Genomic DNA, 288,358 nt, shown 5'->3' with positions numbered 1-288,358 from the left:
CGGAAAACACAAGATTCTAAAATACCTCAGGGCTTGCGGGGTGTGTGTATAGGACCAACCAGGTGACCAGGATGAGGGTGACCCGTTACAAAGTGAGAAAAGGAAATTACAAGAGATAAGAGATATTTATTACTTATTTAACACAAATTCTCGAAATTTAACAAAATAAATACAAAAGGGCTTTTCTTCCTTTCTGTGATATCCGGGCTCTTCACTAACCCGGTGACAACACTATACATCTTTCTATAACAATTTTTAATGGGTTAGATCCTAAATAAACCTTTTTATCTCAGTTAGCCACCTAGATGAGCCAATCTCATATTAAAATAAAACATGTTTATTTCAGTTAGGTTTCCAGACTTACTTGAAACGTTTGCCGGTTAATAAAATGTCAAAACTTCATGTGCATATGCTTAAAAGCTAAAACGGGAAAGGAAAGAAACCGACCGGGGACTTCCCGGGGTTTGAACCTGGGAGTCGGTTCCTTAACTAAATAAAACTAGGTTAAATTAAAAATAAACCTTTTCCCCCTCTCCTACCTTCCGAACATATGCTTACTTAAGGAAAGGAAAAAACGGAGGGGAAAGGAAACCGACCAGGGGACTTCCCGGGGATTGAACCTGGGAGTCGGTTCCATCACAAAATACAAAGCAACAAGAGGGGAGGAAAGAAAAGAACCGGCCGGGGACTTCCCGGGGATTGAACCTGGGAACCGGAACTTTACTGGGCCACATCTATTACAGGTCTCTGGTCGGGGACCACCCGGGATTTGAACCTGGGAACCAGAAACCTTGGGGGGACCCAGCCGGGGGCTTCCCGAGGATTGCTCCTGGGAACCGGGTCATTAAGGGCTTCATCTTTTGAGGAGGGACCTGGCCGGGGGCTTCCCGGGTTTTGAACCTGGGAACCAAGTCCTCCATTGCTGCTACTGGGCTTCTCTGGCAAGTAGGCCGTTTCCTGGATGTCTGCCAGTTGACATCAGGGAGCCATAAAGAGACTGATTTTTCGGCCCGTGTGAGCTACTTATATAGGTAAAGCAGGTGGCGCTGATGTACCTAACTACGTCACAAATTTACACGTAGCAAACCTCATATATTTACATATTGCAAACTGTGATAAACTAGATTCCCCAAATCCTTATTGTTAAAAACCCTAAACGCCAGAAAATATACATGTTAATGAAACACAACTGATATAAAGCATTTACTAAGCTTTTTAGACAACAATGAGCCTCGGCGGAGCGCAGAGCAGATAAGATAACACGACAATGAACGATTATGCAGCATTTCAACAATCAGAAAAAAAGGAGTTATCAAATCTTCGCTGACAAAACCAAAACAGTGCGTTTAATGAAAAAGATATTGTAACTGCGGGCACGTTACATACTCCCCCCTGCTCAGAGAAAAATCTTTTGGATGAATAATGTTTAACATAAGACAAAAGATTTTTATATATATACATATATATATATATCACCCTAAAATACTCCTTACTTTACCTTATAGTTTATTACTAATTAACAGGTCAAACCAATCTATCACCCGGTACAGTTTCTACTATCTTACATTCCTTTTATTACTTTGACAAACCGTTTACTTAATAACCGTCATACTCCTATATGTCCCAAGAGGGAGCTTCCCTAGCTCCAAGAGCGCCACTGCTCTCAAGCACGCCCTATTCTCGGCCATTGTGCTTTTATAATAGGGGACAACTTTAAGTACACCAGTTCCTAGTTCTGGCTCATCTTAAGCTTTTAATCAGAACATAAAAATTAGACTATATCTCAAATGACTAATGATTACCTGTTAATAATAACTTCACAATCTCCAATTTCAAGGTTTCAGCAACAACTTGTGCTGGTTCAAAAATTTAAAGAAAGGAAAAGTACGTGGTATTTTAATGTGATTGTCCTTCAAAACCCTTCTCACTTCTCGTAGGTTTCTTGGGTTATCTTTAAACAATCTTATCAGTTCTCGCTCAACTTCTTCACTATTCTTATCACGGGATAAAGACATTCCCTTACCTTCTGTAGAACTTCTCTGAGTAGGAGACAACTCCGTTTTTCCCTCTTTCTTCTCGGCATCAGGCACTATTTCTTCACTCACATCCTCTTTAAGGGTTTCCATTTCTTCTGGTTGACACCGCTCGGTTCCTTCCTTAGGCACTTCCATTCCGTCTGGTTGGGACTGAATAGTTTCTTCCCTAGGCACTTCCATTCCTCCAGGTCGTGGGACATCGTCAAGTTCATCAAAAACTGTATCAGGATTGATCTGCCAAGCCTTCCTGGTATCGGCCTCTTCACTTAATTGTCTTAGTAACGATCGTTTTTCTGCCTCCAGTTGTCTGATCTTTTGTATTAGCTCTTGCCGTTCTTCTTGGTATACATCTGAATTTTTGTCACACTTTCGAAGTTTTTCTTTATCAGCACACACACATTGTTGCTTATGGTCCGTTAGCTGAGGTAGCACCGCACAGAGAGGTTTGGGGGTTGGGTCACTAATAGCTGGGATAGGCCTGTTCCCAAATCGTTGGTACACGTTTGCAGAAGAAGTGGACGTACTGCACACCTTTCTCTTGATGCTAGTAAAATTCACCTTAGTCTTACTGCCACTGGTATCGTCCAGAACGTCGTTCAGCGCAGGCCTGGAGGGGGAGTATGGAGTTGCTGGTTTTCCATTTTCCAAGTCCTTGGAGATTTTTACTCGTAGCAATGTTTTCCTGAAGACAGCTGTCTTGCTTTTATCAGTGATCCACTTCTTTCGCGCGTCAGGATCTTCTTGTGAGGGGGGCAGAAGTTTAATTCCTCTAGCCTTTGGATCCTTCCGTAATGCTGGAATCAATTTTCTTCTGGGTACTGGACACATTAAAATAGCCATTTTAGGATTACTTGCTTTAGCCTTGCTTCTCAGCAGTTGCACGTCTGGATGCTTTTCCATCTTCACAAACTAGCGTTACCCTCTAGCCGAACTTCAAGTCAAACAGACTGTCTTGCACCAGAGCTCTTCGCAGACTGAAGCGCACGGTCTTATCAACAAACTATAAAACAACAATCATTACTAGCTCCTCACAGCGGGCTATACTGTAATTATTGTCTCTTTTAACATATACTGTACAATTTAATGACAATGTAATTGTACCAAAAAAAAAAAAAATATTAAGCTCTTTGTTAGACAACCTGATTTTTCCCTTCACACTGTGCAACTACTCCCTTATCATCCTGTGGTCATCTCATTGGTTTACAGAATTTACAACACTTGTCTCACTTAGGCCTCACTCGGGCTTTACTATATAAACAATCTGGCCTCACTATATAAACAAATATATAAAAATAAACAGTCGGGCTTCACTATATAAACAAATATATATAAATAAACAGTCGGGCCCCGCGTTATGGCGCCAAATTATTTTGCAACAGACGACCCCACGTTATGACCGCCATAAACTTTTGCAACAGACATCTCAGTTATGTTAGCACACGTTATGGATATTCACCGGCTGCGCAGAGCCGTTTACATCACTCTAACACTTTCACAAAGTGGGGGGGCATTGCAAAGTTTACCCATGATTACTAGTCTAATCAGCCGGAAAACACAAGATTCTAAAATACCTCAGGGCTTGCGGGGTGTGTGTATAGGACCAACCAGGTGACCAGGATGAGGGTGACCCGTTACAAAGTGAGAAAAGGAAATTACAAGAGATAAGAGATATTTATTACTTATTTAACACAAATTCTCGAAATTTAACAAAATAAATACAAAAGGGCTTTTCTTCCTTTCTGTGATATCCGGGCTCTTCACTAACCCGGTGACAACACTATACATCTTTCTATAACAATTTTTAATGGGTTAGATCCTAAATAAACCTTTTTATCTCAGTTAGCCACCTAGATGAGCCAATCTCATATTAAAATAAAACATGTTTATTTCAGTTAGGTTTCCAGACTTACTTGAAACGTTTGCCGGTTAATAAAATGTCAAAACTTCATGTGCATATGCTTAAAAGCTAAAACGGGAAAGGAAAGAAACCGACCGGGGACTTCCCGGGGTTTGAACCTGGGAGTCGGTTCCTGAACTAAATAAAACTAGGTTAAATTAAAAATAAACCTTTTCCCCCTCTCCTACCTTCCGAACATATGCTTACTTAAGGAAAGGAAAAAACGGAGGGGAAAGGAAACCGACCAGGGGACTTCCCGGGGATTGAACCTGGGAGTCGGTTCCATCACAAAATACAAAGCAACAAGAGGGGAGGAAAGAAAAGAACCGGCCGGGGACTTCCCGGGGATTGAACCTGGGAACCGGAACTTTACTGGGCCACATCTATTACAGGTCTCTGGTCGGGGACCACCCGGGATTTGAACCTGGGAACCAGAAACCTTGGGGGGACCCAGCCGGGGGCTTCCCGAGGATTGCTCCTGGGAACCGGGTCATTAAGGGCTTCATCTTTTGAGGAGGGACCTGGCCGGGGGCTTCCCGGGTTTTGAACCTGGGAACCAAGTCCTCCATTGCTGCTACTGGGCTTCTCTGGCAAGTAGGCCGTTTCCTGGATGTCTGCCAGTTGACATCAGGGAGCCATAAAGAGACTGATTTTTCGGCCCGTGTGAGCTACTTATATAGGTAAAGCAGGTGGCGCTGATGTACCTAACTACGTCACAAATTTACACGTAGCAAACCTCATATATTTACATATTGCAAACTGTGATAAACTAGATTCCCCAAATCCTTATTGTTAAAAACCCTAAACGCCAGAAAATATACATGTTAATGAAACACAACTGATATAAAGCATTTACTAAGCTTTTTAGACAACAATGAGCCTCGGCGGAGCGCAGAGAAGATAACACGACAATGAACGATTATGCAGCATTTCAACAATCAGAAAAAAAAAGGAGTTATCAAATCTTCGCTGACAAAACCAAAACAGTGCGTTTAATGAAAAAGATATTGTAACTGCGGGCACGTTACATCTTCGACGATGGCTTGCCTAGAGATTTTTAGAGATTACGTTTGAAGAGAAGCACCAGCGTGATGGGATTCAAAGAGGGTGGCACTTCGCTCGTGTTTTGAATGATCAGCTTATCGCCGGCACTCACGTCAAAAACGGTAAGATCTTCGTCTTCGTGTATTTCATATATGTTGCGCGTTTCGTTCCAACGTGCCAGAGGAATGTTTCCTGCTTTCTGGACACCACGATTCGATATCAAGGTCATGGTGGGAACGCTAGCTTTTCTGCCGTGAGACCAGTACGAAAATTCATTTATCTGAATCGTGCCATCGAGGAGAAACTTGTAGTACGGATGATAAGGATGTAACATGTACAGTTTGTTACCTTCGACGAACGTGGAGATTCTCTGTTGATTGGGTACGCTGTTGATTTCGATGGCTTGCAGAGAATGCAGTTTAGCGAATTTAGTATCGACGCTAACGAGGTTGCTGTGAAGCTGTCCCAGTGTATTTTGTACGGGCAACAAATGTTCGACGATGGTATCCGTTACTGTAGAAAATGACGGTTTGATTTTCACTTCCACGTTCAACTGCTTGAAGTTTTCATTGAGTTCTTGTAATTTGGCACCGAAAGAGGCCAGCGTCGATTCCTGCGTGGATTCCAGCACTCCAACTTGATCTCTGATGTTGACGACGATACTCTGAAGGTTCTCGACTTGATTCAATTTCGAACTTTTCTCGGTAAGATCGTTCACGATGCTTCGCATCTCGGTAAACTGCGTGTGAAGGTCGGCGACGGTCTGCGAAGTGGGCAGCGTCGACACCAGCGAAGCAAGTTCGTCTCGAATCTGTTCCACGTTCGCCGTTTCCGTTTCTAGTCGTTTCAGCATATGTGATATGTTCCTTTTCAAAGCGTGCAATTCTTTTGAGGTGGGGAGATTGGCCACCCTACTCTCGAGATCGCTCAATGAACTTTTGATGTCGCTCGAATCGGATAGTGCCGTCACCGCCGATTTCAATTTTTCCAAATCTTCGCTCGAAGGTACGCTTGTCCGTAACGATTCCAAGTCACCCTGTATGTTGTCCAGTACGTGATGAAAATGAGCAAGATTTGTTTCGATGTTCAAATTTTTTAAATATTCGATCTTCTGCTGAACCGTGCTTAACATGTCTTGTATGCTCGTCAACGCACTGGCTTCAGCGTGAATATTTTTAATTTCTTCGTTGATCAACTCCAGAGACGCCTGAAGCGTAACGATGGTGGTTTGAATGTGTTCGAAATCTTGATAAGCCTCCAATTGAATTTTTATGTTCGCGACGCTTTTGCCGATGACCTGCAGTTCGTCTGACGATGGTAGGTTCGTCATGGTATCTTCCAAAGTCTGTAACTTGGATTTAATTTCTTCCAACGTGCCGGCGAATTCTTCTTGTAATTTGGAAACAACAACATGCAAGCGTTCTACATCAATATCCTTCACGACGGTTTGAAGTTCAGAGAAATTCTTTTCGATTGCCGAAGTTCGTTCTTCGATTTCGAGTTTCAATTTTTCCAAATCTTCATTTTTCGATTGAAATTGCTGCAATTTGGCCAAATCATTTTGAAGCTTATCCACGCTCAACTGTATATTTTGAACGTTGTCGTAAGAAGGTACGTCGACATAATTTTTTATGAGCGTTTTCAGTTCGGAATCGATTTTCAGAATGGGGTCGAGACATTGCGTTTGGAGCGTAGCGATCTCCGACTCTAAACTTTTGTTTAAGGTCTCCTGCAAAGCGATCAAATCGCTCCTCAACTTTTTAATTCGGACGTCCAACATGAGAATTTCTTCTGCGTGGTCTACACGCTTAGTGTTGCCGAAAATATCGTTAGGCATTTTGGTTAACGGTTATTTATAATAGGATAGACGATTCGTAATTCTACGAAGAGAGGAATGAGTTTGTCGTAATCTCCTAGGAGTTCCACGTATAAACAATCTCCTGCAGAAACATCGTACGTAATGTTAGAAAGCATCTTGTCGTGCTTGATTCGAAAAATGTTTTTGCCGGTAGATATTTTGATTTCGCCTACGTTTTCCGGATTCACAGTGATTTGAAGTTTTCCATCGATCGGAATTTTGTAAAAATGTAAATTGTTGTTGAAGACGTAAAACATCTTGCCCACATCGTCATCCAATTTCGTCCAAATGCTGTTAAGGTGAACAATCAGTAGACCATTGAGTTTAGTTAACATGGAAGGTAGAAATTCATGATCTGTCGTCGCGCGGTGTACAGTCTCCATGTTGGTTTGTTTTCGAAAACCAAAGAGATTCATAGGTATGCTGGTTATTTAAGAATACGGTCAAAGTTTTTTGTAATGACAGTCAGTGTTTTTTTTTTGTTTTTTTTTTATGAATCTTCTGTTGAAGATGGGCATATGTTGCAGGTTTTGCTTTCTGCTAAGCGATAGTGCCCCCACGGCAGTGTGTGGATTCCACATTGGAGAACACACCTCTTGTCGTCATTGGGATCCAGGGCAATCTTCCTCACTTTGTTGGTGGTCAACACATGGTCGACGCTCTGGATGCGCTGTTCTGCTCTTAGAACCGACGACCTGGTCTTGAGGCAATCGACGAAGTCCTCGAATGTGAGATGCTCCCGAACCACCTGTCTGCCGACACCCTTGGCCTTCTTGGTAACGCTGCCCTCGGCTTTGATGGTATAGGCCTTGGCGCGAAGACCTGCAAACTCAAGAATCACGTCTCCGTCCTTCTCATCTTTGAGTTTGCCAGGCACCTTCTTGTTGCAGGCCAGGATACCGTACTTGTTGTGTTGGGGATAGCCCGAGGTGTCGAAGAGGTTAATCAAAGATGGAACTGTGGCTATATCCTCGTATGCGTCGGTTGTGCGAACGTGGTACACCAAGCTGTCCGTGTCCGTGTAGAGAAGCGAGATGTTGTGGCTGTAGTGTGGACGTAATATGTCGTAGTACGTCTCGAACATGTGGAGCTTGCTCAGATCCAGAACCGTGGCTCCAACATAGATGGGCTTGGTGAGTTTCACCACACCTTGCTTCATGTGAATCAGAGCCAGCTGCTCGTTGTAGATTGTTCGAGACTTGAACAATGGACTCGCGACAAGCTGACGACATCGCTCTTTCCTCGTCACCAATTTTATGTCCACGCGATTCCGTACATTCTCCATGGTCTTGCCAAACACCGCATTATTCATGAGCTTGAAGAAATCCTTATCAAGCTCGGACGTGGCTGCGGTTCGGTGTTTGGTGTTGACTTCGATATATGGACGCAACCATGGAGAATGCTCGAACTTGAGGATGTGGTGAACTGCGTGGACCGTGACCCCTTGCTGCATCAACCACCGGAGATTCTGGTAGTGTAGGACGTAATTCTTCTTGGGTTCGAAATCCATGACGAGCTTCTTCTGGTTGGAATCGGGTGGACACTTGAACTCGGGTGCAGGGGGAAGATCGCAGAACGAATCCTGCAGCTTCTCGGAGAACTCAAGGTCCACCTCGGCGAAGAACCCATGTTCCGAATCGTCGAAGCTTTCGATGTCGAAGTTGGAAGGGTCAGCCCACTCGAACCCTCTAAAAGGGAGTGGCTGCATCATGGAGTGCCCGTACAAGTTATTCACGTCCGTGTGCATGATGTAGCTCGGCGGTTGGGTGGAGTCGTAGTCAGTAGCCATGTGATGGTTGTTGGCGCGCGCGTGCCGTTGCGACACCTGGACCATTCCACCCCGGATAGCGCGTTCCACAAACAGCATCATGTCCACGTCCGAAAGAAGCTCCAGCTTGATTTTCGTCACCAGAAACATGGCTGACCACGCCAGTCCGGGGAGACTATAGAAGTAGGCGGGATCTAGGTGGTAGATGTTTATTGCGGTCGCCCGGAACGTCTGGAACACGTCGGCGAGGAGCGTCACATCAAGTCTGAGGTAGGCGTCGTGGTAGTCTCCGAGAGTTCGACAACCCAGCTCGCGCCACATGGACTGGGCGTGGTGATATTCTTCGTCGGTGATGTTCGAGCCTCGTAGCTGACTGTAGAACTTCGCCTGGGGAGGTAGCGACGTCTCCGCAAACTTGGTAGGGTCTGTGATGTATTCGTAGGGGTAGACCCCCTTACGCCTGAAGAGACCGGCGTCCAAGTTTGGAAAATTCGCAGAGGTGATGCGCATTTGTTCGTTGCTCAGCTTCCCTGCGAGAGCATCGAGGCTAGCCGGGAGGAACCTCAGGGAGTCGAGGAAGCGAAGCTCGATGCTCCTGCTTTTTGAGTTGGGGATTGGCACCCACTTGCTCACACTGATGTAACGCTCCTCGTTCTGGGCGAGAACGTTGATTTGCATGTCGTCGTACCCAAGATGCTTGATCAGATGGTGAAAGTCGTACCCCGAGCCATTGTGAAAAAACACAGGGATGAAGCGTGGGTCCCGGGCCAAGCGGTTGCAGTCGTTGCACCAAGGACCAACGTACCTACCGTTAAAATGATCGTGGTGATGGACTTTACGGTTGTTGATGCTAAACTCACAGGTGCACACAGGACAGGTAGTAGCCTCCTCGTGCTTGATTTTGTCGTCAGAAGACAGCGATTCCATAGGCTTGGGGGTCAACAGAAACTTCCCTATCTCGTTGGCCTCGTCAACCATCCTTTCGAGGAAGTGTTTGGCTGCGTCGGGACCACGGTACACGTAGGGCTCGGGGGCAATGTGTTGGTCTCGTCGCACCACAACGTATGCGAAACTGGATGCCTCGTGGAGTTGGTAAGGGGTGGTGGAAGAAACTTCAGGATCGGGATCGCAAGTGGACAGGGGTTTGAGGAAGGCCTCGAAATCCGCGATGATGATAGCGGGGTGCTCTACCATAGCACCATGCATGCGGAAACGCTCCACGGTGCCAGGTTCGGGCAAGTCTGCCACCCCCGGTTCGTTGGCATTGCAGTAGAGCTTGTGGTTAGCGAGCTTCTCGGCAGCGATGTTGGGACCTCTGATGCGTTGATAATCCTGCTGTTTTTGATTATCAAAAATAGACAAGCACCTGCGACAAACTTCTTTGTGGTGTTCGTGTTTGCTTGTTTGGCTCGAAACAAGCCGAGAGAGCGAGCGAATGAGGGTGTAGTGATGGCGAGTTTCATTCTTGATAAGCAGAAGGTGAATTTCCTGCGCACCATCGTCGTCTACGTCGCTCACCCGGATAGGGAAAACCACATTTTCGTCAGTGAGGCCATAAACGTTGATGGCCAACCGCGCACGAGTCTCAAACTTTCGAATGTCCGGGACCTCCACGGGGTAGGCGATACCAGCTATTGCATCTTCCAGCTCTGGCTCGTAGGATAGGTAGTGGTTAACTCGGTGTGGTTGGTTTTTCCTGTGGACAGGGTGCAATGCTGCAAGCACAGACCAGAGAAAGCACTTGGCGTCACTGTTCTGAATGTTCAGGACAGCCTTCTTTGCCGCAATGGCAGGTGGTAAGGGAACGTAGCTGGACGCGGAGAGAGGCACAAACTTGGAAAGTTTGACGCGCAGTTCATGAGGCTTGCCACACAGCGAACCCCCCGAGCCCTTGGCTTGATGTTCTTCTTGCTTTGCCACCAGCTCCTCGACAAACTTGTTGTAGATAACCTCGAGGTTGTCGACATCCGCCAGATGCAGCGTCTTCGCCTTGGTGTTGTGGCAGAAGCTGTAAATTTCACTAGACGGCTTCTTGTACCAGCAACGAAGCGATGCGTAGAATTTGGTGGAGTGCGTTGCAAGCACATCGCCGAGGATGGAAATAATTTGGGCTTGCACGTTCTCCAAAAAGCTACGCACGTCGCATGAGTCCTCCGAAGTAAGGGGAAAGTCCTCTAACAAACGCTGGAAAGCAGACTGGTTCGCTTTTATCGCAGGCTTGACGCATTTGGCGGGTGGTGCATTGATAGAGGCTGCTTCTGCCTTTCTCTTGGTGGAGGTTGAAGGCTGTGCCCCAGATGTATTTTTGCTTAGACAAGTAAGCTTATGCTTTTTGACATACGCAATTGTAATGTGTTTATTGCATCCGGAACACAGTTCGGTGGCAGCCAAATGCTTGCCTGGCACGCAGGTGCGACAATGTCTTGCAAAATGAATGCTTGATATAGTTCTTTTGCACACAGGGCAATTTTTCATGGAGCGCATTTTTTTTCGGGGTATGTTTATTTATATATGGGTGGTGTTGCCTTCCTCAAATATGTGCTTTAATCAACTCTATAAAAAAATAAAAAAAATATATAAGAAAAATATGATTGTAGATAGAAAAAAAACACAATAAATATTGTATGCATGTGTAATTCTATTTAGTTTATTTTTGTTAGACACAAATTTTCTTCAGATTTTATTGCCCATTAGTATATTTTTCCACCAATCTAGTAGAGGTGTGAAACTATGAAAATGTACTTGTTTATATATATTCTATTATTTTGACTGATATAATAGCAAATATATATATATATATAGCTATTTTGAAATTCTAAAACTTTCAGGTATACTTATTTTTACATGCAAACATACATCATAAAAAAATTACACAATCGTATTTTTTTCCATACACACATTTTTTATTTTCAGAAAACAAAATTATTTTCGATCTTTATTTTTTTAAATCAAGCAATAAACATTATTTGTGTTTATAGTATTTGTCGGCCAATAGCAGATAAAACAAGAATGGGTTTTCTACGACCCATAGTTTACGAGTTACAAAACAACTTAGAAATTACATCTTGAAATTTAAATTTAAAATAACTCGAAAACAGTAAGCACTAATCATTATGTTTCCAATAGGTTGTAGAGTACATTCAATTTTTTATCAAATATCATTAAAATTTTCGAAATAGGGTTTTTTAAGCCAGCAAATCAAATTTCTCAAAAAATAAAAAAAATGTCTATATTTTCGAAACTTGAGGGGGTGGAATCGATTTTATTTGCTAGTCGAATAGTTTTCGTCAAATCCTATCCAACAAACCTAAAATCATCATCCTAGCTCAATTAGGAGCCGAGAAAATCAATGTCTTGGAAAACGTCTTAAGATTTTTGTCTTAAGAAAATTTTCTTGACAGACCGGAAGTAACATCTTGAGATACCGGAAGTCGACTTTCTTAAAGATTAAGATATTTGTCTTAAGACGTTTTCCAAGACATTGATTTTTTCGACTCCTATGGGGCCTAGAACCATGTAACTTTGGTCTATGTATATACCAGTACTTGCCCGACCCTGTGGCCGAGTGGTTAACACATCACGCTACGACGCCAAGAGTCCTGGGTTCAAATCCCGGTCGGGTATGGTTGTTTGTGAATATCCATTTTCATCAATTTCATCACTCACCCCCATCTTCGCAAATTAGCCAAAAGGCACAAAACGCGAAGTTAAAATAAACTAAATCAATCAATCAATCAATCATTAAGTTCCGTGTTGCAATCATGAAATTAAATTTTAATTAACTTTTTTTTTCTATCCATCTCTCAAATCTATATAGCCTGTTCATATTTGGCATGTCGACCATTTTATTTACGTAGCAAAAAAATCTCAAGCCATTTTTTGCGAATGCTCGTTGCAGCCATAAGTATATTTGGATATAATTGCCGGATTTTATTTAACTTTAGGTTTAAAAATCAATAAGCATGCATAAAAAAAACTAAATATTTTAAATAAATAAGATTCGAATAACTATGTACTTCCACTAGCCTTTGCGATGGCGCAGCGGAAGCATTGTAATCAAGAGATCTCGGGTTCGATACCCGCACAAGTGGTTCTTGAAACTGTAGGTCCAGTCCCGATTAGCCTTACTGTGCATAAAGTAGACTTAAAACATCAAATCAATCAGTACTTCCACTAGCCTCTGCGATGGCACAGCAATAGCCTTGTAATCAAGGGTTCGATACCCGCACAAGTGGTTCTTGAAACTGTAGGCCCAGTTTCGATTAGCCTTACTGTGCATAAAATAGACTTAAAAACAACAAAATCCAATCCAGAGTATCAACAAATTCAAAAAATAGAGTTTCCCCTGTACACTTGTATAATTGTAAACTCCAAGTTCGATACCCAGTGGAAGTGGTTCGGATCCTACTGTAGACCCAGTTTCAATTAGCCTTACTATGCATAAAATAGACTTAAAAAACAAATCCAACCCAGTGTACACGCGTCAATACTATCCACTATAAGTAAACTAACATGATCATAATCATTGCCCCCTCCCCCCCTCCGATTGTTACCCCGCTTTTATGTTATTTGCAATGAAGAATAGTTTTTTTTCAAACACATGTTATATATATGCTCATATTTTTTTTGTTTAGCGTAATTTCGTTGTTTAATCAAAACAACAGTTTCTGTTCACTAACGCCGCTCGCAATTATTATTAACACACACACATGCAAAAAAAATAACAAAAAACAAAACTTACCTACAAAAAGCTGCTAGCAATTTAACACACACAAAACAGTAGTATAATTGCGTAAATTTTAGTTTTATAGCTGATCAAGCAACTTGTGTGCGTATAACTTATGCTGATATGGTACTCATCTGACAGACCAAACTAATTCGGTTTCTATTACACTTGATATTACACTTGGTATAGCGTACACTTTTATGCGGCTACCCAGTAGCAATACTCGACTGCAACTAATGTGCGTGGGGTTTCTAATAGAAACTTATACCTGTCGGTAGCTAAAATTCCAAGGTTGGTTCGAGTTACGTGTGCATGGCCTTTGACGATAAATAATAACAAAAAAAAACAACACACCCGTCCATCATGATTTGGATCGCAGCTTTTGGAGCTTTCTGCCTCACTGGCGTGCCCAGCGGCGAAACCAACACAATATCGCCGAGGTCACCCGTACAAAGACCGACCGGAACTGGGCAGGGAGGACCTTCAGGTGGGAACAATAGCAGAGGAGACAATCAGATGCCACCGCCTCACGTTCCCACGCTAACTCCTCCAGTTACCAGCAGCACTCTGCCAAATAACCAAAATACTACAACAACAATTAACCCACCCACTATTGCCGGCACCACCACTACCATACAAAAAAAAAACACGTGAAACTCTACAGAGGTGCGGCTATCTAGAACCGCAGCCATTAGAACCTTTTTGGTTGGGCACCACGCACCCTGGCGGGGTTAGGGGCCAGGCATCCTAAAAAACAACAATTATTATTTGTTTGTTTGCCTCACAATACGAAAATAATAAGAGGCACGCGCGCGCATATGCATGTGCAGCACATCGTTCCCGCGAGAGAGGTTTACAAAGGTCACGATATACCAGCTCTAGGTCTCTCTCTTTATCTTACAGCAATATTGGTATCTCTATCTTTTTTAGTTGCAGGTGGGTTGCCAACACACTCTAGTTAATAATGCTACATATTATACACACACGCACATACTGTGTTGCCATCCATCCATCCATCTCTTTCTCTTTTACGGCAGTATATATTTGTTGCCGGCTCTCCTTGCCCAGTGTATGTATGTTACGCCAGTGTATAAATTAGCTAAACCTCAAGCAAGGTAGCCCTTGCCAAGTAAAAAAAAGCTGTAGGTAAATATTAGCAACACTGTCGGTTGTTTAACTCTTCCCCCCTCTTTCCTCTCTTTTTTTTTTTGTAAAAGGCTATGGCAAAAGTACCAGTAGGTTGGCAAATTGCTTTATGCACTGTAAAGCCTCAAGCAGTATTGCCAGCTCCTGTAGGTAAATATTAGCAACATTGTCGGTTGTTTAACTCTCCCCCTCTCTCTCCTCTGTCTCTCGTAAAAAGTTATGGCAAAAATACCAGTAGGTTGGCAAATTGCTTTATGCACTGCAAGGCAAGCCTCAAGCAGTATTGCCAGCTCCTTGCTTTAGGTTAGATTAGACCAAATAAAAACCTTGGTGACTTTTCAAATAAGATGTTGGCAATACTGCTTGAGGCTTGCCTTGCAGTGTTGCCAGCTCCTTGCTTTAGGTTAGATTAGACCCAAAAACAAAAACCTTGTTGACTTTTCGAGTGAGGAGTTGGCAACGCTGCAAGGCAAACCTCAAACAGCGTTGCCAGCTTCTTGCTTTAGGTTAGGTTAGACCAAAACAAAAACCTTGGTGACTTTTCGAGTGAGGAGTTGGCAACGCTGCAAGGCAAGCCTCAAACAGTGTTGCCAGCTTCTTGCTTTAGGTTAGGTTAGACCCAAAAACAAAAACCTTAGTGATTTTTTCGAGTGAGGGGTTGGCAACACTGTGAGCCCCACAGAGCTCCATTTTCGGTTGCAGAACCGGCACAGCACACCTACTTGCATTCCTTGTAGAGAATTGAACCAAAGCTATAGAGGATTTTTAGGAGCGTCTAATCTGACAATAGCGCCTCCTCCTAAGACAACAACCAAAGGGGAATAACCAGGATCGCTAATCACAAGCGCTGCCAATGGCCCAGTGCGACTAAAAAGAAGCGCAACCGTAAAGTGCTTCGGGGCGTCTAATTTGACACAGCGCCACCGGGGACAAGCAACCAAAACATGGCGACGTTCTCCTCGCCATAGGATCAATAAGAGATCGAGAGATGCATTTCTGAATTTCATTTACTCACTTAATAACTTTCCTAAACGTTCCATATGCGGCCATATTCTTAATTCTTTTAATTTACTATATACATCATTCTATTTACTTATTTTATAGTATTTGAACTCTTCTTTTATATATTTCTCAATTTACTATAATATATATAATCCCTCTTCTCCGCTCTTAAGTTTTTATAATTTCCTTCACTCCTCTATATATAGCGTGCTGCCATCTCTTGTCGATTCCGAGAAACCATTCCTCCTTGCAACATTCATTGTGTCATCGAAACTGGCACGTGACACAGTGTTACCAGTTGCGGATTTTGATGCGTCTGTATATACTATGTAAAAATCTTCATGCACTACAGAGTATACATATTCCATGAATATGTTATTCACCATACTTGTCATTGACGTTCGTGTATCTTTATCTGGATATGGAGGAAAGTGAACGGGAAGTATTGTTGCTAATTTAATATAGTCTGTCCTAAAGCACGGAGACCTTGAAAATCTAATAACTTTTGGTATGAAATCCTTAATCGACTTGTATGCTGTGAATAAGATTGGAAGATTTAATTTATATTTTGCTGTACGGTTTGATGACATTAAGGCTTGTAAAAGTGATAATTTTGGTATTATCGGACTGGATATGGAAGACATCTTTTTCATTAAGAATTTTCTCGCAAGATACTGCGCCCGTAGATTAAATGGTGGTTCTCCTACTTCAACAAACGTAGCCTGTTTCGGTGTTCCTTTCCATAGACCAAAGATTCTACATAAACTATGATATTGTATTGAAGATATTTTCCCAAATGCCCAATTTAGATTATTGTTAATCAAGAAAGAGCCATATTCTAATCTTGAGTTTAGCATTTGCTTGTGAACAATGTGGAGTAGTCTAGGGTCTGCTCCCCCCCCCTTTTTCTTGACTGTGAGACATTTTATAATGTTAAACGCCTTAAGCGCCTTTTCTTCCATGTGTTCTACTTGGGCTTTCCATTTCAATTTATCATCCAACATAATGCCAAGAAATTTGTGTGTCCTACTTTGTTTTATGTGTGATCCATTAATGTCTAACACAATGGAAGTCATAGTAAGTTGTGGTCGTAAAGATATTGTAATATTACACTTCACTGTACTTTAGCACTGATCAGAAGCTTGAACATACACACAAATTTGAAAATTGAATACCATTCTGTCTGGCAAAACTATATAATATCCACATCGTACGAGGTGAAGGAGACGATAATAGGGATAGTATGGATATGGGAAATGGTATTTTGGCTCTGTGTAAACTGTTAAAAAGAGCGTGTCTGTATTTGCTCCTTAACGGGCCATGGAAGAAGAGATGAACTTGCGTTTGTTTGTTTTCTTCGCAATCACAAGCAGGGGACGGATTTTGATGCAGTCTTGCTAGGTGTTCGTTTGTGCAAACGTGTCCCGTTCGTAGGCGAAGTGTGAAAGTTATCACTTCACGAGGAAGTTTCAGTTTATGAAACCAGGGTCGACTGACTACTTTTTCTGCGTACCATTTATAAGTGGTCGTATTTGCAATTTGATTAAGTGCCCGAGCTTCCCATTGGGAATTAAGTTTCATTTTAACTCCGGGTAGAAGATGAGTATAGGATAAACGAAGGGGAGTAGGAAAAGGAGTGTTCTTCGCCTTTTTTGCATATTGGTCCACTAAATCCTGATATATATTAAGATTGCTATGAGCTTTTACGTACGTAAATTGCACTCGTTGATCATTTTGGCAGAGATTTAATGTAGTTTGTAAGATCAGGGACGGGAGAATGGGCATGCGGTATGCATCTTTCCCACAACGATCGAGTGTAAATAAAACACTCAATACGTCAGTTAGAATTATAGTTTTTTTTTTAAATCCCGCTCCACGGGCATAGAGCAATGCCTGGTGTATGGCATAACATTCTGCCGAAAATATGGAGATGTCTTGCGGTAAGGAGAATTGTCTGACTATGTTTTGGCAGGGTGCGTGGAATGCGCAGCCGACATGTTCGTCATCTTTTGATCCGTCAGTGTATATGAAGCCATAGTCTGGCCAAATTTCTTTATAATATTCATGTCGACCGAAATCAACATAATTGACATTGACAGGTGACTCGGTAGGAATCCTCAAAGTGTAAATCTAGGGATTTTGTATAGTGTAACTTAAGTGATATGCTTCTCTATCTATGCTGTAACAATAAAAAAAGTAATATCTAGAACATGATCTATCCAAGGGTAAAGTGTCACCCAGTTGTCGTATTGCAAATGCTTTATTGAAAGGATGGGTGTGTCTTTCCCTTATTTTAAATAGAAATTTTGTAGTAGAATATTGGCGTCTAAATGAAAGGGCCTGTTCAGCGCTCTCGCTGTAGACACTAATATTTAGACTAGATTTCATTAATCCGAGACAAACACGGAGTGCCTGTCTCTGTAAAATGTCTATTTTATCGGCCCAAGTACCAATCGTCCCACCATAAACGGGTGCCGAATGCTCGAATAAAGAGCGAACGCAATTTTTGTAGAACAAAGTCATAATGGAGGGGTGTCCACCCCATTTCGTGTTCCCCTCGAATAAAGAGCGAAAGCAATTTTTGTAGAACAAAGTCATATTGGAGGGGTGTCCACCCCATTTCGTGTTCCCCAAGCCCTTTAGAAGAATGATTATTTGTTTTCCTTTTGCTAGCAGTTTGTTAATATGGACTTTCCAATCTAATTTTCTATCAAAGGAAACCCCCAGGTAAGTACAGGAAGATACCACCGGAATCTGTAGTATATGTGCCAGATTGTTAGGGTGTCGGTTTGATGTATAAGGGTTAAAGATTATAATTTTTGATTTCTCGGCAGGAAAAGATAAACCGCGAGATATTAATTGAACACGTAGATTTGATTTTGATTTGATTTAGTTTATTTTACTTCGCATTTTGTGCCTCTTGGCTAATTTGTGAAGATGGGGATGAGTGATGAAATGATGAAATTGATGAATGGACATTCACAAACAACCAAGCCCGACCGGGATTCGAACCCGGGACTTTGGCATCGCAGCGCGATGTGCTAACCACTCGGCCACAGGGCCGGGCGTTGATCACGTAGAGTATGAATCAGGTTGCGAACTTCTAAAATTCCTTGTGTGGTGTCTGATGTACTTTGATAAAAACAAAAATCGTGAGCATATTGAATGATGTTGTGAGTGGCCCTTGGTATTTGATGTATATATTTAGTGTAAATGTTAAAGAGGAGGGGACTCAGAGGGGAGCCCTGTGGTATTCCGCTCCGAACCAGTCTCGGTCCCTTCACATCATTATAAAACCAGAAGACCAGAATACGTTCCTGATATAGATTCCAAGCTATTTTAGCCACAATCGGGTGAATGTTTATTGAATCAAGAAGATTGCATAATATTGAAATGTCAACGGAGTCATATGCTTTGGCGATGTCAACAAATAAGCTGAAACAAAATTGTCTCAGCAGTTGGCTATTTTGGATAGCAACAGTGAGTGTAGCAATAGCATCCTGACTACCAAGACCGATGCGAAATCCTAATTGTGTGGATGGGAAAAATTGGCGTTTTTCTAGTGTCCAAACGATTCTATGTTGGAGGGTACGTTCAAATAGTTTAGCCATAACTGGTATCAAAACTATAGGTCGATATGAAGAGGCTTGCATGGTTGGTATGTTTGGTTTTAAAATAGGTATCACAATATGTTGGGTCCAGCCACGTGGTATTTTTCCTCTGCTATATACATAATTATAAATCGCAGCAAGAATTTCGAACCCTTGAACTGGTAAGTGCTTTAGAATTTCATAGGTAATACCATCGTAGCCAGGTGCCGTGCATTTGATTTTATCAAGGATATTTTTTAGTTCTTTAACTGAAATAGCTGGGAAGTCATCAGTAAATTCGGTATGTTCACGGTCATGAAAAGGGGAAGGCATAGGAACGGATGGGGGTGAGAAGATCCATAAAATCTGATTCCTAGGAAGTATCAATTGGACGTGGATGGGAAACATGGGGATGTCGGAGAGAATTGAATTTCCGCCAAATTATACTAATTGACACGTTAAGGTCAAGGGACTGACAATATGATTTCCATGCCTGACGTTTAGCTTTGATATATGTTTTTTTCGCTATCGCCTGGGCATTCTTTAGTTCTCGCCAGGTATCCGGTATAGGATATCTGGCGTATAATTTTGCTAATATTTTCTTTCTTTTTTAATTGCGGCACAGGTTGGGTTCCACCAATAGAGTTTTGGAAAACGGTCAAAAGAGTAAAATTTTTGTCTCGTTCCGCTGTCATCGAGTGCGATTGTTAGCATTTGCAAGAATTGGGTATCTGTAATGGTCTGTACTGAAGCCGAATCATCACTATAATATAAACGGAGGAAAGAAGTGCGAAAATTTTCCCAGTTTATGGAATCGCGTTTCCAGCGACGAACCGGAGGTACAGTTGTGCTTGTAGTCGATAAATTAGCCGGTAAAGAAAGGAAAATTGGGGTATGATCACTCCCTCTTAAAATCTATGTCATTAAACCAATTAATGTTATTGAATATATGTGGTGATACTAAAGTGAGGTCTATACTCGTCGGGCTGGATCCGTTATGAGGATAATGTGTGGGGAGTAGGGCAGAAATATGCATTTGAGAACAAGTCCAACTTTGACCCTTCAAAAACCTGTCATTTTAGTGCACGAACTCACTATTTCTCTACGTTTCGCGGCTGTTTTATTGCAGTGACGAACTAAAAGAGTGGAAAAAAGGCTATGAAAAGTGAGTGTCAAAAACGTACTTTCAGGTACGCATGCTCCAGCGTTGTAACTTTCTAAACACGTCCATGTTTCTATATCGTGAGCTTTGTAAACCTAATGTTGCTTTGCTTCCCTCGTGACCTTTGTAAACCTAATGTTTCCTCTTATTTCGGGAATATTTTTTTAGGTTTACATATCGTGATCTTTGTAAACCCCACAACCTCTCATTTTCTGTATTGCGAGTTGTAAAACCAAATGTGCTTTTCTTTTCAAGCAAAACAAATATATTTGTTTTTTTTGTATTCCCTGGCCCCAATCCTGCCAGGGTGCGTGGTGCCCAACCAAATAAGTTCTAATGGCTGCGGTTAGATAACCACACACCTCTGTAGAGTTTTTTACGTGTTTTTTTTATTTTCCCATGAAAACCCCTACAGAGGGCCTCCGTAAATGCATGCAACGTGTATACTAACGACTCTAGTGTTATTTGATATTTTGATGTAATATATGTTTATTATTTTCTTGATGAAGATGTATAGAGAATATGTTACAAATAAAGTTGCATGCTTTTTTTATAGTGTGTGTGTGCTTGTTGTTCAACAGCAGCAGCGTCTGAAACGAGAAAGCATTATTTCGTGCTATAGTGCAAAAATTCTTATTGTAACTGAATATTTCATACTAAAGTGGTAACTGGTGAAATTTTTTTATTGTAACTGATTATCTCGTGCTATAGTGGTTATCGTTAAAATTATCTGTTAAAATTGCTCCGACACTCTCTCGTTCTTCACGTCATAAATGAAGGACTTCTCTGCAATCAGAATGATGCTGCACACGGTGTCCTCGGGCAGAGCATCGGGGAACTCACACACGACCTTGATGTTGGTGCGATCGTTGACCACCACCTGCTTCCTCTTTGTCGTGTTGATGACGAACATGGGTCTGTGCGCTTTGAATTCGCTATGTGCGTAGTACATGTCCATGTTTCCCTCGGTCACCCGCTTGTAAGCAGAGTACGCTTCGTATAGTTTGAGAAAATCATCTTTTGTCATGTCGAGATTGTAATTCTCGCGCGGGAATACTTCGTTCCTACCGTTCTTCAGATAAACGTTCTTGATCTTGCAGTCGTCAAATTTACTGGAATCTTTTTCCTGATTGTTGTCCCTCGCGGTCTGAAAGAGCACTACGACGAAATCTGGCATGTCGTACTGTATATTATTGAATTGCGTCGTGACGTCGAAATCCAGGTGACTTCCTGACGCTATTTTCTGCACACACTGGTAACCGTGAAAGTGAATCGGTGTCTGTGGATTTTTCAAGATCTCTGCTTTGTACTTGAGAGCGTAATTCGTTTCGTATTCCACCACCTGAATTCTCAGCTCCATGCTGCGGATGATGCATTTTGCTGCTTCGGGCAGAGTGTTTGGTGAAGGTGTGATCCCGTCCGGACCCAAGTTGCTGTATCGCATCAGTGCATCGTTGTCGTTGGCCGCTCTGCGAATAGTGATTCTCAGTCCTCCCTTCCACATGATCTCCTTGTAGTCCGAGAAGAAACCCGGAAGCAGAAGCATGGTAAAGAGCACCGTGTGACTTTTCGTCGACATTTTCGTTCCCGCTTCGAATCCCCCCGCCTGATAGTATGCTGCGTCCGTCTTCGATAATTTCAATGTTCCCACTGCCGTTGACGTGATGCCTGGATAATCGATTCTGTCGATGACCGTTCCGTGTTTCCTGACTTCGACCTGCGAGAACAGGTAAGGCACAAAGTTGTCCACGAGTTTTAAATTTGCTGCGGCTGGGAATGCATCTCCGCTTTCTTTTTCCACCATGTCGAATTGAATGTAAAGGTCTTCTCTGTCAGGATGAACGAACCCGTCGCCTACGTCCACGTCATATTCGAGTTCCCGGTTCGCTTCGTTGAGATTGGCGAACGTGCGACGGTTCGGAGGGAAAGATTGCAATTCGTAACTTTCAATCTGTTCCATGATGTACGGTTATTTATTATATGTTGATCTCGACGATGGCCGTAGTTAAGGCACCTGCAAAATCCACCACGTCTCCTTTCTCGTTCGTGACCACTAACTCTAACTGATCTATCCTGTTGCGACATAATGGAAAATAAATCGGCGAAGAGGGTGTGTAGATGATCGGTTCCATGAACTCGGAACTGGGTTTGAACGTGGCGGTGATTCCCGTCTGCTTGTGACTTCCTAACAACCCCTCAGATTTCGTGATCATGCCTTCAGCCACGTTGCAGTGAATGTTTAACGTCTCGATGACTAGAAATTTAGGAATGTTTGCTCCTGTGTGCTTGATGCCAGCTTCGAGTTTGGTGTTGTTCTCGAAACCTAATAGTTCTCCTATCGTGCGCAGATCCACCGTCTCCGTCGCGGACACAATTTCAACTCTGTGCGTGACGGAATTTTGAGAAAGGAATGTGCCTCTAGGTAACTGAGCTTGCAAAGTAGAAATATTGTATTGACCTGGTGTGATGATGATATTTTCACTTCCGACGCTAATTTTGTTATTGTGCTCTGTGACGTTAGGTATGAGGTACATGCTGTAGAATGAACGTAAAGCTATGGATTTAGGATAGACGATGTCGTCGTGCAACGTGAGTTTCAAGACCGAAGTCTCGCTCGTGAGATGGAACACACCCATTGTGTTTCAGGTTCCACAGTGCTTTCTGGAAATCTTCGATCGTAGGGCTATTTATTTTAGAGAGAAACATGAGCATGGAGAGACAGAGATGACCGCAGTTCACGTCTCCGAAATCTTGAATGCGTTCGTCGTTGTAGTATAGGTTGTTCGTTTTCAGATAATTGACTAAATTTGTAGGTGGAACACCTCCGAAAGAATCGAAAACAAATGCTTTATTATTTGCGTAGTGGTAACATATCCAATGCGTGCTTGGATTTTGGTGACTGTCCAAGTTAACTACGCCACATTCTCTATTTCTAACGGTAGAAGGTAATGAATCTGTGATGAAAACGCCTCTGAAGTGTTTGATTTGTAATGGTTTGATTAAAGATTCAATGTCGTAGTTGGTGAGTGCTTCTTCTTTTTTTAAAAACTTGCTCACGACGCCTTTCCCCTTCTTCTCCATTGCCAGGTTGTGACGTTTCTGTTCTTCCAATTCCGCCTTGTTTTTTTTTCGAGTCGATCACTCTTTTCGCTATGGCGGCGCTACCCCCTGCCAAACTCCCTACAGCCCCCAAAGACGCTAAAATTGCCGGGATGCTGGATATGAAACCTCCTGTCTTTTGCTGTTTCCGTCAACGCTGCAACCTTCTCAATTGTGGAGTGCTGAGCAGCAATTTCATTCCGTGTCCTTTCGTCAAGCAAGAACGTTTCTTCTCGCGTTGTTTCTTGGTGAGTAACTCATCGAGGGCGCCCAGCGTTTTCAGATTCGAATATGGTATCTGGTACACGACACTCTTGGGCTTCATTGTAGATTTTTTTTGCACGGTATGTTATTTATATATGTTCTGAGATTTTTTTTCTGTTAAACAAATTCTATTACGTGTTTTGTTTTCTTACCAAGAAGTTCCTTTGTCCCCTTGTACACGATTCGAGTTTTGTTCTCGATTAAAATAGATAGCTTCTGAACAGATAACATGTTAGTGTATCGATCTGGTAAAAATAGGCTGTATTGTCCGTTGAGCAACAGACGTACTTTGGGACCATACTGGGTTGCAACAATTTCACCGGAAGTTATCGTGTAAGGTTTGTCCACTTCCAAATCCTGCATTTTTATATACTCGACTGACAAATTTAGCATTTGTTTTAATGCTTGGACGTCACTCATTTTTTCACTCATTTTTTTCATGGTGTGTTATTTATATATCAAAGATTTTTTTCACAGTGTTTGTTAATTATGTATCGAAGAAATATTTTTTTCACAGTGTTTTTTTTGTGTGTGTGTTAGAGGAAGAAAGTTCGTGCTTTGGAAAACGCGATGATGTGTGTGATGATATCATCGGTCTCCTGTTTAGACTTGCACCAATCATCCGTGTATCGTCTTCTCCCCTGCCTCGCCTCGTGAAGTTCGTCCATCCTGTCGTTTAATTTTTCCCCTGCAGCTGAAAGAAGAGTGTCGAGATCACTGCACCTCATGCCACTTATCTCCCGAAGATGGTCTTTGAAAACCATTTCACATGGGATACGAAATTCCAGCGTTGTTCTTGCTATGTTTACAAATTTCTCAACATCCTCACAATCTCCGTTTAAAGTGTGTTTGAATATTTTACATAGCACTTCGGGCGGTAAATCAGTTATACAAGACTGCGACATATTTGTATGTTATTTATACACCCCACCCAAATTTTTGTTTTGCGTTCATTGCGACGGTGGTACCCAATGCTGCAAGTCTTTCACCCAAGGATGCGTCTCCCGAAAGCTGCATGTCCCAATTTTCTGTCTGCTTCGTGACGTGCATCTAAATTGGTGTGCTTGTTGTATGCAATGTCGTGGTCCTTGCATGCAGCGTCCAACGGATTCACTCCTTTGTCTCCTCTTTCCAATCTTTTCTCGAGTTTGGTACCGGGGCCTCAGTACTGGTAACCTGGTAAATGCATTTCAAAAGGTAACTTGTTGATGATGTCGTTCACGAGACCTTTTCCTTCGGCCACGTTCCAGAATCTTGGAGGCGGCGTGTTGATAATTTTAATGAGGTACCCGATACCTTTGTCGTCGTTCACGATGAAGTTTGAAAGTTTGGTGCTGATCATTTCCACGATGCCCACCTTCTCGTTGTAGAAATTACGATTACCGGCATTTTCTTCACCGGCTATCACTAACAATCTGCCAATGAGTTTTCTCACGTCGTCCACCCAAACGAATTCTTTCGGTAACGTGTTGTAGCGTTTGACGCCGCTTCCACTTTTCACCTCGTTCCATATCGGTTTGATGAGATTCCTGTACTTCTCACCGCTGCTCGATTTCACCCTTTTCTGTGTGGCGTCATTATTTTGATACATGGCATCCGTCATGATTAAAATTTCCCTGTAACTCTGGTAATCTTCGTCCGTGTAATCTTTCGGATATTTTTTGGCAACGAGTTCCCACAATCCCACTGTACGTGGATACCTAGACCAACGGTTCTTCTCACCTAAATTAATTTTAATTTCGTTGCCTTCGAAGGTGACTTTCGATTTTCCAATCTTCCACACGACGCCTTCGTTGGTTTCCATGCTCGGGTACAATCCTAACACCTTGTCCTTGTCAAATTTCCCCGTGCTCAGGTAGTTTTGTGCCAACGGACCCAACTCGATCTTCTCCGAAGAAGAAGTGCTGCCTATGGCTTGACGTCTTGGCGGTTGTCTAAGTTCCAGAGGAGTGTGAATGCTGGAGAGAGGCGTCGGAGGAAAATCTTCATAATTTCGAGCGGCAAGAGGTACGAGTTCCGTGATCAGATCCTTGTTCTGTTCCGTGACATTTTTAATTTCCTTGCCGAGACCGCTGATGGCGTCGATGATAGGTTGTCCTTCGCGCTTGTTCTCTTCGTAGAATCTGCGATTCTCGGATTTCCAACCTTTGAAGCGTTTCGCAGCTTAAGATTATCCTCTTCTTGAAATTTGCGTTTCGACATATTTTATGGTTATTTCTATATACGTTTTGAGACGTTTTTTTGAGGCTCCGTTGTTGAGGTCGTCACCAACTTGAGATGATCCACTTTTCGATATTAAGGTTATTTATATATGTTTGACCTTTTATATATATACGTTTGCAACAGTTTGATTTTTGTTTTGTGTCTTCTTGAAAATTTTGCGTTTTCACATGACGTTATTTATAACGTTGGTTTTATTCCTGTACTTTCCGTTATTAGGTTTTCGTGTCATGTCGATCGTAACAAAACCAAAGTCGTCTTCGTTCCAACAGTCGGAGCAAAATTTAGAAAACTGATTGTAATTCATGTCAGCTCCCACGTAATCATCATTTGCATGTTTTAAATTCGTATAGTATTGACGAAACAAGCAAATGAAATTAGCATTATCGCGTAGCAGTTGTTTCGGAACCTTGGAAAAAGTTTGTGCCAGGTAAAAACAATCTAATCCTTTGTGTCGACCTCGAGTAAAAAAATTACGAATCTCACTTTGATTTTCCAGGATCATGTCGTCGAACATGATAACGGAATTATCGAGACATACGTCCAGTGGAATGATTTCGGAAGAGAACGTACTAATGCCCAGTCCCTCGTACAAATGAATAAGTTGCCTGAATTTTGGTTGTTCGAGACTTTTTGAAAATACGTAGAGATGCTTGTTTTCCCAGTCTAACCAATCGGGTGCGAGAAGAAAATTATCAATGAGCAGTGTCGTCTTTCCACACCCTCAAGGTCCTACGATTAGACAACGGATGCTGTCGGGTAATAACTCGCCGTTTTTTTCGCTTTCGGAATCGGGTAAACGTTTTACAACGTTCCACGTTGAGTTCATAGTATCACTTTGTTCGCGTCGATCCAACTCTTTTCCGGAAGTCCCAGCCATTTGACAAACAGTTTGTTATCTTTCCTACGCAATACTTTCTCGATGAGGTACGTGTCGGCGTGTTTCGTTTTAGAGAGTTCCTCTTGGTAAAACCTTCCTTTCAAAATTTCACCGCTACTATCCTTTATTATATGCGTGTGACGATTTCCGGGTAAAACTCGAAGCACGGTAAAAAGTTCCGTGCTCCAATTTCTAGTGAATCCTTTCTCAAAAGTACGTTTGAATTTACTGATTCGCACCCGGTCACCAATTTTGAATTTTGATTTCTTGGTCGTGGGACTGTATTTTGGACAATAAACCGTAGAAATTAATCGCTGTTCGTCGCATTGTTTAGCGTCCGCTGGTTTCATGCGTATCGTACTGTGAACGGTATGATTTTAATCGTCAACGAGTTCCGGCAGGATGTCGACCCACTTGTAATTTCCCCGAAGCGTGAATCGTTTCCACATGTGCGTTTTCAAGGTTCGATTAAACCTTTCCACGATGCTGGCTTTGATGTGACTGAAGGTCGAATAATGTCGAATGTCATGTTTTTGAATGAACTGCCTAAACGTCGAATTGTAGAATTCTTTTCCGTTGTCCGTTTGAAGAAATCGAGGACGTCTGCCACTTTCATCGGAAATAGTTTTGAATGCTTTCACTACGCATGTTCCCGTTTTAGCTTTCAACGGCAGAGCCCATGCGAATTTTGAAAACGTGTCTATGACGGTGAGGAGGTACTTGTGACCCTTGTTCAATTTATGTACATTTTTCAAATTACCGCTGCTCATTTCGACGAGGTCCGCCTGCCATAGGTCGTCGATACCCTTTGTTACTACAGCTAAATGTTCGTAGTTGCGGCGTGCAGGTTTGTGCAACTCTTCAACGATTGCTTGCCTAGACATTGAGATTACGTTTGAAGAGAAGGACTAACATGATGGGATTCAAAGAGGGTGCTACCTCACTTGTGTTTTGAATGATAAGTTTATCACCTGCACTCACATCAAACACAGTAAGATCTTCGTCTTGGTGTATTTCATATATGTTGCGTGTTTCGTTCCAATGTGCCAAAGGAATGTTTCCTGCTTTCTGGACACCACGAATCGATATTAAGGTCATGGTGGGAACACTAGCTTTTCTGCCGTGAGACCAATACGAAAATTCGTGTATCTGAATAGTGCCATCGATGAGAAACTTGTAATACGGAAGATAAGGATGTAACATGTACAGTTTGTTATCTTCAACGAACGTGGAAATTCTCTGCTGATTCGGTACGCTGTTGATTTCAATGGCATCCAGAGAATGCAGTTTAGCAAATTTAGTATCGACACTAACGAGGTTACTGTGAAGCTGACCAAGTGTATTTTGTATGGGCAACAAATGTTCGACGATGGTATCCGTTACGGAAGAAAACGATGGTTTAATTTTTACTTCGACGTTCATCTGTTTGTAGTTTTCGTTCAGTTCTTGCAACTTAGCACCGAAAGCGGCCAGCGTCGATTCCTGAGTGGATTTCAGCGCTCCAATTTGATCTCTAATGTTGACTACAATGTTCTGAAGGTTCTCAACTACATTCAATTTCGAGCTTTTCACGGTAAGGTCGTTCACGATGTTCCTCATCTCGGTAAACTGGGTATGAAGATCCGTGATACTCTGCGATGTCGGCAACGTGGACACCATGTCGCGAAACGAAGCAATTTCATCTCGAATCTGTTCCACGTTTGTTGTTTCTGTTTCTAATCGTTTTAGCATTCGAGATATGTTTCTTTTCAAAGCATGTAATTCTTTAGAGGTGGGAAGATTGGCTACTGTATTTTCGAGAGCACTCAATGAACTTTTTATGTCACTCGACTCGGATAATGCCGTCACTGCCGTTTTCAATTTTTCTAAATCTTCGTTCGAAGGCACACTCGTCTGTAACAATTCCAAATCACCCTGTATGTTATCCAGTACATGATGAAAATGGTTATGATTTGTTTCAACCTTCAAATTTTCCAGATAGTCGATTTTCTGCTGAACCGTGCTTAAAGTGTCTTGAATACCCGTTTGAGCTTGAGCGTCGTTGATCAACTCCCAAGATGCCTGAAGCGTAGCAATAGTGGTTTGAATGTGTTCGAAATCTTGATAAGCCTCTAATTGATTTTTTATGTTTGCCACGCTCTTGCTAATAACTTGCAATACATCGGAGAATGGTAGATTTGTCATTGTATCTTCTAAAATTTGTAATTTAGATTTAATTTCTTCCAAAGTGGTGGTGAATTCTGTGGTGAATTTGGAAACATCATCGTGTAGACGTTCCACATGAAGCTCAGAGAAATTCTCAATTGTGGAAGTTCGTTCTTCCATTTCGAGTTTTAATTTTTCCAAATTTTTCGTTTGAAATTGCTGTAATTTGGCCAAATCATTTTGAAGCGAATCCACACTCAATTGTATATTTTGAACGTTATCGTACGACGGCACGTCAACATAATCTTTTATTAGCGTTTTCAACTCGGATCCAAGCATTGTGTTTGTAAACTAGCCACTTCAGATTTTAAACTGTTGTTTAATGTCTCCTGCAAAACAATCAGGTCACTTCTCAACTTTTTAACTCGAACATCTAACATGAGAATCTCGTCAGCATGGTCTACACGTTTGGTGTGTCCGAAAATGTCGTTAGGCATTTTTGTTAATGGTTATTTATTAAAGGATAGACGATTCGTATTTCTATGAAGAGAGCAATGAGTTTGTCGTAATCTCCAAGGAGTTCCATGTATAAACGATCTCCTGTAGAAACATCATACGTGATGTCGGAAAGCATCTTATCGTGCTTGATGCGATAAATGTTCTTGCCAGAGGAGACTTTGATTTCACCTACGTTCTCAGGATTCACGGTGATCCGAAGTTTCCCACCGATCGGAATTTCGTAGAAATGTAAATTGTTGTTGAAGATGTAAAAAGTTATGCCGACGTCGTCGTCGAATTTCGACCAAATACTGTTGAGGTGAATGATCAACAGACCGTTGAGTTTGGATAGTATTTCATTATCTGTCGTCGTGTGGCGTAAAGTGCTCGTCCCCAAAGAAACCTCACTTTACTTCAAAGAAAGTTCCGAAAGATCAGTTTTCCCCCTAACAACCACATGTCAGGTCTACGTGCAGTGCAATAAATCGTCCCCTGAAACCTTTCCAACCAATAGCGTCCGTCCAAGAAATGACAGCTCTCATCAAGTCCACGTGGACTAAATGAGATGTTGCTAATTCAGTTTCTTTAGAGATTTCTAAACGCGAGGTTGCGGTTCTCTATCTTTGCTAGGTTGTGTTATTGTGTTTTGCTATTTTTCTATGCAATATGAAGACCTTGGGAGTAAAACGTCACAGTGAATGAATGGATGTCTAAACTCTGCAGGTAAAAGTGACAACAGCGCTTTGCCGAAAAACAGGTGGTGGCTCGAAACCAGATACGGTTCTGGTCGGCTTCCTCTGAGGTTATGTCAAAGATGCCGAACTGGTGATACGTTCAGGACTTGGGGTATACAGTTTCCATGTTGGTTTGTTTTCTGAAACCAAATAAATCCATCGGCATTTTCACGTTATTTAATACATTAAACAAATTCTATGGCGTGTTTTGATTTATTGCCAGGAAGATCCAATTTACCATTATACACAATTTGAGTTTTGTTTTTTATTAACGTTGATAGTTTCTTATCGGATAACATTTTAGTATATCTTTCGGGTAAAAATAAGCTGTATTTATCATTAAGTAACAAACGTATGCTAGAACCAAATTGAGTTGAAATAATTTCACCAGAAATTATCACATAAGGTTTCTTTATTTCTAAGTCTTGAAGCTTGATGTACTCCACTGATGCATTTAGCATCTTTTTCATCGCTTGAACATCATTCATTGTTGTTGCACTTACGTGTTATGTTATTTTATAAGGATGCAGGTGGTAGAGCTGAACTTAATGACTTCCACCTGGAGGCATGAGTGAAGGTCGTTCGTTACCTCTTCTTTTCCTCTTTCCAAGCACACAAAACAGAAAAGAGAGAGGGCAAAGCGGTAGCGTACTCTAGTGGACACATCTATTGGGGACACACATGGCACATTTGTCACTGGTATTCCAGTGTCCCCATTCGCGTGTATGAACTTGACAATAAAGTACATTTAATTTATTGTCCGTACCATCCAATGCTTGGTCACACGTGTTGTGTAGAGTTCGTGCAAAGTATTCACAATGCGATGATCGGTGGCTAGTTTTGTTCTTTTTTGAAACAGACATTCTTTGTAATCTTCTATGGTGAATCTACCTGTGCTAGTTTTTCCCACCCCCTTTGCTTTCTTGATCTCTTTCTTATCTGCAATCTTCACGCAGTACATTTTTGCCCGAAGTCCTGCAAATTCGCTGATGTAATTACCGACCGCTTCGTCTTTGAACTTTCCTATGGTCATTTTATTTTCCGACGAATGCAAGGGATGGCCTGATGGTAAGTTGCTAAAATCAAAAAGATGCTTCATCGAAGTCAGATCATGATGGAGGGCTTGTGTTTGGATTAGAAACACAAAGCTATCAGTGTCAATGTAGCAAATTTGAATGTTATCGCCATAAACTGGTTGGAATTGATCATAGTAGGATTCGTACATGTGTAATTTAGAGAGTTCAAGAACGGTGGCACCTATAGCAATCGGCTTATTGAGCTTCACTTCCTTCTTGTTACGTTCAACAAATATTAAATTCTCATCGAAAATGGTGAATGTTTTGAAGTATGGGGAAGCAGCAATTTTCTCAAATTTCTTCACATCCGTGACTAATGTTGCATCGATGTACTTGCGCACGTTCTCCATTGTTTTGCCGTAAATGGCATTGTTAAACAACTTGTAGAGGTCTTTGTCTGCAGGGGTTGTAGATTGTGCTCGACGCTTGGTGTTCTCAGCAATATACGGCTCCAACAATTTGCTCTGTCTGAACTTCAAACCTCTATGTATTTTCTTGAGCTGCAAACCATGTTTCAGATAGAATTGAAGTAACCTGTAGTGGAGAATGTAATTTCGTTTGTTGTTCAAGCTTAATACGAGTTTTGGCTCTGATCCTCCAGGTGGTTTTTCTTTTACTGGAGCCATGGCCAATCCTTGATGTTTATCATGGAGCGTTTCGGGATAATCAATGTCTACTTCCAAGAAACAGCCCCATTCGTTATTTTCGGTCCAGTTGAGAAAATCCTTGGAGGAGAGTTCCTCTTCGTCCATCCATTGATAGTCACTAATGGGAAGACACTGCGACATGGAATGGGCATATAAATTATTCACATCCCAGTAGACAATGTAGGTGTCAGGTTTTGACGCATCGTAACCAGGAAAATAAGGATTATTTGCAACAGCATGACGACGTGGACATTGGACAATGCCACCGCGTACTGCATTCTCAAGAAATACATATTGGTCCTTGTTCGTGATGAGGTCCAGAGCCACATTGGTGTATTTCAACATGGACTCCCATGTCAGTCCCGGTATTGTAAAAAATGTACTGGGTCCAACTTGTAGATTGCAATACATCTGTTCCGAAACAATTCGAAAATGTCCATCAGAAGGGTGACATCAAGTTTGAGATACAGGTCGTGATAGTCCCGAAAAGTTTGACAGTTGAAGGCCGACCACACTCTACGGGCATGTTGATAATCATCTTCGGAACAAACGTCCTCGGTGAGATGAGAATAAAATGCAGTACGCGGTGGCAGTTCGATATCGTCGAATTTGTCGAAATCATTGACGTATTCATAGGGGTAGACGCCCTTACGTTTCAAAATATTCAAATTGTCGTCCCCAAAACATTGTTTCGTGGCCACAAGATCTTCGTCGCTAAGTTGAGCTGCAAGGGTGGCCAGGCTGGAAGACAGGAAATTGTAAGAGTCTAGGATTCGCACTTCCACACTTTCTCCGTGTTCGAGAGGGATCCACACCCTTACAGCAATATACTTTTCGCTCGTTCTCGGAATGATCTTGATGTGATTCGTGATGTTGTAGAGTTCTTTGATGAACAGATATGTATCGTACTTCTCTGTGTAATGGAGATACACAGCAATAAATCGTGCTTCCTTGATTTTGAGATTGCAGACGTTACAAATAATAGACAAAATTTTAGAATTTTGATGGCTGTGATGTACTACCTTGTGGTTTTCGGGGGTGAAATCAAGGAAGCACACCTCGCATCTTGTTGCTATTTCGTGTCTCCGACGTTGTTCCGTTGTGAGTGGGGGTGGAAAAACGTAAGGGCCTTTAAGTCTATGTGCAAGTTCTTTGGCACATTCTACCTAGTCTTACCATAAATACTGTCCCAAAGTTGTAAGTAAATAGGCACAAAATGGTGAGAGATATTGTAATATCAGAATAACATGAGGTGCATGGATGCATTATGAACCAAAATCACAAATAATTATTCGAAATGGCCACCTTTAGCACTGACACACTTCTGAAGTCTTCGTGGCCACGCATCAATGGAATTACGCAACACATCAAGTGGAAACTCCGCAGCTGCCTTCTGAAGAGACCGCTTTAAACTGTCAATATTGGGATGTCTCTTCTTGCAAGCCATCTCCTGAAGCTTGGACCACAATTTGTAGTCCAAAGGGTTTAAGTCTGGACTGGCAGAGGGCCAATCTGGCGTGGAAATGAAGTCAGGAACATTTGCCTCCAACCACTGCTGGGTGGTGCGTGCTTTGTGTGCTGGGGTTGAGTCCTGCTGGAAGCTCCAGTTCTCTCCGTGGAAGATGGTGTCGGTAAGATTCTTGCATAGTGTCTCAAGCACTGTCTGCTGGTACACTTTGGCTGATGTTTTTACCCCTTTTTCACAGAAATGGAGCGTGCCCTCATAGCAAATGTTCCAGACTTCATTTCCACTTCAGATTGGCCTTCTGCAAGTCCGAACCTATACCCTTTGGACTACAAATTGTGGTCCAAGCTTCAGGAGATGGCTTGGAAGAAGAGACATCCCAATATTGAAAGTTTAAAGCGGTCGGTCTCTTCTGAAGGCAGTTGCTCATTTTCCAGTCGATGTGTTGCGTAATTCCATTGATGAGTGGCCACGAAGATTTCAGAAGTGTGTCAGTGCTAAAGGTGGCCATTTCGAATAATTATTTGTGATTTTGGTTCATAATGCATCCATGCATCTCATGTTATTCTGATATTACAATATCTCTCACCATTTTGTGTCTATTTATTTACAACTTTGGGACAGTATTTATGGTAAGACTAGGTACTATTTCTTTGACAAAGTTTTTTCCAGCATCGGGTCCACAATACGTAATAACCTTATTTAACTTTTCCCCGTAAATGGCAAAACTGCAAGGTTCGTGGTGAAAAATTGGTATTGTGTTTGAGATAGTGGGGTCAGGGTCACATGAGTCTAACGGAAGTTGAAAACTTTCAAAATCAGCATAAAGAACAATAACATGGGGGAGAAGAGCCTGATATTTTTGAAATGTCATCTTGCTTCCGGGTTCCGGCATGACATCTTCGGGTTCTGCATGCATGGAACCGAAACACTTGTGTTGTCCCATTTTTCCCCCGCGAAAAATTCTCAAGCACCGATCGCAAATTTCAATCTTGTCGTAATCCTTGCTGATTTGACTTCCCACTAGGCGTGAAAAGTTGCGAATTAAACTGTAACGGTCGTCTATGAGAAGAAGTCTGATTACGCTATTTTGGCTTTTTGCAGGTCTGATAACGCAAATGTCGCCGCAATCATCAACCCCGAACACGGAAATATCAATGTTTTGCCCCCTTTTCTTCTTTATACTGTTTTATAAATATGTAGATGTCGTTCAAACCCACTGGATATGAAATTCCCTTCATCACTTTTTTATATCTCCTCTCGTATCTGATGTAGTTGGACAGACGTTGTGGGTTATCGTTGGCTGGATGTAACGCTGCGATGACAGACCATAAGTAACTCTTCTTATCTTTACTTTCTATGTTTACGACTGCATTTTCCTTTTCTTTTTTTTTAATGTCTGTCATCGCAGCATTTGTTTGAGCGCTACCTAAAGCTTTAAAATTACACACTCTAAGCTGCAAATGGTTACGGCCACAAAGACTCCACCCGCTTCCGCGACCTTCAAATTCTTCTTTTTTTCTTGCTAGATGGTTAAATAGACGCGTTATAATTTCGTCAAGATCGTCGTGATTACCCTGATGTAAGCCTTCACATCCTACATAGAAACTGAAACTGCTTGTCTCGGACGAGACGACTTTCTCATACCTAAGGGTTAACACAAGATGAATTTTGATTGCAACGTTAATAATGCAATCGCGTAATTTGTCAACGACAAGAGATTTCTAATTATCCAAGAACGTGCCGGAATCACATTTTTCATCAAAAGCGAGCTGCCGCCGTGTGGAAAAATTAAACGACAGGATGGATGAGCGAGAGAGCCTGGACGCTGAACAATGCTCAGATACGTGCGGCACTTTTCTCTTCCTGTCTGAGGTGAAAATCATCAAATGCGATTTTGATTGCCGCGACCCAGAAAAAACGAACAATCGCCCGCAGTCGTTTCAAGCTCGCTCTTCCTGAGTGCTTCCAAATGAGTAAGGCTAACGGTAGAAGATGAACCTCTGTATTACCGTAACAGTAAAGTACGTAGGTCGAAACAATAGTATCATAACATCGGCGCCTATTGTCTCGTGTCTCTATAATAAACACCAATTACTGTACTTTACTAGGCATTAACAAGATGTCAAAAACACAGCTTAACAATTTCAATAATGTTTTACATGCAACAAAATGCTCTTTGAGGCATTAACAAGATGTCAAAAACACAGCTTAACAATTTCAATAATGTTTTACATGCAACAAAATGCTCTTTGAGTCTATTGGGGGATAGTAGTATTTGTGCAGTAGCAATACATCTCGAGAAAAAACGTCGCCAGGGAATACAAAAAAACAAATACACTGCTCGCCATTAAAATTGCAACACCCAGAAGGAAATGAGATAGAAACACGAAACTTGGCAAATATGTAGTTCATAAGAAGAAGAAAATGATTACAGTTAGAGCTCGGTGGTGTGACATGTGACACGTAGAACATGGTTGCATAACCACAAGGAGCTAGTAGCGTGTACAGCCTCCACGGGCGGCAATAACTGCTGCAACACGGCGAGGCATGGACAGAATGAGTCTATCGATGTGTGCTTGCGGTATGGCGTCCCAAGCGGCTTCCACACGGTGCCAGAGGTCTTCAACATTACGTGCCGGAAACCTGAGTTGGGCCAGCCGGCGACCCACCATGGACCAGACATGTTCAATTGGCGACATATCCGGCGAACGTGCTGGCCAACGAAGTAGGGGCACGTGGTTAGCTTCCATAAATGCGAGGACAATCCTTGCAACATGGGGGCGCGCGTTATCCTGTTGAAAAGTGGCATTATGCAGTGCATGGATTAATGGGACAGCAACAGGGGTGAGAACCTGTGTGATGTACCGTTGGCTGTTCAATGTCCCTTGAATGCGTACGAGACGCGTACGAACACCTATGGCGATGGCACCCCATACCATGATACCCAATGATGGCCCTGTATGATGATGCATGATGCAGGCGTCATGAAGCCTAGTGCCACAGTGCCGCCACGCGCGTGTACGTCCAACATGATGTTGTATACAGAAGCGGGATTCATCAGAGAACACTACAGCACTCCACTCCGCCATCCATGCACGACGGTCTTGGCACCATCTCAAACTCAAACGCCTATGCTCTAGCGTCAGAGGAATCCGCAACAGTGGGCGCCGGGAAAAAATTCCCCGGTTCGCCAAACGACGAAGCACGGTTCGAGGGACACTGGACGTTGTAAAACATCCCGTACTTCATGCGCAATCCTCGTTGACGTGGCCGTTCTGTCTGTAAGGGCCATGCGTATCAGATGTTTGTCCTCTCGTTCCGTCGTCCGACGCGGACGTTGTGAACCTGTACGTAGCTCTACAGTGCCTTCCTGTACCCACTGGTTCCATACACGGATCACTGTGGATGCATTCCGTCCTACACGAGCTCCGATCTCACGGTAGGATAATCCGCATTCACGGTATGCAACAATTCGGCCGCGATCGAACTGGGAAACCTGCTGGAATCGCTGCCGTATTCGACGACGTGGCATTGCTGACCGATTTTAACACACTACACTCACGACCATGCACTTTCACTGCTCTTCTGCACCTATCTGACCTGCTACAGGTACCACTTACCAGATGGCGTGGCAGGCGCACATGACGCATGACGGCCTTGAACACCTAATCATTTCCTTCTGCACCTCTCCTCTACACACTGTGCACATTTCATCCGATTCCGATTACTCCTTCTGTGTGTTGCATTTTAAATGGCGAGCAGTTTATATTTGTTTTGCTTGAAAAAAAAGTACATTTAGTTTTACAACTCGCAATACAGAAAATGAGAGGTTGTGGGGTTTACAAAGATCACGATATGGAAACCTAAAAAAATGTTCCCGAAATAAGAGGAAACATTAGGTTTACAAAGGTCACGAGGGAAGCAAAGCAACATTAGGTTTACAAAGCTCACGATATAGAAGCATGGACGTGTTTAGAAAGTTACAACGCTGGAGCATGCGTACCTGAAAGTACGTTTTTGACACTCACTTTTCAGAGCCTTTTTTCCGCTCTTTTAGTTCGTCACTGCAATAAAACAGCCGCGAAACGTAGAGAAATAGTGAGTTCGTGAACTAAAATGACAGGTTTTTGAAGGGTCAAAGTTGGACTTGTTCTGAAATGCATATTTCTGTCCTACTGTGGGGGAAGAACCATCATTCAGAATAATAAGGTTATTTTCAGTGACCCAATTTTCTATTGTGGTTCCCAGCCTATCCGTCCGAGAGTTACCCCATATGTGATTATGTGCATTAAAATCTTCTGTTATCAAATATGGGCCCGGAATGATTATAAAAAGTTCGTTCAAAGCTGACAGTGGGATATTCTGAGAAAGATTGTGTGGTGGAAGGTACATACATATAAGCGTAAATAAATAATGAGCATATTTAATTCGGGCGGCAGCTATTTCACCTTGGTATTTTTTTATTATTAGGAGGGAATGTGGAATGTTAACTACGGAATGGGGTATATTTTCATGGAAATATACAGCAACTCCCCGTTGATTTTGGTCAAATTGAGGGCCGTACATTATGTAGTGGGGTAACCGATAGTTCTCATGATGAGTACCTTTCACCTCCTGTAGACAGATAAGATGTGGACGGTAATCCGCTAGCAGATCTTGAATTTCGCATTTACGTGCCGATTGGCTGCGCACGTTCCATTGTAGAGTAACAGGCAAGGACATGTTTTTAGGATAGGGGAGGGGAGGTGATAGGGATAAATGTAAAAGATATCGGGGCGTATTAACGACCCGATATAATAGACAAGAGGTGGGACGTAAGTTCTTGTATTCTTCTAATTATTTTCTCCTGTTCGTGTATTTCTGATATATTAACTATAGAGGCCCATAGATCCGGAATAAGATCAAGTAGAGAACGATATATTAATCTCTGTTCGGGAGATAATGTGTCTCTGGCACCATATGTCCGCATAGGGGGTAAAGTGTTATCGGAAGGAGTCTCTGTTAGGCCTTGTTGACCTTGAACCTTCTCGTCCGTACGAATCGTGATACTTTCTGGTGTACTCTTGGGTGAGATTCTCCCAAGTGCACCAGCTCCTGTGTTACGAGGCGGAGGAAAGGCTCGGGATCCTATTGGGGGCGAGGGATGGAAAATATCATCATCTGAGGCACTGGTAGAAGAGTCCGAGGTGTCAGACGTTTTCTTATTGTTTTTCTTCTTACGTCTTCTTCCATGTGAAGGGCGCACCAGAGGTGTACAGTCCTGGGTAGAGTTAGCTTTATTGTTAGTAGTTGTATTGACTGTATTACTGGCGCGAGAAAGTATGAACCCCCCTCAAGCAGATTTGGCTACACTTAAAACAAGCTCAACATGCCCATATGAGCTTTTTGCTCAAGTGTGGAACCCTGTCTAATCCAAGATTTTTGTAAAAATGCCCTCAAAAATTTTCTGAGAAAGTATGACCCCCCCTCAGATTGATTTGCCTACACTTATAAAAGGCACTTCTGTGAGATTGTTGTCCATAAACTTGTCAAAAATATGCCCCTCTTGATATTTTTTTGGCCACACTTAAAACTAGGCCAAAAAGCCACACCCACCCACACATATTTACTTCCGGTCTATTTTTGGCTATTTCTACCCATTTTTGCCCACTTCCGGTCTATTTCCGGTCTATTTTTGGCCATTTCTACCCATTTCTGCCCACTTCCGGTCCACTTCCGGTCCATTTTTGGCCATTTCTACCCATTTCTGCCCACTTCCGGTCCACTTCCGGTCTATTTTTGGCCATTTCTACCCATTTCTGCCCACTTCCGGTCCACTTCCGGTCCATTTTTGGCCATTTCTGCTTTATTTTTTTTGTATCATGTTTTGCAACAAATTATTATGCAATAAATTATTAGGCATGTGTTGTTTTCTGATTAATTGCTTATGACATAATGTGATGATGTGGTGTTTTCTGATTGGTTTAAATAAGCAGTGTTTCTATTGGCTCTGTAAATCTATATAAGCCAGGGCACAGTGCAGATTCTTCACCATTGCTGGATCGGCAGTGGAACCCACAAGTGGGGGGCAGAACCTGAACAGGCTCCACCAAAGTATAGGAGACTTGAAGCATATAATTTGGCGGAATAACCCAAGTAAGGTCATAGAGACAATATACACTGATACAATAAAAGCCAATTTTTGGCAGGGGGGTCAAAGTGGTTCCTAAATACAAAATAATTAATATCTCAAGAACTAATTGACATAGAGCTATGCAGTCTTTTTGTCTGCACTGAACCCATCTGATATTTTTTATTAAGCATAGAATTTTGATCATAGAAACAATATACACTGATACAATAAAAGCCAATTTTTGGCAGGGGGGCCAAAGTGGTTCCTAAATACAAAATAATTAATATCTCAAGAACTAATTGACATAGAGCTATGCAGTTTTTTTGTCTGCACTGAACCCATCTGATATTTTTTATTAAGCATAGAATTTTGATTTGATTCCCAAGAAATTTTATATAAATACCAAAGCCAAAAATATTAACACACATACACACACACACACACACACACAAAATATACAAAGCACAGTGCTGAACCCAACTGATATTTTTTATCCAGCATAGAGTTTTGATTTGAATCCCAGGAAATTGTATATAATAAACAACAACAAAAATGCCGAATCAAAAATATTGTAATCAATGCAATAAAAATATATCCAGCCCCAATTGGGCCAAGCACCAAAAGATTTGTAACCCAAACAAATACAGAACCCCCACAAAAATATGCCCCAAATGTAATAGAAAATATAGCATGGAATATTTCACATATAAACATAAAGATACTTGCTCTGCACAGTCATCAATATTGCCCTCACAACCATCCACATCTGGTCTGAAAAGGAAGCATGAAGCACCTGTTAATGCTGGACCTGCAAAGCAGCCACGCTATGAACCCATCCATAACAGTTTTAATGGCCAATTAAGAGATTATCGGTTTGTATCAGAGCCAAGATGTGGTATTGAGAATTTTTTGAACAGTGTAAATCCTGATGTGCAGGCAATTCTTAATGCACAAAATGGCTCTTATAAGCTATCCTTCAAATTGTTTACACAATATAAGAAGCCAAATGGCACAAAATTTACACAGCCCCACATAACAGAAACTGTACCGGTATATTCAAATGCAAATTCAAACACAATAATAAGCAGTTTGATGGATCAATTAAATATTAAACACTCTGAATTTGCAGCAAAAGAGTCTGGATGGAGCCTATGCGGCTCTCCACACAAGTTATATGTTAATATTTCTGAATTCAGCCCATTACAAGGATCTACATATTTGCCATTACCTGTCAATATTAAAAACAAAAAAGCCGTGGTTAATATAGAAAATAATGATGAGAAATGCTTTTTGTGGTGTATTTTAGCTGCTTTGTATCCAGTTTTAAGAGATCCTGAGAGAATAACTTATTACAAACAACATGAACACAAATTTGATGATGCAATGGAGGGTTTAGAATATCCAATGTCTGTTCAGAATATTGATAAATTTGAAAAAAAGGCCAGGCATATCAATGGCAAACAATTATCTATTAATGTATTTATTTGTTCCACTGGCCGTGGCAATTGCTTGATAGCACCTCTCAGAATCAGTACAATTGATGATGATTCTGCTGTTCCGATTGATCTGCTCTTAATTGAAGGGGATGGCATATATCATTACACTCTGATACATAATCTTGAAGCTTTAGTGAGAACACAACTAGACAAATCCAATACAATATTCAAGTTGTGCAGAAGATGCTTAACTGTATTTTATGGTCAAAAAATGGTGAAAGGGGTTCGTGAAGAGAGTGCAGAAATTGCAAAAAATAAGTTAATTGAGCATCTGAAATACTGTAAAAATCATAAACCTGTTCATATGGTGATGCCCAATCCAAGAGAAAATGCAGAATTCAAAAAATTTGAAGCCTTGTTGGAACACCCAGCATATATTGTCTGTGATTTTGAATCAAACCTCAAACCTCTTGCATTCTGCAATCCAGATCCTGAAAAATCTTCAATTACACCATACCAGCTACATGAACCTTCCAGCTTTTATTATGTGATTGTACAGGATGGTGTTGTTACTAAAAAAGATTCATACATGGGAGCAGATGCCATCAAAATATTTGCACATAGAATAGAAAATGAGTGCCATGACATAGCATCTAACATCTTATTAAAATCAAAACCCATGTTGCCTTTAACAGAGAAACAGATTGAAGATTTCAACAATGCAGAAAAATGCCCGGTATGTGATTCTGAATTTTCAGATACAAAAATCAAGGTGAAACACCATTCTCATACAGATGGCAAATTCTTAATGGCCCTGTGTAATAGCTGTAATATTAAGATCCAGAGACCAAAATTTATCCCTATATTTTGCCATGGAGCATCCAATTATGATTTTCATCATTTGATCAGATATGAGGGGTTTGACAAGCAGAATTTAAATATTTTAGCTGAAAATGATGAGAAATATATTGCTATTAGCAAAATAATTAAAGTTAATGGTGTTTCTATTCACATAAGATTTCTTGATTCTTACAGAATTTTATCTGCTAGCCTGGCCACACTGGCCACTCAATTATCTGATGATCAATTCAAAATTACATGTGCATTGTTTCCAAATCAGGACCTGAAATTAATTAGGCGGAAGGGTGTATATCCATATGATTATGTTACAGATTTTTCTAAATTTGATGAGTGTTTTTTGCCACCACAAGAAGAGTTTTACAGCAAAATCAGAGGATCTGGAATCACTGATGAAGATTATCACCATGCCCAATTGATGTGGAACAATTTAAAATGCCAGACATTTGGTGATTATCACATGGCATATTTAAAACTTGATGTGACCCTCTTAGCTCTTATATTGCAGGCATTCAGAAAATCATCAATGCAAAATTATGAACTGGACCCAATATATTTTTACATTGCCCCAGGCCTAGCATGGGCTGCAATGTTTTTAAACACTAAAAAGCAATTGGATCTAATCCAAGATCAAGATATGTATCTGTTTATGGAGCAATGTATAAGAGGAGGCATGGTGCAATGTTCTCAGAGATATGCCAGAGCAAATAACAAATATATGCTTGATTATAATCCAGAATTGCCATCAAATTATATACTGTATGTAGATGCAAACAGCCTGTATGGTTATGCCATGATGAAAAAATTGCCACATGCAGGGCTTGAATGGGTTGAAGATTTTAATATTGAAGATCTTCAGGACTTTAATGACAGTAACTATGGCCTCTTCTTAGAGGTTGATCTGACAATTCCTGATGATTTACACAACAAATTTTCTGATCTGCCCCCAATTCCTGAGGTTAAGTGCTCACCTGGCTCTAAACAGAAGAAGCTCATGATGACACTGGAGCCAAAACAGGGCTATGTCATATATTACAAAAACCTCCAGTTCCTGATGCATCATGGTGTTCAAGTAACCAAACTTGGCAAAGTTTTGAGGTTCAGGCACTCAAAATGGTTGAAGCCTTATATTAATACAAACACAGAGCTTCGAACATCTGCAAAGAGCCAATTTGATAAGGGCTTGTTTAAATTGATGGTCAATTCTGTGTATGGCAAAACTATTGAAAATGTCAGAAAACATACCGATGTTAAAATAATTACTGACCCCAGCCTGAGCAAAAAATTGGTTGCAAAGCCTAATTTCAATTATAGAAGAATTTATGATGAAAATATGGCACTTTTCAACATGAAAAAAACAAAGTTTAAGTTTGATAAACCTATTTATGTAGGGGCTGTAATATTGGAATTGGCCAAATTACATATGTTAAAATTGTATTATGATGTGTTGAAACCTTTTTATAAGGATCGTGTAAAATTGATGTACATGGACACGGATAGTTTTGTTCTTGATATTAAAACAGAAGATGTTTATCAAGATATTTCCCAGCCTGAATTGCTTGAATATTTTGCTACCAGTGAACATACAAAAATTCAACCCCACAACAAAAAGGTGCCTGGCAAGTTAAAAGATGAGACACTTGGTGATGTTATTGTGGCATTTGCTGGGTTAAGGGCCAAGATGTACAGTTTTGAGACATGTCGTGGTGCTGTTGCCAAAAAGGCCAAGGGTATTGGCAGAGTGACTGTTGAAAAAGAGCTTGAATTTGAAGATTATGAAAATTGCCTCAAATCATGTAGCACAATCAAAACATCAGAATCCAGAATTCAGAGTGTGGATCACTTATTGACTAGCAATATTGTAAGAAAAGTGGCTCTGGACCCACATGATGATAAGAGATGCATTTTATCATGTGGCATACATACTTTACCATGGGGTCATTGTGATTTGAAAAATGGGAATCAATGCCCAATTACAGAGCATGATTTGAAATAAATAAACATGCCTATGAACTTATTTGGGTTTAAAAAACAAGGTATTATGGACCTGCCAACACCACAAGCCTCTCCTGATATGCTGTCTAAACTGAGTGCTTTGTTAATTATTCATCTGAACAGCATACTTACAGATATTGATGATAAAACAGGCAAAATATTGTACATATTTAACAATAATTTAAATTATTACCAATTACCTGTAGGTGGGCAATTACAATTTATTACAACCCCTGAGGGTGATGTTAAAATTTCAGTAGGGAGAAATATTTATAGAATTAAGCACTCAAACATGGTTTCTGGCACTGTTTATACTGTTTCTGCTGGTGACTGCTTATATATTGAGGTCCCTGGATCATATGACAAGCAAGCTTATACCCTTTTTTATAGAATTAAGAATCAGATACTCTATAATAAATAACCAATAAATCAAAATGCCTAATGATATTTTTGGCCATACAAGGCATGAAGATCACAGTGATGAGATTCTGATGCTTGATGTCAGAGTCAAGAAATTAAGAAGTGATTTACAAGCTTTACAAACTACACTCAATGCCAGTCTTCAATTAGAAATTACAAATTTGCAATCACAATGCATGGACCCTCTTCTTAAAATTGATTCTGAACTCAAATTGCTGCTTCAGAAATATACTGACCTGGCCACATTGAATAATTTTCAAAGTTTAGAAGAAGCTGTAGCAGCTCTTCAAGCCAAATTTAAGACCCAGGCCACCAATTCTGAGCAATTGAAACAACAATTGGAAGAGCAGATAAATAATGTCCAGGCACAGCTCCAAACAATTGTCAAAAGCATAAAATCACAAGAAGATTTTGATCTAGTGATTTCCACTCTAAAAGAACAGATTCAGTCACTCCAAATACCTAATCTGGACCCTCTGAACAATGCCATAGCCGAGGTTAAAGAAAAAATTGAGACACTTGAAAATTTTATGAACAACTTGCCATCTTCTGATGCTTTGAATGCAATAACTCGGAGTGTAGCAAATATTAAGCTGCAACTTGAAACATATGAAGATTTTGGAAAAATTCAAAGTTCCATAACCCATCTTGAAAGTACAATAGCAGCAGTGCAAAGTGATTTGGCAAATGTACTAGAATCCCGCCTGCCCGGTATTGTAGATACCCTTGTTAGTGTCCAGCAACAAATCACAAAGCTTGAAAACCTCAACACTGAATCTGAACTATCTTATTTTCATCACTTGATAGATGATATCCAAACAAAACTTGAAATTTTACAACAATCAACACCCTCTCAGGCAGATATAGCCCTGCTCCAAAATGCTATGCAAAATGTGGCTGTTGCTTCTGAATTAAACAATGTAAAATTGGCACTTGAATTTTTACAAAATACAGTGTCAAATCTGCCTACATCACAGGAACTTAAAAATATAAAAAGGGCAGTGAATCGCATATTGAAATCAGAAGATATCAAGAATAGCCAAACAGAGATCAAACATCTCACTCAGACAGTGGCCACTCTTCCAACCAATCAACATATTAATGAACTGCATGCCCTGTTTGAGGATATCAGAAGACAGGTCCATGATCTTACTGCTCAAAATTCAAAATTGGCAATTGTTGAAAATTTGCAACAAATTGTGGCTAATATCAAGCAACAGCTAGGGACCATGGAATCCAATCAAGCAAATGCTCTGTCTGTTTTTGCCACCCAGCTTCAAGAAATTGTGCAACAATACAAAAAACTTGCTGTGGACATAAAAATTAAGCCAGGCCATGATGATGTTGTTAGAACTATTAATGAGCACCTTGAATCTGTAACAAGCAGATTGCTCACAGCAGAAAAAGAAATAACAGGCATAATTGAGAATCCAAAACATACAGTAATTCTTGAATTGTACAGCATCCCCAACAAAGAATATGATTCTCCATTTACACCAGGTGGCAAAATATATATGCTGTCCCCTGCACAATTTTATTACCAATTTTTTGTTGGGGGCACATTGAGACCAATCAAGATCAAATATTGGCTTCAACCACAGGCACACCACTACCCCACCTTATCAATAACAAATGCTGAGAACAAAGTAAAAATCACCAGTGTAGAATTAGAGGATTTTACAGACCCCAATACATTGGAAACAGCCTATACTGAAGATGATGGCTCTTTGGAATTTAAAATACATATTGGAGACAAATTATATTTAGAAAATCCTGCAGTCTCAGCTGCTGAACACCCTATAGTTGCAATATTCTTGTTTACATATTATGTCTAGAAAAATTATTGTTGATGAATTACACAGACAGGCCAGACATAATTTTAAGAGGCTCCCAGTAGTCACAAAAAGCATAGATGATTTATGGCAGAGCGACTTGATTGAAATAGCAAGTGGACAGTTGAAAAACTTAGACAAAATCAACAAGGGCTACAAGTATCTACTCACTGTAATAGACACATTTTCAAAATTTGCCTGGGCTGTGCCACTCAAATCCAAGACTGGAAAATGTGTTACAGAAGCCCTCAGGACAATCATCAATCAGAGTGGAAGATCCCCGCGCTATTTGCAAACAGATAATGGCAAAGAATTTTATAATTCTGTGTTTCAACAATTTATTAAAAGCCAGGCAATACAACATTATTCAAGTTACAGTGATCTCAAAGCCTCAATTGTAGAAAGATTCAACAGAACCTTAAAAAATCTTATGTATAAACAATTTACCCTGCAAGGTAATTATAAATGGATTAATATTCTTCCTGAACTTCTACATAAATATAATAACTCGGTCCATTCCACAATCAACATGAAACCCTCTGAAGTAACTTCATCTGATGAGCAAAAATTGATCAGCACTGTTTATTATCCTAAATATCAGCCAACAACAAGAAAGGCCAAATACAGGGTGGATGATCAAGTAAGAATCAGCAAATATAAGCACTTATTCAAAAGAGGCTTTACAAGAAACTGGAGCACTGAATTATTTACAGTGGTTCAAGTTAAACCTGAGACCCTTAACACATATATAATAAAGGATCACCGAGGAGAAATTCTCAAAGGCAGGTTCTATGAACAAGAGCTCAGCAAAACTAAACAGCCTGACACATATCTCATAGAAAAAATTATCCGCAGAAAAGGCAACAAGTTATTTGTCAAATGGCTAGGACTCCCAGAACACAGCTGGATCGATGCAAACAAAATAATAATATGAGCACCTGGGATGTTATAAAAAGGCTGCCAGAACCTGAACAACAGAATAAGAGAAATGGCAAATTGCTACCTGATAATATTAGGTGTCTTATTGTTGGGCCATCTGCTTGTGGTAAAACTACACTAATGGTTGATAATTTTTTATTGGCACCCAACTGGTTAGACTGGAAAAACAGGCACTTGTATATCTTCTCTAAGAGCTTGGAACAATTAAAATATCAGCAGCTGATGAAGCTATATGATGGATTGGATATAGCCACTTTTGAACCAGATGTTAAGCCACTTCATGAATGTCTCGATAATTCTGTTGTTGTGTTTGATGACATTATACTGGATAATCAAAACAAGGTTAGGAATTTCTTTACACAGGGCCGGCACAAAAACATTGATTGCTTCTACCTGGCACAGACTTTTTCAAAAATACCCAAGCAGCTGATCCGAGACAATAGCAATTTTATATGTGTGTTTCATCAAGACCATACCAACCTCAAACATATACATGATGAATATGTAGGTGGGGACCTGAGCTACAATGATTTTTCTAAGTTTTGCAGCAGGTGCTGGAACCAGGACAGTTATGGGTTTGTCACAATTGATATGACAAGAACACCCAATAGTGGCAAATACAGAAATAAAATCAACAATTTTCTAGACATTGAAACATAAATAAATAACCATGAAAAGGCCAATTATTGATGATCTTAAATTAAGAGATTATCTTGTAAAAAGATTTAAAGGATGGAAATCAGAGAACCGGGGAATTTATGAAAAACACAAACAAACAGAACAGCCCATAATTGATGCTATTGGTGAATTAGGTAAAAATATCAAAACTGTTACAGAGCAAAATCAAAATTTGATCACAGAGCTTGTACCTGTAGCTGCAAGAAACATATTAGATTATCCATTTACCCCACTTTCCAGTATTCATACACCTAGTCCTATTGCTCCTAGAAGAATTGAAGCTACTCAGGATCCTATTGAATTGGGTCTTCTTGCTCAAAAATATTTAACCACACCTAAAGACAATAAAGATGAGGTGTTTGGCTTATATGCTGACACAGAGCTTGATGGTAGCATCATACATAGAATTGGCAATTTTAGAGTAACATTTATGGGGGATGATCTGATTGTTTATTCAGAATCTCGTCTCGGAGAAAAAGGTGCTTTTGTTAAGTACCCCGGAACACCTGGATTGTGGGAACTGATGACTAGGAAGAGACCTGGCAGCTATACAGATCAAGATTATGAATATTACAAAGAAATATTAATAAAATCAGATGCTCTATACCAGAACAATGATCCCACACAAAAAAGAGTCAAGTCTAGCAGTGGAGCAAAATACAACAATTTAATCAATCCCATATGGTCACAAATCAAGACTGGCAGTGGAATCAAACAATACAACACCCTGCCTAAAGAATTTGTGTGGGTTGATGATGTCAGGAAACTTGTAGATAGGTTATTGGTGATTGCTGGGGAGGAAAATGCAGGGAACCACAATTTTTACAATGAAAAAGTTGGAATTATGGACATGATAAGCACAAAATTGTCTAATTTTATAGTGAATGACACTAAGGGGATTGGATATCTCATAAAAATTATTAATACTCTACCACCTAAATTTTGGAATATTTCTGAGGGTCGGGGCCTTGTTAATGACATTATAAACAAGCTGCCATTTGAACTACACATTCCAGGTTATCAGTATTGTGGTCCCGGCACAAAATTGGACCACAGATTAAACAGAGGGGATCCTGGTGTTAATCCTTTAGATGCTGCTTGTAGAGACCATGACATAGCATACAACACACATTCTGATCTTGACAAAAGACATGTTGCAGACAAGAAATTAGAAGAGGCTGCATTTGGCAGATTTGTAAGCAAAGATGCTTCTTTAAGTGAAAAAATAGCAGCATTGGGAACCACCATAGCTATGAGCACCAAACAAAAATTGGGGTGGGGGTTGTGAATATGTATATAATAAACCTACAATGAAGGCCAAGGGTGTTATGTATCAAATACCTTATGCAGGTCTCAAATCTCTTAAAACTATTGACAGTCTTTTGACCAAAAAACAGCGCAAGAAAAAAAATTCTTGTCTTGCAAAGGGGCATGGTACGAAATTGTTGCTTAGTACCCCCCAATTAAAAAAATTACAGCAATCAAGAAAAAAATCACATGTGGGGGGATTCATATTTACCATCCCTGCCATCTTAGCTGCTCTCGGGGCTGTTGGGAGCTTGGCTGGGGGATCAGCTGCCATAGCAAAAACAGTAATAGATGCCAAGAAAAATAGGGCAGAATTAGATGAATTGAAGCGCCATAACCTGGCCATTGAGAAACAAGGCAAAGGTGTTAAGAGAGCCATGAATAAGTTTAAAAAAAACAAGAGCCGCTTACAAACCAAGATATTGAAGCTTTAATCAAGCTACTGGGCATCAAACATTTTAGAGGTGTGTACATGTCTGATTCTTTACCGGAACAACCACTCAACAAAGAGTGTGGCATTGTTAATTTGGATAAGTACAAAAATCAGGGCACTCACTGGATTTGTTATCTTAAATATTTAAAAGATGAGGCATTTGTATTTGATTCATTTGGAGGTGTTCCGCCTGAAAATTTAATAAAATATCTAAATTCAGTTAATCTTTATTACAATAATGCCCGTGTTCAAAACTTCAAAGATGTTAATTGCGGACATTTGTGTTTATCTGTTCTTAGATATATGTCTCAAATAAATAAACCATCAATTGAAGATTTTCAAAAAGCCTTGTGGTATCTGAAACATCATGGGGGTATTTCATCTCACCAGCCAAAATTCAATATTGAAACTCAAATTGCATGATGACATAGTGTATCCCAAAACAATAGCTCTCAGGGCATTTTATGGCATGTACTTGATCCCTAATATTACACATCACAACAACACAATTGCAGTTGGGGATCAAAAAATTGTCATTACTCCAGGGCAGTATAATCTATCTACTCTAAATGCTCAATTACCCAGAGGTGTAGTGTTAAGTCAAAATTCTGTCACTCACAGAGTAGAAATTGTATCTGCCACAGAAACAGTGGATCTGGGTACTATAGGAGAGCTGTTAGGCTTTGAGAACAACACAAAACTTGAACCAGGCATCAAACACACTGCTATGAATATACCTAAATTCTTGGCCATAGAAACTCTGAATATTCACTGTAATATGGCTGAGGGTATGATCACCAAATCAAATGGCATAGGCACTCACAAACAAACCGGCATCATTGCAACATTCAAACCTAATTCTGAATTTATGGAGCCAATCATCTACAATCCATCCCCAACATTATATTTTCCTGTGTGCCATAATAGAATAGATTATATTGAATTGATGGTCACTAATGAAAAAGAAGAATTAGTTGATTTTGCTGGAGCCACAACAACTGCAATCATAGAGATTAATATTTAAATAAAAATACATACAAGAAAAAAAATGGAAAATATTGAGAGTTATGAGCTACAATCATTCCCCCCAAACAGGAGGACATTTGCAAATTTAAATCAACCCAACACAGAGATTGAGGTTGATCTTGATGTAGGGGATGGATTTATACACCCCCACAGAGCAGATCTATACATCAAATTTGATGTTGTAAAGCTCGATGGAACAGATTATCCGGCAAATTCAAATATAAGACTTGTGGACAATTTTGTGCCACATCTATTCTCTGAAATTGAGATCAGAAAGCATGGCGTTGTTATAAACAGAGTGGATTATCCCGGCATTACCTCCACAGCTTTGGCCACATTAAAATTATCCAAAACCGAGGCTTCTTACTACAAAATAGGTGGATTTGAGGCTGGTGATAAGATATTATCTAAGAACCACACAGTGCTGTTCCCCATGCGCCTGTTGCCAGGATTCTTCTCAGATTACAAAGATATTATGTGGAAGGGTGGTTTAAGAATCACATTTAGAAGAGCTGCAAATGATAACAATGCTTTGATGAGGTACAGCACATTAAACTCTACAGGGGAAGCTCTGCCTAATACCCTACCAGATGCAGGCAAATGCATTATTCAGACTATGGAGTTAAGAATCCCTGTTGTTGAATATGAGGCCAGTTATGCTCTTAAATACAAAGCTGATATAATAAAAAATCCACAGGTTCCTTTACAATTTTATACATATCAATGTGTACAGAAGCCCGCATCTGGTACATATTATGAGTTTGATGCTACAAATTCATTCTCCAGCATACAATATGACATGCCTGATTTTGTAGTGGTATTGTTTCAGACTGGAAGACACAATAATCAGGAAAAAAATTCAAGTAAATTTGATAACTGCAACATCAAGAACATATATCTTAAAAATGGCAGAAAATTACAATTTAGACATGTCCAAGGATGATTTCCTTAAATTATATGAAGCATTTACATCCTTCAAAAGGGTCACTACTGGCAATACTGACATGTATTACACACCAGATGAATTCAAAGGACAGAGACCCATGTTTGTAATCAACACTTCAAAAAGGAAACAAGTTGTGGTGAATGACAGGACAAACATTAAAATTATCTGTGAATTCCATGAGGCATTACCTGATGACACCATATGTAGTGTTATTCTCATAGGTGAAAAATCATATGTTTATGATGTAAGAAATGAGAGAGTCACGGAGCAATTCTAGAAGAATTATATTATCTTAATACTAAATATGCAAGTTGAGCCTGGTGCCCAATTGAACTTAAACCGGAAGTAAATATGGGTGTGGGTGGATGTGTATGTGGGTAGGTGTGGGTGTGTATGTGGGTATGGGTGAGAATAGCTTAGTTTTAAGTGTGGCCAAAAAAAATATCAATTTTTGACAAGTTTATGGACAACAATCTCACAGAAGTACCTCTTATAAGTGTAGGCAAATCAATCTGAGGGGGGGTCATACTTTCTCAGAAAATTTTTGAGGGCATACAAAAATCTTGGATTAGACAGGGTTCCACACTTGAGCAAAAAGCTCATATGGGCATGTTGAGCTTGTTTTAAGTGTAGCCAAATCTGCTTGAGGGGGGTTCATACTTTATCGCGCCAGTAATACAGTCAATACAACTACTATTGTTTGTAGGAGGTTCTTGTCTCACGATGTTGAAATAAGTGTTTCTTCTTGTAGAGGCCGGTGGTCCCCCAAAAGACGTACCTGCTGCCAGGGTAGGTAAGGTTGGGTATGTATGTGGATCGTGTAGTGATCGTAATGCCTCCGCCTTTGTGAGAGGGGCTACATATGTACCCCGTATTTTGTGGCTAGCCTCAAAGTAAGAAATATTTTCTATTGCCATACGAGTATGTATGGCATTAGCTTCCCTCCTAGCTGGACAATTCTTATCTAGAGCATTGTTTTGTTCTTTGCAATTTATGCATTGGGGTGGTTTGTTGCAAGATTCCCCATGCTTTGGGGATCCACATTGTGGGCAATTTGCTTTCGATTTACACTGATTTGCACCATGAAACAGTCTGTAACAGCATTTGCACTGGAAGACAGGTCTACTACGAGGCTGTACGTCCTTGATTTCGTGATTTAATATAATATTTTCTGGAAGTCTGTTTCCGCGAAAAGTGACACACACTACAGTGGAATCTCTGAGTGTGAAATTCGCATCAGAATTCCAAATTTTCTTTTGTTGTCGTTTGGCACTTATTACCTGTATGGGGCCAGCATCAATTCCTTCCAGAATATCTGTTTCTGTTAAGTTAACCCTCTCTTTGAACGAGCGATTGGGGTACGCGGGCCAGTAAGGCCAGTTGTGTGTGTAATGTTCGGTCTTTAACGAAAGTGTTGGCTGCTTGTGCACTAGCAAATGTGACTCTCACACGGTTTCGTCCACATTGCTCTACTAGATCGAGTGAGATTTCGTTTTTACGAAAGAAATTGCCCAAACTTCTCCCATTTAGTTTGCCAATATTCTTATTCACTCCTTCCAATAAAACAATATATGGACCCGAATGATCCCTAGAATAAGTAAAGTTAGCTATAGCAGATGTGTATGATTTAACTACTTCTTCCTGGCCTACTTCATTGTTTTCCTCTCTTTGCCTTTTGGGAACACGTTTGCTTTTGTGATCCATCATGTCAACTTCTTCTCGATCATTTTTATGTGCCCAGTCATTCTGGTTTTCCGCTACGTCAGCCAAAGTCAACATAGCATTTGCTGCGTTAAGTTCATTACTATTTTCTTCCATGTTGGGGCGATCTAATTGTTTCCATTTATCGTTTTGAAACAACTAGAATTATGTCTGTCACAACACAATCGGAGCACTCGATAGTCACACTTTTTTACGCTTTTTCGCGTTCAGAACCTGTCACATATGTATTTATCGAATCCTGAAGCTTTCACTTCTAATAACAACTTACTTTCAAGTCCACAATTAATAAAAATCTTCACATTACTTTCACACTTTCAACCACCACCGATAATCTAAGAAAATCAACGAACCTCCATTTCTTTCATTTTTTTTCTTTGTTGTTTAACACAAAATCAAGCTTCCTAAAAACAAAAACAAATCGTCAATATCATCTGCATATTGCAATAATCTAGCATACTTCAATACTTGTTTACCAAGATCATAAGTAAACAAATTAAATAATGTTGGACTTAACACCGCACCTTGCGGAAGTCCTTGACTAGTTGTGCGAGCATTCGAAAGTTGATGACCATAACAAACATAAATTTTCTCTGTAGTAATAATCCAACTATACTTTTAATACATTGCTTAGTAAGATTCAGATTTTTTAGTTTTTTAACAAGCAAATCTATAAGGACTGCATCATATGCACTAGAAAGATCCAGAAAAACAACTATACAAAATTCGCGACGATCAATTGACAACCATATGTATAAAATAAGTGTAGTCAAAACATCTATTGTCCCCATTCCTCTTCTGAATCCCATTTGATATTTTGTTAATATATTGTTATATTCAATCCACCAAGTAATTCTATTAAGTATAAGATGTTCATAAATTGTTGATAAGCATGACGCTAGTGCTATTGGCCGATAATTTTTAGAACATCCTGGTGTTTTTCCTGGTTTAAGGATTGGAATTATAACAATTTCCTTCCATTGAAGGGGAACTTGTCCACTATTCCATATCACGTTATAAAGTTCTAATAATTTATCTATCCCCAGTTGCGGTAAGTTTTGTATACATTCATATGATATGCCATCCATTCCTGGTGACGACGAAGGTTTCCTTTCACTTATAACTTTTCTTAATTCTGCACTGGTATATGGACATTCCAATGTTGATGATGTGGATTCATTCATTGAATTTAATATGGCATTAAAATCACAGTCGCTGGAGTCTGGTGCTAGGGTTTGATGAAATTCTGTTATCTGTTACTGCTTATATCGCCTCCATGATATCTACTAATATTATTGGCATTAGACATTCTGTTAATAACTTTCCACGTTGTGGTTAAGGATGATTCATTTGTTAATGAGGAACAAAACTTTTTCCAAAACTCCGCCTTAATTTGCCTTAAGTACCTTTGAGTTTTTGCTGCTGTTTCGTTGTACTTCAAGAAATGGTTCATTGTTGGGTTTTCTTTATATTTGATGAATGCATTTTGTCTAGCGTTTATCAATTTCTGGCAGTTTGTCGTCCACCACAGAGCAATCTTTCTTTTCGAGTCACGTTGACGGGAATTTTAGATCTGTTCAAATTCTCTGTGATGTATATAGTTTTCGTAATCTTTCCCTAGAGTTTGTTGTTGGTAATTTTCAGTAGAGACATTAATTTGTCTTGAAAATTCGTTCCAGTTAATATTTTTAGAATAGTATGGACGTGTTGGTCTTTCCGGAAGATTACTAGATATAAGTGTTGTATCCATATTTGAATCAAATGATATCAAAATTGGAAGATGATTACTATTATATGGATTTTGCAGAACTCTCCAGTTAATATCGGCAACTATATTCTCTGTCACGAGTGTTATGTCAGGGGCAGTAGGATTTTCATTTGGTCTCGAGATATACGTATGTGGGAAAGCCATCGTTTAGGATTGTTACATTTGACTCTTGAATGTATCTGCACAGAGATTTCCCTGACATATCTGAACCATAACAACCCCACAATGGATGATGTGCGTTAATATCAATTTTGATATTTGAAATTTGTTTCATGGATAAGTTCAGCTCTTGCCGTCATGTCTTCATGAGGTAAACAAGGGATTTACCCAACCTCTATTCTTCTAATAGCCTTGACATTTCCCATTGGTTGATGGGTCTCAGTTATCGGACACCTTATTGAACACCGTCGTCCACTGCAAGGAGAATAGGATCTTGGTAGTGTCTGCTGCCACGTTCTTTTTATGCTGGAACCTCAAAAGAGATGCGCGTGGCAGCAAACTCGGTCTTTGTTTTATCGTGATTTCATGTATTCAATTACGTCTGTAACACATACTGTGAAGTTGTAGCAATTACTTTCACAAAAATGTTTTAAAATTAGGTCTCTTAACATTCTTCTAATAATAAACCTAAATGCTCTTGTATTGTGTTTGAGTTGCTGTTTTAAGTCCACTTTATGCACAGTAAGGCTAATCGGGACTGGACCTACATTTTAAAGTGGAATCCGAACAACTTGTGCCTCCACCGGGTATCGAACCCGGGACCCCTTGATTCAGGCGCGGTTGGCTGTATAGCGCAAATGTGCAGTGAACGCCCAGTAATATACAAAATAAACAATAACTGAGAAGTTCATATGCGTAGAGTGCCAAATTCTCCAAGTGAGAAGGAGAAACCGCGGGCCAGAGCCACTCAGCTCCCCTCTCGTTTCGTGCAAAGCCTCCGCTGAACCTCCGCAAGCCAACCCCTACCATGCTAAAAGCTTAGGACGGCTAGCAGAAGCTCGACGCGTACATATGGCGAAAATACATGCAGTCGGCTACTCCAGGAAGGTCGTCTCGTCACAACGGACATGCGCAGTTCATAGGATCACCAGCGAGCTGGAGTTAACCACGCTCTTCTCTCTTCCAGTGTTGCACTATGTGTTTCAATTTGAATTCATTTGGCATTCTCTTTGTATTTTTATATTTTACAAGACTTAGGGCCGGTTGCACCATCTCCACTTAACGTCTTATCCCCCACTTAACACCATTTTGCAGTTGTTCAATGTCCGCCTAACGTTACCTAACACTTAAAGTCCCGTGTAACGTAAGTGGCGGTCGGGGCTCCGCCTAACGCGTTAAGTGCCAGGTAAACATGGAAAAGCAGTACACTGTGCAGCCAACAGATACATGCAGCACCTAGTATAATCTGTGTTTACACTTTTATAGTTGATAAAATGGCAAAGTCTCGATCAGCTGTTGCAAATTGCGAAAGTTTGCTGCATGTTTTGCATTACCAAATAACAGCAAAAAAAGGCGGATTTGTTAATTATCCCAGGAACGGCAATAAATAAAGCAACGTTTGTAAATATATGTGTAGAAATGAATATTAGATGGTCATTTTCGTGTGTGTTCCGAAAATGTTGTATATTGATATTAGCATTAGCAGTTTCACTGTAATTTCGTATGTAGGATTTGAGTGCATGAGGGTACAGAAAATAAAACCAGGTTAAAGTAATGCGTTTGATGCTTGCAAAATTGTATTAAAATGCCGTTCCAAATAAATGAATGTGTGTTTGCTGTAACCAATTTTTTTCAACCAAACGCAATACACGAAATGTACACCATGCATCAGTTGCTTTTTCGCAATCCTGGTAATTTGTAATCTTTAAGATTAAAACACGTGTAATATTATTAGAGTCACTTCCGTCGCCATTGGTGTGAATGTGACATTGCAAGTAAACAAGTAATGTGTTGTTTCCGAATAACAACTGGCAAAGAATGCACGTATAATATTTAGCAGTAGCTACTCTTACCGTCCAGTTCATACATATGTACGTACAAGGAACAATTTCCGAATGGTGGTGTGTTCTTTACAAACACACACATTTACAATAATAACCTTGCAAGAAACTACATACCTAGTAGTACATAAGACGTAATACCAATGTTTTAAGAAACGTATACATTGTATATGTGTGATTTTGTATGTTAACTTCCAAAATTGGCAAAAAAAAAAAGTTTACTGTTAACAAGCATCCTTACGATGTTGACATGCATGTACAAGGAACAATTTCCTACTGGTTTTGTACCTAACCTAACCAACCCTACCCTAATATTCATGGGAGAGCATAAGACGTAAATGCCAAAGTTTTTTTTTCGGTATTTACTACTTAGAGGAAACGTTTTATGCGAAGTAACATATTTTCCTTTACATTGTGCGAGATTTTGTACTTTAACTTTAAAACTGGCAATAATAGAGACAGGTACAGCAGTATCTTTACGGCGTTGATACGTATATACAAGGAACAATTTCCGAATGGTGCTACGTTTCGTAGATACAAAGAAAATGCACCATTGTAATAAACCTTGCACGAATCTACATGCCTGAAGATGCATAAAACGTGCACTCAAGTTTTTTTTTTTTTTTTTTTTTTTTTTTTAACATTCATATGCAATACACATGATCTTGTATTTGATTTTTCAAAATAACTGGCCTAAAAAGACGAGCGGCCAGGGGCATCATTAGTAGGGAACGGAAGTTTAGGTAAATAAATGTTTTTTCTGCGATAAGACAGAGACCCTCGTTTTTGCCAAAATTCTGATCATAGCCTTATATGTCAACTCAGCAAATTTTATTTTACATAAAAACACATATTTTCCAGTTTTCCGTATGTAAATACATATTTTGCGAATTTTTATTTTACATACATAAAATCGCTCATTGACTTCAGCTACCTCGAAATCCTCCAAGGAAAAATGTTTATTATCCGCACCTCTTTCATATCGAGAGTGCTAGGTTTGTTTTGTCTTTGAACAAGCTCGCTGGCAGACTTTTGGCGCCTCGTCTACGATCCTACTGGGGGAAAATATTACCCAGATGAGGCAAACGCACAACGTAATGCAGAGCTTCGAGAGTGTTTCTGCTTTTGTCATGTTCTGATTCGGTGCTTGTGCAGCAGTAGGTGTTTTCTCGTACGATATGCCAAAAGTTAAGGCAAGTGTTTCATCTCGTTTGCAACAGTTCTGTAAAGAATATAAGGATGTGTTTTCAACTGATGGCAAAGTGTTATTTTGCCAACCGTGTGGTAAATCTATCGCAGCTGACCAACGTTCGCAAATTACGCAGCATTTAGGTAGCAACAAGCATGTTGTTGCTTCTTCACGTTTGAGCGGCAGACAGACACTTATCGGGCAACAAACTCCATCTACTTCTGGGGAACCGTCGAAATTGTCCGCGTTTTCAATGGACTTGTGCAGAGCTTTTGTGTCCGCAGATATTCCACTGTTCAAATTAAAGAACCCTGATTTACGAAACTTTCTCTCGAAATATACGAACTTCGAACCGCCTGACGAATCAACGTTGCGAAAAACGTATCTGCACAGGTGTTACGAGCAAACCTTACAACATATTCGCTCACAATGTGCGAATCAAAATATTTGGGTATGTATTGACGAAACTACAGACTCCACCGGTAGAAAAGTGGGAAATGTGATTGTGGGAGTGCTACATAATGACGTAAATGTCTCAACGATAAATTATTTGCTAGTGTGTAGAGAGCTAGCTGGGGCTACACATGTAACGATAGCAAGGCTTTTTAACGAAGCAATGCAGCTATTGTGGCCGGAAGGCATAAAATTTGACAATGTTCTTCTCCTAGTGACAGATGCTGCAGCTTACATGAAAAAAGCTGCAGTAGGCCTTGCCGTTAGCTACCCCAAAATGGTGCACGTTACATGTGTGGCTCATGCGTTGCATAGAATATGTGAAAAGATAAGAGCTCTTTATCCCAACGTCGATAAACTCGTTTCAAATGGGAAGAAAGTTTTTATCAAGTCGCCTAGAAGAATAGACATTTTTAAACAAAAATGTCCTGAGGTTCCCCTTCCCCCTACACCTGTAGTTACGCGGTGGGGCACTTGGTTGGATGCAGCTGTATATTATGCCCAGAACTTTGAAAATTTTGTATCTGTTGTAAACGATCTCGACAAAGAAGACGCATCGTCTATAGAAATTCTGCAAGAACTGTTGAAGGATCCCTCCTTAAAAGTCGAATTGACATACATCTCAACAAACCTATCCTTTCTCTCTAATTCCATACGAAAGCTTGAATCGTCCGCGAACACTTTGGCAGCTTCCGTGGGTGAAGTCCGTATAGTAGAAACGAAACTGGAAGAACTCACTGGATCTAACTCACAAGTGCTAATGTCTAAATGTACGGAAATTTTTGGGAAAAACCAAGGTTTTCAAACTTTGTGCCAAATTGCACGTGTTTTGGAAGGTGAAGTAGAGGAAGAAGAAGCTTTGGAAAACTTCAGCGTTAGTGACATTTCGTGCTTCAAATATGCAAGAATTGTTTCTTGTGACGTGGAGCGATCTTTCTCACAATATAAGATGCTGTTTAGAGATAATCGCCACAGATTTACAATGGAGAATTTGGAGAAAACTATGGTGATTCACTGCAACTCTTCCAAAAAATAGCTCGCTAAGAGGTAAGCATTTAGAAACTGATTTTAGGTGTTTAAAATGCATGTAATATTTTGTTTTTGTTACCAAATGTTTTTCATTTTTGTCACATATTTTCCTGTTTTTATCACATATTTTCAACATTTATGACACATAAAAAATAAATATTTCTGAGTTTTTTAGCACATAAAGTTCCGTTCCCTAATCATTAGCACCTTGGGAAATACATGCTAACAACACCAAACCTGGCCTGCCTAACCTATCCACGTAGGCATATAATAGCATAAATAAGCATGTAAATAGGTTTGGCAAATTATAATTTGTTTATTTAAGCTATTATATACATACGTGGATAGGTTAGGCAGGCCATGTTTGGTGTTGTTAGCATGTATTACCCAAGGTGCTAATACTGTCCCTATCCGCTCGTTTAAAAAGGACCACAGCTTGTACGTATGTATAATGTATATTTTCCTGGTGAATATTACTGTTTTTTGTAAAGAAATATATACGTTCTTGCATTGCACTAGCATATAACGTTGCACGAAACTACCTATCTGAAAGTATATACAGCCTGGAGTTTCTTCTTTTTTCTTAATAAGAATAAAACATGCGTACATACAGTACTACGGTACTTGACATTACTATTTGATTCTTCCTTTTGTGCTAAGATGTACCTTGTACATGGAACCGTTGATTAACGATTTTTTTTTGTGCTATTCGAATTTGTTTTGAATACAAAAATTTAATTTTCATCCGCATCGTTAACCAACTTTCACAAAAGCTGATTATAAATAAAGAAGAAACCTATAAGATGGTCAACGTTGATAATACTAATACTCGCTATTCGCTAAAGAAGGGGTTACGGATTGATAAATTATTAACAGAAACGAATGATAAATTAGTAAGAGCAGAATAGAAGATTGCTCTTCTCATTCCGTATATTTACACAAACTCAGATATGTCAGCCTTGCACTAAAAATTGAATAAATGTAACTTGCATTTGTTACGACTTCGTAAAATTTTGGTCACTGTTTAGTAGTGTTTAATATTTTTTTAAAAAGTGACCGTATGTCTTACTGAAAGATAAGACGAGGAATATTCTTTTTTGCATTATGTTAATTGGAGTACGTGAAAAATAAATTGAAAATTTTGTAAGCATCCCACTACTTCGAAAGATTACGGGTTATATTGTATCATATAACATACATTTGATATTATATGAGAGTAAGACACATGCATTACCTACTTCTATCAGCTGTTTCATTTTATTGCAACAAATATTTAGTTTTTTTAAACATATTTCAGTTGAAAAAGCATGCATTTGGAATTGACAAGCAGATATTAGCACGTAATAAACAAACAAAACACAATCGAAAACACAACTTTCTCCAGTTTCTGTTGCCAGGTCGTACGGCAAGCAGGAGAAAGTTCCACCTTACAAGGCCGAGGATAAAAATGCTTGGTGCAACCCACCGCCGCCTAAATCTCCCGCCTGTCGTAATCCAGCACTTTGTAAAGTGGCAGATTAAGTGGCGATGGTGCAACCGGCCCTTATTAGATTAATGAAGAGGGTGTAATATAAATGTAGAGGTGACCCCAAACGAAAGCTAGAAGTAAAGATGATGGGACAAATAAGATAAATATGATAGAAAACAACTTGCCTACACATTCAGAGTTTTCATCTTTAAGATGGAAACACTTCAGGTGGAAGGAGCCGAAAAGTAAAAAATGGCGCGAGGGCGAGGGGTTGCTTATCGGACAAGACTTAAACAACCTTTTGGTCTTCTTATGTCAGAGTAAATGCTTTCGTTGACATGTTAGGCTTTTTAGGTTTAGTTGTCTTAGAATATATACACTCAATTTTCGGGGCTTACCGTGCTTGACCAAAAATGTAATATTTGCTATTTATTCAAGCTTAACCTAACAATGAAGGCATTTCGCACTTACGTCAGAAGACGACCAAAAAGTTGTTTGGGTTTCGTGCGATCAGTTATACTCTAGCGCGAGAGGGTGTTCGAAGGGACGCGCGCATTTATTGAAATATATATGGCATAATGATACGTTGAGTGAAGTGAGTTGGATTGTGTATTGGAAGGAGTGTAGTTGTTGCTGTGCGAGAAGTTAACATATTGCATAGAATAGAATCTAATCGCTTTGATTTAGCGATATACTTTCGAATAGTTATATAAGAATTATCTTGTAAGCAAGGGGTATTAGGTTCGATTACTGATACATACTCATTTTAGCAGGCAGAGATTTGTTTTTTTAACTGTAGGTTCAGGATCCAGTTCCAATAATATAGTCTATTTGCCAGTAGTGGGGCCAGAAAAGAGTTGGCAAGAGTGGAAGAGGCAAAATTGAGGCGAGAATATTTTCTGAATTCTGAGATACCCCTAAATACAATACCATACGAAACTCTTAAATTAAAATGATCGCCCCCTACACACACACTCCTTGGTGCTGTCACTGTTATCTGAACATAAAGCAATTAACTTTGTCAGTAATCTACCGGCCAAAATTTGATAATTTTCCCAGTACTATCTCTACGAACCAAAGCGTGTAGTGTCTCAAAAGGTTTAGATAAGTCCACTTTGCATAATTTTGGTGAACCCCCAGGCAAATTATGCACGAGCCGCGCCTGCCTTGATTACAAGGCAAAGACGCTACCACTGCGCCATGGGGGAGGCCTAAATGGTCTTGTAGTTAGGTTAGGTTCTGTTAGCATTAAAATAATATCGTTAAATGCTTTCTAAAGAAAAAGGTTCTAAGTTACCTGTACATTCATTCCCACTAATCATAAACTTGCATTTCTCTCGTCTCAATCTGTTCTTAAGATTTGTAACATCCTCTTAGCAGACGAATTACGTGGCAGGAGCAAATTTGAAGCTTATTCTTACTGCTGACACGTGCGTGGCAGCCAGGGTTGGCAAAATTTGTTTTTTTTTAAAAAAAAGAACAAAACAAACTGTTTTTTTTTGTTTTAAACATGAGTAAAAAAACATGTTTTAAACAAAACAAATTCAACCTTTTCCCAGTAAATTATAGTTAAAGTCGTTAAAGAGAAAAAAATACACATTTTTATGAGTACAGTGGCGACAAGGACAGTTTATTTACCTTTGGATATAAGGTTTACCATATTGCAGGTAAGGGGTGTGCGGGACAGAATTTTTTGGGTCGAGACGGGAAATTCTTTAAATCCCGACATTCGGGACGGGAAAAATTCTCAATTTCCCGAAAAAGTCGGAAAATTTTCGGGACGGGATTTGTTCGAAATTTCAGAAAGCTCTTGAAATCTCGAATTCTACCCGTAATTTCCATCTTAAGTGCTTGTTTTTGCACTTCTGGTACAAAACTAACAATTTCCGATAAGTTCCAGACATTTACAATGCAGAGAACGTCTAGAATTGACGACGTTTTAAAATGACCATTCGGAATTTCCAGACTGCTTGAGATCCCAAAAAGTCGGGAAGTCATTTCCTGAAGTCGGGATCGGGACGGAAATTTTCTTTCCCGATCCCGGTCCCGACTTTTCGGGATCCCGCACACCTCTACTGCAGGGACAAAAGTTGTGGGTAATAGCCCCACTTTTTCCGCCACTACTGAAGTAGGTTTATATTCATCTAAATTTGAAGAAACTAAATATTATAGAATTACTATCCTCGTCCTGAAAAAAATCACTGTGAAATATTTCATGCTGCCAGTTTATATAGCAGAAAACAACCTGCAGTGTCATAATAGATTCTCCAGATCAATTTATCTTTCAAAGTACAAAATTATGTTACCAAAAGTAAGCATCTGCGCTTCATTCAGTTATACAGACCAATGAATCGTATCGCAAAACAAAAAAAAAAAAATCACGGATTGTGTATTCAGATATTAGGTCCGGATTGGCAAGCGCTCCGTCCAGTTCTCTCCCGTTGCTCTCGCGTGCCGTCGAAGTCACGTCCAAGTCGTCCGATTCTGCATGTCCCCTTGTAGTACGGTTGTCACTTTTCCCGCCAGGTGTCAGCTCGAACTTCACCCACCGCGCTCTGGGGCGCAGGCGCATCGCACGGAAGCAGAAGGCAGACGCCAAACAAACATGACAATGATTTCCACCTATTTACTACTCATATTAAAAATGTAACACGCTATTTCATCATTTACAATTTTTTCTGCATTCAGTATTATCGATAAAATGTTAAAGTATAACTGAGTTTTACATCCTCTAATCAGTAAATGTTGTCTGTACAAAGTGAAAGTTAGAATATGGCTGCCAAGCGCAGCGTCACAGCGAGTTCAAGCGTGCATCTGTCGCTCCTCTCTGCTCTCCCCTCCGACTCCACGTCTGCCGCGAATTTGGACAACGGAGGTTGGCTGAGTCCCCGGATGGAACGGTGCTCTAGGTGACATCTGCTGCCGATTCGGACGCGGCCTATGATATTAGTTTCTATTTCCAGCTTCCACCAGTCTCAAACTTACAGGACGATACGAAACAAGAAACTGAGAGTTTTCGATTTCTACAGTAAAGCACGGGTCTTTCTTGTCGCACAACAATTTTGCTACCTTGTGCATACATAGCTAGCCTGCCTAACCTAACAACATAGGGTGCGTTCCGAAAGTCTTAACGAAACGAACGCATTCAACGAAAATAACTGAGCTCGTGAATCTGGTGAAACCAGTTATTTTACGGACTTATGGGACACTCTAGGCGAAAGCGCAGGCGCTGATAAAATACATACTTTACAACGTTTACTATACACGTATGGAAGAATATTTTAGCTTTTTCAATTGTAAACTTGCCTTTCGTGTTGTATGCACTCGGAAGCCACAGACAAAAAAAGGCTACTTTACAAACTCAGAATATCTTCACATGGCCAAACTTTGCTCTGATTGGCTGTTCCACAGAATCTAGTCGAAAAAGTTAGTAGCAATTAGAACATGTCCTATTCCTCAAAACCAGTCAAGCAGTCAGCCAGGCGGCCATGATTACTACCCAGAAAGTTAGTTCATCGCCAACTAACTAGAAATCCAGTTCCGTGTGATAGGGGCTTTAGTAAAGCCCCTATCACACGGAACTGGATATCTAGTTGGAATGCTCCAGTTGACGCTGGACTGGCTACCCTTTTGCTAGTTTTCGCCTCACACGGTACTTGTTGTACAGTGGGATCCATGAGTATTACCGTGCAAATTGTCCATCACCATGTTCATGCATTTTATTTCACCCAATAAGAACTTCAAGAATTAAAAGAAAACTCAAAACAAGCTTTTGACAACTTCTGCACCAGCATACATAAAAATCCATAGCTTAAAAACACATAGGATGTAAGATAAAAATTAATGAAAATAGTCATGGACAATTTGCACGGTAATACTCATGGATCCCACTGTACCGTACGCGAAATTTCTTTTTCCACATATCCCAGGACCCGCACCGGAAGTGATAATGAAATCCAGATTCCGGGGCCTCACAAAATCAGAGATGCCAACCCAGAAAAAGAAATAGCTTTAGAAAGAAGCTACGGACATATGCGAATATGCCGTTTTCTTTAAACAAAAATGAGAGTTGTTAGTTAGCAACATTGCGACTGAAAGGCACAAGCATATTAGGGCGGATTAGGGGCACAAGCAAACACAAATACAAACTTCGTGGCAAAGATGTCGCATTTGCTTCTGGAAATTTTTCTCTGCGACATTTGTGCAAAAACCCTACAAATAAATATAAAGAGTCATTGAATGCACATGCCAAATGAGCTCATAAATGTACAACAAATTAAGGTAATACATGTCAGTGGATTGCTGCAGCTTGAAATGACACCAGTATAAAGTGCTTGGAAATTTGGAGGAAGTTATTCAAGATTTGGTGAATTCGATTCTTTGGAAGGGAAATTGTTTCATGAAACTCACGATCTTGTTGCCGAAAGTCTGGGCTTCGAACCCTAGCCAAGGCAAGGGCAGCTTTACCGTTCTATGCTTAGAGAAACTCATTTCCGTAAGTAGTTTCTCCTGTAAAAATGAAGAAATGTGTCTCCGATGTATGAAACTGTGTTTCGGTAAATGTATGTTATATCGGAGACACATTAAAATCGGATATTTTGTGTTTCGGATGGTTCGTACTTACCAATTATGTATTGGGGAACATAGTTAAAGGTGCCATTATGCTTTTTACACAAAAATAACATAGATTTTTCACATTACGAGTAATTCTTTTGGTTCCTTTCTTCCGTTGCGGAACATACAATGTGCCACGCACAGCTGTGGATCATTGCGCGTCGTGCTTGTGTTTTGTCAATTTGGAGTGGGTATGCAGTGTTTCAACCTTCTTAACGGAAAAATGCCTACTTTCGTGTTCATTATGTCATCCAAACCATTGACGGATAGCCCCACAAACCATTGCCGGATAGCCCCAAAAATCGTTCATGATAGCCCCATGAACCATTGACGGATAGTCCCAAAAACCATTCACGATAGCCCCACAGACCATTTCCGGCAAGGTTAGGTTAGGTAAGCATAGTTAAAAAAAATTCTCATAAAAAAAGGCACCTTTGGAAACACTGGCGAGACCGCGTGACTTTCGACGCTTGCGCCATCTGCAGGTACATAATGGAAACAACAGCATAATGTTGTCGCTTTGCACAAAATGCAAGTTTATTATATCAAAAGTGCTTGTTTCTTGTTGTGCAGCATTCTACGGTGAGAAAATACCTCCATGAACTTTCCAAATGGTACAGAAACTCATTTCCGTAAGTAGTTTCTTCTGTAAAAATGAAGAAATGTGTCTCCGATATAACAGACATTTACCAAATTTTCTTTGAAAGAAACGAGAAATTCGTATCCAGGTTGGGGGAAAAAGTGACATGGTGGCACACATTTCTGCACAAATCTAGTTAAAGCAAAAAGTGCCTACGTTGATAGGTAGTTAGGGTTAGTTCTCTTAGCCCAAAGAATAATTTTTCATTGTATTTATGCTAATGGAACCTAACCTTGCAAGCATTCCTCGTCTGACATTGGAAGACAAGGTAGCAAAACTCTTGTGCGGAGAGGAAGACCCCAAAACAAATGACAGCAACTGTGTGTAAACAATATGGACGTGAACAAATGGAGAAATGCATTGCTTTTAGTAGTAGGAAAAACTTTTTTTATGCGTAGTAATATAATAGTAATCGGAAAAGTACCACCGGAAAATGGATGTAGAAGGTACGTACTTTCAGGGGATATAAATTTTGTTTGTCTATTTAGAGGAAAAAAGCAGCCCATGTACTGCAGTGAGACCGTTCTATTTCATCTCATCGTTTCAATATCCTCTACAGCAAGGAAAAAAATATAAAAAAGATGAAAATCATTCAAAATTTAAATGTATTTAAAATTAACAAAATTTAACAGTATTAAATGTGTGTGTTGTAAAACTAGTTTTTCTATGTATCTTCTAAAACATTTCTTCAGGTGTTAATTTACTGCTACTGACATCATCCTCTACTACACACTTGACTACTAAAACAATTTTGATGATACAGATATATACATTATACAAAATGAATGCACAATATTCAATCATAGTGCCTACCATGTATTCCAGCCCTTCCTTCCCAAAACCTGTGAGCTGTTGACCTTTGACGCAGATGTGGAAGGAATGTGGATTATGACATCAAGGTCAAATTCACAGATTTCTGTCTAAACGGGAGGCTGCAACAGGGGCAGTGAAGGCACAGATAAAGTAGCTCTCCTATGAAAGAAATTTCTAAAATCTAGAGATGGAGAAAGTGATGCCCATAACTAGATACAGAGTGGCCAAAAGTGGGAAAACATGTCATCAAAAATTTAAAATGTTTTCATCTTTTGGGAATTATGTATAGAATAAATTTGACCATATGACAAGATTCACAAAACTTCAAACTATACATTTCAAATCTTCCAAAATCAATATCAATTTTTTTATGATACAAAATTACATCTACAGTACAAAAATGTCTTAAGGTGACCATAACCGTTGCCGGAAAGAGTTTACAATACCGGACCACTCTTCAATTTTTATGAAATGTTGCCTACTCACTAATTGTGAACTCCTAAACACGAATCTGCATGTAATAATTGGCGGTCAAGTATGGAAATTGAGGAAAAAACTAAATAAACTATGTTTTCTTAACGTAACGTAACCCTACCATAAGAACAATAGCTCCACGGAAGATGCCATTTTCCCAACATGAAGAAATCAACAGGCAAGACAAGGTATAGTTCTCGTAGTTAAAATATTAATTTTTCTTTGTATTTATGCTAATGGAACCTAACCTAACCTCATAGGCATTCCTCGTTACGTCAGCAAGATTGTTGTGCATAAAGGAACACCATGAATGAAATGCGAAAGAAAGATAGTTCCGAATTGCTGTGTAGGGACAATCACCGTGGTAAATCGCAATGTTATTTTACAATTTCTAGACATAAATGTACAATATTAACAAGTGACTGCCAAATATGAACTACAGTTACGTCATCAGGACACCGAAATTAGTAGGTAGGCGAAATTTTATAGAAATTGGAGAGTGGTCCGGTATTGTAAACTCATGCCCCGGTGCCTCCACCCTAATCACTTTCTTATAAATGAACACACAACATTTCAAATGACCATGCTTATTATTAGTTAATATTGTTTCATGCATACATGTGTGTATGTGATCAGGGGGTCTGGAACTCCATACCCACCCAAATTTGGAAAATACTATGGTTGATTCATAATACTTCCCGATGAGACACGATGTAGCAGGAAAGAAGAATTCTTTCTGTGTGCATGGTTTGTGGATTCTGAGAATAATATCCACTAAAAGTTTACAAGTTCCACACTGGGTGGTGATATGTCAGCTGAAAATCTGACATCAGTTCTTTTTTAACAATGTCACAAACTTGGTCTTGACATGAAAAAAAATCACAGGTCAAGGTTATGATGTGAGTGGCAGGTGTGTTCAATCATGAATAAATCAACAATACCCAACCACTCTTCAATTTTTATGAAATGTTGCCTACTCACTAATTGTGAACTCCTAAACACGAATCTGCATGTAATAATTGGCGGTCAAGTATGGAAATTGAGGAAAAAACTAAATAAACTATGTTTTCTTAACGTAACGTAACCCTACCATAAGAACAATAGCTCCACGGAAGATGCCATTTTCCCAACATGAAGAAATCAACAGGCAAGACAAGGTATAGTTCTCGTAGTTAAAATATTAATTTTTCTTTGTATTTATGCTAATGGAACCTAACCTAACCTCATAGGCATTCCTCGTTACGTCAGCAAGATTGTTGTGCATAAAGGAACACCATGAATGAAATGCGAAAGAAAGATAGTTCCGAATTGCTGTGTAGGGACAATCACCGTGGTAAATCGCAATGTTATTTTACAATTTCTAGACATAAATGTACAATATTAACAAGTGACTGCCAAATATGAACTACAGTTACGTCATCAGGACACCGAAATTAGTAGGTAGGCGAAATTTTATAGAAATTGGAGAGTGGTCCGGTATTGTAAACTCATGCCCCGGTGCCTCCACCCTAATCACTTTCTTATAAATGAACACACAACATTTCAAATGACCATGCTTATTATTAGTTAATATTGTTTCATGCATACATGTGTGTATGTGATCAGGGGGTCTGGAACTCCATACCCCCCAAATTTGGAAAATACTATGGTTGATTCATAATACTTCCCGATGAGACACGATGTAGCAGGAAAGAAGAATTCTTTCTGTGTGCATGGTTTGTGGATTCTGAGAATAATATCCACTAAAAGTTTACAAGTTCCACACTGGGTGGTGATATGTCAGCTGAAAATCTGACATCAGTTCTTTTTTAACAATGTCACAAACTTGGTCTTGACATGAAAAAAAATCACAGGTCAAGGTTATGATGTGAGTGGCAGGTGTGTTCAATCGTGAATAAATCAACAATACCCAAAAGGCATGTGTGCCCACTGTGCCAGTCATACTGTAAATGTATCCCTATCTTCAGCCATGTCGAACTCCACCGTGAGTAACTGTTCTGGTACAGTAAGTAAAGTTGTTTTTTTCCGTCAGAATAATACATGCAGTGGTGAATTCCTAAAAACAATATATTGCATTACTACCAGGCAGTAAGAAACACTATTTAAATACAGAGAAACTAATACTCACTTTATCCGCAAAACTGTTTTTTCTTCTTCGTTCTATTAAACACTATTTGTTAGTGTGTGAAACATGATTTTAAGCAAAACATGATTGACTTCGTATGTAGTAAATTTTATTATTAATAATAATAATAGATACGCTGTCATCATTAAATACTTGATGTAAGGGGGGGGGGGCATGCCATTGGGAATGGGCACCCCTGGCTGGATCCCCCCTAAGATTCTATTTCTGGATATGCCCCTGTATATGATTATAGACATTCGCGTACACTTGAAAAATTACAAAGCCTTCAATAACAGAAGGTAAATATCCACAAGTAGAGATGAAGCAAACACTGTCTGGTACTGTGGGGAATAGTTGTTGTGCAATGATAAATTAATCAGATTGGGTGTACTGTGATTAAGTCCATTAAGATGAGACTGGGGGAGATTTCCAAGCCATAGCACCATTGCAGGCCACATTTGATTGGTGAAATCATCAAGTTACAAGTGTCTCCCATCACTTGTCAGTTTGGTGTCACTTCGAAATGATGAAATGGTGTGAATTCTCCCTAAGATCTCTCAAAAATGTGGATTATTATTCAGAACAAACTCAAGGGAACCTATGTTATCATTTTAACACAATAACTTTATGTGGATACACTGTCTGAGAAACGAATAAGACTCTTGAAGGATGCAAATCTCTCGCACAATGTATTAGTTTTATTGCTACATGAATTTAAACCTGTGTATGGACCCACTAAGTTAAAATGCATATTTGTAAAAACAATTAAAACAAATATTCGTGATGAAGCCATGTTCGATTTGATGGTAAACAGTATTACAGAATAATACAAGGTCTCCAAATTTTTGTTTTCAGGCATCTTTGGATCTGAACCACTGGGTAATGTATCTCCATTGCAAATTGAATGTGGGATCCTTTAACATGTTGACTGTCAAGCTCCTGAGCTAATGATATTGCTTGGGGCCAAACTTCTTCCTGATATTTGCTTATATGATCAAAAGGCTTGTATCTAACATCGACAATACCCGCTAAGAGTTTGAGTTTAAGCCCACTTTATTCACAGTAAGGCTAATCGCGACTGAATCTACTGTTTAATGTGAAATTTGAACCAGTATGTACCTCCACTGGGTATCAAACCTGGGACACCTTGATTACAAGATGGTTACCACTACACCATCAGGGAGGCCCTGCCAATATGATAAATATGCATGTAGTGAAGGCCAGAAAAAATTGTTGGCAATGAAGCCTGCAGGTGTAACTTGCAGTTTGATGTAATATTTGCATTAAACTAGCACCTGAAGTTGAAAATTGTATCTGGGGCAGGGTGTCGATCAGTTAGGAATGTGAAGGAAGTCAAGCAAGTAGGCCAAGAAAGTCAAGAAAAAGTCACAAAATTACGCTTGTGGTCAAGAATTGTTGCTAATTTTTTTTTACAGTATAGTGAATGTACATTGTACTGGGATTTGATAAATTGTATTGAGTTGTGGTAAAGATTTGTTCACTCTGTTTCTCAAGAATTACATTCTTCTATGTGTGAAGTTTTGTAAAACTATTAAAGTAATGTGGCCATTCCCCATCCAGGATGAAGTCTGAAGCATTAAGTTTTACATGTATTAATAATTAAAGCAAGTCTAAATCTCTTTTTAAAGTAGAGCTTCAATTTTCATCTTAACTGGCCTTGCGGTAGGGGTTTTTCATTGAATAAAAATATATATTTTCTTTACTACACCTAATTAGAGGACAATTAAATAAATGTTAAGAAAAAAATGAGGGTCAAGAAAATGTAAAGTCATGGAAAAGTCAAGAATTTTGGATGTTATTGTGGTAAACACCCTGTGGGAGATGCTCTTATGGTTTGACATGGTGACAATGGGACTGTTGAAGGATGGTTTGGGAAAATTTTGCTAGCTGGGGGATACCATGTTTACTACTGAAGTCAATAATGATTGGCACTGTGCCTAACAAGAAAAGATACACATTGTTTTCCAAACCTAGTGGATTCACAAACAATGGAGGAAGCTCAAAACAAAGAAATCAAGGACACAAACTGAATAATCAATCACATCATTTGTTCATTCCACAAAACTTCTGGTCAAGCAATAGAGGATCGGTCAAGAATGATGGTGTCGATACTTGTAATTAAATAAATTCTTCCAATCAGCTAGTTTACTTCTGCATAGCAAATAGAAACCTGTCTAAATAGAAACCAGACATCATCCATCAGTACTCATCCCATTCCTGCTGCAGCCTCCGACGAGGTATGGTTCGGTTTGTTTTGGATTAGTGTTCTGTTTTTATTGTCAGATTATGAACTCGCTACACTCATCCTTTTGCCAGATACAGCATTTAAAGAAATCAATATATATTTTATTTGCATTTACTAATGAAAAGTTTGAGATAGACACTGTCTCCCATCTCTATTGACACTCCACTACTGCAAGTATTTATTATCTGATGTGATGTTTCTTCTATTACCATGAGATTTTAATTCACTGATTACATTTCTTACAACTGCAAGCATGTACAATTCTTGTAGAATTTTTGAAGTGGAAACAGGAACTGAATAGAACCAAGTATTTCAACAGATCAGGACAAAAAACATTTCAGGATGGATGCATAAAACAGTGGTATGTTCGTAAACTAGCAATCGAACGTGTAAACCGTCCAGCAAGAATTGAAGCCACAGTAAATGAAGAAACTGGGCACATAACTGTATTTTATCATCATACTCATGTTGTTCATGCACAGCAACCACAAACCCTTCGTAAGCATGGCTATTTCAACTGAATTTCAACCAAATTTTAGTGTTCCCCCTTCCTTATATGGAAAATAGGAATTATGGTTGTGCATAAATAAGTCTAAGGATTGGGTTTAGAAAGTTGAGAAGATATTGTGACAGAAGTCTACTTACAGTGCATGAGTCATCTAAAGAAAGATGGTAGTTGTCGTCCTCAGAAGAATGTCTTGACACAAAATTTTAGATTGAGTATACCAAAAAAATACTCGTACCAGGTGTTGTTAAACAGCTTCTTTGCACAGAATTTTAGTATAATACCTTTGAAACATTAAAATAGCAAAAAATATTTTGCCTCCTGTAACGTTCTTTAATGAGATTCGACTATTTCTTTGCAGGGTCAATCTGAAGAGTGTGTGTGTGGCATCTGGTTAATTATGGGATCGAGTCATGCCGGGACGTAGCTCAATTAAATAAACATAAGATTTCAGTTTGGGTCACCCTTGACCACCTCTACCCTGAATGGTGTGGACTAAGGATGTTGGGAGCCTTAGTCGGTTGAATGATACTCACCATTTGCGTGATGATTTGGCCCTCGGCTATTGGCGTCAGCGACAGTTGGGCAGAGATGGGTGCACTGGAGATGGCGGGAGATGCTGGAGACTGCTGGCTTAGATGTTGACAGCGATAGGAGGCGGCAAGAGTTTTGGTGGCTTATCGCTGGACCGCTACTTCTCCGGACTTGGGCTGGCTTCTTGGCTTCTGGCTCTCTGTAGTCCAGACTGCTGCAATCGTACCGCACGCTTGTTGCGACCTCGTGATGATGTGATCTTGTCAATCAGCGTCGATGGTGTCTATTTACCATCTTCAGGTTTATTTTTATACTTCAGAATTCCTTTGAGATGTGGTGGACTTTGCACCTGAAGATATTCACCAGGGGTATCCCTTGATGCTGGTGGAAAGTTATAGAGGAGGTGCAATCACTGCTGGTAAGGGCCATTGCCTTGCTGACTGTGCAGAGCCGAGTGGAAATTTCTTATTACTAGACTCTGCATCCGGTAGAAATTGGGGTGAATGAGCTTTCAACCAATGAGTTTCAGAGCTATGCTTTAACAAATGGAGATTTCAATTTTTATGCTCCCAATTCCTTCATCTCTCTCTCTCTCTCTCTCTCTCTCTCTCTCTCACACACACACACAGAGAGAGAGAGAGAGAGAGATGTATACACGTATGTATAAATGAAACAAGATGAAGAACTCCAAATAAAAAAGATGTGATATTATACCCAATTCATAACATGAAGAACTGTTCGAGAGAGAAAATATTATTGGCATGTGTTACTTTCTTCTCATTACACATTGAGTGTTTGGGAAGGTGTTGAAAACAGAATGTTATAATACGGTGGCGCTTAATTGAACCTAATGACATGGAGAAAAATCTGACATGATGGGAAGAAATTTGTCATATCCTCCATCAGCATTCAAAATACTTCCAGAATAGCCTATTGGTTTGTAAACAACCGAAATTTCCCATGTTTAAATTTAGTTTATTGCAGTCTGTAATAAGTGTAATGGAATGGTGAATGTGAGAATTTTAATTGTGAAATTTTGAAAAATCCTGACATGATGGGGAAAAAAATGGATGCCATTTCTGTGATCTGCACTCAAAATACTATTATACTTTCAGAATCGCCTACTGATTTGAAACCATCCAATTTTTTCCCCCAAAATGGAGGGCTGTGTGATTATATAATTGCAGCAGTTTAAAATAAGAAAGTCTAGTTACTGAGTTATGACAACTCATCACATCACATTAAATAACTCGTAAATTGTTCTCATGTAGCATTATAGCACTTTAAAATGTCTTGTGACATTTTATGTGAACTTCTTTCTAGACACACAGGATGCAAAAAGAAGAAGAAGTTTTTGAAAGTTTGCAAGCCTTTTTAAAGTGTTGCAGTGGATTATTATGAGCGTCCCTACTTCAATTTGATGTAATCAAGATTCTTGTTGTTTGGGTTAACCTGGAGAGGGAGGAAAATGGCATAGAAATATATACAAATATGGAAAAATAATAATGCTAATTTGACCAGCTCTGTTTATGCCCCTGCTGCCCATTCTTTTCTGTCATATGCAACAAAAACAAGTCGCTGCAGTCAGTCAGCAGTCCCACAAAAGACTTACACAGAAGGGTAGGAATCCACAACCCTCCCTCCACACAGTGACATTCATTCCTTTCCCAAGAACTCTGGAATCGGCCCAGCATGATGATAATGGTGGTTTTGAAAATGTCCACGTTCTTACCCAAGAGTTTGCAAGCAAGAGTTGGCAATGGATGATTTGTTTCATTTTTCCACATAGCATTGACCACTAGGCAGTTACATGCCTTCGATGTCACATTTGGGTGCAGCACATCAGTTCTGCCTTGGTTCTTGTCATCTGCTTTCCAAAAGGGTACAGCATTTCTTGAAAATCTATGTGGAACTTCTTGTGTTGGACCCCCAAGTCACAAAGGTGAATGAACCTTTGAAAATGACATATCTTGACTAAAGAGTTGTTTCTCTTGGCTGCTCGTCTAGTCACTCAAGATCATTGACAACAGTGGAGAAAATTCAAAACATACTTATCGATACCAACATGGCTCCGTCCTACTGTTTTTATGAATTCTTGTTCAGATTTCTGGCCTCCCCGATGGCATTGTCACCTTGTAATCAAGAGGTCCCAGGTTCGATACCCGGTGGAGGCACATAGTGGTTCGGATCCCACTTTAAACTGCAGGTCCAGTCCCAATTAGCCTTAATATGCATAAAGTGGACTTAAAACACCAACTCAATCAAATTGTTCAGATTTCTGTACAGCAATCGCAACAATTTGTTCACAAGAATAGAGTGGTTTAAGGAGTAAAAAACTCTGGAGATACCTTTATTTGAATTTGAACTTAAAATTTTGGGTGCGTCAGCACCTAGGCTATTTTGCACCTGTCACGTTATACAGGATCCAGCCCTTACCAAAACTAAAATAGCATAATTGCAATGTTGTTTTACTAAACTATTAAAATATTCTGACTTGTTAAAAGCTAAGATATGAGAAAATACCATGTAATTCAAGTGGTGTCATTTTATGATAAATACTACTCCCTCTGTCCCATAATTATAGTCCGGTATACCAAAATGGTAGTACAGCTCTGCTACCAGGAACTTTGTAACGTGGTTGTTGCGTACGTAATAAAGATAGTGAAAGTTATTTAAGGAAACGTGGAAAAGGTCCGGGATCAATTGACGTACGTTCGTAGAAACGAATAACAACAAACCAGTTACAAAAGTAACAAAAAGGTTGAGGTTAATGGCAAGCGTTTATCACTGCCGCCTCAGTCTCTATTGAGAACCAATGGGAAAAAAGGGGTGACACGCGTCCGAAGATACGGGACCCTCCCAATAAAGGCTAAGCAAACACAAGGTATGTAAATATAATCACAGAGTATCGTGGAATATTTCACACTATACCGATCATTCAATTTTGATGTGCGTATATTCATGTACGGGAGTGTACACGAGACACCACAAAAAAATGCATGCAATATTAACCAATCATTTCGTCTTTTCATTTAACGTTGGTAGTCTTTCGTTCTTTGTTAGCAAGCAAGGTTCTCAAAATAAAAAAATAAAAAAAAAGAAAAAAGGAGAGAATAGATTTCATTTGAGACCTTAAGTCAAAGTTTATTGCGTTAATCTCGCAGCGAAGATTGATTAACGTCCCAACAAGAAAACATGTACATCAAACAATTATTAACGAGTGACTCGTCCTTAAATCTCACAAGATTATATCCAAAAATAGATTCAACAATTACTTCACCCCTCGATTTACTCCATAGTTTTCATACTTTAGGTCGTTACAGTTACGACAACAAACAAGAATAAATTCAACCAAACCGTAGAATGACATAATATCAAACACCTTCAACAAGTCAAAATTCTCAACAACACTCTTTAGCAAAAAAACTCTTATTTCTACTTGTAACAATTTATCCCCCTTTTACTTTGATGCTCCCTAGTTACTTTATTTTAATATCTTTTATTGTGCCAAACAAACATTATCTTTCATTGTATTCTAATGCCCTCTGAGACGCAATAATAATTGCCCTAGTGTACGCCTTGCTTAATTAATATTAAGAACTTAGAAAATTCTCCTTTACTATTTTTGTACACGAGAAAACAGTGACGTCGACGTGCTTGCCCAAACGATTACGTGATTAATTCCTTTTTGCATACTTCCAATAATTCGACGCTTATGTTCTCTTTCTTCCCGTTATTCGAACTGGAGATTCAAAGTATATAAACCCGACGCACTTCACTTTATTTGATATGTCACAAACGAGGGATTTGACACAGTACATACCTCAACAGTCCATTCAAAATTGTTCCATCTGGCCAATCGGACTCTGCTAATGGGGCGTCAAACAGGATTTGGCTTCCTTCTCATCCAGTCGTCTTTTCCTTCAAATCGGCATGACGAAACTCAGCTTCCCTCTCAATCACGGCTCCGAGAGAACGCTCCATAGAAGTAGTGGTAACGTGTACCGTGCGTAATACGCCAAAACAGTCTGTCACACGTCAAACATGAATCGGAACATGCGTATTAGATTCCATGCAAACGTAGTCTTTCCACTACTTGACTTCAAATGCGAGATTGTGAGAACAATCCAAACTTTGGGTGGTTGTCCGAAGTATGGAGAAATAATCCAAAACAGTGCGTGCAATTAGGATGTCAAAAAAAATGCCAGTCTCGTCCAGCGAGACACTGTTCCACACTAATCGCACGTCATCTTCCTCTTTTCTCGCTCGTTTCCCTGCGAGAACCTGACTGCTACGTGAAAGTCGGTCGGATCGGAACTGTTTCAGCTTACACGTTCGTAAATGCAGCACTGGGCAAAGATAGGTGGAGACACCTAGCGGCGACTGGCGCAACCAACAAACAAGCGAGACGCAAGGCGTACTACGAAGGAGAAATGTGAGGTCTTTTCTGCGCGAAATATGACGTAATACTTCTTTATTACAAATCGCGCAGGAAAAAACGTCACAAACTCCCCCGACTAACAAATATAAAAAGAACAAATATATATAATAATAACAACCATAATAATTTGGCAAGAAAGGCACATGAACTAACCAGACACAGATATACCATTTCGGGAGCATCGAATATATATGTAAGCAAATTCCCCTTAATCGAAGAAAAAATACCCAAATGCGTGTGTTTTAAAGAACCATAAAGACACATAATAAATAGAGAACACACGTACCATGTGAGAATATATGCAGACAAGTACCTAAAAAATATATATATATCCCACACAAATTGATTAGAATGAGACTAGATTGAATAGTATCAAAAATATGCACAATGTTGATAATTAATTTAAACACAATAGATAATAAGATGAATAAATACTCTATAAAAAATGATTGCGAAAAAGGTGAGCATGAAAAGTCGATTGCAATCGTATTAATGAAATGACCATATTGGATGAAAAGTTAACATTACAAATAAGAATACTCTTAACCAGAGATATGAGTATATGTGCCATTAAAAAAGGCATTACATCAAAGTAAACATTCAAGTTTCACAATACACTCAATATAAAGATACCTGTTAAATAACACCTGTACGTAGAAAAGGAAAGTGCAAATAAACACTATAATGTGGAGAATTTCTCTAAAAACAGAGGAGACGTTTTACAATCAGATTAGCACTCCAAGAGAGTAATATGGTGGTTGTTTTCCATTTTTGCGTCAAATAATGATTCCAGGCTGGCACACTCGATATTTATGTTTCCTCAATAAACATGAAAAATAAACAGAAAAAAAAGACGAATTAGAATAGAAGAATAGAAGAGAAAAAAAGGGATAGGAAAGAGGAGAGGAAACCTAAACAGAGGGGAATACAATGAGAATGGGAGCACCAATTACAATTTGTGATTAAAACAGTCATCCTACATATACACCAAAATTGCAGTAAGTAATATGCAACAAGAAAATTATTTACCAATGAAATCAGGATTGACATCTGACCAGAAACATTTGTTTCAAAAAAACACAATATATCACACATAAGTTAATTTACAACATGAAAAAAAAAAATATTAACAAAGAGATCATGTATATATCAAAATTGCGTAAAATATATATATCTTCAATATTCTTAAGATTCTAAGTCAAATAAACGACCAAAATACAAAAGCCAAAGTTGTAGTATTCCGTGCATTTCTCAGATGCGAGGAACTGGGTCATGAGAAGAGTGGCGGGTGGTTGGGGGACGACGTCGGCAATGAGAGGTAGAGTGTCCAGGTCGGTGGCAAAAATTGCAGTAAAAAGATTGACGTGAAAGTGAAGAACGCTGAGGGTTTTGATCCCGGGCGGTGGGGTACAAAAGTGAGGCCATGTGCGAGTCTGATAACTCCACTTCTGATGAAGCTTCCTCGCGGAGATAATATGGTTTAATATGGGAAATGTGGACCTTCCTGAGGAAAACTTCAGTTTCCGGATCTACCAAGAGAACCGTTACGGGGCCCAAAACCTTAAAAACCTTAGCAGGACCTGCCCAACGTTGCTGGAGCTTTGCAGTAACTTTTTGAAAGGCATTACTTTGTGGGAAGGTTTTGTAGAGAACTAAATCCCCAACCTTAAAGGAGGAAGGTTGCCTTTTAGGGTCGTATCTATTACATCTTTTCGCCCATGCTTTCTGCAAATGACGGTAGGCCTGTGCCCAACATTTAGCACGATCTGCGGAAGGGGGACCAGCCAATTCCGAATCGGATTTAAATTCCCAAAAGAAGTTCATAGGTCCATCGATGTCTCTTCCAAACAAAATCTGCGCTGGGGTGGTTTGTATACTATCCTGTACCGCAGTATTGAATGCGAAAGAAATTGCATTCAAATGAACGTCCCATTTAGTGTGATCGTCAGAATGATATGCAATCAGGGAGGCCTTGAGATTACGAATAAAACGTTCTGCGAGTGAAGGATTAGGATAGTAGGCGCTGGTATAGATGTGTTTGACTCGAGACTCAAATAAAAAGGAATTGAAATAGCGAGATCGAAAATATGATGCATTATCGGACACCAATTCACACGGAGCTCCGAACACCAGAAACAAAGACCGAAGTTTTTCTACTATGTGGTTGGATGTGGGACCTCGAAGAGGATAAAGGGAAACCCACTTAGAAAATGCATCAACAACCACCAATATATATGTATGCCCTTTTGATGAACGTACCAAGGGACCAACAAGGTCAATGTACAGTCGCCGCCAAGGGTGCTTGATGATTTCAGATGACAAAAAACCAGGTGGTTTACGTATAGCCAATTTGGCTTTTTGACACGTATCACAAGATTTAACATATGTCTTGATATCCTGTTTACACGATGGCCACCAAAATATATTCAATATTTTCTTGGTACATTTTTGAACACCCAAGTGGGAACCTCCGACGGGAGTATCATGATAGTAACGGCAAATAAGATGTTGTAGGGCATGAGGAACGACTACTAATGAAGATTTTGAACGTGGAGGTTGCCAAACAAGTAAGTCGTTATAAAGAGCATAATGTGTACATGATTGACCCGTTTGTAATTTCTGAATGATGGAAAGTAAAGTAGAGTCTTTATGTTGAAGGTCAAGGATATCAGAATTACTAAAAGGGATAATTTGAAATTTGGGAGCAGCACAAGCAAGAGAAGTGATGGGTTGAGGAAAAACCTGGAATTCATCAGGGGAATACATACGTGATAAGCAATCCGCAACAGGATTCAAACGAGAAGCAATGTGCTCAACAGAGTAAGAAAAGCGTGACAAGTAAAGCAACCAGCGACCAAATTTGCCGTATTGCTCAGGATGGCGTAAAAGCCATGAAAGTGCTTGGTTGTCCGTTTGAAGAGTGAAATGCTTCTCGGTTAAATATGTTTCAAACTTTTTGAACCCATAAACAATGGCACAGCATTCGGCCTCGTATATGGATTGTCGACGTTCTATGTCTGTACGCTTGCGAGAAGCAAAAGCAATAGGACGTAATGACCCATCTGGCATACGTTGGTTCAGGGTAGCCCCCAGAGCCAATCCTGAAGCATCGCATTGCAAAACGAATTCCCTTGAAAAATCGGGCAAAGCTAAGACGGTATGTTTGAGAAAAACCTTTTTGAGATTATCAAATTGTTGTTGATCTTCGTCAGACCACGTGAAGGGAAGACCCTTTTTCTTTTTATCAGTTAGGAAGGAGGTAAGGTCGGAATAGGATGGAATAAAACGCGAGTAATATCCCAATAGTCCCAAAACACGTTGAACGGCTTTGACATTTCGAGGAGAGGGCATATCTTGAATGGCGGAAATACGGTCGGGGTCTAGAACAAGTTGCCCTTCCCGTAAAATATATCCTAAGTATTTAACTTCGGTTTGCATCCATTTAGATTTTACGGGGTTTACAGTGAGTCCAGCCTCGCGAAAGGCCTGCAAAACCAATTTGAGATGAATCAAATGAGTCTTTTCATCGGGGCTAAAGATCAAAACATCGTCAGCATATGTCACAAGGAATTTAAATTTAAAGGGTCCCAAAATTTTGTCCAACGCACGAGTCAGTAATTGTGTGCCAAGATTGATACCAAAAGGAACCCTGGTGTACCGGTATTGACCGAAAGAGGTGACAAAAGCCGTTAAGTCCTTGCTAGGTTCATCTAGCCTTAGCTGGTGGAAACTTTTGCAAAGATCTAGGCAAGAAAATACTTTAGCAGCTTGTAAGTGTTGGAAAATCAAATCTATACGGCTTTGTGGAAAAGCGTCATAGGCTATAAGCCGGTTAAGATGCTTATAACTACAGACAAGGCGATGACCGCCGTCCTTCTTATCTACGAGGAAACAAGGGGATGCGTAAGGGGAGGCGCACTCCTCTATGATGTTCTGGTCTAACAACTCCTGAATTTGCTGACGTAAAATGTTTGTTTGGGTAGGGTTTAACTGAAATGGTTTAGAGCGAAAAGGAACATTCGTGATTAAGGGAATTGAAACAGGTTCCAGCGTACAAGTACCAACACGTTCTGTGACAACATCCGCATATTCCTGTAATAAATTAGTAATGCTGGTAGACAAGTTATTTGCTGGAGAGCAATCAACTTTGTCAACTAGGCGTACCTGATCCTGTTTCTCGACCGGAGGTGTAGAAGAGGCAAACGGAATGGAGTCCGTAGAATAAGGAAATGAAACCACTAAATGATCAAAGGAAATAGTACCCTTTGAATGGGAAAAGAAATCAGAGCCAAGAATGACGGGAAACGGTAAAGTTTCGGAAATCCAAAAGGTCCATTTCCAGGACAAGCCCTGTAATTTCAACGTCAAAATCACACGTGAATTAAGGTGGATAGACTGATTATTAACAGTTTGCAACGTACGTACATTATCTTGAAGAGTAGGTGGTATAGGACGTAAGGTAGCTAAAAATCCCCTCGCAATTAATGACACTGAGCTGCCAGAGTCGACCAAAAGACGACTCGGTGTAGAATTTAAGGTGGCATGTATGGTAGGCATAACCTTGTCGATAATTGTCAAAGGGTGTTCTATATGAGGTATAGTTGTAACCTCTAATGGCAGATGTCGTTCTCTGTCAACAGGAGGAGACTCAATGTGCGATAAATTAGAATTTTGCTGTGAAACAACCTTAAAGGGTAAATCCTCAGAGATCTCTACCTTAGGCAAAGAAGAGGAAGAGGAAGAAGGGACAGGTAAGATTGGGAATGATTGAGGAAAACGAGAATCAATAGAATGTAACGTACATTCTTCCTGTTGTTGTTCAATGCGACGTAACTCTAAGGGCCATATCTCCCTAGATAAACAAATAAAATTAGCGATAGAAGTCGGTCGATCAAAGCCCATTAAATGCAAACGTGTGCTCTCTTGTAAATTCAGTAACGTAAATTCCAATAGACCAGATTCAGACCAGTTGGTGGGTAACACATGATAAGCCTCGTAGATGTCATTCAAATAAGTGGAGAGGAATTCCCCACTTCGTTGAGGACGAAGAAGATGTTTATCTAATAACCCTTGCATCATGGAATAAGGGACGAAGCGATACCATATGACACGTATAAACATAGGCCAGGGGAATTTCTCGTGAAGAGAATCATACCAAGTATCCCGAAGGAGTCCTTGCGTGGATGTAAATGCCATCAGCAGTAAAGATTCCAAATCAATGAGGTTTAGTTTGAAAATTTTATGGAGGTTCAACAAAAAATAAAACAACTTGTCAGGATCTGAACCGTCCGTCGGTTGTAATACCCGTAAAAAAATCAACAACGGTTGTGTATCTAATGTAATTTGTAATATATGAATAATCGGGAGGCAACAAAGTTCTCTGGGTGTGTGTAAGTTTGGGGTCTGTAAAAAAGGTGAAGGTTGTATATTAACCGGGGGGAAGTGAAAAGAGGTCGACCCAACCCGAGGCAAATGGCCTTGAAAGGGAAGCGACATTATATTTGTTCCTCGATGAGGAAATCCAAAAGGTGTCAAAAAATATAGCCAAAACAAAAGGGGGACTAACAATATCCAAAATACAAGGTAAGTGCAATAATGCAACATCAAGATATACTGTAGAATATTAGAAATCAATAAACAAAAGTTCTTATGTATGAATCTGTAAAAAAAAAAATTTTCAAAAGAATGTCTCAAAAAAAAAGGGGGGGGTAAATCTATCGTCCGGGAAAAAAAGGGGGGGCTCCAAGGTTAACAAAAAAATTGTTAAGCACCAACAATGTATGGCCACAAGGGAATTTAGTGCACAAGAAAAAGGTATAAACGGAATGTTGGTATCACCAATACTACCAAAAATAGTAGTGTGGAGGGAAAAAATTTTTTGTGATATTTGTAGTATATAAATTAATAAAACCAGCTCTGATACCAGGAACTTTGTAACGTGGTTGTTGCGTACGTAATAAAGATAGTGAAAGTTATTTAAGGAAACGTGGAAAAGGTCCGGGATCAATTAACGTACGTTCGTAGAAACGAATAACAACAGACCAGTTACAAAAGTCACAAAAATGTTGAGGTTAATGGCAAGCGTTTATCACTGCCACCTCAGTCTCTATTGAGAACCAATGGGAAAAAAGGGGTGACACGCGTCCGAAGATGCGGGACCCTCCCAAGAAAGGCTAAGCAACACAAGGTATGCAATAAATATAGTCACAGAGTATCGTGGAAAATTTCACACTATACCGATCATTCGATTTTGATATGCGTATATTCATGTACGGGAGTGTACACTGGAAACATCACAAAAAATGCACGCAATATTAACCAATCAATTCGTCTTTTCATTTAACGTTGGTAATCTTTCGTTCTTTGTTAGCAAGCAAGGTTCCAAAACAAAACAAAAAAAAGGAAAAGAGAGAATATATTTCATTTGAGACCTTAAGTCCAAGTTTATTGCGTTAATCTCGCAGCGAAGATTGATTAACGTCCCAACATGAAAAAACATGTACATCAAACAATTATTAACGAGTGACTCGTCCTTAAATCTCACAAGATTATATCCAAAAATAGATTCAACAATTACTTCCCCCTCGATTTACTCCATAGGTTTCATACATTAGGTCGTTACAGTTACGACAACAAACAAGAATAAATTCAACCAAACCGTAGTATGACATAATATCAAACCCCTTCAACAAGTCAAAATTCTCAACAACACTTTTTAGCAAAAAAACTCTTATTTCTTCTTGTAACAATTTATCCCCCTTTTACTTTGATGCTCCCTAGTTACTTTATTTTAATATCTTTTATTGTGCCAAACAAACATTATCTTTCATTGTATTCTAACGTCTTCTGAGACGCAATAATAATTGCCCTAGTGTACGCCTTGCTTAATTAATATTAAGAACTTAGAAAATTCTCCTTTACTATTTTTGTACACGAGAAAACAGTGACGTCGACGTGCTTGCCCAAACGATTACGTGATTAATTCCATTTTGCATACTTCCAATAATTCGACGCTTATGCTCTCTTTCTTCCCATTATTCGAACTGGAGATTCAAAGTATATAAACCCGACGCACTTCACTTTATTTGATATGTCACGAACGAGGGATTTGACACAGTACATACCTCAACAGTCATTTCAAAATTGTTTCATCTGGCCAATCGGACTCTGCTAATGGGGCGTCAAACAGGATTTGGCTTCCTTCTCATCCAATCGTCTTTTCCTTCAAATCGGCATGACGAAACTCAGCTTCCCCCTCAACCACGGCTCCGAGAGAACGCTCCATAGAAGTAGTGGTAACGTGTACCGTGCGTAATACGCCAAAACAGTCTGTCACACGTCAAACATGAATCGGAACATGCGTATTAGATTCCATGCAAACGTAGTCTTTCCACTACTTGACTTCAAATGCGAGATTGTGAGAACAATCCAAACTTTGGGTGGTTGTCCGAAGTATGGAGAAATAATCCAAAACAGTGCGTGCAATTAGGATATCAAAAAAAAAAAATGCAAGTCTCGTCCAGCGAGACACTGTTCCACACTAGTCGCACGTCATCTTCCTCTTTTCTCGCTCGTTTCCCTGCGAGAACCTGACTGCTACGTGAAAGTCGGTCGGATCGGAACTGGTTCAGCTTACACGTTCGTAAATGCAGCACTGGGCAAAGATAGGTGGAGACACCTAGCGGCGATTGGCACAACCAACAAACAAGCGAGACGCAAGGCGTACTACGAAGGAGAAATGTGAGGTCTTTTCTGCGCGAAATATGACGTAATACTTCTTTATTACAAATCGCGCAGGAAAAAACGTCACAGAGACAACAAACAAAGTTGTACCGGACAATAATTATGGGACAGAGGGAGTAATATTTTTTTGTGACTTGCAAACTGTAAGTTATAGCAATTACTGCCATGTCGAACAAAGTAAGGAAAGAACATTTGACTGCCATAACTAGGGGTGTCCAAGGATAAAAATTTGAGATGAGAACATGTGTAAAATTCAAGATTTTCACCATGTTCACAAATTTTGCAAGTTCCCCATCCCGAAACTGGTCCAGAAATGGCAAATTTTATCAGTTCCGTATGATAGGATTTCCCTCCCCAATCATGTTTTGGGAAACTTACAAAATTTGTGAACTGTAGGAGCTGGAGTCATTGGCTGTGAGTATGCGACTATTTTCGCTACAATTGGCACACATGTCTACTTGATTAACGATAAAGAGAAAATCCTCCCCCATCTTGACGAAGAGATCTCACGGTGAAAATCTTGAATTCTACACACTATCCCCCTCCCTCTTAAGTGAATGTTTTTGCATTTCTGGAATAAAAAAACAATTTCAAAAAATTTAGACACTTTTAGCAGAAAAAATACCAAGAATAACCATTTCCCAACACAATCCTTTGGAATTTCTTGATTTGTCGGGATCTCGAAAAGTCGAAAATCATTTCCCCAAGTTGGCAATTCACATGCTGTCACTTTGAATTACTTTTCTTTTATACAGTAACCTTTGATGCATAAAAACATTGATCATTGGTGCCACGACGGAGAGCAGATTAAGTGCTCTCTGCTTGATATCAATGCATCATGAAAAATTTCAAAATGATAAAGAATTGTTCATCATCAAAGTGATAGATATTTATGGAAAGGAAGCAAGGCGAATCCAAATTCTATTTAAATAGTGGACTCAAGTCGGAATTTGTCAACAGCGCCAAGGTATTTTCACTCAATTTCAATTTTATAATTTGTAAAATAATAATAACAAGAAAAGGTAACAACTTCTGTAACTCAGGGTCAAGATATGAAATCTTACTTTGAGTCTCCCTGAGAAAAAATCCTGCGGGCACCTTTGTACCACATTACAATTTTTAAGTTTGGATTGAACTCCATCCCTTATCACAAACCTCTATTTTACTTCTTTTGTATTGACCTGTGTTATCTCTCATGGCTCAATACTGTTGTCTTCATTACATTTAGCCATTGCATCATTCACCATAACATGCTTTTCCTTGTTCTTTGTTGTCTGACAAAAATTGTTTGCAAAGAACCACTATTGAATTTTCTGGGTGCCTTTGCATAATTCTATTGCTGTGTTGTTCCTAAATAGTATTCATTATTTGTTTAGTTGACCTCTGTTGCAGCGGGTGACCACAGTGTGCTAAGATGGTGGGTGTCCCAGGTTTCGAATCCCAGTCTGGACATGGGTGTTCTTTATGACTGTCTCTTCACCATATCATCACTCATTCTCTTCATCATGAATAGACAAAAGTGATACTAAACAAAAATACATTTGTTTTTTTGTTTAAGTGATCTTGCAGGATGGCAACTTTAGGACCATGATAATATTCAAGTATAATTCCCAGTTTTAAAGGCGAATTTTCCAAAAATTCAAGGGTACATGCAGATAGATGTTCTCTCTCTTTCAATCCTAGATATTAGTACCGTCTCTCACCACCCACACACAGATATAGTAACAATATAAAGGGTCTGAGTCATTCCAATGGATCCAAAAATTCTAATTCAATTAAATGGTGTACATACTTAAAAAATATTTAATTTATGGTGCAGAGTTTACGTTTGCCATTTAACATACTAAGACTCGAAATGCATCTACAAACATAAATCGCAAATGTTATGGCATATACTAATCTATGAAAGATTGCTAATTGTATAAAAATTTCAAACTCAATTTAACATCAACTTCGAGATATTTTATCTTGCAATAATCTTCCATCTGTCAGATAGATTGTTCTGCAAAGGATACTAACAAAGTAAACGGATTGAGAGAATTCTGTTCTATTTTCCACGCAGCTTTCTTTTCCTTCTTTGATAAAAATAAAGCTGAACTGTGAAAAACGTGCCTCAGTGAATTCATAGACATGTATAAATTCAATGTAATTTTGATTCACAAAAGTTGCTATTTTCACGTGCACAGAGAAAAATCCATGCAGAATTAGAATTGGAAATGGTCGGGGAAAAAATGGCTTTCTGCAGCTTTTTTCACAAAAGTGTGTCAAATCAATGAAAATACAGGAGTTGGCAGTATTTTTCCTGTTTCATTGTTTTCGTTTAGCTCCCTACTGTAAAGTGGACACTCATTTCATAATATAAAATACAATTTACAATATGAAATTCGTAGATAGACATAAACATTGTTGAAACGGTTCCTACCGAGTGTTATCTTCATATTTTGGTTGGCTTATTAAATAAATCTATGTGGTATAAACATATTCATGTAATTAGAGTAGTTTTGTATGTTTTTTTTTTTAATATAACCTACTAGTATGATCAGTAAGATACTATTTACAATGTTTGAATTTGTTATACGAACACGTACATGAAGCAAAAAAGAAAATACTGCTCTACCTTTAGAAAGTCTAGTATCAAATCTCTTTACATTAAATTTTGTGTTCAGTAAAATATGTATATTTGTATTCTGGCTTTCCCGTACATCATGCATAATTTGGATAAATGGCTGCTAAACCTGGTCACAGAGCAACTAGTGGTGTATTTTCGCTGCTTGTTGCAAAATTCTCAATATTTGTGAGACCTCAGCCCAGTAAATTTATTTCTTACAAGTCGATGCCCTGATCCCAACAATTTCACTGATAAATACATTTCTGATCTTTAAAGTTTATATGGAAATTAATATGCACCCTTAATTAATATTTATATATCAACTCTGGCATAATCATGGTTCAATTATGTATAGACTTGCTGTAAAATATAAAATTAGATTTAAATTTGTTGTCAATCCCTGGGTGCAATGGATTTTTGCGGCCCAGCAGTTGAAAAACACTGGCACTAAAACTGAAGCAGAAGCAAATAAGACTGGTCGCAAATGTCAAGCAAAAAAATCCTATTTTACAACTCTGGACTGGACCTACAGATTGAAATGAGATCCGAGGCACTCTGACCACTGAGGTTCGATCTTCTTGTTACAAGGCAACATTAATAATTTATTCCACTCCAGAGGCCCATTCGTGATTATAAAAGGAAACTTCTATCAAAAAGCCGGCCTTTTTACAACAATAGTACTAGCAATTTGTTCTCTGTGATTTACAGGCTAAATTAAATCTTAATGTCTGATGATGTAGCTAACAATCTTGTTAAGTTTAGAGAATATTCAGACCAAAGCAACACATGACAGTGGGGGGCCATGACAACTGACATGGGCCCCTTCAGTCTGTAAGCAAACATCCACCATGCATGCACAAGCAAGACCGAGGTGAAATGATGTGCGCCATTGAAGGAGCTTTCAGACTGAAGTCACAGATGACGAGCGACACAGTCTCATTCAGTATAAAGCAAAACATTCACCGTGCATACCATTGAGAAAACAGTGTAGTCCGAGCAACATGCAAGTGACGTGTTTAGGTCGTTGTCACACTTTGTTTTAAAAGGTTGAATGGTTTACTGAGAGTCTGCTTCCAAGTGACTGACACATGTCACTTGTTGCTTTGGTCTGAAAGTTCCCTGAGAAAATAGTACAGGCCAAGTAACAAGTGACACTTGCTTCGGGGTCATTGGATGTCAATTCATCCAGGTCATGTCACCCACCATCCCCAATTTTGACTAAATTCAGTATACTTATACAATTTTTAATGCTGATTACAAAAACAATATTTTTTAGATTGGTCTAGGGGTTCAGAAGTTAACGCACTTTCTAAAATCTCCGTGTACGCCACTTGCAGATCCACTTTGAATGACACGCATTAGGTTATAAATGATGGTATCTTCCCTCAGGTTTGTCGTAGAAACTTCAAGTTTCTTTTCTTTTGTTAAAAATGGTGTAAGCTTTCATTCAAATAAGGTTTCAGATGAATGTATTAATAACCATGTATTTTTATGTATAGTTCCATGTAATTTTTAGAAGACTAAATTACTTACTTCAATAGCAAATTTCGTGCAATACCCCCCCCCCCACCCTTCAATTTCCCACCAATTTTATATGTGGGTAGCTCGGAGTGTGTACTAATGCCTGATGGAAGAATTGGAATGGGCGGTTCAGAGACAGGGTGATAAAAAACCTGAGGGAAAATACCATCATTTATAACCTATTGTGTGTTATTCAAGGTGGAGCCGCAAGTGGCGTACACAGAGATTTTAAAGAGCACGCCAAGTTACAGGCTTGGTCACATGACAAGTGGAGTTGTTGTTCATTTGTTAGAAATTGCAGAGGTAGAAAGCCAGCAAGTTGTTTGTTGCAGTTCTTCAAATGTGTGGAAATGTATGTATAAGAACATTTGCTATGTGATTTCTGTGGTGAAACACAAGTGTTTAAAATGTGGAAAAGCAACGTGTTCTCGGTTATATCTACTGATCGTATTTGGCACTGCAGTCGAAGTGCAGTTTGAAAGATTTACACTTCCAGTCAACACCTTCAAGACCACACTGCAAGATTATTCTCGAAGTATACTCGCTTCAAGTATGGTCTTGCATCTTTTGGACACGGCCTGATACTCTCTTTGAATATTCCATAATTCATGTATTAATGTTAAATTTCAAGGGTACATATTAATTAATGTTTAAAGTTGAAAAAATAGGATGATATCTGCGAGAAAAATTGATGGGATCGGAGCATCAACTTTGAAAATACGACAGTTTCCAGTGATTCTTCCATTTCTAGTACATTCAGCCACATGTGATAGATATTGAAATAATCTAATGTGTGTCTATTCAGCCGACATCAGTGTTACTATTAATACCATGTTCCTGGGTGGATCACAGTTGTAACTTTATGCACACAAAATATGCCTGTTATGGCATGCAAGACCTTTTAACACATATTTTGACTTTGTATTTGCTAAACAAGCTGTGATTGATCAATAGTTCCAAAGTTATTGAACCTTGCAGTTAGCTACAATACTTATTGATCAAATATGGGTCACAATTTTTGTTGTGCACCACCTTCTTCCACAGGCTATAGCTTTAGAACTATTTCTCAGAGAAACCTAATATTTGTATAGAACCTTTCCATACATAACTGGACCATCATCCAAATCCAAGACTTTCTGAAATTGGTCTGACAAGGAATGACCCATATAATTTCTTTACTGATATTTAAATGTAGTTGCGGTAGCTCAGTCATTAAGGCGTCTGACTACCATGTGAGAGATCCGGGTTCGATCACCGGCGGGGGAGAACCAGGAATTTTTCCACCTGTTCAAGCAGCTCCGGTACCCACCCAGCATCGTATAAAGTTGGTACCTAAAGAAAACTCAGGGGGGGGGGTAAATGCAGCCAGGGGCATGGTGCTGATCACATCACCTCCACCTTCGGCTGTGATCAAGAAATTGTGGGGACCTAACCTCACACCCCCTATACGCCATCATGGCATGGTGCATAACACAGGGGAGCACTTTACTTTACTGATATTTAAAAACTGTTTAAGCTATGTATATGATGCATCATATCTGGTTGAAAATATATGTAACTTTTTGAATTTGGTATTGCCTAGCCTTTTTATATAAATAAAGTTTACTATAAGTTGTCTTACTTCTGTGTACATGGACATCTCCAGGATCTTTTCGAGGGGGGTGGGCAGGAATATTTTTACCCCTCAAAAAACACTATTTCAGTCTGAAATTATCATGTTTCTTCAATGAATTTATAATAAATAACATGAATTACCGTGACTGAAATGAAATTATGTGTGAAATATGTAGTTTTTAGGTGGACAGTCATTTTCCTTGGCTCCTTTCGGATGTCCATATCTGTGTATGTAAATTACAGTGGCACATTCTCCAATTACCACGTTTACAGCTAGTAAACCAACTTTTTTCATATTGTATTTCATTTAAAGTATGGTTTATTGCTCATTATATATTCTGCAAGCTACGAAAACAAGCTTCTAAACCAGAATTTAAGTAAATTATTTAAAAAACTTAAAAACTGGTCTCCATCACACCCTTCTGATGACCAGGTTTCCTCCCAGATTGTAGGTAAGGGAGACTAAAAGAAAGTAGGAGAGTAGTTATTTAAAAACATGAGGCTTCAGGGTGCTTGGCAGAGGCAGAGTTGTTATGTGAAGGGAAATTTATCTTGGTACAGGGAAACCTATGTCCAATTGTAGGTAAAGAGGGAATTTTATGAAAAATTAAAAAAAGCAGAAAATTTGAAGTTGTTGGATTTCCATTTTCTTTTATTTACTTGCATGCCTTCATTAGTGTTTTTCTTCTATTACAGATATTACATCTATTACATAGGCCTATATCTGGTACACTAGATCAAATTTTCAGAAACCTGTGCGTTACTGTATAAAAAGCAGGGTACCAGTTAGATATAGTGAAAACACATTTAACTCCGAATTATTTACATTTGTACTTACCTTATATGCATAGCGGAACATTTTTCAACTTGGGATTATGTTTTTTTCACTGAAAAAGGTGTAATTTTTCAGATTACAAGTATTTATTGGTCGTTGCTAATTCGCTTTCGTTACACACAATATGGCGGGCAAATCTTGACTCACGTTGTGTATCGTCAGCTGATATGCAGTGTTTCCAAACTTATGAACCGAAAAATGCCGCACAAACTATTCACAGAAGGTTTTTAAGCGAATATTGATCCACAAACCATTCATGGAAGGTTAAGTTAGGTTAGGCAAAAATAGAAAATTAAATTGGGGGAAAAAACCGCTCACACGTCATTTTGTAAAACTAGAGTGTGGTTGCTACACTAACACTTATTAACCGAAAAAAGATAGTTTTTAGGCTAACATTGATCCACAAACCATTCACAGAAGGTTAGGTTAGGTTCAGTTCGGTTAGGCAAAAATAGAAAATTAAATTGGAAAAAAAAAAAAACTCGCTCATACGTCATCTTGTAAAACGACTGCGTGGTTGCTACACTGACAGGGAGTTACATATTCGAATGCACGGAACATTTGATTCACGCAGTCGACAGTAATGGTGGCACGAGCTATCGTGCAACGGAGATACATTAATGTCGAAAATGACATTATTTACCGGCCGAATAAGTTGCACGAATTGAAAGAACACTATTCCCAGCTTCCAAAAGTCCACAGGAACTCAATTCCGTAAGTACTTTCCCATCATTTCTCCTGTAAATTTGAAGAATTCTGTTTTCACTATATCTAACTGTTACCAAAAGCAGAATTTATACTAGCATTAACATGAACTCATTTCCTAAAGTATATATTTTGGTCCTTTTCATCATGGACGTAATGGCATTTTAACTTTGTGTTCTGTAATTTATCATCAAATTCTAAACAGGGTCATTCCATGTGAAAATGCTTAAAGAACTAAACCTGACCCACCTAACTACGAAAGTATGAGTGCAAAATGTGCAATTTTTTCAACACCTTTAAATTGCAGTATTTTAGCAATCATGGCACCTGTAGAAGCTTATTGAACAAAATCTTCAAACATTTTGATACACGAATGACTGGTGTCAAGCACATGGGGCCGTTTACCCACCATACCCCCTCCTGAATTACATTGACATTTATATTAATCGACAGATTTTGATGTTTTGCATAATATAAAATTAGTTGCAGCGTGCGGAAAACACAAATAACTGAGATATTTGATCATAAAGTATGACCAGCAAAAGCAAAAACCTGCCATTTTGGAGTGCTTCCGCCGCTTGTTATTATTAAAACCCTTTGTATGCACACTCAAATAGCAAAAGAACAAGTCGATAATAACTATTGGTACCAAACCTAACCATGTAAAATTATACTTGCTGTTGTAGAATGTCGTTTTGGGTGCTAGATTCAATTGCACAAAACTTTCAGGCTCTTATTGGTAAAGAAACACTTTATTTTACAGTGGCACATTTTCGCGAGCTAAAATCAACTGAAAACGTTCACAAACAACAAAATATTCATATACCATGCAAAACCTTTCACATTCTATAGAGGGTGTACACAGGGTCAAGGGTGCCAAACTCCACAGTATGTGTTAACAGACGTAAATCGAAATCGAACCATGTAAAAATTACGTACGTAGCATGATGAAATCGCAATAAAACAAAAGGAACTTGGGCCCCAAAATCACTATAAATTGGCCATTTATGAAAAAATGTGGGGGTTGTACGGATATATCACTGCCTTACATAACACACTCATATCAACATGTTTCAAGAAGCTTGCACTAAAATATCATTAACTATTTAATGTAAAAAAAAACAGTGCATTAATTACAACCCCTCACAGAAGAGGTTTATTGAGAAATATTAATCTGGCTAGGTCTAACATTGCATTTAGAGGGGTGTAGGGGTAAATTTACAGCCAAAGTAACTGTAAATTGGGCATTTGTAAAAAAATGTGGGGTTTGTGCTGATAAATCACTGCCTCGCAGTACATACCCATATTAACATGTTGCATATTGCTGGAATCTTGCACTTAACGATCATTACGCCAATGCTAAGGTTTCTCTTACAGACATTTCTTTCGTCACAGCTCCTCTTCCATTTTTCAGTATCATAATTTTATACTCTAGTTATTGCATTATTGATTCAACTGTCTTGTCTACTCATTTTCGGCGAGTTTGTATCTTGCAGTTTTCATTATAATTTTATACTCCAGTTATTGCATTATTATCATTATTGATTCAACTGTCTACTAACTTTCGGGAGTTTGTAAAAGGATTTCACCTGAAAATGATATCAATCCGACATACTATTCACACACTTCTTTATAATTAACATATATTCAATTGATATACAGAATAAGACAACAACAAACAACACGCTTCGGTATCTGATCTTCATTTGTTCACATGACGATTGCGCGAGGCCCCTTAATTAGGATTTCATCATCACTTCCGGTGCTAGTCCTGTCCTATGTGGAAAAAGAAATTTCGCGTACCGTACTTGTCGATAGTCTTTCGTTCCCATAATGGCGGCCGCGTGAGATATAAACAACGTATCACTTCACACTTTTAAAATACGATAACTATTCAACCGAGAGGAATATCGCATCGCATTAAATAGTTTTAGGTAGAGAAGAACGGCGCTGATAAAATACATACTTTACAACGTTTACTATACACGTATGGAAGAATATTTTAGCTTTTTCAATTGTAAACATGCCTTTCGTGCTGTATGCACTCGGAAACCACAGACAAAAAAGACTACTTTGCAAACTCACAGATTATCTTCACATGGCCAAACTTTGCTCTGATTGGCTGTTCCACAGAATCTAGTCGAAAAAGTTAGTAGCAATTAGAACATGTCCTATTCCTCAAAACCAGTCAGCCAGGCGGCCATGATTATTACCTAGAAAGTCAGTTCATCGCCAACTAGGGTATTCCAACTAGAAATCCAGTTCCGTGTGATAGGGGCTTAAGTAGCAATTAGAACATGTCCTATTCCTCAAAACCAGTCAAGCAGTCAGCCAGGCGGCATAAAGCTTTTTCCCGTCACGTCAGAACATAAGGTTGATCAAGTGTTGTGCGATAAGTGAGACCTGTAAGGTACCTATTAATTGACACAGATTCGATGAAAAACAGGGTTGCCTAACAAAAAAATTATCACAGACTATAAAATATCTATCACCAAAATGTGTTTTAAGGCAGTGTCTGCTGCCACGTTCTTTTTCTGCTGGAACCTCAAAAAAGATGCGCGTGGCAGTTGAGTCGGTCTTTGTTTTATCGTGATTTCACCATGCTATGTATGCTATTACGTCTGTAACACATACTGTGAAGTTGTAGCGATTACTTTCACAAAAATGTTTTAAGATTAGGTCCCTCAGCATTCTTCTAATAATAAACCTAAATGCTCTCGTAGTTAGGTTAAGTTCTGTTAGCATTAATATAATATCGCTAAATGCTTTCTAATGAATAAGGTTCTAAATTACCTGTACATTCATTCCCACTAATCATAAACTTGCATTTCTCTCGTCTTAATCTGTTCTTAAGATTTGTTACATCCTGTTAGCAGACGAATTACGTGGCAGCAGCAAATTTGACGCTTATTCTTGCTGCTGACACGTGCGTGGCAGCAGACTCGGCCGTGTTTTAGACACTTGTAAAAAAAGCATGTTTAAAACACATTGTTTTAAACGTTTAAAACATTTGTAAAAAACAAAGCCGTCTCTTTTAAACGTTTAAAACAAAGTGTTTTGAACACTATTGTTTTAAACATGCCAACCCTGGTGGCAGCAGACTCGGCCAATATATAATTTTTAGGTGGACATTCATTTCCCAGCGGTAGGTTTCATAAATAGTGTGCAGTTTTTCTGGACATAACCAAAATTTTATTATTTATGTTAAGTAAGGGCATGTCGTTAAGATGTACATTGCCTAAAACAACGACGTCAGTAGTCTACGGTGTTCAATACCATGTCCGATAAGTGATTTGGCTACATTTTCGCTTCGACGCTGTTAGACGTCGTTCTTCCAAGAAAAAAAAACAATTGTGGATGGAAACGCTGATTACGCGCGAATCTGGGAATGAAATTGATCAATTTATAAAAAGAATCTGTGATAAGAAGAGTAAGGATTTGTGTTTCCTGTGCTGTTTGTATGTGATTTTGCCATGTGGATATGTTAAAAGCATCTATTTATGTAATTTTACGTGAGTATTTAGCTGTGGTAAAGCTTATATGCTTATTTAATGGGACACTTGACCCCTTTGGTACCCCACTCTACAAAGTGAAATATTTTGTATGGATTATGAAGATTAAGTTGTTTACGAACGTTTTCTGTTGTTTTTAGCTCGCGGAAATGTGTTATTGTAAAATAAGTAGAGTGCGTCTGTTACCTTAGCGTGTTATATTGCCGTGAAGCAGAACAGCCTGAAGGCTTCAGCGCAAGAGAATATAGCATCCAACATGACTTGCCACAACATCAGCTATAATTTTAGTTCTTTAGGTTAGGAGTGTTAAGTTAAGAGTTGATAGCAATATCCGACGTATTCATTCGCTACTTTAGTGTGCATACAAACGGATTGTACTCATAAAAAGCCGCGAAAGTAGTCCGAGAAGGCAGGTTTTCACTTACGCGGGCCATACTTTGACATAATTTGTTTTCCGCGCGCTGAAACCAATTTTATATTACGTAAAACTTCGAAATCTGTCGTTGAACATAATTCTCGGGGTGTGCAATGCTTACTTCCTAGATTGGAAAATACTAATTTCGTTAAAAAAATCTAAATCCCTTGTTAAACAATATTTTGCAATGCAGAATAAGTAAGTACGAATGTCAACAATTACATAATAAACGAGTTACAGCCGATTCCCGGCTTTGACAGTTTTACCATTTCCCTGAAACATACAGAGGATGTCATACACAAAACACTGTAAACTCAAGAAGTTACCACCTAATCATTATCTTCTTGCTTCTTACCATGTTAATGAGAAGGATAACACTTTCATCCACAATTTTGGTTAGGTTTGGTGAATAGTTTGTCACACTGAATGCAGTTGTCCACATTAAAAATCGGTAATGGTTCCAATTGTTTTATGATTTTTTTCAAATTCTCCTACAGGAAGACTAATTATTATAGAAATTTGGCAATCATTGTCACATGAAACAGTAATGAGCACTGTTTGGATTTCGAATGGAAGTTAGTTATGTTGAAAATATCAACTTAAATATTACCTTACGCAAGCATGCATGCTTCCTATGGACAATGTGTTTTCCATTGACAAGCGACTGGAAGTATCGTAGACTAGTGGGAATTCATGTAGAAGGACATCAGAACTTTAGTAGAATGCATTTAGGGACTTTATTTGTAAAAATCTGATATTTCCCGGACACCTATAACTTCTTCGTTTTGTCAATTTTTGACATTTGTACTTACCTATCTGCTTCGCGGAACATTCTTTAAGGTGTATTCACGTTTTTCGTCCCGGAATCGGTGGGAAATTTAAACTAAAAAAAATATTTTGTATTTTTGAAATTTTTGAGTCCAAATTTCCCAGCGATTCTGGGCTCCGCCCCTGGGGTAATTGACCTACCGCCCCCAACCGCTAACACTGCTCCGCTCCGGCTCCCCGGCTTTATCTATAGAGTCCCTGTTAAGGGCATGTTAGAAATTGGCCGGAGTCACCTGCCCCCAAAAGAGCCCCAAACTTTTAAATTTGAAGAAATCCGTTACATCTAACAAAACACCTTCCAGATGTTATACAATGCTACAGGAACTTATTACCGTAAGTAGTTTCTTCTGTAAAAATGAAGAAATCTGTCTGGGTAATATCAGATCAGTACCTTTATTTTTATGCTAAGAGAACCAAACCTGGCCTGCCTAACCTAACTACGAAAGCATGTATTGAACAAAATCTTAAGTAATCGCTATAACTCCACAGTATGGGTTAACAGAAGTAAATCAAAATTGAACCATTTTAAAATTGCGTTCATAGCATGATGAAATCCCAATAAAACAAACTGAACGTGGACCTAAAAATCTCTTAGTGTGTTTCAAAGCAGGTTTTAATCTCCTCCTCTTTTTTTTTTTAAACAAAGAAACCTCACACAAGCTAGCAGAGTTAAGCACCCCTCATCTCACTGATGGTGCAGTGGTAACGTCTTTGCCTTGTAATCAATGGGTCCCAGGTTCGATACCTGGTGGAGGCACAAGTGGTTCGGATCCCACTTTAAACTGTAGGTCCAGTCCCGATTAGCCTTACTGTGCATAAAGTGGACTTAAAACACCAAATCAATCAATCAATTAATTAAGCACCCCTCATGGTGCAACCTGAACTACAGTACTTTTCCTTTGACACAAAAGGGTCAGATCATACTAGAGGTTTCAGTGACAAATCACTTTGAAGAACTATGAGCTCCATTTCTGCTTTAAATCGTTGCACAACATAAGTTGAAAATTCCTCAGTATCAATATTCATAAAAGGTGATACGATGACCTGTGGCAGAAGTTCAATTTTCTTAAAAATGTTTCTGCAATTACTCCCTCAAACTTGAAAAAATTTGAACAATGTATTTACTACAGTAGACCTGTGATGGGCCAGCTTTTTTCAACTTTTCTTTCAAAGGCAGAAGTGTTTTGACACCTTGGGTAAGGTACATTTACCTTAATTTACATTTAATAAAGTTCTTTCTTTCGTAAGTTTTTTGGAGTGAATTTACAATACTGGAAGTATCTTCAAATTCAGCATACTCACTAATTTTGGCCTCGAAATCACGAATCTGCAGTTAAAATTTGGCGGTCACGTCTAGAAACAAGTCGAAAAAAGTGGGTCCGTGAACGGAGTAAACGCCCTTGAGTTATGAAGAAATCAACTATTTTTTGCAATGATTAGCGTTTCAAAACTATGTTTATGATGACCCTTAATTTTAACTATGCTTGCCTAACCTAACCTTACCATGAATGGTTCGTGGAGCAAACATTTTTTCAACCTTTACGCAAGATGCCATTTTCTCACATGCAAATCAACGCTCTCACTTATTGCACAACACTTGAGCAATGTTGGTAGCAAGACCGTTGTGCGGAAAGGAAGACGTCTTCATATTGTTACCATGTTAGTGTATGGAGAATCACAGCGGTAATTGACAAGGTTATTTTGCAATTTGTAGACGTGACCGCCAATTTTTAACTGCAGATTCGTGATTACGAGGCCAAAATTAGTGAGTATGCCGAATTTGAAAGCAATTGGAGAAACTTCCGGTATTCTTAATTTATACGAGTTTTTTTAGTAACTTTTAGTTGGGTGGCATTAGTTCATATTTCGCGTAGTCAATAATTTAGGACACTTGATCACGATTGTGTAGTTAAAATTTGTCTCTCAAGTGTTACGAAACTGACATTTTTACGGTGCCCCACAAACCATTCACGCATAGTCCCAAAAACCATTCACGCATAGCCCCACAAACCATTCACGGTTAGGTTAGGTTAGGCAAACATAATTATATTAATTTCGTTCTAAACGTTAAAATATTGCAATAAACATTGTTTTCGTGGAGAAATCCTGGGTTTCTGTTCCAATCTCGGACCACTCAATTGCAATTTCTACATGTTACCCCCAAATTTTGACTTCAAATTCGTTATTCGGAGGCCTCGGTAAATTTCTTATATCCGGAAAACTGATTTCTTCAAATTTACAGGAGAAATTTCTTACCGAATGCAGTTTCTTTATAGTTGTGGAATTTCGGGGAAATGTTTTCTGGCATCGTTCATTAAATTTTGCCGGTAAATCATCTATTTTTCGATATAAATGTCTGACCGATGCACGAAAGCTGTTGCATCCATTTCCTTCCAGTCGGATGTTGCCTGTGTGTGATGACGTAATCTCGGTCAGTGTTTCCAAACACGTGTTTTTGTAACTGAAGAAGGTATGTTTCCGCAAATGGTTTGTGGGGCTATGCGAGAATGGTGTGTGGGGCTACACATTTTTTTTTTCTAAACCAATTTTTAACTATTCTATCCTAAACGTGACCCTACCTAACCTAACCTTACCAGAAATGGTTCGTGGGGCTATGCGTTAATGGTTTGTGGGGCTATGTACGTATTTTTGGCTGGAGTGGGGTGGAAACACTGCATGCCGACTACGGTAGTGAAACTGTGACTACCATTTTGCATGTTACCGAAGACAAAAAAAAAACGATGAAAACTTACTCGATATGTCGCAGATAGAGCCTATTTCCATGAAATTAGTGAAATGCCACCTTCAACAATGTTTCTCAATGCAGAATATGTAAGTACGAATATTGAAATTAAAAGAAGTAGCAAATTTCAGCCATTTTTCGGATATTAGAAATTTACCGGAGGCCTCAATTAGTGAGTATGCAAAATATTACAAAAATCGGGGAGGGGTACGGTATTTTAAATTGACTCCCATTTCCCATAACTGAAGCATCCTGTAAAATGCTTTCATATTTAACATAATTTCTGCCAAGTCTTTAACCTAAGAGCGATGGTGGTTTAGTCGGTAGGGTGTCTGCCTGCTACTCAGAAGACCTGGGTTCGGTTCCCGGGCTGAGTGATCTAAGGTCGGAATTCTTCTGGCCTTGTCCCTCTGGGGTCACCAAGCCTCAAATTAATGGGTACCTCTCAGGTACCTCAGGTGGCCGGAACGTGGTGCTGATCACATCCCTTCATAGTGACAGCAGAGATCGAGAATGTTTAGGGATCTACTCCCCACACCCCCTAAATGTGCCTTCATGGCATGGTGCTATATGCACGGGGAACTTTGCCTTACCAACCTGTTATTATTGTAAGTCCTTAACCGTGCACTACATTTGGGAAATTTGTTTCATTTTTCTGTTATGTCCATCAGAAATGCGGAATCCTGCAACCAGACTGAATGTTCTAGTTGAGGGTATCATGGTTCACTCCGTTCTGTATAAAAATCCATGACTCCAGGTAGCATTTCATTGAAATGTAGAATTATTTCCTTACACAAGCACTGTACCTCAGTATTGAGCAGTAGGTCCAGTTCATCATGTAGCAATTTGAATAAGTATATTGAGTTTGAGTTTATTGAGCAATTTTCACACCGAAAGTACCCCTGGGGGCATTGGTGCATGTACATTACAAAATACAACATGTTGACATCGCTAATATATATCTATACATTAATTTGGCAGAATTTTTTTATAATAATATAACATAATATAATAGTAAAAACACACAATGACAAATTATTTGTTGAAGTGAACTAGTGCTGTAAAAGTACATGTTATATAGTGTATACAATCTAAATTTATTTTATAAAGTTATTTAATTCTTGAAATTCTTGAACTGAATATAATGTGTATTCCAATAACAATTTTTTTCACTTTACTTTTAAAGATTGTGGTTCTCTCAAAATTTTTGTAACTTTTTGGTAATATATTGTACCGTGCGTTCATTTCGATCTGCAGCCGAGAGATCGGGAGAAGCGTGGCGGGCAGCGCTGACGGAGATGCCGACATTTGCAGCCTGTAATACCCGCTTATTTTTATAGACATATGCAGACATTTATATAAATATTGCAAAACGATCACTAGCCTGTGTTATAACATGCAAAAGTTCTTCTGTAATTCATCCAAGTTCTGCTCTTATATACACAAAAAAATACGCTTTAGAAACAATGTTAAGAGCCACAGATAATAAAACATTTTAATCATAGTTTTGACCAGTAACGTCCTGCTTAAGTTTATATCCTTGAAAGAGTTTTGTGCCGATGGGGATCGTTTGGAGGTTTTGAATGTGCAACACTGTATCAAGATTACGCTGTAGAAGAAACCGTTAAAAGTCAATAGTGTTCGTGAGCTTCCTTGCAATCCGAAATCTCCGAGCTCGAGTTTTTTGTTCCTTCACGACTAGATGAAGACAGAGTTGTAAATATAGTGGCGAGCAATGTAAACCAAGAGCGTGTTAATTTCGTACTGTGCGCAAGAGTGTTATTCTTGGTTACTTGCAGTTACTTGTTTGTGTTATTGTAGTGTGTATGTGTGACGTGTCAGTGAGACGATTGGAATGCCAGCCGCAAGATTCATGTTAGAACAAAGATTTTTTTATGTATGACACGTACCTACGTGAAAACAAACTCGTGTCGAGACGTGTGTAGGTAATTTGTACAGAAATTCCCAGGCGTTTCAACTCCACACTGAGATATGGTTAGACATCTTGTCCTTATATTACGAGAAACTGTATCGTTAAATTTTAAAACACCTAAGCAAAAACGATGGATTCTAACCGAAGCAAAACTCGATGATATTGGTGCAGCGTTAGAACGTTCTCCAAACAAACCTCTACGCCGTGTTTCACAAGAGGTGGGCGTGTCAAAATCATCGGCACATACAGTCACTAAGCTACTAAAATTAAAACCATACTCTTATAACACAGGTTAGTGCTCGTTTTGCAATATTTATATAAATGTCTGCATATGTCCATAAAAATAAGCGGGCATTTCAGGCCGCAAATGTCGGCATCTCCGTCAGTGCCGCCCGCCACGCTTCTCCCGATCTCTCGGCTGCACATCGAAATGGACGCACGGTATAACTGGATGCCTGAGTAAAAAGGTCCTGTTTGGAATGCATTTAGCCGCACTTTGGGAATGTGGAAGTTATCTTTTTGTCTGGTATTGTAATCGTGAGTGTCTATGTTCCTTGGATAGTTCGATTTTGTTTCGTGTATGAAAGTAAGTGTTTCAAGTATGTACAAACTTGGAAGTGTTAATATACGTAATTTTTTGAAAAGCGGTTTACATGTATCAGTTTTGTGTGCATTTACCAGAACATCTGCTGTTATTTTGTTCACAATTTTCTTGAGTTTTATAGTGTCATTTGTTTTCAAAAACTTCCCTATGGTGCTTGTTGGTGAATAATGCACTGGAATGAAACAAATTGTCAGCAGTTTTTATCTTTACCGCTCCCATCCGTAGCTGGTGTGCAGGGTAGATAAAAATCATAATTTTTATTTAAAGAAACATGATTAGAACTGCTTGTATGTTCTTTAGCATCATACATAACATGATTATTAGTATTTTCTATTTTATTCAACAATTTTTTTGCTATTTTTGTTTATAAGAATTTTTGAATTTTAAATCATGAGAAATTTAAGTGTATTGACTGTTTACATATTATATTTTCCTTTTCTGTTCAGCTTCACCCAATCAGTACATATATTTTGTTACCTTGCTTTTTTCCTTTCAAAATGTTATAGTATCTTAGAACCTCATAAACACCATTGAATGATTACAAGATTAATGTCATAGTTATCATCCTTCTCAGTTTCCTTCCTCTGGCTGGGTCGCCATAGAAGTCAAGCCTCTACATTTTCTTCTGGTCTTCCACCATTCCTCTCTTTCCATGTGGTGTTCCAATCTTGTCCTCTTCTCCTAACACTCTCCACTATCTGCTATTTCCACCGACATCTTGGTCTCCTCCTTGGCCTTATTCCCACTCCTTGTGCATTGTAAGCTCTTGCTGGTAGTCTTTCTGCATCCATCATCTTCATGTGTCCGAACCATCTCATGTATGCCTGATCTATCCTGTCCTGAAGCTTCACCACACTCACTGTGTGTCGGATCTCCTCATTCCTTATTCTATCTCTTCTAGTCTTCCCCAATATACTCCTTAAAAATTTCCTCTCCACTGCCTGCATCTTTCTTTTGTCTCTCTGTCATTGTCCAAGTCTGCTCCATACATAATTATTGGTACATAGTATGTATTATACAGTGCATACACAAAAGAATGGTGTGGTTTCAAAAGTTAATAAAAAAGTTTTCTCTCATGTTTCATGGGCACAACATACACTGCCAGCAGCAGAAACTGTCCAAGTTTCTTATGTGTTAATTACAGGCTTTCCATTTTTGCTTCCTGGGTAACATGGCACACATCCACACGCTAATCAAACTCATCCCAGACTCGGTGTAGCATGTTCGTTGCAATGGCCTGCAGTGCATGCGTCATCCTATCATGAAGTTCATGAATGGACATGGGCAATGGTGATGCATAAACACTACCTTAAACAAGCCCCCAAAGAATGAAATCACATGTCTGATCCAGCACTGTGGAAGAACACCATTGAGAAGCACTGATGCGTTCCTGTGAAAATTTTGGGAGGGTGGAGCTCCGCCCAGTTGTAGATTGTAATCGCCATAATTGTTCAGTCGGGACACCCAGCTTGGAGAGACTTCACTGAAATGCTTCACGCTCTCTTCCAATATTATCAGACACACGAGGTCGGCCTCTTGCCTTTACACAAGCATCCAGTTTCAACAAACAGTCCCTACCACATGGTTATGTTATTCGCATGGTGCATCTTTTTTAAACCATGCATCAAACTCATGCTGCGCTGTAATCACAGATCTGGACACCTCAAAACGGAGCACACAGAAAGCCTTCTCCTGCTATGATGCCATCTTGGAAAGTGACCCCGGTGCCTACCAGTGAGCATGAGAATCTAACTGTTGGTAGTGTATAATAAACTTGGACAATTTCCACTGCTGACTGTGTAAGTTGCACCAGTTTAAGGTGAGAATAAATTTGTTATTAACTTTTGTGTAACCGCAACATTCTTTTGTGTATGCCCTGTATATTACCTTCTTGCATTTCATAGGTACATCCCTGTTCCATATTAATCTTCTAACGCTTTGATAGAGTTCACCTCCCATTTGTCCTCTTCTGTTTCCTTCCTCATCTATTCTTCCACTTCTCTCAATTGTGCTTCCTAGATATTTGAAACTCTCTAATACCCTTCAACTCTTCCGTGTCCATTTTTCTTCTTGGTACATTTCTGGCTCTGCTTCTTGTTATTAGCACCTCACTCTTTTCAGGGCTGAATTTCATTCCCGCTCTTCTGATTTCCTAATTCCAACTATCAAGCTGTCTCTGTACTACTTCTTCCCTGTTTCCCCATATCACTAGGTCATCAGCGAACAACAGGGCCTTCATCTGTTCCTCTCCTATCTTCTTCCCCACATCTTTCTTAATTGCATCCATTGTAATTATAAAGATCAGTGGGGAAAGAGCACTCCCTGTTTTAGTCCATTACTTATACTGAACCACTCTGTTCATCCCACTGGCATCTTCACACAGCTCTTGTTGGCCTTGTATGTGCTCTGCACTCTACACACTATCTCTTCCTCTACTCTTCTTTTAGAGCCTTCCAAATCTGTGTTCTATCCATGCTATTGTATACCTTTTCTATATCTAGGAATGCCATAATCAAATCATTTCCATACTCGCAGTAGTGCCTTTCCTGTAATTGCCTTATGGTGAATATCAGATCTACTGTTGATCTGCCTCTTCTAAATCCATACTGTGACTCTCTCATGTTCAGCTCTGTTACTTCCCTTAATCTTTTCTCTAATATTTTCTCCTACACCTTTGCTGAGTGGCACATTAGTGTTATTCCTCTACAGTTTTTACATTCCTTTCTCTCCTCCTTCTTGAATATGGAAACTATTAGTCCCTTTCTTCAATCTCTTGGCACTTCTCTCTCTTGCCACACTGTTTTCAACACACTGTACAGACACTCTACACCAATCACTCCTGCTCCTTGTTTTCACTGACACTTCATCTATTCCAGGTGCCCTACTTCTCTTCATAGCTTCCTTTACTTCTTTCCATGTGAGATTTCCTTTTTCTTTCCTGTTTTCTTTTTCCTGCATTTTTTCATGTTCATTTCCTTTTTTCACGTTCAGCAATTTCTCAAAATGATTTCTCCACATTCTCCTTATTTCTTCATCCTCTTCTACAACATTCCCCCTTTCATCCCTTAGCTTACAGCTGTCTCCTCTTTCTCTTCTCCTTTATCTTACTAATCCATACAATACTTTCTTGTTCCCATCTACATCTTCTTCTAGCACTGTGGCCCATTCTTCCATCCACTTTCTTCTTTCCTCCTTTGCTACTGTTCTTCCCTCTTTCATCTTTTCCATGTACTCTTTTCATGCATTTTGTGATTTACATTTAACCCATTTTCTAAATGCATAATTTTTGTTTTTCACTGCCTCTAGTTCTTTCATTCCTCCATGGTGTTTCTTTCTTTCTTTTCTTGCTTGTCCTTCCACATACCTTTTCAGCACCTCTCTACTAATTCTGTATCTAATGTACTTAGATTAATGCACGGCTGTCGGTAGGTGAGGGACACATCCCCCTCAATAATTGATGAGGGGGGGATCATCCTCCCCAATATTTTTTCCTATTTTCGAAAATCGTTGATATTCTTTATCACTAATTCAAAGTTGCTTTTTTATTCTTCCAGATTATGTACAGGACACTTCAAGAATATTTTGAAGACGATGATGACTATAGATTGTTTAGTGCTGTAGAAAGTTCATCTGAGAGGTTAGGCAGTGCCAACAATCATGATTTTGTGAATGATAGTGTCAGTGAAAATGTGTCTCAAAGTGTTGTTTCACCAGTACTGGTTAGTAAACTTAAACAAAAAAATGAGGCTGTAGGCAGGCAAAGGACATCTGAGTTTCTTCCACTGAGTAACCAATCTGTATTGGATCTCCGTGTTACAGACAGAGACTGCCCTAATCCACCTTTTTGGAAAAATAATCAGCGAAGGTTAACAACAAGTGGATGTGAAGAATCACGAAGACGTGACCAGGAAAGAACTTTAAATGGATATTTGCCTCAGGTGAGTTGCATTTAAATGATTTCTGATTCTCCCTTCTCAAGGAAAAATTCGCATAGAAAATTAAGTTGCCGTTGACATATCGTGAAATATTACTCATTTCAGTTAAAACTTCATGTGCAATGTGGAGTATTTTTTTAAATTTTTGTTACATGGCATTTCATTTTGGGGGTGAAATGATAAATTCGGCGAAGATGAAAAATTGGAAACATCTGATACCCGTTCATTCATGATCCAAGATCGAGCACAGATCCAGTTGAAGACGAATCAGTAATGCATTTGATGACTTGCAGTTACAGCCTGCAGTTTCTGTGGTTCAACGGACATTGCTCTGTGCGATGTTGCCACGATCCACGTACATATTTACTCTCTTGAATAATATAATCTGTGCAAAATCTGTTTCGCAATGTGAATTGACATTGATAATGGATTTTAAAAACAGTTCCAAAGACCTTCAAAACAAGATCAATATTGTATTTGTAGGACTACCCAACACTAAGAATAAGTTGTTTCGCAAATTTGATAAGAACATTTTTTTTTACAAATTTTAATAATCTGAAAATTAACCCCTTCCCTGTTTTCGGCGTAATATTACGCCCTTGGTCACTATAGCTTATTCTGTGTTGGGCGTAATATTACGCCCGCGAACATCTCTGACTGAAGTAACCTGAACAGAATAATACGTTTTTTGTTGGTGAAACATGTGTTTTGCTAATGAAGAAACAATGACCTTTTATTTAGTCACTATTTTCAGTGCCGACAAAGAAGAAGAAGAAGTTCAGAGGAAAGTTAACTGTTTTTGTGTTATGCTGACAAAGTGCAAACGTTCGTTGTGTGTCGCGTTTAGTAAGTTGCTTTATGTACATTTTTCGTGTTGCGTTATTTGAACTGTTGGTGATTTATTGTTGGTTTTGGTGTGTAAAATGGCAAAGAGGAAACGTGCCAAGTGCCAAGAAAAGTGTTCAAGTTCAGATTGTTTTTCCTAAGTTCGAGTTTCTAATAATATCTAACTGTGGCGGTGACTGCCCCCCTACTTTTTGCCACTTTTGCCCCCACACTGTGCAAATTTTTTTCTACAAAGGGAAATATACAGTCTTTGCCCTCCCCCGCCCCAGTTTTGGCACATTCCCCCCTCCCTGGTTTTGGAACCCAATTCACTGGTATCTAATAGTATTGTGAAACAGGATTGCGAAATATTTTTTCCCCTCATACCTATTAAAGATATTGCAATGAAACTTGGCGGACACATTACATATAGACCATAATATTTTTCAAGGATTATAATCGGGTACCTATATCCAGGGCCAGTCCAAAAGTTACCAAAAGGGATTTTTCGTAGGGAAATTTCCCGAATTATCCCCGATTTCCCTTTCCTCATACTTGATGTACACATATGCGTGGTACTATTTGAAAGCCTGTTCTATTCTGAAGAGAAAGACGTATGAACCGTGATACTTGGATGAATTGTGCTGAAGCAGTAGCTGCTTAAAACATGTTTAAAACCTTTCTGCCTGCACTGTACTAAAATTTTATCATGATCGTACAACCTGTTATTTATTTATAGGAATTCTAAATGAGTGGTCATTTGCAAAACAAGAAAAAAACAGCGGCACGATGATAAAACTCGTGTTTATGTAGGTCTACTGGTTAATTTTTAATTGGAGTCCAAACTCGAGTTTCTATAATTTTTGATACGGCAGTAAGTACCGACTGCAGGCATCACTCCAGCCAGTTACAGGGTGATGTGTGATCAACACAATGAACCCCCAATTGTTGTCGTAGTTTTCCATGACCAGGTTACGCTACTCATTCTTTGCTCCCCAATTTTCTCTCAATGGTGGGTGTTCACCGGTCCCATACACAGGCTAAAATCTCAGGAAAAAAGTTGTTAAGCTTCCCCCTGGGGACTAGAACCTTCACGTGTCCCGTAGTCAATACCCAAAGCTTATGCGCAGCGATGGTGCAGGGTTTGAACTTAATTAGGACAGTTAAAAGATTCCACTAAATATTATTTACAAGGTACATTATGATATGAAGAGTGAGCCGTCACACTTTGCAGCAAGCAGCCATTCTTGGTTTATGGTCAGCTCAGGCTTGGAGCTCTGATAGATTTTAATTTAAGGCTCGAAGGACATCAGCTTGAAACGAGATGTTATTCGACCAGGTGTTGGATGCACTTACAGCATGGCGACAAACTCAAAAAACTGCGAAAAGTGAGGGAATTTCAGAGGTCAAATCGACAAATATTACTTGGAACTGTAGATGCGATGCAATGAACCTGCTAGGCAGGACTGTTATATTTGATGAACTCTTAAATATCACATTTAAAAAATGTACTGAATTATCATTTTTTTTCTTGTCTGTATGGGAGCAATAAGGTGATGGAGCTTTCAACCAGATGAGGTTCGAGGGGGGGGGGGGGGGCATGCAACCACTATGGCCCCATCCTACAGATGACCAACACCGTAGTATGGCATTTTGTCAGACATTCTGAAGGCAAACATCATTGGGCTTCACTGATGCATGCGATTTTTGTCGTATATCACTATCCAAGTAATGTCGAATTGCTACAAAGTGCCTCTCTACGGCATCCAACAAAAAATGAATGCATGGCGCTCTTATGTAGAGTTGCAAAAAAGCCAGCTTTTTTGAATGGACTTTTTTTTTCGCTAAAAAGCTGGCTTTTTTGGAAAAAAAACTGGAAATTTTGGCTTTTTACCAATTACAGCTAACCTATTTCACTTGAAGTTACTGTTATCCAGCGGCGGCGCCAGGATTAATCATCAAGGGGTGCTGAGGGGGTGAGGAAAAAAATTTAGTGGGTGTGTTGCTGTAAATAAAGAAAACATGAAACACACATGCAAACTCTCAAAACTGGTGGGGGGATGCAATGACAGGTTACTTCCCCTTGGTAGATAAGGTTTAGCATTAATTACTGAGTGAAATGAAATTATATGTTTGAAGTATATAACTTTAGATTGACATCCATTTTCCAGTGAGGCTCTATTCCCTTGCCCTCCCCCTGGACGTCCATGATGATATGTATTAAGTCTTCTACTCCAAGAAAGTGGTCATACAGTGCAAACATTCAGATGTACGTTGCAGTCTTATTGAACTATGTAGTGAAATACAAAATAAAATTATCCTTGCCTTTAAAATCAATTTTTGAACCTTTTCAATGTAACCATCGGAGGTACAAAATACATAGGACATTAATATGTACCTTCCGCCTGCCACTTCAGGACAAAACGCGAAGTGCACAGCAACTTCATCTTCGTTATAATCTGTTCTGTCGCACTATCCCAACGAACTGTAAAATTTCTTCCTGAAAATTGGGCCTCTTCGTAACAGTATTTGAAAAAAGCCAGAAATTATACGATCACTAGACATGTTAGTTACATGGAGCAAATACATAGAACATATTAACAAGAAAACTACCCTTCTTGTTAGAACTTCCATTAAATACATTTCCCAAGTACCACCTGGTGATACCTTTGAAAGCAGCTGAAATTTTTGTTTCAGTGCGAGGAAGAACAAGGAGGCGGAAAATAAAACGTTTATCAACAATGCCAAAAAGAAAGTAAAACATAACTCACATTAAGCTATAGATATTTATCGAAAACCAAACAGACAACTTGAAGAAACAAAGAAGAAATATTCAAAACAACAATAGTGACGAAATTTAAAAAAAGAAACGGATGCTGACCTTTATAGAGGCTCCCGCCAGTACAGGAAACTATGTATATCAGAATCTCTCTCAGTGCTGTCCTGTTGCAATAATAACAGTCTTACTTCAGTACCTAACATTCAGCGCTCAATATCACAACATGACATAATATGACACTCTAAGAGTTACTGTTTTCAGTTGAACGTAGGGGGTGCGGAACAAAATTAAGGGGTGTGCAAGCACCCCCTCGCACTCCCCTGCTGTTATGAGTTTACAGGTTTGTAGTGACATATTTTACAACTAGCTAAAAATGTTGACATGATGTAGCAGCCAAGAGACAGGTATTGGCCAATCCCAGTGGGCATGTATTGCAAAGTGTTTCGGATACAATTTTAACCCTAGATTACCGATGGGGGGGCTTGCAGGCCCACCATCCCTATTTCTTTAGATTTTTGAACTATTTGAAAGTAAATTACTTTGTTCCCTAGGATTTTCCCAATATTTCTGTACTACTTATGTTCATATAAACTTAAATGTATTTAGGAGGCAAAATGGATTTAATGGGCATATCAGGCACCATCTTTGAATGCGTCTCCTTCGATACACTCATGCCGGTGACAGTGTACAATTGATTGGTAATGATGGTAATTATTATATTTAATAAACAACTGCACTTCTACAAACAAAAAAAGCATTAATAAAAAAATATGGATTTTGTGAGTTTTAGTGAATGATAAAATATATGTGAGACCCTCGTACAATAATTGGTTATTATTTTTTATTAATGATAGTAATTTTTGTGATTATTATAATTAATAAATTACTGCACATATGAAATCAGCAAAGGAAGCAGTGATTCAATAATAAAATGGTTTTCTGAATTTTAGTTAAAAGAAAAAATAGTGTGGGCCTGTGTGCCGCCCCAGATATCTAAGTTTCTTGTACGGCATTGGTAAGCTAACGTGAAAACTAAAGGTGTAGTCCTGATGAGCACATCTGACCATGAAATTGTAAAATATGAAACAAATGTTGATATCAAAATATTCGATGTTTCGGGGCAATTAAAAATCTTTACTGTTCACAACACACATGCAGAAGTATATGTATTACGTGAATGTGTTTATATATCCTATTTAACGGAGCTTTGAGATGGAAGCAACACGTGGCTCTTGCAAACCAACCCTTAGAAGTAATTGCAACCTTTCGAACCGAAGCAACAAAAGCTGCAAGTGTCGCTTGTTACTTGTCCTGTACAGTTTTCTCATAGAACTTTCAGACAGATGCAACAAGTGACATGTGTCACTTGGAAGCAGGCCTTCAGTAATCTCAACCTTTTGAACCAAAGTGCGACAACGAGCTAATAATGTCACTCGCATGTTGCTCGGACTATACTGTTTTCTCAGTGGTGTGCATTGTGCCGCTTCGGTCTGTTGTTCTTGCATGCACTGTGAATGTTTAGCGTTATACTGAAGGAGACTGCGTCTTCTGTCTGTGACTTCAGTCTGAAAGCTCCTTCAATGGCGCGCATCGTGTCGTCTTGGTCTTGTTTCTTTTTTTGTGCATGTGTGGTGAGTGCTTGCTTATAGACTGAATGGGCCCATGTCATTTGTCACTGCAATGTGACCCCCACCCCCCTTCGTAACTGTCATGAGTTGCTTTGGTCTGAATGCTCTCTATACTTTACAAGATTGTTTGCTACTTTATCAGAGATTTAGAATAAATTTAGCCTGTAACTCACAGAGAACAAATTGCTCTCTATACTTTACAAGATTGTTTGCTACTTTATCAGAGATTTAGAATAAATTTAGCCTGTAACTCACAGAGAACAAATTGCTCTCTATACTTTACAAGATTGTTTGCTACTTTATCAGAGATTTAGAATAAATTTAGCCTGTTGTTGATAGGTAATAAGAAGGGGTCTGAGGTTCAATCCTCAGTGGAGGCAGAGTGCTTCGGATCTCATTTCAATCTGTAGGTCTAGTCCAAATTAGCCAGATTTTATAATAGATTTTCTTTTTTACATTTGCGGCCAATCTTATTTACTTCTGCTTCAGTTTTAGTGCCATTGTTTTTCAACCAGCAGGCCAAAAAGATCCTTTGCACCCAGGGGTTGACAACTAATTTAAATCTAATTTTATATTTGACAGCAAGTCTATACATAATTGAACTATTTATTACTCTTTATGATTATGTCATAGTTCATATATTAATACTTAATATTAATTAAGGGTGCATATTAATTTACGCATAAAGTTTAAAAGATCAGAAATGTATTTATAAGTGAAATTTTTGGGTTCAGGGCATCGACTTGTAAGAAATAAATGATTTAACGTCCTGTTATTAGTCGAGATCCGTTAGGTCTCCAATATGACATATCAAGGAGAGAGAAGGAATTTAAGCTTGTAGCTATAGAAGAATTAACATCAGGGCATTTATGACAACAGTAAAGGAAGCAATGATGAAGACCCAAGAAGAAAAGAAACTCATCTTTAGGAAATAATATAAAGATGACATGATTGCAAGTTATATGCCCATAACAGAAATTTTCCAATGGTTGATTGTAAATAGAAAGAAGAATTTCCAATGATTGATCGTAAATAGAAAGAAGAATTTCCAATGATTGATTGTAAATAGAAATTAAGAAGTACGTAGTTCCAATGACTGATTGAAAGAAAAATAAGTCTTTCAACATTAAGAAGAAGAAGTTTCCAATGATGGATTATAAGTAGTAGTTTCCAATGATTGATTGAAAGAAGAAGTTCCAATGATTGATTGAAAGAAGAAGTTCCAATGATTGATTGAAAGAAGAAGTTCCAATGATTGATTGAAAGAAGAAGTTCCAATGATTGATTGAAAGAAGAAGTTCCAATGATTGATTGATAGAAGGAGTTCCAATGATTGATTGAAAGAAGTAGTCTTTCAACATTAAGAAGAAGAAGTTTCCAATGATTGATTATAAGAAGAAGTTCCAATGATTGATTGAAAGAAGAAGAAGCCTTTCAACATTATAAGAAGAAGTTTCAAATGATTGATTGAAAGAAGAAGCCTTTCAGAATCGTAAAAATCCTAAAGTAGGAGCCTGTGAAATGTGAGAAGAAGCAGCATAATGTATAGAATCATTACAATGTAGAAAGAAAAATAAACTTATTAACAATTAAAGGAAATTGTATAATAAAGAGAATACTATAAATTGTATAGATGTTTTTCCAGAATATATTTTCAGTTTAGACCTTCCGTAGTGGGTAAACGTTGTGTTTTCTTTCAAGTATAAACATTATTACTCAATCCTAATAGCCCTAGGTATCTCTTGTTTCTACCCAGAGCTAAGCCGGCTCATGCCAAATAGAATGTGGCAAGAGTTTAAGTGAGACTCAGAGCAGATGCCACAAAAGCCATTGTCCAAGGTTACGAAAAATTTAAGGAAGCTCTTGTCGAACTAGGCAATGCCAAAGAAGAGAAGAGTATTGTAAGAAGTGAAGCGAACCGGCTCTCATGGCAGATGTCGTCCCTGGAAATTGCATTGTTAGTCGTCTTGTGGAATGACATTTTAGAGAGATTTGATGCTACGAGCAAAACACTCCAGGATCCAATGTTAGTTCTTCAGTTTGCCATTGACATTTTGAGATCTTTAAGAGTTTTTATAATCAAAAAGGAACTTGTTTTCTGAATATGAGGAGATAGCCAGAAGAAGTAGTAGCACAGAAGAGTACACTAAGGAACACACTCATCAGCGGGTGAGAAACGTCCAACTGTATCCTCTTGATTATGAAAATGAATCTGAAATCCACCTCTCGCCTAGTGAACATTTCAGAGTGGAAAGTTTTCTACCAGTGATTGATCAAATAACCTCATCACTCGCAGACAGGATTTTTCCCTATGAAAGCGTCGCAAAGAGGTTCAGTATTCTAAATGAACTTGCAGTGGAAACTCCCATCACTGGCCACTCTAGGACCTTAACAAAATTCAAGTATAATTCCCGGTTTTCAAGGTGAAATTTCCAAAACATTCAAGGGTACAAGCACATGTTTTCTCTATTCCAACATTACGAATTACCGCCTCTCATCACCTACACACAATACAACGGGTCTGTGTGATTCCAATGCATCCAAAAATTCTAATTAATTTCAATTAAATGGTATATACATTTTAAAAAAATAATTTTAGGTGGGGAGTTTACATTTGTCATTTCACATACGCAGGCTCAAAATACATCTACAAACTCAAGTCACAAATGTTATGGAATATACTAATCTACGAAAAATTGTTAATTGTATGAATTTCAAACTTATATTTACCTAATCAACTTTATGACATCTTATCTTGCAATAATCTATGTGCCTGTCAGATTGTTCTGCAAAGGACACTAACAAAGTAAACGGATTGAGAGAATTCTGTTTTATTTTCCGAGCAGTTTTCTTTTCTTTTCCTTCCTCGATACTGTGAAAAACTTCCTTCGGGGCATTTTGAAATGTATGAATTCATTTGGATTAATAAAAATTGCAATTTTTCGCGTCTTTGGAGAAAAATTCACGTAGAATTCACGCATAATTCCTGAAATCAAGGAATTCCTGGTGAGTAGCCAGGCTGTGGAACCCTCACTAGAGAACGAGCTCAGTTTGCACACCTAGTAGCAATGTCAAACTTCAGGAAGACATCTCAATGGAACTGTCTATGTATAATATTGTATGTAAGAACCTGTTCTGCAGTACATTTCCCAATGTCGAAATTCTCTTTAGAATGTATTTGGTCTTAATGGTAACAAACTGCAGCAGAGAAAGATCTTTCTCAAAAATGTAATTAGTGAAAAACAGGCTTCGTGCTGCCATGGGACAACATCGCTTATCCAATCTTTGTTTATTAAGCATTGAACATGAATTTCTTCGTGAATTGGACTTCGATGATATAGTAGATGAATTTTCGACGAAAAAGGCAAGAAAGTGTGTGTACTGTAAGTGTTAAGCCTTCGGGAATTTTTTTGAAGAAAGTGTAGTTATCACAATTTCCACAATGAACCTGTCTGTAATTGTCCACTAGATGGACCGTGCATATGTAGTGACATATTTATTCTTAATTGTAAATAATATCATTTATAATAAATTATGTACGTAAGTACAGTCGACTGCTCAGTTCTCTGCTTCCTTTTGAACTCCTTAGTATTTACTTTATATTGTAGTTACGGTGTTCACTCTTCATAATATACTGTAGACATTTAGAATCAGAATTTTACTGCTGCTATAGCGCTACAATTTTCATCCTGTAACTTTATTTTACTTCACTATTCTCCCTGCAAACCTATTTGGGATATGTTCGATTGTGAATGACTACTGATTCTAAAATCACATCTACCATTTCAACTGCTGAAAATTGGTGGTTAACATATTGAGCTAATAAAGCTCCTAGTAAAAAATAATATTAAGTTGGGGGGGGGGGGGGGGGCACAAAACATTTTGTCCAGGGGCCTCCACAATCCTTGATACGGCCCAGCTTGGTAAGAGAATCCTTATTAATCATTATTTTTAGAAAATAAATCCTTTTGACATTATGTTTTAAAATTTTTATTGGTAATTCCACGTGAAATCACCCAATTGAAAGACAAAAAGTTGCTTCATAGTCACAGATTTGCTTCCAACATTTTTTCCTGATAGATAATTGGTCCAATATGACAAATATGTAATATTGGACTGGTCCAACAAATATGTTGAAAGTTACAAATTTTTGAAAATTTGAAGATTTTCCGAAATTGAGTGGGTAAATGAACGCACCACATGACACAAAATATGCAATATCTCGGAAACTATCTGGAGTATTGTGATGATTTAGGTATTGTTGGAGAGGAGATGGACAGTCCTAACAGAAAATAACTGTGTTACCATTCTTACTTGCTCAGAAAGTAGAAAAAAATTTAAAGGAAGTAATGTGTTGTGATGAAATAAACACTCCACTTTGGGTAATTGTTTGATAGGGAATCCCAGGTTTTACCACAATGAAAATTGTTACACAGCATAATCAATACATGTTCAACATAATATTAATAAATCAGAAAGGTAATATTTTTCATAGTAAGAATCTCACAGGTTTCAGTATTGGGTGTATGAACCAATGTTTCCACTGGATTTTTTAAAAATGATCCTAAAACACACTCAAATTACCACATAATATTTTTAGAAATATTGAATACGTGGGAGATGCATTACTATGATGTTTATCCACTTCTAGCTCACAGAAATTGTACCAAGATCAGAGTTTTTGTCCAGAATGCGTGTGGGTCAGTCCATACCAAATAGTCCAGTACTGGTTACTTAACCATTTTTAAGAATGTTCATATTTTTGTGGTTTTAACCCCAAAGCAGGCATTATTTTTCCAAAGCTTGACATCATTTAAAAATGGTGACCTTTTTTTGTTTTGTGACTTTCGGCTTTTTTGGCCTTTGCATACAGTTGCGATAATTATAACAACTCAGCTAAGAAAAATGATAGCAAGCTTTATTATATGCCCTGTATCCTTTTTCACAATTTCAAATGCAAATGGCTGAAATTTAAGGCCAAAACTGATATTCAATTTTGAAGAAAAATCAAATTGTAGTGTTTTCTTTAGTATAGAAGTAATGTCACATCAGAGCTATATTTTTTTTATTAGAGGAAATACAGTCTGCGCGGAAAGTATTGACGTCAATTATTTTCGTGTTTTTACATAGGACCATCTATCTCCTAAACGACACCGTGAAAAGAGTTGTCGTTCATGGGCAGTAAACTACCACCTGAGATCTTCCTTTGTTCGTAGCTGCAAGTTTCAACTCGCTCAGTTTCGAGTGGGAGATGTTGTTGTACGTGCGCACGTGCGTGTGGTATTTACTGTGAATTTTGGGCTGTTGTGTTGGTGTTCTGAGTTGATTTTGTGTGTGAAACGATGCCTTACAACATTTTGAAGCCTGGTGATACTGAGCAGGTGATTGCCTTGTTTAGAGCAGACATAAAAAGCACAGAAATCGCGACACAAACAGGCGTGAACCTGAGAACAGTGCAACATTTGGTGAAACGCTTCAAGGACGAAGATGGGGTCAAAATGCCTTGCCCAAAACCTGTCTGGTCGGCCTAGGAAAGTGTCTGAAAAAACACTGCACATCATGAAAAGGCAGCTAAGGAACCAACCTTCGTTAACAGCTAGGGAACTGAAAGAAAAAATCCTCTGTTGCTTGATAATGTGTCCCTCCGGACAATTCAGGAGAAGATCCATGATGACTTAGGGCTACGCAGTTACAGAGCTCACCCGAAACCTTGCCCTACAGAGAAGCATCGTAAGAAAAGATGGGATTTCTGTAAGAAATACAGTACCTGGACTGTTCATGACTGGAAAGAAGTGTTGTGGAGTGATGAAGCCACTTTCTATGTTACTGGTAGTGGTTCCAAGCGAGTGTACCGTTCTCCCGGTGATGATCCCACCCTTCCTCAGTACACACATCCAACTATAAAACACCCTCCCAGTATTATGGTCTGGGGTTCCTTTAGTTATGGTGGTGTAGGAGAGTTAGTTATTCTTCCTAAAAACCAGACATGAATCAGTACTCCTATTTTGGGCTCTTAAATGATGTTTTGGAAGTGTCCTTCGAAAAAAGTGGAGGAACTTTTTTTATGCATGATGGGGCTCCTTGTCACACAGCCAAAAGTGTGGTTTCATGGCTCAAAGATGCTTGTGTCCCTTATTTTGATGATTGGCCAGGACAAAGCCCCGACCTAAACCCGATTGAAAACCTGTGGTCTATCATGAAGCGACGTTTAAGGAACAGGGACACATCTACACCCCTTAAGCTAGAAGCTGCCATAAGGGACATTTGGGTCAATCTGCCAGTTAATCTCCTCCAAAACCTGGCTTTGAGTGTTCCAAGGCGACTGACAGAATGCCAGAAGCATAAAGGAGGGTCGACAAAATACTGACTACAAGGTGAGTAGTACAACATTGATTTTGTTGTTTGTTTGGTGTATACATCTGTTGTGGTTCTTGCTTTCACTGGTGTGGCGTCAATACTTTCCGCGCAGACTGTATATGCATCCAAAGTTTTGGCAGAAAATATTTGAGCTCTGCTACTGGTTTCCTCTTTTAACTATAGTTCTTTGAAAATGTTAGTTTTTCATTATTTTTTTTCAGAATTTGAGCCCCTGCATCTCTTGTGGGTGACCTAATAGAAATTTGATATTTACAGCACAAAGAGTACTCTATGAGAGGTGTTGCGGTAATGACCGACTTATAATTCTTTGAGACTCTGGTTATTTAAGTTAACTGTTTTACCTTAGGCGTAGTTCTACCAGATGAATAACACGGTACATCGATTTATATTTTAGAATATTTATAATACTAAAGAATACATATTGGTATGTAGAACCGTAATTACAACTGTCTAATATCGTAGATAATAGGAGACGCGCGCGTAGTATGTTGCACGGCCGAGCTCACATGAGCAAGTCAGTCAGTCTCCTCGCTGCGCGCGCATGCGCCGCAGACGGCTCGCAGCAGAATGCTTTCATTCCCGAACATACTCCCCCCGGTTGAATGAACATAATTCAACTAATCTCAGTCTTTACCTATGGGGAGGAGCACAATTTTACTGACACTTCTTCTAAAACCGCCGTCTTTCGTTTTCACTGTCACTACACGCACTAGTCCATCGTTCCCAGGATGCACCGCTTCCACCTTAGCTAGTTTCCACTGTAGTGGGGGTACGTCGTCCTCCTTCAGCAGTACAACTGTCCCTGGAGATAAGTTCTTCGTGGAGGATGTCCACTTCTGGCGTTGTTGAAGAGAATTTAGGTATTCCTTATTCCATTGCTTCCAAATGGATCTTCTCATCTTCTGTATCAGCTGGTATCTGCTGAGTCTATTGTCAGGTATGAGGGTAAGGTCAGGTTCTGGGAAGGTTGTTATGGGTCTGCCAATGAGAAAATGCCCTGGAGTTAATATCTGGTAATCTGATTCGTCGGGTAAAATGCAAAGTGGTCTTGAATTTAATATTGCTTCAATCTGGCAAAGTAAGGTACTTAACTCTTCGTAGGTTAGTATGGTGCTTCCCATCACTCTTCGTAGATGATGTTTTAGCGACTTAATCGCCGCTTCCCAGAGTCCACCGAAATTTGGCGCTCTTGGCGGTATGAATTTCCATTCAAAGTGCTCATTTGCAGCGTAGTCTTGAATGACATCTTGAAACTGGGTAGATTCAAACATATTTCGTAGTTCCTGAAGTTCTCTGTGTGCACCTCGAAAGGTACTGGCGTTGTCACTGTAAATGGCTGCACATTTTCCTCTTCGGGATATAAATCTTTTCAATGCAGCTAAAAATGCTTCTGTTGTTAAATCGGTAACAATTTCAACGTGTACAGCCTTCGTTGAGAAACACACAAAAAGTGCAATGAAACATTTTCTCGTCGATTTGCTCCTTGGTGCTCCAGTCTTTATCTTTAGAGGTCCCGCGTAGTCTACGCCACTGTACATGAATGGATAAGCTGCTCGGATTCTGTGCTCAGGTAGATGTCCCATCAGTTGTTTACTGGCTTCTGATTTAAGTCTATGGCATTTAACACAATAGTGTAGGATGTGCTTAACTATTTGTCTTCCCCGGACGATCCAATATTTTTGTCTGATAGAGGAAAGTAGTAACTGTGTTCCAGCATGAAGTAATCTGCGATGTTCGTATTCAATTAACAGCCGTGTAAGACGGGCCTTAGGAGGCAAGATTATCTGATGTTTAGCTTCAAAAGCTAGATCGCTGTTTTGTAAACGTCCGCCCACGCGAACAATGGAATCGGCGTCGAGAAATGGATACAGATCTTTTATTCCACTGTTTGGTGAAACTTCTCTCTTGTGTGTTAAGTCTTCTATTTCCTGCGCGTAGAATAAGGCTTGCGTTACTTTAATGCATTTATCTGTGGCCCGTTGCAAATCCTTGGCATTCAGTTTCGAAGTATCAATATTTCTCTTCGTGGGTCCCTTGCAATTATCAATGAAAATATGACAAAGTGCCATAACTCTTATCATTCTCAAAAGGTTAGAGAATCGCGTAAGAATTTCATCTGATTTGTGTGTAGTTACCAATGAGGTTATTTTCACCTTCCTTCGTTCTGGTACTTCTATAGGTGCATTCATTCCAAAACTGATCTCGTTGATGGCCAACTTCGGATCTTGATCTGATTGGCTTAGAAGTGCTGGTCCTTGTAACCAAAGTGAGTTTCCCTTTAGCTTCAGGGGTTCGACTCCTCTCGATAACATATCAGCAGGATTATCCTTTGACCTTACATGCCGCCAATCACACACCTGCGTGTACTCCTGTATTTGAGCCACTCTATTTGCCACAAAGGGTTTCCATGTCTCTGGGTCCTTTGCAATCCATGCCAAAACAATCTGCGAATCTGTATATAAATGTACCTCGTTTATTTGGAGATTCAATAAAGGTATCACTTTATTAACTAATTTTGCCAATATAAGTGCTGCGCACAGCTCAAGGCGAGGTAAAGTTATTTTCTTAATCGGTGCAACTTTCCCCTTGCTGCACAATAACCGTGAATTAACTTCTCCTCCTGCAGTTACAGTTCTGACGTCAATGCACGCGCCGTACATTCTCTCAGACGCGTCAGAAAACCCGTGAATTTGAATGTTTATTATCTTCCCTTTAGGTAAAATACATCGTGGAACCTTAATGTCTGAGATATAGCATATTTGTGCTTGTAAAGTCTTCCATTCGCTTAATACATCTGAAGGTAACTCATCATCCCAGGATACATTTAATTTCCATAGTTTCTGTAGAAACTGTTTAAACAATGCAATAACAGGCCCAATAATTCCGAGCGGATCGAAGAGTTGCGCGATTTGACTGGCAACCCTGCGCTTGCTTAATGTTTCTTGAACGTTCAAATCGTAGCAGGGCAAATTGTTTTCTTTCTTTGCACGTATCGTCGAAAAGTTTTGTTTATCGTAAGGAGGTTTGCTGCAGCCAGCAGCCTTACTGTTTCTTTGATTGTTGATAGCTGGGTGATTGTTTACACAACAAGCGTTGGTGTCTGCTTTCTCTGCTTGATCCCACGTAGGGGAAGTTATAATGTATTTCTTCCTCCCGTCGACTGGATTGCTGCGTGGATGGTAGGTTGTAAGATGATGTTTCTTCGCCGGTGCGAGTGTAGCCAACTCAGCATTGCGTTCTGGCGCTAGCGCTGAATCTCCGTCTGTTAATATGCAAAGAGTGTCGGCGGTGGTATTCCAATTGACACCTAGAGTTTTTGTACTGTCGTCGTTAAACAGAATCGTGTCTTTAACTTCACGTAGCTCTAAAGGTATAGTTTCCATTACTCTTGCAGAATTGGATGCCCATTTTCGTAGCTTAAATCCTCCTGCCGATAATAATGCTGACAGTTCTTTACGTAGATTAATGGCTTGATTCTCGTCTTCTTGCCCTGACAGCAAGTCATCTATATAAAAGTCTCTCTTCAGTATTTCAGCAGCTTGTGGATAGTTGTGCATTTCGTCTGTCGCTAGTTGCTGTAGGCATTTAGTTGCTAGATATGAGCTAGATGTCAGACCATAAGTTACAGTGTTTAATTCGTAGATCATCAGTGGTTCGTCGTGAGATTTTCTCCATAATATACACTGTAGTTTCCTATCAGAAGGGTGCATATGAATCATCCTATACATCTTCTCAATATCAGATTTCAGAGCGACTATATGAGTCCTGAAGCGAAGTAGTAACCCGAACAGGTCTTCTTGTAGAACCGGTCCTGCACTTTGTAGACAGTTGAGTGACCTGCCACTGGTCGTTTTTGCTGAAGCGTCGAATACGACCCGTACTGCCGTCGTGGAGCTGGCTATATTCACAACTGGGTGATGGGGGATGAAATATCGGATGTCTTCAGTTGCTGGCGCCTCTCGCACTTCCTGCACTGCTTGCATGTGGTGTAATCTCTCGTACTCGTTCATAAATTCCACATATTCTTCTTTCAATTCCAGTTCTCTATCTAGTCGGCGTTCTAACTGTAAAAATCTGGAGTGTGCATATTCCAAAGATTCCCCTAATGCTGATCTATCTTCCGTCAAAGGTAAGCGTACCGTGTAAGTGCCATCTTCATTCCTTTCTGTAGTTTGGCGAAAATGTGCTTCCATTTTCTTTTCTTTAGGCGACATAATTTCTTCCGGCAAATCTTCAATCGACCAGAAACGATGTAAGAGCATTTCCAACGGCTCACCCTGTATAAAGAATGATCTGCTTGGATGTGACGTTGTACCTGGAGTGTTGCCCACTACAATCCAGCCAAACTGTGTGTTTTGTAATGTAGGATAAGGTCCTTGTTTCGACATCTTCTCTGGCAGTAAGATATCGAAAAATATACTTGCAGAAATTAATATGTCAATCTTTGCAGGAACATTGAAGTTTTCATCCGCCAGGTCAATATCTGTAGGTATCTCCCATGCTGAAATATCCATTTTTTCTGCAGGTAAACGTTCGGTAATATTCTTCAAGGCAGAACATTGTGCCTCTACAGTAAATTCATTGAATCTTGATTTTAATTCCACATTCACAGCATAAGGTGAATTTACAGTGTTGGAACTTATTCCCTGTATCAACGTATTTTGTCTCTGTCTTCGTAACCCAAGACGTTGTACCATATCCATACCAATGAGGTTCACTTGAGACCCCGGGTCCAATAAGATGCGGCAAGGCAAGTATTTTCCATCTTTGTCCTTTGCTAGAACACAGGCAGTAGCCAGCAAAACATTCTGGTTCTTATTCTTTACTGAATACGATGAACTGGTTCCCTCTCCGACTTGAGGGTTGGAAACACTGCTTGCTTCGTTCGCAGCTGATCTTCCTGGAAGGAGGGGAGGTACACGGCGCTCGCCACCCCTTTCTTCGTGCAAACTCGTGTGATGACGCAACCTACAGGACCTGCAAGAGCCTGCTTTACAATTTAACACTGAGTGATTAGCAAAACGCAAACAATTCGTACATATGCGGTTCTCATGCAGGAATTTATATTTCTGTTTATTCGTCAATTTCAAAAATGACTGGCATCTGAATAAAGGATGAAAAGGAGAGGCATCCTTGCAGTAGATGCAGCCTTTACTCAATGCAGTAAAATACGTGTTAGATGCTTGTGGCGTTCTTGACTTAACGTTACTAACAGCTGGTGACCTTGAAAACGGCTTCGTCGATGTCGAAGGTTCATTTGCTTCGAATTTCTGTAGAGAGTTGCACTTAGCTTCTAAAAATATAAGCAATTCTTCGATGGTACTGAATTCTGTATTGCTTGATTGTTTCTCAAAGTCCCTTCTCGTACATTTGTCCAATTTGGCTGAAAGATACTGAACGAGAAAAATATCAATTAAGTCCGCGTCTCCCTGAATGTTTCTTAATGCTTCTATAGAACTTCTAATCGTAGTCGTGAACTTTCTTAATTCTGTTACACTTTCCTTAGTGACAGAAGATACATTCAAAATGTCATTTACGTAAGCAGCGGCTATTAACTTTGGATTATTGTATTTGCGCTGAATCAAATCCCAGGCGACCTTGTAATTAGCACCTGTGAGTTGCAAATTCTCGATCGTTTGTAATGCATCACCTTTTAACGAAAGCCGTAAATACTGCAATCTTTGTATGTCTGACAAGGTTTAATTTTTTTCTATGAGGGCTACAAAAATATCTTGAAAAGATGAAAATTGAGTGTAGTTTCCGTCAAACGTTGGTAAAGTTACATCTGGGAGCTTGATTGGAGATTTAGTTTCAGGCTTACATGTGTTATTCTTTCTCGTCGAATCCTTGTCTATTATTGAAAGCATTTTAGCTTCTAACGTGAAGTAACTTTGCTCAAGTGACGCTCTCTTCTCGTCGTGAGATTGCTCATCTGATAATTCAGATATTTTGTCCATTACATCCTCTAGTTTTGACCAAACACTGCCGAGTTGCTTATGCCTGGCTACAATTTCGTTTACATGACCACTTGCTTCGTCATAATTCGACACGTAGTTCTGAAGCCGAGTTAATTGTCCTTGAATTACACTGCGTTGTCTCACTAGCTTCTCAAGCATTTCACTTTCTTCCGGCATTTTCTCAGGCAAGGTTAGGAATATGAACAAACAAGCATGGAAAAGGAAAATAAAAGGATTTACTCACGTACATGGAATCTGCAGCCTTCGATAATTCCTCTGCTCTTGGCAACCCTGTGACTGGATCGTGCTGTCCGTTGATTCTCCTAGCTCGCTCTAATTTCCCCTCGCGCGGCGTGGCTGAAGTGGCGGGAAAACGGCATTGTTCTGTAACTTCACTGCACTTTCACTGTCTGTAACACTTCACTTCACTAAACTGCACTTTCACCAGTCCCGTCGTTTACCGATATCCGTAATTCATCCGGTTTTGCGGAGGACCATATGTTGCGGTAAAGACCGACTTATAATGCGTTGAGACTCTGGTAATTTAAGTTAACTGTTTTACCTTAGGCGTAGTTCTACCAGATGAATAACACGGTACATCGATTTATATTTTAGAATATTTATAATACTAAAGAATACATAAATGGTATGTAGAACCGTAATTACAACTGTCTAATATCGTAGATAATAGGAGACGCGCGCGTAGTATATTGCACGGCCGAGCTCACATGAGCAAGTCAGTCAGTCTCCTCGCTGCGCGCGCATGCGCCGCAGACGGCTCGCAGCAGAATGCTTTCATTCCCGAACAAGAGGTACCTGTAAAATTTCGAAATTGATATTCCATAGATTACAGGGGAAATTTGGGCAAAAAAGGTAAATTTATGTTGTTAGTTACAAAGAAATATTTACAAATTTTTCAAAATCGTCTTTATTGAAACATTGTCTCATTTTCTTTTCATGTTCTTCTTTTTCATTATTACCATCTTGTTCTGTTTGTTTGTTTTCATGATCACGATTTTATTTTCCTTCATCCATTATTTTGTTTTCTTCATATATTCGCGTAATATATTATTTTTTTCCCCTGAATTCATTTCTTAACATTGAAAAAGTCGAAGTTGACCCACTAAATGCTATAATGAAATGAGTACATGAAACCATAGATACCAGTTGGATAATTAATGAGGAAGAGAGACTGAAAATGAAAAAGTGGCCATCCCAGTAGCATTTGGACTTGCAAAAACACACAAAGAGAATATTCCAATGATACCCATTCTGCCAATGTACAACCATCCAGCATACAAATTAGCCAAAAAGTCTGAGAACAATAACAAACCTCAGGAAGAAAACAGAATTTGCAATAGAGAATTCCAATGAAGTAACCGATATTTTGAAAACAATAGAATGGGATGAAAATTATGATCCAGTAAGTTTTGACATAAAAGAATTGTACCCCAGTGTTCCAAACGAAATTGCTTTGGATTCCCTCGGAAAATGGTTACGTGAAGCAAAGGTGAAAGAACTAACAATATGGAACATAATAAGATGGGCAGATGTGTGGATAAGTCATAGTGTGTTTTGTTTTGCAGGAGAAGTATTTAAACAGAAGGAAGGATTTAGCCTTATCATGTTTGTTAGCCAATATATGTATACATTGGAGAGAGAACGGAGCAATGGAAACCTTGAAAAATGAGGTGATACTGTTCAAGAGATTCGTGGATGATGTGATCTTCATAGCCAAAATCAAAGAAACAACAGAAGAAATGTTTAGATTATGAAAGGATAAAGTATACAAAAGAGGAAATTGACAATGGAAAGATTAACTACTTAGATATAACCATTGAAGTAAAAAGACAAGTACTTGAAACCAGGGTGTACCATAAAAAGTTAGCGATGAGAAAGTATATCCACAAGGAATCTGCACATGAAAGGAGAACCAAAGACAACATTTGGGAGAATTTTGTACAGAGAGCAACATGATTATGCAACAACAAAGCAAGCTATGACAGAGAAATGAAGTGGATCATGGAGGCAACACTGGAAAATGGATACAAAGTAGGGGATATAATTCACATCATAAGAAGAACAGAGAAGAAAATGAAAAAAGAGACAAACAATAAAGAAAAAGAAGAAAAGGATAAGAATACACAGGAAGAGAAGAAGTATGTGAGTGTACCATTCAGAAGAAAGATTGAGAAAAAGATAAGAAACATTTATGCAAAGTATGGACTAAGCAGCTTTCAACCCACCAAAGAGCATTGAGAAATGGTTTAATGAATACAAAGGAGAGAAGGAGAGTGATGAATTGGCAATGACAAGCAAATACCGTGTCATTCTACAGAATGATGGGGATCAGAACCAGTCACTTCCACAATTAATCAATGGGCAGTGGCATTTTTAAAAGTGTTACCGGTTATCAGTAGGACATTTAAGGAAGGAGCCTTAAGACTTGGGCGCCTCCCCACCTCATGCCATCCCCCCCCCCCCAAGTAGTTCGTATAATATTATTCTGGTACGACTGCAATTCAATACTAGATTTTGGTAAAGTTATTAATCAGGTAAAAAATGTTGGCATAAGCACTGAAGTGAAATCGCAAACATTGGTTGTTGACACGATAAACATTAGCCTAATAAAAAAATACTTAATTTGATACTTACAGAAACATCGAAGTAATTAACACCGCTTGTTAATTAAATGACAACGCCCGAAAACAACAAAAGACTAAAGACACCACTCACAAAACTCGCACTGCACAGTCCCTCCCGCCAACCATTGTTTACTTTTGTAGCATGTGAAGCACCCTCCTTGCCCCCTCCCCTCTCAGCATCGGCGCTTCCCCAATAGACAATATTTCCTTCGGAACCACTGCAAGAAATCCAGTTCTACTACTGTTGCCATCTTAGTTCTTTTGAAACCAGATTTGCCCAAATCGCGAAACTTTTCGTTTCAAACAAGACGTATGTAGAGTAGATGTAGTCTTCATTTGTTTCCTAACTACTCCCACTCCCATGTTTCGCTAAATCCACAGAAATCTCATTTCTCACACCACTACTATTTCGTATATTTTACGTTCCATGCTCGCTTTATAGGATAATAGTAATCGTGACGATGATGATGCATGGTGAACTATTGAAATAAAATTACTATTATTTTGTGTATGTAATTACTAATTTTTATAATTATGTAAGTTAAAGAATAACAACAAACATTGAAATAACCATTTCTTGCTGAGGATTCAAACCTGCGACACCTGACACTTCAGAGCATGCTAAGATAACAATCGGGAAATTATGCTTCTAAGTAATGTTTTCACCCAAAAACAGTGCTGCTACATCAAAAACATTGCTTCAATCCGAAATTATCACATTCCTGCGACAACATATGTCAATCTCAATAGGTCTTTCAACAGTTATGACAAATTCCTGTAACTGAAATAATATTATATGTGTGAAATATAGAATTTTAGGTTGACATTTTTAGGAGGAAAGCGGACCACCTGACCATCCCCATCCTTCTTGCCAATGATGCCGAAGAAGGACAAAGAGGACTTTTGTAATTGCTGATATTTAGTGTAAATACAAAATATCACTTGGTAGTTTGCTTTTCCCCAGTGTGATTTGATATTTTTTTTATTTTGATTTGGCATTTTAAGTCCACTTTATGCACAGTAAGACTAATCGGGACTGGACCTACAGTTTAAAGTGGGATCTGAACCACATGTGCCTCCACCAGGTATCGAACCTGGATTCCCTTGACTACATGGCGGCGACGTTACCACTGCACCATCGTTACCCAGTGTGAGTGGACACCTTCAGAGTAAGATAGACCCGATTAGGCGACTTAGCTCTTTTCTGTCAATCGAATATGGCAACACTGATCTGTATCCGGTAAGGATCACCGGCAACTGTGGCGGCTAAACAGGCATGGCAATAACCTGCCTCCTCCTCCCGCCATAACAGTATTTGCCGCTACGCGAAGTCTTCCTTGCGGTGGCTCAGGGCCCTTTCCTCATGTTGCCTGAGGAGGGTACTGGATCAGTCCTCCTCTTCGCTTTTGCCGGTGTCAGAAAAAATGCCAGTCTGCAATATTTACTTTACGACAATATTACCAGTTTATCTATGTAATGATATTTTAAGACAGGTTCTTCAATTCTTTATGTTAGCGGTTACATGCACACCACGCCTCTGTCAATGGGTGATGTGACTTATTCATCCTTCATCCTCGATGATGAGAGCACTTGTCATTAACATGTCAAGTTAAACGCTTGGCAGTGGGAAAGGCACAACTATAACTAAACAGCTTAACAATTGGAAAAGACAATGGTCACTCATTGGGTTTTATGAACCTTTGAACCTGAATCATGGCTGGGTTAGGATAATTACCTGTCTATCTGAAGAGTTATGATAATTTCGAAGAAAAAAATAAACTAAGTCCTCTCTAGGCTTCGTTGCAGGTTGATCGGGACTCGCCTCACTCTCACTCCACTCTTTTCTCCAAGCTCCTCTCTCTCCTCAATCCAAATCAAAAGTCAGTCTCTTCTCAGTCTGTCTCACCTCTATATCACCCAGGCCATGGAGACCTTCCTCCATGCCGAATCGTGATTTTTACTACCTCTATTGCAAACAGCTGACTCCATAGGCTGATGGAACTTGCTATATCCTGAATACATCAGGAAGTTTGCAAAGCACAACACTGCATTATTTACATACCACAGAGGTTGAGACAACTGAGATAAACAAGTGAATGCCCTGGTCAACATGAAGCATCAGAGAGGCTTTAAATAAAATATAATCTTATGGATTGATACGATACATAGGGGAGACAGTGTGAAGCATCGAGAGAATTAAACAACATAGAAGAGACATTAAAGAGGAATATCCAAGAACATAATTGAGTGAGCATATGTTGACATATGGGCACAAGATTAAGAAGGTACAAATGAAGGAGAAGAGGGAAAACAAAATAGAGAGAAAAGTGGCAGAAACAAAGCACATATGCATAAACAGGGGGCAGGGAGAAAGTAAACAAAAAGGAAGGGGAAATTGGAATGAAATTGGTGGAGCTGATAAGAAAAAAGCATGTGGAAAGTAAGTTGGTTAAGTTTCCTGAGCCACCTTCAATTTTCTGCACAAAAATGGAAGATTTCAACTTTCCAGATGAGTTAAAGGAGATGACCAGTGCCACCAGAAGGAGGAGGGGAGGGAAGACAAGAAGAGTAGGTTACAGTATGGAGGAAAGGGGGAGAAACCGCCAGCTAGAACACCTGCAAGGAAAAACCAGTTAACTTAGGAGGTAATAAGGACACAGTTATTCATTCCTTAGAAGTGTAGAGTGACTAGCCATGTGAGTTTGTGTTATTGTATGTACATCTTAGTGTAGCTTGAAAAAGTTCTGGGAAACCAGAACGAAACGTTGCAGATAAAATAAAATAAAAACCACTAAAAATAACTGTGTTAGATTATTTTACATACATATACAATATAGGCAATATCAGAAACAGAAAAAAATGTATATTTACGTATAAATTTTTATTTGCTTTAATCTAATTTGTTCTAATATTTGGTTCGGGTATAATATTAGGTATGTCTCAGTGGCGTGGCGTGGATTTTTAAAAGTGTTACCGGTTATCAGTAGGACATTTAAGGGAGACTTGGGCGCCTCCCCACCTAATGCCCCTTCCCCCAATGTCTTCCAAGTAGTTCATATAATATTAATCTGGTACGTATGAAATTCAATACTAGATTTTGATAAAGTTATTAATCAGGAAAAAAAATGTTGACATAAGGACTAAAGTGAAATCACAAACATTGGTTGTTGACACAATAATACGTAATTTGATACTTACAGAAACATTGAAGGCTACTTATAGAGCAGATCAATCCGATTTTGAAAATAGTTATATGATGCTGGGATCCCAGGTTCGAAACCTAGCTTGGGCATGGGTGTTTGTGATGTCTATTCATCAATTTAATCATATCATCACTCATCCCCATCTTCGCAAATTAGCCAAAAGCAGCACAAGCGAAGCAAAATCAATCGAATCAAATCAAAAAACTTCTATGATGCTGTCATAAAGAGAAGTTTTTCATTTGAATTTGAATTTTTGGGTGCGTCATGGTCATGGTCCATGTTATCCACATCTGAATTCGACACGCTTTTTTTTTTCACCCGAAAATATAGTACTTGGCCAACAAAAGAGTTTCGACAACTGCACACATCCACATAACCACGAAACATTGAAATGTCGGTCATATCCAGCAGACGACTTGGTTTTTAAATCGTTCAAAATAGGCTTTGGCCTCCCTTTCGCCACAATTTCGATTTTTTCTGCAAAATAACGAACCGAAAGATTGCTTCAAAATATCTTCTATCGCACGATTACACACACTGTCCAGATAGGATGAACCCGCCACCTCGGAACTCGGAGCAAGCTTCATTAATTAATTGACAATGCCCGAAAACAACATAAAGACGAAATACACCAGTCACAAAACTCCCACTGCACAGTTCCTCCCACAAACCGTTGTTTACTTTTGTAACACGTGAAGCACCCTCCTTGCCCCCTCCCCTCTCAGCATCGGCCCTTCCCCAATATTTCCTTCGGAACCTGCAAGAAGTCCAATTCTACTAATGTTGCCATCTTAGTTCTTTTGAAACCAGATTTGCCCAAATCGCGAAACTTTTCGTTTCAAATAAGATGTATGTAGAGTAGATGTAGTCTTCATCTGTTTCCTAACTACTCCCACTCCCATGTTTCGCTAAATCCACTGAAATCTCATTTCTCACACCACTACTATTTCGTATATTTTACGTTCCATGCTCGCTTTATAGGATAATAGTAATCGTGACGATGATGATGCATGGTGAACTATTGAAATAAAATTACTATTATTTTGTGTATGTAATTACTAATTTTTATAATTATGTAAGTTAAAGAATAACAACAAACATTGAAATAACCATTTCTTGCTGAGGATTCGAACCTGCGGCACCTGACACTTCAGAGCGTGCTAAGATAAAAATCGGGAAATTATGCTTGTAAGTATTGTTTTCACACAAAAACAGTTCTACCACCTCAAAAACATTGCTTCAATCCGAAATTATTGCATTCCTGCGACGACGTATGTCAATCTCAATCAGTATTGTCAACAATTATCACAAATTCCTGTAACCGAAATAATATTATATGTGTGAAATATAGAATTTTAGGTTGACATTTTTAGAAGGACAGCGCACCCCTTGACCATACCCATCCCTCTGCTCTCCTTCTCGCCCATGATGTTGAAGAAGGACAAAGAGGACTTTCATAATCGCTCATATTTAGTGTAAATACAAAATATCACTTGGTAGTTTGCTTTTGCCCCAGTGTGATTTGATTTTTTTAAAATTTTGATTTGGCGATTTAAGTCCACTTCATGAACAGTAATGCAAATCGGGACAGTTTAAAGGTGGATCCGAACCACTTGTGCCTCCACCGGGTATCGAACTCGGAATCCCTTGATTATAAGGCGGCGACGCTACCACTGCGCCATCGTTCCCCAGTGTGACTGGACGCCTTCAGAATAAGATAGACCCGATTAGGCGACTTAGCTCTTTTCTGTCAATTGGATATGGCAACACTGGTATGTTTCCGGTAAGTATCACCGGCAACTGCGGCGGCTAAACAGTCATGCCATTAACCCGCCTCCTCCTCCCGCCGAAACAGTCTTTGCTGCGACGGAAAGTCTTCCTTGGGTGGGCTCAGGGCCCTTTCCTCATGTTGCCTGTGGAGGGTACCGTATCAGTCCTCGTCTTCGCTTTTGCCGGTGTCGTTAAAAATGTCAGTCTGCTATGTTTACTTTGCGACAATATTACCAGTTTATGTACGTAATAATATTTTAAGACGGGTTCTTCAATTATTTATATTTTGGTGTTACCTGCGGTAACAGCGGCTACATGCACGCCACGCCTCTGGTATGTCTGTTTGTTTGAAAATTCTTCCTTTTTTAATTATAAAATAATATATTAGAGGGCCGTTTACTAGAAAAAGACTTTCTATAAAAAAGAAAACATATAGCTATATGTATGGTGCAAAAAACATACAAACAATTTTAAGCGTGTTTTTTTAAAAAAATTACTTTAAATCACTTTAAATGAAAATAATGGCTTTTATCCACACTGATACAAAAGGAGATATTGATATATTTTTTATTAATACATTTTATTCATTCAGGAAAGATTAAATATTTCATTTGTAAGTTCTTGCTTCTTCCCTGCAAAACTTCATCACCACCTCAGGGAGGCATGCTACACAGTTTAAATACCATTGGACTAGACAACTGCGGCTCCATATTTATTTATCATAGAACTTGGAAGTTGGCCATGTTCAAAAGATCTTCCAATTTTCCATCTTGAGGCAAAGCTGTTTATTCCGCATGATTTTAGCATCACTAATGCACTAGATGCTACATTTTATTGATGTGAAATGAAAAAATACCTTTTAATATCTAATACATTATATTTATTGTAAATGTATTGACTTTTGTTATTAATATCTTGTGTTTATGAAACGATAGACAACGTCCTGCACAGCTCATGGTCTGCAAGGGGTAGGGCACATTCAAAATATAGGCTATATCTTAGAACTAATGGAAGTCATACCAGCGAAATACTTTAGAAAAGTTCACCTTGTTATATAATATTTCTTGTGTATCAGTTCTATTCTCCTATTTTTGGCTGTAGCAAATTTCTCAATCAATGTGTCTTTTCTGTTTAATAAAATGCACAGAAAACAAAAACACAAAAAAAGGGGTGGGAATTAGCTACAGGACACCCGCACATCCGTTCCCACTTTTCGTATATATTTTTATTAAAATTTCTGTTGTATGTTCTGTTTTTTATCTTTGATCACTTGATTTAAGCAAAGCTGTGGTTTTGGCGTGCCTAATTCTTTGGCCAACAATCGGTCTTGGTGATTTAAAATTTGACTTTGCAATATCTCGCCCGATTCATTTGCTTTACTTTCACGTGCACGGTAACACGTCAGTACAGCGCCTTGAATAACGTAGTGTGGAAAACGACCCAAGAAACTGGTTCCTCAGACAGATGAGAAACATAGATGGCAGTGCAATCAATGTCGGTGCTAATTTTCTTATGAAACTAATGCGGCTTTGTTAGTTTTTGGAATATGTAGATTTGTTCGTCTTCAAAGGCGGTGCGTGAATTGATGGAAACAGTTATATTTGTGGAGTGATTTGCAGTCACGAAATGACATTAATTTGGAAAGAAAAGTAAAATAAAATTAATAAATAAATAGCATGCGTAACACAAGAAGAAACATCGCAAAGTGATTCCGGACGTCAGGTGTTGGATTGTGTACTAGAGTTTTATTTTTCTATGTTATTAGAATATAAATAGTATCCTGAGAGATATTTCATACCGAGGCGACAAACCACAAGTGTTGCTTGGAAGCGAGCAGTCCGTAATCAATGCAGCCTTTCGAACCGTAGGGACACAAGCTCTGACTGCACCGTTTCCTCAAGGAGATTTTACACCAAAGAGGCACGCGACAAACGATACGAGGATTTCACACCAAAGCGACACGGGTCCTTCGGTTCAAGGCAACTTTCACACCGAAGCGACACATGTTGCTTGGAAACGAGCCAATCAAGAGCAACATTTCACATAGTAGCGGCATGACGGGAAGCACAGGCCAGCGTTCGGTTGGTGAAATCCTCAAGCGACAAGTGTCGCGTGCCCCTTGTCGCTTTGGTGCGCAATCTCCCTAAAGCAAGACACTCATTGCATCGCGCATGCGCGAACAACAAACTACGGCAACATGTTGCAAGCTATTGAGGAAATGACCCAGTTTGAGCGACACACAAGCGACAAAGCGACACGTGTGACTTATCATGTCGCCTAGATCTGTTGTTGTAATGTGCGGTTTTTCGTGTCGCCTATCTGTTGTTCGCACAATTAGCAGCAAACGCTTGCCAATAGACTGAAGGCACCACGTCGCTTGTCACTTAGTTGGGAACTCCCCCTGTAATGCGTCGCTTTGGTCTGAGCACCCTTCCTTTAAGGAGCTTTCCGACCGAAGTAACAAGTAGCACACGAATACGCCATATGAACGTGTCGTTTGCTGTTTGGACCCTCATGTGCAATGAATGGTATTTTACAGTCTGGAAGTGTGTGTCACTAGTATGACAGTATGAACATCCCATGTCGCTTGTCCCATTGGTTTGAAAGTTTCCTTACACTCATGTCGATGGCACTAAGAAAGTTTTGTGGGGTTCCCCTTGTCGTTTCATGGAATCATCATCGCCGCGATTAGTTTAAAGTGGAAGAAAAGAGACAGTAAATATCCAAAATACAAATGCTTCAGTGTGTATATCTTTAAAAGAAATGATGATGATGATAATAATAATGAACCGAATTCATACACAAAAATTAAGTTGCCAAGAGCATTCCACGCGAATTTTTTCTCCCGTATTATTAACGAAAGTATGATGATAAAATGACGTGGTCGACTGTCTAGAATGTTCGTTAATATCTTCGCGACCACTGTACCAAATATCATAGCAATTATCACATTCATAGAAATGCTTCATGTAAAAGAATCAGACGCAGCGAAAACTCCATTTACTTCCATTATAAGCAGATGAATACCAACCACCGGGTTCAACACCAGCGCCTCTAGCGGATCATTTTCGAGTGGAACCGGCCAGAGTGCGCAGAACTGTGCCGTTTTCCATACTACGTTATTCAAGGCGCTGTAACGTCAGTAAAGAACTTACGAAATAACAGCAGTTTATGGAAACTTTTCAAAGCACATCGAAGCTCAACAAGACTTCCCCACCTCCATCTTCCAAAGTCACCCCCCCCCCCCCAATTCCTTTTGTTCGGTAAGGTACAGCAAATGAACCCAGCCACCATCTAGCGGGAATCCGAAAGATCACCGCAAGTGTTGGGTCTCAGCGATATTGTGACCATTCGGAATTAAGACACCCATAACCCCCCCCCCCCCCCCTGGACTTCTCTCGCAGCTCAGAATGGAGGAATCAAAGAGGGATGATATTAAAGCAGCGAGGCAGGAAGTTCGCAGCCAGAATGTGACCCTTTCTAGGTTGCCAAGTTTCGTCCAAACCACTGTAGCCATCTTCGCTCCGATAAAGAGTGCATGCGGAAAAGCAAATAAAATACAAGCGTTGCAAACAAGCATAAATTGTTATAATTGTGATTCTTTTTAGATACATAATGGATGGAGGGGCACGTGACCCTGTGAGCTAAGGGTAGAACCACACCTGATTCAGGCTAAGGTAACAGAGATACATTACTTCCCCATAATACATCTCTGTGTGCTCAAAACAACAGAAAACATTCATAAACAATGTAACCTTCACAAACTATGTATCATTTTTCACTTTCTAGCAGGGTATGGAGCATCATGTGTGACTTTTTTTGCTTTTTCTTTTCAGTTTGATCGTCGTGCTATGCCCTCACTTTCTGAAGATAGCGAGGATGTCAATCAAAGGAACAGAGTGAATGGTAGAAGTTCATTTAGTGAACGTGGTGATCATCATCGGTTCCGTGTTCCGCCACCTAGAAGCAATAATTACAGGCGAAAAACTCAGTCAGTAAGAAGTTTTGGGTCTTATAATCCTTCCAAGACCTCGTGGAACAGGCATCATGCATTCAGAAATAATAATTTCTTGGATACAAGTATAGGAAGTCGATCAGGATCAAGCACATCATCGTGGAGGCGTCGACCAAGGCTATCAACTAGTTTCTTTCAAGATGGTCGGGAACTGGATTATGTTGTGCAAGATGTGCCTCAGGTGGGTATTTCTTTCACACAGACTTTACATTTTTAGCATTCAAAATGATGTAAATGTCATAAATATGTTTAACCCCTTTATCAATTATTACTTAGTGAAATAAATGTTAACTTGTAACTTTGCATGTATAAGAGCTTCTTCAACAGGGTTGGCAAAATTTGTATTATTTTTTTTAAACATGTTTCTAATGTTTATGCAGTGTTTTAATCAAGAACCGAAAAAGTCATGTTTTAAACAAATAAAACATTTAAAACATAATGTGAAGGAGACTTTTTCTAATAATAATGATTAATAAGGAATCTGTTAATTAATCCAAGGAAGGACCATGTTCCTATTTATAAAGTAAACGTTTGACTAACTTCTTAAAATACTTATTGCTAATGTTAAACCTCGTATGTAGACTGTTCAAGAATCTTCAACTAATACACAGTTACCAGGCCCCACTCTATCCATGTGCTAGCTACTCTCACAGGATTACTCTGTTTTTCGAAATACATTTTTATGTGAATGGAACAAAATATTGACATTAACAACTATGTGCAGCACATTCAGTGAGCAAGAAAACTGTTTCATCCATATAATATTCAATTTTAAAAATGTTTGAAACACTTGTAAAAAAAGCATAGCCAGTTGTTTTATGGCAGACCATGGGTATTCATCACTTACTTTTCTTTGTTAATTGAATATATATTTTCAGATTTCTGTGCACAGTAAAGAAAATGACATGGAAGGAATGAAAAGACAAATTTACAAAACACACAAATAACCACAGAATCTCAAACACCAAATATAAAAATGTGTTTTAAGCACGTCTAAAGAAAAACATGTTCAAAACACTAAAAAAAGCTGTGTGTTTTAAATGTTTAAAACAAGTTGTTTTAAACACTTGTTTTAAGGATGCCAACCCTGTTCTTCAAGTATAGGGATCTATATTCACATGGTAACTCCCTGAAGGAAGTATATAGGGGTAATTTCATCACTTGAAATTCTCCAATGAGAAGAATAGTCGAGTAATAAAACCTTGTATGTTTTTCCTTCTCCCCTTACCTGTGCCAAGTGTAAGTTTCTCATTTTCATATTCTGATTTTGTTATCTTACAATTCAATCCTAGGCTTCAGTTCCATAAGCCTACCCCTCACTACGGACCTGAAGTTTAATGCAGGTTGATGTTGCAGGGAAAAGATCATTTCATCTCATTGCACTTAGATAATGTAACAATATTTCGTAAGCTGTTTTGAATAGATTAAAACAGGCTAAAGGAAAATAGATCGGGATAATAAGGAAGGTGTACACATGATCAAAAACACAAATAATCTCAACGACAATGTATGTTGAAATCTTTATTTATCATTGTATAACGCAGTTATACACAAGTTTTTAACCCATCTCCTTTAGCCATTAGTTTAAACAAACAAGAACTTGCCAGCACTACTTGCAAGACCGCAGCGACATCTTCCGGAAGACACAGCAAAGTAGCTCCAGCGGAACTTCAACCGCATCCCCTTCGTTGTCTCTCGACCAGCCCTGCTGTCCGAGATGGAGTCGAAAGCTTGTACAAACTTGTAAAGTGTTTATATCATGCTGTTTGAGTGTTTTGTGTTGTTTTTAACAAATATTTATTTCATTCCTTTGATTTATCAATTAGAAAAATTTTGACCATCATCTGACATCATCAGAGGGTAGAGAAATGAAGCCAAAGTAAGGTAGCTGAGTGCAAGTAGGAATTGTTGTGCAAATTGCATTTATGGAAGCACACTTTTCTGGCTGATTCTGAATGATTTATGTTGACAACTAATTATTAAAATTTGTTTGAAATATTGATCAGTATTAGTGGGTAAGTATTCCCACTCAAATTAATAAAATAACCGTGGCACAACAGCCCTTGAGGGTCAGGGCCTTACTTCTGACTGCTGGCCTCGCTTCCACATGCTTCAGCAAAGACCATCCAACTAGTTACAGGGTGACGTGTGGTCAGCACGATGAAACCCTAGTTGTTGTAGGTTTCCATGCTTTTATGCTTCTCATTCGTAGTTCCCCAATTTCCTCACAATGGTGGGTGGCCGCTGGTCCCATACACAGGCCGAAATCTCAGGAGAAAAGTTGTTACGCTTCCCGGTGACTCAAACCTGCCTGCATCCCGTAGCGAGAGCCCAAAACTTGCACCTTAGATGGGATTGTGCAGGAGTTTTTATGCAAAAATGGTGCAAAATGAAAAGAATCTTCAAAGTTTGCATAAATTCCAGGTAAATTAGACTGCAAAAGTGCCACGTGGTATTTTTGCAGAGCCTGTGAAAGAACAAAATGCCGGAAAATTATCCGCTGGTATAAATAAATAAATTCCAATCAATACTTTCCGATATCCATACTGATACTTTGGTATCGTCTCAGACCTTGTTATTAATATTTTTTGTATTTTTTAAAATAAAATTGTACATATTTTGTTCAAATAAGATTTTGCTTTAATTTTCAGTGGATAAAGGATTCATTTCTACATTCTATAGACGAAGAATGTGATCCCAATGTACCCACAAGCTTGCCAGTAAATTATGGAAATGTAAGTATTTTTTTTACCAATATCTACGAGGACAAATCAATAAGTCAGTTCAACGATTATTTTTCACAGCAATTTATTGGTCAAACAAGACGACAATAGGTGTGCAGGAGTAGCAGTTCGTTACTTATTTTTCTACATATCCACCACCGATGGCAATGCATTTTTCCCACCGTGACACCAATTTGTATATGTCAGGGGCATAGAACGTCGTCGGCTGCTGCTGCAACCACTGCCGCACAGCATGTTGCACTTCACGATCAGACGAGAAGTGCTGGCCAGACAATGCTTTCTTCATAGGGCCGAAGAGGTGATAATCAGAGGGCACCAGATCTGGATTGTATGGTGGATGTTCCATGGTTTCCCAGCTGTACCGAGCAATTTTAATCTTGACCGCCATGGCGACGTGTGGCCTTGCGTTGTCGTGAAGGCCTTGAACCGCTGCCATCAATTCCCAATGGCTATGAGGCACAGGACGTCGTCCCCATACACCAGCTTCATCTTCGTGTGAATCTCCGTCGGTGTCTTGCCTTCAGCCCAGAAGAACCGCACCACGGAACGCTGCTCCTCGACCGTCGACAATGTCAGGCAGGTAGCCATGTTTGTCACTGCTGCCATCTGTGGCAGAGACAAAGGAACATTACAAAATCACTCATTATGACCTCAGGTCGGATGACATTTTTCAGTCCCCAAATGTTCACCTTGGTGTGATTATCCAATCCTCTGCAAAAAAAAATCGTGGAACCGACTTACTGATTTGCCCTCGTACTTCAATATATTGCCATTTAATAATGCCCTTTTAACTTAGATTTACTATTTTTTTTTAACCCTTAGATGCTGAAGGTGTGGTCTTAGCCTGGGGCTGTTTTGAGTGTGTACTGCTTTATCTAAATTTAAATACTATTGTAAAAGCAAAGTGAAGGTATACTTCTTTGGGTATATTTGGCTGAAAAATGTGCTAAAATGTAAACGTGAATTTTCGGAATAAGCACTGAATAGCACAAAAATAACACCTATTATGTAAATGAAAATAACAGCAAGAAATTAAGGCCCCTGGTTATGAACAGATAAAAGGGAAAATGTGTGGCAAGGCTAGCATGGTCTTAGTCCCTCAGTTGTTTGAGCAATAGCACAGTATACTAAAGACCTGAAGTTTGGCTCCTGGGCAAGCATGTATTTTTGATTTAATTCTATGATATAACATCTCACCCAGGTCCGATTCCCAGAGTGCGTGATCTAAGGTCGAAATTTTTCTGGCCTTCTCCCCGCATAAAGCATCTTTGGGGCGTCCCTGGGTACGTTGGGGGTGGGGGCAAAGGCAGCCAGAGCATGGTACTGATCACATCACCTCCAAAATGGCTGAGATCGAGAATGTGTGGGGCCCTACCGCCCACGTCCTCCAAATGAACTTAGAAGTCTCTGTTCACCAGAATTTCATGTAATAACTCAAATAAATGTGCCATGAAAGTATGATGTGAAAAGAATTAATAACCAAAGAAATTGGTGCCAAGCTAATGACAAAACAAATTTTTCATAGCGACATCAGCAAAAAGAATAAACTAGTAAAGGGCTTTCTTCTTTACATTTTAATGTATTAGGAAATTATCTTATTTTTTTCATATACAGTGGAATTTTGGTTATACTTTTTCAGGGATGTGATGTTGAAGAACTTAAAAAATTGGTAAATATGAAATTCAGGATGGAATTTTAACATTTGGTGCATTGGGACTGAAGAACAATATAATCCAAAAACATTAAATCAAGGACACTAAGACTTATTTCAATAAGAACATAAATTCATATTTCTACTGTATTAGAGTGCATGTCAAATCTCCTGCATATGGCAGTAGCCAATAGCAGCGCACTGCAGCGGTGCCATGTCGAAATCTCACGGAAAAGAGACAGCGTGGTTGAGCGAAACTCCTTGTCACGGAACTAGGCAATGCTGCATGTCTGTGATTTGCTGGTGCTGTTCAGCCATTCAAGGCCATATGCATGAGATTTGATGTGCACTCTAATTTTCTTTGTCAGTGTTTAATCAGCATGTATGTATCATAAAGTGTAGTGCACTCATGGGACTTTTTCCCTTTGGTATTAAAGCAATATGCAGAGTACAAGCAATACTACTTTGTTCTTTATTTTTGCAGAATGAATGTGAAAGTAATGGATTTAATCCCTTTGGTGATGACACCATACATGATGTTCTGAATTGGACAACAGATATTAGTGTGTGTGGAGGTAAGTGCATTCTTGTAAATATAATATGTACTGTATTTACTCATGTATAATGCGCACTTTTTTCCAAAATTTTTGCCCCCAAAAACTGTGGTGCGTATTATGATTCAGACACCCAACATGAAACCGTACAGGGTCATTCCATGATTTTGGGACACTTGCATTGATTTTTCATGTTTACGGAACCCTATCATGTTATATATCGTTGTAAAGCTTGAATCCTGCAGTTTCTGAATATGACAACAGTATTCCATACAAGATATACATGGAGTGTGTAAATTCCTTAATGGAAGAAATCTTGTGCTGCTACCTGCTATTTGGAAGGTCCTGAATGTGCCTCGTATAAATGTTACAGTAGTCACGGAAAGAAAAAGTATATATTTTGAAAAAGAAGGAATGATCAATTGAATAGGTATGACGTCATTCACTCTTGATCAGCATAGCAACAGATTTACAACCTACAACTAAGAAAGCCATTTCTTGAAACTGGATTGTACTGCGCATTATATACGAGATATAATTTTTTGTCACTTTTACCCATCCAAAACCAGAGTGCGCATCATACACGCATGCACACTATACATGCATAAATATGGTAATTACATAATTATATGGGCAATAGTAATCACTTACATGATTTCATAATAACGTTGACTCAAAGTGTAAAGGCTGTGCTTAGATTGTTCTCATAAAAGAACTTCATGTTTTCTTCATCATGTGCAATTCAGTTCGATTGAAAAAAAATAAAAAAACTCGTATTATGGAGTACATAGTTTGCTGAATCAGTTCCAGGATGTTTTGTCGACAAACCTATAACCATGATATATATCACTAACTAACTCTCTAGCCTTCTTAAACCTGAAGGTTTATGGCTGCAGCAAGACAAGCCTTCCATCTGTCCCTAACCTGAGCAAGATCTATCCAATCATTTCCATCTTTACTGATTTCCTTTAGGTTCACCTCAACGTTATCCCTCCATCTTCGTCTTGGCCTTCCAACTGGTCTCTTACCATCAGGTTTCCCAACAAGAATCCTGTAAACTCTTCTTTCCTTTCCCATTCGTGCCACATGGCCTGTCCACCTAAATCTTCTTGATTTAATTATTCTAAATATCTGTACAGGATGTCATGATGATACATGTCAGGTTTCTTGATAGGTGTGGGAGGGGGGGGGAGTAGTTGTGGATTTTCAGTCACCAGGGTGGAGGAATAACAACAGTTGATCAAAGCATGTTCTAGAGTGAGGTTGGTCTGTCCAGAATTGGCTTAGGTGTTGAGGTGTTTTCCTCTGGACCATTAAGCAGAGCTAGAAGAATACAGGGTGTCCTGTCGCCACCTGAAAATTTTCCCTGGGTGCTTGAATTTTTTATTTCAGTTCTATTTTTTTAATAATATTTTGAGTTCACTTGCAGAAATTTCCTTTACCTTTTACTTAAATAACCAGTACAATATGTGTTTTTTCAATATTTGTGTGCTTTCTGTATCATTAAATCAGAATAATAAACATGCCAATTTTTGCACTGTTGCTAGCCAAATTTTAAAATCTGCAGCGATATGATAGTGTGCCATATATTAGAATGCATTGCATAGTTATTCATGCTCTTACCAGTAGAGCCCACTTTAGTAAGGCCACTCCGGCACAAGAATTAATTACTTTTAATCCAAACTTATATTTATTAACGAATTAAATGTTTTAAGATCACAGTTTATCTTAGTTGGATTTTTGGTTTTCTTAACATGTATTTGAAAAAAGGAAAGTGTAAGAATAAGGGACTGGCATCTGATTTATTTATAGATCTCTGTCTACCCCTGCCAGGGAGTATGATCAGCTTGGAGTGATATAGCCGGAGAAGTGTTGTAGGACAGGGGTTCCCAAACCTTCAAACTTTTTCGTTTCGCGGCACCCTTAGTGTTTCAAGATTTTTCTGCAGTGCCCAAGTCAGAATGTAGGCCTATCTAGCACTTGCAATGCTCAGTTAGTGTGGTTAGGTTGCTTGCCTTAAGTTAAAAAAATAAACATATATTTTAAATTCTGAAACGTTTTACATGTAAAATGTACTAAATAAGCACATATTTGGAAGAAACATATAATTTCGGTAAAAATATTGTAACATTTTGCAGTGCCCCTGTAAGCCAGCTACAGCACTCCAGGGAACCACTGTTGTAGGGTTTGATAGGGATAAAGTTCTTCAAATTATCTTCCTTGAAATGCAAATCCATAATGATTGGCTATTGACCTTACGCTTCGCTATTCATGTATCTGTAAGTACATGTACAGGGTGGTCAAAAATTATTGAGCATATTTCAAATCCGAATAAAACTAAAGAAATAAGTAAAGTACCCACACAGTGGAACCTCAATTTTACGTTTTTCAGGAGACTGAGCTGGAAAAACTAAAAATGAAGAAATATGTAAAATTCAGGAGAATTTTATAACATTTTCCTATGTTAGGACCATCAAGATTGAATGTATAATGTGCTTTCTACCTGTCCTGTCTGGTGTCTGGTCCACTTTTGTTCCGACAGACTGTCTTCCCTTCCCATAAATGTACTTCTCTTTGTTGATGACTGTAAACTCTTCAAAGAAATTTCATCTGAACGAAATTCACTAATGTTACAACAAGCTCTTACAGAAATACTTTTTTGGTGTCACCAGTGGAAACTTGAATTGAATCCTCCAAAACGATCCTGCCTCACCATTTCCTTAAAATGGAACAAAGGGCTCTCTCTTTATACTTTCGAAAACAGTCCCATCAAAAAGATTTCCTGTCAAAAAGATCTAGGTTGTATCATCCACGAAAAACTAAACTTCAATGAACACATCACATATACTACTAAAGAGCCATGCATCTCCTTGGTCTTCTGTATAGGTTTCCTGAAATCCAAAACCAATCATCCATTAGCATATTTTTCAAATCATTTATCTCTCCCATTCTTGACTGTGGCTTCTAAAACTAATCTTTCCAGGATTGATTCTGTCCTCAGCTTTTTCCTTGCCATTGCTCACCATAGAATACCTTCTCTCAGACACCTCAATAAAACAGATATTATGTCTATTTTGAATATCCAGTCACCTCACACTCGTCATGAACTAGCAGACATGAACTTTTTGCATAAAATCATAATGGCAAAATTAAATCCGAATTCTTAGTCAACCAATTTCATCTACGAGTATCCACACGGCCAACCCGCAACATAAAGCTCTTTCACATTCCCACTACAAGGCCCTCTCTTCTACAGCGGTCTCCTTAATATAGGCTCCCCCACTTACATAATAACCTGCCTGATTTTTTCTTGGCAGAACACAGTTTCCAACAATCGCTAAGAATGTACGTGTAACATTTATTTTCTTTTTTCCTCTGCTATCTTTTATTGGCTTGTTTTTTGTTGTTGTTTTTTATTTTATTTTTCTTGTTGCTACAGTTTCAGTTTAAAATGGTCTTTCAGTACTCTATCTGAAACTTGAAGTAAATAAGTAAATAAAATGTAAAATCCGGAAACGTGAAATGGGGTTCCACTGTATTTAGTTTGTTGTGTTTAATACACTACATTGTACAGTTTTATTACCAGTTTTATTTACCCTGGCTACTCGTAAAAGCTTGTCTCACTGGGTTCATGAGGTCTTTGGAGACTGGTGGTCTGCCAGCACCTTTCCTATGTTTGACACTTTCTGTATCCTTAAATTGCTGATCCCAATGTTGAATGGAGTCTTTACTAGGAGGATTACACTTGTACTTTAAGCGAAAATGTCTTTGAACAGTTATTGTGGGTTTAGTTTTGTGAAACCAAAGAATGCACATGCAACTTTGTACTGAGATTCCCTACCTTGCTACTGTGTTCAGTTGATGTCAATACAAATTGTTACTAATGCTCTATCATTTGCAACAACAACAAAAAAATATGCTGCTTCAATAGTGTGTTGTTTTTTCATTCATGTATCAAATGCTCTCAATAATTTGTAACCACTCTGTATTATATGAACTTGCTGTAAATGTTGTTTCTTTCATAAATTTTTTCCATAGTTTGTATCAGCATTCTTTGTAATATAATTAAACCTTGTTTCCATATTAAAAAACACTAAGTTGCTGACCAAGGCAGTTTATTAAGATATAAAAACACTTAACATGTAACGAACAACTCTTCGTCTGAAGAACACCCTGATACAGGGTTGAAATGTTACATGTAAGTGTTTTTATATCTTAATAAACTGCCTTGATCAGCAACTTAGTGTTTTCAGCATTCTTTGTCCAAAAAATTGTTGCATTTTTTTAAAGCACATTATTTTCGCAACTAACTTGCTTCATTAGTAACAATCTGTTTTATTTTTACATAGATGAGGAGGATTTGCCTCAAGAAAGAGAGACTGACCCAGAAGTTCAAAATATTAAATGCAAAGCAGGTAAGTTTTTACAATTGAATTCTATTCTAAATATGAGGGGTGTTCAAGCCAAACCTGGACTTTTGAGTTCATTAAATGAAATGAATTTCAAGAAGTGTTAATTCCTGCATTTATTTTTCGACATGCTCCCCTGCTGCATTTATACACGTTTCCCAGTGTTTAACTAAAGTCCATTTTTTTCCACTACAAAGTGGATGTAAACAAAAGCACGTGTTCTAGAGAAAACCAGTGGAGCCCTATTGGTGGATTCTGGCAGTAGTACTTCCGCAGACCTTTTGCACCCTGATAGATAGATAATTCAATGCTGTCTCAAAACTAGAGTTATACAGCATTGTATTCTGTTCAAAGCATTTACTAGCCTTATCCTTGCTTATGAATTCATAACCATTCTTTAGTAAAGCACCTATGGTGACATTCACTCATTCAAATTAACGAAATTGCCGCTACTTGTCCGTCACCCTGTGTTGTGCAGTGTTGCAAATTCACAATATTAAGTAGAGTTTATAATAGTCTTGAAACACCGGACTAGACAGAATTAGAAAACATGATCTCGACTGACAGTGACTGACGTGGGAATCTAGATTACACACGCATTGATGTATATACTACAAAGACGCACACATATACTTTCAACTTCATGCATTTTATCTAGAACAGTAAAATCAACGCACTACAAAATATTGTAGGTTAACCTTTGAAAAACCCGAAGTATTGGTACAAATACAACCAGTGATGCTTAAAATCGTACGGAATGTTACTGTAGCATTTATTAAATGATCCACCTACACTTCCTTTCCTTTACTTCCCACATAAAACATGCTCAGATTTCAATAACCTGAATTCCCCAGCTTGTCAAAGAAAAATGACAGATGCATATACTGGCAACTGCTTCCAAGAAGGAATTTGTAGAGGGCGGGGACACAAGCTTTTGGCGTTACAGATGGGCAAACTTTGCCATTCAGTGTTGCTACCCGACCTTTTTAGAAACATCGTTACCATTCAATACTATTACAAAGATAGTATCGTATTGAATTGCTATACAGCTAACTTAACAACTACAAAGTTTTATTAATGTTCCAACATGCATGTACGTAATAAGATCTTCAGATTTATGGTATCTAATTCATAAGAGAGAAAATAACATAGTTGGAGACACTACTTCTCGTGGTCAAGAATCCTCCGAAACATGGTTACCCTCAAGCACGGGGCTATTTATAGCTTTCCTCGACCCCTTTGTTGCCATGTGGTGGTTCTCGAGATTTTGCGTAGTGTTTATATTAGCTGTAAGTATCGTTGAATGTTGACATGGCTTGAACAGCAAGTGTTACAAAGCATCTATGTTCGAAACCTTTAACAAGTGGCGATAACAAAGTTGCTGTGAATTGTTCAAATATCTGACACAGAAGAATCCAGATTGTTGTGTTGAATCGTTAACTTCTGAATGCACAGGCATCTTGAAAACAAGCATTTATGCGCGCCGCAAGGAAATTCAGTCGAATGGTAAGGTATTTACTCCAAAGCAAAAAACAGACAAACAAAAATGCAGATAGCCAATTTTAGACTTGCTTCCATCAGCAGAAAAGTGGATTGTTTTTTTTTTCCTGGATGAGAGTTTGTCTACGCTGGTTAAATTATTGCATGATTGATTTGGTTTGGCTAATTGCGAAGATGAGGATGAGTGATGATATGGTGAAATTGATGAAATAACACTTGCAAAGAACATCCATGCTCAGGCCAAGATTCAAACTCAGGACTCCTGGCATCGTAGCATGCAGTGATAACCAGTCCGCTAAAATGGCCACCTGTGAGAATTCTTCTTACATGGTGTGGCTAGAAAAAAACCGGACTGTTGCTACAGAATCTTTTATTGGTTATTTTGTACAATACGAACATTATCCCCTTCAAAGTACTCTCCTGCACTATCGATACACCGCTCCATATGAATCTTCCATTGCTGGAAGCAATGCTGGTAATCATTTTCTGAAACCATGTTCATGACCTCCGTCGCTTTTGTTTTCACAGATTCTACGGTCGTAAATCTGCTTCCTTTCAGTGCTGATTTGATCTTTGGGAATAAAAAAAGGTCACACGGAGTGATATCCGGCAAATAGGGTGGATGTTCTAACACTGGAATCCCATGCTTGGCCAAAAAAGCCTTGACTGACAATACTGTGTGGACAGACAGGAGCATTGTCCTGATGATGAATCCATGACTTGCTTTTCCACAAATCAGGTTATCGTCGTCTTACTTGCTCACGAAGGGTCGTCAGCACCTTAATTTAATAATGTTGGTTGTTTTGCAAGTGCTGGCAAATAGAAAGTGGGCACTGCGCGCATTAATACAAATTTTGGTAACTTATTGGCCACACCTACTTAGTTTTAAAGCTGGAAACAGTATAATGCCTGGAAAGCTTCCAGGATTAGGTGTTCCATGCACTGAATGTTCCCAGGAAAGACTGCTGTGGGCTGGGAACCACCACAACCGGGATCGTTACTGGCGGACGTTCAGCCATCTTTCAGTCCTTTACAGCATTGAAATGTCTTACTACGGCTGAGTGTCTCATCATCATACTGAGCTTGAAGTCTTCTGTAGATCTCCATTGTTCACAAGAAACTTCATCACTGCATGCTGTTCCATGCAAGCACTAGCATTGTCTTCTGCCATCTTGATTAACGGTCTCTGGACTGGCCCGCAACTGTGCGCCGCCTATCAGTAATAGGACACACTAGCCACTTACTACTGCATGTAGTACCACCATGCCAGCATATATTGTTATACCTGGAAAATTAAGTCTCAGTTTGAGTCCCTCATATAATGTATATTCAAACTCTTCAATGTAGTGATATTCAATTTTCATGTGAGTCATAAACAAATATATGTTGACATTGTGACTACAAGAAATATTTATTATGCTGTTTATGAATTAGATATTACATATTATTCTTACAATTTATAGTAATATAAATATTGCAGAATTTATGAATATATAGGCACTGGTTTGAAAATCCTGAAAAATCAGGAAATTAAAAAAAGACAACCTCAAAAACATGGAAAAGTCAAGGAATATACATGGGTGATTTCATAAATAATGCACAGTGTGCAACACTGCAGAGTGGATGATGCAACCGAAGTAAGACTGGTGCCATTTTACATTGATTGCATGATGCAGCCAGCCGTGTGTTTGTGAGCTTTCTACTTTACATAGCGTGACTGTGAAACCAAGTGGAAATGGAGGCTGCAGGTGTCTTGGGTACTATTACAGTTGACGATCAGAGGTCGTACGTTAAAATTGAAGCTCTACGTGGCAAAAATCCGACAGAAATCCACATTGTGTTACTGGAAGTGTGAGGCGAGTCGCACATTGAAACGTAGTACAGTCTCTCGTTTGTCAAATCGTTTTCATAGTGGTCGTGTGAGTATACAGGATGATGCAAGACCAGGAAGGCCGAAATCAAAAACTGATGAAATGTGTGCAACTCATGGCAGCAACTCTAGAAGAAGCTCATTGTGCAACTTGTGAAGAACTTTTTGATGCCACAGGGATCCCACCGAAATCTGTATACCGCATTTTGATCAATGATTTAGGGAAGAGAAAATTTTCGGCATGCTGGGTCCCCCACTTCTTGACAGCTGCACAGAAGAAGACACGCCTGGACAATGCAACCACGCTGAAACAAAGATTCAACTTTGAAGGAGAGGCATTCTTGCATCGGATTGTTGCTTTTGATGAAACGTGGATCAGGGACTTTGAACCGGAACTGAAAATGCAGTCAAACGAGTGGAGAGCTCCATCTTCCCCATGACCCAAAAAAAATTTGGCATGCACAATCAAAATTCAAACAAATGATGATTTTTCCTTGTGATCAGGGAGTAATCCTCACAGAGAGTTCCATGTGGGACACGTGTTACAGCAGTGTATTACCGTGATTTCTTGCAAAATCTGTGAAGAAAAATACACAAAACAGGCCCTCAGCTACTCGAGGCTGGTCCACTCATTCTTCAAGACAACGCTCGGTCACATATCTGGCATGTCGTCAATGAAAAACTAGGAGATTACGTTTGGGATGTGATTCCCCATGCTCTGTAAGTCCAGACATGAGTCTCGGTACCGGGCCCTGTCACCAGCTACACTGGGACATGAGAGGTTCTTCTGGAATTTGTTGTTTTAGTTCACTAAGCATGTTTCGTGAATAAATGTTTTATACTGGAAATATTCTGTGAAGGTAATATTCGTAATTGTGGCGAACTAAATATCATCTGTGTAACAACTGCCACAGGCCAATCCACGTATTTTAAACCTGGAAGAATTTATGAATGATCGGTAATTTTCAGAATCAAAAGATGTACTCGTTCCAAAAGAAAGTCTGGTTTGATACCTGGTGTTCCGGTTAATAATTCTTAATTGATCCGAAAGAAAACAAGTGTATCTGGGGAGAAAGGTAACAAATGCTTTATTAAAAGTATGCACCATCGCTAGCTATACATTTTGCCCATCTGTCTGTCAAATTGTGGATGCCCTACCAGAAAAACCGTTCACATTTTGAGGTGATCCAGTCAGCAAGCCATTGTTCTACATCTTGGTAATTGTTGAAGTTTTGCTGGTAAAGTGAGTGAGACACCGATGAAAACAAGTGGTAGTCCGAAGGGGCTAAGTCTGGTGAGTATGGCGGGTGGGGCAAGAATTCCCAGCCAAGTGCAGAAATGGTGTGTCTAACGCCTTTCGCTGTGTGTGATGAGGTGTTGTCGTGCTGCAAAATCACTTTTCCGTGTCTTGTCGCCCAATCTGGATTTTTCCCATGGCATGAAGACGATCAGATATGGTTTGGCGACCAACATTTAATTTCTCTGCCAGTTGTTGTTGCGTTTGCGTATCGTCTTCGTCCAACATTGCTTGCAATTCAGCATCTTGGAATGTTTTCAGCTGGCCCGGGCGATCTTTGTCTTTCAAGTCGAAATCACTACTTTTGAATCTTCAAAACCAACGCACACACGCGTCTTGCATTAGGACATTGTCACCGTATGTTTCCACAAGGATACGATAGCTTTCACTCGCGTTTTTCTTTTGATTGAACAAGAAAAGCAGGACGTGCCGCACATGCTCCTTATTTGGTTTGAAGGTCAACATGTTTCCCACACAAACCCAATATCACGATCACTCACACCCGGTTGCACATCCACGGCATTTTGACAGGTACTGTCCTGGCAACACACTGACATAACTGTTGAGACTGTGCACCAACCCTTGCTTCCAGCGTCATCCAGCGACGAAATTAAGAATTATTAACCGGCACACCTGGTATAGCTGCAAGAGGTAACAAGGAAACTTTGTCTTCAGTTTTGCTCAGATTATATTATGGAAGCCAGTGCTTGAAGTGAAAAGTGTTAATGGAGGGGGATGTTTGTCCAAGCCTCGGGATTAACTGGGGGGGATGCTCCTATGGTTTAACATGGGGGATGCTTTGCAAAAATTTTGCTATGTGGGGTATACCATCCCCCCTCACTTAGAGCACTGACTATCTATTCCTGTTATTTTTCACCAAGTCAATATGTCTTTCATATGAGTCAGTGGAAAAAGTCTGCATTCATCGTGGGAAATGTAGATATATCATAGGATGTTGTTATGGCATTTCTCAAGCTTTATTGTGAATGTGTCTAGCCCTACTTCCACATATTTTTAAAGCGAAATCTCAATTTTATGTTTTAAGGGGCACCAAGCTGGAATAACTTAAAGTGACGGAAAATGTAAAATCGAGGAAAATTGAACATTTTGCTATGTTGGGACCACCAAAATTGAACGTATAATGTGAGAAAACATAAAATAGGGGTTCCATCGTGTATGCCTTCTTGCACACTGCAATGCACAGGATGTAGTTTCATTTTTTTCTTCATTATCAATTCTTTTTAAAGGTGAGGTTATTTATTATCAACACACAGAAACTTTATTAATGTGTAACGATTTTGACAATAACCTAATGAACATAAATGCCATTTGATAAAACATGTAACATTTCTTCTGTTTTCCGTAGCTGAAGCGGTTAGGCGAGAGACGAATGCTCATAGAAAGAAAGGTTCCCGGGAATTGCAAGACTTTAGGAACAGGAGGGAAAATCCAAGACAAGAAGTACAAACTTTTGAATGTGATCCATGTAAGTTTTTCTTTATATACATATTAATCGATTGATTAATTTTATTTTACTTCGCTTTTCTGCAACTTTTGGCTAATCGCAAAGATGAGGATGAGTGATGATGTGATGAAATTGATAAAAGGACACTCAGAAACATCCATGCCTAGACCGGGATTCGAGGCCAGGACCCCTGGCATCATAGCGGTATGTGTTAATCACTGCCACGGAGGTCGGCTTTATATATAGAGGCATGCATATTTTATTTATGACAGAAACAAAAAATGTGAAATAGCACACTGTAATATTCATTTTTCAGTTTTTTGAAAGGTGTGAGGTGCATTTTCCTACCATGGTTTGTCACGAAAAATGCGAAAGGAACTTTAAAAATTCAGAGTTTTCTCTTACCGACAAGTCACTTTCTGAAATCTGAGTTATGCAAAGCTCGGAATTCTTATTAATTCTGCTGTAAATATTTGAGAGACCAAAATGGATTCCTTTACACAGGAATAAACTTAATACTCTTAACAACTACATAAATGTTCTATTAGAAGGGAAAAGTTATTTTGTGAAATAAGCATAGTTTATAAATCAAAATTAAGATTTATGTTCACCATTTTAACACCAAAATTTCATTTTATATACCACTTTTGATCCTGTAATGTGCCCAGTTTTTGTACCAAAATTTTGATGTTTTATTCACCATAAGTATGTGGCTCTATCTATCTATATAAAAAGAATTTCAAGTATATTAATTATTGTTAAAAATATATAATTAAAATTAAATATTTTCTTTTGTTTTCCGTAGCTCAAGTGGTTATGCAAGAGGCAGATGTCCACAGAAAAGAAGGTTCCCGAAAAATACTAGACGTTAGGAATAGGAGTGGTCCAAGACAAGAAGTACAAACTTTTGAATGTGATCTACGTAAGTTTTTCTTTACATGTATATAAGAATTATTTTAATTCTATTATTCACTCAAGCCAGTGAATGAGTACACACACTGCTGAATTTATTTAATGTGAGAAACGGTCTCAAAGACATCAAAGTATTTAAAAATATATAACACGAGACAACACAAAATAAAATACATCACAATATTGTATGTTGGTTTAATTTCATTTTTCAGAATTATTCAAAATTAAGGCTGGTACTGGTATAAGAAGGTATTGGTCACAATTTAATACAGTTGGATGTGGTCGAGAAAATACTGCTTTTTTGGGGAAGAGGAGTTTTTTTCCTGGCCTTTTTTTTTTTTTTTTGCTTTTTCCCCCCAAAGTGTTTCAAATCAATGAAAATACATAGCTTGGTTGCATTTTTCTTGTTTCAGAGCTTACATGTATCTCTCTAATGTAAAAAGACACTCGTATCTAAATTTAAAACACAAATACAACTTTCGACATGGAATTCATAACTAGACATAAGCATTATTTTCTTGTAGTTTACGGTTATTACAAGCATAAGAAAACAGTTTTTTCTTTGTGACGTTTCTTTGTGTTTTCTTATGCTTGTAATAACCGTAAACTACAAGAAAATAATTCTATAATGCAAGCAATGCGTACATACAAGAAAAACTATTAGACATAAGCAGTAGTTGCAAAAATGCCAGCTGTTTTTGAATGGATGTTTGTTTTCGAAGTATTAAATTAATATTTCAGTATACTTATTAAATATATCTACCTAGTATATGCACACACTCACATCACTAGGAGTAGTTTTGGTGCATGCCAGTAAAGTCCCCCACTCTTAAGCATGCACAGTATCGCCTGAGAACTACTGTAGCCATCTGTCGGTCATTCTTAGAACTTTACAAACAATCCTCGTGGTTATGGTAAAGGGCTGGTCCCTGTATAATGAGCCTAAGTACTTATGCACCCAAAATTTTTATTTCAATCAATCAAACATTATACAGGATGATTCTTATAGAACCGGTCTGATAAATTTGCTATTAATGCTGCAGGTGATGCATACGAGGTTTGGCTAGAAAAAAACCGGACTGATGCTATGAAATCTTTTATTCAGCATTTTGTACAACAGGAACTTTATCTCCTTCAAAGTACTCCCCTGCATGATCTGTACACCGCTCCATACGAATTTTCCATTGCTGGAAGCAGTGTTGCAAGTCATTTTCGGAGATCATGTTCATTTTCTTTGCACAGCTTCTACTGTCTCAAATCTGGTTCCTTTTAGGGCGGACTTCACTCTGGGGAATAAAAAGAAGTCACAGGGAGCAAGGTCCGGCGAATACGGTGGATGTTCTAACACTGGGATGCCATATTTAGCCAAAAATGTCTTCACTGACAGGGCCGTATGGACAGGAGCATTGTCTTGGTGCAGAATCCATGACTTCCGTTGCCACAAATCAGGTCGTCATCTTCTTACTCGCTCACGAAGGGTTTTCAGCACATTAATGTAATGATGTTGGTTTACAGTTTGACCCTCGGGTACCCAATGAACGTACACAATGCCTCGAATGTAGAAAAAGACAATCATCATGGCTTTGAATTTGGACTTGCTCATGCGACATGCGAGCTTTCTTGTGATGTGGCGAACTCGGGGTCTTCCAATGCATTGATTGGGGCTTTGTGGCAGGGTCGTACGTGAAAAACCACGATTCATCACAGGTTATCACTCTCTCTAAGAATGTAGGGTCTGTTTCAATGTTCTTCAAAGTGTCCGTACAAATGTTCATTCGAGCTTCCTTCTGTTCCAATGTCAGGTTCCTTGGCACGAGTTTTGAACACACTTTACTCATGTTCAAATTCTCGTGTAAAATTTGTCGAACACTTTCTTTGTCTATTCCTGTGATTTCAGCAACTGCTCTAATGGTCAATCGACGATCTTTTCGAATCACATCACTCACTTTTTGAATGTTTGTTTCCGTTTTCGACGTGCATGGTCGTCCTGAACGTGGGTTGTCTTGGATCATTTCCTGTCCTTCTTTAAACCGTTTAAACCACTCAAACACTTGTGTGCATGATAAACACTCATCCCCGTACACAGATTTTAACATGTCGTACGCTTCTGTTGCGGATTTCCCCAGTTTGTAAAGGAACTTCATATTGACACGCTGTTCCATTTTAATACTCAGCATTTTCCCAACGGAGCACAGATGCACGTTCCGCTTTGTCCAAGTGCCACAGCGAAACTGAGAGGCCTGCACCCAGGGCAATTAGTCATTCTGTAGGCAGGGTATGGTAGTATAGAATCATGCATTGCTCAACCTTTGCGCATTCGTTGTTTGTCAATAGCAACATCAATCTGGTTTTTTTCTAGCCAAACCTCGTATAACAGCTCACAATTACAACATAATAATCCGTGGTCTGTGCTGAGTCGAATGGTGTGCAGATGGCCTGACAGGTGGCAGCACTTATGCTGCAAGGTTAAAGGACACATAGTGGTGCACGTACGTCAGGCCCCCAAGATCCCCCAACACTACCAGCCTGGATTTTTTCTTGTGGGGTTTACTGATGGACAGGGTGTATGCAAACAAACCACATATGTTACAAGCTTTGAAGGACAACATTTCAGCTGAAATCAGGAACACCACCGGAGAAACACTGCGGTAAGTCACGGCAAACATGCAAAGGCAGGTGGAGGTGTGCCTTCTGAAAACGGCAGACACTTGCAACACATGCTCTGATAACAATGAACAATCTACCTCTATCCAAGGTATGTCATGTATAAATTACGTTAATATCTGTATATTTCATATTACAGCTCATTTTGTCGGCCCGATTCTATAAGAATTACTCTGTATGTTTATTGACAGCTGCTGATGAAGCTTGTGAGGATATGCTAGAAGATATTGATGGCCCAATAGCCTCAAATGCCTGTCAAGAAAGTAAGAGACAAGGAACATCTGTTCATGTTGATACACGTACTGCCCAGCCAGCGAGCGCACATGTTGGCAAGAGCAACACTACATGTAATTATGAGGCTTATGTGGTAGAAGCAGTGGAGGACCGAGATGTTACTATGAGTTCTCTGGACAGCCATGCTGGGAGTGAAGTGGATAGGGAAAATGTGGAACCCTTAGACACATGTGTTCCGAGAAAGACTGTGCAATTTATAGAATGGGATAAGGTGTCTGCTTACAGTGAGGATATGTTAAACGAATTGGAGGAACTAGAAATGTCTTCTCAAGAAAGTGAATGTGAGAGTGAAGGTGAAGATGAGAAAGCAGCAAGAAGGAAATCGCCTAAAAAGAGCACTGGTCGGAAAATTACTGTGCGAAGTGCAAACGACCAGTCTAAGAAATCTCCTTCAAAACGGACTAAGTCACATCAGGTTGCGAAGCTAGTGCATCCATCGTCTAGCAGCGGCAACACTAGAGAAAGTAGCAGGAGGAAGATGGATGGAAAGGTTAGTAAAGTTTCACAGTAGCTAGAACTTATTTTAGTGAATTTTGGTTTTGATTTGAATTGTTGTTTTAAGTAGGGGAGTGTGGTATCCCAAAAAGTTGGTACCTGGATCAGGGGGGGAAAAAATCCCGTCTCGATCCCGACTTCAGGATCCCAAACAGTTGGGAAACTCAAAATGGTCATTTTAAAAAGTGGTTAACTCGATGTTTTCTCCATTGTAAGTGTCTGGAGCTTCTCGTAAATTGTTATTTTAAATTCCAGAAATGCAAAAACAATCACTTGAGGTGAAAATGTCATGTAGAATTCAAGATTTCCAGACATTTCCCGTGCTGAAAATTTCCCAAGTTAGTTGGAAAGTTGCGAATTTTTTCTGTCCCGAACATCGGGATTTAAAAACATTCCCAGCCCGATCCTGGCCTGACCAAAAAAATTGTCCCACACAACCCTAGTTTTAAGTACGCTTTATGCGCAGAAAGGCTAATTGAGACTGGACGAGGCTACATAACCTCAATGCTTATCAAACCTGGGACTTCTGGATTACAAGGCAAACATGTTAACATTATGCCATGGGGAGGCCCGTGAATTTTGATTTGTTTATGAAAACGGTGTGATGTCTATATACTTGATGTTTTGATGCTACATATAGGCATCTTTTTCGAAATACCACAGAAGAAATCTTGTTTTTGTAAAATAATAACCCGTGGCGCGACAACCTTGAAGGGCCTAGGCCTATCTCCTGACTGCCAGTCTCCCTCCCACAATCCTACATAGAGGTGTGGAGATCTTCAACCGGTAATGGGGTGACGTGACATACATTCATTTGTGTGTTCATTCCTTTGTTTGCAATAATAGCGCTATAAAACTTCACATGTGTTCCAATGAATGGACTCACAGAAAGTCTGCCGGCCTCTGACACAGCACACTGCGAAACCAGGGGTTCCGGGTTTGAATCCCAGCCTTTGCATGGGATGTTCTTTGTGAGTGTCCCTTCATCAATTTCATCATATCACCCTCATCTTTGCAATTAGCCAAAAGTGGCAGAAAAGTGAAGTAAAATAAACCAAATCAATCTTGGAAAGTCTGTGCACAAAACCAACAGCATAAATAGTGCAGTGTTTCTCAACGTTTCCTGGCCCTGACATCAATTATATTGGTTTGCAAGAGGTTCTCCTGAAATCTGTCATTTTGGCTGCACGCCAGTTTTCATAAACAAATATTTTGTAAGCTAATTTTAATTTTTTGGGCAAGCCATACTTTAGACAACGATGATTTATTATTATGCCTTAATCTTTGTATTAATATTTAATTTGAAGGGCACTTATTAATTAATGTAAAGGGTGTGGCGTTAAAATGTTTTTTTTTAATGCAACGAAAATAATACTAAGTTTTATTTTTTAAAAAATACAAACACATCAACTAGTTCATTAAACAATGCTATTTGCAAAATATGCACAGTCACGCTCATATCTTGAATATTTCATCCTACAGGTGACCACCATTTCGTTGTTGACCCTCAGACAATGTGCGACAGAAATCGTCCATGGCACGTTCCATGATCTGAAACCTGTCGGTTTCTACTTCAGTGCAGTTCCCGTAGCTTCAAAGTACTTCACCCACATTCTGATTTCATTGGCCGATGGAATAAGATCATATCTCCTGAGAAATGACGTCGATATTCTTGCCGTCGGAGCCGTGGTTGTTCTGTCATTAGGACATCCGACTACCATATAAAAGAACCTGGTTCGATCCCGGCGAGGAAGAACCAGGATTTTTTCCACCTATTCAAGTGTCTCGGGCACCCACTCAGTGTCATATAAAGTGCGTACCTCGAGGAAACTATGGGGGTAAAGCCAGCCAGGGGAATGGTGCTGATCACATCACCCCCATCTTCGGCCGTGATCAAGTAAGCGTGGGGCCCTAACTCCACACCCCCTGTATGCATTCATGGCATGGTGCAAAGCACAGGGGTACACTTTACTTTTTTTGTTCTTGTCTCGCAGAGGCAACGGGGTCACTATTTTTATAAAACGTCCTCACAGCAACAGCATGTTGAGCTTCGCTCAAGCAATCCATGTTTGTAAATGGCATACATTGCTGATGCAAATTACAATCAATAAGTGTTATCAACACCATTACAGAAACTCTCCCAAAGAAAACAAAAAAAGATCCCTTTTTTGCCACACCCTGTATAAAGTTAAAAAAATTAAAAGTTATTTACAAGTAAAATTGTTGGGATTGGTGCATACACTTTTAAAAAAAGGATTTACCACGATGATAGTTAAGAATCTCTGGAATGGAAAATTTGCTTTCACTTCAATAGCTTTCCCCGTCACCCTCTTACTTGTTACTGTTTAGGAAACTCTGTGAAACTACCCATCTTTTGGCATCGTTATTGTACAGTTAAAAATTGCAGCCGATCTACTACGTTGTCACAGCTTTAAAGTAATTTGTCACATTGAGTATTTCTGTGGAGTGCAGTGTTGCCAGTCTCTCAGAATGTTAAAACTATACATTATGGATTCATCAGGGATATAAAGGATAACCTTTCCTGAAGAGCTGTCTTCCATGTAGTACATTCTGGAAACTTCATTGTTGCGCTGACAAGATTCAGGTTCCTCAAACTACAACCAGAATAAGCCTGTGCATTAGAGTACTGCATTGAACTACTTTTTCTCGAAAATACTTGATCGAATCTCCCGCTTGAATTTATAGAATATCAAACATCATTTCAATCGTACAAATATATATGTAAAAATTTGTCCTGGTAGTTTCAGCCCATAATCATCTATTCATTTTCATATACAGTAAACCCTCGTTAACACAAACTCGCTTAAGACGGACAATCGGTTAACATGAACAAAATATTGGTCCCGACAGGATGTATTATATTTTATAGAAAGTTTTATCGGTTAACGTGAATTTCGGTTACCACGAATTACAAACTGTTTTTTAGTTCGTTGTGTCATTAGATCTCATTTAACACGAACTTTCATAGTTTTTCATAATTTTTTTCTGTTGTTCCTCTGTCGTTTCTCTGCTAGGTATGTAAGAAATCGCTCAACAATCAACTTATACAGTATTATAACCAACAGATTCAGATCACAATGTGTTCAAAGTTGTTTTTCTATTCTTTAAAACATAGCCTGTACGAGTAACATAAAGATTAAAACTTGGGTGCAATTGCTCGACAATCGCCATCACTGCGTCAACAATGAGCTTATACGTATTTAACCAACAAATTCAGTTGTGTGTTCAAATGTGTTTTTCTATTGTTTAAAACTTAGAAGACTGAAACCCCATGTAGGAGTGTGCTTGATACAATAAAAGCTATCATCGCATCCTGGGAATCTGTGTCATCACAACACATACTGAACTGTTTTTCACCAGAAAATGATCTGTGAGTACTTTTTTTAAAAGTTAATTACTGTAGTAGTGTTTTCTATGATGACATACATAATACGTATTGTAAATGGTTAATGTGTAGAAAGAACTGTATTGCAACAATAAAATTTGAGTCCCCGGTTAGCACGAATTTTTTTAACACGAACTCTTGAATTTTCGGTCGCTTGGGATTCGTGTTAACGAGGTTTTACTGTATTGCTATGTATTGGGAAGATAGACTACGTTACATTTTAACATGGAGATGACTATGTTCACTTCAGTTTCAATTTCACTGCAACTTTCACTTAACAATCCATGTTTGAGAGCCCACTACTACAGAAAAATTAGTTATACGTGAACTACTGGGCCTCGAGAGTATACCAATCATTTGTCTGTTAGAGCATTATTCGCTCGAGCGAAGAAACTGTCCTTTCCATAAGCCATCTAGCGTCATCCGTGCGAACTATTAAACAATCGAACAAAAAGGCCTCGATGCAGCACTACTGTGCATTGTTGCATGCTGTCCTTATTTGAACAATGCTCCTTGCACAGCATCAGCTTTTATCATAGATATTAGCACCCTAAAATAAATAAATATATCCACTGTATGAGCTAAAATATCAATCTTGTACTTGCTGTCAGACAAACTTTTACTTTCTGGAGTATGCTTTGATTTTTTTAATGCTTAATTTCTTTGTTGATTGTTACATTCTCTGTTTGTGTAGAAACTAGCAATTGTTTCATAGTTTTATGAAACATTTGTGCATTTTTTAATTTTTTTTAAATTATGGGTTTGAGTTTCAGTTTTGGCTTTTAGTTCATTTTATGCATATCCTAATCAGGACTGGACCTACAGTTAAAAGTGAGATCTCAACCACCATGTGCCTCCACCTTGTATCGAACCCAGGACCCTTTGATTACAAGGTGGTGACATTAGCACTATGCCATCTGGGATTCCCCAAAAGTTTTTATGGTGGAAAGAACTTCATTATCGACATACTTTGAAATTAACTGAAATTTCTTGTCCTTATCTACATTAGCAGTGTCATAACTTTCACACTACATTTGAATATTGAGATAACCATTTCTGTGAGAATCGTGCATAATTTGTAAGCTGGACAAGAAACTAAATATGTAGTGTAAAATGTTAGTACCAAATATCAATTAAATGTGAATAATAAAATTGTTATTATTAAGGCTCAGAAGTTGATGACAAATTTTTTTTTTTCTGAGCCTTGAAAACAATGCTAAACCTGTTATCAGTGTGTTTCCCTCTGAGCCTTGAAAACAATGCTAAACCTGTTATCAGTCTGTTTCCCTTCAGTTAGAACCAGAAAACATTAATTTTATTTTGCATTTTGCATCCTTTTTGACTTTTAGGTCATTTTTCAATCTTTTGCAGTTTTTATTGCATTTTTCTACATTTTTGAGGCTATTTTTTCTCCTCCCCTGTTGTTTCATGCATTTTAAATACATTTCCTAGCATAACTTACGTATTTAAATTTCCTGAGATTGTCCTTTTAAGCAAGTTCACCATTAATTGAAAATAGTCATTTATTGTGGTAAATTTACTTTTCCTCCAGCTAACTTAAAATACTTTGTGCGAAGCTTACTTTGAGGTTCCCTTGGTGGCCTCAATTATCGCTTTAGTCTGTGGTTTTAAAGTAAAATTAGTCACAATATTTAATATGTATGTATGTATATATTGAAGTGCGAGTGACTCAATTTATAACTAGGGAATCTTAGAGTCACAAGGGATGTAACTAATTATGCAATGTGAGAGGTTTCATTTTGTAATGATCAATTGCCTTATTTGTCAGGGAGAAGAAAGAAGAGGGTGTCAGAGCTGATTTCTCTCCACACTTACCTAGATCCGACCGAGATGTTGTTAATCCATGTATTGTCCTTGGTTCGAGGTGCAACCTACTGAGGTGTCACGCACCTTAGGTTATTCGTGCCTCGAACTACCACGATCCCGCACTCTCTTATCTTTACGAATTCTTAATGCCGACTGAGAGCGAGTTTGACCTTGCAGGATGTTTTCTACTCATTCCTTAACCTTTGTTCTTACCTTTCGATGAAAGGACAAAAACCTCTATCCTGAGTGGAAAATCCCCTACAGGAAATGAGGGTGGAATGTCATACACAGCGGTATGCAGCTTTGTCAGGAAATATCGGATCGTTGGTTAGAAGTGGAGAGTTGGAAAAGCATAACTTTTACAGATTCGGCTCTGCACCTCTCTTCAATATATATCATCGGATGTACACGAAACACAAGCCTATTTCCCGATACTGGCCACTACACAGAGAAACCTTGTGTATTTTATGTAAACTTGAAGTAAAAATAAAGAAAACTATCCCGCGGTGGCTCAGTCAGTAACGCGTCTGACTACCATGCTAAAGGTCCCGGGTTCGATCCCCAGCCGGTTCAAAACCGGGAACTTTTCTAACGGAAGCAGCCCCGGCATCCACCCAGCGTCGAATAACATAGGTACCTGTGGGAAACCCTGGGGGGTAAAGGCAGTTGGGGCATGGTGCTGATCACATCACCCCCACTCGCGACTGGATCAAGAAAGTGTGGGGCGTTATGCCCACACCCTCTATACGCCTTCATGGCATGGTGCTAAGCACAGGGGAACACTTTACCTTTTTTTTTTAGCACTTAGATAATTGCTTTTATCCCTTTGCTTCAGTAGTTTAAACCACCAAACAACAGGTTTTTTAAAATTATTCAACTACTTTCTTGTATGACAGAAAAAAACTTCTTACGTCACTTGCTGGCAACATACGTGTTGAAAACAACAAAAGAACACACAAACAGCACGATAAAAATATGAAATATATAGGCCAATGCAAGAGACCCATCAAAGACTGATTTGCAGACCACATAGGACAGGGGTTCCCAAACTTATTCGTTTCACGGCACCCTTAGTATTTCAAGATTATTTTCTGCAGCACCCAAGTCAGAATGTAGACCTATCTAACACTTGCAATGCTCAGTTCTGTGGTTAGGTTGCTTGTCTTAAGTTATGAAATAATGCATATTTCAAATTCAAACCTTTTATATGTAAAAAGTACTAAATAAGCACATGTTTGGAGCAATCATCTAATTGATTGAATAAATTGGAACATTTCACGTTGCCCCTTTAAGCCAGCCATGGTGCCCCAGAGTGCTGTGGTGCACACTTTGGGAACCAATAACATAGGATACATCTGCAGGAAAGACAGTTCTTCCTGTTTGGCCAAACATATCATAGAAACCAATTACCACAGGATGGTGTTTCCGTTTCGGCACAGGCAAATGGAAAAATAGAACGGGATGTTTTCATGATCAAAAACTCAAATAATCTTAATGACAATTTATGTGGAAATCTTGATGGTATAACACAGTAAAACTTAAAAATCAATCTCCCCCAGCCAACAATCCCAACACTGCAAGATCGCAACAACATCTTCTGGCAGGCACAGCAAGTAGTGCCAGCAGAACTTCAACCGCGTCCCTTTTGTTGTCTCTCGACCAGCCCTGATGATGATTCCGAGATGGAATCGAAAGCCTGGAAGAACTCCTAAAGGGCTTTTTATCGTGCCATTTGTGTGTTTTATGTTGTTTTTAACAAGTACTCTCTTGTAATTTGTGACAAATATAAGATTTCATTTTCAGAGCGAAAATAATTTTTAGGTCACTTTTAAGGTCATTATATGGGTCATTTTTGGACATTTTTAGGTCATCAACGTCTGAGCCCTAGTTATTATTCTTTAGCTTTGATTTTTTTTAAATTTAAGAAAAAAATTACATTTTTTTAAAAGGTGGTGGAGGATCAAAAGGTTAAAGTGCTGAAGAATTGGTCCACTTTTCTGAATTTGGAAGGAGAGCTCTGCATCAAGGGTGACATAATTGGGTAAGTTATTTCAATTTTCACATTGTGTAGTGTAGGCATTATTTATTTCATTTTCAATGGTAAACCCCTTGGCATGTCATGAAGTTTCCTATTTTTTGCCAAGCTCACGTTTCTTACTCAGGGAAAAATTTGAAAACAGGAGCAGTTACATGTTGCAGGATGAAACATTAAAAGTATTAAAGATTGTTGGGATGACCGATATAAAATATAGACTGATATCCATGAAGTACTGATAAAAATTTACTGATACCAGTACAGCGTAAGTCAAAATGATGTTCTCGATTTCGTTCATTTCTTATATGAAAGGTATTGAGCTTTTCTTGCATATGTAATTTTTTTATGGAATATAATCGCAAAAAGTTTTATTTTTTCTATTGCAAACTCATAGTTGCACTGTCGGCCACCAGGAGGCAGTTTAGTCACAGTGAGAAAAATGGCTATCACTGGACAGCAGAAAGCATTCTGTATTCTCAATTTACATAGCAATAAGCCTGTCATGCTTGTTCAGTGGCATTTCCGAACAAGATTTGGGGTTGAACCACCTTCTGGCAAGTCTAGAACTCCGTATTCAACAGAAAACTGTCTCGCGGAAACATCTTGACATGAAGCCATATCGTATACAGCTGGTGCAAGCTCTGAAATCAAAAGACTTGGAATTGAGGGCGTCTTTCTGTGCAAAGTTATAACAGTGCATGGAACAGAAAAGTCACATGCTGTTTTGCAATATGAACGCGATTCTCCAAAATGGAATGTCTTTTGTGCCATTTCGAACAGGAAGGTTTATGTGCCCTGACATGCTAGGAAGTGTGTGGCAGGAACTTGATTATAAACTAGATATGTGTCGTGTAACACGTGGATTGCACATAGAACATTTATAATGTGCCAGGAAAAACTTTTTGAGTTTTTCTATCTGTGTGTGTAATCTCAGTCATTTACGTATCATTACAATGAAATAAATACACTAAAATCGGGAACATAATTTTGACTTACGCTGTATTATACTGATTCGATATAAAATTCCAAATGGTCATTGAAGAATCTTTGGTTCATTGACCTCCTTAATAAATGTATTAGGGGTAGGACAAATTAATCGGTTCTCTATTGGTATCTTCCGATATAGGCACATCGATGTATCGGTAGAATTACCGATTATTTTACCTATTCGATATATCTATAAATATCTTATAATTTAGAGCAAATTTCTGCCATTTTGTTAATTTTTTTATGGATAATCTCCATGCCCTACTTTTTAAAAAGGTAAATGTCTAAATATGCAGCTTATTTTGCACTGCAGTCATCTGCACACATTTATTAAGCTCGTCAGTGAACTATTCAGGTTTTTCAAGGACCATTTGGAATTTTAGATCGGTCGGTAGAATATCGGTTATTGGTATCAGTAAATTTTATATCAGTACTTTATCCGTGTTGGCCAAAATTTTATATCAACCCATCCCTAAAATGTATGTTACCAGATGAGTACAATGCAATGGAAACAATTACTTTTTGAAAAAGTAGTCCATGGAGATTTCATGTTTTTATCATAAAAGTTAATAACAAACTTCCAGAATATTGCACTAAATTATAGGATAATTATGATATATATTGGATCAGTAAAATTACGAGGGTCACTATTTATATTTTGAGTCTTGGCAACACTGATTGAAGTTAGGCGCGATTTGACGTTTGCACGGAATCGTCGGGCATTATTGACCATAACGTACTTCAAATGTTTTGTCAATAGCTTCATTTGTGTTGTTTATGTTGCCTTGGAGATTGCGCGAGAACAATAAAATGGAATTAACTCGTGAACATTTTCGTGTGATGATTTTTTACGATTTTCGACGTGGATTATCAAGACAAGAGTGCATCGATCAACTTACTTCCACATTTGGCGATGAAGCCCCATCCTTTGCCACTGTGAAACACTGGTATAACGAATTTAATCGTGGCCGCCATTCGCTCACCGACGAGATTCGCGAAGGTCGTCCAAAATCAGTTGTTGTTCAAGAAAACATTGATGCTGTGCAAAACCTAATACTGCAAGATCGTCATGTGACATACTGTGAGATTGAGGCAACCATAGGCATTAGTTCCACCAGCATATATAAAATATTACATGATCATTTAGCTGTGAGAAAGGTATGTTCTCGTTGGATCCCACACAATTTGACAAAAACTCAAAAAGACGCTCGCGTCAATTGGTGCAAACAAATGCTCAATAAATATAATCGTGGTGCTTCAAAAGACGTATATAAGATTGTAACAGGTGACGAATCATGGATATATGCATATGAGCCGGAACGTAAACAGCAGTCGACTGTATGGGTGTTTCAAGATGAACCCAATCCAACAAAAGTTGTTCGCGCTCGAAGCACATCGAAACAAATGGTCGCCTGTTTTTTCGGGAAAACTGGTCATGTGGCAACTGTGCCTTTAGAGGAACATAGAACCGTCAACTCTGAATGGTACACAACAATTTGTTTGCCAGAGGTCTTCGGTCAAATACAGAAAACAAACAAACGCCGTCGGATCATTCTTCATCAAGACAATGCCAGCTGTCACACATCTCGTCTAACAACCGACTTTATGAACAGTCAAAAAATCGAATTGATGGGTCATCCGCTGTACAGTCCTGATTTGGCACCCAATGACGACTTCTTGTTCCCGAATGTCAAGAATAAATTGCGTGGACAACGATTTTCGTCGGCGGAAGACGCCGTTGATGCGTTCAAAAACCATATTATGGAGGTGTCTCAAGAAGATTGGAAAAACTGCTTTGACAAATGGTTCGAACGAATGCAAAAGTGTATTGACCATAAAGGAGAATACTTCGAAAAACAATAAAGCAGTTTTCAATGCCAAATTCCTGTTTTTTCATTGTTAGGCTCAAAATATAAATAGTGACCCTCGTATTGGTAATTATGTGTATACCATATTGGTTGATACCAATAGAGTACCAATTAATCTGTCCCATTCTTATTACATAGTGATATGCTAATGATCATACTACAGGGTGGACCAAAAGTTACAATACATAGCAAAATATAATTTTGTTTTTAAGTTTCCATATTTATTTATTTTTTAACATGTTTCTAATGTGTGTTCATCAATAGTGGGAGATACGTATTGCAAACCAATGGTAAACACGTAGAGCATATTATATGAATATACTTGCTGATTACCCGGCATTGCCCAGATATTTATTTATCTCAATCTTGACAGAAAAATAATGAATTCTAACTATAGTGTAAAATGTAATTAATTTTAAATGTGATTTTGAATGTCCCCAATTAGCTTAGCGACTCCGACAACTATGGATTCGACACTAATGTAGGTCATTTGTGGCATTTTATTTTTCACCCCCATGAAGATAGATGATGAACTTGGAGTTGAACTGCAGTGGGAGTCTCTCGAAAACTATGGATTCCATTCGCAACACAGCCTGAATGTTAGACAACCCGAGAAACACTATCGTTGTGCGGATTGCATAGAGTTAGGGATGTCTGTTTGTGCGCAATTTAATATCGGTGGTTCTCGATTATTTTTACATGTCACCCCTTCCCACCCCACCCATAGGGGTGCCACCCCCACAGTATTTCCAGATTGCAAGTGACACGCGTACCAAGTTTGGTTGAAATTGCTCTAGGCGTTCGAGAGGTATTGCTGAAGAAACAAGCACACAAACATTCATCCATTTTTATATACCGGGTGGCCAGAATTAAAGTTACCCAACTCAGAGCCCTCTGTAGCTTGTTTGAGGCATCGTAGAAATCTGAAATTTGGTGAATCCACTATGCAGACCATGGGGAAGAGGATGGCGATAAAAAAAAAGTTCAATTTTCCACCACCAGATTGAAATGTGGCCCTGTTCTTCCATGATGGATTGTACAAATAATCACGTTAAGTGATTTAGCTGAGTTATTAATTAGAAAGACATTTGTTAGTGGCTGAAAGTTACGAGAAAATAATCTCTCGTTCATTGCAAGATTGCAAGGTAGAGGCAAATCCATAACCAATTGGAGCAGTTTACGTCATTATTACAACCCATCATGGAAGTACAGCGCCACATTTCAACCTGGTGGCGGAAAATTGAACTATCTTTTTTATCGCCATCCTCTTCCCCATGGTCTGCATAGTGGATTCACCAAATTTCAGAGTTCTACGATGCCTCAAACAGGCTACAGAGGGCTCTGAGTTGGGTAACTTTAATTCTGGCCACCCGGTATATAGAGATTGTTTCTTATCACAACATATGTATTTTTCCTATGTATTGCAACTTTTGGTCCACCCTGTATATTAGCTGTATGGTTTTCTTATATATATAAATGGCTCCCTTGATTAAACATATTGTGTTACTTTTTTTTATTATTTTGTCTAATTCCTCTTCCATTTAAATTGTTTCAATGAGCATTTTATACTATTTTGCAACTTACTTTAATAGACTTGTGCTTTATTTACTTAGTTTTTCTCATGGTTGTGTTCTAAAACAAAATTTCATTGAAGCGCACAGATTCGTACATTTTATCAATTACTTCATTTTTTTTTAAAATTTCAGGTCAAATCAAGAAGTAATTTACGATAGCTGGATGACCTGTGAAATCTGCGAGAGGCTTAACAACAACACTGTCAAATCCAAAGTTGGAACTACATACAACCTTCATGGACCGATGACAACTTTTGGAGGTACAGTCACAAGCATGGCTTATTTTGAATCATATATGTTGCCTTGTTTGTAAATTTGGTTACTTTAAAATAAGTTTTTTGCTTGAACATTAAGACTGTGTGTGTGGTTATATTTTTGTTATTTAGCATCGTTTTTCTGCCACTTTTGGCTAATTGCAACAATGACGATCATTGATAAGGTGATGTTAATGGCTGGTGTCGAATACTTTACATTCTCATCCACTGAGCTGGCTTGCGGACTTGCAATGTGTTGCTTTGTTCTTGGTGGTTCTAACAAAATTGTACTGATTCGGCATAAAATGATAACTTGGATAATATGCATTCACTTCATTAAACAATGTAACCACCCACAAAATTTAATAACGCAAGATCTTCAATATTAAGAAGAGAAATTGAAAGTTTGAAAATTGCTATTTTTTTGTATTGTAACTTCAGATTTACACTTGCACCAAAATAACTTTTATTTTGAGTTAAGTTTTATTTCCTTCCTCGGGGCTGTGGTTATTATACAATATATATATATATATATATATACAAATAATGAAGGAGACAGTAAACACTTACCACACGAATAGAAATAATTCAATATTTCGCGCTCTGAGTCGCATTTTCAAGAAGGTAGATAAAAGATCGACGACACTGTGAGTAGAGGCACAGAATACTGACCGTAGCGTCTCTACGGTCAGTGTTGCCAGAAACAGTTGAAAGGAAACACGAAATACTTTAGCCAGTGTTTACTGTAAGGTGGGTGGGTAGTTTCGGGGAGGAGAGGAAAGAGTTACTGGTTGGCTAGGTTGAGTCCGGGGGGTATAGTGGCGTGCATGCCTGCTATATAGGCCCTTTCCCATCGCCTGCGGAAAGATGTGTCAGAGCGGGGGGGTAAAAGGTGGATGATGGCAACACGGAAGCAGTTATTGAAGGTGGTGTTATGGCTGTTGGTGTGGATGGCAACTGTGAAATCGGAGTTTTGGGTGGAGGAACGGTGATTATTTATCCTTAGATTCAAGGGGGTGGAGGTTTCGCCTAGGTAGAAGTTGCCGCAGATTTGACAGATGAGGGTGTAAATTAGGTTGGATGAGTGGCAGGTGCCCTTAGGGTGAAGGGTGAACTCACCTGCCGCTGTAGGGATCAGGAGGGTGGGGGAGGTGATGAGTATGGGGCAGGTCTTACATCTGGGTTTGTTGCACCTGTGGGCTGGGGGAAGGGGTGCGGAAGGGGTGGGGGTGTTTCGGACCAAGATGTTTTGGAGGTTGGGGGGGCGACGGAAGACGACCCTAGGTTTATCCCGAAAGATGTCTCTGGTCTCGGGATCACTGTGCAGGATGGGGAGGAGGGAGTGGAGGGATGTCTGATTTTCGTAATGTGAGGGTGGTATTGGGTGATCAGAGTTGGAGGGTTGGTTTTGGGTTGTTTGGTGCGGTTGTGGGAGTTGGCTCTAGTGATTTGTTTGTTGATGAGGGTGGAGGGGTAGCCACGGTTGGTTAGGGCTTGGTGCAGGCGTAGGTTGTAGTTTTGGCGGGATGAGGGGGATGAGTTGAGGCGCTGGCCTCTGAGGGCAAGGGAAAATGGGATGGCTTTTTTGGTGTGGTAGGGGTGTGAGCTGGAGTAGTGGAGATACTGGAGGTGGTTGGTTGGTTTGATATGTATGGATGTTTCCAAGTGGTCTCCCGCAATGTGGATGTCCACATCGAGGAAGGTCACTTGGTCTTTGGAGTGGAACCAGGTGAATTTGAGGGTGGTGAACTCATTTAGTCGGTTTAGGAATGTTGTGAGGGAGGGTTCGCCATGTGTCCAGAGGAGAAAAATGTCATCAATGAATCTTCACCCTAAGGGCACCTGCCACTCATCCAATCTAATTTACACCCTCATCTGTCAAATCTGCGGCAACTTCTACCTAGGCGAAACCTCCACCCCCTTGAATCTAAGGATAAATAATCACAGTTCCTCCACCCAAAACTCCGATTTCACAGTTGCCATCCACACCAACAGCCATAACACCACCTTCAATAACTGCTTCCGTGTTGCCATCATCCACCTTTTACCCCCCCGCTCTGACACATCTTTCTGCAGGCGATGGGAAAGGGCCTATATAGCAGGCATGCACGCCACTATACCCCCCGGACTCAACCTAGCCAACCAGTAACTCTTTCCTCTCCTCCCCGAAACTACCCACCCACCTTACAGTAAACACTGGCTAAAGTATTTCGTGTTTCCTTTCAACTGTTTCTGGCAACACTGACCGTAGAGACGCTACGGTCAGTATTCTGTTCCTCTACTCACAGTGTCGTCGATCTTTTATCTACCTTCTTGAAAATGCGACTCAGAGCGCGAAATATTGAATTATTTCTATTCGTGTGGTAAGTGTTTACTGTCTCCTTCATTATTTGTATTTATCCGCCCTTCTGGCACCATTTCTAACCCTATTCCTGTGTTTTTTTCCTATTTATATATATATATAGGTGGACGTACTTTTGGGCCAAGAATCCCCCCTCAAAAGCTAATCCTTCAGACATACATCCCAGTCTCCTCCAATTCTGCCCCCCCTTCCCCCCATGATCCCCCCTCCCTTCCCAACAACCACCCCCTCGAAAGATACATCACCTCTGTTGTCAACAATGTTTCCGACAGTACATACCTCCAAAACCCCTCTTCCCACCACAATCTAACCCCAGCCCAGCACCAAGCCCTCCGGTCCCTCCGCAACAACCCAGACATCAAAATCCTCCCCGCAGATAAAGGGTCCACCACAGTAGTCATGAACTCCTCTGACTACGTGGCGGAAGCCTCCCGTCAACTCTCTGATTCATCGACCTACAAGCCCACCACGGTTGATTTATCTACCACACACCTAGACAAAATTCGGGATTTTGTCCTCTCCCGAGGACCCCCTGAAGGCCTATCCAATTCCACCATCTCCTCACTCATACCTGACAACCCCCGCACCCCCACTTTCTACCTCCTCCCGAAAATTCACAAACCTAACAACCCCGGGAGACCCATTGTGTCCAGCTACAATTCACCCACTGAACGCATTTCAGCCTTTCTAGACTCTCACCTCCAACCCCTCGTCCAAGCCGTGCCCTCCTACCTCCGTGACACCAACCACTTCCTCAACATCATCCAAAACTTACCATCCTCACAACAGTTGATGTCACATCCCTTTACACAAATATTCCCCATGCCCATGGCCTCCGTGCCACGGAATCATTCCTTAACAGCCGACCCAAACCCCACAATCCCAGCACTCACTTCCTGATACAACTAGCCAACCTTGTACTTACCTGCAACAACTTCTGCTTCGGTGACCAACATTACCTGCAGATACGTGGCACAGCTATGGGTACCCGCATGGCCCCCTCTTATGCCAACCTGTTCATGGGCAGGCTGGAACAGGAATTCCTTGACTCCCAGCAACTGAAACCACTCCTCTGGCTAAGATTCATTGATGACATTTTTCTCCTCTGGACACATGGCGAACCCTCCCTCACAACATTCCTAAACCGACTAAATGAGTTCACCACCCTCAAATTCACCTGGTTCCACTCCAAAGACCAAGTGACCTTCCTCGATGTGGACATCCACATTGCGGGAGACCACTTGGAAACATCCATACATATCAAACCAACCAACCACCTCCAGTATCTCCACTACTCCAGCTCACACCCCTACCACACCAAAAAAGCCATCCCATTTTCCCTTGCCCTCAGAGGCCAGCGCCTCAACTCATCCCCCTCATCCCGCCAAAACTACAACCTACGCCTGCACCAAGCCCTAACCAACCGTGGCTACCCCTCCACCCTCATCAACAAACAAATCACTAGAGCCAACTCCCACAACCGCACCAAACAACCCAAAACCAACCCTCCAACTCTGATCACCCAATACCACCCTCACATTACGAAAATCAGACATACCCTCCACTCCCTCCTCCCCATCCTGCACAGTGATCCCGAGACCAGAGACATCTTTCGGGATAAACCTAGGGTCGTCTTCCGTCGCCCCCCCAACCTCCAAAACATCTTGGTCCGAAACACCCCCACCCCTTCCGCACCCCTTCCCCCAGCCCACAGGTGCAACAAACCCAGATGTAAGACCTGCCCCATACTCATCACCTCCCCCACCCTCCTGATCCCTACAGCGGCAGGTGAGTTCACCCTTCACCCTAAGGGCACCTGCCACTCATCCAACCTAATTTACACCCTCATCTGTCAAATCTGCGGCAACTTCTACCTAGGCGAAACCTCCACCCCCTTGAATCTAAGGATAAATAATCACCGTTCCTCTACCCAAAACTCCGATTTCACAGTTGCCATCCACACCAACAGCCATAACACCACCTTCAATAACTGCTTCCGTGTTGCCATCATCCACCTTTTACCCCCCCGCTCTGACACATCTTTCCGCAGGCGATGGGAAAGGGCCTATATAGCAGGCATGCATGCCACTATACCCCCCGGACTCAACCTAGCCAACCAGTAACTCTTTCCTCTCCTCCCCGAAACTACCCACCCACCTTACAGTAAACACTGGCTAAAGTATTTCGTGTTTCCTTTCAACTGTTTCTGGCAACACTGACCGTAGAGACGCTACGGTCAGTATTCTGTGCCTCTACTCAAAGTGTCGTCGATCTTTTATCTACCTTCTTGAAAATGCGACTCAGATCGCGAAATATTGAATTATTTCTATTCGTGTGGTAAGTGTTTACTGTCTCCTTCATTATTTGTATATATATATCTACATATTTATATGTATACCTACTTTAATCAGAAGATAATATCTAGTAGCAACTAAATTCACAATTCAGTCAATCCACCTGTTTTTCTGCAAGAAGAACAGCCAAAATAAACAAGGGTTCAAAATAGAATACCAGACTGTGAACATGCCTGGAAAATATCAAGCCACCGTGCTACATTTGGGTTACTTTCGGCAAATGAAACTTAAACTTTTAATATTCATAATGGAGAGACAGAAACTCAACTCAAAACAATGTCTTTGGATAACTGCATTCTCTTTTTTTTTTTCAAAACCCTGAAAAAAAAAAAACAATAAAACCCTCTTGGGCCCATTCTTGTTCTGCTTTTTCAAATGCACTACAGTCCCGTTTAACCGAATTTGATAGTACCGATCGTGCTTCGGTTGAACGAAAATTCGGTTAAACCGGAATAAAGGTTTTTTGATATACAGTATGTCCATTTTATTACGTACAGTATTTTGATATGTATACAGTACAGTATTATGATATACAGTACATAGGTATTCAGTCTGTAGACCTAAACAAAAAGCCTACAATAATACGTAGTCATTTAACTCAAGAACATGAATTTCAGCAACATTAAGGCTCTGGTACAGATAGCCGTACGACTAAAACAATAAAGTTTATTTCAGCTTGTGAAAAAAAAATTGATATTTTCTTTTGCTTAAGATTAGATGAACGCTTCTTAGCGATTTGGTTAATCGGGATTCGGTTAAATGGGACTGTAGTGTGTATGATGTTGTTGGTGTTTTTATTTTTTGTTTTTTTACCCTGCTTCTTCTGGTAGCATTGACAAGTGTAAAACTACAGGTTAGGGAGAAAATTAAGGTTCCTAAAACCGCTGTTGGTTACTTTGCAATACAGAATAAATTAGTAGTATATAATTGAATTATATAATTAGTATAAGTGGCCGCGGTGGCTCAGTCGGTAACGCGTCTGACTACCATGCTCAAGGTCCCAGGTTCGATCCCCGGCCGGTTCAAATCTGGGAACTTTTCTAACGATGGAAGCGGCCCCGGCGCCCACCCAGCGTCGAATAACATGGGTATCTGGGGGAAACCCTGGGGGGTAAAAGTGGTCAGGGACGTGATGCTGATCACATCACCCCTACTCATGACCGGATCAAGAAAGTGTGGGGCATTACCCCCACATCCCCTATACGCCTTCACGGCATGGTGCTAAGCACAGGGGAGCACTTTACTTTACTTTTTTTTTAATTGAACAGTATTTATCTTCATAAGATATTGTCTTGCCTATTTATTTTGCTACTTGTTTTCACATTGCAGGAATTCCACAGTATGTGTGTGATGCATTTGAGCTAGGGTTCCCTAGGAACTGGAGGAGAATTATATCAAAGTGGAAAGATGATAGGTCTGCTGTTCGCTCTAGTTTAACTCTTAATGGTGCAACTAGCAATGCATGTGGTGAGTAACAGATTGTATTTTTATCAAAATAGAATAGTAACGTTGTCGCCTTGTAATCAAGAGGTTTAGTACCCGGAAATCACTTTAAACTGTGGGTCCAGTCCCGATTAGCCATTCTGTGTATAAAGTGGACAAAAATATACTCAGTTAGAGTAGCAAGTACAATTTATTTTTAAGTTAACTGTAGCAGATATACAGTGGATCCCGATTTTGATGGATTGTACATATTCCCACATTTTCCCACATACATACCAATGTATTAAGAACTGTGTATGTTAACCAGAGATAATATTGTACTTTTTCAATTTTTGACATGGGCAGTGGAATCTCCATTTTATGTTTTTCAGGGGACCAAGTTGATACTTATAATTCAGGAAAATGTAGAATTTTCTAACACTTGCTATGTTGGGACCATCAAGATTTAATGTACATATAATGCAGGAATATGTAAAATTGGATCTCCACTGTAATTACTATTCATGTCAAAATATGTACCCCAAGTACATATTTTACTTCAGTGCATAATACCAGGACCATAAAATGAATATTTTGATGACTTCTGGCCAGTAAAAACATAGAATAATCACAGGTAAGGAGGCTTGAGGAAATAGGTACATTTTATTACTATTAACACAGTAGCGAAATAACATCTTATGTTCTTTCGTCATTAATTCTGCCATCTATCAGTAAGAGAAGGCAAAACTGTTAAAAATTGTACAATAGTGTGTATGCAGTTAGATATAGTCCTTTCTAATATGCACATAACAATGTTCTTGAACAAAATTAAATTGTTGACTTATTGTTTTGTATGCTCTGCTTCAGTGTTTCTTGAACCATTTGTAGACAGTTTTATGTAGTAGTCTGCACTATCTGAATACCCTTAACTTGGCAGGACTTGCACTCTCCACTAAGATGTAAGGATACGGGCTGGGTAAAAAGTGCCCGGACAAAAAAGTCCTCTAAGACTGAATGTTTATTTGTTTTAAAGCCTGTAAATAATAATACCTTCAATGATTAACCTAATTTTATTAAGTTTGAACATTTTCATTTCATTACACACAGATAAAGTTGAGAAAAGGTGAGGAAAAGATAAGACGGTAAGACGAATGCTCTCTGCCATAATGCAATGATTACTTTTTAAGTCTGAATTTTAATTGTTTTAAATCGTGTAAATAGTAATACCTTCATTGAGTAATCTAATTATATTCATTTTTAACATTTGCATTGAATTACACAATTGATAGAAAGGAGAGAGAAAAAAAAAAGAACATGTTGAAATACAAAACTGAAATGTATGAGCTCACGTTTGGTGAAATTACCCAGGCACTGTTTCTGCGGCCCTGCGAGTGGAACAAACGAACTAAGTAACAGTCGATTCAAGGTCCCCAAAACTCGGGAGAGTTCACTGGAAAGGTACCGAGAAGAGTGGCCTCATACACTCATTGGAAGTGATCAAAAATTATATTTCAAAATCAGCTAGGTAATTTTTACCCATATGCCCATCCTTACAAGTTAATATATTTTTTTCTCAGGAGCAAACCTTAGCGTGGGAAAAATGAGGTAAGGTACTGGGATTTTTGCACAAAATAGGAAGTAGTACATCGAACAAAATAATTTTTAACTTTCAGGTTTAAACTTTTTTTTTACTTCCCAGTATGCTGAAATCTCTATGTGGTTTTTGTTTACTTGATTTCTTTGGATTGATAGGCAAGGGAAGTGAGAAAGAGGCAGTAGTGACTAATATATATCGGAACCAGTCAAATCACATTGATGTTTAGAAGCTGGGTGTTATCTGATTGGAAATTCCTTGAACTTTGCTTGCAATCATGAACATTTTTCAGCACTGAGACATTATTGTAAATCACTTTAATGATAAATTTATAAACATATTATACATTCATCGCATCCCTGATGATGTGGTAGCATAGTTGTCTTGCTAATCAAGGGGTCTTGGGGTTCAATCCCTATGAAGGCACATTGCACAGTGGTTCAGATCCGGTATCCAGTGCGTATTTGCCAACATGTGCATAAAGTGGACGTAAAACAAACTTCAAACATAATATGCATTTCTCATATACAGTTAAACCTAGACAAAACAACTTTTTTTTCAGAGGGCCAAACATCGCTTTCCTAGGGTGGGCTTTGAAATTGTGGCAATCCTTTATTTTGATTTATTTGCAAAGGGAATAGCATTTAATTTATTTCCCCATGCAACATGCACGTTTTGCATGTACATAGATCCAGTGGTGCAGTTCACAACAGGAAGCGCTCATGGCACTGCATTACATTATCGACAGACATCATGTTCCACTTGTGCTCTATAGTCTCCCAAGTAAGGTCAATAACAACAGGAAGCTGTGATCTCTACCAAAGGTTGTTTCAGCTATTATCATGAGTGATGCAACTCCCTGTTACCGTTAGTGATGTCACTCCCTGTTACCGTTAGTGATGTCACTCCCTGTAGCCCTGATTTCTCAATGCCAAGGCAATCTGATACAATCACCCAACTTTGGCCTTCCTGAGACTGACCTCAGCCTTGTTGAGTAAAAATACCTAGACTGATTCAAGGTTACTAAAGCCACACCCGATGCATAAATACCCTAGTCACAAGACTAGGTGTGTGGAAGTCTAGTGATACATCTAAGGTGTAGCCTGAGGTGCTGCCATTCTCCACACCTAGATGGCTAACCAGCCAGCTGTGTCCAGGCTGTTAACAGGCTGATAGAAGATGCACCTGCTCCTACAACTCCATAAGTATCACTAATCTCTTAGCTCTTTCTTCCAAGCACTTTCTTACCATTGACCCTTAGGTAGAGAATTCCTCCATCCTGTCAACTACGCTCTCTTATATTTATAAACTATTGTTATTATTTCTTAGGTGTTTCATTGTGTCTACACCCTACAGACATCACCACTTTGGTATTAAGGTTCTACCAAAGTACTTAATATGTTCTCTTACAGCAAAACCTCTAACCATCTGAGCTACATTACACTAATGACTGGCTTGGGGGACTTCAAACCCCAGCTGACGTGTTACACACACATAAATGGCACAACGAACGAAACAAAATTTTTCACCAGTATTTTTCTTAAGGGGCAAGCACCCCCTTCTGGATCCATCCATAGATTTAAGTGCCTTTTTTAATTAGTTTAATTTTCAGCAAGCTAAGAAAATATTTCATGATTGCATGCAATGGTTGGTTGTTTTTTTTGTAATTACAGAGGCTCTGGAGCAAATCATACATGGAGATGGTAAAATTGACATTGAGGATCTTCACAGAAGGGGGCTTCTAAATGTTAGCCAACGTGGAAGAATAAGAATGCCACCGCTAAAATTCTGGCTAAGTAAGTGTGCTCTTAAGGCATGGCTTGTGTATCTGTAGTACCTGAATATTAACAGAATCCTGTTTCGAGATTCAATAGTCAAGTTGGACATCATGTATATATGTGTACGGAAGGCATATATTAAACTTATCTGTGTTTTCGGAATCATAACCCACCTACATCCATGCATATGAGTTGAGTGTGTTAGTTCTGTCATGCCAAACAATTCATTAAAATGTGGATAATCATATTTCATCATGCCTTTGAGGCATAGGCTGGATGAATGATAGCTGTTGCAGCTGTTTTTTGATGAACATGAAACCCCAGATGGGTAAATCCGAAATGCTTATGTTATTGTAATAGCCAAAAGGTTTCAGAAGTTAATATATAGATTAATTTCTATGATTAGAAGTATGGTGAGGTTCTAATGTAATTGTTGCAGCAATTTTGCCTGAATAGAATTTATATCAAGAAATCACTTGCCAGCTTGATGACTGAGTTTATTCAATAATCTGCTCATGATCTTGTGACTGAAGGTACCTGGATGATGGTATTCTTTCATCTGTTTCATCTATTCTTCCATTAATCGTCATCACACTTAACTTCGAGAAGCAGAAACAGGATGTAAAATGAGAAAAGAAAATCCTGCATATCATTCCAAGAACAGTGACTGGGGAGAACAGGATGTGCATGCACCAAAAATTAAATTTGATTGTTTTCAAAAACATAGAATAATTGTGAAGATGTGAAGAAACAACAAATCACCTATATATAGAAATTAATATGAATGTTGCTGCCCTCTGTGGCAGAGCGGTCACCATGATGTGCTGCTACAAATCCAGAGGTCCCAGGTTTGAAACTTAGCTAATAAGTGAATGCATTGCCTGTAAAACGATGCTGGCCCCACCATCATAATCATTAACTAAAAAGGTAGAAAGCAGTGTGAAGTAACTGAAACAGAAAAGAAGAGAATAATGTATAAATAATTGAATTGAAGGAATAGCAAAGCAAGACTTCAGAAAGAAGAAAGAAGTAAAGGAAATGGAACAAGGTGATGATTTAGCATGGTTAAACTTATCATTTGGAGACAAGAGGAGCCTACAAAGTATGTGAAGGGATGATTATAAAAAAAAACAGCAAAGTTTGATTGTTGGTATAGATTAACGTGGATTTGAAGTCCAGGAAAAAGAGACAATGTTGAAAGCCAAAGAAAGAAGAAGAATGATGGTGAAAGTGAACAAGTACCAGATGTAAGCCAGTGTGGCACACCACCATGAGAAGTTACCAAATAAATATAAGTGACATTGATGCTTGCAGGATCAACATATGTTGACCCTTTGCTTCGGCTTCTGGTAATACCATAAGATGCCCACAGCAGCAGTAGTAACAATGGAGAACACTTCTACATGGAAAAGAAAAACATCAAATAGACTAAAGTAGATTTAACAGGAGTAAGGAAGAGGGAAGAATGATACTAACTCTGTCAACATTCATGGTTTACTTACAATTTCAATAAATGTGTCAGAACGTCTTGGAAACATGTCTTGCTTTATAGTTGTTTGTGTTTTATGAATCATTATAATGGTATTTACTTATTGTTCATGTGTGTTAATTGTGTCCTGTTTGACATGTACGAGGGAGACTGAAATGAAAACCCCACTTTGCTTCTGTTTTTTATGTGATAAATTTCTGCTGTAGGCTTGCGCAAGTTTTCTGCAATTTGGCATAGCCTCATCTGCCAGTACCTTCGGATTTTCAGTGCTGAAACTTCAGTTGACGTCATCGCCTATTCCACCACTTAACGTTCAAATTTTAATCACAAATTGTTTCAAAATGGAGGCTACAGCTGGTCTTTTCTCTGCAGTTTCGGCTGTTGCTTCGGTTTTTATGGAAACACCATTGTTGAATCAATTTAAAAGATCAACTAAGGATAGTACGAAGGAAGAGGAAGATTTATTTCTACTTACAAGTGCAGTGGCAGAACACACATATTCATTTTGTAGGTTTCCGGCCAGTAATTCACTTCCATCGTTCTCATCGACGCCATTGTAGCTCATCGTTAGCAGACTACAATTACCCACAATTCCTAAAATCCACCGCTTGCACCAGCCTCTGTTTGTGGTGGAAGAGGTGCAATCTGATGGATTGACCGCTGAATCCATCGTTGAATATCCGAATGAATGCTTAAGTGCTGAAGTCAGTGCTGAAAATCCGAATGTGCGGTGCGAGGGAAAGTCATTAAAGAACAGGCATTTTATTAACAGCTTTTTTAATTAATGGATTCACTCGTTGATGTGCTATTTCAATGTCTCAGTTGCCACGCAAACTGGCCTCTCCGGTGTTCATCACTAACATCTCGTCTTCCATTTTTAAAAACTGATCTTTCCACCCATTCATACACTCTCCCCTGACTTAAACATTTGTCTCCGTACTGAACCTTCATTCTGCTGTAGATTTCAGAAGGTTTCACTCCCTCTGACCACAAAAAACTAATAACACTTTGTTGCTCTTTCACGTTGCAAGTCAACAGTGGAGCATCTATGTACGAGCTACTGCGCATGTGCATATTGCTCGATCATCAAGACTAGGGCTAGGATTTTGATGACCTTCAAATTGACAAAAAATGACTTTTAAAGAAATGCATTTATGACGTAATACATGCAAGAAAATGCCCTATAAACTTAGAAAAATGACCTAAAAATTATGAAGGATTTGTAGAACAAATTTATAAACTACCAAGAGAAATTCAAATTACAAATTAACGTTACAGTATCTATCATATGTTCATTGCGTATGGTAGTACGTCATCTTTTACACTTTAAGTACAGAGTTGCAGTACACAATGAAAATCATATGCAAATTTTCAAAAGTGAATGATTGTTGATTGTCAGACGAGAGTCTTGTACGTACATGGAAAAATTTCCCTCGACTTCCACCGACACAAGAGGAGCGTACTTGAAATGAACAATATCACTTGCTGTTAAGTCACTTTCAATTCCATAGAGTGCAAATTGCTTCCCTGACAAAATGTCCGATACATAGCACAAAACTTTGTACTCATTGTTTTTTAACAATAATCCCTCTGGCGACAATATATTTACTGATAGAGGGGGAATCACATTGTTTGAGCTGAATTGTTACACAACAGCTTGTATCAACAATACTGCACAGAATTTCTTTGTTTCTTCAAACATGGTCATTCAGAATTGCGCTGAAGGCAACGAGACAAGAGTTGAGAACCTGTCTCCTTTAAAGGGTTACATTTGCATGTAAAATGCCCCTCTTTTCAACCAAATGTAGAGAAATGTATAATATGACTTTTAAAAGGGTGAAAAATAACTTAATGTGTAAAATACGTTCCTATCTACTTATGCAATGTTTCTGCTCTACCAAAAAAAGATGCATTTGCATCAAAATCCTAGCCCTTTATGGCATGTAGCTAAGGAACATTTTGAGTCTTGAAATACAATTTTTTATTATGCATAAATCTCAATGAACTTTACAATAAAATTTCTGTTAATTATGGACTTCCCCTCGACTCTGTGCAATCCTGGGAAAAAAAGGAGCATATGATATCCAGCTTGATTGAAAACTTTGTAGTAGTTTCCATTAAATGAGTTTTCAAGTCTGAAGCAGGTAGACGAATGATCATGATCCTTTGCGTTTCCTGCCTCTGGCTGGGTCGGCATAGAAGCCAAGCCTCTCCATTTTTTCCTGGTCTTCCACCACTCCTCTCTTTCCATGGTGTTCCAATCTTGTCCTCTTCTCCTAACACTCTCCGCTATCTGCTCTTTCCACAGACATCTTGGCAGGCCCATAGCTAGAACTGATCTCCAGGGGGGATCACAGGTTATCAGGGGGCACTTTGTAAACCAAGTCCATTTTTCAAAAGTTTAACAGTATTAAGTGAAGGTAAATTATGTGTGGGGGGGTTATTAAGTTAATGTAAAATATAAAATTTAGAAATATCATACAAATACTACAGTTTTGTTGTCTATATCTTCTAAAACATCTCTTGAAGTGCTAATGACACAATCCCTTAATACACACTCCATACTATTTTTGATGATACAGATATTTATATTATACATGTTAAAATGTACAATATTCACTTCAATCATAGTGCCTACCGTACATTCCACCCCCAGCCGAAGCAATAAAACTTCGTTCCCAAAGCTTGGGATCTATTGACATTTGACGCAGATGCGGAAGGTATGTGGATGATGACATCAAAGTCACAGATTTCTGTCAAACGAGAGGCTTCAACAGGGGCAGGGAAGGTACAGATAAAGAAGGCTCCCTATGAAAGAACTTTCTAAAGTCTAGAGAATCTTCTAAACACTTGCCGCTGCTTAGACTTCTGCTCATAAGAAAGATGAACGAACAAAGTTGTGAACAAAATAATATGTTCTGTCTACATTTTCACTCTTCACCTCAAATTAGAATACAAAATAGTTTACATAATGTCAGTGACCTGCGATGCCTAGCTACGGGCCTGCATCTTGGTCTCCCCCTTGACCTTGTTCCCATTCCTTGTGCATTGTAAGCTCTTACTGGTACGAATATTAGATGGTAAGGAGATGATCATGAGGAGAGAAGAAGTTTTATAACTGAGAGTGCTAAACAATTTCCACCTCCTTCGGATATGTAAGCAATAGTCAGTTCTCCTCCAAATACCATAGGGGTATTTTCAAGGAGGGACCCCGCAAAGCCCCCCCCCTGGAAACTACGGAGCCCCCAACTTTGGCCATTTTTGGAATTTTGTCTAGGTCGTGCCAGACGTCGAAAATCAAAATGGCAGCCATTTTTGGAAAGTTTGGACCTTGGTCTAAAACCAAGGAAAAAATGGTTTTGGCGTATTTTCCATAGGAATGGGGCTACGGCCCTCCCAAAAAGTGACCCTTCGAGTGTGGATTTAGGGAACGCACGAACAGATTTTTGAAGAAATGGCAGCGTTCAAAAGGGAATCTCATAAAAATAAGAAATATCGAGTACAAACTGAATCGGCCCAGGGGCCCCTCCCTCCGCAGGGTCCCAAAAAGTCCGAAAAAAATACTTTTTCAAGTGAACGTGGGTACCAAAAACATGGGTCCATTTGGGAATTTTTGATGGCCGAACCGTAAAAAATTTACCACTTCCACCTTGCCCTTTCTTAAAGAGGAGGTTTCGGGCTACCATGTGGTATTTTTTGTTTTTCTTAATCGACCGAAATTAAGGAAACGGCGCCATTTTGAAATTGGCATTTTTGACATTTTCAAATCAAATCTTGTATTTTTCCCTTTCAGTTCTAGTTTCATGAAATTTCTTTACTGGGTTCTATAATGAATGGAATTGTGAGGATGCACTTTTATTTTGGAAACCTGAAGTACTCATTGATTTATCATGAAACGTTGACATTTTAAAGTATGACGTCATGATCTACATCAATGCAGTGAGTACAGAGAGAGTGTATGTATTTGTGTAATTATATATTATACAAACTCTTACAAAAAGTAATATATTTTGCAGCACGTTTGTTTGTTTTTGTTTCCACAGCATTTTTATTTTAGAACTGGTAAGATTTAAAACTGATTTAACTTTTCATCTTAATTGGCTTTTATATTGTAATAATTTCACACAAATGCTTTTATTTTTATTTATTTCGTATACTGACTCAATTAAACTAGAATGCTTTGCTATTATGATATTTTTACCTAGTATGCAAATTATCGATGGGTACAAACATTTTTTATGTTTTACAACAATAAGCAGGCAAGAACAAATATATGTCACTAGGGTTAACATTGGAATAGTATAGTTGTTTAATTGTAGCTAATGGCCAATACTTTTCTGGTGTAGTGTTCACATTGGGGGTTGGGGGGATGTTATTCCCCAGTGAAGAAAATTGTATATCTATCCCAGCTATCCCACTTTGAACCATAAAAGCATTTTCCATCTATCCCCAAGCTGGAACAAGTATGCTCACACACATAGGAATTTCCAGTTCGAACACTGTTCTGGAGACCAGTTATCACTAATAGTGACTCGCCGCAACCATCCAGAGTCACGCGATTTCAAAATCTGGACAAGGCATAAGCAACATTAACAGTAGAACTACAGCAGCCGTTATTTTGACGATCTTTGTTTTCTTTTTTGTTCCCCCTCTATGAACCATTGAAAATAATGATGAAGTAAGTTGGCTTTTCCTATTTACATGTCATCTTTAATAGTATGCATTTATTTTCCACTTTTTTAAATAATAATAATTAGAGCCTGAATATTGTACTAAAAAAAAGAGTAAAATGTGTGCATATATATGTTTTAAAAAATCCAAAAATATGTTCTGAAACAATTCAAAATACAAGAAATATGTAACATGAAAGACATAATTTTACCAGTATTTCCACCCTATTTTTTTTATAAGAAATGACTCAATGACACACCAACAAAAATACAATATTTAACACAATAAAATATATAAATAACCCGTGGCGCAACAGCCCCTACCTACTGACTGCCAGCACTTCCACCTGTCGGGGTAGATCATCCAACCAGTTATGGGGTGACGTGTGGTCAGCATGAGGAACCCTATTTAGCACAATATTTTATATATTTCTGTTGTTTTTCCTACACACGATCCCTGTAACAGCAAGGAGCAACTGCATTTCAAATATGAAACTTCCGTAGTTGTCGCATAACAGGATTTGGTGTTAACTAAATAATTATTTCACTTCACATGAAGTACAGTGGTCCCTCTATAATCCGGCACTTCGCCAATCGGGCCCCTCCAGTAGTCCGGAATTGAGCAAGTAGGGAGCGTGAAAGGGAAAACGAGTTACTGCATGTCTGTGTCGGAGACCTTGGCACGAGATAAACACTAGGCTCAGTATAGCGATCTGTACGCATCATTGTTGCACACGCAACCCCCACGTGAGCCTCCCGTTTGGCGCAGTGGTTGCACCGTCGCCTTGTAATCAAGGGGTCCTTGGTTTGATACCTGGTGGAGGTACAGGTGTTTGGATCCCACTTTAAACCGTAGGTCCAGTCCCAATTAGCCTTACTGTGCAAAAAGTGGACTTAAAACTCAAACCAAAGCAACCCCATGTTCACAGTTTTTTGTCTCAATGTTAATTACGTGTATTGCTGTGAGTGAAAAATGTCGTAGAGAGCAAACAAACACTTTACAACACTAATTTCCAATTTAATATATGTACATACGTACATATTTTGTAATATTTTGTGCAATAAACATAGGTTTAGCTATTGAAATGAGTTTTTTTTTTAAATGAACCTCCACTAATTGGAAGTTTTCATTAATCCAGCAGTCCTCTGGTCTGATATCTGCCTGATTACTGAGGGATTACTGTAATAGCGTACATTTAAATGTGCACCAATCTTCTAGTGTGTACTCAGTTTGAACTATTGCCTCCACTTAGCACCCTGTTAATTGCTTAAATTGTATTGTACCATGGGTTTTTCTTAAAAACAGAAGACATCATCTTCTTTGCCATCCCAAATCATCCTTTCACACTTCTGGAGAAGAGACTGTTGAGTGAAGAATTTCAAGGCTGTCTGTTCCGATCCATACATTCCAGTGGCGTATGCTGGGGTTAAAACATGGGCTATCTCTTTTTATCATAATGTTCAAATGGGAGGCTCTTTCTCGTTCAATTTCTTGGATTTTAAGGTGATGTGACATTGCGATTAAAATACATACATTAAAATTTCCTAATAATTATAAAAATATCACCGTTTCATTAATATAAAAACAATAAGGAAAACATTTCAAATATTTCATGGTTATTTATAAAATATAGAGGCCCATATTGTGAAATATTTATGTAGGCCTACGTGCGAGAATAAAATATACGCGTCTAATAAACTTCTTACCCTGAATATTTAATTTGGACAGGAACTCCATTCTTCTATTGGCAACCTCTGTGGTAAAATGGTTATTAGCACAGCGCACTATGACGCCAGGGGTCCCGGGCTCAAATCCAGGCATGGACATGGGTATTCTTTGTGAATGACCCTTCATGAATTTCATCGTATCGTCACTCATTCTCATCGTCGCGATTAGCTAAAGTGGCAGAAGAGCAATGCAAAATAACAAATCAAATCCATTCTTCTCTTCTTTGCGATGCCAGATGCCTGCATATCTTCACGATTTTGAAGTTCATCCTCATGCAAAAGCAGAGTAAATTGTTTTATGTCATTCATTTTCGTTCACTACACGACGCAGCACAGATCATTCAAAACATATATACGTAATTCACTCACTCAATACACTTAAGAAAATCCACACAGTAAGAAACCTAATTTTCTTAAACTTCCTTCAACGCGATTTCCACTCGCAAAATGCCCTTTGTCATCTCCGGCCAGTCAGTCTACCCCAGCCAGTCATAAACAAAGCAGCAGAGGGGTTGAAAACATCGTAAAGCGTGGTTTGTTGGTTGAAGGTCAGCGGCCTACGAGTTCTGCATGTGTTCGATGGGACAATGTTGTTTTGGCCTAGAGGACAAATTCCCTATCACATGCCAGCCACTCTTTTCCCGTTCCTCTAATAGTAGTTTAGTTTCAAAATTTCCCTTACCTGGGAAAATCCCATGCTGGTTACCGCATTGGCATCGTTGTAAGGTTTTACCACCGTTGTAAAACGAAGAGTTCCCTCTCTAAGAAGCCACTACAAATACGTCACCGACCGCCTCCAGGCGCTGGTCGGGGAAGAATTTAACCGCTGAAGCCTGGTGGTAGTTTTAAAGGAAAGGAGTCCATCCCCATGTATAGAGCGAGCACAAGGAAAACAAACCTTGGACGAAATATCCCGGAGCAGCCTTTTCTTCCGTAAAGAAGCATAAGGAAGCATGGTCCACACGAGTCTCAGGTTTTATACTATCTTTTTTTTCCTGCGGTCGTTGTTTGAGAGGGAAGCATCAGTCACATTTGATAGTCGATTATTTTCTGTATTTCTGGGCTTCGGCGATAGCCTAGGTAGCCTAGAATATACGCGCCTGATACATTCTGTCATGTATATGTGAGCATTGAATATGCAAATTTAAATATGTACTTATGGAGCAAAATATATATTTATGAGTAAAGTATGAAAATATATGCACTATAGGCTCAAATTGGCACGAAACACCAATATTTCGCTGATTTGATTAAAAAATATTAACATGGAAAAACATGCAATTACATAATTATCTTGGCCCTAATAATAAGAAACTGGTTAGAAGCTGACCAACCTGGAATGGCACAGCTAGCATTCATTTTAACTTCTGTCATCAAAACACATTGGAGTTGTGATCGGTTGCCATCACAGTCTTTCTACAGGTTAACAATTTTCTGTACGTGCGTTCCTTTCTTCCCACACATTGAGGGAAATTATATTGCATGTTCAGATTTGCCCATGTTGAAGTAAAGATTCTTGCCTCATAGAATAATTTTGCATTTTCACAAGAAAACATGGCTTGCACATGCCAGCTCAGTCTCGCTGCCAAAGAAATTCAGCAGGATATAGAGCTATTCAGTGATTGAGAGTCAGAACCTGATTTTGTGCCTCTGCCATTGTCCGCATCATGTTCTAATGAGGAGCAAGAAGAGGAGAAACGTCAACACATGGGAGAGTGAAGTTCTGGTTCATACCAGATTAGAAAAGATGGGCCTCCTCGATGGTGTAGTGTTAATGTTATCACCTGTAATCAAAGGGTCCTGGGTTTGATGCCTGGTGGAAGCATATAGTGGTTCGGATTCCACTTTAAACTGTAGGTCCAGTCCTGATTAGCCTATCTGTGCCAAAAGTGTACTTAACTCTTAACCGGGCTGCTTATATTTTTTGTCATGTACTCCAAACGATAATTCATGCGAACATGACATTTTTTTGACTTTGTTTGTTACTCTTTTATTTCTCATTTCATAATTTTGACTTTGTTTGATAAAGAAGGTTAGGTGCAAAACAATTTTTTTCCATTTCACTTACGTAAACGTGCAAGCAGTGTCTGTCTGACACAGTGTACAATTGATATGTAAAGAAGTCTACTTGAATATGTATTAACAAATATTTAATAAAAAATAAAGTATTTAATAAGACCACATAAAAATATTATCAACGCTAAAATGGAAAATATATGAGCAAATAAAACAATTTCCTCACATTACCTTCCGACCTAACATGTTCATATACTATTCTGCAAAAATTACAACGTGCAATTACGATGATGATCAATACAAGAATTATGGACATAACAATGATGATTAGGTTAAATATCACGTTTCTAGCTTGTTTCCACAGTGATGAAACATAAAAATCTCGCATTAGAAGGGCAAGATCCATTAAAAACAATGCTGTGTCCGACAGACACTGCTTGCCTGGGCACGTTACAAAAATAGCTTGCCCGGATAAGGTTTAAAACAAAAATTCAAGATTGGAAAGGATGGCTCTCAGTGGCAGGTTGGTACTGGGGAGGGTTCATGGCCAGGAGAAGACAAGCTGCAGACATTTTAGGGAGAATTCACACCAAAACTACAAGCAACACTAGCCCATTCAGTCTAGAGAAAAACATTCACTGCTCATGGCCGAACAAGAGCACAAGGCAAAACGATAGACTGTATTGAGAAAACAGGCCAGTTAGAGCGACACATGCAGCTTGTGTTGTTTCTGTTCAAAAGGTTGAATTGATTACTGAAGGTTTGTTTCGAAGGAATGTGTGTTGCTTCAGTGTGAAATATATCTCAAGAGACCATTGTGGTCCTAACAGGTACTGTGAACAACAGATCATTGAAGAATAAACTTGAAGCAGCTGCTGTCATCTGTTCGATGAACCTACATTGCATCTCATTCAAAGCTGTGCATAGATGCAAATCACAGCTGAATCTGAAAAATAAATTGTGACACACAAAAAGTTACATCAAACCACGATGGAGTCAGAGAGGACTAAAGGAAACTGATACAAGCAGACAGGGGGGGATATAAACATGACTGCCTTAAAGCACCTTGCAACTTACACTGAGAAAACTTGGGAGGATAGATAATTGCAAGAGCTTTCTGGAGAGACATTCCAGAGCTATTGTTGCCTGGAATGAGATCTGACCCCACCATGACTTAATGCTGAAAAGAAATAAGGACCTGCTAACAAAGGGCTTGGAACAACAATGGAAGACATTAGTAAACCATCTAGAGCTTAAGTATACCAATTATGGTCTATATCTGCCATACTTCCATACATAATTCACAGTTTATACAGGATGTTTCACTTGCTCTAGGTCAATGATTTTTGCTTATAAAAATCAAACTATTGGTCATAATGTAATGAAATTTGATACAGACATGCCTTGGTGTATGAAAAGCATGGTGACGTCATTGGAGATGGCGCCACAGTCTCTTTAGTCCTTGCGTGGGCATGTGTGTACATCTGGGCGATCCTGCCATTAAATGCCACTTGTGCTTTGTCTGAGTTCTTGGCCCTGCTATTGTGACGTAATGGCTATTTTCAGCAGGATGGCATTACTTGCCACACTTCCAATGCCAGCATGCAAGAAATTGTGTCCTTGAAGATCGTGTCATTTCCAAAGGACTTTGGCCTGACCTTACCTCACCAGATTTCGTCCAATAAGGCATACTGAAAGGAAAGGTCTATCGCAACGAGCCACAGACTATCATGGAACTGCCAGACAGCATTAGGCGAGAAATTGATTCTGTGACTACTGTTGTGTTGGTGGCTACCTTCTGTAACCTCGAGAGCCATGTGCAGTCATGCATTGATGCTAATGGGGACCACTTCGAACACTCGTTGTGACATCATCATGCTTCTCATACACCAAGGTATGTCCGTAGCAAATTCCATTATATTATGACCGATAGTTTGATTTTTATAAGCGAAAATCATGGGCCAAGAGTGATTGAAACGCACTGTAGAAATTTTATTCAGTAGATAGGCTTGGTGGTGGCAGAAATATATTTGTTACTTAGCATTGCTTTTCTGCCACTTTTGGGTAATTGCAGCAAAGAGGATGATTACATGGATGTGATGAAGGGACACTCGCAAAGAACTCCCAGGCTGGGACACGAAGCTGGCTCGAGATTGAAAGATTGCCACTGAGCCAGATAATGACAACAGTGAGTTGCTAATGCCAATAGGTGAATAAAAATAATATTTTTCACACTTTTATGTAAGGATATAGGGAGTGAATTTTAAATGTTTTTGCTGTGAATTTAAAGCATATATCTTCTATAAATACTATTGGATTAAAAATTATGAATATCCTAGTTTAAACTAATTAAAAATTAACTAGTGGACCCACGTAAAACAGAGTTACATCAAAATTTAGCTTATTCAATTCTGCATTAAGTTATGGTAACCAAAATTTGTTCGACTATGTTTTTGAATTTTTATCGTCGTGGGAACAAAAAAGTGCCATTTTTTTAGTGGTTTCCAAATGATAGCTCTCTTTGAAGTTCTGTGAATAAAAGAATGTGTGGTCCGATCATGATGAAATTTAAATACAGTGCATGTAGAAAGGTTTTAAGCACAATTCTTAATTTGCAGATTTTTAAGATAGGCTAAAAAGAAAAAGTATCTTATCAATTTTGTGAAAACTTTTTCTTATAATTGAGTAGTCACAAATACGATCTTGGTTTTGTCTTGAAGCTCTTTACAGCTGTTTTTAAAACCTAATACAGAGCATTCGCTACGAGACTCGGCGGCAAGCAGCCCAGCGTCAGCACTTGTCTTTCCCGGTGAACGGGGTCTGTGAACAGTCGCATGCTACAGTCTGTTTTTTTCACTCTCCCTGCCTTAGCTATCTTTCCCTTCCTGTTGACGTTGCAGACTGACGCCAGTATAATCCTCCCTCGGAAGTTGTGTCGTGTCGTGTCCGTGTGTTGAAGATTGTGGCTTAATATGGCACCACAAAGTTTACATTACAACAAAGGATTTATCTTGTCGAGTGTTACTTCGGAAAGAGGAATTGTGGAGAAGTGGGACGATGTTTTGCAATGAAATTTCCTGGTGTTCCCGTTCCACGTATGACCACTATATTAAACCTCGTAAAAACGTTTAAAGTAACAGGGTCAGTTCTGAATAAAAGTGGAAAGAAAAACCCACGTGTACTTACTGAGGAAAAACTCGATGAGATAGGACAAAGGTTACAACAGTCTACTTGGAAATCTATCCGCCGCCTCTCACAAGAAACGGGTGTTTCGAAAACCCTCTAGGTCTCCTGATTTGTCAGCCTGCTATTTTTATTTATGGGGAAATCTAAAAAATAAAGTATACAAAGACAATCCGCACACCATCTGTGAGTTAAAAGAGAGTATTGTACGAGAAATCTGGAGAATTACAGTAGATGAACTTGCTCGTGTAAATGCCAATTTCCTTCGGAGATGCCAGGAATGTGTTGCAGCAGAGGGACATCATTTTCAACACCTTCTGTAGTCAAGGTTAGTACACAATATGAAAACTGTAATTTTAATAGCCGACTCTACAGACTGTCGCAGACCCCGTTTGCCGGGAAAGACAAGCGCTTACGCCGGGCCGCTTGCCACCGAGTCTCGTAGCAAATGTCAGGGAATGCTTTGTATTGTCGTCAATTCACATTGGGAAAACGATTTTATTCAGATTTTTATTCAACGGAGTACAGATGTGTGTTGAATGTGGCAACACTGAATGTTCTGTCACTACCGCAATGTCTGTTAAACCGTGAAAACTGCAGGCTGTCACTGAGGGTGGTGTGTCCATGTTCAACCCACGTCTTTACAATTGATAAGAACTCTTTTTTTGTCAGATTTAAAAACTGAAAATTTAGAATTGTATTTAAAACCTTTCTACCTGCACTGTATTTAAATTTGATCATGATCAGGCCACAAGTTTTTTTAGAACTTTAAAGAGAACAGTCGTTTGGAAAACACAAAAACAGCACTGTTTTTTTTGTTCTTTTGACGACAATAAATCAAAGACATACTTGACAAAAAAATTTGTTACCATTACTTAACGTAGAATTGAATAAGCTAACTCGTTTTTACGTGGGTCTACTGGTTTATTTTTAATTGGAGTCCAAACTCGCATATCCATAATTTCTAGTCTGATACTAGTGATGTACATTTCTAAGTAAAGTGATATTTGATTTATTATCTTTGTTTTATAGATGAGAAGCTAGAAAAAGCTGGAGAAAAAGTTATTTATTCCATGGGCCCAAAGGATACAACTCGGCACAGGCCATCACTTGTTCATCATGTGGTAAGCACTACAATTTTTATGTTAATTTTCTGCTTATTGTGATGATGGGAAATGATGAGGTTTTTATGGAATTGGTGAGGGGACAAACATAAGGAACCATCCATGCGCATACTAAAAAAGGATATCTACCAGTCTGGAAATTGTGGAAAATTCAGGGGATTTACATTTTCTGGATGAGTCATGGAAGTGTCAGGGAAATTTACTGTTTTTCTGGAAAAAAAATAAATAAATCTGGAAGTACATTAAAATTAGGATCTTGATCAAAGTAGAAATAGACAAGACAAGAAATTTTCAATTTATTGTGAACAAACTATACTACAGTTTGGTATTGAGTGTCACCCGGCAGTTACAATTGAAATTACATATTAATTACTCTAGGAAAGAGGGCCATGTTTTGAACAATTTTCAACTAGAAATCTACTACTGCAAGTGGCTATTGGTATTTACCACTTTCGTGTTGCATTGTTTTGGTTGTGTTTGATATTAGTAATAATACTTACATAGAATTTTACTATAATTATGTATTATTTATGCTAGCATAGTTATGATTAATAAATAAATATTTATCATTAGTCAATACGTGGCAAGTGTTATGTAAAAGCTCACTCCAGGGCATGTACAGACTGCTGCCTCACCCTCACATGCAGAGGTATGTGTGGTCAACACTACGAATCCCCAGTCGTTGTTTGTTGTACACATCTGTGACAGGGCTGCGCTACTCATTCATAGCTCACCAATTTCCTCACGAGGGTGAGTCAACACTGATATTTTAGAGCTCTCAGTGGCAGTTGAACTCAGGACTGCTTGCACTAACCATTCAGATAAACAGCAGCTCTGATGATGCACATGCAGTAACTAAACTGACACATTATAACCATATGCTATCATCTGGTGGAGTTTTGCAGTTAATGCAGCCTAAAGGCACGTGACTCACGTCAGAACAGAGAAGGGATTGTATTGACTTGGGAGAGAGCACCATTTCATAGCAGGCTGCCTGCAGAGGAGCAAGGCGAAGTAAAATGGATAGTATTAACCCATTAACTGCGGCGGATCTATATATAGACACTCTAAAAATGGTCTCACCCCCCAGAGCATCTATACCTAAGTATAAAGACGGTATTTCAAAATGAACTGTTGTTGTATTGCGGCAAGTCATTTTAGTAGACATCACTTTATCCTAATTTCATTAGTCTTTTTGAGTAAACTATCCATTCCTAATGCTTTCTTGGTTCCTGAAAAAAATACTTTTTTTTTTATAATGAGTGTTCTCCCGTGTTTTACAATTTGTGGCAGATTTTTTATATATATATATATAAATGAAAGAAGGTAAAAGGAAACACTGGACAGAAGAAAAATTCAAAATTTTCGCTAACTTCGAAGCATCATCGATGTGAGGAGAAAGAGACGGAACCGATGATGCTTCGAAGTTAGCAAAAATTTTGAATTTTTCTTCTCTCCGGTGAGTGTTTCCTTATACCTTCTTTGATTTTTACTTAGCCCTTTTGGCCCTCCTTGCTTTTATCCATTATTATCCACTTTATATATATATAGGATAAAAGGAAGGAGGGCCACAAGGGCTAAATAAAAAGTGAAAGAGGAGAGAGAGGAAACACTCACCGGACACAGAAAAAATTCAAATTTTCGTGATGGTATGTCACATCTTCAGGAGTAGAGAGACGTTGTAGTACTTGGTGACAAGAAGGAAGAGTAAGCATGACCTGCAGTGTTGCCAGGTCCCGAAAAAAAAGTGATGACAGTGCCACAAAAAAATATATAGATGGTTCTTTCACCAGGCTTGTCGAAAACTGTGAGTGGGGGGGGGGGGTTGGTTGGGCAAAGGTGGTGGTAAGGGTGAGGATAGGGGATGAGGGGCATTACTGGGTGGCCTTATTCAGGCCTGGGGTTGTGGTTGCATTCATGGTCGATATGTAGGCCCTCTCCCATCTTCTACGTATTGAGGTGTTGGTGGATTGGGGCAAGGAGTAGACGATCGCTACCTGGAAGCAGTCATTAAAAGGAATATTGTGGTGATTGGTGTGAATGGCAACAGCAAAGTCCAGGTTTTGAGTAGAGGAGCGGTGGTTGTTGATGCGGAGGTTCAGGGCTGTGGATGTTTCCCCCAGGTAGAAGCTCCCACAGATGTTGCAGGTGAGGATATAAATTAGGTTGGAGCTGTAACAGGTTCCTTTGGGGTAGAGGGTGAATTTGCCGGTGGCAGTGTGGATCTGGAAGGGTGCGGGAAGTGACAAATATGGGGCAGGTTTTGCACCTTGGGCGGTTGCATTTGTGGGCAGGTGCGAGTTGATTGTGAGTGGGTGGATTGTGGTGGACCAGGATGTTTTGGAGATTGGAAGGGCATTTGAAAACAACTCTGGGCTTGTCTAGGAAGATATTTCTGGTGTCAGGATCACTGTGCAGGATGGGAAGGAGGGAACGTAGAATATGTCTGATTTTGTTGAGGTCGGGGGTGATATTGGGTGACAAGTGCAGGGGGATTGGTGGGAATGTATGAAGCAGCTCGGGATATTTGTTTAGTGACCAGGGTGGAAGGATATCCACGTTTGGTCAAGGCTTGATGTAAGCTGAGGTTATAGTTCTGTCGGGAGGTGGCTGAGGTGTTGAGGCGTTGACCTCTGAGGGCCAGGGAGAATGGGATGGCTTTCTTGGTGTGGAACAGATGGGAGCTGGAGAAGTGTAGGTATTGCATATGGTTGGTAGGTTTGATGTGGATGGAGGTTTCCAAATGTTCTTCCTTCATGTGCACATCCACATCCAGGAAGGTGATTTGTTTGGTGGAGTGAGTCCAGGTGAAATTGATGGAGCTGAAGTGGTTAAGTTTGTCTAGGAAGGTGGTCAGGGAAGGTTCTCCATGTGTCCAAAGCATGAAGATGTCATCGATGAAACGGAGCCAGAGGAGAGGTTTGAGAGATTGGGTCTCCAGGAACCCTTTTTCGACTTTGCCCATGAACAGGTTGGCATAGGATGGGGCCATTCTGGTACCCATGGCTGTGCCTCGGATTTGGAGATATTGCTTGTCCTCAAAGGTGAAGTTGTTGCACGTGAGGACAAGGTGAGCTAGATGGGTCAGGAAATTAGTGCTGGGGTTGTGGGGTTTTGGTCTGTTGTTAAGGAAGGATTTTATGGAGCAGAGGCCATGGGAGTGAGGTATGTTGGTATGGAGAGAAGTAACATCGATGGTGGCAAGGATAGTGTTGGCAGGTAATGGTGGGAGAGTGTTAATTTTCTGAAGGAAGTGGCTGGTGTCCCGGAGGTAGGAGGGCAGAGCTTTAACAAGAGGCTGGAGGTGGAAGTCGACAGAGGATGAGATTCTTTCAGAAGGTGAATTGTAACTGGACACCATGGGTCTGCCAGGGTTGCCAGGTTTATGGATCTTGGGCAGCAGGTAAAAATGGGGGTGCGGGGGTTGTCTGGGATGAGCATGGATATGGTGGAGGCTGTCAGGCCCTCCGGGGGACCTCGGGTGTGGATGAAGTCCTGGATTCTGTTGAGGTGTGTGGCTGAAAGGTCGACCGTGGTGGTTTTGTAGGTGGAGGAGTCGGCCAGCTGGCGAGTGGCTTCCGTCAGGTAATCTTGAGAGTTCAAGACCACCATGGTGGACCCCTTGTCATCTGGGAGTATTTTGATGTGGTGGTTCTGGCAGAGATCTTGAGAGGGATTCAAGTTGGGTTTGTTGTGGAGGTTGTCAAGAAATGAGCTGTCAGTGATAGTGGAGATTATGGCAGTGATGTATCTTTCCAGGGGGAGGTTGGTGGGCAGGGGGGGGGGGTCTTGGGAGGATGGTGGGCAAAATTGGAGGAGGCTTGAGTTTGTTTCATTGGTTGTATACTGGGGGGAAGGGTTTTTTGCCCAGAAGTGTTGCCATCTGAGGTGTCTGGCAAAGGTGTGGATATCGAAGAGGAAACGGAATTGGTTTTGTATTTGTTTTCCTTAGCTTCATTATGCGATAAGTCTTTTTAGAGTTATTGTTTCACGTTATTTATGATGATACGATTTTGCGGTTGCATCTATTTAGAGATGATTTCTTTTTAGAACACTTCCCTTCAGTGGGGAAGGGGTTAAGTGTTTCAGAGCTAATGTTTTGATATGCATTCTTGGTCTTTGCAGGTTCTGAGCATGGAGCTGGTAATTGTTCGATATTTGTTAAAATTATTGTTTGATGTTTGTAGGGGAAAGTTGTTCAGTTAGGCCACCCGCACACTGGATCTGACAGGACACAATGTTATGAGTTATTCTTGTAGCAAACCATCTAAGGAAAGCTTTTACCATAGTTCCTCATGGGAGGCTGCACACCATATGAAACATTTGACGGGAGATACCTTGCGACAGTTTGCGACAAAACAGACAAGGCCATTGGAATTTGGTCTCGCTGGAGCAGCTTGTGACAAAATGCTCTGAATACCAAAAAAATGCCAATCCATTCACTTCTGACACAGACATCTAATCATAGACCGGCAATGGGGACAACTTGAAGCCATATACAGGGTATTCCGGGAGGAAGCAGCAATACTTTGGGAACTGGTAGTATAGGTGATTCTAAGCAAAAAAGTTCATATGAACATGGGTCCGATTTTGAACGATAACAGAGATATGAACAGAAATAAAAATGATGTAGAAAAACGTAAACAAAAACAGTAACAAGTAAAAAATGGCAATGTAATGGTAATTGTGTAAGTAAATACTCATATTATTCGATGCTGGATAGGTGCCGGAGCCTCTTCCACCGTCAGAACAATTCCGGATTTCCCCGGTCGGGAGTCGAACCCGCGACCCTTGGATTAGTAGTGGAACGCCATACCGACTGACCTACCACGATCCCTTAGTAAACCATAACGTTCCCTGACAATTTTGCAAGATTGCCAACAGGTGGCAGCACACGTGACACAGTTACTCATCGAAGAGTCTTACCTGCAGTGCTGTGAGAGTGTACTTGGAACACGTGCACATTTGTGAGATGCTGTTATCTGGGTTGTTTCCATAGCAATTCACAGACAGTTACCGTCAAATTGCACCTACATACACGAATGAGGAGTATGCGGACATGGTGTTTGTGTACGGGTTTTGTAATAGAAGTGCGCACGTGGCTGTTGAAGAATACAGGAGGCGTTTTCCATTACAAAGGACACCAAATAAGGTAGTGTTTACTAATACGTTTCGTGCATTGAGAGAGCGTGGAACACTTCCCAGTGTTAAAGTGACTTCCGAACGTGAAACAGACAATCTGTTCATGAACACATGAATGCACAGTGGTACCTTCATCTGTTACAAGATGATTTGACGGACCAGTTAGACGATGTTCCTTTGCACACAAGGCGGAACCTCATCTTGCAGCATGACGGAGCACCTGCTCATTCCAGTCGGTTGATCATTCAACATCTGAATTCCACCTACCCTAATCAATGGATTGGTCGTTCTCGTGCTAGTGGTCTGGTTCCGTGGCTACCTCGTTCTCCAACCTAACCTCTCTTGATTTTTGTTTATGGGGTTGGATGAAGCAGCAGGTCTACCGGGAAAGGATGAATACAAGGGATGAACTGCACATTCGCATTATGAATGCTGCTGCGTTAATCTGGGAACATCATCGGTAACTTTGTAGTGCAACACAAGATGTCCTCCAACATGCTTAGAAGTGCATTGATGTTGGTGGTGGTATTTTTGAAATTCTGTTGTGACCTACTATCATTTCTGTGGCCTTTTTCCTCTTTAAATTCGTTCATGTGAGTACTGACCAGCAGGTGTTAACATTTCATTGTTCTACATTTATTGCTTATCATGTACTAATTACTGCTACACCACAAATTCATGCAATAAAGATTAGTATCAGCATGTCCCTTCTCGTATTTACTTACACAATTACCATTACATTGCCATGTTTTATTTGTACTGTTTTTGTTTACATTTTCCTACATCATTTTTATTTCTGTTCATATCTCCGTTATCGTTCAAAATCGGACCCATGTTCATAAGAACTTTTTTGCTTAGAATCACCCATACAACCAGTTCCCAAAGTATTGCCGCTTCCTCTTGGAACACCCTGTACAGTCATTTAATCTTACATTAAATGGTTAATATCATATTTTCTAACCAATCGAGGTGCTCAGAATAATAACTGCAGATCCCAACCAAAGTTCATTTTGAGAAAAATCACATTTTCTGTTTAATTTCAAAACTCAGGAGATTTTTAACATTATTACATTTTTTTAAGGTTCTTTTAAATATGGTTTTTCAAGTTTATCTGCAAATTCTTGAACCATTGTGGTTAATAGTTTCACAGATTTTGTGCTGTTTACTAGGGAAAAATATACACAAGTGAAAAAATGGGGTAAAACTTATTTATTGAGTTTACCTTTATTTAACATGTTGTATTAATCCACTCCATTCCAAGGTTTTCACATTCTTCTTCAACATCATCATGAACAAGATTTTTATAAAAATCATGATAGACAGATAGTATATATTTCAGGTCATTGTATTTAGCTTTCTTAATTTTTCTCTGTTCACTGTATTTCTGCTGTAACTTAAACAATGAAACATCTACAGTTTTACCTAGTTTCCTAAAATTAACTTTTTGATGCAGGTCAATGTCAAAATAAGATAAACTAAATTTTACAATATCAGGATTAATATGTTCCATAATAATGGAAGTTGATTGATTTGCTTTATTTTACTTTGCTTTTTGTGCCACTTTTGGCTAATTTGCGAAGATGGGAATGAGTGATGATATGATGAAATTGATGGACACTCACAAACATCCATGCCCAGGCCAGGATTCGAACCAGGGACCCCTGGTGTCTTAGCGCGATGTGCTAACCACTCTGCCACAGGGGCCGGCAATGGAAGTAACTTTACTTAAAAGCAGAGGAGCACCATCAACATCTTTTTTTCTGATGACAAAGTTTGAGCTAATACTGTTTTAACTGTTTATGCATAACTTCCGTTTGTTTATTACCCATTCACTTGAGTTTTTCACTTTTTTTTTTTTTTCCTCCTTTTTTCGGAGCTTCTGGCATACCAACACACTCAGTCACGGACGGTGCCATATTGTCTACAATGCCACCGAACTTCTAACGGACATAAACAAAAACACACATTTGGGATATGCCATTTTTTCACTGATACTATTTTCATTTTCCTTACGGACGAATTTTAAAGGTGGAATATGAGAGTTTTGGCATATCCCAATTATTTTGATACTTCAGCATATGAAAGGTAGGTGGCAGCAGTGTACCGTCATACTTGTATCTCAAAATTCGAGTCGGTTGGGATCTGCCATTATTATTCTGAGCACCTCAATTATTTGTCCCATAATTTACAACATATACTCTGTGATACATTGGTTCTGCTATAAACTGTTATAATGAATTGTCTGGTTGTGACTCATGTTGCATTTTGTCGCATCATTTCACTTGATGTTGCATTTCATCGCATTGTGTCAGATGTGGTGTGCAGCTGGCCGAAGTTCAGTTCTGCTGCCTTGGGATATGATTTTTATTTTTCTGAAGTTTGTGTTGTTTATGGCTGCTTATTTGAAATTTTCCTGTGTTGCCTGAAGCTCTGAGGGCAGAATTGTTACAATAAACCTCCACTTTATTGAAAACTGATTGTCGGGGTATTTTCCTATGCCCTTTACGGCATATTTTGAAACTTCCACTGCAGTTTTTCAACTCAAGAAGTTGTGTTAAATCTGCTTTGGTTACGGATTGCATTAAGATGTACCAAGTGGTCATAAGATTTGTTGAACAATTAGACAGGAAAGAATGTACATTTCAGCACAGATGTTTGAAGGTTATTTGTTAGACATTGAAATTTCATGCGCTTGTAATGTGTTAGTAGCAGTAAAAGTACATTCGTTTGACGGTTCTGTTTTATTTACAGAGGCAGCAGGCTGAAACTGACGTCCACAAGGAAGTTGAATTTGTTCGTGAAAATCTTAAGAAGAATCATGACAAAGTAAGTAACAAAAAGCTCAAACATGAGGACCCTAAACTGCTTCTCCCCACCAACCTTTCTCCGCGGCGAGCTGGAGAAAGAGAGGTCTGTGTGGCTGGTTGTAGAAGGGGGAGAAAACTTAGCATTATGCTTATGGGAGGATTGTTTTACTTGTTCTCTTGGGAATATCAAACTTCCGATGGCATAGAAATACATATGATTGGAAAAGGAACAGGCTCAGGATTTTATTTGCTCTTGGCAGAGTCAAAATGTTCATTTGATTTGCCGTAAGTTGAAGTTGCCTCTCGGTAAGGAATATATGGGATCCTGTAAATACTTATTCATCATATTTTTCACAGATCGTATCTGGTTTAGTAATCAACTTGAGAAATTGCTGCCGCTTCCAACATGGGGAGAAATTCATGCTCTCTTTTGCCTCTCGTTTTTCTCAATTGCAGTTCACATTTTAACATTATTGAAATAAATGCCCACCTGGTGCGAAACTGTCTCTTGTGGCCTTAATATGTGCTTATTTCTTATTTAAGACGCATCTATTAAGATCTCACGGAATTCAAATGTTGAAATGTAGAAAGCTGCTCGGTGACCTTTAAAGAAAACTTATATTGATTGTTAATGACAAGAATTGTACATCTAAATGTATCAATATTTTATTCACTAATAAATATTAATCACAGCATATTCATCCTTGTTACAAGCGATGAAGTCTTGATAGACTTCTTGTTAAGGTGGATTGATTTAATCTTTATGGAAATTATTTGTAGAATAATGTTCATAAGGATTTTGTAGAAATCAGAATCACTTTGGGTGAAAGTACATTAATCTCGTAATTTAGTGTTTATTAGGCTCTAAGAAAGAAAACAAATATGTGTACTGATGGTGTGAAGCTCATAAGAAAGGAAATGTAATATGTAAACTGTAAATACACTTATATTTCTCTTCATTTAAAATTCAATAATATTATGGGCAAAAATAGCAAACATTTTGTGTAGAATAATATACAAAATACTAATCATGTTAAACTGTAAATAGTGTCATTACTAGACCTCGGATTTTTAGGTACTAAAAAGTGTGCTTTTAGGCTCCTAAAATGCTAAAATAAATTCTAAAAATCCTAAAGTAGGTTCTAAGAATCCTAAAATAGGTTCTAAATATCTTAAATTAGGTTAGAAAAATCATGAAGTAGATTCTAAAACCCTTAAAATGGTACAAAATTCCTGAAAAATTCAGATTATTTACAATCGTTAAAAACAAAATTTTACAAGTACTGTAAGAATTTTTAATAGGTATATAAAGGGTGTTTCATAAAGTGTGCAGGTTTTAAATTGCTTGTCATTTTTTTTTGAAGGTTGGCAACACTGTTCTCATAATTTTCGTTATCTCTTATCATTCAGATTATTAATTGAGTATTTTTCCAGATGTTCAATTGAGTTGCCATGGAGCGGTTCACTATCGAGCAACGTGTCGTTATTTTGAAAACACATTACAGAAACTGGGAGTGCTATGCAGAGGCAGTTCGTAAACTGTTGACTATGCGGTAGCTATGTATTGTTTGCTTAATGGATGTTTATTCCTGGCACTCCGACAACAATAGAAAATACGAGAAATCACATATTCACGGTATCCAATTCATCCAGAGCAGGCCACTCCCTGTTTCTGTGATGTGTTTTCAAAATAACGACGTGTTGCTTGATAGTGAACCGCTCCCATGGCAACTGAACTGAACATCTGAAAAAAAGACAATTGCTCAATTAATAATCAGAATGATAAGAGATAACGAATATGATAAGAAAAGTGTTGCCAACCTTCAAACAAAAAAATGACAAGCGATTTAAAACCTGCGCACTTTATGAAATAGCCTTTACAAGAACAAAATATTAATTTTCTTACCAAATTTTAATTTCTTTACATCACTTTCAATGAGTGAATTTTGGTAAAACATGAAAAAAAAATGTACAAGCAGAGCAAAAACTACAAGGGAACTGCTCCTCTAATCGCCGCCACTGTGCGCAGGGTAACTTGGCGTCAGACATTTTTTTCTTTAGAGCTTTGAAAAACATTATGGAGAAAGGGAAATCAACAGAAAACATGTTTGAAACATGCCAGTCGTTGAATTGTATACCTCTGAGAGACATAAAAATCATGTATAACCTAAAAAAAAATATGTAAAAACCTAAAGAAAGGTTTAATTTAGGTATATAAACCTAAAATAGGTTCTATCAAGCAAAATAGGTTATTTTAGGTGCTATACTTTGCGAGTTGTTGCATTTTTTAATGAAACGCTGACATAACTTGTTTTTTCTTATTTACCTGCAAAGGAAAAAAATAGGTTAAAAACCTAAAATCCGAGGTCTAGTCATTACATTAAACTGTAAATAAACATGTCAGCTTATATTTTGCAAACTATCATTAAAATATTCCCAAAATTAAGCTACAAAGACTATAAAAAATATTTAAAGTTACAATTATTACATGCAGAATGTTCATTTTCACTGAAATAAATATAGTTTCATTAACACACTCATCAAACATTTCCATAGTACAGTCCAGCCAGGGAAGACAAAACTAGCTGGAAAGGTCTATTCCAAACGCGAGAAAGGAAGCAGGTAAAAGCACCAGCCTAACTACCCTACTACTACTACTGTACGGATGGCTTTTATTTTAAATTCTGAATACTTCCATAATTCGTAATCATATCTCTAGTTACTTTGCCCGTGATGTTACCACGTGTGAAACTTCATTGTTGTTTCCACAGAAAATGATTTTCACGGAACTCCTTCCTTCCCAAAATGCCATTGCTGCCACAGACCTCCAGGTACCAGACCGGAAACGTGAGCCTTGTGACATGGGTCAACTTGAAGCCAAGAATTTCGAAGCCAGGGCACACTATCATGGCGGCGAGCATACCTTCATATTTCTACGTACTTGTTACAACTATTTTGAAGATTGTGAGTCATTGCACCACACACGATTGCAATTTTTAAGTTTAGTAAGCAGCATATAACTCTACATATTACACTCCAAAGTGAGTACAAATAATTTCTTCTTAAAAATGAAAACTTAAGAAGTTCTAATGCATCTCTGCCATATTTCTACCCCCTGGATTATGTGGGACTTCAAACGAAAGCTCATCGTTTCCAGTCTGCAATTAGAGGTCAGTGATTTCAGCTGTCACCCCTATTTTGACACTGAACTAGTCCAGTTGGCGCATGCACACTCCTGTCCATGGTTTCGGATAAGGCAGCTGGACTGTGGGTTCATGTATGCTGTGTCAGAAACATAAAAATGTATATTTACATGTAGTTTTTTATATGCTTTAATCAAACTGTTCAAATATTTTACAAGGCCATTTACCAGAAAATACTTTCTATATGCCAAAAACTATACATGCAATTTTAAGCATGTTAAAAAGGTAAAGTGAAAGGTAAAGTGCTCCCCTGTGCTTAGCACCATGCCATGAAGGCGTATAGGGGGTGTGGGGTTAACGCCCCACACTTTCTTGATCCGGTCGTGAGTGAGGGTGATGTGATCAGCATCACTCGCCTGACCGCCTTTACCCCCCAGGGTTTCCCCCAGGTACCCATGTTATTCTATGCTGGGTGGGCACCGGGGCTGCTTCCGTTAGAAGAGTTCCCGGATTTGAACTGGCCGGGGATCGAACCTGGGACCTTCAGCATAGTAGTCAGATGCGTTACCAACTGAACCACCGCAGCCACATTAAGCATGTTTCTTAAAGAAAAATATAAAAAATCTATTTGATTAAAAGAAAATCTGATTTAAATTAAATCATCAAAAATATTTTTTTGAAATAAAAATCATGATATTTTTTTTTATCCATCCTGCTTTTTGTTTAGACCATTAAAGTTTAGTATAAATAGCTTCTCTGGATAGGACTTTTCAAACTTGCCGTAATGTACAAATAATTTATTGCTTAAGAACTAATTGTTGGAGAGAGATGACACCCCCTCCCCTGGTAATGACAGGGCTTTAGCAGAGGTGGAATTAAGGATTGGTCACCATGATAAATACTGACCAATACTGTTAAATGCCGATGTAAAATTTACCAGTATCGATAACTGATATACTATCAATTCGATATAAAATTCCAATTGGTTCGTTGACATCCTTTGTAAATGGATGTTACGAATTGCACCAAGCTTTTGCAAAGCACAAGAAGCTAAAGTACACAATGTAGGTTAGTTATATGCTTATATCCAACTAACTCACTCTCTAGCCTTCATAAACCCTCCATCTGTCCCTATCCTGGGCAAGATCAATCCAATCTTTTCCAAACCTTAAAGATTTCCTTTAGGTCCATCTCAACGTTGTCCCTCCATCTTCGTCTTGGCCTTCCTACAGGTCTCTTACCATCAGGTTTCCAAACAAGAATCCTGTAAACTCTTCTTTCCTCTCCCATTCGTGCCACATGGCCTGCCCACCTAAGTCTTCTTGATTTAATTATTCTAATAATATCTGGACATGAATACAAATTATTATGTGCTTATATCCATAAAAATTATAAGAACATGGCACAATATTGTACAAAATTGTAAGATATTTGTTAATCTGTCCCATCCCCAGGTGGAATTTATACGTTGCACCTCCCAATAAGGAGTCTTAAAAGAAAAAGAAGAATATTTTTTTTTTCCAAATAATTGATATTTGACATACCCCTGTGGCCTCCACAATAGACCAAAGTGAATGAAAAATATAGTATGTATCATCGGTACATTCTTAACTATGCAAAGTTTCGTTGATAATTGGCTGATACTTCTTAGGGGATAATAATAACAATGTTCGAGGGTTACAGCAAAAGTCACGGTAACCATTTTTTTCCACGATGAAGAAGAAAGAAATTTTAAAATATACAATTGGAAGGTCACCATATATGCGGACATTTAATGTATGAATTTTGAATAACATAGAGATCTGTATCAGGATAGAGAAAGAGACAAAATACGTGCAGTCACAGGCCATCCTGAACGTTGCATGTCAGCAGTTGCTTCTCTTCCACACCCGAATGCTGCTGCCCACCTCGCGACAGTTCGGTACGGTAGAGCATAATTTCCTAAAGCTGCCACAAGCTCAGTGTGACATTCTCTCGCATTCCTTCCATGGAAAACTGCTATTCACATAAGGACGCTGTTCACGGCAGGTCACATTCATCCTGCACGACTGATAAACATACCCTGACTTCCCACTTCTCTCAGTTCAGTCTTGGCAGCCACTGCCATCTAGTGGTGTCACAATATATTGCATGTGACAGGGTCTCCACTGTACATTTTGAAATGTCTTGCCTAACACGCATTATCGTGGAAAAAATTGTTGCCATGACTTTTGCTGTAACCCTCGTATAAGAGCAGCAGTATTTACAGCTCACCAAAAAGAAATCTGGAATTTTGCTTCTAGCTTTGGCCCTATGGGCACTGGATGCACCAAATTTGGGGGGAAGCACGATAAAGAGCACTCTTTGTGGACATGTAATGCCCATCCCCCAATTTTGGAAAAAAACAACGAAATTATGCAACCAATTTTCGGGAAATTTTGAAAATTGAAACTTTGATTCTGGACCCCTAATTGCCACACGCTGTTAAATTGTTATTTTATTGTTCTTTTGTTCTATTATGACATATAAAATTGAAATATGTCTGTAGACAGCAGTGGTTGAGGAGTTATAACACATTTTATAACGTGTCCCAAAATACAGAGAGGAAAACAATGGACTTTTTCAAACACTGCCTGTGTTAATATTAGTAACAATGGATGTATTGTTTTGTAATTTGATTATATCATACCTTCATATGTATACATGTGAACAAAAAACGACAGAACTGAAATATCACTTGTATTTTGTCCGGAACAGTTTTACATACCCTTTTGCTAAAGGTTGAAGCCAAATGAAGAAACCAGTACTGTGAATTACATACAGCATGTCCACAAAAACATTCCGTGATTATAAACACACACAGTATCGCTCTCGGTACTCATATTTATATAGAATTGGTTCTATTAGAAACAGAAACTCAAAAATTTTAATACCTAACTACCTACCTCAGTTGCACTCAATGTGTGCTCCTTGTATCATGCTGCAAACATCAAGGCGATATTCCCACTCATGCAACATGCATTCCAACATATCTAGTGACGGTCCGGTCCCGATGGCGCCAATGATACGACGTTTCAGATCTTCCAGATCTTGAGGCAGTGGAGGTACGTGTACAAGATCTTTTATGTAACCCCATAAGAAGAAGTCACAGACAGTGAAGTCAGGGGACCTCGGTGGCCACTTGCAGAACACAGCATCTTTGTTTCCGGAGTGCCCAATCAATCTTCCTTCAAGTTTCTCATTTAGAAAATTCCGAACTTCGTTCATTGTCTTCTTCTTCTAATTGTGGAAATAGCCGCGGTGGCTCAGTCGGTAACGCGTCTGACTACCAAGCTCAAGGTCCCGGGTTCGATCCCCGGCCGGTTCAAATCCGGGAACTTTTCTAACGGAAGCGGCCCCGGCACCCACCCAGCGTCGAATAACATGGGTACCTGGGGGAAACCCTGGGTGGTAAAGGCAGTCAGGGGCGTGATGCTGATCACATCACCCCCACTCATGACCGGATCAAGAAAGTGTGGGGCGTTACCCCCCACACCCCCTATACGCCTTCATGGTGTGGTGCTAAGCACAGGGGAGCACTTTACCTTTACCTTTTGCCACTCACTGAGCATATCAAGGTAATTCAGACCATTGATAGTGTCCTCGTGCAAGAAAAATCGCCCATACACTTTCAGTTTCCATACGGCACAGAACACATTTACCTTAGGGGAGTCACGTTCAACCTCCAAAACAAAATGTGGATTCTGGGTCCCCCAAATCCTAACATTGTGTTTGTTTACTTTCCCATTGACGTGGAACATTGCTTCGTCACTGAAAGATTTTCGCTGACTGGTCCTCATTATTCTCCATAAGTGTTAATAAATGTTCACAGAAAGCAGTCGTTTTTCACTCGTCAGGTTTCAACTTTTGCAGTAACTGCAGTTTGTAGGGAAGAAACTTCAAACGAGTACGTAGGATTTTGGACACAGAGAATTTAGGGATGTTTAACTGCAGGCTAGCTCTACGCACAGACTTCATAGGACTACGTACAAATACATGTCACAGACAACAAGTCAGGGGACCTCGGTGGCCAGTTGCAGAACACAGCATCTTTGTTTCCGGAGTGCCCAATCCATCTTCCTTCAAGTTTCTCATTTAGTAAAATTCCGAACTTCGAGATGCCAGTGTGGAGGTGCTCCATCTTGTTGGAAAATAAATTCATTGTCTTCTTCTAAATGTGCAACTACATGTTACACAATTTCCACATTGGCAGATGGTCTCCCTGAATGGCATTTCCTATGATCACATATACATCCTCACTCTACTAAATCTCTGTACCATCTCAGAATCATCTTGTCAGTAGGTGCCGTATGTCTGAAGGTCCGTCGGAAGGCACGCTGAACTGTCACTACACTCCGTGTGTTATGGTATTCCAGTACACACCAACTACATGCCTGTGGGTTCGCCATGAATCTCTAAATGCTACAACGCATTGTATAGGCTTAACTCTACCATATCGCTGCAGATTTTAAAATTCAGCTAGCAACAATGAAAAAATTTATGGCATGTTTGTTATTCTGATTTAATAATACACGTGATATCGAACACACACAAACATACTGCACTTGTTATTTTAACAAATATATATGGACATTTCCATAAGCAAATTCAAAATAGAAGATAAAGAATTGGAACTGAATATGAAAATTCAGGTGCCAGGTGAAAATTTTCAGGTGCCATGGCGACCGGGCAACCTGTATTTTTCTACCCATGCTTGAAACTATCTTTGACAGAAACATTTTGCCAATGTGTGGTCATGGCATGTTAAATTAACAAAGAAGTTATTCATAGTGTTGCTTTCTAACCAGCTTTCCTCGTAATTTCCTGTCTTCTGGCATTATTATTATTATTATAATTATTATTAATATTATTACAGTGGAACCCTGATATTACATTCCCAGATTTTACATTTTCCCACATTATGTATTCAATATTGATGGTCCCAATTTTGAATAGAGTATTTGATGTGCGCTCTCATACTTCAAACTAAGACATCTTGTAGAAAATTCAGGAATATTCTCTAACACATGTATGTGTAGCAAATAGTACATTGGCTAATCAAAAACTGAATGCCATGTCTAAATATGATAAGCACCATGCTGTTATCAATGGGGAATACAGGAAAAACTTGTATTCACCCAACATGCTGTGGAATAAATCACCAAATAAACAGCTTACCTCCTTGGTGGAGTGGTTAGCACAGTGTTCTACAACACCAGGGGTCTAAGGTTTAACCCTTTATAGCCTAAATTTTTGTTACGGAACAAAATGGCAGTTTGAAGCATTTATATGTATGGGTAAGACTTCCTTTGGCAGGATTGACAACAACAACAAAAATCATCTGACATTGTAATAATACTAATTACAATTAATGAGACCTGAAAGTCCTGACAGGCGATTAGTGTGTTATGTATAACCACAGAAATGTTGTATCAGATGGTGCTTGGTTATAAAATATATACTCCCTTCAACACCAACATGCAAAGTATCTACACCCTACCTCTTACATGCTTTGGAAGATACTGCTTAGAAGACAAATATATAAGTTAAAAGGCAAATGAGCAAGAAATAGTAAATAAAAAGAGTCGTCATGCTTGACTTGCTATCAGTGGCGTGCCCTGGATTTTGGTGGGGGGGGATAGTTACGTATACTTTTTTTTTAGTAGCCAGCCCTTATTTTCCATCTTTTCTGCCTCTTTGATGGTATTTTTTATAAATACTAGGCCAAGGGGCAGGGAGACGGTTATGACCACCCACCAACACTCCCTTAGGCATGCCTCTACCTTACATTCATCGTTATTATCCTCAAATAGTGTATCGACATCTGAGAGATTTTCTGCCAGTCACCTATTATTATCCTCATCGATATCGATCTATGTGCCATAGCCCTACAACATCAAAAAGAGCTATCTAGAACATTGGGGTGCAAGGAAGGGGTTGCTCCCATTTGGCCCAGTATTCGTAAAAAAGGAACATCAAAATTAGGAAAAATGGCAAAATGAGGGCTGACTGCTAAGAAAAAGAGTATATATCAAAAGTTGCGAAAATCCTGGGCACACCACTTGTTTAGAAGTGAGGAAAATATATTTAAACTTTTTTCGGGCAAAGTAGACACCAGAAGCCTGGCGGAACCTCAAAGTCCCAAGTGATGTTTTGCTCATAAAACAACTTTCTGATCATATTTGGCCAACATTATTTTATAACCATATTTATATGAGCTAAGAATAAGATATATAAAAGTCTGGGGTACTTACAGTTATTCTAATATCTAATTTTCATACGTGCGTTGTAAATAAAGTAGTGGCAACACTGTCAGCAAAAGGTGATGACACCATGCATGTGCTATCAGGCAGTGAGCAATGTGAGTTTGGGCCCATGTCGATGTGTGGAGTGCCAAAAGTGGTCGGTACAGCGAGTGCTGTGGTGTATGGACGACATTGTATCTGATGGTTGCATAATGGGTAAGTGTATTTCTTTAAGAGGTTGCGATGCGTCTGTGAGAACAACCTCAACTTAAGGAAAATTGCATCGTGCTGGGTTTCCGATATTGTCACCATTGTGCAACCATCAGGTAAGGCTAGTTATTGTTGCTTCAGGCAAGTTTTGATCACATTCTTGCCATGATCAAACCTGATGTTCCACAATCACTGTTCTACCTTTGTAAATATATTTTAGAGGAGTACAGAAAATGGTGTTCATTTCAATCTCCTACATACACAACAGCACTCGCTGCACCGACCACTTTTGACACTCCACACATCAGCATGGCTCCAAACTGACATTGCTCACTGCCTGATAGCACATGCACAGTGCCATTACCTTTGCCTGACAGTGTTGCCACTACTTTATTTACAACCCACGTAAATTTAAGACCACTGCACAATATGGCTCCATTACTGATGCTGAGGTCTAAGAAATTTCTTACTGTCCCCTTGCATATACTTCCAGCAGCGCCTGCCGTATAGTTGTGAGTAGTATACACTGCACATAACAGGGAGACACACATCCCGCCAAGTCAGAAACCAACTGTGTGTCACGTAGCAAGCGTTTGTAGAATGTGGGACTTTTAAAAGTCCTGTCAGTCGATAAAGGGTTAAATCCTGACCTGAGCATGTGTGTTCTTTGTGAGTGTTCCTACAATTTCATCATATCATGAAATTAGCTAAAAGTGGCAGGAAGGTGACAATAAATAAAAATAGTTTTATAATTAGGATACATAGAATTGAATATTAAAGAATCATTCATTATTTTATTAACAAAAAGATGACAGAAAAAAACACACAGGGTAATTAGGGAAGGGGGGCAGTTGCCCCCCACTTTTCGCCACTATGCTAAACAGTATCTACAAAGGGAAATATACTGTCTTTGCCCCCCCCCCCCCCCCAGTTTTGGAACCCAATCGCCACCACTGCACAGGGCATAACATCCAAGATAGGAATCTCTACAGATATTAGCAAGCGTCACAGAAATAAAATGTCCTACTTTTGTACTTGAACCCAAAACTTCAAAAATAATATACACTAAAAACTAAACTAAACTAGTGTACCATTAGATTCTTCAGGGAGTTGATCGGTATCGGCCAAAATTTAATATTGGCCCATCTCTATTATTTGTCACTAAAGAGCTCAGATTTGTATCTAATTACATATTCTATTCCTTTCTAGATACGTACTTTGAACACATAACTATCAATGAATTATATAACTGACATTTTGCATAAGTCGTATGTTACATATTTGCCAGTATATTACATATGTTACATACTTTACAAAAAACAACATATTTTGGTATTTTTTTCCAATTTTGATCCTTTTTTCTATATTTTCGATCTCTGAAACATGAAGAAGAACATTTGTATCTCATGTGATGTCATATTTTCTAATCAATGAGGTGCATAGTGCTTAAGGTCACCTAAAATTGACTGCCAAGTCGAAATACGACAGGCTGAACCCCCCCCCCCCCTTTCAAAAAAATAGTGGAACTGTTATTTATTGAAAGATGCTAGTTTCTCCCCCCCTTTTTTCTGGTTACATATTTTAGTTTCACTTTTAGGTTTAGGCAAAGCACCTAGAAACTTGGCATCGGTGGACAAGAAAGCTACTTTCCTGTACGTAGCGAGTTACACAATATGTTCCCTTGTACAAAAAGTACAAAAGTACCTATGTATTTTAATTCGATTGTTCTTTCTGTAGATGCTTTTTTTTTACAATTTGTTTTGAAAGTTACATATTTACATATTCTACAATAATTTGCAATGTGAAAAGTAATTAATAGATGACAAAATTGGTTTCTTATATATGTACACGTTGCTGTTTTTTGAGTTTATAAATTTGATACAAATTTTAATTTGAACAGCATATGTCCTTAAAATTATGTTTAATATGTTCAAATAAAATAAATATCGAGCAGGATTCTTGAAATTGCTTGGATACTCGATTATTATTAATATTACATATCCTATGATACTACATATTTAGCTACATATCATTTTGATAATACATATTTAAGGTGAGGAGATAGATTTACGCACCATGTGTGCATTTATTTGAATATCGTCGGAATGGGCAATGCTACTAAGAAAAACGTGGGGGTACAAGAGAGTATGAATTTCTCCACGTTTGGCAGGTAGAAGCATTTTTCAAAGTTGATTATTAAGCTAGATACGACCTGTAAAAAATATGACTAATAAGAATTTTCAGAAACCCATGTATTCCTTATGGGGAATCAACTTCAACATCAAGTTACAGCTAATCAAATGGGAGTTTCGACTTTTCTGCTGGGCAATCACTTCTTCAAACAGCCCTCTTCCCGTTGATATCATTTACTATTCCATCGGAAGTTTGATATTCCCAAGATAACAAATGAAAAACTGCTCCCATATGCCCAATGCATTTCTCCTTGCCTCCTGGCAGTGTTGCCAAACCTGGTGTGCATAATAGAGCTAAATTTCCCCTTAAATGGAGTTAAAACTGACTTTCAAGGAGCTAGATTTACGAAGTGCTTCCTAGAGTAATGTTAGTTGTCAAAGGGGTGGGGCGCTGCTATTACCGTTAACTCTAAGTTGATTACAATTTATTCTTAGTTTTCACCATCTATATCCAGCGGCATCACCCATCTCGTGGTCGTGCAAAATCGAAAATAAAGGATTCCCTGGTAACAATATTATGCCAATTTCACGTCAACACTGCGCTATAAAAAAGTAGCTGGGGATATATGAGGGGATGGGGTGACGCAGCCCTAGCATCCTGCTTTTGGCATAATGGTCAAATCTAGTATAATCTGCAAATGCGAGTCCCTGGGAGAGGGAAATCGAATTGAAAGGAATAGGTTTTCAGGAAATTGAAATAAAATTGCGTTCAAATCTTATTTATACTTCACCAGCGGACTTGTTTCAAATAAAAGGGAGTATGCATACACAGAGACATGCTTTTTTTTTGCAACCATGCAACGATCCATCACCCTCTATCTTTTCTTTATCCTGTCGATTTTGTTCCTGAGGAGATTTTACGGCAGTAAATCTATAGATGGTTGGCAGTAAACAAACCATTTTCTCAAACTGTTTCTGCTCAACCCATCTCGTTTGTTGAGCCATTCCACACAATTTTGTGTAGTGAATAATATCACATCATATGCAAAATGTATAATCATGGCAAAATTTGGTCTACGTGGGCCGGAACCAGTGATGGTATGAGAGTGAGGCATGGGGGCGGGTGCACCAGTTCACAGGCAGTGCATGAAAGAGCCAGATCTGGCAACACTGACTCTGAGGGAAAAGCTGGGCAGAGACTGTCTCGCATGCCCTTAAGTACATATTTTATCAATTATTGTTACATATTTTGTACTTTGATATTACATAAAAATCCGGGGTCTAATCATTAATAATTAGCATGGAGCATAAGCTATGCTTAAATATTAGTATTAAATTGGAGGGACCTTTAAGTTAATACAGTAAAGAGTATCTTTTCTTTCTACAGAAGTCAAACACCAAAACTGAAGTGGCTCCAAATGCTAATAGATCTAGATCCACCAAGAAGACAAATGCTCAAGGAAAAGCAGCATCTCCTGAGGAGGAGGACGTAAGTACCTATAAATTACAAGCTACTGATGGGAAATCAGTTTGGTATGCATGTGGCATGTTCTTTTAGGTATCATATTTATGCGTGTGTAATGCGCATCCTGGTTTTGCTTGGGAAAAGCAGCAAACAATTACGTCTCATATGTAATGCGCAGTACAGTTCAGGTTCAAGAAATGGCTTTCTTAGTTGTAGGTCGCAAGGCTGTTGCTATGCCAATCAAGAATGAATGACATGAAACCTTTCAATGGGTCACCTGTTGCTATGTGGACCAAGAGGAGAATAAGTTACCAATCCACACCACCTTCCCCCTTTTTCCTCCACTGTGTTTAGCATCCCAAAACTTTCACATCCGTAACCACCTTGTTTATTCCGTAGAAGGAGAAAGCAAGCTCAAAATTTTATTATGGATTTGCAGCACTCGGGAAGTTATTTTCTATTATTTCTTGCCCGACAAATACCCCTGATACACATCCCGTGTGACAGGAGGTGCATGCTTGAATTCTGCGAGAATGGCGCAGCATCGCTTTTCTCGGTGTCGCAAAATGTTCCGTCACAAAGTGAAAAATCATGACAAAGGTCATTTCACTTTATAGTGTGTGTTTTATTATTATTATTACTAAAAAAATCCAACCTGGTAATTTGTATTTGCACCTGTTGATATGTACATGTTATTTGCAGTGTCATAGTGAAAAGATGCATGGTATTAATGTTGGCTCTCAGTACACAGCACATTTTTTGGGGGGAAAAGTGTGCATTATATATGAGTAAATACAGAAAGATGGGTTCTTTTATTCATTTATGGTCTACTACACAAGAGAAATTGTGTGTCTTCCCGTCCCAAAACACATTTCATTCACATGCATATTTATGTGGAGGTTGACCCAAAAAATGACTAGCTCTAACCCTGTCCTAAATGTTGTTGTGCAAGATTCCCAGTGACCCTCAAAACCACAAATGCATTTCTTGAGGTTGGGATGTGTCAGTGAGGACATGAGTGAAATTGCATCATGGTGGGTTCCCTATATTGTCACCATTGATTCAATCGCTGTTCTACCTTCACAAAGATGTTTTAGGGCAGTACACAAAACGATGTTCAATTCAACCTCGTGCATACACAACAGCATTCGCTGCACCGACCATTTTTGGTACTCCACACATCGGTATGGGTCCCAACTGACAATGCTCACCATCTCATAGCACATGCACAGTGTTATTACCTTTTCCTGACAGTGTTGCCACTTTTAAATTTTCAATCCATGTAGAATGAAGCAAGCAATTAATGTCCTGCTGTCACACCTGGCATGAATAAAGCAACACAGTAACTTTCCAAACCAAATCCCATCTCCATCCCGCTCACACATTTCAACAAACCTGATGAGAGAACCACTTTTCTTCGCCAATGTTATCTTTGCTCTAGACCTGGCAGCCTTTTGCATATCCAGCATTTACTTCCATTTTCACAATGTCTTAAATATTTAGCATCTAAAAATCCACTTCCTAGTGATTAAGCACCCCATAGAGAAGCTGATGTGGACTCAGCTTTGGTGTTGATGTGCATGTTATGTGTGACTACTAAGAGTGTCTTGAGTTTCCATTCATGTCAGTGGCATGCAGTTAGTTTGTGTCCTGTTTTGTTGCATACAAATAATAATCTAAACTGACACACTACGCTGCATGCTTCTTTCACTTTACTGCGAGTTGCTTTAATTTTGTGCACCAATGTATGTAATAGTAATAGTGTATAAGAAAGAAGAGGTCAGGTTTATATTTCTGATTTTTTTTTTTTTTGCTAAAGGCTGCAGCCAATTCGGAATTGGGGGTACGTTGCTTAAGGTCTGCACAGAGGAGCACTCAATCTAATGAAAATATGAAAACTCCAGATAACAAAAAAGTAAGTGGATAGTGGAGTAGAAGGTGTGTGTAAAAAGTATTCATGCACTTCAAATCTTCAGTTTAGAGTAGTTTCCTTTCTCACAATAATTTAAGCCACACACACACCACAATAAAGAAACAATATTTTACCCTAGTTTTGAGCATGCATGGCATGAAAACTGAGAAATGATCACAACACATTTTGTGCAAAGGAATTGAGAAATTTTAAGTAATGTAGATGGCTAAGGATGCAAGTGCAGGACTTTTGCTTCCTGGAATGCACCTACTTGCATAGGAGGATTCCACAGTAAACTGAGGTGATAAAGAATGGCAGAACTGGTGACTCAGGGTGTCGACCAGTCAAAAAAAAAGTAAGTACATCAAAAAGTAGGCCAAGAAGTCAATAAAAAGTCAAGAAATTATACTTGTCAAGAATTTTTGCTGTCAAAATGACCGATTGGTTGATTTAGTTTATTTTACTTCACTTTTCTACCCCTTTGACTAATCGCGAAGATGAGGATGAATGGTAGTAAGATAAGATGAATGAAGGGACAGTCACAAATATAGCTACACTAGCCCTACATAAGGTTATACTGGCTGTGAGTCCAGACACCTTGCTAGTCTGCCAAATGCAGTCCAGGATGCATTAATGGATAAAGCAAGTCTAAATTATCTTAAATACAGCTTCAATTTTTATTTTAACTGGCCTTTAGGTAGGGGGTTAAATTAAATAAATATTTATTTTAGGACTGAGACGATGCCGATGTATCTGTATCGGCCGATACCAGGGGTATCGGTATTGGAAAGTATCGGCTGGAATTTAGCTGCCGATACTTTCCGGCATTTTCAAGGACTCCATGAAGGACCAAAATGCCATGCGACACTTTCGCGGAGTGTAATTATCCTGGAAATTATGTAAAATTAGTTGTTTTTTTTTTCCTCACAAGTTTTGTGTCAAAAAAACTTAATTTTGGGATAACATAACATGTAATTTAATATTCTGATGTAATTCTAAAATATTTTTAAGCACAAATCTTGGAAGATGGATGTATATAATTATTATTAGAGTGGAATACTTAATCACTAACATTAAAATATATTTTGAGCAACTTTTAATTGTTACAGTTTTCAAGCATTGGTATCGGAATCTCTTCAAAGTGGTATCTGCTCAGCCCTAATTTATTTTCTTAATTTTCTTTACCTAAATAGGGGTCGTGTAAATAAAGATTAAGTAAAAGTCAAGAATTTTGCATTTGTAATTTTGGTAGACACCCAAGACTATAAGCTAAGGGTGGCCTGAGACAGGCCTCTCAGTCTTTTGAAGTGTGACAGCATAGTGTATCGGTGAATAGAGCAACCAGTGAGATTGCCAGGAAACGGAGGTAAGTGCTGGTGCATCCCTCAGCCATCTACTTTCCTTCTCCTCCTCTTGTGGTTTAATTTAGTAAGATTGCCTTAACATATTTCACCTTTTATTATTGCCTGTGGTTGGGTAGGTGATAATAGTGGTGAAGGCTCAACCAACCTTGAATGATTTTGCACCCTGAGGTAAGTTCTTGAAGCTATTTTTGAACGTCAAGGTCATATTCAAAACCAGCACAGAGTACAACATAAAAATGCAAATGATTTTTGGTAACCCAAATTTGCAGACCTGTGATTAACAAGAATGCTATCTTTTCCCGCGTCTCAACAGAATCCATACGTCAGACTTGAAATATGTAGAAACCTGGCAGAAATGGCAATGGCAACAGTAGATAACAATGTAAGTACTTAGCATAATAATCATATTCTTGTGTTCGTACACCAGAATAATGAAGGGGTTTGAACAAATTTTGAACTTGTGAAAATTAATCAACCTACAGGGTGATCAAAAAGAGATGCAATCGTATGGGGTACAATATTTACAATAAGTGCTGGAAGTGGTCACCATTGTAAGATTCACACAAGTGCACATGGTGATTCATGTTTTTAAAGACTTTTTTTTTTTTTCAAAGTTTGCAGTGAAATTTCATCAATACAGTTTTGAATATTTGCTTGCAATTCCGGAATAGTGTGGGGATGTGTTACATAGTCAGCATCCTTGAGGTAACTCCACAAGAAATAGTCTGGTGGTGATAAATCTGGAGACCAAGCTGTTCACAACTCCTGAAAGATGATTTGTCCATGAAAACAGTGTACCAAATATGCTATTTCGTTGTTGGCAGTATGGACTGTAGCACCATCCTGTTGAAACCACGTATCATGTAACCTGGCTGCCTGTATAGTGTCAAGATACTCTGGCACCATTTGTATGTATCGGTCAATGTTCACTGTGTCATAAAATAATGTTATGAAGATGCGACTGTGTGACACCAAGTGAATTTTTGATCACCCTGCAGTATTAATGTTAAGGATAATAGAATAAAATATTTTTCCTATTTCAAGGAATTGAAAATAGAGTAGTAATTAATATTCAGCAATGAAGCACTTACTTTATCCACAAAATTACAAGGCACGTCCAGAAAGTAGTACCCACTTAGTAATAAAAAAAACGAATGAACAAAAGAAGTTAGTTGAACAAAGCCTTGAGCTATTTTTGTACAAAGTCACACATGGCATTGAGGCACTTATTGTACCAGGAGACTTGAATTACCTGTATGATTCTGATTGGTACTCTATCGGTATCAGTCGATATGGGCATAATTGGTGTATCAGTTTATTAGTACAATTACCAATAATGTCAAATAAAAAGGGCCGATAGTTTTTTACTTGGGACTGGCAACACTGGCACGTGCACGGAAGCATGCTTTAGTATTCTCTGCCTGCAACAGAGGTATATTTCTCAGTGTGTAGGTGCGTTCGTGCAAGTAGCAGGAAGTTGAAATGGCTGCTGTAATAGAAATCCCACCAAATGCGAGGTGAGATCGGTGATTAGATTTCTCAACGCAAAAGGAATGATTGCAGCTGACATTCATCAGGAATTGTGTGCCATTTACGGACCTACAGTAATGAGTGAAGGAAAGGTAAGACAATGGTGCCGTGCTTTTCGGGAAGGACGTTCAAATGTTCATGATGACGAGCAGAGGGACAGGCCTAGTGTTCAGACGGACAACCTTGTGCAACGTGTTGATGAGAAAGTGCGATCCAATCGCGGTTTCATCATTACTGATCTAGGCAATTAGTTTCCGGAAGTGTCTGATAAAACATTGCACCGAATTGTAACGGACAATCTGGGTTATCGCAAACTGTGTGCGAGGTGGGTGCCAAAAATGTTGACAAACACAAGGATGAAAGAATGAAATCAGCACGTAGATTTTTTGGCCCACTGGGAGAAGGATGGGGATAACTTGTTTTCTTACATGGTAACTGGACACTAAACCTGAATATCGTACGTCACTGGTCGAAGCAGCAATCCATGCAATGGTGTCACTCCGGTTCACCGAAACCGAAGAAATTCAAGCAAACACCATCACATCGCAAAATCATGGCAACCGTGTTTTGGGACCAAACAGATGTAATCCTCGTGGAATTCCTGGAACCGGGACGAACCATCACAGCAGATGTGTATTGCCAAACACTGTCTAATCTGTGACGTTCCATCCAAAACCAGCGAAGAGGAATGTTACGGTCTGGAATTTTGCTTATTCATGACAACGCCTGCCCACACACAGCTGACCGTACTGTTGCGACAATTCAAAAATTCCGATGGGAACATGTATCACCCACCATACAGTTCCGATCTTGCCCCAAGTGATTACTTTCTGTTCCTTCACCTCAAAAAGTGGCTTACTTCCCAACATTTCGATGATAGTGAAGTTCTCAAGACATCAGTTCTCGACTGGCTGAGATCCCAAGGTGGCAGATTTCTACACAGAGGGTCTACGTAAACTTGTTCCATTGTACCAAAAATGCTTCGAGCATCATGGTGACTATGTAGAAAAATAGCCAGGGTATGTACTTGTATAGCATCAAAATAAAAATTTTCTCACTTGATTTTATTCTCTGTAATAACCAATCTGCTTTTTTTTTTTTACATACCCCTATAAATATATTATAATTTAAATGCACAGCCATGAAATTAGGTGGGTAGTTCACACTGTTGCCATGTTGGAGCACAACCTCATTTGTTCGTAGGTTTAAGAGAATGGAAGATCTTGTTGTAGAGTTGAAGATATGGGACTCCATTTCTGGGACCTCTAACAAACTTTCAATTCACACGATCACCACCTCTGTATCGAATGGGACTCGAAAGTACCCCAGAGGGAGGACTGTCTGATGCTCGAACTAGGCAACGCAGCCCGGTTGATGTTGCCACACAGTGCACGGGAACCAGCGACTTTTGTTCCGCTCTCGCTTTGCTTTTCCCATATATGGCACCAGCGCAATTCTGCCCAGCTGCCTATTTTTGTGGCCGTGCGTTTAGTGCAATATTCTGCCGTTATGTTACAATTTTTATGGATATATATGTATAATTTACATCTCTCAACTTCTTAAAGTAAATGTCTAAATGTGCATCTTCTATTGCATTGCAGTCTACTGGTTACATGCATTTAGTAACAAGGTCAATGAACCTTTAAGGTTTCAAGGACCATTTGGAATTTTAAATCTGATCAGTACCATATTGCTTATCGGTACTGGTAAATTTTAGGGATCGGCCGATACCGATAAAGTACCGATATAAAATATACCAATACCGATCCGATATAAAATTAGAAATGGTCCTTGAAGAACCTGAAAGGTTCATTGACGTCCTTACTATATGTGTTCTTCAAGGTGTCTGCAGTGCAAAAGGAGTTGCATATTTAGACATTTACTTTTTTAGAAAGTAGGGCACTGAGATTATCTATAAAAAATACAACAAAATGGCAGAATTTTGCACTAAATTATCATATATTTATCCATATATCGGATCGGTAAAATAATTTTACCGATAAACCGATATGCCTATATCGGCCGATACCGATAGAGTACCGATTAATCGATCCCATCCCTAGTAAATTTTGTATCAGTATTGGCCAAAAGTTCATATCTTGTCATGCCTATTTTACAGTATGATTCAACCCCTTCATAAATATGCATCTGTGAATGAATGAATGTTTATTTTGTGTTTAATTGGTTCATTATTTTTGTTATCTGGCCTCTCTGATGGTAAGGTAAAGGTAAAGTTCCCCATGCATATAGCACCATGCCATCAAGCCACATTTAGTGGATGTGGAGGTAGGGCACTGCACATTCTCGATCTCGCCCATTTTAAAGGTGATGTGATGTGATCAGAACCATGCTCTGGCCACCTTTACCCCCCATGGTTGCCCCTAGGTACCCATTGTTTTGAGGTTGGGTGGGTCCCAGAGTTGGGACAAGGCTGGAAAATTTCTAACCTTAAATCGCCCACCCCGGGAATTAAACCCCGGTCTCCTGCATGGCAGTCAGATATCCTACTGATTAGGCCACTACAGCTATTGCCTCCCTGGTGGCTTTGTATTAACCTTGTCACCTTGTAATGAAGGGGTCCTGGGTTTGATTCCTGGTGGAGGCACATGCAGGGTTACTTCGTGTCTGGAAAACAGGGAATTTTGCAGATCGACTGGAATTTACATGCATTTTGGAGTCTGCAAGAGAAAAAGTTGCAAAATGAACAAGCCATTCACTTCCACTTCTGGATTCGGTTCTTGTGATTTCACTCCCAAAAAAGATTAAGTTTAGAAACTTGTTTCTTTCGTTCTTATGATTCTCAGTCTTGTGCAAAATTATGGTTCCTTCAAATTTCTGTAATAAATTTTGACTTTTATAATACTAGATAGTAGAAAGAATATCAAAGTAAAACTTGCAGTCCAGATATCTGATTGATAACTAAAGTACATTGAAAATATGATCATAACTATCGGAAATGTTGATGAAGATGAGGTTATCGTCTATTATTTTATAGATCTTAGTCTTGTTGGCATTTCCTATAGAATTCCTATATGCAACAAAAATTTCTCCAGATGCTGTGTACTTATAAATGTAAGCAAAATGCAGCATTTTCTACGACACTATAAATCTGCCAGAAAATGAAAAATTGTGTATGGGTTATGAATGTTTTCTGTTGTTTTTTGTATTGTGGAGATCTGTTACGATGAAGTAATGTACCTCTGTTACCTTAGCTTGAAGGCTAGATGCATGTGATTGTAGCACCCAATACATTTGATGCCGATTGTAATTTTACATTACATGTTTTTTGTGCCTGTAGAATGAAATTTGCTAAAAAAAAGTTGTGAAAGTGAATATTCATAATAATTAACAGATTATATATTAAATTGAAAAAGACAAGGTTCCAAAGCAAAAATCATGTCTGGAAAAGATGCATTTTTGGACTGGAAAACCTGGAAATGTCAGGGAATTTCATAATCAAAAGATCTTAGCTACCCTGACATTCAGATCTCACTTTAAACAGGTAGGTCCAGTCCTAATTAGGCTATATGTGGGCTTAAGTATACATCTTGGGTGCCTCTTCCTAGACAGGAGAGCTCTTTAGTCATTGAATTATTATAGTAGGAAGATAATGTTTTTGAAAATGAAAGGCCAATAATTTTTGAATGAACAAAAAATCACAAGTGTACTTTTCTCTTTTATACACAATTTTCCTGTGTAATAAAATAACGAAATCTGTAAATAATGATAATTTGATCTTTTTGCAAAAATTGCATATATGATTGTTCATATCTGTATGATTTGGCATAGTTTTGAGTTTGGTAAATATTTACAGAACCCAGATACAAACTCTAAATCAAACGATGTACCGGAACCAGCAGTTGTCCCTAGAACTAGAAGGGGAAGGAAACCAGTAGTGAATAATGTGAGTGTTTGTAATGTAATAGGATTATTTAGTGGTTTAAGGAACTAATGTTCAATTATAGTATATGTATTGGTTAATATTTGGGGTTAGTAGTCCCACCTTTCATGTGATTGCTCATGGGTTTGATCCTCTGTGGGAGCTCTGAAATTTTGCTGTTGGCGTGCCATTGTGAGGACAATTGGGGATCTACTTGAATGGAAGTATACTCTCTGGAGCAAGGCTGTGCATATCGGCAGAGAAGGTGGGGAAATTGGTTGGCAGAGCGAAGCAGTACATGCTGCTGCGAAGGCTGTTAACTGCAGTAGCTTCCCCACCCCTCCATGCAATTCCATTCCTTCTTGTGTGTTTGTTGGTGGAGCTGTCTCGCGTCACTACTTACGCAGAGGCTGGTTTTCGTTTTCTTGCTCCAGAGATAACCAAGACAGTGAATAGTAGTCTTTGATCTCAAAAGCCAGATAATAGTGTAAATAGGACTTCATGCACTAACCACACACATCACACAATGGAAAGTCACTTGCCCCTCAAAGAGCCATTGTGCCCTGTAGTTTTCAAGTTTTATGACACAAAAGTTAATATGAGAAAAAGTTTCGTATAATTTGTAATGTGCAGCATTACAAGAGAGAACTCGTCAAAAGCATACATCAATTAAGGATGTGAATAAATGAAATGTCTTCATAATGTTTATTTTGCCAACCCCTGTGGTAGAGTGGTTAGCACATTGCGGTACGATGCCAAAGGTCCCAGGTTCAAATCCCGGCCTGGGCATGGATGTTTGTGAGTGTCCATTCATCAATTTCATCCCCATATTCGAAAATTAGCCAAAAGCGGCACAAAAAGCGAAGTAAAATAAAGCAACTCGAGCAATCAATAATGTTTATTATTAAATTGGTACATTATTATTGTTGTGTGGCCTTTCTGATGGTGTACTAATAATTATGACCAATCAGCATTCAGCTATTTTCCCAGAGACTTATACCCCCCATTAGTATCATGGGTAATGTTTACCAACCATTTGTTACACTCATGGGAGGGGTAGAAATGCCTGTTATTATACGGAACACCACACGTGGAATAGGGTCTGCGTGTGGCCACGTAAAGCGTAGCTCTCTCTTTCTTTTGATATATTTTATATTATATTCAAAGTCAAAAAACAACATCCCTTACAGGGGTGTAAGGGTGCTCCTTCCATGTAGTGCACCCAATAGTCAACCTCACTTCCACGTAGTACACCCTGGACTGCTGACTAACGAGGCTCTGGCGACCGACCCCATGGCCAGTATCATTTTGTTTTGTGTTGTCCTGTGTTTTGTCCTTCTTTGTGCTGAGTGCTCCTTTACAGCCTTAGCTTTTAACGAAAGTCAGAAGATTTTAATATTTTATGATTTTAGTTCTGCAACGTTAGAGTTGTTGTGTGTAACGATAAGGGGCTGAACCCCGTATAATGTGACGGGTGCAAAATAGCCTTAGTGCTGACGCACCCAAACATTTTAAATTCAGATCAAATCAAAACATCCCTTACATAATGTTATTTACACATAAGCATATGCAAATTAAATTTTATTTAGGTTCTTTGGATTACATGCCCAGTGTATTTATTATATAGAAATTTCAGCAAAAAAGTGCAGGTTCGATGAGGATTCAAACCAAGGTCACTGGCATACTGTGCTGTTGCTCTACCAACTGGGCTACCGAGCCAGCCCTCCCTCGTTTTGTCTGATTTTTCACTGCTGCTGTGTTAGAGACAAATCCATGCATCTTAAGACGAAGTAAGTGGAAGAATTAATTGACTAGTGTTAAACAACATCATTAAAAATGCCATAATGCAATCGTAACTTTGTGAACTTTTTCACAGATATCATCCACAAATCCTCCAGTAACTGGCAATTTGAATTCTTCTTCAAATGTAAAAAAAAGAGGGAGACCAAGGAAGACACCAGTGGCCCAAAATGTAAGTAATGCTAACAGTTATAAATGTTAAGTGTGTGTGTGTGTGTGTCCCTCTCTCCCTCTCTCTCTCTCCCTCTCTCCCTCTCTCTCTCTCCCTCCCCCTCCCTCCCTCCTCTCTCTCTCTCTCTCTTTCTTTTCTTTTTTTGTCTGTAGCCTATCATATATCATCAACCTCTTCACAACTTTTAAGAAGATTCTAAAGTCCTCCAGGGATTAAAGGATAAAATACATATTCTAAAGGCCTGACAGGGTTCATGAGACAAGGATTTTTGTAAGGGGAATTAAACTAGAGGGAGGATATATCTCTTATAGTGCTTATGTTTCTCCATCTTTTCCTACATTTAGTCTCTCATGCAGGGTGCAGCAAAATCTATTTTTGCCCCGGCTGCTGAAATCTAGGCTCTGATTCAGACTGAAGTTATTTCATCTTAAAATAAATTGTAAATGCCATTTTTAAATGTATTCCTTATGTTAAACTTAGTTTCACATTATTTTGTGACAAAAAATGATAGGAAATGTACCTGACACCTTTTAAAAACTCCAACAATAAGAATTGCATTGTGCATTCTCTCATTTTGTGTTCTGTCAAGAACTAAATATGGATGTTCCTAGTGAATAATCAGTCCCATTCCTGATTTTTATAAATATTTTCACAGATATCATCTGTCGAGCTGGCAGTAAACAGGAGTGATTGTACAAATGTACGAAGTAGTGCTAGGCCGAAGAAAACGGCGGAGAAGAATGTAAGTACGTTACATTATATTTTCTGCTAAAACCCCATGGTACGTTGACCTTTTGATATGTCTCAAGACCTGCCAATCTGTTTTTTCATTTAACAATTCATTGTCAGTTCATAGAGTTTTTCTTGTATGTACGCATTGCTTGCATTGTAGAATTATTTTCCTGTAGTTTACGGTTATTACAAGCATAAGAAAAACAGTTTTTCTTTGTGACGTTTCAGGAGAACACACGCTCCTTTCATCAGACATTTATTTTCATTTTGACTAAAGATACAGTTATAACAATGGTTAGTAAGTCAAGAGACTTTGTGAAAACAATGATGAATTTGAATTACCTGATGATTTTGGGATTCATAATTTAAATATATATATATATATATATATCTGAAATAAAAATAAAACAGACTGCTTCTTTTCACAGTTAAGTTGCTATATTACAGCAATGTAACATTGACAACATCCATTATATAACGGATTCTTTTTGTTTAAAAAATTGCTAACCATTGTTATAACTGTATCTTTAGTCAAAATGAAAATAAATGTCTGATGAAAGGAGCGTGTGTTCTCCTGAAATGTCACAAAGAAAAATTGTTTTTCTTATGCTTGTAATAACCGTAAACTACAGGAAAATAAAAAACAGTTCATAGAGACCTATTAGTGCTGTCATCTAGTTTTCTAGGTTGGATATGAGGTGAACTTTTTTCAGTTAGCTCCAAATTCTGAAGCTAAACCTCTTACATTGCTGCACTGGCTGCTACGATGCCAAGGGTCCCGGGTTCGAATCCTGGCCTGGGCATGGGTGAGTGCCCCTTCACCAATTTCATGGTATCATCACTCATCTTTGTGATTAGCCAAAAGTAGTAGAAAAGTGAAGAAAAATAAAATTTATCAATTCAATCCACTCTTATGTTGCTTTCATCTCTCAAGAGAGCAAATTTGACTGAAGAAGGAATGTTAGTAATAGTCACCAATTCGGGAAGGGGGTGTGATACATATTAAAAATTGGGGTGTAAGGGTGACCCTTCCACATAGTACACCGTGGATGGCATTTTGCAGACTAATGATTAGGGTGTGGAAGTTGATGACCTAAAAAATATAGGTATATGACTTATAGAATGTCCTAAAAAATGAAAGAAAAATGACCATTAAATTTGTTAGTTTCAGGTTAAAAATTGAAATGAAAAGGAAATTAAACAAAATGCAATCTTACTTTTAAAAAAAGGCACCAAATGATACCACATGCACATTCAATTAAAATATGCAACGAGGATTTCCAATGGAAACTACCGAATAATTTTAAAACAATTTAATGAAAAGGTCATATACACTGAATGAATTGGTGTAAATTGCATTAATTTCCTAGTTTGCCCCAGACGGACACCTGCTGGTTTCCCTCAAGACAACAAAAGACTGTCACCAGTTCAGCATTTCTTTTGCTCGTAAATTGCAATCCTGCAAGATATATATAGGTCTATGTTTACCTTGGTGAAAAGACTCAAGAATATTACCAAAATGAAAGAAGTGACAAAATATGATGAAACAATACACCGAATATTGCGAAAAATGACGGGAAAATGCCGAAAACCTGAAAATTGGCAAAAAATGCACTTTAAAATTACCTTTTTTGGGTTCTAGACGAAGTTTAATATTGTGTATATTTAATGGGCATCGTGTTCGAGATGTCAGAAAAAGATGACATTTCATCAACTTCCGCTCCCTACTAATGAGGCTCTGACATCTACTCACTTGTGTTGTTTGCTGTCCACATGTGTTCCATGTTGCACGCAGCCCATCGAGGGGTAAAATCCTCCAAGTGGCCTTTTGGGTGAGGTGAGATTAGCACATTTTTTTATATCGCCGCTGTTTTCTGGCTTTCAAGACCAGAGTCTGTTAGTATTGCTTGCTCACTTTGCTGGTTCAGCACAGAAATTTTTGGAACCACCAGGAATCGAATCTGGGACCACTTGCACCACAGGCGAGAGTACTAAGCATTAAGCTTACGTGAGATCTCTTAACAGTTCTTTCAGGAAATTTAAAAAATATAAAAACAATTTATTTTTATTATGCTGTACAAGTTGTTATTATTATTATTATTATTTATTATTAAAGTAGGGTTACAATTAAGCTTACATTTTTTTTTACATTGATTCCGAACTACAAAAACAGCTTTTTGCCCTACATGACTTAATATACAGTTATGCTATTTGTTTATAAGTATACATGAAATGGAATATTATAAATTTATATAATTGAAAAACATAAGAAATAGACTGAAATAATCATTTTTTGCAGCTACGTTTTATGAAGGAGGCAATGAGGTAGAATAGGCACAGTGTCAGTATTCATAGATTAATGTCCTAATCTGTTGTTTAAATTTGGCCAAATTTCTCTCCTTTCTGCAATTTACAGGCAGTTTGTTCCATGCTTTACTTGCCAGAGATGACAGGGATTTTGATCCGTATCTTGCCTTGTTACATTTTGGTACTCGGATACTGTTGGTGTTGTTGGATCGCAGATTGGGATAGTGTATATTACTAGATATCATTACTTTGTCCTTTAATAAGTGGTGGTGCTTGTTAATTGCCTGGTGAATTTTTAGTAAAAATGCATATTTTCGTCTGGATTCCAGCGTAGGTAATCGGAGTTCTTCTCTGGTTGCAAGTGAGGTCGTGTGCGCTGTATTTCTTATGCTACGAATAGCCCAAATTTGCATTTTCTCTAGTTTCGTGGTGTTATTTCTATTAATCCTATAAAGTACAGAGGAACAGTATTCAAGTAGCGGCCTAATAAATGCTTTGTAGAACGCTAATTTGTGGGCAAGGTGTACATATTTGCAGACAAATTGAAACTGCTTGATTCTAGGTGCTGCACGTGAACACATTCTTTTTACATGTTGTGAAAGGGATAAACTTTTATCTAGGTGCATACCGAGATATTTTAGAGATTCACATGGTTTTATATTGAAATTTCCTATTTTTATGTTGTCGATTAGCGTATTGTTATTATTTTCACTGGATAGTATTAATACTTGCATCTTAGACTCGTTCACTTTCAACATGTTAGATTGATACCACTCAAGAACTTCGGGCATATTTTCCTCAATATTTGCAATTACTTTTTCTAATTTGCTTGACGCGCAGTACAGGAGACAGTCATCTGCGTACAAATATAATTCAAACCCAAATTCCCTGTCTGCGATGTCATTCACAAACATGTTAAACAGTTTAGGACCTAGAATAGATCCCTGTGGTACACCGAAAGATACATTTAAACTGTTTGAAATCGAGTTGCCTACTTTTGTGTTGATACTCCTATTCCATAAATAACTTTCGATCCAGTTGCATGCAAGGGCAGAGAAATTAAATTGCTGATGTAATTTCTGTATTAATAAATTTGGTTGAACACTGTCGAATGCTTTACTGATGTCTAGAGAAATAATGCCAATGTATTGCTTTCCTTTACGATCTAATATATTTCTCCAATTATGTATCAGTTCATGCACGAGTAATTCTGTCGAGCGATTTTTTCTAAAAGCAAATTGTCTATCTGTCAGTAGATTGTTAGAATGTAAGTATTGTTCTCATTGCTTGTCTATTACCTTTTCAAGAATCCTGCTTAATGAGGAAGTTATTGATATGGGGCGATAATTATTTACTTGCGTCGGGGACCCCCCTTTAAATATAGGTGTGACCCTTGCGTGTTTCCAAGTGTTAGGAAAGATTCCGCTTTTTAAGGATGAATTAATTATATCTGTGAGAGGTTCGACAATCCATGGGGCGAGTAGATATATTATGCGATTACTTATTTCATTGAAATCTGGACCTTTTCTGAGGTTAAGTTTTTGAAAAATTTTCATAACGTCATCACTTGAGACGGGCTTAAAACTGAAGCTGGTTTCTTGATATTTAGCGTCTTTTTCATTTTGTTTGTTACTTTCATTTTTCTTCGCCCTTAAATTGTTAGTGAATGTGTTGGATATTGACGAGCCGACGTTAGCAAAGTGGTCATTGAGGACGTTCGACACCCTCGCATCTTCCGTAATTGTTTCATTGTTATGTTCAATAGATGCGATGGATTGGTTTTTGCTATCATTTTCAGTTAAGAACCTGAAAATCTTGAATTTGTTATTGCCTGAATATTTATCGGAATAGATCTGCGTAATGATATAATTTCTTTTTGCATCTTTAACTGTTTTTGTAACGTAGTTCCTTATGGTCTTATATTGTTCCCACGTGTAATTATTATTATTTGGACTACGTGCACGCTTAAACATCCGGTTCTTGAGTGATATCAATCTAAGAAGACCGCTAGTGATCCAGGGACGCTTGTTGCCCCTAACACGAAACGTTTTTATTGGCGCATAGACATCCAGAGCTTCGGTTATTAATGACTGCAAATATGTCACCTTATCGTTTATATCCGGCATCATTGTTGTTTTGTGAAAGGGTAGATAAGAACAATGATCAAAGAACTGTTGTACAGGGAAATTTTTTAAAAGAACGCTTAGTTACGAGTTTTCTTGGAGATCTTTGTGGCCTTAGGTTAATTGAGGTATATATCAAAAAATGATCGCTTAAATCATGCATTACTACGGCGGATTTATCATGCAATTCTTTCTTGTTGGTAAAAATGTGATCTATGAGACTCTCACTCGTGTCGGCAGGCGAACGAGCTGCTTGTACCCCACCCCGCTGATTCCATCGTATCGAAAAATGCATTGTCCGCTGCAGTTGGTTTCATGACGTCATGATTTGTATCCCCAACGAGAACCGAAGCGTGGCAAGCCGGAAATGATTGCAAAATATTTTCTAGTTTTTCATTAAAAGTGACGGGGGCCTTGGGATGTCTATATACGCATCCTAGAATTAAAGGTTTGTCATTCTGTTTGAGTTTTAAAGACACCCACAATCCTTCAATGTCTACATCTGACACAGAATATATAATTTCCGATATTACAGCTGTTTTTACGTAAACAATAATACCTCCCCCTTGCTTAGGATAGCCTCGATCAAGTCTGTACATTTTGAACCCTTCAATTTCAACATGTCTGTCTGGAATGGAATCATCGAGCCAAGTCTCGGTGATTGCAACGCATGTGAAGTTTGCCACGCTCAGCCTGTGTAACGTCACGGGGGGTGGCGGCTCATTGCCAGGTGGGGAGGGAGGAAAACTATTTACAGCCTCAGCATTGTGGTCTCGACCTTGGCCTCGGGGGGAAGGGAGAGAGTGGCCATTCTTGCAAATATCAGGGAACATCTTTGAGGGGTGTCCAACGAACTATCTGGCACTGACACTGCACGTTGACCTCTTGCCTTCCTACATTTGAAACAACGAAAGTCATTATTAATAAAATGACTGAAAAAAATATAATATATGTGAGACAAAATTAAATTATTTAAAGAAGAAATGTAAAACTAAAAAATATAAGATTCAGAAGCACATGATTGAAGTGAGTGAATGATTACGGTGGTTAATATTTGCAATGAGTGCCAACCGAGGGCAGAGTTTGTCATTTTCCATAATTGTTTAGGTCATCCAGGCTGTCTATTTTAACTGTGGCATTGTTGTGAAGTGCCAGGATGTTGCCATCGGAAGTCCACACGCGTTGAAAAGTTCCACTATTTCTTACCTGGTGAAACAGCTGCAGGTTTTGCCGGGTGAGGTTTTCCGTGATGTCAGTTACTTATTTCTTGGCATGTAATGGATGATCCTTTCAAAGGGAATCCAAATGTCAACCTCTCTTCCATTTAGTACACCCTGGGCTGCATTTGCAGACTAACGAGGCTCTGGCATCTGGACTTGCAACCAGTATAATCCTCTGCGGGGCTCATGTTGTGTCGTCCCTATATCTTTGTATTGTACTTTCATCAATTTCAGCTTATCACCATTCAACCTCATCTTTGTGATTAGCCAAAAGTGGCAGAAAAGCAAAGTAAATAAGTCAATCAAAAACCTACTTATTTCTTTCTTTCTAGGCACAAGCAAATGACAAGGAATTGGATAATTCTGTCAAGAACAACACTGAGGAGAATTCGAGGCAAAGGAAAGGTAAAAATCAAAATGTTATTGCTTAATTATTAACTCTTCGTCTGTGCACATGTATTTTTGTTGCATGGTTTGCACACCAGAGTCAGACAGACCCTGTCAATATATTCGGTCTTTGTGTTGCCGTAAATGAATATGAAATGTGGAAAGTGTACTAGAATACTGTTGAACATTGCTCTAAGGTCAGAATTTTTCTGGCCTTGTCCTCACAAAAAACTGCTCTTGGGGTCAGCCAGCCTCAAATCAATGGGTACCTGGCGACAACTCAGGGGAGGGGGGGGGGTTAACATGGACAGAGCATGGTGCTGTTAACATCACCTTCAAAATGGCTGAGATCGAGAATGTGTGGTGCCCTACTCCCACATCCCCTAAATGTGCCTACAAACCATGGTGCTATATGCATGGGGAACTTTACCTTACCTTGTGTTTAAGGATTAATGGTACAGACTCAGGAGATCCTGTTGTACAGTCACTGACACTTCTGGCTTGTAACAGCCTCATTGACTTACAGTGAGATCATTACAACCCAGAAGTGTCCATGACTGTACAGATGGGGGGTTAAATATCCATTAAGTAAAAGTTTCAGTGAACCTTCCATCCACCTTCGTACAGGAGTCTTCTCTTCCTGATTTTTTGCATACGCTCAAGATATGAAAAACCTGGAAAAGGTTTTGTACGTAAAGTGGTTGTCCTTTAACATCCTCTTCAGTCCAGTGTATTGGACCAGTTTCTGGATTCTTACTCAGGGATACTAAAAAAAATAAAAAATAAAAAAAATGAACAAACATGGACTCGATGAGTCTTTATTAGGGCTGAGTTGATAATACTCTAAATCGATAGTAATGCCGATATGCTCACAGGTTCCAACCGATACAGATACTTGAAAATTGTAATAATTAAAATTGTTCCAAATACTGATTAATATTATTGGATATTCATGATGAATGCGGTAAACCCAGTTTAAATATTCTGTACATAAAGTTCATGTTTCCGCATTGCAGATTGGATACGTTTTCCCGATTAATTCCAAAGCTTCACTGCCTTCATTCACTAAGGGTACGGCATCTGGAACAGAGATGTAGGACTTCACTTCTTTGTTTGTTCCCAGGCAGCTGTAGTTGCATTTTCTATCATCTGATGGCACTGGTATGTGTTTCTTAGCTTGTGTCATCTGCTGTGCTTTCTGCTTTCCGTCATCGCGTGCCTTTGGTGGTTTGGTCTTCTGCTGCATTGTGATACTCTGTGTGGTGCAGTTCGTGTTCTTTGAGTGGGTGAATGGAGGTCGAGCAGGAGACTGCATTTTTCTTTTTGTGGTCTTGAATATTTTGAAGAATGGGATGCCAATTTGAGTGTGCCTGTTCATTGTCTAGGTTCAGTGCTGGTTTCTGTTGGATAATGGCATGGGTTTCTTTGAGAGTGTTGTCTATGATAGAGCCGGTTGGGTGAAGTTTGGATGTGGAGGAGATGAGAAAGACCTGATCCTGGTATGTCTTTTTTGGCATCTTTTACATGTTGCTCGATGTGTTCTTGAAAAGTGCTGATGGTTCTGCCGATGTAGCAGTAGTGGTCTTGTAGACACCAGGGGATGCAAGTTTGGGTAGGTAGTATTTCTTGAAGTTGGGTAGGGATCTTCCGATGTGGGATACAGGCTTGTGTGCCAGTCTGATATTAAAGGGTTTGAGGGCCTTGGATAATTTGCCTGACATGGTGGGGTTGTATGGAAAGGCGATCCATTTATGTTTGGGTTATCTCTGTGTTGTGGGTGTCTGAACTGGGCTTCTGCTTTTGCACACCACATGGATAGCTGGCATTCAGTGCAACCGTTGCTTAGTCCTATTTCTGTGATGCAGGCTCATTTTTTGGGGGCTTCACCGGTGCTTGTATTTATTTATGCAAGGAGAACTAATTGTTATTGTGACACTGTTTATTCGGACGTTAATCACGAGCAAGCTAAACGCCTGCAGAGAATCCAGGATGCCTGCATTCGCTTCGTATTTGACACAAAATATTCTGAACATTTGACGCCGTATTATGCAAAGGTCGAGTGGCTGAAATTAAGTGATAAACGGATTTACCACAACCTTGTCCTACTGTACAAAGCCCTAGAAGTAAAATATCCTAAAAACCTTTCCAGGCGGTTTCATTATCTTTCGGACTTTCACTCCCGCAACACCAGATCATGTGATAAATCTCTGCTATCCATTCCTCTCCACAGATCTACCTTTTACGCCAATTATTTTACCGTTTCTTCTGCAGAACACTGGAACAGACTGCCCCCAAAATCCAAGCCTTGTCCTCAATTGTAATATTGAAAAGAAAATTAAAATTACACATGTTAAACATTTTGGACCTAGAATAAATGTCCGGAAAACAATGAATATTACCTTTAGCTAACGAAATTTGTCATCTCTATAGGTAGTTTTTGTGTGTGTGTTTGTGTTTGTTTGTTTGTTTGTTTTTTTTGTTTTTGTTTTTTCATATAGAAACTGTACTGCATTTATTTTTAATTTTCTCTTCAGATATATTTTTCATTGTGTTAGTAAAAAATTATCTACTGTGATTAATGGTTAATCCAGTTTTTGACTCCTCATATGCAAACTGTATTACTTTTATTTTATTTTAATTTTACTTTTATTACTTATTTTCTATTGTCACTTTATTTTTCATTTATATTTTTCATTTTTTAATTGAATACAATTAATTGTAAAGAAAAATTTAACACTATAGTTATTGGTTAAGTGGAAGAGAAGGCATTAATGCCTTAACTTCGCCATGTAAATAAAGTCGTAAATACATAAATAAATAAACTTAACAGAACATGAAGACTGGGCTTGACGAGAAAGTTGTATGAGTAATACCTGAGCTCGACCCTTGGATGATGATGCATTGAGATTAGAATATCTATTTATTAATAAATGATGATTTTTTATGTTGCTGCTGTTGTTGTAATAGCATTCATTACTTTAAGACACTCTTTCGCTCAACTGTCAAACGTAAGAACATTCTTGTGCAGAAGGAAAGCAGAAAAATTATGGTCCTAATCAGCTTTTTTTTAAATTATTTTAGGAAGAAGAGCAAACCAGAATTCAAGCAAGATGTAAGTAGTTGATATATTATGTATTACTTTATATTCTACAGACTTTTTAATCGTAATTGTCATAAAAATGCTTAAGAAAAAATACTTTCTCAGTTTTATATACTGCTTCAGTACACCATTAAATAAATACGGGGTAGAAAATCAGACAAGGCATCAAAATTAAGAAAAACGTTGGAAGTTTTATTCCGACTTAGCGGGCTTATTCTGCTTAGCCCACCAGGATCGCCAGTGTCACAAAATGGCTAATGACCGGTAGAAGGTGTATTGTGTGTTGGTGCTATCGAGAACTGATTCAATCACATTAATGGACAGACATTTCCGCATGGTTTTTTGTACTAATGCATATGTTTCACCCTTTCGAAAGATTTGCAAAAGTTAGAACTGTGAATTGTTAGTGTCTTCGAAACCGTTGACGACAACTTGCTGTCTCATGCGTAGCAAGTACTTGATTATCGTTTGGACCTTTTCCGCGTTACACGTGGTTCCCATGTTAAATCTTTATAATGTGAGTAAAAAATCCAGAGTTTTTCTTTACATTGATGCCTTGTCTGATTTTCTATCATACATAGTAACGTCATAATGACTGTGTAAAGTTGCTCCATTCATTTTGAATTACCCTGTATATTACATAATGTTAATCTCCAACAAGAACAACAAAAATTAGAAGATACTTTCAGTTGTTATAAATTTATAAGATTGCGAAAATGAAATCTCATCTTGTGATCAGCATGAAATTAAACTTGGAGTGCTGGCAAATGTGAAATACTGAACTAATTCCCCTCCCCGTGCCTGTGTGTCACTTTGTATGCATAAAATGCATAGGAGCCTCTACTTCCTACACCTACAACTGCCTGTGACTCTTCCCATCCCTTGCCATGTGTTTATATTGTCTACTGAAGAAATATAACTTATTTATTTACGGCTTAGAAACACAACAGAAGCAACTGAATATACATCTGAATGCTCAGATCAGAGGATGTCTTGGCTGTGGTGTAAGGTGAATTTAGACTCCCTGATAAAGTGGTGCTAAATATGGAACTTAAAACAATCCTTAAAAATGTACAATGACCCTTTCCTTGAAGAAAAACACAAAATACTTCATAAATAATAATTGTGTTCAAAGAGTTGCCACACAGAAGGACCTCGGTGTCCTCTTTGATGAGAAACTTTCCTTTTCTGAACACATCTCTGCAGTCAGAAAGGGTTCCATGCATATGCTGGGTCTACTCTATTGTTTTTCCAAAATATACAACCTGTCTGCTCTCAGCACTTTTTACAAATCCTTCGTTTCACCTAAAATTGAATACTATTCTCCGATCTGGTCTATGGCATACCCTTCAAATTTAGATAGACTAAATTTTGTTCTAAATTTCTTCCTGGCCTTTGTTCATTACCGAATTCCATCAACTAAACACCTAAAAAGGCCCATTCTTCTGAAAATTTTAAATATCCAATCACCTCACGAGCGACATAAACTGGCAGACCATGTATTCCTGCACAATATAGTTAATGATACCATTAGAAGTGACCGCCTTCTGCAGGAAATTCCCTTTCTAGTAACATCTTGCACAAGAAGAAGCACTCAACTTTTTGCTTCTCAGAAGTCAAGGTTATGCGTCATACACCGATCCCTTCTCTACAAATTATCCAGCCCATTCAACAAGTTAACAGGCGAAATAGACATTTTTGAAAATCAGGCACATTTCAAAAGGCTATTGTACAAAAATGTGTAAGGTTCTTTATTGGATCTATTTTTTTTTGTTTGTTGTAATTTTTTATATATATACAGGGTGATTATTTTCCTGTAGTTTACAGTTATTACAAGCTTAAGAAAACAGTTTTTCTTTGTGACGTTTCAGGAGAACACACGCTCCTTTCATCAGACATTTATTTTCATTTTGACTAAAGATACAGTTATAACAATGGTTAGTAATTTTTTAAACAAAAAGAATCTGTTATATAATGGATGTTGTCAATGTTACATTGTTGTAATATAGCAACTTAACTGTGAAAAAAGCAGTCTGTTCTATCTTTATTTCAGATTTTTTTTTTTTTTTAAATTATGAATCCCAAATATCATCAGGTAATTCAAATTCATCATTGTTTTCACAAAGTCTCTTGATGTTTTCTGTTATATTAAATTTTAAAGATGGTGGCTTACTCCATTTGTGAAAAAGAAAACTCCATACTGGATCTATGTTACCATTTTCATTATTTAATTTATTCCAGTGTTCTTCTGCAATGAACGAAGCTTCCCAGACATTCAACTCTGTGTTTCCCGTTAATCTTTTTAAAACCCTTCTCTTTTTAATCAAATGCTTCTCTTCGATGATATGAGTTGACAAACCTGTTCTTGGGTTTAGATTTATAATGTCCAAATCGTGTTCGTGCCATCTTATTGCCATTTTCCTTGCTGTTTGTCCCACATAATCTTTTGAACATGAACAACTTATATTATATATTCCTGTGGTTTCCACATCTGGTAGAGAGTCTCTCATTTTGAATTCATTAAATGTACATTCCAAACATCTTGGTGATTTAAAAACAATTTTGAAATTAAAACTTCTAAAAATTTTTGCAATTTTATGTGAGAACCCCTTGTGGAATGGAATGCACACAAATTTCTTTTCAACAGATTTTTCATCTTTGTCTGTATTTCTCTTTTCGTTTAGTTTTTTTGCGACTTGTTTTTTGATTTGGTTTATTCTGTTAGTGTGCAAGCCATTCTCTTTTGCTATATTAAAGAGCCTTTCTTCTTCATTTTTGATATCCTCATTATTAGAACATAGTCTTTGTGCTCTCAGGAAAAAATTTAAAAATATGTTATCCATTGTTATACGCGAATGTTCTGATTTGGCATGGATGTATTTTTCGCCCGCTAATTTTTTCCTATGGACTGATGTTTGAATTGTTGAGTCAGTTGTCTTAATTTGCAGATCAAGGAAAGAAATTACATTATTATCAATGGGTTCGCAAGTGAATTTTATGCGACGATGTGATTCATTTAACAATTTAAATACGTCCACGATGGTGTTCTCATTTTTAGCAATAATTAGCACATCATCTACATATCTGATGTAGAGTTTGATATCTGCACCTATCGCATTAACAATTGGAGATTCTATGTAATGAAGGAAAATGCTGGAGATGATTCCGGATACTGGATTTCCCATTGATAGACCATTACTTTGCTGATAGATTTTGCCATCAAATAGAAAGTAATTGTAATTTGCACATACAGTAAACCATCGAACCATTTCCCATGATTCTACTGGGTTAACCTTCATCTCAATAAGCCATCTGTGTAATGCATCTGTGGCACCTTCTATTGGGACACTAGGATATAAATTTTCAACATCAAAACTTGCAATACGATACTCATTATTCCAAACAATATTTTTTAGTTTCTGTTTCACTTCATATGCATTTTTAACACTGAATGGTGTTTGTTGTTTAATTATAGCAAGTCTTTCAACTAAATATTTGGATAGTTTGTATGCAGGATGTGTGAAAGTTGCAATGATGGGTCGTATTGGAGTTCCCGGTTTGTGAGTTTTTGGTAGTCCAAAGGCAATCGGCAGGGTTGAATTTTTGACAATGAGTTTTTTCTTCATTTCTCTTGGTATCGTGATACTGCTTTCAATTACTTTCTTTACCTCATTTATTATTTTCGTTATAGGGTTTCGAGAGGTTTCTGTGAAATTGTTTACTTTGAAACATTCTTCCATTTTTTCTTTATAGTCCTTAATTCGGATAAGGACAGGTTTATTTTCCTTGTCCGATTTTATTAAGAAAATGTCGTTTTCTTTCAACCAGATCTTGAAACCATGAACTTTTTTCCCCAACCTTATATGCTCTTTCTCCCGTTCTGTGTATTTTGGACCTCTGTTATTTCTTCTGTTGTATTCAAAACTTAACCGTTCATCAAGAGCATCATGTGTGAGACTTCGTAATTTTCTCCTTTCCTCCTCATCATCTAAGAAATGCAGTGCTTTCTCTATTGAAATCACAAAATCTTCCTTCTGTATATAAGCACTACCAACTGAAAATTTCATTCCGAATTGAAAAATTTCTATATACTCATCAGGTACCTCAATATCCGTAAGATTTATAAATAATCTGTTGTCAATGTTCCTAGTTTCTATTTTACCAGTGACATTAACTGCTTCCCTTCTTTCATTGTTGTTGTATATAACTTGTTCTTGAATTAGCTGTAGAATTTCTTATCAAGTCTCCTTTCTGAAAGCTTGCTGTAGTGTTCTACAACTTGTTGTGTAGCTCTGTTTACTTTATCCCATATGAATGGATGCAAAGAATTTGACAATGTTATGTGGAGATCATATGTCTTTCGTGAAAGGCTGTCCAATTCTGAGTACGAGTCCCTGATTAGTCGTCCTATCATATATATAATATAAGTTGTTCATGTTCAAAAGATTATGTGGGACAAACAGCAAGGAAAATGGCAATAAGATGGCACGAACACGATTTGGACATTATAAATCTAAACCCAAGAACAGGTTTGTCAACTCATATCATCGAAGAGAAGCATTTGATTAAAAAGAGAAGGGTTTTAAAAAGATTAACGGGAAACACAGAGTTGAATGTCTGGGAAGCTTCGTTCATTGCAGAAGAACACTGGAATAAATTAAATAATGAAAATGGTAACATAGATCCAGTATGGAGTTTTCTTTTTCACAAATGGAGTAAGCCACCATCTTTAAAATTTAATATAACAGAAAACATCAAGAGACTTTGTGAAAACAATGATGAATTTGAATTACCTGATGATATTTGGGATTCATAATTTTAAAAAAAAAAAAAATCTGAAATAAAGATAGAACAGACTGCTTTTTTCACAGTTAAGTTGCTATATTACAACAATGTAACATTGACAACATCCATTATATAACAGATTCTTTTTGTTTAAAAAATTACTAACCATTGTTATAACTGTATCTTTAGTCAAAATGAAAATAAATGTCTGATGAAAGGAGCGTGTGTTCTCCTGAAATGTCACAAAGAAAAACTGTTTTCTTAAGCTTGTAATAACTGTAAACTACAGGAAAATAATTCTATAATGCAAGCAATGCGTACATACAAGAAAAACTATTATACAGGGTGGTCCAAAGTTGCAGTACAGCCTATTATTTCAGAAGTTGTAAGGAAAATGAAACATTTGAATACACCAATGTAAATTGGGTATGAGGGCCCACCTTTTGGAGTATAACACAACAATGGCCGCCATTTTGAATTGCCGTCCATTTTTTTTTAAATGGGAAGGGGGTCATGTGGTGTATCAAAACACATTAAAATTTTGCCAGGAATTCATTTCTGGAATCAGATTTCACATAATTGTTACGGTGTAGGCATTATTGGCATCCAAAGCTGACACTGGAGGGCTTAATGATGTGTTCAATATGCAGACCGTCTTGTTGAATGCATAACTCCAGTCGCAGACACTCGCAGAAGCACTTTTGGTGCGATTTCACTGCAGCACAGTGTAAATCTTTGTTGCAGATGGTGAACATCATGAATTTTCTCTGCATAAACGAGTTGCTTCAAATGCCCCCACAAATAAAAGTCCGTAGGTGTGAGGTCGGGTAATCTTGGTAGCCACTCCACTGGGCCATGCCGACCAATCCATTGCCCAGGCAACTGGGCATGAAGCCACTGACGAACAATTAGCCCATAGTGTGGCGGAACACCATCTTGTTGGAAAAACAAAGGGAATGTATACCATGTTCATTTAAAAGGGAAGGAGCGACAGTGTCTCTCAGCATGTCCAAGTACAACTCTGAATTAAGGGTTCCATTGATGAAGATTGGTCCAACCACACGGGTGCCCCATATCCCACACCACACCATGATTTTAAGATCTCCAACAACATTGGATGGGTCAATCCAGTGGGGATTTTCATCACACCCATATCGGTGATTCTGCCGGTTCACTTCGCCACTGACATGAAACATTGCCTCGTCACTGAATAGGATACTCTGTGGGAATGTAGGGTTGTTCTGATGTTGACGTAATGCCCACGTACAGAACTCGACACGTCTGTCTGGGTCATCCTCAGAAAGTTTTTGCAGCATTTAGATCTTAAATGGGTGCCATTTGTTGCTATGAAGAATACGCATGATGGAGGAACGACTAACCCCAATTTCACTTACGAGATGTCGAGTGCTGCGTTGTGGGCTCTTCGCAAAGGCAACCAAGACCATCGTCGAGGTTATCTCGTCAGTGGAAGCTTTGAGACTACCACTACGTCGCCTGTCGGACACATTTTCAGTTTCCTTGAATTTGGATAGGAGACATGCAACAGTGTTATGCAAAATCGGTGGTCTCTAGGTGGCGCCTGTTGAAATCTGCTGCAATGACTCGACTGCTTCGTTCTCCAGACATCAGGATCACCTCAATTTGCTCTTGCTTCGTCAACGCCATCATATGTCACCTGCAACAGAATAAGATTTTCAGACTTTTGGATGCCAAGAACGCCTACACCATAACAGTTATGTGAAATCTGATTCCAGGAATGAATTTCTGGCAAAAAATTTTAATGTGTTTTGATACCTCACATGACCCTCTTCCCATTTAAAAAAAATGGAGGGCAGTTCAAAAAGGTGGTGATTGTTGTGTTATGCCCAAAAAGGTGGGCCCTCATACCCAATTTACATTGGTGTATTCAAATGTTTCATTTTCCTTACAACTTCTGAAATAATAGGCTGTACTGCAACTTTTGGACCACCCTGTATATATATATAATTAATTTTCCACTGTTATACATATTCCAATGTAAAACGGCCAACGCTGTATTTGCAATTCTTTGTTAAATAAATAAATATAGAGCCATATTTGACAATCCTGTAAGCTATTCGGGAATACAGTGGAACCCCTATTTTATATTCCCATCTTTTACATTTTCCTGCATTATACATTCAATCCTTATGGTCCCAACATAGCAAAATGTTATTGAATTTTCCTTCATGTTAAGTTTTTTCAGCTTGGTTTCTAAAAAACGTAAAATCAAGGTTTCACTAACTCACTCATGTGTGGTTGCATGGAGGATTCTAACTAGCTTTGCTAAATCCTCTCAAATCATTGGAGAAGGTTTATGTTATTATACAGTTTGTTTAAAAAAGAATGACCTGATTTAAAAAATATATTAAATAATGAAATTATGTTACAGGTACCCAACAAGTTACAAAGCATTAAGTAAGTCCTAGAGTTTCACTCACCGTATTATAAATGCTCTATGTGCCGTACACCTACTGCATGGATAACATCAGGATGATAGGTGAATTTATTTCAAACGCATCTGAGTGTGTGTTCTGCCACAGAATTTACGGTGTGATTCTGTCCTTGGGCTCATCCAAGTCAATGTGTAATGGTGGAACAAAAACACGTTGTTTTACATATCCTCACAAGGAAAAGGAACAGGGTGCAATGCCTTGCTGAATTGGAGAAACTAAACACCTTCTGTTGCATGAACGCCATCTTGCGAATGACTAAGGTTAGCGTCTATTTGGGTGCTACTAGTCGTATCTAGAGGCAGTCGTTTAAAAAACTAGACCATTGCAGTTCAAGTAGCGCAAGTTTCATTCACTGGAGGTGTGTGTTTGCACAGATATAAGGTTTTAAAATCTGCTCATTCTTTTTGAAACACACTGTACTGTTTCTAGATTTTAACACTAATTGCTTCCCCTGGTTAGATTTTCATACGAATCACAATCTTGCTTATTTTGCAAATCTCCTTTTCCAGGTGCCTACATTCTTGTGGATCCCTAATCTTACAAAATTTTGGATAATTTGGGATATATATTGTATTAAACATTACTATATGTTTAACAATACAGTGAATATGATACAATTAAACTAGTATTACCATTGTTAGAGTGTAGTTGCTGTTATAAAGATGTAACAGTGTTTGAACCCCTTTCAATATTAGTACACTGTGGTGAATAATGTATGTCAGGGTGGCGACAGACCTGGAAAACCTGGAAAACCGGGAAAAGTCAGGGAATTTGAGGTGTCAAAAAAAGTCAGGGAAATGTCAGGGAATTTCGTCTTCATTGACTTCGAACATTCTTTTGACGAAAATTGTTATAACTCTGGCACTATGGGAGCAATCTACTTCCGATAAGTTTTGTTTTGCAGCTAAAACATCAACGCATGCAACCGTGTACAATTTAGAACACCGGACCGAGGAAGGGGGCTTGGGGGGGGGGGGCACGTCCCCCGAATTTCAATGGAAAAAACATAAAAATCTGGAGTTTGCCCCCTCTTCTCCCACTATTTTGGGGAGAAGGCGCGAACTTTAGTATTCTTTTCAAAGAATGGACATTACTCAAGAGAATGAAACATGTTTCATGTTCTTGGGTGCCATACAAGTTGAATAATAAGCCAAAATGTGATTTTTATTTTACGAAAAATAGGTAATTTGCATTTTTGGAGGAGAATTGTTATAACTCGGCCACTATGGGAGCAATCTACTTCCGATAAGTTTTGTTTTGAAGCTAAAACATCAGAGCATGCAACATTGTACAATTCAGAACGCCGAACCGAGGAAGGGGGGTTTGGGGGTGCGACCCCCGAATTTCAATGGAAAAAACAAAAATCTGGAGTATGATACATTCTTTTCAAATAATGGACATTTCTCAAGAGAATGAAACATGTTTCATGTTCTTGGGTGCCATACAAGTTGAATAATAAGCCAAAATGTGAAACTGTTTTTTACGAAAAATAGGTAATTTGCATTTTTGGAGGAAAATTGTTATAACTCGGCCACTATGGGAGCAATCTACTTCGGATAAGTTTTGTTTTGCAGCTAAAACATCAGAGCATGCAACCGTGTACAATTCAGAACGCCGGACCGAGGAAGGGGCGCTTGGGGGCATGACCCCCGAATTTCAATGAAAAAAAAAACATAAAAATTTGGAGTTTGCCCCCTCTTCTCCCACTATTTTGGGGAGAAGGCGCGAACTTTAGTATTCTTTTCAAAGAATGGATATTTATCAAGAGAATGAAAATGTTTCATGTTCTTGGGTGCCATACAAGTTGAATAATAAGTCAAATTGTGATTTTCTTTAATTTTTTTTTTATGAAAAATAGGTAATTTGCATTTTTGGATGAAAATTGTTATAACTCGGGCACTATGGGAGCAATCTACTTCGGGTAACTTTTGTTTTGCAGCTAAAACATCATAGCATGCAACCTTGTGCAATTCAGAACACCGAACCAAGGAAGGGGGGTTTGGGCTTTGGGGACGCGACCACCGAATTTCAATAAAAGAAACAACATAAAAATCTGGAGTATACCTCCTCTTCTCCCGCTATTTTGGGGAGAATGGCAAACCTTAGTATTCTCTTCAAAGAATGGACGTTTCCAAAGAGATTGAAACATGTTTCATGTTCCTGGGTGCCATACAAGTTGAATAATGAGCCAAAATGTGAAACTCTGTTCGGAAATGTGGCATGGATATGTTGAGGAGAGGGGGGAGGTTGGTCATCAATATGAATTTCCCAGGCTTGGTCCAGACCTGTGTCAGAGTTTCCACCCAAACATAAGAGTATGATTGTCCAAAAAGCACATTCATTTTGTAATCAGCACCATGATACCATATAGTACCATATGGTATCATCGGAGGAGTAAAGGTTAAGCCTCTAAATATTACAAGGAAAATGCATTGAATTATCATTTTTTTCTTGTCCGTATGGGAGTAGTAAGGGGACTTGTCAACAGATGGAGGGGATAGGAGTGGGTGGCGCAGTCCGATAGTTGGACGTTGTTGTAAGGCATTTTGTTGGGCAAACTGAAGGAACATGGAAACAAATATGTTCCATTGACACATTCGGTTTTTGTCGAATATCGCCACCCGACAGAGTATCTCACTACAACATGCGACAGAAATTCCATGGACTGCAACATCCAACAAAAATCGCATGCATAAAGAAGAAGAGCTTTACTGCAAATATGCTGCTGGAATTTTATTACTCTTCTGGCTCACTTCACCTTATTTAATGTAGCAGTGCTTACGAAGGTTTTCTTTCATCATCCTGACGTATTACTGGTTTCGCACCAGTTAACATACGTTTACAATGACATTGCAATATTCTTAGATATCAAGAAGAATCCACCCAAACGGTATATACAGGGCTAGCATAAATGATTCATTCGTTTTGAAAAGGCTATATTTTCAAAAGTATTACACGTACGCACATGAAAGATAGATGAAAAGAACCACAAACTCACCAAGTTTGTATTGTGTATTCCAGGTGGCAGCACGAGATCATTATCTTCTTCTATTATCTATTATTTCGCTGCCAAGTTGATATTCAGCGATGGAGCAACGTTCCACTTATCCGGGAACGTGAATCGCCATTATGTGCAATTCTGGGGCACGGAAAACCCACGTGCAGTCGTGACAGTTGAAAGAGATTTGCCAAAGGTGAATGTTTTCTGTGCAGTGTCACAAACAAAGATGTATGGGCCGTTTATTTTCTTCGCTGAGTAAACTGTGACCGGTAAATGTTACCTGGATATGTTGCAGTTGTGGTTGTTCCCGCAATTCAGTGCTGACTTTAGGGATTTTGTCTTCCAACAAGACGGGGCACCCCCTCATTGGAACATCCCACTTCGTGACTACCTATACGATGAACTTCCGCATCGCTGGATTGGGCGTATTTGTGAGGATGATCTAGCTTTGTTCCCCTGGCCTCCCAGATCTCCTGATTTAACGCCCTGCGACTTCTTCCTGTGGGGGTACGTTAAGGACCTTGTTTATGTACCCCCACTACCGCAATCCTTAGTCGAGGTCAAAGAACGCATCAGTTCTGCAGTGCAGACCATTGACAGGATTATGCTACAAAATGTATGGAATGAGCTCGAGTATCGTCTGGACGTGTGTCGTGTAACCAAACGGGCACATATCGAACATTTGTAAAGGGTGTATAAACTTGGTGAGTTTGTGGTTCTTTTCATATATCTTTCATGTGTGTACGTGTAATACTTTTAAAAATATAGCCTTTTCAAAACGAATGAATCATTTATGCTAGCCCTGACTATATTGAGTACTATCACGAAAAAGTGAAACATCAATCTGCATTGGTGAACGTTATAAAAATTTGGGAAGTGCATGCTCCCAACCTCAAATTTACTGCAACCATAGGCGTAGCTACGGGGTGTGCCGGATGTGCCTAGGCACACCCTAATGGGCTGCTTTATCAAAGAGAATTAAATACAGATGAAGACCCAGGGGGGAAAACGATGAATGTCGATTTTTCGCCCATTTTGAGATCGCAACGCCATCTGATAGTTCAGAAGCTGTACTATAAGAATGAGAACGGCCTTGGTTGTGAAACGATGAGAAGTGCCTGAAAAACGCATTATTATTTTGGCATATATTAACGTACTTATGAAAAGAAATACTTTGTTTTTCATTTCCTGGCAAATCGTCTCGAATGAACGTTCATCGTTTTTCCCCCTGGCCCTTCAGATATTTCAATGATAGAAAATAAGCGACAGTTTGTAAGAAGTTGAAAATGTCATTACTTGGCACAAACGTGTGCATTATCGCTGATGAAACGGGTGTCTATAGATTTTCGATTTCTTGACATCATTGCAGAAGGAAGATATTTACTGCATTCTACTCTGTGCTGCAGCGCCCTTCTTCTATACCTGTCACAAGCTGCACGTGGGAGAGAGCTTTCTCCAAGCTTACCCAACTTAAAACTAAATTAAGAGCAACTCAGAAGCAGGATAGTTTGGAAGCCCTGCTCTTGCTATTTGTGGAACAGGAAAAAGCTTAGTCTATTGATGTAAATGAAGCTATTGATGAGTTTAAGAATATTGTACCCTTTGACAGACGTCTCTTGTTATAGATGACGTGTATTTTGATGTATTTGTTTGTAACATTTATGAACATTTTGTGTGTGTGTAATTTCTATGCAATTTCATTTTTTCTACTACATATATTAAGAAATTTTCAACACTGTCATTTAGTGAATTTATATTCCTTTACAAACATCAGTGCACTTAAAGAGCCAAGTGATTGTGTTGCAAAATTTACTATTAAAAAGATGCAAGACCTCATTATTTTTGTGCACACCCAAATATAAAGTTCTAGCTACGCCTATGACTGCAACACTAGTATTGCAATGAAATTAACGCCACTCTCTGTCCTGTCTGTTTAAACTCGTGAGAGATGGTCTTTAATCTCTCACCGAGTGAAGTTAATGTCCAATATTATGAAATAAAATACTAATAATAAATACGTAAATATTTTAATATATTTACTCAAATCATTCAATCACTTTCTTCAAGAATTGACTTTTCTCTGCCAGCCCTGCTAAATTTTCACTTTCCATCTACTGATTTATACGAGGGGTGGACAGAAAGTAATTTCCAATTAGTAGGTGCATTGATTTTTCGCAAACGCCAAAACCGTGAAAAATGGTAATTGCTGCGAAGTTATGTTTAGGACTGTGCAGTGATGTCTGGACACATTTTTCGCTCGTTCGAAATATCGAAATAATGCGAATTTGGCATAAAATGCGAATTGTTGGTGTTTTTAGCGATTTTTTTTAAAAATAAATGTCCTAAAACAACGAAAAATTCCATGAAATCCAACATTCTTGTCTTTTCTAGGCCATATTTGTGTACATAGAACATGCAAGTTTTCCAACATTTTACTTGAGAGTAAACTATAGAGTTATACGTACATGGAATAATTCCGACAGCCACATTAAATCATTTATTTCCCACGATTTTTTCAACTTCTATCAAAACCATTTGCATCACAGAGCAAAGTGGCAGGGTTCTAACAGGAGATCGAGTGCGTATCTACCGTCACACGGGAGTGTGGAGTTAGGGCCATACACTTTCTTGATCACATCACCCCCCACCTTCAGCCGTGATCAAGAAAGTGTGGGGCCTAACTCACAGCCCTGTAAACCTTCATGGCAAAGTGCAGGGGAGCATTTCACTTTTACTTCCTCAAAAATCTGTTCCAACATATCAAACTGTCACGAAAATACGTAGACCATGTGACCTACAATTTAAAACAATAGTTTAAAAGCACAATGAAGTATTAAGTTTTAGTATATTTGGCAGAAAAATGTTCTAAAACAAAAACGCGAATTTTGGGAATCGTAACACTAGCAAGTCAAAAAAAGATAATGCCAATTTTTGGTGCCATAATATAAAGGTATCTGTCACGTGAGATTGATTGATTTTAATTTTTTGGGTGCGTCGCCACTTATGGTCATTATGCACCCTTCAGTATATATCTAAAATCCTTACCTTAAAATTAAAAAATGGGTATGGAAAATAACTTTCCCAAAATAACTTTCAAGATATCAAACTCTCGCGAAGAGGCGTAAGCCATGTGACTTACAATTTGAAACAGTAGTTTAAAAACACCATGAAGGTATAATTTCAGATATTTGCCAGAAAATGCGCTAAAATGAAAATGTGAATTTTGGGAAAAATAACACCGTATAGTAAAAAATAAAAAAAATAACAAAATACACCAATTTGAAAAAAAATAATAAAATATCAAGGTCCCTACCGATTAGGCATAAATAAAACATGAATATCAGTTGTAATTTATTGCATTAGTAACAGTGAGTCCTAACCTAATTTTTGGCATAATCACCACCATTGTTCTGGCATTTGTCGTAGCATGACACTAAATTTTATATGCCCATGTTATGTGTCTGACAGCAAAGACTGGAACTATCTCTACCGCAGTGTAGCTGTCATATCCTTGCCCTTCCAGAAACCTCTTCAGTTAAACAAAGAGATGAAAGTCGGTACATTCAAGGCCAGGGCTGTACAGGGAGTGGTCCAAGATCTCTCATCTGAAGTGACGCAAAGGACCCATGTGTACTCAGCTGTATGGGGTTGTGCACATTCGATTGGCCTTCCGTGAATTGTCTGCACCATCGTCTGACCATACTATCATTCATGACGTCCGATCTGCACAACTCACAAGATTGCTGGTGGCTCTGTGCCAAATTCTGAGCATGCAATGTAAGCTACATCGCAGTCAGTGGGAGACTTTATGAGAGCTGCAATCTTTAACCTAGAACTGTCCTAAACCGGCTGCATTTGCAACTGTACCAGATTACAGCTACATGCTACTTCTTCCTGCCTGTATGTGCGTGTCGCTGTCCGACCACTAGTGCTGCGTATAGGCACCATTGGAGCTTTTCAGGATGCCCCTCGTATATGAACTTTCAGAAGCTTTTATTATTAGTGTTCCTGTTTTATTGCGTGGTTAACTAAATCAGGTACCTATACAATGCAATTCTATAAATTCCTTGCGTTAGATTTCTACTACTTATATACCCTTTTCGTCAGCATTAATGGTATAACTGCATGTTGTCAGTTTCACAGTACTTCACTTGGATCTACTGTACTAAAGCAGAAATCCCATCGATAATGTAAGGAAATATGAGACTTTATTTTGTTCGATTCAATTGTTTCACTTATATGCAAGAGTTAAGTTGTTTGCTTTACAGAGAAGAGAGAAGTAGCTTTATGCATTGAAAAATGAGTCCGCACTCACAGTTTTTGCAAGCAGAGGGTTCCAAACCTCAGTGGAAATATCAACATATAATACCGAGAATGTATAAGGAGACTGATAAATTACAAATTGTATTTCTTAATCATTCACTCTTCACTCTTATCTCATTTAGTCATAACTTTAAAAATAATCAAGTATTTTATTTTAAACTTACTGCGTATGACAAAACTCCGTAATCCTTCCTTTGCTTGTGAATTGTAATAATTTTCCAAATTCACTATTTTGCAGTTTGAATTCAAATCATAGAGAAATTAAGTCAATTTCATAGAAGATAATATTGGTACTAACAAAACCATACGTGGATCTGTATGAGTTTATTATTTTCATTTGCAAGAACATCGATTTAGTTTAGTTTGTAATTGTCAGGGAAAAATGTAAATTTTGCCCTGGAAAACCTGGAAAAGTCAGGGAATTTCATTTCTGCTTGTTTGTAGCCACCCTGGTATGTACACTGGAACCTTGATTTTACATTTTTCAGGGAACCAAGCTGAAAAGAAAAACATAAAATTCGGCGAAATGTAAAATCGAGGAAAACGTTATAACACTTTAATAATTCTTGAAGCTTTCCTGGCGGCGAATATTGAAAAGGTTTTCTCGGGCAACCAGCCAGGTGATTTCCGGAAAGGCTTCCGAGCTTTCGAGAGCTAACGTCACTCTCATCTTCAGGGAATGAAGTGCAGAGATAAGTCAGGGTGACGTTATATGTATTTGGTGTGGGAGGGGCCCGGTGTAGGTGGCGGGCCAATCAGGTGGCATTTCTCTGACGTCCGCGCTCCCAGTCGACTATTGCTAACCAGGCTGGGTCCAGTTCAAGTCCCGTGTCCCTGTTGAGGTTGTCCTTTTCCCCGTGTATGGCTATTGCTTCTTTGATGAGACGGTCCCAGTAATTTGATGATTTATTGATGATCTCGGTGGTTGTGAAGTCAATTCTATGGCCCTCCTGGATTGAATGTTCTGCTAACCCTGATTTTTCCGGATGAAAATTCTTTATGTAGCTGGCGTGTTCTTTGCAGCGCTGTTCGATTTCCTCCCCGTTTGTCCAATGTAGGCTTTACCGCAGGCACAGGCGATACGGTAAACCCCGGGTGTCTTCTGTCCTAGGTCGTCTTTGGGGTTTCGAAGTCGGCTTCTGACTTTCAATGGTGGTTTGTGGATGGTCTTGATGTTGTGTTTTGAGAGAACATAACATTTTGCTATATTGGGACCATCAAGATTGAATGTACCTGGGTATAATGTGTGCAAATGTAAAATCTGAAAGTGTAAAATTGGAGTTCCACTACACATTTTATGTGCCATGTTATATCATATAGAATCTCTTGCATATGCAATAAATATTGATTATTATGTTTGGTATATTTTCAAAATGTACTAACAATCATTTCGGATAAACTGTAATTAAGAAGAAAGTTTTACAGAATATTTTGCATTGTTTTTAAGGTGATGTATGTGGTGTATGCAATGAAGTACAGTAGTAACTTTTCTCTTTTTACGTTGAGAATAAAGGGAGCATTTTTTCTTTTAGAGGAGAGAGCACTTCAAAAACACAACGGAATTTACGTAAACGAAGAAAATCAACTAAGTATGCAGAAGAGAGCAACAAGTCACTTGAATTGTCAGAAGATGAGGAATATCCATCAGTTGCTGGGAGTTCTGTTACCTTGACACCAGAAAAGAAGATTGTAAAGAAGGCAAAGTCTGCAAGTGACCAGAATGCTGCTGGAAAGAACAAACCAAAGAAACAAAATCTTCCTAGCACCACTTCGGAATCTCAGAACAAAGCAACCAGTGATATCTTAGAATCCATTCCTAATTCTAAGGCACGAAATATATCGATGGACACTTCCACAGTCTCCAACGTTTCCTGTGTTTCCCTTGATGAAGTAGGTGAGTTATTCTTTTATTCTAGGTCTTCTTTCAAAATTTTATATTGGCACACCATAAGTGATTACAAAAAATTTGGATCTTGATTTCCCAGTTCTTCAGGATCCCCCCCCGAAAGAGTAAAGTAAAGTACTCCCCTGTGCTTTAGCACCATGACATGAAGGTGTATGAGGGTGTGGATTAAGGGCCCCACACTTCCTTGATCACGACCAAAGGGGTAATGTGATCAGCACCATGTCCCTGGGTGCCTTAACTCCCCAGAATTGCCTCCAGGTGCCCACTTTATACGGCACCGGAGCCGCTTGAACTGGTGGAAAGAATCTCGGTTTTCCCCCACCGGGGATCGAACCTGGATCTCTCGCATGGTACTCAGATGCCCTAACGACTGAGCTACCGTGGTTATTTCCGAAAAAATTGGGAAATTCCAAGTGATATTTAAGAGTGGTTAATTCTCGATGTTTTCTGCTCTCTAACAAGGGACCTATTTGACCTTGAGGTCGCAAGTGCAATGTCTAAGTAGGACCATTTGAAAACATCAGCATGAAACATGGTGACAGCAAAATCATAGCTGCTCATGACTCACCATGTGCATAGGAGAACAATGGAAAGTAAATGCCTTGGAGCAACCTTCTATGGATTGTACGTGGTACACTTCACAAAATGTTCAAAACATACCTTTAGCTTGCACTATGAGCAACGAATGAAAAATGTTGTGCCACAGTGATCACAAAAGTTTGTGCCAGCAAAATCAAATGCGAACTCCTTGAGAGTTGTAAAGCGTTCAGGACAATCTGCTAGGTACCCACTCTTACAGAATGCATAGACAATCATACTGGTATAAAATGGTAATGAGAACTGATGGAAGGTGATGGGATGCAACCAAATACTAAACAGTCATCTGCCACTTCCTTCTCACTGTCTGAAATTGCTTGCGTCTGTTTGTCAAAATGTCAGCTTTGGCAATTGTTGCTGTACGTATAATGCAATGTTTGCTTTGTTTAGGACCGCCATTGCTTTGTTTTGATGTTGACACTATTGGCACTGTTGTGCTGTATGCTTTGACTTTGCCATTCGACTACATCTCATTTAGTTCACATTCGGATACCTCTCGTTGTGCCCCCCATTACTTTTAGCAGCCAATATCGCGCTGTCAACACCATTGGGCGATTGCAACCTCAGAGTCAAATAGGTCCCTTGTAAGTGTCTGAAACTTTATAAAAATGGCAGTTTTTATTACAGAAACATAAAACGATCATTTCAGCAATTTTCACAGTGTCTGGAAATTTCGAACATATCCCATCCTGAAAATGCAGGGTCTTAGTCAAGAAATGGCAAATTTTTCCCATCCATGATTCTAGAAATTTCCCATCCCAGCCCAAAAATGTGTATCCCCTCACTGCTACTGATGGTGACTGTTATAGTCAAAACATTACAAAAGTAAATATTCCGAAAGAATCAATATGAAATTTGAGCCAATATTGATAAAATACTCTGCCAATCCAATATGGCATTTCAAAGGTTCCATAATGAACCAGAATGGTTCATTCTAGGGCTGAACCAGAACCACTTTGAACTGATGCCAATGCTCTTATTGATTCCGTTCCTACCAATACTGATGTTTGAAAAATGTAATAATAAGAAAGTTGTTCAAAATATTGATTAATATTAGTGTGTTAATTATGTGCATCATTTCAAGAATTTTGCTTTGTAATATTCAAGACACATCAGAAAATGAAAATACGTGTTATGTAATTAGGGTGACCAGACGTCCTCTTTTATCCGGACATGTCCTCCTTTTTTGGAAAGAGTTTAGCATCGACCATAGCACATGTGCTGCATCAAGACTGCTTCCACACTTAACGATCATCATATTAAGTATTCGAGCAATGCTCACCTAGCATCTGAGAGTTGAACAAGATCACTTACCCGATTGAGTCATTAGTGGCGGTGTGCGGGAACCAGAATAGCCGGTACCGAGAGCGGTAAAAAGAATTTCCCGTCCCGATTTCGGGGAATGATTTCCAGACTTTTCAGGATCCCGAGCAGTCAGGAACTTTCAAATGGTCATTTTTAAAAGTGGTTAATTCTTGATGTTTTCTGCATTGTAAGTGTCTTGACATTTTTCGGAAATTGTAAGAAAAAATAATAATAAAATAAAAGACAGTGACGTAAAATTCGTGAGTTCCACAGCGTCGGGAAATTTTTAAACATTTCCCGTCCCGAAAATTTCCCGGCTTGGTCCTGAAATCGCGATTGTCTCCCATCCCGACCAAAAAAAGTTCTGTCCCGCACACTCCTAGTCATTAGCAGGGTTGCTAAAGGTCCAGGAATTGTAAATAAATTCAATTCCAGTTCCGGAGAGAAAATCAGCATGCGTAAATGGGTTCTAGACCGTAAAGAACCTTTTTTTTTCTGTAATGTATTTAAATTCGGTCCAGGAACCTTTTCCCGGGATCAATTTAAATACGGTCCAGGAACCTTTTTTACGCAACATGGACCGAATTTAAATTGTGCAAGATAAAAGGTTCCGGTCCTGCAGTGGAACCCAATAGAACCCATTAAAATTTATAGGTTCTTGGACCTTGAACAACCCTGGCCATTAGTACGTATTATTCTAAGTCGTTGCTTCGCAATCTGAGACTTCTGAAACACACCTAATCTGAGCAGTTCATTTTCGATTGATTGATATGGTTTATTTTAATTCGCTTTTCTGCCTCTTTTGGCTAATCGCAAAAGATGAGGATGAGCGATGATATGATGATTTTGATGAAGGGACACTCATGGTCAGGCTGGGATTCGAACCTGGGACCTCTGGCATTGTGGCACAGTGTGCTAACCACTCCGCCACAGAGTTCGGCCAGTTCATTTTAGAGTCAAATATACGCTATATAAAGAACCGCGTAGTGAGAACTTTGATTATTATGCCATATTTACTTTTATGAAATAACGAAGCAAAAGTGTAAATTCAACAACGATCTTGCAAGAAAATATCCAGCTTTTAAAGGATGGAAGAAACAAATATGACGTAAAGTGTAAGGTGACTGTCACTTTCCCCTGCTGTTGAAAGATTGCAAAAATGTTTGTGGCATTAAAATCATGTTTCCTGACACAATCTAAACTACCTAAAATTTAAATTTGGTTTTTGGAAATAGGTTAAAGTGAAGTTTACTTGTAACATTTGCATTCTAATATCCATGAATTGGAAAAAATAGTAAAATTCTGTGCTTCAAACTATAGATATTCTTAGTTATGATTGTCATGTTAAACAATAGATTAGGAGATTGCTTTCGTTGCTTAAAAGTAGGAGGAATTTATTGAAAAAATCATCAGAATTATCTGTGAGTAAAGTGTTTGTAGTTTTTATTTTATATTGATTTAATTATGAGTAATGGCAAAATGTGTTGCCATTTTTTTGCGGTGTCCTCCTTTTTATGACTTTGTCCTCCTTTTTCACGATGTTCTGTCCTCTTTTTTGAATGTGTGTGTATGGTCACCCTATATGTAATGAGAAAATCAAGTTCTTCACACAATACTGGTGCAAAAATAAATCAAAACTACGCATTTTACATAATTTCAAGGTTAATTATACTGCTAAAGTGTCCTGTAACATTTTTACACACTCCATGAAAGACAAATATGCCAGAAATATATCGACCAGTATAGCCAGCCTCCGTGGTGCAGTGTATAGCACAACATGCTACAATGCCAGTGGTCCCAGGTTCAAATCCTAGCCTGGACTAGGGTGTTATTTGTGAGTATCCCTTCATCGTATCATCTCTCATCCTCGGCTTCGCGATTAGCCAAGAGTGGCAGAAAAGCAAAGTAAAATAAACAAAATCAATCAAAATTGACGAGTATCAATAAATGCATTTAAACTGATACTTTCCGATACCAATATATCGGCAGCAGTAACAGCTCGGTCCTAGTTTGTTCCCTTCCTTAATTGATGTACAGTCACGGACACTTCTGCGTTTTAATAATCCAGTTGAATGTCATTGTCGTTGTTACAACTGGAAGACTGTAATGGATTTTCAGGGTAAGTACTTAACGGGAATTATGAGTGTATTCTGCATGAATTTCTCTCCGAAGACATGAAAAAATTGCAACTTTTATTAATCCAAATCCAATTGAATTTATACATATTTATAAATGCCCTGAAGCAAGTTTTTCATAGTTATTTTTATGGAGGAAGGAAAAGAAAGCTGCATGAAGAAATTCTCTCAATTCATTTACTTTGTTAGTATCCATTGCATACTTTGTTAGTAACCATTGCAGAAAACACTATCAGACATACAGCAGAATTATTGCAAGATAAGATATTTTGAACTTGATGGTAAATTTGAGTTTGAAATTAACAATTTTTCGTAGATTAGTATATCCCGTAACATTCGTGACTTGTGTTTGTGTTTCCAGCCAGAGGCAGAAAACGGCAAAGGATGATGGTGATGATTGTGTAAGTATTTCGAGTTTGAGTATGTGACATGGCAAATCTGAACTCCACACCTTAAAATAAATATTATATACAAGCATACATATATACAAACACCCGATTGTTTGAATTAAGGGATCGTAGATAGGCTATGTGAAGCCTGATATTCGAAGTTATTTGGCTGCGAGAGGTGTATCGTAAGAGGGGGGTATAGCTTTGAAGAGCAACGTCTACACTTAACCAAGCAAGGGGGCTAGCCCTGTGAAATAAGAACTACACCCACGATTAACTTTAAACACTACAATTGACTGGTCTGGCAATGGTGTGACAGAATGAAAGACAAGGATAGAGGAACGTTCGTTACCTGTAGATCTCGAAGTGACGATCGACTCGCTGGTTCGTTGATGAAACTCTGATGAACTCTCCTGAAATAAAACTCCTTTCCGATAGCGTACTACTCCTCGCTGTAACTCCTTTTGTAACGTTCGGTAACAACTATTCACGCCATAACTTTCTTATTTCAACAACTTATATAATTCCGAGGCACCGACTGTGCACGCGATAGATTTCAGATACCGACTGTTTGAAGAAATATTCTCCCGAGCTATTTAAACGAAATTCCAACTTCGGCCGTTGAGAGAACGCGTCTCTCAATAATGGTGCTTTCAGCGTAAAGCTGTGTTTTGTAATATTCACAATTTCTATCTTTCACTCGCGAATATTACACGTACGATATCGTACGGATACAGATCTCATTTGTTAAATAAGCTCTCAAACCCAATAGACGGCAGCTCCTCGGTATTCAGATCTTGTCGCCATCAAGCGGTGATAATATAAACTACTTTCTTCCCCTCCCCCCTTTTTTTTCTCCGATGATTCCGATCGAGGTAACCGCCAGTTCGTTACCAGACTACCAAGCAGCAACACAGGAAAACCTTCGCCTAGAGTGCCTGTTCCTCTGAGTACCTGCTAGGATCACGTAGACGGAAGACCTTTACTTACCAGCCACGTTTCCGGACTCAAGTGGAAATTCTCGCCTGCAGCAATGGGTACCCGAACATACGAGAGATAAAGGTTTTGGTAGGAGACATCAAGGGAACATAATTAAGGTAAACTGGACACTACTATCTTAAAAATCCTGTAGTTTGCTTGCTTCAGAACTTTACGTACGAACTCGCATTTGACGTCCCATTTTTAACTTTGTGCTGATAAGCGAGTGCCATGGGTTGAAAACATGAACAGCTACCAAGCTTGATTGTCCCTTCCCCTTCCAAAAGGGAATTGACTTAAACGAGGGCTGCATGAAGTGTCGGGCATCCGAATGTTTTCTCACGTAGAATAATGACTGTAATATGGGATACTCAAACGCGTCCCCGTTTGACTAAACTAGTGATCAAATGACAAAAAGGTTCTCTGCATGTATAGAGTGTTACTTATGGATCGTCAGGGAGTTTATCCAGAATCATTCCGCTTTATTTAATGTCCCTTTGATTCGAACGTTGTAACCCATGCATTACCAACCCGAATTAAAACAAATCTAAGTACCAATATAGTAGCATCAACGCCCATGCGTAAGAAAGCTTATCATTACGAAAACAATAATTGTAAATTTGTTAAAACTGTAGTTTCTCAAGCAAAATAGCGTGGCTTGCTATTTTTGCTCTTGCTCTGAATTTTGAGTGATATGATGGAGTGACGTAATTGTTAAAGTTAAATCCATAAGGGTTCTCTATATATATATATATATTTATTGTTGAGAAAATAAACCAAACAGAAATTGTTATAGACATAAAAAAAAAGGTGTTTTTTTGTGTTATTGATCAATTAAAACTTTCCCTGTTTGATTAGCCCCCCTTTTGGAAGTATTGGGTTAGACTGTTGCAAAGGTAAAGCTAATGTTTCCTCCTGATAATAATTGTTCCGAAACGTAAGAGTTTCTTTTTGGTGTACGCCATTGTTTACCTTGGTAAGTGTGCCGTTTTGGGAGGTTACATATATATATATATATATATATATATATATATATATCCTTTTGACGACCTTGGCGCCTTAGAATAAGCGTCTAGTTAAATACGATTGTGGTCTACGAATAAAGTTACTAATATATATATACATATATTTTCTATTGTGTAAGAACAAGAACGGAATCTTTAGGATTGCGCCTGTTCTCTTGGATTCCAGTAAGTAATAGAACCTGACGCGACCTTTCTGTTGATTGATTAGTGTTTGTGAAACAATCATATAACAGGAACGTCGCGTTGGCTTGTGTTTTGTATCTCTTGTTTAGGTGCAGGTGCTGACAAGGGTAAACCTAACCACGCACTTCCTTTATAATATTATTAAACTAATTCGGGTCAGTTAGCACCACCCTACACAAGCGTTACAGTTTGCAGTATCTTTCCTGCGATTCCGGAACTATACGTATCAGCGGATTTTTACATACGCTGAAGATCGCAGGTGGCATTTGCTTGAAAGAAGCTCTTTCCAGCTTCTTTCATACTTGGGCCCTTTTTATGAAATAATTAGACTATCGGACTATGGCGCTCGGGGTCCTGGATTCGAGTCATGCCTTCGGCATGATACGATGCGTGGGTTGTCATACCCAGTCATACCTTAATTTTATCATGGTCATAGAGTGGCCACCCTGATTTTGAGTGGAATACTTACACTAACATTAAGCAATATTTTGAACTTCTTATTTGTTGGTAATGTTTTGAAGCATTGGTATCAGTATCAGTGGCAGAGTGTCTAACATTCTAGAAAACCTGGAATTCCTGGAAAAGTCAGAAAATTTCCTTTTATCTGGAAGTGTCAGGGAAATTTACTGTTTTTCTGGAAAAATCAACATTTTTGTAGTAGTACACTAAAAGTAGGTTTTTGAACCAAAAAAAAGGACAAGTAGGACATTTTAAATTTTGTTGTGGACAAAATGTACTTAAGTTTGTTGAGTATTATCAGTAGTTACAATGGAAATACTCCAGAAAAAGAGGTCATGTTTCGAACTATTTTCAAGTAGAGATCTACTATGGTACGTGATTATTGGCATTTATCACTTTCTTGTTGCAATTTTTGGGTTGTGTTTGGTTGATATTGGGAGTCTGTGGTGGTGCAGCGATTAGGTTACAAAATAGGGGGGGGACAAAGACAGTATATTTCGTTTTGTACATAAGGTTTAACATAGTGCGGGGGCAAAAGTGGCATAAAATGTGGGGCAAGTGCCCCCCTCGCCCTCCCTAATCACCGCCACTGTTGGGAATACAGTGAAACTTCGATTTTACGTTTTTCATGGGACCAAGCTAAAAAAACTTAAAATACAGGAAAATGTATAATCTAGGAAAATTTCTTAACATTTTACTGTTGGGACCATCAAAATTAAATGTACTCTATCTACCAAAAAGTAATTGGGCACGTGTAGAAAATGGTTGTCTGGTGGTGCGAACCCTGTTAGAACCTCGTGGAGACACCTCTTGCTGCTATAACAGCAGTCACTCTGTCAGGCATGCTCTCGACTAGTTTGTGGAGGAGGTCCATTGGAATGTGTCGCCATTCCTCTTGCAAGATCTCACTCAGTTGGACAATGGAATTTGGCCGCATCTCCCGAGACCTCACCCGCCAGTCCAATGCCTCCCAAAGGTGTTCTATGGGATTGAGATGAGGACTCTGTGCAAGCCAGACCAATCGGTGAACATTGTTGTCGGCATACCACTACACAGTAGCCTCCGAAACATGCCACCTAACATTGTCATCCTGGAAGTAACAGGGGCCCATTCCGTAAAAACGCCACAAGGTTGGGAGCATTTCATTGTCTAGTATTGTTCAGTATGCCTCTTAGTTCATTGTGCCACGAACAACCACCAGTGGTCCCACTAAATTATTCAAATTAGATACTAAATTAATCACCATCATAGGTGCCCAATTACTTTTTGGTAGATAGTGTATAATGCGGGAAAATGTAAAATTGGGGTTCCACTCTAATACATATGAGTCATTCCATGCCAAATCAACACAGATATGTCCAATTTCCAACCTGACTATCTCCGGTTTTCATGAGATTTGGGGAGTTGAAACTATGCATGGAATAGTAACTATGAAAATTTTTAATTTCGTAACTATGAAAATTTTTAATTTCGTTTGTCTTGTGATTGTTAAATTATTCAAGGTCAAAGTTCGCATAAATTGCCTTTTTGAGCCCGCTTAGCTCAACACTCATTGACGCCTCTCACACTCACATAGAACATTTATCAATGTAGTAGGTGCAACATCATTGCAAGCAGCAACTATGCCTTCTCTCAGATGGTCAATATCATGGACTTTTAGTGCATGCACCATTCTCTTCAAATGTTTCTGAAGGTAAAAGTTCTCCTAAGATGTTAGATCTGAGGAATGTGCAGGCAGGCCCGTAGCTAGAATTGATCTCCAGGGGGTATTCACGGGTTCTCAGGACAGGCTTAGTTAACCAAGTCCATTTTTCGAAAGTTTAACAGTGTTAAATTAAGGTAAATTATGTATGGGGGACAGGGTTCATTAAGTTACATACAGTTTAGAAATACCACACAAATACTACATTTTTTTCTATATCTTTTAAAATATCGCTTCAAGTGTTAATTAATTGGCTGCTACTGAATTTACACACTCCATACTCAGTTTTGATGATACAGATATTTATATCACACAAGAAAACATGGACAATATTCAATCGTACTGCCTATCTATCCCCCGGCCGAAGCAATGAAACTCACCTTCGTTCCCAAAACTTGGGAGCTGTTGACCTTTGATGCAGATGCACAGGGAATTTAAATAATGACGTCAAAGTCACAAATTTCTGTATAAATGGGAAGTCTCAACAGGGGCAATGAAGTACAGATAAAGAAGCTCCTCTGTGAAGGAACTTTCTGAAGTCTAGAGAAGAGAATCTCTTAAATACTTGCTGCTACTTAGACTTCTTATAAATAAGATGTTCATGTTCCCTGAATTTATCCTTCACCAAAGTTGTGAGCAAAATAATATCTGCTGTCTACATTTTCATCTTCACTGCAATCAAATTATACAGTACAAAATAGTTCTATCTTCACTTAACAAATCCAAGACCGCCATATTGAATTCCATTAAGGTTCCGTTGTTGAATATGGACCAACCATTCTCGTTCTCCATACACTATACCACATCATTAGCTTACCAGCAACAACCATTCGATTGGGATCTGTCTACTGTAGATTATCAAATCACAGGTATTGCATATTATTTTTATTACCTTTACTGTGAAAAAATTAGCCTCGTCACTGAAGAATTTTTCATTTCAAAGGAAGTGTCACGTAATTGTTTGAGATACTTTTCCCAATATTCTTCACTATTCAACTATTTGGTGAATGTCTCTGATTAAAATCACATGCAGTGGTGCGTATACTTCTTTCTCTCCCGAGATGTCAGTGTGATATCGATGAGTTCCTAACACGTTAGGAGCATTCTAATGCTTGTCTTTAACACCTCGAAAAGGAGAAAATGGTTACAAGCATGCAGTAATAACTTCTTGCTGGCTAAAGATACGTTGGAAAAACCTTCGTCACTTCATTTCTCGTGAAATTCTAGCCTGATTTGATATATCACATCACCCCCTTCCCTTTGAAATTTTTGTGTTGAATTCAATATGGTGGTCAACAATATGCCGGACCTGCGCTAGGCACACACAGCTAGGGATCTCCCTGTGCCTAACCTATTTCTTTCATGACCAATTAATTATACCCAGGATAACTCCTTTACATTTTGTAGGGGGTGTTAAGGGACATTTGACTTGTCATAGTTCATGTAATGAATATTAGTTTGTATCTTCTGATCCCATTGCAGTTCCAGGATAATTTTTGATATGTTTTAGAGTATGGAATGAGGGACCAAATATTTTTTTTCACGATTTTGATGATGACATGTTTTTAGATATTCAAAGTCAAAGGTCAAGGTCATGTGAGAAAATTATATTTTTATCCAAAGATATGCTTGTTATGTATCACTGGAAAGCTTGTTGAATTCCCTTTACAATAAGCTTTATTTGAGCTTTCTATTCAAAATAGGGGCGGAGTTACAGCACATTTAGTACAGCTAAGCAGGCTCAAAAAGGGCAATTTGTGCAAACTTTGACCTTGAATAATTTAACAATCACAAGACAAAGAAACTAAAAATTTTCATAGTTACTAAGTTCCATGCATACTTTCAACTCCCCAAATTTCATGAAAATCGGAGATGGTCAGTTTGTGGGCTGTGTTGATTTCATATGGAATGACTCATATGTTACTAAATTTTACTCTAAATATGTTTTATTTATACTGTAGTTGTTATGATTTTTTTATATAAAAAGAATTCTTTGTTTATCATTAGTCTATACGTGGGAAATAATATGTAATAACTCAACCCTGATGCCCCTATCCAACAGTCAATTTTTGTTCAGTTTTCAGTCTTATTATTAATTTAAACATGTGAAGTGAATATTCTAAAACTTTGTTAAATGAGCTTCCAAGACTGGTGTTAGCTAAAATGTAGTGACCTTCTTGCACACATATTTAAGTGCATGAATTGCCCTGGTGACTTGGTCTGGAAAATTCAGGTAATTTTGTTTTTTCAAATTTGTCGACACCCTGAGTGGGAGACATTAAAAGTACTTACATCGGTTCGTAATGTTGCCATTCCATCTCAGCCCCGGTGTTACCTAATTATTGTATGATGGAAACAATCCATTCCTCTTTGCAGCTGAAGCATGTGCCAGTCCACAGAAACGCAAGAATACACTCAAGGAACGCATGGAAAAACAGAAGAAGTTGGAAGAAATGTATTTTGCAAACCCGCTGAAGGATGCATTTGCTGATAGCCCTGGCAACAAAAAGTTATTTGGAAGTGCTAAGCCTCTCGATGTAAGAATGTATTTTTTCTTCTTAGTAGGGTTTCTTTCTTGTACAAGGTGCATTCAATAAATAACTGTAAAAGTAGTATAAAAAATCTAAAATACAACCGTGATTGTTATATGTTTGTTAGTTTGTGAAGGCATCTATCTGTAAGCTATTCATAGCTGGGGCTGGCACGGTTGCCTCACGCACAGGATGCTGGGAAACAGTTACACAAGATGGCGGCACCCTTACAGGAGTGCTCCAAGCTGGAGCAGCAAAGTATCGTGATATTTTTGTTGAGTGAAGGCGTGACACCGATAGAAATTCACCACCGCATGACAGTTCAGTACGGTGACAACTGTATGAGTCGATCACAAGTGTACGAGGAGGCTGAGAAGCTCAAACAGGCCATAACCAGTGTTGAAGATTCTCCACGTCCAAGTTGCTCTGTCACTGCAGTCACGGAAAGCAACATTGCTCAAGTGGATGACTTGATACGGGAGAACCGGCGTATTACTGTCAATGAAATTTCTTCTCAGATAAAAATAAGTGTAGAAAATCAGCCCACCATATCAGTTATGACATACTGAGGCTCAGGAAAGTGTGTGGAAGGTGTGTTCCGAAATGTTTGACACCGAAAATGAAGGAGAGACGTGTTGATGTGTGCAGGGAGCTCTTGCGTCGTTATGAAGCTGACGGTGAGGCATTTCATCATTGTATTGTCACTGGAGATGAAAGTAGAGTTCATTTCTATGAACCAGAACGTAAGAGGACATCAATGGAATGGTGACATCTTTCGTCTCCCAGACCGAAGAAGGTGCGTGCTCAACGGAATGCCGGAAAGGTCATGTTAACTTTGTTTTGGGACCACAAGGGGCCAATTCTTGAACATTACATGTCTAGAGATCATAATGTAAACAGTACCACCTACTCCAACCTTTTGCGCGAAGAACTCAAACCTGTCATTCTGCAGAGACGACGTGGTCTGGTGTCCACTGATGTGCTTTTGCTCCATGACAGTGCGAGACCACACATTGCCTACCTTCGAGGACCTAAAGTTTGAGTGCTTACCCCACCCTCCATATTTGCCCGATCTCGCACCTTCTGATTTCCACACCTTGGGCCCACTGAAAGATGCACTAAGTGGATTGAGGTTCCAGAATGACTACTTCCAAAAGTAAATAAGATTAAAGATAATGATGAAATATTTTATATTATTTAATATATACATTATTAAACACACAAGAACAAATATATTATAAACAATTTTTTAACCCACTGTTATAATTAATATATAAATAAGGTACCTGAAAAAGGATTACCATAATAGAGTAAATATATACATGAAACCTAACATGTTCTCATTACTCTATAGTTGAAAGAATTAAACTTTCCCCAATGGTATCAAACCCAATAGTGCATCATACACCTGCATGAGTGGTTACGTCCAAAATATTTTTTTTGCAGCGCTGGCATAGGTGCATTGAACTATGCTGAAACATAGTACTGTAGTTCTAATAAATATTTGTTACAACATGTTTCCGTTTATATATTGAATGAGCCTTGTACTATTTGTCGTGAATATCGTGTATGCTTTACATTTAGTGGTAATGTTGTTGCATTGTAACCAAATAGTTCCATATTTGATACCTGGTGGAGGCAGATGGTGGTTTGGATCCCACTTTAAACTTCAGATCCAGTCTCTATAAGGGCCTCCTCAATGGTGAACTGGTATACTGTCAAGGGTTTTTGGGTCCAATAACCTGTGGTGGATATTCAGTCACGGATACTTCTGGGTTGTAACAATTAAAACCATTAAACATACAATTAAAAATGACAGTAAAATTAAAAAGTTAATTACACACATGGGTGTAGATGATTTTTTATTCACTTATGAAAAAGATTATTACTTCCATCCATATGTAGAAGTGTGGAATAAGATCACACTTTCAATAAAAATGAAAACTACAGGAGAGAAAATATTGCAAAAATGAAATTTTAGATTTGGAAATATTTTCATATACGTGGGAGAGTCCAAAAGATAGTTGCACTTACCGTAACATCTTGTCCGAAAGAGATATTTTGATGAATGTGGTTTGCAACACTGCTCATAGTTTCCTTGAAAAGGTGGAGTAACAGTTGCACCATGGCTGTCAGGAATCGGACATTATCAGTGGTGAAAATGTCATGTCAGTTGGAAGTGCCGTCCAAACTGGAAGTGTGCACAGTGACTGGCTTTCTGTGGGCAAGAAGGTGTAACTCTAGATTCATCGCCAATTGCATGAAGTGTACGGTGATTAAGCAATTTGGTCAACATCTGGGCGAATAAATAACACCACCAGCAGCCAAATCTAGTCAAAGCAAACGCAAAGTAAAGGGTGCGGCACGTAAAACCAGCCCGCTCTAATGATATCTTATGGAGGGACGGGCTGGTTTTAAGTGCCGCACCCTGTATATAGTACATACGCCTTCGCACTGCAAAAACATGCAATTACGGGGGTGAATAAATATCAAGGTGTAAATTATGGTCTTGTAAAGTAAATCTCTAAATACAGATTCTTTTTCTAAGGCAAATCTATTGCGGTCACTTGGATTAAGGAGGTGAGTGGATAATTCTAGTTCTTCATAGAGCATTTGTAATTTCATATTAAATTATTAGAATATGAGTATATTGTTTTTGGCAAAAGTTTCAAACCATCCATAATTTTTTTGTAACTGTTATTTCACTTTCATGTAATGTGTTTTCCGTTTTTGCAGCTTCTAGATGAAATTGATGACAGTGATGATGATTTTGACATAAACCAACTTCGAACACCAAATGCCAAGGTTCTTAATCAAACGAAGCAAACTCCTATAATTAACTATTATGATGGCCTTGGATTAGCTGTCGGTCGAAGTACAGCCAAAAGCCCGAAAGCCGAAGAAGATCCCAAACAGAAGAGGTTCGTACAGTGCATCGAATTGTTACTTTCATCATCAGTTGTAAAATTGAAAGATGCCAATGTAATGCCGCTTTTTGCTTACCACGACGGTGAGGATGAATGATGATACGAAGGCAGGTTGATAAATTCATGGCCCCCCTCCCCCCTATAACACATGGATATGCCCAACAATGATTGGTGGTTTTATTCAACATGAACATTCCACATCTCTGCTGCAATGCTTGTAGACCATGCAAATAAAAGTCCAAAGATTGCTCGGCAAACCAAGCCTTAGTGCGATTAATGTTGGCATCTGCGCCATCAACATGCGTACCCTTCAAAACCATTTCCAATTTGGGATAGAGATAATAGTCCGATGGTGCCAAGTCGGGGATTATGGGGAATGCCGCTTCACCTCGAACCACAACTACTCCAGTTTGTCCATTGTTTGACGTGCCTTGCAGACAGATGCATTGTCCTGCAGAAAGATGACCCCTTTCACCAGCTTTCCGCATTGCTTTTCCTTGAGTGCCGTCTTCAGTTTGTCCGGCAGACAAATATGGCATTGATGGTTGTGCTACATTGGAGCTAATCCGCCAGCAGGATGGCCGCAAAATCCCAGAAGACCATGCCCCGACTTTTGAACATCCTCCAGCCCAAAGTGCCCACGTTTGAAATTCCATGCCCATTTCTTCACAGTGATGGTGCATTGTCCTTCAATGTCATGGTCAGATCATTGTGGATCTCCTTCGGCGAGAGCCCCTTCAGGAAGAGGTACTCGATGAAGGTACGCTGTTCAAATTATGTCTGGAATCTGGGCTGACACCCTCAATTTGGAGCCTGAAAAAGAAATGTTCTAGTTATTTTATCCGGACATGATTTTGCATGGCATATATTGTGAGCATTTAATGGATGGTGCTAATTTGTGTACTGCTTTACTCGAACCTACATAGGCTTCGAATTTTTCAGCCTGCCCTCGTATGATGAAGTGATACTCAAAGAACACCCATGATAATGCTGGGATTCAAACACAGGACCTCTGGCATCATAGTGTGTGCTATAAAGGATAGGAGTGAAGTTATTGGAATTTGCCAGGAACGTTTGAAGAAGAATTCAGGTTGTTGATATACACAGTGTTCGTAAATTATTGGTTGCTTTTGTAAGACCAATAATGAACAAAAGATACACGATATTAGCACCAGTTGAAGTTTAACACAGACCTTAAATGCATTCAATGTGTTCCCTACGTGTGGCATGGCAGATGTCCAGGCACGCCCGTTCTCGCCAAACCTTCCCAAGCATGATTTGTGTGATGTTTTCAATGGCGATATTGATGTGCCTTCGCAGTTCCAGCAGTGTCTGTGGAAGTGGAGGGGTGTAAACATTGAGTTTGATAAAATCATGTATTTCTGTTCATTATTGGTGAAGATATAGTCTTACACAAGCGACCAATAATTTTTGAACACCCTGTAGATTTAGAGTTGAACTGATGCCAACAATATCGGAAGTTATCGTTTGGAATTTAGTTACTAATACTAGGTGATAAGTTTTTGCAGTTGAGTAATTTTCGATGTCTGTAAAGGTGCCATATAATAATAATAATAATAATAATAATATCGTCTTTATTGAGAGGGCGTGTTTCGGCCTCGCGGGCCGTTCTTACAACAAACCCTTTAAAAAAACATATTACAATTGACACTTTCCACTTCTTGAAAATCTTTGTTGCAGTAGAAAGAATAAAAAGACAAAAAAATACAAAAAAAAGAAATTAAAAAAACATTCCTACTTATAATGTAAAGAATTAATGTACTGAAGGTACAGAGTTAAATACCACAATTAAAATACAATTATTACAGCTAAAACTACAACCAATACCTCATTCCCATTCATTACAGAAAAGACAAAGCCAGGCACTATTGTTTGGACAGCAGATGTTTCTTTAGATTGATTTTGTATGTTGCAGGGTTAAGCTTCCCTGAGGTCAGTGGTGGGGGGAGGTCATTCCATTCTTTTATTGCGGTGACTATGAAAGAATTCCCATAGAATGTTGTTCTGTGTACAGGAATCGTGAAGTGTGTTTTTTGACGAAGGTTAATTTGTTTTCCTCTCTTCCTGTACGGAGCAATTTGATCATATAAATATCTTGGTTTCTTATTGTTCAGGATCCACATGGTACTCATGGAGTGTAATCATCTTGAAAATTATGCAAAACCCAAAATTTTCTCCATCGTTGTAATCAAAAGGATCCTGGGTTTAATATCCAGTGAAGACACATTGCACAGTGGTTCAGATCCCATTTAAACTGTAGGTCCAGTCCCGATTAGCCTATCTGTGCATAAAGTGGACTTAAACAACAATTCATATTTTTTTCAACCTCCAGGTTTGAATTTGCAGAACTTCGGGGAACGAAGTGCCACTCACTGCCCTTCCTGAAAAGAGAGTTTTGTTCCAAAATATTTTTGGATTTCTTTATGAAATTTTTTCAACTATATAAAGGTTTTTCCGAGGGCTAAGCCGATACCGATGCCTGGAAGCTGTAACTATTAAAAGTTGTTCAAAATATTGATTAATACCAGTGGGTGAGTATTCCATTCCAATTATAAACATCAGTTTGTCCAAGTCTCATTTTAAAATATTTAAAATTATGTCAGAATAATTTGAATATTCACTTAACCACAGCTGCTAATTCTTAGAAGTAAAAATTCAGTTTTTGCTTACGTGTGGCTTGTAAGGTTCTTTCTAGAATCAACGTTTTGTGTCTGACGCTAAATTCTTATTCAGGTGCTCCAATAAAATCACATTAAAAAGGAAAGCAAGTTAAAACCGGAAAGAAAAGAGATAAAAGTAACTTGATTAAAATACAAACTGCTTTGTACCATCAGCTGTCTTGCGTTAACAATGCATGTCACTGCCCACCACCTGCAGCACTGACTTTGCACTGCACACACATATGCGTTTCTTACTGCTGGTAACTCCTCTCTTCTTATTACATCATCGGGTAATGTGAACAGGAAGAAACCCATACGTGTGTGCAGAGCAAAGCCAGTTCTGTAGGTGGTGGGCATTAATGTGCATTGTTGTTAACGCGAGACGGCTGATGATATGAAGCACTTTGTTTTTTTGAATCAAGTGACTTTTATCCTTCTTTCACCACTTTTAACTTGCGTACCTTTTTAATGTGATTTTATTGGAGCTCCCTGAAGAACGATTTGGCGATGGAACCTAAACGTTGGTTTCTAGAAAGAATCATAAATTACAATTTCTTCACATAATATTGGTGCAGAATCATTGGGAACTTCAAATTTTGCATAACTTCCTGGATAATTAAACTCTGCGATAGTGTTGCGCAACATTTCTTCAGAAACAGCAAATGATCAAATGCTGCGAATCATCAAAATGCCAGAAAAGTATTGGCTTGTATCAGTAAATGAAATACAACAGATACTTTCCAATACAAATGCATTGGTATCGGCTGAGCCCTAGATATTCCCCTTTTAGGGCCGGTTTTCAATGTGAGATTAAAGTTTGGGTTTGGAAAATAACTAGAGGTTACTGCAATTTTGGGTTTTTCATCACCGGTCAACTGCTCAACTGGAGGTTAAGTGGCACTGAACTTGATCCGTGCTTCATCTGGTGGTCAGCGAGATGACTGGTAGTTTCCGAACAAACATGGCTGCCTCATCGGAAGATAGATCTCCACCAGACAGTTTCTCAGACACATTGAACGAGAAATAATTCAATAAAAAGCTACATTGGTGTAAAAATGAACTTGTTGCACTTGGCAAAGTTCAAATGAAGTGCGCAGTAACAGGCAAAACTAAACAAATGGTCGCCAAACTTTGATTTGTGTACACGTACTGGAGACATCTCTGACGTATGACGAGGGAAAGGAAGGAAATTGGGAGGTGGCAAGTTGGTGTAGTGGATAAGGGTGATTGCTTCGAGCGTGTGTTCCATTTTGTGTCGTGAGTTCGAGTCCTGCTGCTGACTTTTTTGTCATCGTTCATTTGCCACGATTTTGACATTGATTATATATTTTATTTTGCGCAATTCTAAAATATTAATTAAAAATTGTTGTTATATCGTCGGGTAAAGAGAGCTACGGTGTAAAAGTTGCCTATAAAGTATGAATGTTCAATAAAAATATTTAATTTCTCTGTGATGTTACTTTTTCCCGGGAAAAAAACATGTACAAAGCAGGGTATCAACTTCTAGTCAAAATATACGTGCAAAATCTCAACATATTTTCCTAATTACATGGGCTAGATAGTAATTATTTCCATCTGATGTCTCTTTCATCCTGTATGAAAGAATACTTTATTTGTACTACATTTTACTATTTTGTGTTTTGTGAAGTCCATCTGGTTTACGGCAAAAGCCAAACGTGTAGTGATTGTTTTCACATATGTATTTATTTGTAGCAATGCAATACGAGCAACTTAGGTTCTGTATTTGCAATGTAAACAATGAATTTCAACAACCGCAAGTGCCCTATTGTAGTTCTACCTTTTCACACCAGGCGAAATTTGATTTGAATTTAGAAATCTAGATGGCAGTGGGATCAAATTCCTCGCATCAGCATTACCAGCATACAGTTGTTCCGTGCTCAACCTAAGGTCAGCGAACCTCTGGTTATTCGCATTGAAAAACCCAGTGTTGGATTAAGAGTGGAGGTGAACTCCCAACTGGTGGTTGGCTGACCAAAATGTTGACCAGACATTGAAAAACCGGCCCTTAATAGTCTATTCTTGAAAACATCAAGGCAAATCCTGACTCTGAATACTTTTTAATCTGCAGTGAGCTAAAAAAATGTCACTAACCTTTTTTTTTTTTTTTTGACAGGTACATAATGCACGAAATTCACAGGAAGTTAACTCAAAAAGGGAAGCGTGTGGTAAAGAACAAACCAAAGTTTCCTGAAACTGTTGGTTCAAGTGAAACAGAAAAGCTAAACAGAAGTATAGTGACGAAAGTTAACAAAGTGTACACGGCCCTTTCCCAGAGACAGAAGCTCTCGGATAGCATGGCGCAATTACTGGAACGCACAGCAGTGGAAGATCCTCATTCGAGTGATGATGAATTTGATGACTATTTTCCACAACAGTGAATAATGTAAAATATGTAGATATGGGTGTGTATGTGTTGCACTGTTCATTCCTTGACATTTTTTTTCCTTCACATTTCTAAGGGGCGAAATGTCTTGAACTCATAAAAATAATCACTATGCGTATCTGCTGAGCTGAGCCATGAAAGATTGGCTGTGAGAATCAAGTACAGTGATTGGGAAGAGAAAGAAGGCTGCAACAATATCAGCTGAGAAGAAAGGAAAAGAAAGTGTGAAAAAGAGTTTATTGATGGCAGTGAAATGGATGAAAGTATGAACAGAATGCCAAAATTTCTCATAGAATGCAGTCTATACTCTGCAAATAGTTCTTCCCATCCCACCTTCATTTTATAATTTTCATTGTCAATAAGATTCTTGTTCCACGTGACTTTCTTTCAGTTCTTGGTATTTTTTGAGTGTTTTGTTAAGTGAGACATGTAGTAGGGATGGATTGATACAAAATGTTTGCCCTCTACCGATAAAGTACTGCGCAGATGTTCCATGAAGAACCTCATGTTAAGCTTGTTAATTAATCCTTCATTGGTCGCCGTATTTGGAAAAGTAGCATGATCGATTCTCTGTATCTGTGAGAAATTGTTTTACTAACACAGTCTTGATTACTTTTTAATTTTGACTGTATTTTATTTTAGTACTGCATATTCTTAATTCTTAAACAAAGGAACAGCACTGCATATGTTATCTATTGTCACCTCATGAACATTTATTTATATGTCACAGCTGTTCATCGTACCTCCAAATCATCATCTTTATACTTTCCATTATCACAATCGCTGACAGGTCCTTCATCACTGCTGCAGAGTCTGGAACGAATGAGTTCAGAGTTTTTTTTTTTCCAGTCCTACAAGCAGGCTATGTTTTGCTCTGCATCTCACAGATACAAACAGCCTACTAAGCCCAGATGCAAAATAGCACCAGGCAGAGACTGTGCTCATATGTATTCAGACAAAGAGAGGAGTAACCGAGAAGCTTATAACCGCACACATAATGACTTCCGAGAAAATAAACTATTTAGTTGTATGTATCTCAGAGGCACAGTAGGACGGATGGAGGGTTAATGTACAGGGTGAGTCATAAGTATGGCTACATGTTTGAAGTAAATGCAGGGTGTTACTGTGCAATGTGGAGAAAAATAGTGAATGGTACTTAAAACTTGAAACTTAATTTTTCCATTTCAGATAACAGTCACGTGCCCGAGCTTAAGACATTAGCCAAGATGGCGCTGATATTTTACCAGTATCATGATCATTCTGGTATAGAATTGCCCACACTGGAACTGGAACTCGCTGCTGCACGTTTAGCGCCATCTTGGCTAATGACGTAAGCTCGGACACGTGACTTATCTGAAATGATAAAATGAAGTTTCAGGTTTTAAGTACCATTCACTATTTCCCCCCTACATTGTACAAATAACACACTGCATTTATTGTAGGTAATACTTATACTGCGTGTACTGCACCCATCATTAACACAACATTTACTTCAAATGTGAAGCCACCTTTATGACTCACCCCATATGTAAGCAGGTGATAGCTTTAGAAAATAAATTTTACACATATATTCATAGTAAGGCAGAAATTTACGCCAAGTTATGATAGATACAGGATCATTAATTTTACCAATAAACTGATGTGACTATATTGGCTGATGCTGCCAGTGCAAATTAATCTGTCCAATCCTTACAGTATATATGTACGTGTGGATGTGGGTGTGTAAATCACATTGCTGCAGGTGTTACTCTCATCACTTTTGCCATATGTCTTGCTGTCTGCAGTTCATTCCCTTTGCTCAAGGTCTTGTAAATCGCACACAGGGAACCTTTCTACATTGTACACTCTTCACCCAAAAATATCAAATCTTTGTGCGTATTGAGAAGATGAAAGCTTTTTTTTTTCCAAATTCAAAATGACACATACTCAAGATATCCTATTTATATTTTTTAAAATTGTTTTAGTGTATTGTATACTTGACTGAGAAAATTGTGCAATTTTGTAGATGACAGAGTCTTTTGTTTTGCTTCTGAATTGGAGTTCTTGTGCTGTAATATCATGAGAATCACAGATGTGCTAATTTTAAGGGGAAATGTATTTGCAATTTGAACTTTGCAACATTGTACATTCAGTTTAAAGTAACGAATATAAATGGTGCTGTGATGGTAAGTTAGCTAACCAGTATTTAGTATTATATTGAAAGAAAATAAGTTACCCTGAGAAATATGTGATGGTAGATAGTTGTATGTCACTGTATCATACAATCACAATATTGCAGATTTTTCTGTGCGTTTCCTTAAGTGAAATCTTACTTGCTGTTATGTTTAAATGGCCTTATTAGCCAAAAAGTTGTAGAAATATCAAAAAACCAAGCCTTGACATATAATGAACTATTCGTTCTTGAAATACGTAAATTGTCTGTACTGTGAGCCTATTGTGAATGTTTAAATTATGTTATATTGTGAGAGAAATATTTAAGTTTTTATAGACCAAGTTTTTAAATCTTTTTTGGGTTTTGTATGGATATGCAAGGTGAGGCAATTCAGTACTTTTCAAAAGTCTCAGAAAAAGTAATTACTGTAGCATTGTAGGGATATAATAACGTACAAAGAAAATAATCGAAACAAGACTGAGATGAGGCAAGGTTAAAGTCTTAAGCAGCACTCACATTAATAGTAAGTTGTTTGTTTTGTAACAAATCATGTACATTTTATATTTTTGTATTTGTAAAGAAACATGTATAATATATTAGAAATTTTGTGATTTTCCTTTGTTACATGCATGTGTTTAGTTCATACTTGAGAAGGAACACTGTTCTTGGTCCGCATATACGTGTGTGTGTGTACACACACACACACTCTCTCTCTCTCTCTCTCTCTCTCTCTCTCTCTCTCTCTCTCTCTCTCTCTCTCTCTCTCTCTCTCCCCCCCCCCTCCGCCCCCTCCTGTTTGTGAAAATGACAATACACAAATGATTAGGATTACAGAACTGTACATGATCTCTGACCTTGAGAATTCAGTATGGTGTGAAGTCCCTACGTGCTGCAAACAGAGCCTCTACACATCGTGGCATGGAATCAAAGAGGGCCTGGATATGTTCCTGGGGAATCTCCCTCCACGCGGTTTGTATGCGAGTCCACAAAGCGTCAACAGTGGTTGCTGGAGGACCGTGACCAACAAGTTGCCAACCAACCATATCCCAGACATGTTCAATGGGTGACATGTCAGGCAAACCTGCAGGCCAGGGAAGCAGTGGTACCCGTCGTTATTCGAAGACGGCTTGCACATTCCTCGCCACATGTGGCCTGGCATTACCCTGCTGAAATATGGCATGTGGATTTGCCTGAAGGAGGGACAGTACCTCAGGCTCTAAAACCTCCCTGATGTAGCGGTTGCTGTTCAGATTGCCTTCAATACATAGGAGACGAGATCACATGTTGTATCCAGTGGCGCCCCAAACCATCACACTTGGCATTTGTCCGCTATGCCGCTCAACAATGCAGGCTGCCAGATTACGCTCACCACTGTAGCGGCTAACACGGATACGACCATCACTGTAAAACGAGTTGAAGCAGGACTCGTCCAAAAACACTACAATTTGCCACTCAGCATGCCAGTAACGGTGTTCACGTGCCCATTGCAGTCTGAGGCATTTCTGGTTTCTGGACTACGGAAGCCGATGCAATGGCATGCGTGCCACCAGTCCAGCCTGCAGCAGATGGCGTTGAACCGTCGACACAGACAGGTCCACAGCCGTTGCAGTACTCCAGCGTCGAGTCAACACTGTGGACGAAGCTGTATGGTTCGTTACAGCCATACGGACAAGATGGCGTGGTCACATTGCATGGTCCAGTACCTGCCCGTCGCTGCATATGACTCTCTTCTATCCACTGGTACCACACACACATTGCTGTCCTAGCAGCATGCCCTGTACGAACCGAAATGTCACGGTATGACAAACCCGCTTCCTGGAGACCGATCATTCTGCCCCGTTAGAACTCACTCACATGCTGATATTGCACCCTTTGACGTCGACGAGGCATTCCGGCACTTGCTTTCACGTTTCCACTTCGTTTGACAGCTCTTCACTGACTGAGCTTGGCGTAACACTGACCTTTCCGGTCACACAAGAGAGGGTGCTGCTGGACCTACGTGTACGCCATCTCTGCAATCCTAATCACTTATTGCTGGTACACTGTTCTACACATCCTCCGAGTTTGGATTCATTCGGGCCATTCTTTCTGGGTGTTGCAATTTTCACAAACAGCAGTGTATATAATGGATAAAAGGAAGGAGGGCCACAAGGGCTAAATAAAAAGTGAAAGAGGAGATAATCAATACTAAATTAGTATAAAATTTGATTTACTTACGTAAGTGAGTATGAAGTTTTAAAAACAACGTTTCGGGCTACAACTGCCCCCTTCTTCAGGTTCTTATTTTCTCTAGGCACTAATCATTATACCATATCACAAAGTGTTAACAAAAGGATTAGATTAGAGGTTTGGTTAAAGAAGACTTGAGAGAGGAAACACTCCCCAGATACAGAAAAACTTCAAACTTTTGTGACTGTGTGTCACATCTTCAAGAGTAAAAAAAGACTTAAGTCAGATCACCAATGCTCACTTAATTAATTTTTTTTTTTTTTTTTTTTTCTGCTCCTGATGACATGGCATGCCATCATGAAAGTTTGAAGTTTTTCTGATCTGGTGAGTGTTTTCTCTCTCCTTTCACTGTGTATATATATATATATATATATATATATATATATATATATATATATATATATATATATATATATATATATATATACACGAGGGGGTATCCAAAAGTTTTAATTATCACCATGAAATAAAAAACATACAATAGTCACTTGCAGTGGTCAAAGTTAGTTCTTCTCCACGTAGTCTCCCTGCAGAGTCACACATTTTTGCCAGCGTTTCTTCACCTGTTTCAAGCCCTCTTTGTAAAAGTCCTCCGCTTTGCTCGAAAACCACTGTTCCACTTCGAAAATGACATCCTCTCTGTCGTCAAATCGCCGACCACGAAGTGGTTTCTTCATCTCGGGAAAGAGGAAGAAGTCGCTTGGTGCAAGATCAGGTGAATAAGGTGGATGCTGCAAAAGTTCATAGCCTAACCGGTGGGCGGCGACAACGGATGCTTGGGCCGTATGGACGCGTGCATTGTCGGCCAGGAGACGGACGCCTTTGCTGATCATGCCACGACGTTTTTGTTTCAATGCATCACGCAGTTTCTCCAGAAGGTTGCAGTAGTAATCGCTGTTGAGGGTCTAGCCCTTCAGATGGTAATCGGTTAAGATTACCCCGCGGCTATCCCAAAAAATGGACAGCATCACCTTCCCGGCAGAAAGTCTGGACCTTCGCCTTCTTGGGAGGGGGGAGGATGGATGTTTCCACTCTTTGCTCATTTCTTTCATCTCCGGATCGTAGAGGTATACCCAGCACTCGTCCATAGTGACGAGACAAGCAAAAAAATCGTCTTCATTCCGCTCCAACAGAGTCAAATTCTGCTGGGAAAAGTCGTGGCGAGTTTGCTTTTGAAGAGGTGTCAACAAGCGAGGTACCCAGCGTGCAGACACCTTATTCATGTGCAGTTCCTCATGAATAATCCTCCACACACTTCCGTAACTTAGTCCAGTCTCCGCTATCACTCTTTCCATGGTCGATCTTCTGTCGTCGAGGATAACGGCCTCCACTTTCTTCACCATGGCAAGATCATCCTTGATTGGGTCTACCCGCTCGTGGCTCGTCTGTCAGGGACATGTGACCACTTTGAAAGTTCCTCTTCCGCCTCACAACCATGTCATATGATGGGCTTTCATCCCCATACACAGCTTTCATTTCGTCGTGGATTTTGCGTGCGTTGTTGCCCTTCAAATGGAGGAACTTTATGACACTTCGGGCTTCAATTTTGTTCATCATGCAGGTTGATGTCTTCTACAGCCTTTGGAAAGAAAACTACGTTAGACAAATATTTGATATTTGCACAAGTATGCATGGCAAATGGCAATGACACTGATTATGCACAAAAAGTTTCATGTAAATATCTCTATAACTTCTTTATTATAATTAAAACTTTTGGATACCCCCTCGTGTATATATATATATATATTACTTAGCTCAAAATTTTCGCTAACTTCGTAGCATCATCGGTGTGAGGAGAAAAAGACGGAACCTGAAGTTGGGGCCCTGCAGAGTTGCCAGGTCCCCATCGAAGAAGAAGCTATGCGTAGAACGAAAAAAACACTGTTTCGTCACCAGGCTCGTCGTAAACTGTGAGTGTGTAGGATGGGAAGGTGGGTGAGGGATGGTCATTACTGGGTAGCCTTGTTCAAGCCAGGTGGAGTGGTTGCACTCATGGCGGATATATAGGCCCTCTCCCATCTTTTGCGAACAGAGGTGTTGGCTGGTTGGGGTAGGAGATGGATGATCGATACCTGGAAGCAGTCGTTGAAACTGATGTTGTGGTGGTTGGTGTGGACGGTGACAGTGAAGTCCAGGTTGTGGGTGGAGGAGCGGTGGTTATTGATGCGGAGGTTGAGGGCCGTTGATGTTTCCCCCAGGTAAAAATCACCACAGATGTTGCAGGTGAGGATGTAGATAAGGTTTGAGGCATGGCAGGTCCCTTTGGGATGGAGGGTAAATTTGCCAGTGGCCGTGTGCACCTGGAGGGTGTGAGAAGTGATGAGGATGGGGCAGGTCTTGCTCCTGGGGCGGTTGCATTTATGGGCAGGGGGGTGTTGGATGTGTGGTGAAGGAGTGGGAGGTTGGGGGGGTGTTTGAAAACCACTCTGGGTTTGTCGGGAAATATGTTTTTGGTTTCAGGATCACTGTGGAGAATTGGGAGAAGAGAGTGCAGTGTGTGCCTGATTTTCTTGAGGTGGGGATGATATTGGGTGATGAGTGCAGGTGGGTTGGTGGCAGCAGGTTTCTTGGTGGTAGTGGTGTGTGAGGCAGCTCGCGATATTTGCTTGGTGACCAGGATGGAGGGATATCCACGGTTGACCAGGGCCTGGTGTAGGCAGAGGTTATAATTCTGGCGGGAGGTGGGTGAAGTGTTCAGGCGCTGTCCCTTGAGGGCCAGAGAGAATGGAATGGCTTTTTTGGTGTGGAATCAGTGGGAGCTGGAGAAGTGTAGGTATTGCATGTGGTTGGTGGGTTTTATGTGGATGGAGACAGTAAACACTTACCACACGAAGAGAAATAATTCTATATTTCACGATCTGAGTCGCATTTTCAAGATAGAAGGAAAAAAGATCGGCGTCACTTGGAGAAGAGGCACAGAATACTGACCGTAGCGTCTCTACAATCAGTGTTGCCAGAAACAGTTGATAGATAACGAAAAGTACTCTAACCAGTGTTTATTGCTAGGTGGGTGGGTAGTTTCGGGGAGGAGGAAAGGGTTACTGGTTGGCTAGGTTGAGTCCGGGGGGTATAGTGGCATGGCATGCATGCCTGCTATATAGGCCCTTTCCCATCGCCTGCGGAAAGATGTGTGTGTGTGTGTAGGTATATATATATAAGTAAAGTGAAAAAGGAGAGAGGAAACACTCGCCAGACAGAAAAAATTCAAATTTTCGTGATGGTATGTCACATCTTCAGGAGTAGAGAGACGTTGTAGTACTTGCTGACAAGAAGGAAGAGTAAGCATGACCTGCAGTGTTGCCAGGTCCCGAAAAAAAAAAGTGTTGACAGTTCCACAAAAAATATAGATGGTTCTTTCGCCAGGCTTGTCGGAAACTGTGAGTGGTGGGGAGGGGTTGGTTGGGGAAAGGTGGTGGTGAGGGTGAGGATAGGGGATGAGAGGCGTTACTGGGTAGCCTTGTTCCAGCCATGGGGGTGTGGTTGCATTCATGGTCGATATGTAGTCCCTCTCCCATCTTCTACGTACTGAGGTGTTGGTGGATTGGGGCAAGGAGTGGACGATCGCTACCTGGAAGCAGTCATTAAAAGGAATATTGTGGTGATTGGTGTGAATGGCAACAGCAAAGTCCAGGTTTTGGGTAGAGGAGCGGTGGTGGTTGATGCGGAGGTTCAGGGCTGTGGATGTTTCCCCCAGGTAGAAGCTCCCACAGATGTTGCACGTGAGGATATAAATTAGGTTAGAGCTGTAGCAGGTTCCTTTGGGGTAGAGGGTGAATTTGTTGGTGGCAGTGTGAATCTGGAGGGTGCGGGAAGTCACTAATATGGGGCAGGTTTTGCACCTTGGACAGTTGCATTTGTGGGCAGGTGCGAGTTGATTGTGAGTAGGTGGATTGTGGTGGACCAGGATGTTTTGGAGATTGGAAGGGCATTTGAAAACAACTCTGGGCTTGTCTAGGAAGATATTTCTGGTGTCAGGATCACTGTGCAGGATGGGAAGGAGGGAACGTAGAGTATGTCTGATTTTGTTGAGGTCGGGGGTGATATTGGGTGACAAGTGCAGGGGGATTGGTGGGAATGTATGAAGCAGCTCGGGATATTTGTTTAGTGACCAGGGTGGAAGGATATTCACGGTTGGTCAAGGCTTGGTGTAAGCAGAGGTTATAGTTCTGTCGGGAGGTGGCTGAGGTGTTGAGGCGTTGACCTCTGAGGGCCAGGGAGAATGGGATGGCTTTCTTGGGGTGGAACGGATAGGAGCTGGAGAAGTGTAGGTATTGCATATGATTTGTATGTTTGATGTGGATGGAGGTTTCCAAATGTCCTTCCTTCATGTGCACATCCACATCCAGGAAGGTGATTTGGTTGGTGGAGTGAGTCCAGGTGAAATTGATGGAGCTGAAGTGGTTAAGTTTGTCTAGGAAGGTGGTCAGGGAAGGTTCTCCATGCGTCCAAAGCATAAAGATGTCATCGATGAAACGGAGCCAGAGGAGAAGTTTGAGAGATTGGGTCTCCAGGAACTCTTTTTCAACTTTGCCCATGAACAGGTTGGCATAGGATTGGGCCATTCTGGTACCCATGACTCTGCTCCGGATTTGGAGATAGTGCTTGTCCTCGAAAGTGAAGCTGTTGCACATGAGGACAAGTTGAGCTAGATGGGTCAGGAAATTAGTGCTGGGGTTGTGGGGTTTTGGTCTGTTGTTAAGGAAGGATTCTATGGAGCAGAGGCCATGGGAGTGAGGTATGTTGGTGTAGAGAGAAGTAACATCGATGGTGGCAAGGATAGTGTTGGCAGGTAATGGTGGGAGAGAGTTAATTTTCTGAAGGATGTGGCTGGTGTCCATGATGTAGGAGGGCAGAGCTTTAACAAGAGGCTGGAGGTGGGAGTCGACAAAGGCTGAGATTCTTTCAGAAGGTGAATTGTAACTGGACACGATGGGTCTACCAGGGTTGCCAGGTTTATGGATCTTGGGCAGCAGGTAAAAAGTGGGAGTGCGGGGGTTGTCTGGGATGAGCATGGATATGGTGGAGGCTGTCAGGCCCTTGGGGGGGCCTTGGGTGTGGATAAAGTCCTGGATTCTGTCGAGGTGTGTGGCTGAAAGGTCGACAGAGGTGGTTTTGTAGGTGGAAGAGTCGGCCAGCTGGCAAGTGGCTTCCGCCAGGTAATCTTGATAGTTCAAGACCACCGTGGTGGATCCCTTGTCAGCTGGGAGGATTTTGATGTGGTGGTTCTGGCGGAGATCTTGAAGGGCTTTATCTTGAGAGGGATTCAAGTTGGGTTTGTTGTGAAGGTTGTCAAGAAATGAGCTGTCAGTGATAGTGGAGATTATGGCAGTGATGTATCTTTCCACGGGGTGGTTCTTGGGAAGATGGTGGGCAAAATTGGAGGAGGCTTGGGTGGGTTTCATTGGTTGTGGTCTGGGGGGAAGGGTTTTTTGCCCAGAAGTGTTGCCATCTGAGGTGTCTGGCAAAGGTGTGGATATCGAAGAGGAGACGGAATTGGTTGTGGGGTGTTGTGGGGGAGAAGGTGAGGCCTTTGGATAGAATATCAATTTCAGCAGAGGTGAGATTGTGGTTGGACAAATTTAGTACACCTTGATTGTGTTGGAGTAGGTTAGGGTCGTTGGTGACCATGGGTCTGGTGTGGGTGAGTTTGTCCGTGGACTGGTTGTTTACCAAGGTGCGAGAATTGTGGGTGCAGCTTTGGTGTTTAGGGGTTTTTTGTAGTGGTGCTGGAGGAGGGGGTCAGGCAGTAGAGGGCATGTGGATTTGGGAGTGGAAGGTGGAGAGTGCAGCCAGCCTGAAAAGCCTGGCAGCAGAGGTTGGACAGTTTGTGTAGGTGTTTGTTGCTAAGGTCGTTTGAGATAGAATGGGCTGCATGCCAGAAAGATTCAATTTTTTGGTAGCATTCACCTGGGGTCAACAAAAGGATTTTTGTGAGGGATTGGATGGATAAGGACAGTTCCTGGGCGCGATTAAGCTGGGATTGGTACATGGTGTGGGTTAGCTCAATAGCAAAGTATCTCGCAAGTGGGAAAATCATGGGTTTAATACTTGGGTGCATAGCAGAAAAAGGCAGTTTGAGTGTGAGGCTTTTAGGTATTAGGCCTAATATCAAACATGAATGCAGGAAGCGTGCATGGGACATGGCCTTGGCATGGGAAACAATGAGGGTTCTAAGGCGGTTCAATTGAAGTGAGTTGTACTCAAAAGGATTCATTCCCAAGTCGGAAAAATTAGATAAAAGGAAGGAGGGCCACAAAGGCTAAATAAAAAGTGCAAGAGGAGAGAGGAAACGCTCACCAGACGTAGAAAAACTTCAATTTTTCGTGACGATTTGTCACATCATCAGGAGTAGAAAGAAGGTTCATGTAGTGAGCGACATCAATGTGTGTGTGTGTATGTATTATAGCCCGCAGGGCACTTAAAGTCGATGTGGACGAACGACGGGCATAGCCCGTCCTGCAGTATGCAATCGCTTTGCGGATTAACTACGGGCTATGTTCGTACTTCGTCTCATGTGCGTGTTCATTCAAGCCGCTCTGTTGAAATTCTGACCGCTAGGGGACTCACGTGCTATTTTTTTCTCGCACCTGGGACTGTTTGTGTTCGGGTTGATGTACGTTCCATTGTTTAGAATGGCATCGTTAGATCCAGACTGCATAGCGGAAATTCCGCCTCGCCTCAGAGTTTGAAGTTAGCGACGATTTTGATGATGCAGATGAATTTGAAGATTTGGAAGGTAGGTTATATTCGTAATAATTAATTGTTGACAATATAAACAGTGTTGCAAACTCTAGTATTTTATGAATGAAGTGAGAAGAGGTAATTTTTTTGGGTCTATTCATCTTGCCTCTTGCTTGATTCTCCTACATGCACTGATGTATTTTTAGTTTTTCCATTTATTATTTTGTATAGTGTATGTCAAATGAAAATTTATTTTATTTATTTAGTTTATTTATTTATTTGTTTAATTTTTACAGATGACGCAGAACCAACTGATACATCGTCTGGTCCTGTCCTGCAGCCACTTTTTCGTACAAAAGCTAATTACCTGTAATTTGTAATTATTTTTTATGTGCACATAAGAAGTATTCTTATGCAAGATTCAAAAGATGTATTGATAGTTTATGTAGTTAATTATTGAAATTTCCAGATTACGAACTTAAAATCTCTCTATATTAACATTTGTTACAATGTTGTACTTTTTTTTTCTTCACAAAACATTGCTGAAACAAATATTCGAAAATGTCTGAAAATGAAAATAAAATGTAACAAATTTTTGTTCATTGAAAAGAGGAAGTTTTGTAGATTTAAGAAATGTGTGGTAGATAAAAACAAATTAAAAATATTTTTTCTATGATTTTTTTTTAAAGACAATGAAAAATCGCAGTCCAGAGGTAAAAATGCTGTATTATGAGTCCAGACCCGAATGTGTTAATTTTACCAGAAGGTGTCTAACTCATTTTTGTCTTCAAGACTACCTTTTAGATATTCAAAACATCATATTAATAGGTCTTCAATGTGGGTGCTCGGAATGGCAATCTCCTAGATGGTGTGCTAAGGCTGAAACTAGACTGGATACCACTCGACACACAATATAATCCACAAGAAGAAAGAACTAACATTATGTGGGTAACCTTTCTGTACCACCTCTCAAACATACTGAAGTACTCATCAGCTTCTCAAGAGCTTTGCAACCATAAAGTATATTTTTCAATACATTTGTACTGTAAAAAAATTGAGTAAGTTGTGATGTTAGTCTTAGACCAAACTAGATATCAGCCTGATATCGCTTGCATTACTTACTTACTCTTTGGCTGCTACAGCCCCTAAAGGGCCTTGGCCTCTCTCACAATGATAGCTCATTCTCTTCTGTCTTCCGCTCGACTTCTCCACAGTCTTACTTCCATCCTCCTAAGGTCATCCTCAGCATCCTCCAACCACCTTTTCCTTGGCCTTCCTCTTAATCTTCTCCCCTCTGGTGTCCCTTTATAGACCTTTTTAACCGCTCTGCCTTCAGACATTCTTTCCACATGTCCTAGCCACCTCAGTCTCATGCTTCTTATATCGGAAACTATACGAGGGTCACTATTTATATTTTGAGCCTAACAATGAAAAAACAGGAATTTGGCAATGAAAACTGCTTTATTGTTTTTCGAAGTATTCTCCTTTATGGTCAATACACTTTTGCATTTGTTAGAACCATTTGTCAAAGCAGTTTTTCCAATCTTCTTGAGACACCTCCATAATATGGTTTTTGAACGCATCAACGGCATCTTCTGCCGACGAAAATCGTTGTCCACGCAATTTATTCTTGACATTCAGGAACAAGAAGAAGTCATTGGGTGCCAAATCAGGACTGTACGGCGGATGACCCATCAATTCGATTTTTTGACTGTTCATAAAGTCGGTTGTTAGACGAGATGTGTGACAGCTGGCATTGTCTTGATGAAGAATGATCCGACGGCGTTTGTTTGTTTTCCGTATTTGACCGAAGACCTCTGACAAACAAATTGTTGTGTACATTCAGAGTTGACCGTTATACGTTCCTCTACAGGCACAGTTGCTACATGACCAGTTTTCCCGAAAAAACATGCGACCATTTGTTTCGATGTGCTTCGAGCGCGAACAACTTTTGTTGGATTGGGTTCATCTTGAAACACCCATACAGTTGACTGCTGTTTACGTTCCGGCTCATATGCATATATCCATGATTCGTCACCTGTTACAATCTTATATACGTCTTTTGAAGCACCACGATTGTATTTATTGAGCATTTGTTTGCACCAATTGACGCGAGCGTCTTTTTGAGTTTTTGTCAAATTGTGTGGGATCCAACGAGAACATACCTTTCTCACAGCTAAATGATCATGTAATATTTTATATATGCTGGTGGAACTAATGCCTATGGTTGCCTCAATCTCACAGTATGTCACATGACGGTCATGCAGTATTAGGTTTTGCACAGCATCAATGTTTTCTTGAACAACAACTGATTTTGGACGACCTTCGCGAATCTCGTCGGTGAGCGAATGGCGGCCACGATTAAATTCGTTATACCAGCGTTTCACAGTGGCAAAGGATGGGGTTTCATCGCCAAATGTGGAAGTAAGTTGATCGATGCACTCTTGTCTTGATAATCCACATCGAAAATCATAAAAAATCATCGCACGAAAATGTTCACGAGTTAATTCCATTTTATTGTTGTCGCGCAATCTCCAAGGCAACATAAACAACACAAATGAAGCTATTGACAAAACATTTGAAGTACGTTATGGTCAATAATGCCAGACGATTCCGTGCAAACGTCAAATCGCGCCTAACTTCAATCAGTGTTGCCAAGGCTCAAAATATAAATAGTGACCCTCGTATCTGTTTTTTTAATAGACTGGTCTAATTTCATTGTTTCTCCTTATTTGCCACTGTCCATTCTCATTTACTGGCCCATATATTTTCCTCAGTATCCTTCTTTCCCATCTTCGCAAAAGTTCTTCCGTCATCTTGCACCAAAGTCCATGTCTCTGCTCCATATGTCACCACTGGCTTTACCACTACCTGATATACTTTGGTTTTCAAATTTCTACTCAGGCTGCGAGATTTTAAAACTCTTAACAGTGAGAGATAACTTTGATTACCAGCTGCAATTCTTGCTTTTATTTCCTCCTCAATATTATTATCCATGGTAACTAATGTTCCAAGATATTTAAAACTTTTGCATTTTTCATAAGTGCCTTCATTAAGTTGTATATGTTGGCCTTCCCTGAATTCCATATTTTGCCCTGAGAACATGTATTTAGTCTTGGTTTGATTTATTTTGAGCCACATTTCACTACCTGTGTTCTCCAATCTTTCGAGTTCTTCCTTCAGTTCTTGCAATCTTCGTGGCATCATATCAATGTCATCAGCATATGCTACATTGTGGCTCACTCTGTTGATGAGAGTCCCTCCTGGGTTACTCCCTTGACCCACTTTTCTCATGATCTTTTCTAAAGCTATATTGGACAATATCGTAGATAGCACATCTCCTTGTCTCAAACTTTGGTTCACTTCAGATTCCCTTGTGAGCTCTCCTTCAATCTTCACCTTGCATTTAGTACCCCTTAGCGTCATTCTGGTTAACCTTATTAGCTTGCTTGGGATCCCTAGTTCCTTCATTGCCTCATACAATTTTCCTCGTATGCCTGCTTAAAGTCTATAAATAACTGATGAATATTATTGTTATATTCATAACATTTCTCCATTATCTGCTTAACCATGAAGCTTTGATCCGTAGTAGATCTGTTTGGTCTAAAACCACACTGATAATCCCCTATTATTCCCTCAGTAAGTGGTGACAACTTCCCGCTAGGATCTGTGCAAGCACTTTGTATATTACTCTCAGTAGGGCTATACCTCTATAGTTCTCTCAGCAAGTTTTATCATTTTTTTTTTATGTATAGGGCAGATTATTGCCATACTCCATTGATCCGGCATCTGTTCATGTTCCCATATATCAGATAACAATTTGTGTATATACTTTATTGTTTGGTTTCCTTTGTTCTTAACCATTTCAGCAGTGATATTATCAATCCCTGGTGCTTTGTTATTCTTAAGAGACTTAATAGCTGTTCTAACTTCTAATGTTAGAGATGCTCCGGTTTCGTCATCATAGTCCTCCTCTGGGTACTCCTCTCCATCACTCAATTCTAGATCTTGGGATCCATCTTCCACATTAAGTAGTTTACTGAAGTATTCTGCCCATCTCTCCAAGATCTCATTTTTTCCCCCTATTAGGTTTCCCACTTGGTATTTACAGAAAGCTGTTTTCAGTTGGAAGCCTTTCCTTATATCCTTCACCCTCATGTACATTTTCCTTACTTGCTGATTACTATTATATTCTTCAACTTCCTCAGTCCTCTCTTTCTCAAAGGTACTGTTTCTTTCCCCTGCAAACTCTGCTTCCTTTCTTTTTAGTCTGTATTGTTCTGTGTTATACCTGGTTTTCCTATAATCATTCTCTTTCGTGCCTCATTCCTTTAATTTATTGCTGTTCTACATTCCTCATCAAATCATTCACCTCTTCGGATCTTCGTCTTCTCTCCCAGCACTTCCTGTGCTGTTTCATGTATCGGGTGTCCCACTTAAAAGTGGTACGACTCACTGACTGCTACTAGTTGAATTCTTTTTTCATATGTAAATACTGCAGAGTTTCAAGACATGTGTCATCATATAATTACATTTTCACATATTATGTTAGGTTAGGTACACTTACTGTGTAAAACTGTAAAACTGTCTGGTTTATAACAAATGCTGAAAGTGCCATCCACCAGCATCCAGGCATCGCTGCGCTCGCAGTACAATGTTCTGAGAAACACGTCGTAATTCTTCAGGGGAGATGTTATTTATCTCGTTTGTGATGTTCTCTTTCAGTTGGTCTGTCGTATGAGGGTTATTAGCGTACACTTTTCCTTTCAGAGCTCCCCATAAATAAAAATCACAAGATGTTAAGTCCGGCGATCGCGGAGGCCAAAGGTTTTTGCTGACAAGCCTGTTTTCGGGAAACACTTCACTTATACGGGTCATACTCTGGTTGGAGGTGTGGGCAGTGGCACCATCTTGTTGAAAGATGCCGTGTCTTTTTTCATTTTCTGTTAACTGTGCATAGAACAACTCAAATATCTGCAGATATCTTTCGCTGTTGATAGTCTCTTCAAAGAAAATTGGTCCGATAATGCATGTTCCCGACACTGCACACCAAACGCCTATCTTCTCTGGGTGAAGAGGTTCCTCATGCACGACGTGTGGGTTATCCTGTGACCAAAATCTACAATTCTGTGAGTTGATGTAACCAGAAAGATGAAACCAAGCTTCATCTGTCATGAAGAAGAGCATAGGATCCAAGTAACCATCAGCAATCGAAGATAACATCCAGTTGCAATAAGTAACTCGTTTAGCTTTGTCTGGTTCTTTCAATTCATGCACTACGGTCACACGAAATGGTCGGAAATGGAGCTCTTTTAGTACACGATGGCATGTTGTGCGGGATACACCAACTTGTTGAGATAATCTTCGTATCGATTTCTTGGGGCTTCTCAATATGTTACTGTGAATTCTGTCCATTACCACCGGGGTCTTCACTGTGAGACGCTTCTTCTTCAAAACATTACTAACGGATCCTGTAGTACTCCATTTGTTATACATCTTTTGAATTGCATTGGTTGTGGGAGGCTTCATACCGACGTATTTCGCCACAAACATTTCTTTAGTCTCTTAAATGGACCCTGTCTTTATGTAAAATTCAACAATATCTATCCGGCGTTCAATTGCAAACTGCACCATTTCTCCGCAAACTTTTGTACAACAATCTCCGCACACAATCACTTTTAAACTGTCGAACGCAACTCAACAATTACGTGTGACTTCAAGTAATGCGATATTTCAGTGTAGGCAACTACATTAATCTGATTCCACCCATTTATTTGCGAACGCCAGAATGAATGTTAGGCGTACCACTTTTAAGTGGGACACCCAGTAGTATCTCCTTTATTACACTCAATTTCCCTTCAATACTTTCGCTTTCCCACTTTTGACTTCTTTGCTCAAGTTCGTGGCTTACCATTACGCGAAATTGGTTGGCAATTGCTTCATCTCTTTCTAACTTCTCATCATCGTGTCTGTATTTAATGCGGACTAAATAATGGTCCGAATCATTGCTCCTCGACAGCTATCTACTTGTAGTCAGAGGCATGCCTTCTGTCTAACAGCACATGGTCAATTTGGTTTTGTGTTACACCATCGGGTGAGCACCATGTCATTTTCCTCAAATTCTTCCTTAATTACCATTAAGTTACACATAGCCAGATCTATCAGTCCCAGACCATTATCATTTGAAAATTCATGCAAACTTTCCTTTCCTATAGTGTCTTGGAATGCTTCTTCACGTCCAACCTTGTTATTAAAATCTCCCATTATTATTTTAATGTCATGTTTTGGTATACCATCGATTACCTGATCCAACTGCTGGTAGAATCCATCCTTTCATCTTCTGCCTCTTCCGTTGGGGCATATATACATACTAAAATAATGTTGAAGAACTTGGCTTCCATTCTCAACGTATGTAGCCTCTCATTTATTGGTGTGAAGTTCTTTACTACAGTTTTATATTTATTGTTTAGTAGGAATCCTGTGCCACCTCTTGTACTTCCACTGCTTCCACTATACATTAGTGTATACTCCCCAGTAGATAACATTCCATTTCCTTGCCACTTGATCTCCTGCAATGCCGCTACTATTATTCTGTATTTCTCCATTTCCTACTTTAGGTTTTGCAGTGCACCTGGTTTACTTAATGTTGTAATATTCCATGTGGCCATGTAGATATCATTCTTCCATTTACGTAGTCCTTTACCATGCCTGTGTCTTTCCATAGAATCCATCCGGCTATCATTGTTTCTGAGTTCTGTGACAATGTTTGTTTTATGGGATAGAGTCGTTAGCCCCATGCTCAACCCCCAACCTGGAGGACCAGGGTTTGTATCAGGTTTGCTCCTTTAGAACTGTCACGTACACAAACTGCATTGCCATTCTTTGAAATAAAGGATCATAGATGGCAGCATGCAAAAGGAACAACGGTTATATGAGGTGATGCATAAAGCAGTTTAGAAAGTGGGTAACAGATGTCACCACCCAGGAGAACTTATACGATTGTAAATAGAGACAACGGAAAGAGCAGATATGATGAAATAGTGATTGTATATATTAATACTAATTATGAGGAAATAAATAAATAAATTTAACATAATAACAGGATATAAATAAGGAGAAAAGTGGAATTATCATTCAGTAATGGCATAAGTGATTAATATACAAAAGTAATGAAGTCGAATTGTAATTTCGATTTTGTGTCCATTACAGTTCCCACGAACTGAGAGTTTCGTGTGGCTTTTGGTTGTTTCCCTAGGTGTAGCGCCATTTCACGGCAGCACCCAAGCACATTTGGAAGCGCATACACTGTAGCTCCAAGTTAAGGTTAGCGCCGGCTAGGCGGCGATCTTTAACTAACCCCTTTCTCTTTGTTTGTCTGGGGGATTGATTTTATTAATATTTACGTCAATTTGGATAAGATCGACAAAGAAGCCCAGAGAAGAAAAAATACACAATATGTAATAATTACAAGAAGAAGCCTTAGTAATTACAAGAAGAAGATGACCTAGTAATTACAAGAAGCCTTACCTTAGCGATTATAAGAAGAAGAAGCCTTATTAATTGCAGGAAGAAGGCACCATAATCATTACAAGAAGGAGATGCAATATTAAACATAAGAAGAAGATGCCATATTAATTAGAAGAAGAAGATGCCATATTAATTAAGAGGCCATATTAATTAAGAGGCCATAAGAAGAAGAGGCCATATTGATTACAAGAAGAAGATGCCTAAAGAAGATTAGCTACAATAGAAGAATAATATTGTATAAAAGGATTTACAAAGATATTAATACTTGTATATAATTATTCAAGAATATAGTACGAATTGTACCCTCCGTAGTGGGTTAAATCTGTTGTTTCCTTTCATATATTCTTAGCGTTAGTAACCTTGGTCTGTGCCCAGAGGTATCTCATTGTCTCTCCCCTGTGCTAAGCTGGTAGATGCTCACGCTAGGGACGTGGCATTGATTTATGGCGACCAACGTGTGGGGCACGATACAGACCAGAGGTTGAAATAACGCGAAGAATAAGAATTTGGAAAAATAAGTAAAGCAAAAATGGAAGAAGGAAAATATATATGTTGTGGCGAAGAGGGAAATAAGGAAGAAATAATACAGTGTAAGATATGTGAAGAAATGAAACACTGGTTATGTGAAGGAATACGGAAAGAAAAATATGAGAAGATATGTGAAAGGGGAGAAGGATACGAATGCAAAGAATGTAGGAAAGTAAAGTTAAAGGAAAAGGAAGGAAAGAAAGAAGAACAAAATACGATGGAGATGTTGATGAAAATGATGATGGAAATAAAAGAAAGTCAAGATTACAACAGCAGAAGGTTGGAAGAAAACAGCAAAGAAGTTAAAGAAAGATTGGAAGAAAACAGCAAGGAAGTTAAAGAAAAATTGGAAGAAAACAGCAAAGAAGTTAAAGAAAGGTTGGAAGAAGTGGCAGAAATATGTGAAGAAAACAGGAAAACATTTGAGAGAAAGATAGAAGAAATGATGAGGATGTCAGATAAAAGATATGAAGAGACTAATAGAAAGATCGAAAGGGAAGCTTCAAGGGTGAATGAAGAATGTCAGCAGAGGAGTACAGGTTTAGAAAACAAAATTTTGGCAAATAAGAAGCAGATAGATATTAACATCTCCAAATTAGAGGAAGTAGAAAACAGAGTAGAAGAAATGAAGATTGCGACAGAAGAAACAATAGTAAAAGAAACTTTGAAATTCAGAGAAATGATAATTAGAGAACGACAAGAAGTTAGGGAAGAATTAGAGGAGAGTAATGAGAAAATACAAAA

General features: G+C 39.0%; 2 protein-coding genes across 2 annotated transcripts; both read left to right on the top strand.

Moving 5' to 3' along the window:
* The first annotated feature begins 95,745 nt into the window (after positions 1-95,745).
* On the top strand, positions 95,746-229,636 carry LOC146003500 (uncharacterized). The gene is made up of 22 exons (XM_083141789.1): positions 95,746-95,819; positions 105,897-106,280; positions 135,299-135,658; positions 138,129-138,212; positions 140,357-140,447; positions 144,776-144,841; positions 150,869-150,988; positions 151,773-151,889; positions 154,735-155,327; positions 162,515-162,606; positions 167,162-167,289; positions 173,329-173,466; positions 176,689-176,811; positions 190,912-191,003; positions 198,897-198,971; positions 212,088-212,189; positions 213,985-214,080; positions 215,755-215,823; positions 220,786-220,875; positions 222,728-222,823; positions 223,479-223,565; positions 229,538-229,636. Exons 2-22 carry the CDS (start codon positions 105,900-105,902, stop codon positions 229,634-229,636), a joined length of 3,099 nt encoding a protein of 1,032 aa, XP_082997915.1. The 5' UTR covers positions 95,746-95,819; positions 105,897-105,899.
* Positions 229,637-231,007: 1,371 nt separating this feature from the next.
* Positions 231,008-269,879, top strand: LOC146003499 (uncharacterized). Its single transcript, XM_083141788.1, has 7 exons — positions 231,008-231,091; positions 232,674-232,704; positions 242,973-243,180; positions 248,808-249,169; positions 260,331-260,491; positions 263,222-263,406; positions 268,228-269,879. The coding sequence occupies exons 1-7, from the start codon at positions 231,008-231,010 to the stop codon at positions 268,490-268,492; spliced, it is 1,296 nt and encodes a 431-aa protein (XP_082997914.1). The 3' UTR covers positions 268,493-269,879.
* The last annotated feature ends 18,479 nt before the right edge of the window (positions 269,880-288,358 follow it).

The sequence above is a fragment of the Lepisma saccharinum genome, chromosome 20, assembly GCF_977018435.1.
Source record: "Lepisma saccharinum chromosome 20, izLepSacc3.1, whole genome shotgun sequence".
NCBI lineage: Eukaryota > Metazoa > Arthropoda > Insecta > Zygentoma > Lepismatidae > Lepisma > Lepisma saccharinum.
Note: the sequence above shows the minus strand (reverse complement) of the source record. Positions and strands in the feature narration are given on the sequence as shown.

Bases quoted from the DNA above. Each gene is read 5' to 3' on its own strand.
- LOC146003500 (XM_083141789.1), top strand. From the start codon at position 105,900: ATGTACAGGACACTTCAAGAATATTTTGAAGACGATGATGACTATAGA. The intron at 135,659-138,128 runs GTGGGTATTTCT...TTTAATTTTCAG, and splicing joins TTGTGCAAGATGTGCCTCAG to TGGATAAAGGATTCATTTCT. The intron at 144,842-150,868 runs GTAAGTTTTTAC...TGTTTTCCGTAG, and splicing joins AAATATTAAATGCAAAGCAG to CTGAAGCGGTTAGGCGAGAG.
- LOC146003499 (XM_083141788.1), top strand. From the start codon at position 231,008: ATGGGTTTCTTTGAGAGTGTTGTCTATGATAGAGCCGGTTGGGTGAAG. The intron at 260,492-263,221 runs GTAAGAATGTAT...CCGTTTTTGCAG, and splicing joins GAAGTGCTAAGCCTCTCGAT to CTTCTAGATGAAATTGATGA. The intron at 263,407-268,227 runs GTTCGTACAGTG...TTTTTTTGACAG, and splicing joins GAAGATCCCAAACAGAAGAG to GTACATAATGCACGAAATTC.